The sequence below is a fragment of the Aotus nancymaae genome, unplaced genomic scaffold (assembly GCF_030222135.1).
Source record: "Aotus nancymaae isolate 86718 unplaced genomic scaffold, 86718_ANA_hifiasm-v0.15.2.pri h1tg000029l, whole genome shotgun sequence".
Taxonomy (NCBI): domain Eukaryota; kingdom Metazoa; phylum Chordata; class Mammalia; order Primates; family Aotidae; genus Aotus; species Aotus nancymaae.
In genome coordinates this window covers 8,677,322-8,958,907 of record NW_026988442.1, presented here as the reverse complement: position 1 = coordinate 8,958,907, position 281,586 = coordinate 8,677,322, and the positions used below count along the sequence as shown (strand labels likewise).

Sequence of the window (281,586 nt, the reverse complement as noted above, 5' to 3'; positions counted from 1 at the left end):
ACTGGTCTCAAACTCCCGGGCTCAAGTGATCCTCCTGCTTCAGCCCCCAGAGTAGCTGGGACCACAGGCATGTACCACCACACTTGACTAATTTGTGTGTGTGTTTTGTACACACAAGTTTCTCCATGTTGCCCAGGTTGGTTTCAAACTCCTGGGCTCAAATAATCAACCTGCCTCAGCCTCCCAAAGTGCTGGGATTACAGTTGTGAACCACACACCCAGCCATTAGATTTTTGATAACCAGAATTTCTTAATTGAATGTAGTCTAAGTCACCAATCTTTTCTTTCTGGTGTTTTTTATATGCTTCTTATTTATTATTTTGCTTCACACTTCCCCTCCCCTTTTGTATGCTTTTAAACAAATCTTTGGTCGGGTGCAGTGGTTAAGATTTTTTAATTTATTTTATTTTTTATTTTATTAATTTATTATTTTGAGATGGAGTCTCACTCTGTCTCCCAGGCTGGAGTGCAGTGGCATGCTCTCGGCTCATTGCAACCTCCATCTCCCAGGTTCAAGCAATTCTCCTGCCTCAGCCTCCCAAGTAATGGGGACTATAGGCACCTGCCACCACACCTGGCTAATTTTTGTATTTTTAGTAGAGAAGGGGTTTCACCATATTGGCCAGGCTGGTCTCAAACTCCTGACCTCATGAGCCGCCTGCCTCAGCCTCCCAAAGTGTTGGGATTACAGGCATGAGTCACTGTGCCTGGCCTAATTTCTATTTTTTAAGCCTGCTGGATTTTCATTGGGATTATATTAAATTTATAAACCAATTGATTGAGAATTGATGTCTTTAAAATACTGTGTGTTTCAATCTATGAATATTGCTTATCAAATTACTTTCTCCATTGTTTCATTAATGTGCTGAATTACATGTCTAATTTTAAGCCATTGCATTAGCTAATTGTATGTTTAATTATAAACAACCATATATTCTTTTTTTTTTAAATGATTCTTTTATTCTCACTTCCTTTTCATCTTCTTTTTTTTTTTTTTTTGATGGAGTTTTGCTCTTGTTACCCAGGCTGGTGTGCAATGGCGCGATCTCGGCTCACCGAAACCTCCGCCTCCTGGGTTCAGGCAATTCTCCTGCCTCAGCCTCCCGAGTAGCTGGGATTACAGGCATGCCCCACCATGCCCAGCTAATGTATTTTTAGTAGAGACGGGGTTTCACCATGTTGACCAGGATGGTCTCGATCTCTTGACCTCGTGATCCACCCACCTTGGCCTCCCAAAGTGCTGGGATTATAGGCGTGAGCCACTGCGCCCGGCCTGTTTTTTTTTTTTTTTTTTTTTTTTTTTTTGAGTGCAATGGCATGATCTCAGCTCACTGTAACCTCCCCCTCCCCAGTTCAAGCGATTCTCCTGCCTCGGCCTCCTGAGTAGCTGGGATCATAGGCGCCCACCAGCACGTCTGGCTAATTTTTGTATTTTTAGTACAGTTAGGGTTTCACCATGTTGGCCAGGCTGGTCTGGAACTCCTGACCTCAAGTGATCCGCTCGCCTTGGCCTCCGAAAGTGCTGGGATTACAGGCGTGAGTCACCATGCCTGGCCTTATTCTTTATACAGGATATACCAATTATTGACACAGAGCCCATTTTCTCTTTCTCTCTCCTCCTCTCTGTACTACTCTAAGAAGGCACTCACTGGCCCTTGCCCTTCTCTGCTCCTCCTGGAGAAGCAGGCTTCTGGAACACAAAACACAGATCTGCAGACCACCTCGGCGCCTCACACTGCCATGCTGCCTTGGCCTACCTTCTGGGAGCAGTGGAGGGAAAAACACAAGGACAAACACAAATTAATCTCTCACCAAGTCATGCTACCCTGATTCTAACCCATCTTTTACCATCCTATTCTAACCATTAAGATTCAAACCCAACTGGACTCCTTAGCTCTGGGTCCCCTCTGTTGGAGATCCAGAAGAGTCCTCATGAGTCCTCTGTTCAGGAGCACCTGCCACCACGCACTTCCAAAGGTGAAGGTGCTCAAAGCGTCCCTCCTGGCCTCACCTTGGCAGGGAAGCACAGAGTGGCAGCCTCAGGAGGGCGGGAGGTCCTGGATTTGAAGCTGTAGAGACTGCCAAGCCAAGTGGGTAGGAGGATCTCAGGGACCCCCACTGGAGACAGAATGGAAGAGAACTCATGACTCTAAAGATGCAGAAGAGGCTGCCTAGCAGGGCAGGAACAGAAACGAGACTGTTCTGTTTGTATACATTCCTTTTTGACTGTTTTATTCCTTGAGAGAGAAGGCGCCAAGTATTTACAGGGGGAAGGAAAGCTGGCCGTCCAGTAGCAGGTTTGCTGTTGCTGGGGCTCAGCATCATAGCACCTTCATTCTCCAAAGCCTCTCCTGCCCCTCTCTGCCACCTGGGAGTGAGAGCTGCCCTGATGCACCCTCAGCTGGCGGGATATGAGGAGGAGGCTCAGGCTAGTCTGCCAGGGCTCCTGGCAGACATCCCATGAGTCCAGTTCCTAAAGGGCTGAGCAGTGTAGGGCAGAAAAGCCCTCTGGCTTGGCTCCCTGCCCCTGCTGCCTCTCTGGGGGGTTCCACCCCTCTAGGAGCCTGCCCCCTCCACACACCCACGTACTCATCCAGAACTGAGTTCACCTTTAGGTGGGTGTGGGAGGCTCCAGCCACTCTCAGGCTGGCACTGCCTCAAGACCAGCCAGCGTTGGCTTCTGTGGTGAAAGCTGGTTTGTCTGGGCTGCTCCCCAGGGCCTTCCTGGAGCCAGGCCTGGAGGCTGACCTTGCCAAGACAAACTGTGGCTGCCGGCAGAATGTGGTCGAGTGGCTGAGCAGGCCCGAACCTGGCAGGTCTGTCTGTGGTGCCCGCTCAGGTTCCACAGCACACAGCCCTGCAGGGTGCCCGCAGTCAGGCGGGGCCAGGAGCAGGTACCAACAGACTTCCAGAAATCTCTCGGTCCCTTGTTGAGTAAGGCCAGGGCATCCTCTCTTTTGGTCTCACCTGAAAGTGAAAAAGGCTATATCATCAAGTGTCCAGGCTGACAGAATTCCTCCAAACACACTTCCTCTGGGAAGGGGCTCTGCAGGAGGACGCACTGTGAGGAGGGGTGCAGGGAGGAGTGTGTGCCTGTGTGGGTGTGGGTATAAAACAGGAGCTGCCAGGGGAGGAGAAAGAGCTCCGGCAAGACCTCTTCTTCCCCTCACACAGCCTGGTGGGATGGGGCTGCATTGCCATTAGAGCCACAGTTGCAGTTTTTTTTTTTTTTTTTTTGGAGACAGGGTCTTGTTCTGTCACCCAGGCTGGAGTACAGTGGCACTGTCTCAACTCACTGCAGCCTTGACCTCCTGAGCTCAAGCAATCCTACCTCAGTCCCCTGAGTAGCTGGGACTACAGGCATGTGCCATTACACCTGGCTAATTTTTCTATTTTTTGTAGAGACAGGGGTCTCACTGTGTTGCCCAGGATAGTCTTGAACTCCTGCCCTCAAGCAATCCTCCTACCTCCACCTCCTAAAGTGCTGAGATTACCGATGTGAGCCACCACGCCCAGCAAGATCCACAATTTGTTCAGCACATACTATCAGCCCATTATCTTTGGTGGGGTTCCCTGGATGCAGAGCCTGAAGTGGGGATTTAGGTGCACATGAAACTGCTCTCTGGACAAAAAGGAGAGAGGAAAGCAGAACAGGGCAGGGGAAAGGGCTGGGCAAGAATGCGGTCTCTGCAGGAAGCTAACACAATCCCACGTGGAGCCTAAGCACCAAGTGCACCTCAGTTGGGTATAAGGGAGATGCCGTGACAGGGAGACGCCTCTAATACCCTGAGCCTGTCAGCCACTGGCTGCAGGCTGCCAGAGGGGAGTGGAGAGTGAAACCTCCTGGGTAAAGCACCTCCCATTTGACCAAGGGCTGTACTTGGGAGAAGGGGGCAGCTGTGAGCTGTCAGCAGCCAACACTCACCCCAGCTGGGGATGAGCACACGGGCTGGTAAGGATCTGGTGGAACTCTAAGAGCCTCCACTGTATCCCTCTACCCAGTAAATCCAAGAACAGGAGCAACACCTTTCTTTACACCATCCCCACTTCTTGGGTGGCAAAGAGTCCTCTTCTGTTTCAAGTGGGGCTTATAGGGAACATCCTGGGCCATTGACAAAGGGCAGGAATCCATCCAGGGAGATCAGGTGACACTCAACAGAGCTGTGCAGCAGAGGTGGACACACAGAGGAAGCACACAGTTGACTCAATCGTAGTCACTCCTGGGGAGGGCCATGGGTGATGTCTACATCGGCTCTGCCTTATCATTGCCTTGGATGTCTCTAAAAGATGACTCACTCTTCTGCCTGTCCTCCCACTTACCCCCTACCCTGGTTAAACCCCATTTCCCTTCTCTTCTACCTCCCAGGTCAGCGACACTGAGCCAGACCCCAAGGCAGGGCGAGGCCTGGCAGTCTTGCTGTTGCTCTCATCTCTTTCCAAGATATCACCTTGGCTTCCACTCCTGCTTCCCTGTGCCCTTCCCTTTTGATACTCAAGGGTCTGTTTCCAGGCAAGGGCATGGTGGCTCACGCCTGCAATCCCAACACTTTGGGAGGCCGAGATGGGCGGATCATTTGAGGTCAGGAGTTCGAAACCAGCCTGGCCAACATGATGAAACTCCGTCTCTACTAAAAGTACAAAACAATTAGCTAGGCATGGTGGTGCATGCCTGTAATCCTAGCTACTTGGAAGGCTGAGGCAGAAGAACTGCTTGAACCCAGGAGGTGGAGATTGCAGTGAGTTGAGATCGCACCACTGCACTCCAGCCTGAGCAACAGAGCTAGACTCCGTCTCAAAAAAAAAAAAAAACAAAACCAAAAACAAACAAACAAAAAAAGAGTCTTTTCCCAAAACAAAACAAAAACTCTGAGTCTGCTCTGTTCCTCCCTCCGCACTGCAGGAGCAACACCCTAATTTCCCCTTAGGCAACAGGGACACTACTGACTGACTAGGGGAAGCTCACAGAAACGAGAACAACTTAAAAACCTTCCTAAAACAGGTAAAAGCAACGGAAAGCTGGGACATGCCTGTGAGCACGTCCAGCACAGGTATCTTGGTTGGAGTTCAAGGACGTGGCATGTACTATGTGCCTGTAAGCACGGCATGTCTAACAGCTACATAGAATAGGGCTTAACAAAGAGTTGTTAGCACGCTTATTCTTTAACAGAAAGAAAACTTTAAAAAGGAACTTTTCTACTTCCTACAAAGATGCAGCGATTAGTCTCGAACTTTGGAGGAGATATCCTGGCACGCCCTTGGCCAACAGATCCCATAAAACTTGACCAAATTGACCCATTAAATCTAATGCAATTCCAATCAAACTCCTAGCAAGAATCTTTGGAGGTAGACAAGCTGAATCTAAAATGTATATGGAAAGGTAAGGAGACAAAAATAGCCAAAACAAGTTTGAAAAGAAAAAGGCATAGGACTCATACTACCCATTTGTGTGTGTGTGTGTGTGTGTGTGTGTGTGTGTGTGTGTGTGTGTGTCCCAGGTTGTTTTTAGTTTTTGTTTTTGTTTTTTGAGACTGAGTCTTGCTCTGTCGTCGAAGCTGGAGTGCAGTGATGCGATCTCCACTCACTGCAACCTCTGCCTGCTGGGTTCAAGCGATTCTCCTGCCTCAGCCTCCAGAGTAGCTGGGATTACAGGTGCACACCACCATACCTGGCTAATTTTTGTATTTTTAGTAGAGATGAGGTTTCACCATGTTGGCCAGGTTGGTCTGAAACTCCTGACCTCAGGTGATCCACCCGCCCAGGCCTCACAGTGTATTAGAGGCGTGAGCCACCGCGCCTGGCCTCCCAGATTGTTTTATTGTGGTAAAGTATGCATAAGATAAAATTTACCATTTAACTTTAAAAAAAAAAAAAAAAGAGAGAGATGAAGTCTCACTGTGTTGCCCAGGCTAGATTCGAACTCCTGGGCTCAAGCGATCCTCCCACTTCAGCCTCCTGAGTAGCCAGGAACACAGGCTTGTGCCACCACACCCATCTCTCAGCCATTTTTAAGTGTATAATTCCATTTCAGTGGCATTAAATCCATTCACAATGTTGTGTAGCCAGCATTACTATCTATTTCCAGAACTTGTTCATCATGCCAAACATAAACCCTGTACCTACTGAACATTAACTCCTCACTCTCCCTCCCCACAATCCCTGGTAACCTCTATTCTACTTTCTGTGTCTATGAATTTGTCTATTCTGGGTACCTCATATAAGTGGAATCATATATTTGTCCTTTTGTATCTGGCTTATTTCACTTAGCATAATATTTGCAATGTTCATTCTTGCTGTAGCTTGTATCAGAATTTTATTCCTTTTTATGGCTGAGTAATATTCTATTTTATGTGTATACCACATTTTGTGTATTCATTCATCTGTTTGAACACTTGGGTTGTTTTCACCTTTTGGATATTGAAATCATGCTGCTATGAACATTTGGAGTACGAGTGTCTCTTTGAGCACTTTCAATTCTTTGGAGGAATATTGAGAAGTGAAATTGCTGGGTCATATTGTAATTCTGTGCTTAATTTTTTGAGGAATTACTGAACTGTTTTTCACCACAGATGCAATGTTTTACATTCTAGCAGTGCATGAAGATTTTGATTTCTCCACAGTTTCACCAACACCTTTTAGTTTGTTTTGAATGTAGTGGTGCCATCTCAGCTCACTGCAACCTCCACCCTGGGTTCAAGCAATTCTCATGCTTCAGCCTCCTGAGTGCTGAGAATACAGGCACATGCCACCACGCCTGGCTAATTTTTGTATTTATGGTAGAAACAGGGTTTCACCATGTCAGCCAGGCTGGTCTTGAACTCCTGGCCTCAAGTGATCCACCCGGCTGGGCATCACAAAGTGCTGAAATTAGAGACATGAACCGTGTCTGGTCCACCAACACTTTTTATTGTTAATTTTATTGATAATGGCCGTTCCAATTTAGGGTGTAAAGTGGTATCTTGTTTCAGTTTGCATTTCCTTAATGACTAATGATGCTGAGCATCTTTTCATGTGCTTACTGGCCATTCGTGTGTCTTCTTTGAAGAAATGTTTATTAAAGTTTCTTGTCCATTTTGGAGTTAGGTTTTTTTGGGTTTTTGATGTTGAGTTATAGAAGTTCTTTACATATTCTGGATATTTCTGCAAATATTTTCTACCATCCTGTGGGTTGCTGTTTCACTCTCTTGACTGTGTTTTTTTTTTGAGACGGAGTTTCGCTCTTGTTACCCAGGCTGGAGTGCAATGGCGCGATCTCGGCTCACCACAACCTCCGCCTCCTGGGTTCAGGCAATTCTCCTGCCTCAGCCTCCTGAGTAGCTGGGATTACAGGCATGCGCCACCATGCCCAGCTAATTTTTTGTATTTTTAGTAGAGACGGGGTTTCACCATGTTGACCAGGATGGTCTCGATCTCTTGACCTCGTGATCCACCCGCCTCGGCCTCCCAAAGTGCTGGGATTACAGGCTTGAGCCACCGCGCCCGGCCGACTGTGTTCACCTCACTTATTTTTGTTGTTGTTGTTGCCTGTACTTTGGTGATATATCCAAGAAATCCAAGATTTTTCCCTGTTTTCTTCTCCTAGGAATTTTATGAGTTAGCTCTTCGGGGCATAGTTTTGATCCATTTCGAGTTAATTTCTGGATATGGTGTAACAGAAGGATCCAGTTGCATTATTTTACATATGCACACTACCCAGTTTTAAGATGTACCATAAAACTACTGTAGTCAAGGCACTGTGGTATTGGCAAAAGGACAAATACATGCCAATGCAACAAACTAAAAATTCTAGAAATAGACCCACATAAATATGGTCAGTTAATTTTTGACAAAGATGTAAAGACAATTCAATGAAGAAAGAACTGCCTTTTCAACAAAAAGTGCTGGAACAATTGGACTTCCATATGCAAAAAAAAAAAAAAACCTAGACTTACATTTCATATATATATATAAATTAACTCAAAATATATCATAAACCTAAATAAATATGTAAAACTATAAAACAGACTTGGGAGAAAATATTCATGATCTTTGGTTAGTCAAAGAGCTTTCAGATAGGACACAAAAAAACCCATCTATAAGAGGATAAATTTAACTTTCTCAAAATTTAAAACTTCTGCTCTGCAAAGAACACTATTAAGAGAATTAAAAATTCTTTCCTTTTGTCACTGCAGCAGCAGCTGCATGTCCAAGCTTCAGAAGAGACTTGCCTCCAAAATCCTCCACTGTGGCAAAAAGATGGTCTGGCTGGACCCTAACAAGACCAATGAACTCACCAATGCCAACACCTGCCGGCAGATTTGAAAGCTGATCAAAGACAGGCTGATAATCCCAAGCCTCTGACCGTCCTTTCCTGGGCTTCATGCTGGAAAAACACCTTCACCTGCCAGGAGGGCAGGCATATGGGCATAAGTAAGTAAGTGAAAGGATACTGTCAATGCTTGGGTGCCAGAGAAGTTAACCTGAATGAAGAGGATGAGAATTCTGCATCCACTGCTGAGAAGATACTGGGAATCTAAGCAGACTGGCCGCCACATGTATCATAGCAGATACCTGAAGGTGAAAGAATACCCAGATTTTTTTTTTTTTTTTTTGAGATGAAATCTTGCTCTGTAGCCCAGACTGGAGTGCAGCAGCATGATCTCGGCTCACTGCAACCTCCGCCTCCCGGGTCCTGGTTCACGCAATTCTCTTGTCTCAGCCTCCTAAGTAGCTGGGATTACAGGTATGCGCCATCATTCCCAGCTAATTTTTGTATTTTTAGTAGAGACTGGGTTTCACCATGTTGGCCAGGCTGGCCTTGAACTCCTGACCTTGTAATGTGCCCGCCTCAGCCTCCCAAAGGTACACGGATTTTTATGGAACACATCCACAATTTGGGGTCTGAGACCAAGGAAGCATACAAATGTACTACCTCCAGCCCAAGAAGGATCATCAAGACTCTGTCCAAAGAGGAAGAGACAAAGAAAAAAAGTGCTGCCACCCTCCTTGTCTGTACTCAGTGGCCTCAGCAATTACATAGACCAATCACTCAAATAAAACAAGACTCTTTTTTTTGCTTTAAAAGAGAGAGAGAGAAAGAATGAAAAGACAAGCCAGAGATTGGGAGAAAATATTTACAAATCATATATCAGACAAAGGACTTGTATCCCTCAAAACTTAAAAATAAGAAAAGAAACAATGCAATTTTTTAATGGGCAGTTTAAAAATATCCTGCAGTTTAAAAAAAATAAAAACAATCCAATTATAAAATGGACAAATATATGAGCAGATATTTGTACCCAAAGAGGGGATTTAGGTACAAATAAGTACCTGAAAAGATGTTCAACATCCTTAGCCGCTGGGGAAATGCAAATTAAAGCCACGCTATCTCACTACACACCTATTAGGGCAGCTAAAATAGGTGCATAATGAACAGCTAAAATAACAAGTGATGGTAACACCAAGGGGTGACAAGTATGCAGAGAAGCCGGCTCTCTCGTGCATTGCCGATGGGGAGGCAAATGGCACAGACACTCACATACGCTTACTATACGATCCGGCAATCACATCCTTGGGCATTTATCCCAGAAAAATGAAAACTTAGGTTCACACAAAAATCTGTTCATGAATGTTCCTATTAGCTGTATCCTAATAGCGAAATGCTGGAAACAACTCAAATGGCCTTTACTGAGTAAATGGTTGAACAAACTCTGGAACATCCATATAAAGCAATATCACTCTGCAATAAAGAGATATGAACTACTGAGGCATGCAACAACCTTGATGAATGTCAAGGGCGTTATGCTTAGTGAAAAAAAAGTCAATCTCAAAAGGTTACATGCTCTATTATTCCATTCCTATAACATTCTCTAAATGACAAAACTATAGAAATGAGAGAACAAATTAGTAGTAACCAAGAGAAAGAAATGGAGATGGAGAAAAGGGGCACAAATACCAAAAAGTCACATGAGGGAGCTCTTTGGTGGTGAGGGAGCAGTTCTAGATCTTGATCGTGGTGGTGGGTGCACAAATTTATACATAGGATAAAACTGCACAAAACCAAACACAAATGAATACAGAGTTTGTGTGTGTGTGTGTGTTTTAATGCCAAAAATGGAACGAGGTCTGTAGTTGAGTTGACTGTAATGTACCAATGGCAGTTTTCGCATTTGGATGTATGCATTAGTTTGCTAGGGCTGCCACACCAAGTACCACAGGCTGTGTAGCTTCAACCAAAAAATTATTTTCTCTGCCAGGTGCAATGGCCCACACCTGTAATCCCAGCACTTTGAGAAGCCAAGGCGAGCGGATCACGAGGTCAGAAGTTGGAGACCAGCCTGGCCAATATGATGAAACCCCATCTCTACTAAAATTACAAAAGTTAGCCAGGTGTAGTGGCCGGTGCCTGTAATCCCAGCTACTTGGGAGGCTTTGGCAGGAGAATCGCTTGAACCTGGAAGGCAGAGGTTACAGTGAACCGAGATTTTGACACTGCACTCCAGCCTGGGCAACAGAACGAGACTCTGTCTGGGGGAGGGGGGCGGAAATTATTTCCTCACAGTATTGGAGTCTGGAAGTCCAAGGTCAAATTGTCAGCAGATTTTATTCCTCCTGAAGCCTGTCTCCTTGGTCTGTAGATGAATGCCATCTCTCTATGTCCCCACATGGTCTTCTCTCTGTGTGTATCTGTGTCCTAATCTCTTTTTTTTTTTTTTTTTGTAACAGTCTCACTTTGTCACCCAGGCTAGCGTGCAGTGGCTCAAGCAATTCTCCCACTTCAGCTTCCCAAAGTGATGAGATTACAGGCATAAGCTAATGCACCCGACCTCCTCTTCTTATGACACCAGTCATATTGGAGAGACCATCCATTTGACCCCATTTGGCCTTAATTACATCTTGAAAGATACTATCACCACATACATTCTGAGGAAGTTGGGGTTAGGGCTACAACTTACGAATTTGGGAGGAAGACAATTAGGGCCATACGATATTATACTACAGCTATATGTCAGCCCTGGGAGAATAGTCAAACACACATGTATCTCTTCATACTATGTGAACAACTTCCTGTTAACCTATAATTATTTCAAAATAAAAAGTTGGCCAGGCAGGGTGGCCCACCTGTGTAATCCTAGCACGTTGGTAGGCTGAGGCAGGCCGACCACTTGAGGTTGGTCAGGAGTTCAAGACCAGCCTGGCCAACATGGTGAAACTCCGTTTCTACCAAAAATTACGAAAATTAGCCTGACTTCATAGGTCAGGGACTAGAAAGTGGGAGGAAATGAGAAATGATCCTGCTTCTGGCTCCAGCCATGACAGGTGATTGCTTGTGGCTGCAGGTGCTCACGAGTGATTACAAGCTCCAGCACCATCAGCAAATACAGGTTATCAACACCAGACTAAGGGTGCTATCCTGATTCCTGCGTAAAATTCCCTTCCTTTTTTTCAATCCAGCTTTTTTGTTTATTTTGTTATTACCACGCAGGTTGGAGTACAGTGGCACCATCATGGCTCACTGCTGCCTCTGCAGCCTCCACCACCCGGGCTCCAGTGATCCTCCTACCTCAGCCTCCCTCAGACATGTGCCACCGCACCTAGCTAAGTTTCTTATTTTGTATTTTTGTAGAGGCGGTATCTTGCTATGTTATCCAGGCTGGTCTCAAACTCCTGGGCTCAAGCAATGCTCCCACCTCAGCCTCCCAAAGTGCTGGGATTATAGGTGTGAGCCACCACACCTGGCCTCATCCCGTTCTTCCAACACCTTCCTATCCCATTTCCAGCATTAAATTTCCCTCCACTTTATTATTTTTTATTTTATTTTATTTCATTTTATTTTTATTTATTTATTTTTTTATTTATGCTACCTACTTCCTTGCATATTTCTCCTTTCACTTCTTGTCCCCTCCACTTTAAATGCCTAGAATGTTTGTTTACCTGGCAAGACACAGACTGACACACAACTTCCCCTTCTGTCTGACAGAAACTCATCAATGCCTATCAGTTATCAATACTCTGAGAACGGCTGAAGCAAATTCAAATATTTGCAGCTGACCCACTTTTGGCTGACCCTCTTCCTGGAAGCCACCCCTGTCCATACTCCACACCCTGCCCACCTCCCAGCTGAACTTATAGAGTCACTAACTGTGTGGCATCCTTGACTGCCCGAGCCCTGTTAATTTGCAGTGCTGTATTTCACGTGTGCAGCCCCCTGCACTCCCACAGCACCTGGGCTCCATGCTGGCATGCCTCGCAATGAGCTGAACTGTCCTTTCCCTTGACTGGGAACCCCAGAAGTTTGAGCGCAGGCACGGCTGATCCCAATTCCTTGCATGCCTGGCAATGAGCAGGCACTTACTGAATGGCTGGCAGCCCTGTAATGGTACCTGTAGCAGAAGCTGGTCCGCAGAAATGAGTTTCTCTGCCAGGCCCTTGGTTCGAGAAGAGCCCAGGTGGGATCCTCTTTTCACACAATGTGTCCAGAAGCCAACTGATGAGAGTGTGCAAGTGTGCAGAATAAGAACTGAGGGGTGGGCTGAGGCCCGCCCCAGGAGGAGGACTTGGGGCACAAAGACAACAGGAAGACGAGCTAAGGTGCTGGGAGCTTTAATGGGCCTGAGCACCTCTTCTTCACTTTGCCCCTCCCTCCCTACTCTTCCCCTTCCGTTCCTGACAGGTCCAGCCTGCCCTATGGCTCTTAAACCACAGCTATCAATCCTTCTGTCCCCTCAGCCGCTCCAGGCGCCTGCGAAGATCCGGGGGCACCTTGGCCCCAGCTGCCAGCAGCTCGCGCAGTCTCTGTTTGGGAGTCTTGGTGAGCACAAAATTGCAGGGGAATGGGCCCTCTTCAAAGGTGACCCGGCAGCTCCTTGTCACTGAATGGTAGCCCTCGGCACTGGCAGTCACCATGTAGTCCCCTGGGGTCAGCAGACGCCAGTAATCCCCGCCCCACGCTAAAGAGAGTGAAGGGCAGGATCAGGAGCCAATCGATGATCCTCAGCTTCTTCCCAAGCCCCCAGCCCTCCAGCCCCTTCCCCTGCCCTCCCGGTCACACACACCCGTTGTCACATCATGGTTAATCCCATCCACGGCAATGACAGCATCAGCAATCCCAAGCTCCGTGTCCTTGTCCCGCACCACTCCTGCAATGCCCATGCGCACCTGTGTGGGAAGTTTATCAGAGCCCTTCCCTTTCTGCAGGAGAACGTGACCTTTAGTTAACTTGCTGGCTCTGTTCCCCTGCAAACCTGATCAAAGTGGTAGGTCTACTATGTTCCTAGGTAGCAATACTTCTAGTAAATAATAATTATATATGTATATAATTATATATATATTTTATATATCTCACATCTGGACTAAGAAAATGAGAAATACCTGGTAGGAAGGCTTATGTTTGAGCTTTCCCAGGTTATTGGGTTTATCTTTGGTAGAACCTTTGGAAGCTCTGCTTATGGAGCCATTACAAGGGATATGAGATCCATGGAACATGAAAATTCTATGCCAGGACAGTTCCTGCACCTGCCTCACGTGCGTCTCCCCTGAGGATAGCTCTGGGACCGCACCATGGACCACCACCTAGACTACAGTGGAGGCTCCTCCCAGCGGCTCTAACATGGATGGCACACTGCTAGCAAACTGCGCTTCCTGTCCTGTGTGCTTCCAAGACAATCTGATGCCAAGCATGGCCCATGGCATCTTGTGAGTCTGAATGCTCAGCTGGACCTTAGAAGAACCCCTGGTAGGAGCTGTAGCCTAAATGGAGAGCAGGAGGGATTGAGGCAGGCAGGGGGCCAGGGGACTTAGATCCAACCTGCTCCAGGTAAGTGAGGAGGGCATCTTTGTTGTTCTCCCACTCCTGGGGCAATTCACTCTCATGAGGGAACTTGTCACAGGACAGCTCCACAGTGACCTCAAAGCAGTTGGTGTGTAGGTAGCTGAAGTCATTCATGCCTAAGGGTTCCACAGACACTGGTGCCTAAGCAGGCAGGATGGAGTCCCATCCTCCCACTCCCCTCCCTTCTCTGAGACACTTCAGGGTGGGAACTGACACCAGGCTGTCTTATCAGGGCGGGGGTGGGGTGGGGGAGTGGGGTGGGTGGGTGGGGAATGGGGCTAACTCCACCGTCAGGCACATACTGCCAGGGACTGTGTGCCAGTCAGCCCCATTGATGATGTTGCCGTGCATGGAGAAGTCCTGGCTATGGCAGGGTCGGCGGCTGGTGTCCTGCATGGCCAGATTACTGCCAGCATAGACGGTGCTGAGCCAGCGAAACACAGCATCATCTGGTGTGGGCGTGAGCTCGCGGGCAGCCCAAGGGCTGCGAGTCATGTCGAATGGATAGGACACCACGAGCTCACCCCCGTGGAGGTTGGCACTTAGCACAAAGGGGATCCGCTTCATCCACTCGATTACTGCCCGAGTTTCAGGAGCCACCTGGATGGGGCAGGTCAGGAGGGGCAGGAGACAGAGACAAGGTCCGACCCCCACAGCCCTCCACTGCCGCCTTCAGAATACTCACAGTGGCATTGGGCAGGGTATAGTAAGTGGGCAATGGCACATGATGGTTGGGGACGATGTGGGGCACCTGCCCCTCGTCCTGTGCTTCCCACAGTGGTGTGTTGAGGTCAGCAAAATTGTGGTTAAGGTCGATGCTCTGGATGTTCCATCGGCCCTCTGCCCAGCCCACCAGCTCTGAGCCCTGCTAGGGAAGGGGCTTGTTCAAGCTGAGCAGGTCCAGGCACCAGGGCAGAAGGACAGAGTGGCCTTCGTGCCAGGTGGCCTACCTGGCGGTAGGCGATCTCATAGCCATCAGGGTTCATGGAGGGCAGCAGGTGAATGCGCATCTCAGTGAGCAGCCGGCTCACCCGTGGGTTCCCTCGCAGGAACTCATGGCACAGGAACTGCATCAGGAGCAGAAGCAACTCCCGCCCCAGGGCCTCGTTCCCATGCATGCCGGCCACGTAGCGTACCTCAGGCTCCCCTGGGGACACATGGGGACTTGCAGCTGGCTCATGCCCAGGGCCCTGCCCTGTGCCTACCTCTCCCCACTCCCCCTTCCAGTACCCAGCTCATGCTCCCCAGGCCGGTCCGACATTTCCATCACATACAGCTTCAGGCCCTGGTAGCTCTTCCCGATGCTGTAGATGCGGGTGATGTTGGGGCACTGCTCATTCACCTGCTTCATCAGCTGGTGGGTGGAGTGTAGCATGGCATGAGGCATGGGAGGGGTATGCCCAGGGGCACATCACATGTGCCATGGAAAGACTTAAAAAGTCAGCAGTGGCCCATACAGAGGGGGCATCCCAGCATGGTACAGGAGGGGAGCGGCAGCGGAGCCGGGAGGAAGGGGCAGGACAGGCGAGGCGCCATAGTAAGGGAAAGTCGGACGGAGCTCAGGAGAGAAGGCTGAGACATCAGGAGGCGGTGGGGGCACACAAGCGCAGTCACAGCAGGTTGTGCCCGGGGAGAGGGGGACCTGAGATGGGTGGGCCCTCCTTCCCAGGTCATAGGAGTTATATCTGACCTTCCTCATGGCCTTGTAATTGTGATGCCGAAAGTCCAGAGGATCAGAGGATCCCCACGCAGGGGCCTCAAGGAATAGGTCATTGGGATCTGGTGGAGGTTGAGTTTATGGTAAAGGGCGTGTCCACAGTGGAAGATGCACCCTGCATCCAGGCCCTGCCCAACCAGCCCTGGCCTGACTGCCCACCTGACACCGGACAGGCCAGGATCTCTGCCCGGAGGCAAGATGCGCCTCCCTGGAGCCAGGTCTGGGGCAGCAGGCGAATGAAGCGGGCCACCTGGGGCTCAGGCAGGAGGTTCAGCACTGGAGTTTCTGGATCTGAATTGGCAGGAAATACCTGGGGGCAGCAAGTTATCTGTTGTGGCTGCTCAAACCCCAGAAGCCTGGCCCAGGACCCAGGGAAGGAGCTCAGGACTCCAAGCTCACTGTCTCCCTACCCCTACTGGGCTCAGCTAGAGACTTGTACTCTGAGTCAAACACAGACCCCGGCCCACAGCCCCTGCCAATGGGCAGCCCTAGGAGCCCTGCTCTCTGGGCTGGACACTGTCCATTAGACCAGTTTGGCCACATGACTCAGGGGAAGCCAATCCTAGAGCTGGCCAGGACTCCACCCTGTAGCCTGATGTAAAAAGAGGTCCATGAGACGCGGAAGTCAGAGCCACGAGGAGGCAAGAAGTGATGTGGACCAGAGGCCCCAGGCCAGAAGGGGCGTGCCAGGACACAGCTGCACCATGAAGCAGCACCCACCCTGTGGTGGGGTTATCTGGGGAGGATGTGGGCATGTCCCAAAGCAGCTGGCTCCCAAGGGTGCCTGCTGTGTGCCACCCTCCTGACAACAACTCCCTCCTCCTGGGAAGCCTAAGCAGGCATCTATTCTTTGTCCTCAAAGGAGCCTCAGCCTAGCCCAGGCTAGGCACCCAACTCACAGCATGGAGGGCCCCAGCCACAGTGGGACCACTCACCGAATCCATCCCACTGCTGTGGTTCCTACTGCCCCACCAAGTCCGACTGTCATTGCTGAACTGGACCTTGTATGACGTGACCCAGTCGTACCTGGCAGGAGAGGTGGAGAGAGATCATCAGTGCCCCCAGGACTCCCACCCCAGTCCTTTGTGTCCGCCCATGACCTCCTGACATAGGGTTAGCCTGCCTCACCTCCAGACAGAGTTCCTGCCCTGTGTGATAACACCCGAGAAGCGGGCGGGGTGCCCAGCATCCACCTGAAACCATGGATTGGCGTCCTGCTCCTCAGCACACCAGGCTCCGTCATATAGATCACCATCCTCCAGGCCTGACTGCAGACGCGAGACATGGTGCTCAGGCCCAGGTGGACAGAGTGGGGTAGGCCAGAACAGACAGGGAGTGGGAGAGAAGCTCCCAGGGGCTGCCTTCCCTACCCTGAGACCAGGGCTCTGAGCCAGGATTACTGACCTGGATGTTGAGCCGTCCTCGGTGTGGTCCAAGACCAAAGGACTGACTGCTGGATGCCTCAAGTCGACTATCTGAAACTCGCAGGGACTCCAGACCCAAAGGAGGACAGCCTGGGTCGGGGATGGAGCAGTGAGACAGGACCAGAGGGAGGGTAGCCAGGGCAGGTGGGAAGCTGAGCCTAAGCTTGCTCTTGTGCTAGGCAAGCAGGGGGCACGCCCATGCCCATGAGGCCAAGAGCTGTGCTGGTAAAGTGCCCCAGGGGCTGCACGTCTGGGCAGGGCCCTTGAGAGGCAGTACCTGGTTCTTGTTTCTCATGGGAGTTGAGGGTCCCTGCTGGACTGGAGGTCACAAGGGGCTTGGCAGTCACCAGGGGGGTGGGGTGAGTTAGCTTCCTCCGCTTTTTCATAATGACCTTTTTCTTCTTGATAACTCGAATCCGTACATGTTGTTCTGAGGTCCCTTGAGGTCCAAGAGGCACAGCATGGGGGAAAGGAAGAATGGTGAAACCCTGGATGGAAAGATCTGCCAGCCCAAGAAGACATGTGAGCCCACAGCAGGCTCTAACAGCCTAGGCTGACATCAAAGTTCTGCAATCTGACCCCAATCTGCCCCTCCAGCCACTTCCTTAGCTCCTCCTTCTCCTCTCTGAGGTGACTACATGCTTGGCTAGCCTCTCGCCTGACCCTCTAACCCAATGGAAAGCTGCACCCGGCCTCTAGAAACTGTTTGGTTGCTCCAAAGAGCTGAGTCTGGCACTTTACCTCCAGGCCTTTGCACTAGCTACCCTCTTCCCTGTAATACTACCCCTTGACTCTGACTTTTTTCACCTAATTCCCATTCCTCCTTTGCATCTCAGCCCAGATGCCTTTCCAAGGAGGCTTTCTTAGCTCCAGACTAGGCATGATGCCCCCAAAGCCCCGTGCTGCTTCCATTGTCGCATCTGCCCTCTGGGCTCAGATGGCCTGTCCTGGAATCCACATCTGCCTGGGTGCGAAGGCATTCGGAGCTGGGCTTGTCCTCCTGCCCGCCTGCCCACCCTTCGACACAAGGCTCTGCACTGGCCCGGTGTGGGGGGTACCCATTCAAGCTCCACAGCTGCCTCCAGAACAGGCTGCCCATTTCCACATCTGGTACCCTGTGCTTTTGCCCTCCGCTTCCTTCTTGGCAGTCCCCTCCCCCTCTCCCCCACTTTCCAGACTCTCCTAACTCGGGGACATCACCCTTCAGGACCCACCTCCACTTGCCTCCCTCCTCTAGAAGCCCCTAAGTGCCATCCGCTTGCGCTCCTCCTCTCCCATCCCGCATCTGGGAAGCTGGGAGGTCAGGCTGCCTTCCTCTCCCGCTCTGCCCCATCCTCCCGGCAGCCTCAGCGAGGGGCTCTCCCTCCTTCCCTTTTGTTCCTTCTCTCCAGCCCTCGCCTTCAAACTCTCCTACACAGTCTTGCTCTGCACCTTGAGAGCTTTCGCCCCTCTGTCTCCCCTCCTGCTGGCTCTGGCCTGTTTCCTCCTTGGTGAAAAGGGAAGGTTTGGGGCTTGGAAGAGGCAGCATCTCACTGGCGCCTGTCCTGGGACTGCCGACTAGGTCTGGCCGGGAAGCGGGGCTGCCGAGTCAGCAGCCATTGCTCACAGCAGGGAGTGAGGGAGTGAGTGTGAGTGTGTGTATGTGTGTGTGAGTGCGCGCGCGCGCGCGTGTCTCTGAGAGACAGCGCGTGTGGGTGCGAGTGTGCGTGTGCGGGGTGTGAGTTGCATGTGTGTGTGTGTGTGAGTGTGCGTGTGCGCGCATGTGTTGGGGAAGGGTCGCCCCACGGGGCAGGGGATGGGGCAGCCGGCTTGCGGTGGAGCGAACTGGCGTTCGGGGAACTCACCGTTAGCCGTCCCCGCGGGCGGCTGTGCGGGTCTGCTAGGCGGGGCCGGAATCGAGCCCGGGACCTCGGTGGTCGCGGGGGGCGCGAGGCCCAGCACCGAGTTCCCGGGCGCCCCCAGAGCCGGGCCGACGGCCGGCGCGAAGGCGAATAGGGCGAGCAGGAGCGCCCACATGGCGGGGAGAGAGTTGCAGGGGCGCGCGGACCGCGGCGGGCGGTGGGTCGGTCTCTTCCTGCCGAGTGCGCCGAGCCCCCCGCCCCTTCCTGCCCCCCGCCCCTCGCAGCCTCCTGCCCGCCCACAGCCCGCGGTCCGCCTCGGACCTCGGAGGGGAGGAGAGGGCCGGAAGGCAAGAGCGGGGCTGACCTCCGAGGGGGCCGCTCGGGGTCTCGGGACCGCCGACCCTGCCCTTCCTCTCCGCCGTCTGGGGCTAACCCGCCTCACTGGCGCTCTGCGCCTTTATAGTCTGCAAAGCCACACTGAGGAGAGCAAAGATCACCTGGTGGCCATCTAGCCAACCGTCGGGAGGCAAAGACCCTTATCTGAGGAATTCAGAATGGCACTTCCCTATGATCTAAAGCCACATCTGGTACCAGGCTTCCTTCCCAAGAATTTATAAGTAACTAGAATTTCTGTACATCTCCGGAATGCGTGCACGTCCAGAACCATTGTGCAACATTTGCTGACATCAAGGCACCAAAATATAGACAAATGTAACCATTTACATAACCTAAGTGACCAATGTGGTCCAAATTACCCTCCAGTTCCCCTCAGGGAGCTCAGTCCTCTTGCTGAAGCGCCCGCTGCGCTCTGCTGCACCGTCCTTTCCATCTAATAAAACTTCCCTTTTCAGACCTATACTGTTGTTGGTAAATTCTTTTACCACCCGAGAGCCAACCACTTCCCGGTTCCGGGGCTCTGACACCTCGCCTGGCATCTTGATGGCCCCTAGCAAGACTTTACTGGGATTTCCCTCTTCCTTTTTCTCCCTGCTACTTTCCACGGTCTGGTTCTTTACTCTTGGGAACTGACAGTCCCTGGTGGAGGCAGCTCTTCCCGTGGGACTCTGAACCCTAGAGAAGGGACACCTGGCTGTCCTTGACTTTAGGGGTGAGGGACTGGCCAGGGCTCTTTTCTGTTTTCCGACTGCCAGTGAACCCGCTTGAGTTCTCGTTGGCAATTGATAGTTTTTGGCCAAGAGCCATCCCCCAGTGTTACCCCAAGGCTAAGACAAAAGAGCTATTGCTCGTCAGGGTGGCAAGGCCATTTCATTTTAACACTCTGTAAGCCTTGTCCTGGAAGCAGCTGATCTCAGTTCTACACAGGGACCCCTCAGATACCTTGCAGTTCTTGTCTAAACCCAACTCGTCCTTGGATTGCCTCCTTAAAAATGGTCCTACTGGTCCCATTTTGACCCACAAACTCTTAAAAATACTCATACAAGACTGGGCATAATGGCTCATGCCTGTAACCCCAGCACTTTGGAAGGCTAAGGCAGGTATATCACCTGAGGTCCGGAGTTCAAGACCAGCTTGGCCAACATGGTGAAACCCTGTCTCTACTAAAAATACAAAAATTGGCCAGGCATAGTGACTCATACCTGTAATCCTAGCACTTTGGGAGGTCAAGGAGGGTGGATCGCCTGAGGTCAGGAGTTTGAGATAAGCCTGGCCAACAACGTGAAACCCTGTCTCTACTAAAAATAGTTTTTAAAAATTAGCCAGATGTGGTGGTGGGCACTTATACTCCCAGCTACTCAGGAGGCTGAGGCAGGAGAATCGCTTGAACCTGAGGGCAGAGGTTACAGTGAGCCAAGACCAAACCATTTCACTCCAGTCTGGGAAAAAAGGTAAAACTCTGTCTAAAAAAAAAAAAAAAATTAGCTGAGCGTGGTGATGTGCACCTGTAATTCCAGCTAATTCACAGGCTGAAGTGGGAGAATCCCTTGAGCCCAGGAGGTGGAGGTTGCAGTGAGCCAAGATGGCACCACTGCACTCCAGCCTAGGCAAAAGAGCAAGACTCTGTCTCAAATATATATATACATATATATATATAGAGAGAGTAATATTTCTTGGGTTCAATACAAGCTCCCTAATCAATCAGTTTGGCCAATTAATGAAACTTTGGATTGCAAGTTATTTTACAACTTAAATGATTTTTTGCTGGAAACTTGGAAAGGATTTAGAGGTCCCATATGTTCAGGTCTTTCTGGCTTTATCCCCAACCCCAAAATCACATAAAAGTTGTCATGTGTGCTTCCAAGAAACTTCCTCCCTTCCTGATTCTGATGTCTCAGATGATCCTTCCTTTTGCCTATTACACCCTCCTCAACCTGCTCGATCTTCACCTACACCCTCTCTATCTGCTCCATTCCCCAGTCCATCCTCCCACCCACATACCCAAATACTTTCTTCCCTTCATATACTCTCATGGGGTTCACATACACTACTAGTACAGAGTCCTCAGAAAAATCCCCAAAATATTTTGCCTCTCCCTGAGGTGGCTAATGAAAATTTGGGAACAAGTCGAGTTTTTGTCCCTTTTCTGATCATGTCTGATCTTTTGCAAATGCAATCCAAGTTGGGTTTATTTAGTCAGGATCCCTCTAAGTTCATTCAAGAATTTTGGACTTTAACTGTTGCCTTTGGTTTAACCTGGCAAGATGTATTTGTGGTATTAACTACCTGCTGTTCCCATACACACACAAAAAAAATCATGCATGTGATCTTTAGCGTGGGCAGATGAAGCTCATGCTCACAATCCTAATAACAGAGCCGGGCAGAAGCTGTTCCCAACACAGAACCTATTGGCAATATTGGGCTGTCAATGCTGGCCCAAACAGAGGCGGGGGCACACAGGATTATATGGTAACTTGTCTGTTGGAAGGAATGAAAAACGCTATTATGTAATAAAATCTGTTAATTTTTCTAAATTATAAAAAATAATAATTTTGTATGTATGGAATTATCTGAAAGCCCTACCCTTTTCCAAGCTAGACTGGTGGAGGCCATGCATAATTACACACATTGAAACCCCAGGGGCCAGACACAGTGGCTCATGCCTGTAATCCCAGCACTTTGGGAGTCGGAGGTGGGTGGATTATCTGAGGTCAGGATTTGGAGACAAGTCTAGCCAACATGGTGAAACATTGTCTTTACCAAAAATACAAAAATTTGTGGGCATGAAGGCGCACACCTGTAATTCCTGCCTTTTTAACACTTATATGTTCAGTTTACAGTGATTCCATCTACAGATGACTATGCAATCCCAATACCAGCCTGCAACAGCAACTTCCATTTTTGTGGGGCCTCTTGATGGAATCCAGTCTTACCTCCATGAACAAGTCCTTCATGACCCTTCATTACCTTCATGACAGAAAGCAAGAAAAGAAAAAAATGCAACTTATCCTTTCAATGCGCCTTTTCAGCAGGAAGTAGCCAGCCGTTTTCCCTTTCTTGGGATCCTAACAGACGAGTAGACGTGAGCATGGAGAAATACAAAGGGTCAAAGATTTGCCCAAAGTATTTATTGGAGGAAAATGAGGAGAGCAAGGATCACCTGGTGGCCATCAAGCAAACCATCAAGAGGCAAAGCCCCTTATCTGAGGAACTCAGAAAGGCACTTTCCTATTATCTAAAGCCAAATCCGGTACCGGGCTTCTTTCCCTATTATTTATTTATTTATTTATTTTTGAGATGGAATTTCGCTCTTGTTGACCAGGCTGGAGTGCAATGGCGAGATCTCAGCTCACCAATCTCCACCTCCCAGGTTCAAGGCATTCTCCTGTCTCAGCCTCTCTAGTAGCTAGGATTACAGGCAAGTGCCACCACACCTGGCTAATTTCGTATTTTTTTAGTAGAGACAGGGTTTCTCCGTGTTGGTCAGCCTGGTCTTGAACTCCCAACCTCAGGTGATCTGCCCATCTCAGCCTCCCAAAGTGCTGGGATTATAGGCGTGAGCCACAGCACCCGGCCTTTGCCCTAGAATTTCTATATTTCTCCAGAATGCACGCATGTTGAAACCCACTGTGCAACCTTTGCTGTCATCAAGGTACCAACATGTCTACAAATGTAATCATTTACTATGATCTACATAACTAATGTGGTCAAAATTCCTCTTCAGTTCCCTGCAAGGGAGCTCAGGCCTCTCTTGCTGAAGCACCCCACTGCGCTCTGCTGCAGCATTCTTTCCATCTAATAAAACTTTTCCAACCTATACTACCATTGGTAAGTTCTTTTATCACCCGGCAGCCAACCACTCTCGGCTGCCGCTGCCAGGCTCCGACACCCCACCTGGCACACAGCATTTCACTTAGCCCCTCGAGGCCCCCAGCCCGCAGCGGACATCTACTTTGTACTATGCACTATGCCAAGAGTTTTACACGTGGCCTCTCAATCAAACTTCATTTACAAACTGGTAAACTGAGGCTCAGAGCGGCCTATTGACTTAGGCGAGGTAGCAAAGCTGAGAACTTTGGGAAGGAAACTACAACCGGAGAGGAAAAGCTATCCAGAGCCAGAGGCCCCTGGCAGGGCGGGTGGGACAAAAGGGGGAAAGAGTGAAAGGAAAATGAGGCGGGGGACCTGGGGCGAGGGACCCGGGGCGAGGGACCCGGGGCGAGGGGAGAGGGCTGGTCCAGGAATCCTCCTGAAAGACAACCCAGGGGGCCTAACCAGAGGCGGTGCAGCGGCGCTTCCCATCCCCACCATCACCAACCCGGGCCCCGCCCCTCCTCTCCCTCCCCTACTCCTTTGCTCACTCACCCGGCTGCCACGTCCCGTCCCAGGGTTACATAACCCGGGGAGAGAAGCCGGAGCGATAGCCCGCGGGCTGGGGGCTGCGGTGGAGGAGCCAAGGCTTGACGCGCGCCCTGACATCCTCTCCAGCCTCCCGCTCCCCACCCGTATCGTCCTCGGGGAGCCGGCAGCCCGGGGTCTTTATTCGAGGGGCTGCCCCAGATCCGGAGATGCCCTTCCCGCCCTCCCTCCAAGGCCCCCTTTGGATCCTTCATTCCTGGTCGCCTCCTCAGAAGTAAGGAAACGCGTCCAGGGGTGTGCCTTTGGCCAGCGCTTGGCCTTTGCAAAGGGCCCTCCAGGGAGATGCTACCATCCCCACGAGAAGCGAGAAGTGCTGCCCAGAAGCAGCCGGGAATCCTCTGGTGTGTGCGGGGCCCTGCGGATTTTTTTCTTTTTTTTTTTGCGGGGCCACTGTCTGTATAAATGATTTGAATCACCCAAAATCAGCGTGTCAGCACCATTCTGGCGGCCCACGCTCGTACGAACCCCAGAAAGAAATAGCGCGCCGCAGTCTTGGACTGCTGCCCACCACCTCCAGGGACTATCCCATAGGCACGAGTCCTGGAGCTCCTCGAGGCATCTGGTCTGCCCCACGCACGCCGGGTAAAGGGATAGAGAACCCCCGAAAGGGAGTGACCCCACAGGGCCCACGTGCAACTGGGTCCCGCCTCAGAGCACCCCGCCTCGATGGCGCTGCCAGTTCCCAGGCAACGGAGGGGAGGACAGCGAGATATTAAGGGAAGCGTTGCACAGCCGGGAATCACTGGGCGCCGGGTGGGGGCAGAAGGGCAGCGCCGAAGCTTCCCGGAGGTGGGAGGCCGCGGTCTGAACAGGTCCTGAGGGCTGCTAAGCCTCCTGCCAAAGCCCCATCTGGCCACCTCCAGGTCTCTGGTTCCCATGCCCATCCATGCCTCGCAGGGGTGTGGAAAGGAAGGAGGGGGCATAAGAAACAGGATATCTCAGCCTCCGGAAACCTCCACCCGCTCCAAGCCGTTTCCCACACAGTAGCCAAATTGTGTCAAGTTTCTCCAGGCTTAAGTCCCCAGTGGGTTCACCTGCAAGGTCTTCATGACCAAGTTCTTCCTGCCACGCCTTTCCCACTCCATCTGCCTCCCTATCCCCTGGCTCCCATCCCTCCAGTCACACTGGCGTTCTAGCTGCTCCTCCCATGCACCACTAGTCTGCTGGCCTTTTCGCTTGTGTATGGAGTTTGCCTTCTCAGTCAGATTTCCTTTCAATATCACCTGCTCCCAGACTTTCCCTGACTACCTTGACTAAAGCAAGCTCTTTCACTTTACACACTCTATCCTCCCACTGTTTAAATTATTGTCTTCAAGGCACTGAACACTGCAGTGATCTTGATTTACTTATGTGTTAGCTGTTCAGGTTCCCCTGCCCCCAGCAGAAGAACTTTGTACCCAAATGTCCACAGTTGCACCTCAGAGCCTAGAACAGTACCTGGTCCCTAGTCAGCTCTCATAAAGTGTGTGTATAATAGATTCAAGGCTAGAGGGAACAAAGCAAGGCTGAAAGGACCTCCCCAACCGTGCCAGAGTTTGCCGGAGAGGACAGGGCAGGCTATGAACTGGAAGATGAGCTCCCAAAGTGACTGGGGTGAAGCCCCTGGCAATCTTTTAGGGGCCAGATCTGCAGGATGCTCCGCCTCTTGTGTCTCCTGCACCAACCCCCGCCCCATATCCCTTCCCATCACCGCACTCCCTGCCTCTCTGCCCCATTGCAACACTTAGGACCCCTTGGTTCCTTGCTGTGCCTCCTGAGTCCTGCAGCACCTTCTCACACTCTTCTGCACTCCCAGCCCTGCTGCCACCACTGGCCCTTACCACTGGCTACCTGGGGCTGCAAAGGTGCGAGTAGCAGGATCTGGAGGTGATAGCTCCAGGGACAGAGGGGAAGGTTTGTACCCAGGAACCTGCACAGCCAGATCCTGTCCACCAGGAGTCAGGTAGAAGATCTTTCGTGGTCTCACTAGGCACAACTGAGAAGGACTGCGTAGTGGCACCTGCCTAAAAGGGATTTTAATGTAAGGGGTGAGCTAGGAATCTCCTGCCAGTTCCATGGTGTGGTTAGGTGGCTGGAGCGGGAGAGGATAGGTGACTCTGGTAGCACACAGGCTTCATTTCACATCCCACTTCTGCCATGTGTTTTGTTTGGCTATCCTTGGGCAGTAGTTTCACCTCCCTGAGACTTAGTTTCCTCATCTGTAAAATGGGAACCACAGCCCCCCCCCCAGGGTTGCCGTGATGATAAAGTGAGATAATACAGGGTCTTAGGGGGCTTCTAGATTAATCAGATGAATTACAGGTGGGGAAAACAGGGCAACACAGCCCTCTTACTCCTACATACTTAGATGGAATAAAACAGTATCAAGGAAAAGAAAGGACACTGTGTGTCTAGCTGCACAAATAATGAAGAAATAAAATCTACTGCCTGCCTGTGCCTCTAATCTCCTGTGTCTGGGTGCTAAAGCAGAACTCGTTTCCTGCTAGGTGCTCTCCCTGCGATGCAAGTGAGCATTGATGGAGCATCACATGGCAGCAGGATGCACAGGGTAGCATCTCTCCACAGTACCCATTCTCTCCTCATCACTGTCCACCCCAGTTTTCTCTCCTATGTACATCAAGGTATTTGAGAGCCGTGCTCCACAAAGTGTGGTTGAAGACCAGCAGCAGTGGCATCCCCTGGGAACTTGTTAGAAATGCAGAACCGGCTAGGTGCAGTGGCCCATGCCTGTAATCCCAGCACTATGGGAGGCCGAGGTGGGTGGATCACCTGAGGTCAGGAGTTCAAGACCAGCCTGGCCAACATGGTAAAACCCCATCTCTACTAAAACTACAAAAATTAGCCAGAAATGGTGGTGGGTGCCTGTAATCCCAGCTACTCGGGAGGCTGAGGCAGGAGAATTGCTTGAACCCAGGAGGCGGAGATTGCAGTGAGCTGGGATAGCGCCACTGCACTCTAGCTTGGGAGACAGAGCAAGACTCCATTTCAGATAAAACAAAGCAAAACAAATCTGCATTTAAACAAGACCCCCAGAGGATTCAACCTCAGGAAATACATATGCATATTAAAGGCTGAGAAGCACTAGGCGGAGGTTGGAGGTTGAGAGCATCTCCACAAAAAATGCAGGAGATTCACAACTTTCTGAGTTTTATCCCTGGTATTTGATGCTGTCACTGGTCATTTTATCTTAAACCACAAGAGTATATCCACGTAAGGTTAGGGAGTTGGTCTTTCATTCATCCTGGGAAGGTATATTCCTGATCTCCACAGCATGACTGTCTGTTAATTTGTTCTTTGTAACTAACTCATTTTTATCAAAATAGTACAAAATATTTTGGTTTGGCTTTCTGGGTTTTTTTTTTTTTTTTTTTTTTTGAGACACTGTCCTGCTCTGTTGCCTAGGCTAGAGTGCAGTGGTATAATCACAGCTCACTGCAGCCTCAAACTCCTGGGTTCAAGCAATCCTCCCACCTCAGCCTCCCAAGTACCTGGGGCATGTCACCACACTCAGCTAATTTTTACTTTTTTTTTTTTTTTGTAGAGATAAGTTTTCGCTATGTCATCCAGGCTACAACATAGTTTTAATTTTTATTTCAATAGCTTTAGAGGTACAAGGGGTTTTTGGTTACAAGGGAGAATTGTGTAGTGATGAAGTCTAAAACTTTAGAGCACCCATCACCCAAGTAGCATACAATGTATGTAATACATAGTTTTTTATCCATCACACCCCCATTTACCCTCCCTCTTCTGAGTCTCTGTTGTCCATTATACTATTCTGTATGCCTTCACATACCCACAGCTTAGCTTCCATTTATAAGTGAGAATATACAGTGTTTGGCTTTCCATTCCTTAGTTACTTCACTTAGAATAATGACCTCCAGTTCCATCCAAAAGACATTATTTCATTTTTTTATGGCTGAGTAGTATTCCACGGTGTGTGTGTGTGTACACACATACTACACTTTATTCACTCATCAGTTGATGGGCACTTAGATGGGTTCCATATCTTTGCAATTGTGGATTGTGCTGCAATAAACATACGCATGCAGGTGTCTTTTTGATATAATAACTTCTTTTGCTTTGGGTAAATATCCAGTAGTGAGATTGCTGAATTGAATGTAGATCTATGTTCAGTTCTTTGAGAAATCTCCATACAGTTTTCCATAGAGATCCAGGCTGCAATATAGTTTTAAAGGTAAATCACATTTAGGCTTGCAATGGAAGAGTCTGCTGTATGCCTTTCCCAAGCCAGGCACTTGTAATTCTTTTTTGTTATTTCTCCTATATTTATCTCTATGCTGAGATTTCTTGCTATTTCCTTTTTTTCTTTCTTTCTTTTTTCTTTTTCTTTTTCTTTTTCTTTTTTTTTTTTTTGGAGACAGAGTCTCACTCTGTCACCCAAGCTGGAGTGCAGTGGTGCAATCTTGGCTCATGGCAACCTCGGCTCATGGCAACCTCCACCTCCCAAGTTCAAGTGATTCTCCTGACTCAGCCTCCTGAGTAGTTGGGAATTACAGGTGCCTGCCACCACACCTGGCTAATTTTTGTATTTTTAGTAGAGAGAGGGCCTTCACCATGTTGGCCAGGCTGGTCTCAAACTCCTGATCTCAGATGATCCACCCGCCTCGGACTCCCAAAGTGCTGGGATTATGGCATGAGCCATTGTGCCTGGCCTTAAAAAAAAAAAAAAAAAAAAAATCTTTCTCTGTTGTCTAGTCTGGAGTGCAGTGGCGAGATCTCAGCTCACTACAATCTTTACCTCCCAGCTCAAGTGATTCTTGTACCTCAACTACCATAGTAGCTGGGATTACAGGTGCCCACCACCATACCCAGTTAATTTTTGTATTTTTAGTAGAGATGGGGTTTCGCCACGTTAGCCAGGTTGGTCTTGAACTCCTGGCCTCAAGTGATCTGCCTGCCTCAGCCTCCCAAAGTGCTGGGATTACAGGTGTGAGCCACAGTGCCTGGCTATTTCTTGATTTTTCTATATGTAGTTGTTATCTGTGGATTTTCTGGTATAGAATTAAAGAATTCCTTTTCTGCCACCCTCCCCTCAATACATACATCCAGATACACAAACGTGTATTCCCTCCCTCCATCTTCAGTAAAGATAAAGCAACATTTTGAATCAATATTCAGTGCTTTTGTTATGACCATGTAAATATTACATTTAACTTTTTGTGCTACCTGGAGTTAGTAATTACTTTGTTCTTCATATTTGCTTAGTTTTCTAGGCACCAATCACTAATTCAACCCCAAAGTTTCCAATATAACTGAATATTTACTCAATATATCTAAACATAGCTAATAATCAGTCGATTTCATTTTTCTCTGGAGACATCACTCCTGGAGCACATCTTCTGGTTCAGGCCAGGTTGGTTACTTTCTTTACTTAGGGGTACAGTTGACATCCCAGGCCTTTCTCATCATTAAACCTTTTCTGTGTTTAATCTCATTTATTGAATGCCATATTGCTCTCTTTCTTAGTTTAATCCTTTGTTTTGCTTAAGCACATCCTCCAGTAAGCTTTCTAAGAAAGCGTATATACAAAGTCAAAGTTTTGAGACCTTTTGTTGTTGAAATGTCATTATTCTACCCTCCCAATTAATAATGATTTTGACATTTACATTTCTATATTGGAAATCATTTTGAGGGCATTGATTGTCTTCTAGCTACCCAATATTGGTGTTTAAAAGTGTGATATCATTCTGGCTTCAAATCCAATGTATGTGATCTTTTTATTTGGTGGAAGCTCTTAGGAGTGTCTTTTTATCCCCGGTAATTTGAATTTCATCATATGCCTTGGTGTTACTAGCCCAGTTTCCTTTATTGTGCTGTGAATTGGTGGGAACTTATGGTCTAGAAAATCATGTCCTTCCATTCTGAAGAGTCTCTTGATTTAAAAAAAAAATTTTCACCTTCTGGCCAGGCATGATGGCTCACACCTATAATCCTAGCACTTTGGGAAGCTGAGGTAGGTGGATCACCTGAGGTGAGGAGTTCAAGACCAGCCTGGCTGACATGGTAAAACAAAAATTAGCCAGGTGTAGTGGTGGGCGCCTGTAATCCCAGCTACTTAGGAAGCTGAGGGAGGAGAATTGCTTGAAGCTGGAAGGTGGAGGTTGCAGTGAGCCAAGATTGTGTCATTGCACTCCAGCATGGACAACAAGAACAAAACTCTGCCTCAAAAAAAAAAAAAAAAGTTTTTCTCCTGAGAGCACTCCCTCAATAAACCATGTGTATAAGAATCCCCATCTCAGGATCTGCTTTTAGTAATTATGACCCATTGATACAGTTTGAATATTTGTCCGAATCTTATTCTGAAATATAATCCCCAATGTTGGAGGTAGGGCCTGATGGGAGGTGTTTGGGTCATGGGTTGGATCCCGACATGCTTCTCAGGTCTGTATGTCCAGGAATGCAAATGTGTGGATGCATCCAGGGTTGATCAGGCTCAAGGTATTGGCAATCTTAAACCTTAATGCTCCTTTACAAATACAATTGGAACTTAATACACAGACACACACAAAAAAAATTCTGGGATCTTCTGTTATACCCTTTCCCATTATGGGCAAATCTACCCCTAAAGCCCAGTTGCTGGATAAGCAAAAAGAGCCAGAGCAAGGACAATCAGTCGATGGTCCCTAGGGCTGGTGACATTTGTTCTGTGGGCTGCCAAGCCCACTTTCACCAAAGAGATCAGGGCCACAAGGCCTGAGTCTTTGGGCAAGGCCTGCTGGAGGCAGATATACAGTCTGGTTCTTGTTCTGTCTCCTCCTCTCCTAGGGGCTGTATGGCCACTGTCTCCCCTTTTGCCACCCCTACCAGTTTTCCTTCAATGTATGATATGTTGACAAAGAGTAAGTTATCTTAATTATGACACATTTCCACTCTTGCCTCTCAAGTCACTGAACTGAGATGTGCTGGAAGCCTTGTGGCCACCACTCATTTACAAATTATCAGTGTATTGTGATCTACTGATAATCCAGGTGACCAACCCCTTCACTAGATGCTTCTTTTCCTTACATCCATTCTCAGAGTGTAACCTTAATCTCTAATCTGGGGCTACTAGGTCACAGTCCACTTAGGTTCATGTCCTCTGCCTCATTTCTGGAACCCCAGTATGCATAATACCTCCTATAAACTAGTGCTTAGAACACCTGAACAGCCCCCTCCTCTCCCACTCCCATTTAGTAGGTTATGCGGGAGCCTGGTGGAACTGCAGGCCTGAAAAATCCCCAGAAGGGCCCATGGGGAAGAGAGCTGGGGACAGAGGTATTGAATGGCCTGTCCCTGAACATGCAGCTCTGAAAACTCACAGGAAGAAGAAAGCAGATCTCGCTCCCTTGGACAGATGCCCAAGTAGTAATGGGGTTAGAGTGCCTTCCTGACAACTCAGATCCCCAAGGGAGGGCCCTAGGGCAGAGAGTCAGCAATGGCAAGAGGATGAGTCTTAGTTCTCAGAAATCTCTGACTTCCCATCTAAGCCCCACCTAGGCCACCAGCTGCTTATGAGGCCAGAGCAGCAGCAGCAGCCCCCTCCCTACCCCAGGGCCCCACCTGGCAACAGGTCACAATGCCCCCGGTGCCCTCCTAGAATGCTGACCAATGTAGGAGCAGGTGAGGAGGGTTTGGGGGGTGAGTATGGTGGAGGGGGAGACTCCACAGGAGCCTAATTCCTCACTCTGAGCCCACCCTTGTGTCTGCCAGGGCTCTACCCCTTCCCCCATTCCCACCCCATGATCCCTTTTAGGACTAGCTCTTCCTGTCACCGCCACCTCTCTCCATGACCCAGCTCTGTTTACCCAGACCCAAAGACCTTGCAGATCTGATCCCAGTTCCTCCCAGGGGTCTGGATGCTGGGGAGGGGTTGGGTCATCCAGTGCATGCACGTATGTCCCCCTGGGGCTCTAGCTGGGTCCAGCTCCTGGACAATGTCTTAGGGCTGGGGCACTAGGGATGACAATTCAGGCAGTCTTTTCCACGACTGGCCCAGCCCTACTGCTGCTGCTGCTGCTGGTCAGCTTCCTTACCTTTGACCTGTTCCATAGGTAAGTGGACAGCAGCCTGGCAGGTGGGCATTGTAGGCGGCAGTCCAGTGGACAACTTCCCTAAGCCCAGCTGCCACCCTCTCTCTCTGCAGGCCCGCAGGTGGCACATGGCCACAGCACAAACTTCTCACCAGGGGCCAGAGTCAGGGGGCCGGTGAGGGTCCAGGATAGCAGGAGGCTCTACTCCTGCAAATGGGGGCAGTGTCAGGACAACTTCCCCTCTAGGATGCGCTGCTGCTGCTGCTCATGGGACTTGGCCTGCTCCTGAGAGCCTGTGGCATGCCCTTGACCCTGCTTGGCCTGGCTTTCTGCCTCCATCCTTGGGCCTGGGAGCCCCTCCCAAAAACTCAGTGTCCTTCAAATATACAATGGCCATCCTCCTTCCTCAGGCCCCCTTTTCTCCTTCCTGGCTGGGCAGGTGGGACGATACCCCTTTCTTCCCAGCCTGAACCTCACAGGACCTCCAGTCCCACAGCATAGGTATTGGATACCTGGGTCTGAGTCTTGGGGCAGCAAGACAAGGCAGGATACGAGCCAGGGAGCCTGGGGAAGGATGTGGCAGCTATCTCAGAGCCTGTGGGTTTAGGGCAGCCACTCTGGCCTCTTCTGTGGTTCTAGAGAATGAAGGTCCAGACAGAAGAGAACAGGGTGGAAGCGGGTGGATATCAGCCAGCAGGGAAAGCAAGGAAGGGTCAGGGATCCAGGGAGGGCTTTCCATGAGAAAGCATGAGTAACTACACCTGCAGGGCTCTGAGGCTCCCCTGCTAGCCTGGAGGGTCCATGCAGAGCGACTTGGGTGGGCCTCACACCCTGCAGTGGCTCCTCTCTTGGTGGGACCCCACCCCAGCCTGGGTCACAAAGGGGCTCCTCTGGGGAGGGTGGGGGTAGATGAGAGTGAGGGCTTGGTTCTGCCTGCCAGGCCGTCCTGGGCACTGCAAGAAGCAACATGACTTAGGTAACTCTGCCCAGAGGTAAGTCTCAGGCCCCAACTCTGTTGCCCCACCCACCCATGTTGGTGCCCTTCTGACCCCTGCACCCCCTTTCTGCCCTCCTGAGGTCCCAGCCATCTCCAAGGCCCTGGCCCTCTTCCCAGGTGCACCAGCCGTGATGCAGCAGCTGCGAGTGGAGACAGATACCATTGGGGCCGGCCAAGGGCCTCAGCAGGCAGCACCCTGGTCGGCCTGGTTCACACGACAAGGCTGGGTGCACTGGTTGGCGTCCCATGTGCCCCGGAGCTGGATCCAGTGGTGGCACACCTTGAGCCGGCGGCAACCACTGCAGCGCCTGCTGTGGGGTCTGGAGGGGATACTCTACCTGCTGCTGGCACTGATGCTGTGCCATGCGCTCTTCACCACTGGCTCCTACCTGCTGAGCTCCTTGTGGCCCGTCATGGTCGCTGTGTGGCGCCACCTGCTGCCGGCTCTCCTGCTGCTGGTGCTCAGTGCCCTGCCTGCCCTCCTCTTCATGGCATCCTTCCTGCTGCTCTTCTCCACGCTGCTGAGCCTCGTGGGCCTCCTCACCTCCATGACTCACCCAGCCTACGCTCAGGACTTGGATCAATAGAAGGGCAACCCCATCCCGCTGCCTGCATCTGTTGAGCCCTGGCCTAGGGCCTGAGACCCTGCCAGGAGAAGAAGGGCAACAGGACCAGGACCCCCTGGCTTGACAGGCCCCAGACCTCCAGTCCCTAACAGGTAGACTGGCCTGACCCCTGGGCACCTTCCTCAAGCCATTGCTGCAGCTTCCTGGTGTGAGGGGCTGGGGGCTTTGAGAAGAGGGGTCAGGATAGATGGCTTAGCCATTGGTAGAAATGGCTTAGCCAGGGGCAGAGCTTGGCCAAGCCACCAAGAGCACCCATGTGGATGTGGTGATACCCGTGAAGCCCCCTTGGCAATTGACAGCATCATTTTCTCACAGCCACTCAGCTGTCTCAGCTTCAGACTCACTGAGAACTTCTACCTGGGTACCCCCGGCCTTGCCATTCCTCCCACCAATCCCCTCTTTCCATTTCCAGGAGAACCACAGACTCTAGAGAGGGTCCCAGTGACAGAAAACCTATCAGGGAGAAGGCTGAGCAGAAGCCCCAGGAGACCTCAACTCACTCGCCTTCCAGATCTTGCAGCCCATGCATCGTCCTCCCTAGACTTCCTTCTTCCTGCCTCAGTCCACATTCCCAAGTCTGAGAAATGGACCAACTGGGGTCAGACAGTGTGTACTCACTCTCTAAGAATCAAGGTCTGTTATGGAAAAATGATCAAGAAGTCCCATTTTCACCCACTTACACAATGTATGGCCTTGGCCAATTAATTCGTTTGAGCCTCAGTGTTAGGTGGTTCACCCCTGTCATGGAGTTGTTGTGAGTCAAAGGCAATATCTGTTTGTGAAGCATTTTGTAAAAACCAAAACACTATAAGATGCTGTTTTGAGCTCTAAGAACTTTCTGTAGGCTCAAAAGATCCTTTGACCCCAAAGACTGATGAAGAAATAGGAAGCTTCTCTGGCTTTCAGATCAATTCTCTGTCCTAGATAGAATTTTGGCCCTAGAATGGTAAACAAGAGGTTGGATAAGTGTGGACAAGATGTAAAAGGTCATGTGCCATGAAATCTCAAAATGTGCAGATGTTGGAACTATTTTGATTGTGAAATGCTTGGGCCTGGGGCTGGGTGCCAGGAGATGCTTGCACAGCTCTCTGAGTGCGGAGAGCATAGCCTCAGGGTTTCCAAAACTGACCCAGAAAGCCACTCAGGCACCAGAAGGGCCTTGGAAAGGGAAATCCTTTGATGCCCTGAATGCTGTCCATTTGTTTGCCTGCTGGCCCCTCCAACAAAACATTGAGTGATCGGTTATCACCAAGTAAGGTACATGATAGACAACTTTATCCACACCTGACCCCCACCCAATCCCTGGCCATCCCCAACTCCTGCCCACTTCTGATCCCTGCCTTATATATAACCCTAAAATCCTTACTCTTGAAGCCCCAGACCCAAGGTCCCCCTCTCTTGCCCCATAAATACTCAGGCCCTTGGGGCCAGCCCCTAGAACCCTGGTTCATTTTTGCCTTAGTTTTTCAACCCTCCATGCCACTGGTTAGATGACTTCAGCATCAGTGCCCAAAACCCAAGGTCCAGTCCTTCCTTCCTATTTCTTTGTAGTTCTCTCTGAATTATGGCCTGGTAGTGAGGGTGAGGTGGGACATGGAGCTGATGTGCCTCATGGTTAGATGGTTTTGGTGTATGAGCTGAGGCTGGGCTTGAATCCCAGAACTCTCACTTACTACCTCCATGGCCTTAGCAGAAATTGCTAAACCTTGCTCAACCTTACTTTCCTTATGGGTAAAACTAAGGCAAGAACCCCTGTCTTAGGGCTTCTGGCATGCGAGTGAAGGACCTGGGACCGCTCCTAGCAGCACAAATTATAGCTATGCTGTGAACAACCCATTTTAGAGATGAGAAGTCAGGCCCAAGATAGTCATTCACCAGTGGCATGGCAAGGCCATCTGACTCCTACCAGGCTACTCAAGGGAAGGTGAACGGGGCAAAGGAAATACAAACAACTTAACTGAAGACCCCATGGCTTCTCAAGAGCTCCTGTCAGAGCTAAAGCCCAGGTCTAGGGAGGTCATGAGCCAAATCAATCTAGATGTCTGGTGGGCTGAGGATTCAGGGTCCCACGTAGTGAGGACAGAGACCAGGTTGCCTGGCCTGGATCCATTATTGACTTGGTCATGCATTGCTAGCCAGGGACATTGCTCTGGAGCCTCGGGTCCATTCTAATGAAGGGAGAGAGGAGTTTAGGGCCCTGATCATATGTACTGGTGGATGGGATGTGGGCAGGAGCAAGGAGAAGACCTTCTTCCTTTCCCCACAGAATATATACATTTTACCCCCCTGCCCAGCTGGTATGGGGTAAGGAGGTGCAGCCAGACTGGAGAGCAGATGGGCAATACTCAACAAGTTAGATCAACATATACCCAGAACCCCAGAATGAATTTTCACAGAGGTCTATAAAAGTCTTGCTCCTCAAAATGTGGTCCCAGAATCAGCAACACAGGCATCACCTGGAAGCTAGTTGGAAATGCAGTCTCAGGCCTTGCTCCAGACTGACTGAATCAGAGCCTGCGTTTTTTTTTCTTTTCTTCTTTTTTTTTTTTTGAGACAGAATCTCGCTCTGTTGTCCAGACAGGAGTGCGGTGGCGCAATCTTGGTTCACTGCACTCTGCCTCCCAGGTTCAAGGGATTCTCCTGCCTCAGCCTCCTGAATAGCTGGGATTACAGGCACCAGCCAACGTGTCTGGCTAATTTTTGTATTTTTAGTAGAGACAGGGTTTCACCATGTTGGCCAGGCTGGTCTTGAATTCCTGACCTCAGGTGATCCGCCCACCTCAGCCTCCCAAAGTGCTGGGATTACAGGCATTAGCCATGGTGCCGGGCCAAGAGCTTGCATTTTAACAAGATTTCCAGGTGATAAATTGCACCCTGTTTGAGAAGCGAAGCATAAGAGGGTATTATGAGAATGCCTATTGCACTGTTACTAGTGGGAGCAGGGTAGGTAAAGGGAAGGGTAAAACAAGGCAGATGGGCCCTCTGGAAAGGAGGCAGCAATTAGAAGGGGCAGAAGGTACGCAGACCAGTCTTAAAATCTTGGCATTAAAAAAGAAATGGAATGAGGATTCCTTTTACACAAATTTTAAAAAGGCATTTCAGCAAAACAAGACACTTTTTGGCGAGAACACATTAAAAATGAAAGATAAACAGAATGGAATGGACAACTCTAGGGGCAGGCAAATGGGGGTGGGGTATAGGGATAGCAGGCAATAAAGCTAGAGACTTTGCAGAGGCAAAACGTGATACCATCAACATCATTCCTGAAATTCCTTTAAAAGGAGAAAAACTCGTCCATTTAGAGTTAAAAGCCTTAAAAATACAAGTCTGGGGAGAATGTGCATGTTGAAATGATGGAGTTCTAAGCCATTCTGGTTTGAGCCAAGAAGGGCGAGCCTTCCTACTGGCCTGTGTGTGACCTGGGCTGCTGGGTGGACGTCTTTGCCTGCCCTCCCCCACCGCACCCCGCAGCCCGCTCTCCTGGGACTGGACTGTGGGCCGGGAATCCAGCAACCACTTCGGCCTGGCCGGAAAAATAAGGTCAAGGAGAGCATAAGGAACCGGAGCGGAGGCGGTGACAGCGAGAGGGGCCTTGCGTCTAAGGAGAGAGGGGATCCACAGCGGTGCACACTTGTGCTGGAGGATGGGTGGGGGTGCGCAGTAGGGTTTCCCTCCTCCCCAAGGAACAGGGAAGGCGACATCAGGGGGCGCAAGCTGTTGAGGGGCCCCTTCAAGAGATGGAGCGTCAATGGCCACTCACGGAAGGAGAGGGGTCCCCGAAAGAAGGAAGCCGTGCGACACCCAGGAACCTCCAAGGGCCAGCTGCGGGAAACCGCAAGGGCCGTACTCACCTTCAGACTCGCGGGTGCAGAGAAAGGGGGAAGCTAGGAGAGCCTGAGCGAAACTGGGTGTCGGGGGAGCCGCAGCCGGCCACGGGAAGGAAGGAGGGAGGAGACAGGGTCGTCAGGGAGGGGGAGGACGCCTGTGCAGCGCGCGCTAGACGCCCAAGGCCCGGGGGCAGGGACAGGGGCACTGAGGCCGCGGTCATGGACGCGCCGGGAGGAAAGGAGCCACTTCGGGCAGGGCGCATTGAGAAGACCAGTAGTTGGTCAGGTAGCAGCTACTCTGAGGCGGGGAAAGGGTGGTGGGTGATCCCCTGCGGTGGGGACCACGCAAGGACACTGGAGGCCGGCCGCGGGGTGCGGAGCACCGAGGGCACTGCTCTCCCCCAGGCCCAGGCGCCCGGAGACGGGCGAGGGCGACGGCTGGAGGGGGCCGAGGCCGGAGCGATGACCTTCGGGCAGAGGCGGACAGACGAGGGTCTGAGGCTGGGAGAGAAGTCCCAAGCCTGGCTCGGGTGAGAGGGCCGTGGGCATCCACACCGGGAATGTGCTGGCGGCCCTGAAGCGTCGATGTCCCCGGACTCGCCGCACGCGGACTGGGGACCGATGGCCCAGGGCGAGCACTCTGGCTCTGGCAACGAGGGGGAGGGTTTGGCGGGGGTGGGAGGTAGGAAGGGACGTGGGGGAGGGGTGTCCCACGCTAAGACAACAGCACTCGGGGCGGGTCGGGAGGGTAAGAAGAGAAATCTCAGGCCCACCGTCATCACAGTGGCAGCTTCGTTGACTCTCACTCCTTGCCCCAAATCTCCGGCCTGTCCCCACTCCTCCTCACCAGAGACCCAGAGGCAACGATGGCAGAGTTCCTGAGAACCCTGGAGAAGGAACAGCCCGACACAGCCGACCGAGCTGGGCCTCCGACTCCTGGCACAGCTCCAGCCTGATATTATCCAATGGCCCTGAAATAAAGAGCTGGCATTTGTGAGGATCCAACGGGGTCTGATTGCAGCCACCTTTGGACAAGTTTTTGGTTTGTTTGTTTTTGTTTTTTTCTGCTGAGCATTTTCATCTATATTCTAGAGCTCATATTTGCATTCTTTGTACTGATTTTGTTACCGACCCTCAACTCAAGGGGGTCTTTGATCCCAGTGGGGTTTTTTCCCCCTGCTTGATGCCGTTCATGCCAACAGAATGAGACTAGGTTCAGTTAAGCAGAGCAGAAACTTTATCGTTGATGAAGGAATGGAGAAAGGGAGCTTGTGCTCAAAGCGCCTTTTTGGGGAGTTGGGGGTAGGGTGAAAGGGGTTTGTAAGATGTCTTAGGGCAGGTAGGTAGAGACTGAGGGCGGGGATTCCTGGAAAGGTAGGGCTTTCCAAGGAGAACTGAATTGTGTTCAGTCTCTCCTTCACCCCAGCCCTATATGTGCCCTGGCAAGGTGCACCTCTACCCCCAACCCTGCATGGAGATTTCAATGTGGTAATGAGGCAAGGATTCAGGGTAGCACTGCCGAGCTCTCTTCTCATTTTGTGGCTCCTTTGTGGTTACTGGCTTCCAGCCTCCGTTTTTGGAAGCAAGCACAGCTGTGGACACAGGTTAATTTCACAGGTTTTGGGGCTTGCTGAAAGACTTGGCACTCTGAGGTGACAATTCCCTACCTTGAAAATATTTTCCATCTTAAAAGAACTTGATTTAATATCTGTTGGTTCTATCATATTTTCCAGGTTGTGTCTTCAAGTGTCTTACCCCCAAAATACCAGGTTTTAAAGTTAATATATGATATTGCATCCTGGTAAAATATTTGTGACATGTATGAAAGTTATGAACCTCTCTAAACTGAGAGACCACATCAATCTAAAAGACAGATGTTATCAGGCTAGGGCCTCTTCCTGTGTGTGCCTCATCTTATGGTGCAAGCTGGGATTCCCAGACAAAGGCAGATAGAACTGCTGTTGGCAGATATCTTTGACTTGATACTGATTTGAAAGGAACTGCTTTCTTCTGAGTTTCCACCATTAAGAATTATGTAGATTGCTGTAGATTTCTGGTAGCTAACTTTTATCCAGTTAAAGAAATTCCTTTCAAGACCTAGTTTACTAACAATTTTGGTCAAGAATGGACATTGAATTATAAAATCGCTTTTTCTATATTATTATGAGGACTAATCTGTATTCTGTTTATTCAGTGAATTACACTTTTGTTTCTTTTACTGAACTGCTTTTATGGCTGTTTTATTTGTTTGAGATGGAGTCTCTCTCTGTCACCCAGGCTGGAGTACAATGACGTGATCTCAGCTCACCGCAACCTCTGCCTCCTGATTTCAAGCGGTTCTCCTGCCTCAGCCTCCCAAGTAGCTGGGAATACAGGCACCCATCACAACGCCTGGCTAATTTTTTGGATTTTGTTGTTGTTGTTGTTGTTGTTGTTGTTGTTGTAGAGATGGGGTTTTGCCATGTTGCCCAGGCTGGTTTCAAACCCCAGAACTCAAGCAATCCACCTGCCTCGGCTTCCCAAAGTGCTGGGATTATAGGTGTGAGCCATGGTGGCTGGCCAGTTTGTTCTTTTCTTTATTAGTGTGTACTATCCCATTGTACAAAAGGACAATCATTTATCCATTCTCTTGTTGATGAACATTTGGGTTATTTCCAGGTTTTGGCTATCAATAAAACATCTATGAATAATTTTCAGTCTTTTGGTGGACAGAGTCACTCATTTCTTTTGCACTGGAATTATTGGGTCATAAAGTATGCAAATGTTCAACTTTAGTAAATGTTGTCCAATAGCCTCCAAAGTGTTTATATCAATTCATATCAATTTCCACTGCTGTTTTGCAAGCTGTCCACCTAATTTGTTTGGAGTTTCTGCTCTCTAAAATTTCATCAAACATGTTATTTGCATTTCTGTTTCTCGTTTTCACTTTTGCTTGGGTGATTCCTTAGAGGACGAGGAAATACTATGCAATCTCACAAAAAAACCAGGAATGCAAGTTTGGTTTAACATCCAAAAAACAATAGATGTAATTCACCAAATTATCAAATTAAAAAAAAAACCTATATGATCATTTCAATAAATAGAGAAAAAGCATTTGACAAAATACAACATCTATTCCCGATAAAAGCTCTCAGCAACTAGGAATAAATGGAAATATTCTCCACTTGATGGAAGGCATCCATGAAAAACTTGCAGCTAGTATCATGGTAGTAGTATCAGCTACTTCATGGTGGAAAAACTGAATACTTTCCACCTAGAATCAGAAACAAGAAGTCCATTCTCACTACTTCTATTCAGTGTTATAGTAAATGTCCTAGCCACTGCAATAACACCAGAAAGAAATATAAATAAAAGGCATACAGATTGGAAAGCAGTAAGTAAAACTGTCTTTACTGGCAGATAAAAGGATCGTCTATGTAGAAAATTCAAAGAACTCTATTAAAAAAGTTACTAGAATGAAGTGAATTTAACAAGGTAGTTAATACATGTACATGGTTATGATTGTGATATAAAGTCAATATACAAAAATCTATTGCACTTGCAATGAACAATCAGAATAGAAAAAAATTTTAAAATACTACTTCCAAGAACAGAAAAATATGAAGCACTTAGGGGTAAATCTGACAAAAGATGTGAAAGACCTGTACACTGATAACTATAAAATACTGCTGAGAAAATAATAAGACCTAAATAAGGTCGGGCACAGTGGCTCACGCCTGTAATCCCAACACTTTGGGAGGCCAAGGTTGGCGGATCACGAGGTCAGGAGTTTGAGACCAGCCTGGCCTATATGGTGAAACCCTGTCTCTACTAAAAATACAAAAATTAGCTGGGCATGACAGCGCGTGACTGTAGTGCCAGCTACTCGGGAGGCTGAGGCAGAAGAATTGTTTGAACCCAGGAGGCAATACTTTGTGCATGGGGTCAGTTATGAGTCAGACATATTATTAAGATGTCAATTTCCCCCAATTTATCCATATATTCAATACAATCACAATCAAAATCCCAGCATTTTTATAGGAATTAACAAACTTATTTTAAAACTCATATGGAAATGTAAAGGACTTAGAATAGCCAAAATAACTTTGATAAAGAACAAAGTTGAGGCCAGGCACAGTGGCTGATACCTGTAATCCCAGCACTTTGGGAGACCGAGGCAGGTAGATCACCTCGGAGGAGGTCAGGAGTTCAGGATCAGCCCGGCCAACACGGTGAAACCCCGTCTTTACTGAAAATACAAAAATTACCCAGGTATAGTGTCTCGTGCCTGTAATCTCAGCTACTCGAGAGGCTAAGGCAGGAGAATCGCTTAAACCCGGGAGACAGAGGTTATAGTGAGCTGAGGTCAAGCCATTGCACTCCAGCCTAAGCGACAAGAGGGAAACTCCATCTCAAAAAAAAAAAAAAAAAAAAAGTTGAAGGACTAACACTTTTCAAGATTTCATAAAGCTATAGTCAAGAGAGTGAAGAGAGTGTGATGTTGGTATACAGACAGACAAATAAGGCTGGGCTTGGTGGCTCACGCCTATAATCCCAGCACTTTGGGAGGCCAAGGCGGATAGATCACATGAGATCGGGAGTTCAAGACCCCCAGCCTGACTAACATTGTGAAACCCCATCTCTACTAAAAATACAAAATCAGCCAGTCATGATGGTGTATGCTTGAACCTGGGAGGCAGAGGTTGCAGTCAGCTGAGATCATGCCATTGCACTCTAGCCTGGGCAACAAGAGTGAAACTCCATCTCAAAATAAATAAATAAATAAATGAAAGACAGACAAATAGACAAGTGGAACAGAGTAGAGTCCAGATTTAGAGCCACATGTATATGAACAAGTGAGTCTCAATGCAGGTGCAAAGGTAATTTAGTGGAGAAAGAACAGTCTTCAACCAATGGTGCTGAACCAGTGTATATTCATATAAAATGAATTTCAAATTATACCTTACACCATAAACAAAAATTAACTCAAACTTGATCATAGACCTAAATGTGAAACCAAAAACTATAAACTTTCTAAGAGGAAACATAGAAAAAAAATAGTTGTAACCTTGGATTAGGCAAAGATTTCTTACATATGACACCAAAACCACAATCCATAAAATAAAAAATTGATTAACTCTACTGTATCAAAATTAAAAACTTCTGTTATTGAAAATACACTGTTAAGAAAAGAAGAAGACACGCCACAGACTGGAAGAAAGTATTTTCAGATCATATCTGATAAAAGACTTGTATCTAGAATAAAGAACTCTCAAAGTCCAATACATAAAAAGGGGGACAGAGGAAAGAGGGTATAAACTGTGAAAAAAACACTTAACAGAAGAAGATATATAGATGAAAAACAAGCACATGAAAAGATGTTCAACATCATTAGTCATTAGAAAAATGTGAATTAAAACCATAAGGGAGATAACCACTACCCATCTGTTGGAATGGGTAATATTAAAAAGACTGATCAGACCAAGTGCTGGCAAAGGTGTGGAGGAATTGCAACTCTTAGACCTTGTTGGTGGGAATGTAAAATTGTAGAGCCACTTCGAAAAATGGTTTGGCAGTTTCTTAAAATGTTAAAAATACACCTACCATATAATCTAGCCATTTCATTCTTAGGTATTTACCCTAAAATGAAAACATATCTCCATATAAAGACTTGTATATAAATGTTCATAGCAGCTTTACTTATAATAGTCAAAAGCTGAAAATAACTCAAATGTCCATCAATAGGTGAATAGATAAATGTTGATATATCCATACAACTGAATACTACTCAGTTATAAAAAGGAATAAATTGTTGATACAACATAGATGAATTTTCAGTTATTCCATTAATTCCATTCATTAAGATGAGTGAAAGATGCCAGATGAAAAAAAGAGTATCCATAAGTGGGAGCTGAACAATGAGAACACATGGACACAGGGAGGGGAACCACACACACCAGGGCCAGTCAGGGAATAGCAGGGTGAGGGGAGGGAGAGCATTAGGACAAACAGCTATTGCATTCGGGGCTTAAAACCTAGATGACGGCTTGACAGGTGCAGCAAACCACAATGGCACACATATACCTATGTAACAAACCTACATGTTCTACACTTGTATCCTGGAACTTAAACTAAAATTTTAAAAAAGGAAGAAAGAAAGGTACCTGTTGAATTTTATAAAGGTACCATCCATTATAAAATTCTAGAAAATACAAACTGATCTATACTAACAGAAAGCAAATAAATACCCATGATTGCTTGGGGACAGGAGCAGGGGGATGTGAGGAAGCTGTGGGAAGGAATGAGAGGGAGGAATTATAAAGAGGTAGAAGAATAAATTTCATTTTCTTGATTGTGATGATTTCATAGATGTATACATATCAACTTGTATGTGAAGTTTATTGCATGTCAATTCCACTTCAATAAAGCAGGTTTTTTATTTGTATTTTAGAGATAGGGTCTCATTTTGTCACCCAGGCTGGAGTGCAGTGGTGCAATCATGGCTCACTGTAGCCTCAAACTTCTGGGCTCAAGTGATCCTCCTGCCTCAGCCTCCCCTGTAACTGGGACTATAGGCATTCCCCACTACATCCAGCGAATTTATTTTTTACTTTTTGTAGAGTCGGGGGCGGGTAGAGGGTGTCACTTTATAGCCCAACTGGTCTCAAACTTTTGCCTTCAAGTGATCCTCCCACCTCAGCCTTCCAAAGCACTCAGTTTACAGGTGTCAGCCACCACACCTGGCCGAGCAGTGTTTTTGTTTTTGTTTTAAATAGGCTCATTTCCTTGCAATTAGATTTTCTCTTTCACTGATGTACTTGTTTAGAGGTACTTAAATACTATATTGAACACAGAACCTATGCAGGAAACTGGGTAATGCAACAGAAGGCAAGTTACCTACTTTTGCTGAGAAACTTCCAGGTTTTTAAATTTATTATTTATTTATTTTTTATTTTTTTGAGATGGAGTTTCACTCTTGTTGCCCATACTGGAGTGCAGGGGTATGATCTTGGTTCACTGCAACCTCTGCCTCCTGGGTTCAAGCGATTTCTCCTGCCTCAGCCTCCCAGGTAGCTGGGATTACAGGTACCCGCCACTACACCTGGCTAATTTTTGTATTTTTAGTAGAGATGGGGTTTCATCATGTTGGCCAGGATGGTCTTGAACTCCTGACCTCAAGGAATCCACCCGCCTCGGCCTCCAAAGTGCTAGGTGTAAGCAGTTGAACCTGGCCAAAACTTCCATTTAGATAAAATATTTTGGGAAAAAAAAAATTGAGTTTTACTTTTCTGAGACGGAATCTTGCTCTGTTGCCCAGGCTGGAGTGCAGGAGTGTGATCTTGGCTCACTGCAACCTCCACCTCCTGGGTTCAAGTGATTCTCCTGCCTCAGCTTCCTGAGTAGCTGGGATTACAGGCGTGCATCACCACGCTGGTCTCGAACTCCTGACCTTAAGTGATCCGCCCGCCATAGCCTCCAAAAGTGCTGGGATTACAGGTGTGAGCCACTGCACCTGGCCAAGTTTTACTCTTCTTTTTTTTTTTTTTTTTTCTTTTTTTTTTCCAGACGGAGTCTCGCTCTGTTCTCCAGGCTGAAGTGCAATGGTGCGATCTCGGCTCATTGCAACCTCTGCCTCTCAGGTTCAAGCAATTCTCCTGCCTCAGCCTCTGGAGTGGCTGGGATTACAGGCGTGCGCCACCATGCCTGGCTATTTTTTTTTACTTTTTACTTTTTAAATTTTATTTATTTATTTATTTTTGTTGAGACTGAGTTTCGATCTTGTTGCCCAGGCTGCAGTACAGTGGCATGATTTTGGCTCACTGCAACCTCCGCCTCTCGGGTTCAAGCAGTTCTTCTACCTCAGCCTCCCAAGTAGCTGAGATTACAGGTACGTACCACCTCGCCTGGCCAATTTTTATATTTTTAGTAGCGATGAGGTTTCACCATGTTGGTCGGGCTGGTCTTGAACACCTGACCTCAGATGATCCACCTGCCTTGGCCTCCCAAAATGCTGGGATTATAGGCATGAGCCACCACACCTGGCCAAAGTTTTACTTTTCTTAAAGATAATTTTTTTTCCTGGAAAATAAGTGCTGACATCACAACTGAAGTGCTCATGCATCTTTTACTCCTTTCAGGAGTATCTTGGTATGGCAAAGGAATGGATACAGAGTCCATATGTTAAAACTGATTTCATGAATGAGAGGAAGTCAATGTAAGACCCTTATTACATGATTTGTCAATGGTCAAATATGAATGGTTTTTGAGACAATGTTTGTGTTCTCTCTTGCTTAACTAGCAAAGAGTGGGCTTACATACCAGGGCGACTTAAGATTTCCATTATTTCCATATCTCAAAAAAGAAAGAAATAGGAAACAATTTAAATGTAAGTGATGACTCATATAAGGCTATTTGTAAGTTTCCTGCTTCCCAGTCATGAATGAATAAAATCTACAATAGAGGAGTCAAATTTTTAAGTGTCTTGTACCATATGCTCATATAACAACAAACTGAGAAAGTTACCTCCTTTATTCAATTCTTATGATAAATTTCAAGTTTAAAGCGATTAAGCTATTTCCACAGTTTCGTTTTGTTTTGTCTTGTTTTTTGAGACGGAATTTCACTCTTGTTGCCCAGGCTGGAGTGCAATGGCATGATCTCAGCTCACTGCAACCTCTGCCTCCTGGGTTCAAGCGATTTTTCTGCCTCAGCCTCCTGAGTAGCTGAGATTATAGGCATGCGCCACCACGACCGCTAATATTGTCATATTTCCACAAACTTTAAAGGAATATTACATTTTTCAGGACAAAGATGTTGGGACATTGTAGTAAAGGTTACGAAACCTCACTGTGGGCCATGCCAGCCGCATAGCAAAATGAGGTAGAAATTTAAAATATGGAGGTAGGGCCAGGCATGGTTGCTCACGCTTATAATCCTAGCACTTTGGGAGACTGAGGCGTGATCACTTGAGCCCAGGAGTTAGTGAACAGCCTGGGCAACACAGTGAAACCCCATCTGTACCAATTAATCAGTCAGTCAATAAGTTGGGCATGATGACATGCGCCAGTAGTCCCAGCTGCTTGGGAGGCTGAGGTGTGAGGATCACTTGAGCCCAGGAGGTGAAGGTTGCAGTGAGCTGTGATGGTACCAGCCTGGAAAACAGAGACACACACTCAGACTCTCTCTCTCTCTCTTTGTGCATATATATATACACACACACACAGAGGGAAACATACATATATATGTACAGATGTATGTATATTATACACATATATGTATGTATATTTATAAAATATATATATAGCAGTAGAATGAAGGGGATATTGAGCTCATTTGAAGAGTCTCCAGGTTTCTCATGGAGTGAAAGATCCAGAACTGAGATGGGGTTTGAAGCAAGTGAAAAGGCCTTGGCTACGCTCAATGGGGAAGGTGGCAGGATTCCTGGAGAACAGGATGGCAAACCACAGAGATCTCACTGAGGCTGCGTAACTCATTACTTTTTCCTGCAAATCAATCCAGGTGTAGTTTTCTCCAGCAACACCAGGAAGCCCCAGAATCACAGGTACAAAGGTGTCTGAAGAGAGAAAAGGGTTTTGAGAAGGAAAGGCAGAGTGACAAGGAATTGTACAAAACTGGATACAGCTGAAGAGGGCTGCTCCAAGGATGAGATTTTTGTTAAAGAAAAGAAAAAAATAAATTTGGGGCAGGGCACAGTGGCTCACATCTGTTGTCCCAGCACTTTGGGAAGCCAAAGAGGGAGGATTGTTTGAGGTTAGGAGTTCAAGACCAGTCTGGGCAACATATCAAGACCTTGTCTTTACATTAAAAAAAAAAAAAAGTGAAAAAATAAAATTTAAAAATCGAATGTTGCAAAAAGGATTAAAAATCTTATCTAGGCCAGGCACAGCAGCTCATGCCTGTAATCCCAGCACTTTGGGAGGCCAAGGTAGGTGAATCACCTGAGGTCAGGAGTCCAAGACCAGCCTGGCCAACATCGTGAAACCCTGTCTCTACTAAAAATACAAAAATTAGCCAGATGTGGTGGTGCGTGTCTGTAATTTCAGCTGCTCAGGAGGCAGATGGGAGAATCGCTTGAATCCAGGAGGCAGAGGTTGCAGTGAACCGAGATTGTGTCACTGCGCTCTAGCCTGGGCGACAGAGGGAGACTCCGTCTCAAAATAAATAAATAAAAAAAAACTTATCTATGTCCCTTCTCCATTTTTTTTTTTTTTTTTTTTTTTTAGACGGAATTTTGCTCTTGTTACCCAGGTTGGAGTGCAATGGCGCGATCTCGGCTCACTGCAACCTCCGCCTCCTGGGTTCAGGCAATTCTCCTGCCTCAGCCTCCTGAGTAGCTGGGATTACAGGCATGTGCCACCATGCCCAGCTAATTTTTTGTATTTTCAGTAGAGACGGGGTTTCACCATGTTGACCAGGATGGTCTCGATTTCTTGACCTCGTGATCCACCCGCCTCGGCCTCCCAAAGTGCTGGGATTACAGGCTTGAGCCACCGCGCCCGGTCCCCTTCTCCTTTTTTGTTTATACCGGAGAAAGGTGAACTTGAAGTTTCAGGGACTGTGCTGATGCTTTTGCACACTGTCTCATTTGGTTTCTCTAGAGTTTTATTAAGTCACCTTGTCTGTGACTTAATAAAGGTCTGGTCAGTTTCCAGCACCAGTGTGTGTTGATTTATTAGCTTCCCGTTAATTGCATTTAGTCTAGTAGATGGGTAGCAAGGATCAACACTTTTCTGGTCTGCTATTTCTATCTCCTTTTGTGTGAGATGTTATGTCCTTTAACAAGGTAAAATTTCATTAATAAGTAACAAAAGTTAACACCAAGAATTCTGCATCCTTCTCTTCCAACCATTCTACTTCAAAATTATTTAGGCGGTCTTCATGTTACCTTTTATTTCTGCCCTCACATCATTTATCAGTCCACTGCTATGCTCCATCCCTCACATTTTAGCTCACACTCCACTACTGATGTTCTTTGTAGGGTCATGAACCTCGGATCAAGACTGCCTGTTAAAACTGAAATCCTGTACCTCCCTGCTTTTAACTTCTGCATGGAGCTTAAAATAGCCTCTCTACCACCACCCCTATCCCAGTACCCACCTTGGATTTTGTCTCCCTCAGCTCATTTTCTGTCTCAACACCACTACTAAAGAGGTTGGTCTGTGTTCTCTTTCCCTCCACCCTCATCAATCACATTATAAGTTTTGAATAGGTCTCCCACTTGGGCTTGGGAGCATCTGGTTTAATTCCAACCACTTATTGTGTGTCCACTATGAGTCAATAATTACACAAGGTAACGTAATGAGTCTTCCTATCTCCAGGGGGAGATGAATACTGAATATACACATGAATGCATAAGACTGGGAGGTACGGGTAAGAAGCAGCCAGATCCAAAATTCTGTACAAAACATTGACAGTTTCCACTCAGTCCTTGATTCTTCCCCAGTCCCAAAGAGGTGCTGACAATAGGGGACCCCCTCCAGGATCTTTGTTAAACACACATGTTATGGTGAGGCTGGAAATAAGTATGAGACAGGAGTACACATTAGATTTCTAAATAGTGTGAGGTCAAAGGCCCAATATCGGACAGAGCCCAGAGGGAACCTCCCCAGTTCTTGAGATCATAGTTTGGGATACCCACTTCACACAGGAATCTGTCACTCTGTTCTTCCATGCCTTTATTGGTGACAGCAATGGACAAGAACAATACCAGGCATAACAGACACCCTAGCCCAGTACTTGAGGTGCCAGGCAGGCCCTGTTGGGCCATTGGCACATCCAGTCCCAGCCCAAGATCCAGTCTACCCAGGCCATGTCCCTGAATGGGCAGTAGGCCATCTGTCCAGTTTGTATGTGTGGATCAGTCTCTCTGAGTGTCTGAGCCGCTGCCTGCAGGGCCCCTCCATTCTCGGCACATGGTAGGGGCTTTTAGGAACACAGCGTGGCATCCCCCGGTGGACCACTGGGCCCCAGTGCTGACCATGGGGATTAGGGCCAGGGATTGGAGGTGGCAGGGGGCCAGGCACAAACTTCACTCCAGGGCCACATCCTACAAAAGAACCAGTCATTATCAGAACAGGCTTCTGGCTAGAATGAGTACAGCTCTGCCTTCAGGTAACTCTTGTCTTCCAGGTGAGCTCCTCTGTTTCCCCATCTGCAAAACAGGGATAGCCCTTCCCCTACCTTCAGACAGTGAAATAGTGACAACCTGTGAGCTGATTAATGAGACTACAGATGATATTTCAGACTCAGGGGCTGCTATGACCAAACCCAGTGTTAGGGGCACAAGGAGCTACCCAACTCCTCTCAGCTCATCTAGGCATAGGAGGCTGGGTAAGGAAAGGTACAGGGGGTAGTGGAGCTGCAGAGGCACCTACCTAAGTGGGGTGGCATCGAGAAGTCTTCCACTGGATTATGGTTGAAGAATTCATGGGGTGGGAAGGGCTGGCCTGGGAAAAAAGGGGTATCCTGGGGCAGGGGTGGGAAGAGGGGAGGTGGCGAGGGCTGAGGAAGTGGGTAGGGAAAAGGCATGGGAGGGGGTAAAGGAGAAGGTGGGGGTGGGAACAATGCCCGATGCTTCCCGAAGTCTGGGGTCTGCCTATGGCTTCCCTGGAATGGATGATTCATCTCTGCCCAGTCCTCAATCCACGGGTCTAGGAATGGGATGGTTGTTTTAGGTAGGCTTGGGAGCCAGGCTGCCCTGAACTCTGGCTGTCCACACTTCTAAAGCTCTATTTCTTCTTCTTGGAGAGCAGAGCCACCAGGCTGGAGCGCCCTTGCCCTCTACCCAGTTTTCCTAATTCCCACTCATTTCAGGCCAAGCCCAAGGTGTGTTCCTTATTTCTTACCTCTCAAATCTACTTTTGTTCTAACCTCACTTCCCTCCAGACCCTTCTTTGTTTGCCCAGGTCCTATATCTAGCTTTTTCCTCTCCCACCTCCTCCCCACAGACCAATAAATAAGCCAAACATAAAGATCCTGTTACTCCCTTCCCCAACTACTCCCCTTTACCATCCAAACTTCCAAAAGGAATGTTTTGCCCAATTTCCATTTCCTCCTCAATTGCTCACTGCCTCTTTTAATCCAAATCCATGCCCTCAACACTTTTCCTATTAAATATAACCACTTACTAACAAGTTCCCTCCTTCTCAACAGTCATGTGACATTGCCAAGCCTCAGTCCTTCCTAAAAGTGTCCCTACCCTCATCTCCTTTTGTTTCTACCACAGCCCCTCTTTCTTGCCAATCCAAAGCATGAACACTGTTCCTGTTGTGCCCTCAGTTTTCATCTCTCTGCTGGGTACTACTGACTGCAAATCTACTCTGTATTTCCACAGTACCTAAATAAGTCTGCCCTGACCAAACTCAATGACTCATCCTTCTACCCCAAATCAACTCTCCCTTTTCACGGCCCTAACTTCTAGAGCTCCAAATTGGATTTCGAAGGCCTAAGCCATCACAACTAGCCTTACAACCTTTAGAACATCCCTTCATTTGCTGGGGATCAATCCTCACATCGAAACAAGAAAATTGTGATGTTTAACCAAAATCCGAATTCACCTCCCTGATGCTCCAACTGCTGGCTATCAAGTGTTACAAATTTGTCTCTATGATATTCTCTATGATATTTGTCTCTGTGCCCCCACATCCTCTTGTACAAACGGCCTTCTAATGTGACTCGTGCCTCCCATTCAACAAATACTATTCTGTTGATACCATGTACAGGGCAATTGTGCTAGACACTGGGGCTGAAAGATGTGAGTCGTCAACTAGTGCAGCAGAAAGCTTGCTCTTTTAAGGACATGATGCAGAGAAGCAGCCATGGAGACAATCAGCCGTGGTGCCCCCTTTGTGTGCATGCAGGGACTGGGATGTTGACATGGAAGCAGAGGTTCTGCAGCAGAGTGTTACAGTTGAGATGTGATGGGGAGCAGTGTCTCAAAACAAGCAGGAGGAGTGGGGTCCTCAGAAGCTTCCACCAACGACCTTGAGATGGGGCCAGAGGAGAGCTATACCAAGCTGCACCAGTCATACTGGGACTGAGACTGAACTAAGAAGCCTATGGAATACTGTCCATTGAGCCCAATTCCATAAGGCTGGCCTTCTTGATGCAACATCCCTATTCCACACCCTGCCAGTTGGCTGCACCCCTGCCCCCCAGCTGATGGGCTTCCTTGCTTCTACCACACCGTCTTCCTGTCCTGTCTTCCTTGCTTCTGCCACACTGCCAATCATCCTGAGGAGGATGGCCCTTCCTCCCTGTCTTTTCACCCCTCACATCTGTGCCCCATTTCTTTCCTGTTCATCTGCTGGGTAGGACTCTTGGAACATGCTGTCTTATGTGGTCAATACTTGTATAAGCTCCTTTATGCACACAGAAGGGACTACACAGCCAGACTGTAGGAAACTGGAACTTGGATAAGAATATTACTCCGACAATCTAACCCTCCTAAGGGGTTGAGGAAGGAGAGCATACAGGAGCCACAGCAGTCCTTAAAGGAACCCCTACTTCCCTTGAGTGGCTCTGTCCCATTCTGTTTCTGAGCCCTATGCTCACTATCCCCCCACTTATGGTAGGGCTCACCAGGGGGATAGTCACGCTTGGGCAGCTCCACGCCCCAGGCATCAGCCACGTGGGTCAGAAGCAGGTGTGAGAGGTGGCGGTGTGCATGCTGGTCCCAGTGGACACCATCCCGATGACGGTGTTGTACTGCATGCCGGAAATGAAAGTGGAGGTCTAGGACATCGAAGCAGTGGTCCCCAGCCAGCGTAGCACTGTAGAAGTTCCCTTCAACCACATCCCGCCGCAGGGAGCCTGCCAGGGGCTGGAGCTGAGCGAGAAAGTGCAGCCTCTAAGAGCCACAGAATGAAGCAGGGTCGGAAATCAAGGTGTCCTATCTACCAGCCTGTTGTCCTATCTCTTGTCCTGATGGGCCTCAGTCACTTGCCTCTGGCAGGAGAAAACCCCCAGTGATACGCTCCCCCAGGGGCATCGCCATGTTCCACACCAGCAGGCAGGAGTCTGGCAACACTTGGTCCATGCGCACAAACACCCGCTGCAGGTTCTCCCGGTAACTCGCCATTGAGCAGCGACCGTATCTGTCGGGTGACACACAGGGTGGGCAAGAGCACAGGGGTGGACTGCCTCTGAGCCATACTTCCAGCCCCAACCGGTATTTCCCTTTCCCTCGCCCCAACCTGGAGAGATCCCAGAGGCAGGAGTTGATGATCACCAGGTCCGGGGCAGGTCCATATGTCAGCTCTTCCAGAACATCCTCAAGGTACTCGGAGTAAACACGAGTGAGGAAGTAGAAACGCACAAGGTGGTGGCCAGAGCCCGAGCAGAACTGGCGGACCTCACGGTACTGCGTCCCGTTGTGTAGCTCGCCCAGCTGGCCCCCAGCCACCAGCTGGTCCTGTTCAAAGCTCAGCTCTCCCTACCCGCCCCCCAACCCTACTGGTCAGACCCATGCCAGGGAGGAGAACCCTGCCAGGCCAGGGTCTGTGCCCACCCACCACTGACATGGCCACCAAGCTTCCCTCACCTTGGCTTTCAGCTGGGCAGCTGTGAGCAGTGAGTCTTTCTGGAGCAAGAGCACCAGGTCCTTGTACACAGCCCGCTGAACTGCGGGGAGACAGAGATCCCAAGGCTGAGGCAGACCTTATCCTGCCCCAGCTCCTTCCAAGTCCAGGACCCCATCTTCCCAGGGCTGAGCTGCCCAACACCAGCTCCAGGGAGTGTTTACTTAGAGGCAGGAGAAAAGATGAGGTTACAAAGTCCTGGCATTGCCTCTGTTCCGTGTGCCTTCTGGCCAGCAGTATACAATGACCCAAGATCACCTGGCAGAAATTAAGTTGCTCAAGTCACCCGGGAGACACACTACACAATGCAACGGTTTCATGATGGAAATTATGGTGGGGAGGGGATGTCCCGGCGAGAAACGCTGAGCAAGGATGGGCCAACAAGTGTGCAGGTTATTATACCTGTCAGGATACCTGTGGTAGATGTGTGGGACATAAAAAGAGAAAACCTGGCTGGGCGCGGTGGCTCACGCCTGTAATCCCAACACTGGGAGGCCAACGCGGGCGGATCACGAGGTCAGGAAATCAAAGCCATCCTGGCTAACACAGTGAAACCCCGTCTCCACTAAAAATACAAAAAATTAGCTGGGCATGGTAGAGGGCACCTGTGGTCCCAGCTACTCGGGAGGCTGAGGCAGGCAGGAGAATCGCTTGAACCTGGGAGGCGGAGGTTGCAGTGAGCTGAGATTCGGCCACTGCACTCCAGCCTGGGCGACAAAGCAAGACTCAGTCTCAAAAAAAAATAAAAAAGAGAATACCTACTGGTTGAGAACAGACTAGAGGACAGACAGGAGATGTGAGATGGAGACAAATGGTCCAGACACACTGAACAGGCTGCCAGGTGTGGGACTGGAAGCGTCATCCTAGGAAAGGCACTCACTGGAGTCCCCCAAGATGACCACGAATTTGTTGTGTAGCAGCTGCTGGACTTCCGAGGCCTGGAAGTGGACCATGTTGCTTCGCAGCGGGCGGCGCGACTCCTTGCTCGACAGACAGAAGACCATGGCGCCACTGACAACGACAGGCTGCAGGGAGAGGCCACTAAGCCGCGCGACAGCGGGGACTCAGGGCAGGTCGGCCTCGGGGCCAGCCCCGGGACAATTGACGCCTGCGCCAGCCCCTCAGGGACTGCTCAGCGCTAAAGGGAAGAGGTGACGGCGGCAGAGCCACGGTGGCACCAGCCTTGGTCACACTTGGCACCGGATGCAGGGCGCCAAGACAGCAGGACTCCAGGGCACCGGGGAGCTTCCCGCGCGACGCGCCCTGCGCCTCACCATGTGCCCGCTGCCGTCCCGCGCATGCGTGCGCCCGTTCCCGCCAATTACCAAGTCCCGGGGCTCCGCGCCGTTCACCCGCGACCCGGGCAGGCCTGCGCACCGCGCGCCAGGCCCGCAGCGGGCTCCTGGCCAAGCCTCATGGTCCCGCGGCCCGGTCGGTTCTGCAAAGGTCCAGCCCCGCAGAGACCGTGGGTCCCGGTTAGCTGTCGGTGCGCAGCACAGCACCCAGCGTTCTCCATGCGAGCGTCGCAGTGGCACCGACGGCGCCTCAGGCCTCGGCGCCTGGGGCTGCGACGCTCACAGCTTCCACTTCCGTTCACCCATGTCCCGCCCTGAGCGACCCCCAATGCCCGAAGGGACAGCAAGGCGATGGAGGTGGCCGCTACAGGGGCAGAAGCCAGGGCTGGGCCCACCTAGCAGGCGCGTAGCCCAAGTGCGGGCGGGGGTCCCGGCAGTCTCGGCCAAGTGCGGCTGCCCACAGTGGTGATGGCCGCGGCGGCGGCCTCGCCACGTGACCCGCACGGGCGGAAGCGGAAGTGCCGGCCTAGAGCCCGCTCTGGGTGGGTGTCCCCTCGGCGCTTCCCTGATGCTGTCTGCACCAGCATGGACTGTTACACGGCGAACTGGAACCCGCTCGGGGACTCTGCCTTTTACCGGTGAGCCGCCTCGCCCTCCCGCCCATGGCCCGGCTTACCCCGCTCGCCCGCCGGCTGGAGTCACCCGGCGGCTCTGGCGGCCCTAGCCCCCGTCACTACTGGCGCTGGGGTCCGCCCGGCGCTGGCTCTCCCAGAGCGTCTGCCACTTAGCGCACAGCGGCCTACGAGCGGGGAGCCGGGCCTTCTCTGCTCCAGAAAAGGAAACTGAGGCAAGCACAGTGGTCACGCCGAAGCCCAGGTCTGTTAGCCTCCGGAAGGATGCTCAAATCGCGTTGAGGGAGGCCGCTCGCTGGTGACAGCGAGTGCCCGGTCTCCTGCCGGAAAGTGCTGCTGAAGTCAGACCACAGGGGCGCTCCGAGGGGGGCGGGATCGCACGGCGGGCGGGGTAACAGTGCTGACCAAGGCTGGGAAAAGGCGGCGAGTCGTCCGTGAATCCCGGAACAGCGGGAGTGAGAACCCCTGGCTTAGGGCAGCCCTCCCATGGGAGTTGTAGAGTCCTAAAACACCGATGTTTCTAACGTGTAAACCCGTCACATCGTTACCCAGATTAGGATTTTCCCATAGCTTCCCTACTTAGGAAAAAGTACGACCTTCTCATGGAACAAACATCTATCTACAAGACAGCCCTGTTTGTCTCTCCAACCTTATCTGCCGCTCTCCTACCCAAATCGTGCATTCCAGCCACGCAGAATTACAGGGCCCCAACCAGTCTGCAGTTCCTTTTGTGGACACTGCCATTTCTCTATCTCATTGAAGAATTTTATGCATCCTTCAGGACTTAGTTCAAGGGTTCTTTTTGGAACTGTGCCTGATTCTCCTCCAATAGAGAATCCTGTGGGCCTCACTGGGCCCAGCGCTAGGGTCTATTAGGTATGGCCTATTTGTATATTTAGGCGATATTTGTATAGGTTTCTTCTGCTAAACAAAGCTCCTTGAGGGCTGAAAGCGTGTTTTTTTATTTTTATTTTCTTTCCTTTTTTTTTTTTTAAAGACAGAGTCTTGCTCTATTGCCCAGGCTGCAGTGCATTGGCACTTGGCTCACTGCAACCTCCACCTCCTGGGTTCAGGCAATTCTCCTGCCTCAGCCTGCCGAGTGGCTGAGACTACAGGCCCCCGCCACCACGCCTGGCTAATTTTTCACTCCACTCTGGGCAACAGAGCAAGAATCTGTCTGGGGCAGGGCGGGGCGGGGTAGGGGGCAGATATGCCTGTGCAATATGAAAAAATTGCAAAAAATTCATTAAAATCCATAAAATCACTGGGCGCGGTGACTCATGCCTGTAATCCCAGCACTTTGGGAGGTCAAGGCTGGCGTATCACAAGGTCAGAAGTTTGAGACCAGCCTGGCCAATATGGTGAAACCCCGTCTCTACTAATAATACAAAAATTAGCGGGGCGTGGTGGCGTGTACCTGTAGTCCCAGCTACTCAGGAGGCTCAGGCAGAAGAATTGCTTGAACCTGGGAGGTGGAAGTTGCAGTGGGCCAAGATGACGCCACTGCATTCCAGTCTGGACGACGGTGTGAGACTCCATCTCAAAAAAAATCCATGAAATCAGTAGGAAATAATTACTTCAACTTGTTTCTGTGGAGGGGTATATCAGCTGACAAAAGTAGCCACATCATCTAGTATTTACACACCAGCTAGTTGACACAACATTCACTTTTAAAATATTAACTTGTATTATTTTGAAGATACCTGTTGCCTACCCAGGCTTATTAAATCAAAGAGTACTGCAGACAGTGACCTCATTACCGCAGAGCTCTTATTTATCAGATGTAGTCTTTACTTTGTTGACATGTTAATAAAGTTTTAAAAGAATGTATGTGTTGGGTACATGCCACAGACACAACCTGAATGGCTAACCTACCCTTACCTGTGCTGTACTGCCAGAAAGGATTAGGGGTCTAAGCCTTGCTGGGGTGGATATTTATATTTTAAGTTGCTAACAGCTATTGAGCCTTTCTTATGTACTAAACATTATGCTAAGTACTTTATGTGTCTTAACTTGCTTAAGCCTTACAATCCCATGAGGTGGGTACCATCTTATTGATGAGGAAGCTGAGGCACAGAGAGGCCAGGTTATCCAACTACTGACCAGGTTACACAGCTATTGAGTAGTGGAATCAGACTTTTAACCCAGACAGGTTCTAGACCCCTGTTAAAACATAGGGTTTCAGGTAGGGGGGCGGTTAACTGGAAAATATAAGAGTATGTTTCACCTTTTCCACGAGAGTGGAAATGCTTTAAGAGCAAGTACTTATTTTTGTTCATATGTGTGCATAGCTTTGTGCATAGGCAGGCCTAAGTGAATGAATGATAAACAGGTGGCAGACATTGCATTTCAAGACCTATCTGCCTGACAGGATTCTTTTGCATTGGAAGTAGTATTCTGGAGAACTCACGCAATTTGGGAAGGCGAGGAAGAGAAATGGTGACCAGTTCTTATGGGACTCCAGAAGTCAGGCCATTTTTTTAATCTTAAAAATGCAACTTGGGCTAATCTAATTAATTAATTTGTCCCGTTCCTTTTGCAGTCTGAGCCTGTATAATAAAACAGATTTGGAAGGGTTCTACCTGCCCTCATAGAACTTACAGGCAGCAAGTGAGACAGTTGATAATCACTCAGTGTTTGTTTGATCATAATCAGTATAAGGAGAGGTATAGGAGCAAATAACCTAAGAGAACTACTGAGACCAGCTCGGCTGTAGAGACCACCCCCTACCTAGGTGGTGCTGAAAGCATTAAGAAGCAGACACCCAGATAGAACAGCAAAGTGGAACTGTCTGGGGGTCAACAGTCTTCTGAGCTGAGAGCCTCAGAGGCTGACAGCATTCTGGGCTGCGGACCCCCGAGCAGATTTGAACCCATGTAGTTATTCTCTCTGAACAGGTGATTATTATCAACAGGCAGGTGTTCTGTGTTTTCTCATAGACCCAAGATAAACTAGGTAGGCAGCTGGTGCCTGCTTACCATTGATACTAGAAAGTATTCTCCACGAGGGAACCACGGGGGCAGGGTCACATATCCCATGCTTAAAGAATTATTTTAACCGGTGTATGATATACATATACTGTTTTGATACATTAGAATGCCCCAAGCAGTTTTCCCCTTGGGGCTGGAGGCAGCTAGGTTTTTCTTGGCATCATTCTTCTTAGCAAACAATATAATTTATCATACACTCAGCATTTCTCAGCAGAGAACATGTCACAGACTGGGGGAGTCAAAGGCAGAGAAGACATTCTGAAAGAAGTAATAATACCCTATCTAGGGAATGAGTAGATTTAGGTGCAGGAAGTGGGATGGAGGTGGAGAAGAGCATATATACAAAAGTCTTGCTGCAGGAAGGACTGGGGCATGCACAGTGACCTAAAGAGAGCCAGTGTGGCTGGAGTGCTATAGGCACCAGAAACAGTAAATGCCCTTGAAAGGAAATGCTCTTCTTTTAGGGATCACACCCTGCAGGGATTTGTAGCCCAGAACAATGGGAAGCCTCAATTAAAGGGCCTTAACAGAAGATTGATGTGATTGGATTTGCAAGGGTGTGTGTGTGTGTATTTGTTTTAAGTTCCTTTTGTAGCCAATAGTGGGGAAAAGTTGGCAGGAACAAGCAAAAGTGGAAGCAAGGGAGATGGTTAGGAGTCTGACAGAACAGACCAGGAAGAAGTTGAAGATGGCCAGTACTGTGGGTGGTGATGGTGGAGGTGGAGAGAAGGGGCCAATCTGAGAGAAATTTAAAAGGTAAAATGGAAGCAATTTATAATGATTGCACTTGGTAGGGAGGAAGGAGAGCAAGGAATCAAGGATGACTTGGATTTGGGGCTTAAATAAAATCATGAGAAAGGAAGAGTGAGTTTGGCAGGGAAGAAGGTGAACTTAGTTTTAAATACATTGAATTTCACGTACTTAAGAAGCATATTATGGTGAAAGAAAGGAGAGTTAAGATGCGTTATAAACTGCTGAAATTATTTTTAGAAGGGTGGGCAACTATTTAAGTAGTTATATTTTTGTTTCATTTTGTTTTTTTAATATATAAACATGAACTTTTTTCAAAAAAATCAGCCATGTATAGTGGCGTACACATGTAATCCCAGCTACTTGGGAGGCTGAACAACAACAACAAAAATGAACATGTTAAAAAATGGTGGTTAAATATAAATGATAAAAAATTTACTATCTTAACCATTTTTTAGTGTACTCTTTAGTAGTGTTAAGTATATTCACGTTGTTGTGTAACCAGTATCCGTAACTTTTTCATCTTGCAAAACTGAAATTCTGTACCCGTAAACAGTAACTCCCCATTTCTTCCTCCCCTCAGCCCATGGTAATCACTATTCTATGTTCTGTCTCTGAATTTGACTACTCTAGACTCCTTATGTAAGTGGAGTCCTACACCACTTATCTTCCTGTGACTGGCTTATTTCACTTAGCATAATATCTTCAAGGTTTATTTATGTTGTAGCATATGTCAGAATTTTCTTCCTTTTTGAGGCTGAATAATATTCCATTGTATGCATATACCACATTTTGCTTATCCATTTCATCTATCCATGGACACTTGGGTTGCTGTCAGCCCTTGGCTGTTGTGAATAATCTACTATGAATGTGGGTCTACAAATATCTCTTCAATATTTTCTGTACTTGGCTTTTTTTTTCTTTTTTTTTTTTTTTTTTGAGACAGAGTGTCACTCTGTTGCCCAGGCTGGAATGCAGTGGCGAGATCTCAGCTCACAGCAACCTCCACCTCCCGGCTTCAAGCGATTCTCCTGCCTCAGCCTCCCAAGTAGCTGGGATTATAGGCACCCATCTCTTGCCCAACTAATTTTTGTATTTTTGGTAGAGATGGGGTTTCGCCATGTTGGCCAGGCTAGTTTCGAACTCCTCACCTCAGGTGATCTGCCCGCCTTAGTCTCCCAAAGTGCTGGGATTACAGGCGTGAGCCGCCCGCCCAGCCTCTGTACTCCACTTTTAATTATTTTGGGTATATACCCAGAAGTGGAATTTCTGGATCATATGGTAAATCTATGTTTACTTTTTTGAGGAACTGCTATATTGTTTTCCATAGTAGCTGATACACCATTTTACATTCCCAGCAACAATGCCCACGAGTACTTTAATAGTATATGTTTTTGAGACAGGCTGGAAACAAGGAATTACAGAAGTGACAGTGAATGCTCTTTAGGGCCTGGGATTTGGAAATTACTGAATGATACCCCAAGGCAACCAGATTATACCTAACAATGCGTCTTCCTCCCATATGGCCTGATATCTTAGCTTGGACAGGTAGAGATCATCTATTTTCACACAAGGGTCTTCTCACACCCCAGTAGACTGTGCTTCTCCAGCAGTTCAGCTGCCGTGCCACAGGAATTTCCTGTTTCTAGCAGGGGACTGGAATTGAAGCTACCAGTACCATTAGGTTTAACGATTTCCTCATATTAGATTCCAAGATCCATTTACTGCTGCTGAGATTTCCACTTCTGGAACCTAAGAGTGGAGAAGAAAGATGGAGCTGGCCTTCCTCACTAAGGGTGTGGCTTGTCCTCACAAATTCGTCACCCTTAGGCTTTTCTGAGGGTGAGGTTTTTCTGAGAAGCTGCCCTTCACTCTGCCCATCCATGCCCTGTGGTACCCTCCAAGCACAGCTTGAGTCACCTCACTGTACTCAAGAAGCCCACTTTAAAGCTTCAGGAGGTGGTCCATACATGAGTGCCCTTCACTCCCTGACCCTTTTGTGCCCACTTTGGGGGTCCCTTGTGCCTCCTTCTCACCTGGTCTGTGTTGCTGATGACATCCTGGACCAAGTGCATTGCTCCCTGATTGTTGTTTTGGCCCACAGCCTCCTAGGCATCCTAGCTCTTGCCAACTTCCAGGGTGACTTCAGTGGCCACCTGGCTTCATGGTTCTGTGACCTCTACTCAGGTGATTTTATCCATCACAGCCACCCCACCCTTGTGCTTATCCAGAACTCCTCTACCTCTGAAATGCTGAATTCAAACTGCCCTCTCTCTGACCACAAGCTCTTTTCTGCACCGATACTCTAATACCTCCTGATGATATACCCATCTTTCGACCTCCTCAGGATCGTCGTTCATGGAGCCCTTTGTTCCCTTGGTGTCTACCTGCAGAATCCCCTTCTGTAGATGTTTCTTTCTCTACCCACATTAGAGTACAGCCACAGTGAGTTGCTTCAGTTTTTTTCTTACCCTTTCCCTAACCTTGATTCTTTGTCCTTTGGTTACACCTGCCCTGTGCAGAGCCACCTCCCAGTGCACCAGTCTCTCACCACCTCTGTACATGTACCCAGGCTGATGAGCACTGCCATGAGGTTCACACAACAGGCAGATTGGGACACCAACAGGCACCAACCCCAACTGGGCTCTCAATCCTATTATATGGAGTCAGCCTGCATTCACTCACTACAAGGGCTCTACTTTTATTTATTTCTTATTTTTAACTTTAATTATTTTAGAGACGAGATCTTACTCTATCATTCAGGCTGGAGTGCGGTGGTGCAGTCTTGGCTAACTGCAGCCTCAACCTCTTGGGCTCAGGTGATTTGCCCACCTCAGGCTCTCAAAGTGCTGGGATTAGAAGTGTGAGCCACCATGCCTGACTGAAGCAACATTTTTGCAAGGTTGTTATCAGGTGTAATAGTGAGCGGAGCCACTCCCACTTCCACCTCTTGAATCTAGGTCCCAAATGGCGGAGATAACACCATATAATCATCTCTGATTAAAAGCATAGGCTGCATCCTGTAAAACAAGCCCTATCCTTTTAAGGACATGGTCTTGCAATTGGTGCTATAACCAAGTTGTCAGTAAATTTAGGTCAGCCACTTCTGAGTGATGGGGCTTAGGGTAAGGCCAATTGATCCCATAGCCCTGAGCCCACTGCTACCTTTCTTTGCTATGAAATGAGGTCCTTGATTAGATGCAGTGCTTTGCAGAATGCCACAATGCTGGATAAAGAATTCTGTAAATCCACAGATGGTGGGTGCTGGAAAACACATTGCAGGCAGGAAAGGCAAATCCACATTCAGACTATGTATCTGTACCAGTGGGGATAAATCGTTGCTCTCTCTGAAATAGAAGAGACCCAATGTGATCAACTTGTAGGCTAGTTCCTCCAGGAATGATGCGATACTGGAGTCATGTGTTGTCTTTGCTATTGGCAGTGTTACTTGGCTTGGGAGGCTTCTAAGACATCTACCCCAAGTTAGGTTATCAGGGTTTTCAAGCAAAAGCTAGTCTCCTTGGAGACAGGAAGGCTTTCCTCTGGCAAGGGAAGCTCAGAATGACCTAGGAATCCAAAATTGTCAGTTTCATGTAGATCTAACCAGATGTCCCTCTTCCAAGATTCAGGATCTCATTGTTTCCTATCAGTACCCTAATTTTCACACAAGAAATGGTATGTTGGCGAATTCAACTGTTGTAACTCAACAACTCACACAATTTTGTGTTTGATTTTCAGTAAAAGCAGCTATGTGGCTACAAGAAATAAGGTTTTTTTTTTTTTTTTTTTTGAGATGGGGTTTTGTTCTTGTTGCCCAGGCTGGAGTGCAATGGCACAATCTCAGCTCACTGCATCCTCTGCCTCCCTGGGGTTCAAGTGATTCTCCTGCCTCAGCCTCCTGAGTAGCTGGGATTATAGGCATGCACCACCACGCCCGGCTAATTTTTTGTAATTTTAGTAGAGACGGGATTTCAGCATGTTGGCCAGGCTGATCTCAAACTTCTGACCTCAGGTGATCCACCTGCCTCGGCCTCCCAAAGTGCTGGGATTACAGGTGTGAGTCACCGCACCTGGCCAAAACAAGATTCTTTTAGGGCTGTTATAGAAGCCTTCTGCTTCTCAGAACGTGACTCAAGTTGAATGTTAACGGACCTGAGATCACTTTCTCTTTGTAAATGTTCAAGTGTGCTCAAAATAATCCATTCCATACCACCATGTATAAAGTCATCATTACTCCCATAGTGGCAAATACAGAAGTCACTCCCATAGTACATGTTTCAGTTACCATTTCATCACAGTAAACTGCAGACTTGATAAATTGTGATGCAAGTACATACAATGGGTTATAGCATCTGTTTTCCATTGACAAAGAGCTCAACACCAAGCCAGTTCCCAAATCCCATCTTTAGCGGATCTGTCTTCTGGGACTAGTCCCTCTATTCCAAGTCCATATCAGTCTGGGTCCAGGTCCAGTCAGAAGACTTAACCTGGAAAGTTTAATATAAAGAATTGTTGGCCAGGTGCTCACGCCTGCAATTTTAGCACTTTGGGAGACTAAGTGGGTGGATTACCTGAGGTCAGGAGTTTGAGACCACCCTGGCCAACATGGCGAAACCTTGTCTCTACTAAAAATACAAAAAATTAGCTGGGCGTGGTGGTGGGCACCTGTAGTCTTAGCTACTCAGGAGGCTGAGGCAGGAGAATCACTTGAACCCAGGAGGTGGAGGTTGCAGTGAGCCAAGATTACACCATTGCACTCCAGCCTGGACAACAAGAGGGAAACTCCATCTCAAAAAAAAAAAAATATATATATATATATAGTAAGTCACAGCCAGCGGCTCGGTGTACAGGTGTGCAGAGGGAGTTTGTGGAAACCCTAGGACACAGGCAGCATGCAGCCAGTGGCCCGGCAAGTTGGTATGAAGAGGAAGTGGGGACCTGATATGGTCAGGAAGCCTGGAGTATAGCGTCTGTCGAGAGAACCTGAGAAAAGCGATACGGGCAGGGCTGCAGTGTTGCCGAGGGACCATGCTTTGTGGATGTGTGGCTGGGGCAGAGCAGTTCCAGATGTTCTCACACGCTGACTGCTGGCTGGTGGCCACCACTGGAAGCACAGGAGGGCCCTTTCCTAATGCAGTGTCCTTCCAGCGCCCTCTGCTGAGAAAGCTTAACATGCTCGCTATAAAGAAGAAATGCTTAAAGGAACGCTGACCATTACCATAGAACATGTGTTAAAGGGTGAATTTGGAGCTGAGAGGCAATACGGTGATAACTGGCATGCTAGATCTGTATGAATATCTATTTTCCTATCAGATGTTTTTTCACCCAATAATTTTAGTTATAGAATGTCAAAAGAAATCCATATGGGTTGTAAAGAATTCAAATAATGCCAAAGGATATACAGACATACTTTGGAGATATTACAGGTTCAATTCCAGACCACAACAATAAAGTGAATATTGCAAAACACATCACATGAATTTTTTGGTTTCCCAGTGCATGTAAAAGTTTTATGTTTACACTATACTGTAGTATATTAAGTATGCAATAGCATTATGTCTAAACAAATGTACATACCTTAATTTAAAAATACTTTATTGCTAAAATGTGCTAGTGATTATCAGAGCCTTAAGCAACTTGTAGTATTTTTTCTGGTGGAGGGTCTTACCTCAATGGTGATGGCTGCTAACTAATCCGAGTTGTGGTTGCTGAAGGTTAGGGTAGCTACCACAATTTCTTAAAACAACAATGAAGTTGCCATATCAGTGGGCTCTTCCTTTCATGAAAGGTTTCTCAGTAGCATGCATTGCTGTCTGATAGCATTTTATCCACAGTAGAACTTCCACAATTTAGTCAATCCTTTCAAACCACACCGCTGCTTTATTAACTAAGTATATGTAATACTCTAATTCTTTTGTTGTCATTTCAACAGTGTTCACGTAGTAGATGCTGTCACCAGTAGTAGATGCCATCTCAATAAACCACTTTCAGCTGGGAACGGTGGCTCACACTTGTAGTCCTAGCACTTTGGGAGGCTGAGGTGGGCGGAGCACTTGAGGCCAGGAGTTCAAAACCAGCCTGGCCTACATGGTGAAACCCCATCTCTACTGAAAATACAAAAATTAGCCAAGTGTGGTGGTGGGTGCCTATATTCCCAGTTACAGGAGGCCTAGGCAGGAGAAGTGCTTGAACTTGGGAGAGAGAGGTTGCAGTGAGCTGAGATCATGCCACTGCACCTCAGCCTGGGTGACAGAGTGAGACTCTGTCTCAAAACAAACAAACAAGCAAACAACAACAACAACAACAAAAAACCCAGTTGCTTTGCTCATCCGTAAGAAGCAAATCCTTATTCGTTCAAGTGCTGAGATTGAAGCAATTCAGTTACATCTTCAGGCTCTACTCCTAATTCTGATTATCTTGCTATTTCTACCACCTCTGCAGAGACTTCTACTAAAGTCTTAAACCCCTCAAAGTCATCCATGAGGATTGGAATCAACTTCCTCCAAACTCCTATTAATGTTGATATTTTGATCTCCTCTCATGAATCATAAGTGTTCTTAATGGCATCTAGAATCATGACTCCTTTCCAGGTTTTCAGTTTACTTTGTCCAGATCCATTAGAGGAACTGCTATTTATGGCAGCTATAGCCTTAAAATGTATTTCTAGGCTGAGCACAGTGGTGCATGCCTGTAATCCCAGCACTTTGGGAGGCCAAGGTGTAGGAATCACTTGAGGCTAGGAGTTCAAGACCAGCCTGGCAACAGAGTGAGTCCCCATCTCTACACACACACGCAAATTGTTTTAGCCAGGCACACTAGCATGCGCTAGTAGTCCCAGCTACTTGGAAGGCTGAGGCTGGAGAATCACTTGAGCTCAGGAGTTTGAGGCTCCAAGGCTACAGTGAGCCGTGATCACATCACTGCACTCTATCCTGGGCAACAGAGCAAGACACTGTCTTTCTTTAATTAAAAAAAAAAGAGAGAGAGAAAGAAAAAAGTCTTATATAAGGCTTGAAAATTGAGGCCAGGCGCGGTGGCTCACACCTCTAATCCCAACACTTTGGGAGGCTGAGGCTGATGAATCACTTGAGATCAGGAGTTCGAGACCAGCCTGGCCAATATGGTGAAACCCTGTCTCTACTTAAAAAAATACAAAAATTAGCCAGGCATGGTGGTGTGTGTATATAGTTTCAGCTACTCAGGAGGCTGAGGCAGGATAGTTGCTTGAACCTGGGAGGCAAAAGTTGTGGTGAGCTGAGATTGCACCACTGGACTCCAGCCTGGGCAACAGAGTGAGACTCCATCTCAAAAAAAAAAGAAGTTTGAAATCACTCCTTCCTTGATCCATGAACTGCATAGTGGATGTTGTGTTAGAAGGCATAAAGACAACATTAATCTCCATCAGAGTATTTCGGGGACCAGGTACGTTGTCAATGAGCAGCTATGTTTTTAAAGGAATCTTTTTTTCTGAGCGGTAGATCTCAATAGTGGGCTTTAAACATTTAGTAAACCATGCCATGCCATCTAGGCTTTGTTATCCCATTTCTAGAGCACAGCTAGAGTAGATTTATCATAATTCTTAAGGGTCCTAGGATTTTCATGATGGTAAATGAGCATTAGCTTCAACTTAAAAGTCACTAGCTGCATTAGGCCCCAACAAGAGAGTCAGCCCTGTCCTTATATGCTTTGAAGCCAGGTGTTTACTTCTTTCTAGCTATGAAAGGTCTAGATGGCATCTTCTTCCAACATAAGACTGTTTTATCTACATTGAAAATCTGTTGTTTGGCCAGCCACCTTTGTCAATGATCTTTTCTAGATCTTCTGGATGACTTGTTGCAGCTTCTATGTCAGCACTTGCTCCTTTACCTTGTGCTTTTATATTACAGAGATGGTTTCTTCCCTTAAACTTCATGAACCAACTTCTGCTAGCTTCAGACTTCTGCAGCTTCCTCACCTCTCTCAGCCTTTATAGAATTTAAGAGTTAGGGCCTTGCTCTGGATTAGGCTTTGGCTTAAGGGAATGTTGTGGCTGGTGTGATCTTATACAGAGTTCACTAAAAGTTTCTCCTTATCAGCAAGGAGGCTACTTTGCTTTCTTATCATTCCTATATTCACTGGAGTAGCACTTTTAACTTCCTTCAAGAACTTTTCCTTTGCATTCACAACTTGGCTAACTGGCACTCAAGACCTGGATTTTGACCTGTCTTGGCTTTCAACATGCCTTCCTCACTAAGCTTAATAGTTTCTAGCTTTTGATTTAAAGTGAGAGATTTACCACTCTTCTTTCACTTGAACAGATAGAGGGTTTTTAATTGGCCTAATTTCGACACTGTGTGTCTCAGGGAATAGGAGGCCCAAAGAGAGGGAGAGATGATCGGGAAACGGCTGGTTGGTGGAGAAATCAGAACACATACAATACGTATTAAGCTCACCATTATGTATGGGCTCAGTTTGTGGCACCCCAAAACAATTACAATAATAACATCATTGATCACAGATCACTAGATTAGATTTATAATAATGAAAAACTTTGGAATATTGTGAGAATTACCAAATTGTGACATAGAGACATGAAGTGAGCACATGCTGTTGGAAAAATGACACTGATAGATTTGCTTGACTCAGCATTGCCACAAACCTTCAATTTGTAAAAATGCAGTAACTGCCAAGTGCAGTAAAGCAAAGTATAACAAAATGATGTATGCTTGTAATATAAAAATGGACAGCTCCCCAGGTGTGTCCCCATCTACCACCCTCCCCAAAGGTAATCACTGTCTCTGGCTTAGTATGGAAGTCTCTTGAGCATTTTTCTATATGTTAACACAGAAAGTAAAATAATGAAATAGCATTTATTGTGCTTCTGTATGACCCATTGTCTCATTTCAAGTATCAATTTGCACTAATTTGAAATGCCATCTTTATTATATGCTCAATTCTGAGCTCTTTTCCTAGACTCCATTTTCCTCCATTGATCTATTTGCACATTCCTGTACCAAAATAATAGTTTTAAGTTAACTTTTTATAGTGTGTGATATCTGGTATACATCTGTTCTCGTATTTTCTTTTTTTTTTCTTTTTTTTTTTTTAGTATATTAAAAAGTGACAGTACAAATGCTGTGGTTATATTAAAAAGGATCCTTATTTTTCAACAAATGAACTTTTGTAAACAATTCTGTGGAGGAAAACAGTATCTTAATACATAAATGTTTTTGTTAAACAAGATTTAAAAATTTTAAAATTAGAAAATGTTAAGATTAGATTCTCTCAAATGTTCAAACAAAAAAGCTGCCTGTACAATCTCCATTAAATGTGTCTTTGTACGCATCCTGGGCACTTTGAAAATGTTAAAATGTTAAAGTTTGGCCAACAGAGGCAGTACTTAAAGGCTTCATGAATCTTTTTCCAAAGGAGTATGCTTTCAGTAAAACATTTTACCATTTTATCTAACTATGCACTGACATTTTTGTTCTTCCTGAAAAAGGGATTTATGCTAACTCTGTATTTTTAGTGTAAAAACATACATGTAGAGATATTTCAACTTCCTGAGTGACTTATTATACCTCGAATGTGATTTAATGAACAATTTCTAAAATTTTAGAATGAAACAGTATGTGTAGATCTATACTTGTATGTTCAACTAGGGTAAAGCTCAAGAGCATGTCACAGAATTTATACCTAAATTATCTAAGAAGTTAAGCAATGCCTTTATCCCCAGACTTAACCAATAGCCTTCTCAAATAGAATGTTAGTAAAATGAATCACTGAAAAGTTGTATTTTTGAATTTATTAACAAAATACTGGTAGCCATTTTAGACTGTCAACTTGGATGTTTTCTATTATGTACACCGAAATCTGATTCACTAGCAAGAAATTTCTTGCCATATAAAAAGACAACAGATAATTAAAATATCTGCTTTATCATACAACTTTGCCCCCTCCTAAAGTGTCTAAAATGATTAGGAATTGTAGCACTTTTTTTTTTTTTTTTTTTGCATAAAACCCTCTCTTCTTCATAAAACCCTGAGATGAAAGGTTATTACTGTAATAAAACCACAATTCATTTTGTATGAAATTGTAGCTTTAAAAAATGTATAAAGAAATGTGACAACTTGTAAAGCTGCTCTGTACAGTTTTTCAACAAACTATTTCCCTATCAACTTAGTTAAAGGGCCTAAAATGACCCTATAAAAACAATGTCCTTTTAACACATGTTAGTGTCGAGATAAGCGCCATTTTCCATTTCTACTATTGTCTCTTCTGTTATCATAGTCATGGCTCCAGCCATCATGTTTCCTATCTTCATAGAAGAAATCATCTCTGCTTCCCCTGTAATGATGATCAGACCCATGATCAGTGTAACGCTGTTCCTGGCTATAATGTCTATCTGTTAGGTAGGGATGAGAATTCATTCTGACTTTACGCTGTGAGGATGGGGTATCTTGGCGCCACTGGGAGCTTGAAGATTGGTTAAAACTATGACTGATGGTGAAAATCCTGATTGATCCAGAGGTGGAGAAGCAAATTTTCCACCCTATGACATTTGTCTCAAAGCACTGTTCATCACTGCTTGTCTCTGAAAATTTTCTGGAGAAGAGAAAGATCTATGAATTATCTGTGCTGATGAAGTCATGTTATCCATAGTTCTTTCGTACCTGCTGCTAGGAGATGTGGAGGTAGGGCTTGAATTTCCAACATGATGCTGGGGATATGACAAACTGACATCTTGCGATGTCAGTTTTTGGTTTTTTTTTTGCAATTATTGAGGAGTGATTTACTTCCAATTATATAGTCACTTTTGGAATAGGTGTGATATGGTACTGATAAGAATGTACGTTTTGTGTATTTGAAGTGGAGAGTTCTATAAATGTTTATTAAGTTTACTTATTCCGGGTCTGAGTTCAAGTCCTGTATATCCTTGTTAATTTTCTATTTCGTTGATCAGTCTAATGTTGACAATGTGATGTTACAGTCTCCCACTGTTATTGTGTGGGAGGCTAAGTCTCTTTATAAGTCATTAAGAACTTGTCTTATGTATCTGGGTGCTCCTGTATTGGGTACATGTATATATAGGATCGTTAGCTCTTCTTGTTGCATTGATCCTTTTACCATTTATGTAATGTCCTTCTTTGCCTCTTTTGATCTTTGTTGCTTTAAAGTCTATTTTATCAGAGGTGAGAATTGCAACTCCTGCTTTTTATTAGTTTATTTATGTTTGCTCTCCGTTTGGTTGGTATATCTTCCTCTGTCCATTTGTTTCGAGTCTTTATGTATTGTTGCATGTGAGATGGGTCTGGATACAGCGTACCGATGGGTTTTGGCTTTTTATCCAGTTAATAATATATATGAGTTTAATACTGCCATTTGATACTAGCTGGATATATTTTTGGAAAGGCTGATACTGGTTGCTCCTTTATATGTATAGTGCTTCTTTCAGAAGCTTCTGCAAAGCAGGCCTGGTGTTGGTGAAATCTCTAAGTACTTGCTTGTTTGCAAAAGATTTTATTTTTCCTTCACTTTTGAAGCTCAGTTTGGCTGGATATGAAATTCTGGGTTGAAAGTTCTTTTCTTTAAGGATGTTGAATATTGGCCCCCTCTCTTTTCTGACTTCCTGATCTAAATTAAATTTTGATAGGCCTTCCATAAAGTTTAATACCATTAAGTAGATTCATTGCATAAGGAACAGATACTTCATGTTTGAAATTCACAAATGCAAACTGCTTTGGTTTGCCATCCTTATCTTTTGAAATTTTCACCTTTATTACTGGCCCAGCCTGGTGGAAAAGCTCGAAAAGGAGCTCCTTGGTGACTTTCATTTCCAGGTTGTCCACAAAGAGTGCGATCCGCGTCCGCCGCCGCCGCCCCCATCTCAACGTCGCCGCCTCCCTAACCTGGCCAAAGGGTCCTGTTCTCTTATTTTCAAATGTTCTTAAATATTTTGTGGTATTTAAATATAAATATAAATTTATATTTAGATTTATTATTTTGTGGTATTTATATTTAAATATATAAATATAATTATAAAGTTATATTTATATATAATTTTATTAATATAAATTTTATAAATTTACATAATTATATAAATTTATTTAAATTTAAATAAATATAAATTTATATTTAAATATAAATACCACAAAATATTTAAGATTTTTAGATATTTGTATATTCTTTCAGATGATTTTTTTCCCCTCTCTCTCTCTCTTTTTTTTTTTTTTTGAGACCAAGTCTCCCACTGTAGCCCAGGCTGGAGTGTAGTGGCACAATCTCAGCTCACTGCAACCCCTGCCTCTTGAGTTTAAGCAATTCTCATGTCTCAGCCTCCTGCAAGCTGGGATTATAGGTGCCCACCTCCATGCCTAGGTAATTTTTATATTTTTAGTAGAGACAGGGTTTCACCATGTTGGCCAGGCTAGTCTCAAACTCCTGACCTTGGGTGATCTGCCCACCCTGGCCTCTGAAAGGCGTGAGCCGTACCGCACCTGGCCCCACTATATGAAATTTAGAATCAGTTTGTGCATTACTACTCCACTGGCCAGATAATTGGCAGAAGATATTTATTGGAATCCTGTGCATTTATACATTATTTTGGATATTTCTCCATGTCTTTTATAGCTTTGGAAAAGATCTGATTTTGTAAAATTTTTCGTTAAATTTGTTATTTGATATCTTACAGTGTTATTCCCATCATTATTAGGATCTCTTAAAAGTTGTATTTTTTTTTTAATTTTTATTTTTTAGATGGAGTCTCACTTTGTCGCCCAGGTAGCTAGAGTGCAGTGGCATGATCTCAGCTCACTGCAACCTCTGCCTCCTGGGTTCAGGTGATTCTCCTGCCCCAGCCTCCTGAGCAGCTGGGATTACAGGCACTTCCTACTGAGCCTGGATAATTTTTGTATTTTTACTTTAATTTTATTTATTTATTTTTTTGAGACAGAGTCTTACTCTGTCACCCAGGCTGAAGTGCAGTAGCATGATCTTGGCTCACTGCAACCTCTGCCTCCTGGGCTCAAGTGATTCTCATGCTTCACCCTCCCAAGTAGCTGGGATTACACCACGCCTGGCTAATTTTTGTATTTTTAGTAGAGACAGGGTTTCACTGTGTTGGCTAGGCTGGTCTCATACTCCTGATCTCAAGTGATCCACCTACCTCACCTTGAAAAGTTGTATTTCTAATTGATTCTTGCTATGGTATGAAAATTTCTTGGTATAGAAAATAAACTGATTTTTGTTGATCATCCTACACCCTGTGTGAGAGTCTGGTATTCATTGTTTCCTAGACTGCTTTGGGTTTTTTCTTGTCGTTGTTGTTGTTTGTTTATTTTTCTTTTGAGACAGAGTCTCACTTTGTCACCCAGGCTGGAGTGCAGTGATGCTGTCTTGGCTCACTGCAGCCTCGACCTCCCAGGTTCAAGTAATCCTTCTGCCTCAGCCCTCCAAGTAGCCTGGCATGCTACTAGTAACTACAGGCATGTGCCACCACACCCAGCTAGTTTTTGTATTTTTTGTAAAGACGGGGTCTCACCATGTTGCCCAGGCTGGTCTTAGTCTCCTGAGCTCAAGCGAGCTGCCTGCTTCAGCCCCATGAAGTGCTAGGGTCACAGCTTTGGATTTTCTAAGTAGGTAATCATATTATTTGCAAATAATGAACTCTGCTCCTTCATCAAAATATAAACATCTCTTTTTTTTTTTTTTTTCTCAAATTATGTTGGCTAGAACCAAGGATGTCAAATAGTAGGTAATGATGGGCATATCCCTGATCACGAATGAGAAGATCCCTGAAATGATACTGGCTGAAATGCCCTTCCTGAACACTGTCTTCTCTTGGTGTCCTGGAATAGTGCCCACTTCTTTGTCTCTTTTGCTACTCCTTTTTCCCTCATCTTAAGGTATGCTGACATACCTCAAGCTCCCTACTCTGACTTCCCAAGCAGCACACACTCGGTGGTCCATGAGCATTTCAGATTGTAATCGTCTCATACCTCATGTGATTTGTGATTTGGTTACCTCCCATAAGCCAAGCGTTCACAGATTGACATCCCCAATCCAGGACTTCTCCCAGCACCATCTCACTGAAAAGCTCCTCTTGGATTTCTTTCAGGCACTGCTAACTCAGTACCTCTAAAACTAAGTTCATTGTCAATAAGCATAGAGCTGAACCCCTGGATATAAAGCCCACACCCTGATTCACAAAGAACCAGAAATAGGCCAGGCACTGCAGCTCACACCTGTAATACCAGCACTTTGGAGGCCAGAGTGGGAGGATTACTTGAGCCCAGGAGTTTGAGACCAGCCTGGGCAACATGGGGAGACTCCGTCTCTACAAAAAATAAAACAAAATAGCCAGGTATAATAGTGCACCCTGTAGTCCCAGCTACCCAGGAGGCTGAAATGGGAGGATCACTTGAGCTCGGGAGGTCGAAGCTACAGAGAGCTGTGATTGTGACAGTGCACCCGAGCCTGGGCAACACAACAAGACCCTCTCTCAAAAAAGAACTAGAAATGGAAGAAAGGCTTTCTTCCCTGAGAGACCCTTTCTCAGAGTCTCATTTCCTGTTAAAGCTGGCCTGAGCCAGCCACTTCACCTTAGTTCTATCTCAGTTTGTGCCTTGGATGTTGGCCACACAGTCTGCCTGGCTCAAGAGCTCCTGCCATCCTTGGACACTTGCCCCAAGAACCACATCCTTCCCTGCCAACACCCTCTGCTGCCTCTCCTGCTGTCCCTAGGCATGCATGTGGTCAGTTTGCCTAACTTTCTGGTCATCACCCTCCTCCCTGCCTCTGGGGGTAGGGGTGGAGACTTCCTCTACAGCCTTGTGGAAGACAAATGGAGGCTTTAGGAATTCCTCTGGGACTTACTCCCTCCGGATGCAGGGTAATGAGGCTAATCTCTGCTCATCTCTGTGTGGGCAGGAAATATGAGCTGTACAGCATGGACTGGGACCTGAAGGAAGAACTCAGGGATTGCCTGGTGGCTGCTGCACCCTATGGGGGCCCCATTGGTATGTTGCCACTCCACCACCACCTGCTCTGGGACCCTGGGATGAACTTAAGGTCCTTGATTCCTGGGGCCTTGCTGTCAGGTTGTTCTTGTTTCCACCGCCCACTCACCCTGCTGAGATGCTTTTACTTCTGGTTTTTATAGGCCTGCTTCACATGGGGTGGGCCTGGGGAGCCAGGACATGAGGCCTGCTTTACATGTGGTGGGCTTGGGGAGTCAGGACCTGAGGCCTGCTTCACATGGGGTAGGCGTGGGGAGCTAGGACAGAAGGTCTCTTCTCAAACTGCAGCACTGCTGAGGAACCCCTGGCGGAAGGAGAAAGCTGCCAGTGTAAGGCCAGTGCTCGATATATACTCTGCTTCTGGCATGCCTCTGGCCAGCCTGCTGGTGAGCATTTCTGACGGTCCCTGTGGCTGGAGGCTGGACAGGGTTTCCTCACCTGAGGACAGCCTCAGGAACCTCTCTCTTCCCTGCAGTGGAAGAGTGGACCCGTGGTGTCCCTGGGCTGGTCTGCTGAGGAGGAGCTGCTCTGTGTGCAGGAAGATGGTGCTGTACTGGTTTATGGGCTTCATGGTGACTTCCGGAGACACTTCAGCATGGGCAATGTAGGGGTCACGGAGGGCTGGGGAAGCGGGGTAGAGTGTATGACCCTGTGGCTCCGTCAACCCATGACCCCTCTCCTTAGGAAGTACTCCAGAACCGGGTTCTGGATGCCCGGATCTTTCACACTGAATTTGGTTCTGGAGTGGCCATCCTCACAGGGGCCCACCGCTTCACCCTCAGTGCCAATGTGGGTGACCTTAAACTCCGCCGGATGCCAGAGGTGCCAGGTAAGCCCTGACACCACTGAGATGGCCATTTAGTACCCACAGATGTGCCTCCAGCCTGTGAGACCCATAGAAGCAGAAACTGTGGGCCCTGGTAATCCTAACACTGTCCTTTTCCCTTGCCATAGGTCTGCAAAGTGCACCTTCCTGCTGGACTGCGCTATGCCAGGACCGAGTGGCACACATTCTTCTGGCTGTGGGGCCTGATCTATACCTCCTGGACCATGCAGCCTGCTCCACAGTGGTGAGGGCCCTGAGTGGGAATGAAGTGGAGGGGCTGGGGAGAGCAGTGGGAAGGCTCTGAAAAGTCCGTATATATCTGCCCTACCCCTACCCTGGCTCTGCCTCAGACACCGCCTGGCCTGGCCCCAGGAGTAAGCAGCTTCCTACAGATGGCTGTCTCCTTCACCTACCGACACCTGGCACTCTTCACAGACACAGGCTACATCTGGATGGGGACGGCATCACTCAAGGTGTGATCCTGAGGCAACACAGGGGTACTGTGCCTTGTTTAGGGTATAAGATTTTTTGGGGATGTGGGGGAGCTTTTCAACTAGAATGGTGACTGCTGGGGCAGGGCCATAACGTTGCCCACACCATTTCAGGAGAAGCTGTGTGAGTTCAACTGCAACATCCGGGCAGCTCCAAAGCAGATGGTCTGGTGAGGATGGGGGCGTTATTGCTGTGGGTGCGGTGAGACATAGCTTGCTTCCTGGGACAATCAGTTCCTTGATTCATCATGTCTACTGGCCAAGCCTAGTGGAGCTTGGATCTTACCTTCTCTGCCAGTGCACACTTGAAGGAAGCCATTGTCCTCTGTGGGCCACAGCTGCCTCAAGCTGAGGGCTCAGGGATAAGAGGGAAGTGGAGAGGTCAGCATACAGTCAGGGATGCAAGTGTGTACAGGCTGTCCTGAGACAAAGGGATGTGAGCAGCGATGTGGGAGACATGGCTGTGGGCCGGTGTCTAGCTGGGTATGTATGGTGCTTTCACAGGTGCAGCCGTCCTCGTAGCAAGGAGAGGGCTGTAGTGGTGGCCTGGGAGAGGCGGCTGATGGTGGTGGGCGATGCACCCGAGAGCATCCAGTATCCTTGGAGGGCTGCCTGTGTGTGGAGGGGAGAGGAAGGGAGGGTTCACCTGCCCCACCCCATATGTGGGTGCTCTTAAGAGCCTTAACCAAGCTCAGGTTTGTGCTAGACGAGGACTCCTACCTGGTGCCTGAGCTCGATGGTGTCCGCATCTTCTCCCGCAGCACCCACGAGTTCCTGCATGAGGTTCCAGGTGAGGCCTTCATGAGGGCACCACGTAACCCAAGGCATGGGCTCCTCGGTACCGCAGCTGCCCTGGGCCAGTGCTGCAGAGCAGGAATGGGGTGTTGAGGCAGGGCTGAGAGTTTCCTTGCCTTTCTCCCTCACTCACCAACTCCCTCCCACAGCGGCCAGCGAGGAGATCTTCAAAATTGCCTCAATGGCCCCCGGGGCGCTGCTCTTGGAGGCTCAGAAGGAGTATGAGGTAAAGCCCTGGACTTCTCCCCGGGTCCCAGGATGTGTTCCTCCTGCCCCTGCCCCAGCATGTATGGGCATAGCCAGGTGCCACCTGTCAAGAGAGAGGTCCAGAGAGGACACTGGTCTGGGCTGGGGAGGGCTGGCTCAGGTAGACTGAAGGGACACTGTGTCCTCCATATGGTGTGGTAGGGATGGGCAGGGCATCTCCACTATCCCCACCCAGTCAGGCACAGGTCTGGGTTAGTTACTATTGGGAGTTCTCAAGGCACCCCAAAGGCAGTTGTGGGCTGATATGGGATGATGTCTGTGGGCACCTTAGGTGGATTGAGTGGGCTGTGGGAGTTGGGGCTCCAGCCTGTACAGCTTATTTGAACCACAGCCCAGAATGTTTAGGGGCCAGATACAGGAGTGTTCTCTGTCATGACGTTCTGGCTCTGGACTCCTCCCCACCAGAAAGAGAGCCAGAAGGCAGATGAGTACCTGAGGGAGATCCAGGAGCTGGGCCAGCTGACCCAGGCCGTGCAGCAGTGCATTGAGGCTGCAGGACATGAGCACCAGCCAGACATGCAGAAGAGTCTGCTCAGGGTTGGCCTGGATGGCGGGTTGGGGAGGGTGGGGCTGGGAGGAGGTGGAATGGGCAGCCGGAAGCTCTTTACTATTACCCTCTGGCTCTTCTCAGGCCGCCTCCTTCGGAAAGTGCTTCCTGGACAGATTTCCACCCGACAGCTTCGTGCGCATGTGTCAAGACCTGCGTGTGCTCAATGCCGTTCGGGACTATCACATTGGGATCCCACTCACCTATAGCCAGTATCCCTGTGCACTCCAGAAGGGTGCTTACAGCCAGGGGTGGCAGGGGAAGGGGCTGGAGATGCAGTCTGCAGGTACTTGGCAGGCAGGGCTTATTCCCCAGCTGAATCCTTAACCAAGGAAAATACAGATACAAGCAGCTCACCATCCAGGTGCTGCTGGACAGGTAGCGTAAGCCCAAGGGTGCAGTGAGAGGGCTGTCGGGGGTAGGAATTACAGCCTTTGGTGGGGTCTTATGGTCACTGCTTCTGACCCATCTCTCTAGGATGTGGGAGGCCTGATGTGCAGGCTGAGACCACTCTGCCCCCCTCTTTCTCCTCCACCTCACTCCTTGTATCCTTTACCCACTGGGTCTACCAGGCTTGTGTTGCGGAGACTTTACCCCCTGGCCATCCAGATATGCGAGTACTTGCGCCTTCCTGAAGTACAGGGCGTCAGCAGGATCCTGGCCCATTGGGCCTGCTACAAGGCAAGGATGTGGGATGGGGTCCAAGGGTACTTAGGGGATTCCAGGCCCTGGTGAGTTGGAGAAAATAGAAAGTGTAGAACTGGGCCAGGCACGGTGACTCAGCCTATAGTCCCAGCACTTTGGGAGGCCGAGATGGGCGGATCACCTGAGGTTGGGAGTTTGAGATGAGCCTGGCCAACATGGTGACACCTCGTCTCTACTAAAAATACAAAAAAAGTGTCAAACTGAAGGGGTGGGTCCTAAGGGCTTGCAGGAGTGGAGAGTGAGGAATGGCATCCAGATGTGTGTGACACCCTGCATCCCTTGCAGGTGCAACAGAAGGATGTCTCAGATGAGGATGTGGCTCGAGCCATTAACCAGAAGCTGGGGGACACACCTGGTGTCTCTTACTCCGACATTGCTGCACGAGCCTATGGCTGTGGCCGCACGGAGCTGGCCATCAAGGTGTGGGTGCCCAGCCTTCCACAGACACTCTGATGTGGGTGTTCAGGGTCCCCATACCAGCTCCTCTCTGTGTCTTCCTTCTCACCTCACAGCTGCTGGAGTATGAGCCACGCTCAGGGGAGCAGGTACCCCTTCTCCTAAAGATGAAGAGGAGCAAACTGGCACTAAGCAAGGCCATTGAGAGCGGGGACACTGACCTGGGTGAGGGCAAGGCTGGGGGGCCCCTAGGGTGAGTGGGAGCCTGGCTGGAGTTCCACTCCACCTTATTCTCCTACAGTGTTCACGGTGTTGCTGCATCTGAAGAATGAGCTGAACCGAGGAGATTTTTTCATGACTCTTCGGAATCAGCCCATGGCCCTGAGTTTGTACCGACAGGTGTGTGTAGTGGGCAGGGTTGGGGCGGAGCCTCCTGAGCACTTGAGTTGGCCTTGCTGACTGATCGCCTGCCTATGGCCCCAGTTCTGTAAGCATCAGGAGCTAGAGACGCTGAAGGACCTTTACAATCAGGATGACAATCACCAGGAATTGGGCAGCTTCCACATCCGAGCCAGCTATGCTGCAGAAGAGGTCTGAGGCCCATGGGACATGTGGGACCTGGGGGCTGGGGCTGTTGGTCTGGTTCCTTCAGGAATCTAGGCCTTCGTGCTGGGTGTACACCCCATCTAGTCCTCACTGTGAGGGAGAGTCTGACGTGAGGCCAGGATGGGAGTTGGTGTCAGAGGAGCTAGCTGTTTCTCTAGGACATCAAAGTGGTGTACCTAGCAGAGAAGGGTGACCCTGGGCACAGGGATTGAGGAGAAAACTGTAGCCTGGGTGGGGAGGGCCAGGGTCCTCATGCTATGAGTTCAGGCCTGCCTTCTTGTCTTTGTAGCGGATTGAGGGTCGAGTAGCAGCTCTTCAGACAGCCGCCGATGCCTTCTACAAGGCCAAGAATGAGTTTGCAGCCAAGGTTTGGTGCACCCTTTTCTAAGAGGCTCTTCCTCCTCTACTGGTCTCCCCTCCTGATCCCTCATCCCCATCTTGCCTCATTATCCGGGTCCCCAGGCTACAGAGGATCAAATGCGGCTCCTACGGCTGCAGCGACGTCTAGAAGACGAGCTGGGGGGCCAGTTCCTAGATCTGTCTCTACATGACACTGTTACCACCCTCATTCTTGGTGGTCACAACAAGCGTGCAGAGCAGCTGGCACGTGACTTCCGCATCCCTGACAAGAGGTAGGTGAGGTCGCAGGCTGTAGGTGGGTCTAGGACCACCTGCCTCTCCTGCAGCACCTCCAAGCCCAGCTTTCCTGCAGGCTCTGGTGGCTGAAGCTGACTGCCCTGGCAGATTTGGAAGACTGGGAAGAGCTAGAGAAGTTTTCCAAGAGCAAGAAATCACCCATTGGCTACCTGGTGAGGCAGGGTCCTCCCTCCAGCCCACTTCCACTGAGGATAGTCTTTGGGGGAGGGGGATAGGCAGGGGGACAGACAGAATGGCCCATTCATGCTCCTGTTCAGCTGCCAACCTATTTAGTGAGTCCTTCCTGTATACGCATTAGTGGGCAGGCACCATCCGTTGTGTTGGGTGCACTGGAGGATGGATCCAAGTTTGCCTGCAGATGTTAGGGGAGGGAGAATGAGCTGCTTTCCTCAGGGAGGGCCACAGGGGGCACCATGTGCCAGAGGGAAAGTCCTGTTTGAGGAGGGTGGAGGGGGACAGGGAGGGTGCATATGGGAGGCAGTGAAGATACTGAGGGCTGTTTTCCATGGTGGGTAGTTCAGAGGTGTGGAGGGCAGGTTTGAGAATGCCAATCATGAGAGAACACACAGGACCTGCAAGGGGAGGTGGCAGGAATGCCTGTTACAAGGAGTAGTGGCGGGTGGTAGAGCAGAAGCTTAGAAATAATTGGTCTCAAGGCTCTGACAGAGCTTTGGTTTAGATGGTTTCTGCCCTAAGAATGTTGAGATCATAACTATCTGTGCATGGGGGCTGGGAGATTATATGTATTAATGGGCGTATACATATAAAATATATATGGACGATGTATCCATTGGGGTTCTGCTCATAAGAGAGAGGACAGGAGGCTATGCCTTCTCCCTCCACCCACTCCCTCTCCTCCTAAGCCTTTTGTGGAGATCTGCATCAAACAACACAACAAATATGAAGCCAAGAAGTATGCTTCCCGTGTGGGTCCTGAGCAGAAGGTCAAGGCTTTGCTTCTTGTTGGGTGCGTTGACTGAGGGCCTGTGGGTGCTGGGCAGCTGAGCTGTGGGCTGGTAAGAGGCACGGTTTGTGCCCTTGAGCAGCCCTGACACCACCTCCTCTCTTGCTCAAACCATAGTGATGTGGCTCAGGCTGCAGACGTGGCCATCGAACACCGGAACGAGGCTGAGCTGAGCCTCGTATTGTCCCACTGCACAGGAGCCACAGATGGGGCCACGGCTGATAAGATTCAACGGGCCAGGGCACAAGCCCAGAAGAAGTGATGAGTCCACTCTGCACATCTCAAGCAAGGGGTTCCTCCTAGCACCTGGGCTTGGCAGAAGGGTCATAGTTCATCCAGCTCCTCCCCCAGAGCAATGCTGAGGAGGTGGAGGGGTGGTAGTAGGGCTGTCTGGTTGTAAATAAAGTTGGAACACTTTAGAGTACTTGTCTTACACAGTCCAGCCTAAGCAAAGGCAAGCTCAAATCAGGACCCTCCAGACACTACGGCAAAACTCCATGTGTTCCATTGTGTTGGGACCGGAGGTGGGGGCTTCTCCAGCCATACTTGGAAGAAACTTATCCTCTCCATGGTTACCAAGGAAAGCTTTCTCTAGCTCACAGCCCCTAGGAAGATTATGGGGAGAGATGGCATAAAACTTAAGCACCAGCTCACCAAGAACACAGTGTAAGGCATTATATGTGCGTGTAAACACACAACCATACTAAACACTTGAACATTTGTACTTCATTTATTCCTTATGACAGCCCTTTGAGGTAACATCACCCCACTTTACAGGAGATTGAGGACCAGGGAGGTTGATAATAGCAAATATATGGGCTGGGCACAGTGGCTCATGCCTGTAATCCCAGCACTTTGGGAAGCTGAGGCAGGCGGATCACCTGAGGTCAAGAGTTCAAGAGCAGCCTGGCCAAGGTGGTGAAACCTCATCTCTACTAAAAATGTAAAAATTATCTGGGCATGGCGGCAGCACCTGTAATCTCAGCTATTCGGGAGACTGAGGTAGGAGAATTGCTTGAACCTGGGAGGTGAAGGTTGCAGTGAGCTGAGATCAGGCTGCTGCACTCTAGCCTGGGTGACAGAGTGAGACTCCATCTCAAAAAAAAAAAAAAAGCAAATATGTGGCAAAACAGGGATTTGAAACCCTGGGCCAACTGCAAGCTGGAACTGGAATCAGGCCCTCTGGGAGAAGGGAGCCTGAGGGAGGGCCCCAGTTTGCACTGCAGTGGGGATTGGAGGACTAATGAGAGGTATGTGGCCTGTGAGACAAAGGGGTGGGGGTGGGGGGCGGCCGGGGGGGCCTTTGAAACTCTTGCCCACAGAACTGTGGTGAGCAATTCTAAGTTGTCTCTGGGTCAAATAGAAAAGGAGGATGGAAGAATTCAATTCTGCCAAAAAAGAGCTATAAACACCAGACCCACAATCGTAGGAGCACCCACTGGGCCCTCTGCTCTCCCAATCTAGCCTTCCATCTGCACTCCAGTGCACCTTGGCTTCATGCCCTGGGCCCCCACCTAACACTGAAGGCATTGCCTTTTCCTTTGTTTCCCCATTTTGTCTACAAAGAGGAAACACAGCCAAAGGGAGCGCAGGCCTCACTGGAGCTTCAGGCCTCTTCCTCTTTAACACTCCCATGGCTGAACCTGCTTTTAGAAAGAGTGAGAGACTCAGGGCCTGAGAAGGCATTTCTTTTTTTCCTTTTCCTACCTGACTTTTTTTTTTTTTTAGGTTTTTGGTGCCATGACTCGTATGTGAACCTCCTACCTGGCTTGTAAATGAAAGTTTGTGAAAGTCCTTCAAGGAGATATAAGTCAAATGTCAAAATAACTATTTCCTATGCTCACCATTTATCATGTGGGTCAAGAATTTGGTCAGGTTATAACAGGGATGGTTTGTGTCTGCTTCATAGTGTCTGAGGCATCAGCTGGAAGATTCAAAGGTTGACAGCTAGGGGCTGAAATCATCTGAAAGCTTGCTAACTCACACGCCTGGCGATGACGCTGGTTCTTAACTGGGACCTTAGGTGGGATAGTCTACTAGAACACCTGCAACATGGTGGCTGGGTCCCAAGGGCAAGCATCTCAACAGGGAGCCAGGTAGAATCTGGACTGCCTTCCTAATCTAGGTTTGGAAGTTACATGGTGTCACATCTGCTACAGTGTCTGTCACAGCAATAATATAGGCCCACCCCACCAATTTCAAAGGGGAAATAGATTCCACCTCTTTTGTTGTTGTTGTTGTTGTTGTTGTTTTGGTAGAAATGGGGTCTCAGGGGTCTCCTTATGTTGCCCAGGCTGGTTTTAAACTCCTGAGCTCAAAGAGTCCTCCTCTCAAAGTGCTGGGATTACAGCGTGAGCCACTGAACCTGTCCTGGACTCCACCTCCTGATAGGCAGTAGCAAGCTTCTGGAAATACTGTGGCTAGTTTTTGTAATCACAATCTGGCACAGCCCATCAGCTTTCCCTTTTGGAATCAGACAAGAGGAAAGGAAATAATCCCTAATACTGGGTTCATCATTCTGGGCTTTTTTGTTCCCACTCTTGGCCCCACAATTTCTCACAGCCCTGGTAGCTCTTTGATGCCTTTAAAAAATGTTTTCCCAGCTTTTGGCATTCTCAAAAAAGATTGCTACCAAACAACCCAGTTTTCCTCTCTGTAAAGGGAGGCTTGGCTAGTGCTTTTAGAATGTACACAGTACAGGCTGGGCGAGGTGGCTCACGCCTGTAATCCTAGCACTCTGGGAGGCTGAGGTGGGTGGATCAAGAGGCCAGGAGTTCAAGACCAGCCTGGCCAAGATGCTGAAACCCTGTCTCTATTAAAAATACAAAAATTAGCCAGGCATGGTGGCAGGCACCTGTAATCCTAGCTACTCGGGAGGCTGAGGCAGGAACTGCTTGAACCCAGGAGGCGGAGGTTGCAGTGAGCCAAGATTGTGCCACTGCACTCCAGCCTGGGTGACACAGCGAGACTCCATCTAAAAAAAAACAAACAAAAAAAACCCCACATCTCCAAAGTAACATACAGTATATTTACTCATAGGCTATGCAAACATTAAACACTATACACATGGAGTCTTAGAAATATGTGAGAAATAACTTTTGACAATGATGAAAAATTTATATAAACAGTGATTGCAACTTTATAAAAGGTGTGTGTGCATGTAGAGAAGCATTGGAATTGTTCATGGAGAGAGTTGTTTGGAAATTAAAGGCAGTTTTTTGTACTTTTATGTAAAGTTAATCACTGATTTGCCTCCCCCATTTTATTATAAAAACTTTCAAACACAGCCAAGTAGAAATATTTTACAGTGAACATGTATATAACTACCACCTGGATTGTACCATTAGCATCTTACTATCACACATCTGTTCATCTATCCATTTTTCTATGTCAATCCATATTTTTCATATATTTCAAAGTAAGTTGCAGACGTCATCAGTACACCTCCCCCTAAGTACTTCAGAATGCATTTCAATAACTAGAGTTCATATTTGATTTGTAATTATTTTTTTCTTTTCAGGCAAAATCCACATACAGTGCAATCCACAGATCTTAAATGTAATTTTCTGGATTTTGACAGATGTATAAACCTATAAATTGTGACATTTAAAAACCAGAACTGGGACTTTCTTTTTTCAGATCCTTGTTTCCTCAATTAAAATTAGTTTGAGATGGTTTCTGCCCTGAGCAGTTTGTACAGCAGGCCTATGCCTACAGTGGTGGGCGGGGCCATGTTTTGTCCAATGTATGGGGCTAGGAATGGGGCTAGGACTAGGACTGTGTAGCTGGGGCAAAGAATCTGGAAACATTCTTCTGGGATCAGTGGTACCCAGTGCAGTGAGAATCAGGGCAAAGGCTGGGTGCAGTGGCTCACACCTGTAATTCTAGCACTTTGGGAGGCTGAGGTGGGTGTGATGATCACCTGGGGTCAGGAGTTTGAGACCAGGCTGGCCAACATGGTGAAACCCTGTCTCTAGTTAAAATACAAAAAAAGTAGCCAGGCACGTTGGTGGGCACCTGTAATCCCTGCTACTTGGGAGGCTGAGGTAGGAGAATCGCTTGAACCCGGGAGGCAGAGGTTGCAGTGAGCCAAGATGGTGTCGTTGCACTCCAGCCCGGGCAACTCACCTTCTTAGGGTAAAGGGGCTGTAAGTCCAGTCTCTTTTAGATACAAAGTTCCAGTAAAAGACTCTTGGGGTTGAACAGTGGCCTGCAATGGCACTCGGCTCTCATTTACTTCACCTTTCTATCTTATTGCTTTGCTTTTTCATTTCAGCATTTAGGAAATTTTCTTGTTCATTTGTTTATTGTCTGTGTTCCTATCCAGAATGTAAGCTCCTGAGAGCAGAGGCCTCTTCTGTTCTCTTGTCTTATTCCCTGCTGTGTCCAGCACATTGTCTGCACTCAGTAAGTATTTGTTGCAAGAATGACTCATTGTTCCATTTACTCGAAGGGGAAAGGAGGCTCCAAGAGGTAAGTGACTTGCCTAAAGAAACAGGAGTCCTAGGCCGGGCGTGATGGTTCATACCTGTAGTCCCAGCACTCTGGGAGGCTGAGGCGGGCCGATCACCTGAGGTGGGCCGATCACCTGAAGTGGGCCGATCACCTGAGGTCAGGAGTTCTAGACCAGCCTGGACAACATGGTGAAACCCCATCTCTACTAAACATACAAGAAAAAAAAAAAAAAAATTAGCTGGGCGTGGTGGCAGCTGCCTGTAATCCCAGCTACTCGTGGGACTGTGGCAGGAAAATCGCTTGAACCTGAGAGGCAGAGACTGCAGTGAGTGGTCACCCATTGCACTCTAGCTTGGGCAAGAAGAGCAAAACTCCATCTCAGGAAAAAAATAATTAAAAAAAACAGAAACAGGAGTCCTTTACCCCCATCCTCCAGCTCTTCCAGCTCTCCTGATCCGCTCCTTTGCTCATAAACGCTGTAACTGTTGGGGCACTTGTTGGGTGGCTGGGAAATGGCCACCTGTAGGTATGTATGTACTCCTGTGGGCTGGGACTAATGCAGAACTAGGAGTAGGAGGGCTCTGGCACAGGAAACTGCCTCCCTTCCCTTCCTCTCTCTCCTAAGATAACCCTTTACTCTGTGAAGATGATGATGGGTGAGGGTGCTCAGGACACTCTGGGAGCCCAGTAGGATGGGGGCTGGGCAGGTATCTACAGGCAAGCAGCTGAGGAGGAGTCGCTGCCTTCTTCCAATGGAAACAGCATCTGTGGTTGCTGAGTGGAACCCTCCTTCCTAAGGTCTCCAAGGTCTAGTTCTCCTTGGTCTGTAGTTCTGTCACCCCTGTGCACACACCACAGATGCTCTGGCCATCGTGCAGCTGTCTCATGGGGAGAGAGAACTTTTGTTTCCTGAGAATAGGTTACTTGCTAAGCTGAATATGCCTAATTCTCAATACAGCCCTGGGAGGTTCCAGGAAGAGTTGCAGAGGGAGGATCAGGTCACCCAGCACATGGTGGAGCTGGAAACCCGGGCTCTGTGACTACCATACCCAGCAACAATTTTCCCGTGTGGTTATATCCAAAAGGGGTCCTTCAGATAGTCTCAAAGATGAACAATTACTGTAATTGCTATTTATTGTAATTATATTAAAAATCAAAGCATGTCACCCCCTTTTAGGGTAATACAAATAAACTAAAAATAAAAACTAATCAACAAAAAGAAACATATTAAGAAATAATAGTGTAAGTTAGATACAAGGAAAAAGTAAGCTGGCGGGTTTGGTTCTAGAGCACAGGGCTGCCATCCTAGCTACTCGGGTACCTCCTGCACTTGCAGTCATTACTTGTTAGGGATTTTCACACTTTGACTTCCAGCTTTTCACTTTTCCATTTGGTTGGGGGATAGATTGAGCTTGGACTTCCCGGGAAATGTGAATGTTCGGCGTGGGGAAGGATCCACCCTCACTGGGGTCTGACCGTTAGGAGACTAGGCGTGTGGACTCCGGGCCTTTGGGCTGGAGTGTCTATTGGTCAGAGGTGCCTTGGGTTTGGCCATTTCACCCACACCTCTGGGCCGGCCCTGCTGAAAAGGAGAGACAGCCATAACTCCCACTCAAGGAGAGACTTCCCTGCCGGGGAGGGGACGGCCTGAGGCCCACCCCACCTATATATCCCAGGCCATGGCTCGGGTTAGTGTAGACTAACTTACTCCACGATACGGAGGAGTCCTAAATTGGCAGAGTCCTAAACTGGCGCCCCAACAGCAGGCAGTGGTGGGGATCGGGGATGGTGAGAGGACTGGAGATGGTAGGGGTTGCTGATGTGAGCCCCTTTTGCGACGAAATGTTCCCTTCCACGAAGAGTTGCCGCCGGTTACAAACCCTTTCCCTGGGGCGTCCCGAACGTGGGACTCTTCCTGGCCTAGGATGGGTGAGGAGGACTCAGGGGCTGCCCGGTCTGGAGGAGAGACACCGCCATCTACACCGGGTCTGAGATAAAGCGTTCTCTGGGATTCTGGGTCTGGGATAAAGCGTCCCCTACTCGCAAGCTCGGTTTATGTGCTGCTGTGCAATCTGTCTCTTGCCTGCAGATGCTCAGCCGCTCGCCCTGCGCAGGTCCCGGAGTGTCCAGGGGACCCTATTGGGGATCACAACCTGGCGAAATGTCGCTTTCGCCACCTATCACGACTGCGTAATCAGCTTTCAGCCGCAGACGCTCACGTCCTGCAGAACCCGTGGGGATCCACATAGGAACCTGCTGCCACCGGATGCACTGAACGATTGCTTCGGGGGTGCCACGCGCCAGACGCGGTGCCCGGGAGCGCCGGGAAGGGGGTCCGCGCCCCAATCCCGACCGGGAGAGGGCGCACTCTGGCTGCTATCTGCGTTTTGAGCCTCCCCCGCCAGGCCGATTGCAAAAGGAACCCCCACCGCAGAGCACCACGTGTTGTGCTTCTACTCAGTTCGGTGGCGAGGCTGGCCCCAGCCTGCGCATCTGGAAAGTGGGGGAGATTACCCAGGAGCTCGGGTGGGGACGGCATGGGCCGACTTGATGTAAGACGGCACCCATGGAGCCAGACCCGTTTTAGGGACTTGGCAAGTTCCTCTCCCTCCCCAGTGAGATCCGTTGTCCTTTAAATACCTGCAGCAATTAGGGGAGGAAAAAAATACCCACAGTATCACGTTTGGAGAGGGTTAGGAAGATGGCTGTCTAGTTCCAGGCCGCCCTGGTGGCTAGTCATTGGTGTAGTTTGTGCTTGGCCTTAGTTTCCTCATCTGCAAACTGGGAAGAAGGCCCAAATCTTGGGGCCTGTGACTGTAGAGTGGCGGAAGACACTGGTGCACCCGCGGCCGATCCTTCCGGGGTCTGGCTTCCTGAAGGACTGGGCGGCCCCGGGCCGAACCCCTCCCGAGCTAACCGGAGACCGTGCGACCAGGTTCGGCGCCCCAGACCGGCTAGTGAGCTCCAGGCGGCGCGCAAGGGCGGGGTCCCCGCGGGCCGGCCTGTTCGCTGTCGGCCAACCAGCGCCTGTCTCTGAACAGCCAATGATCACACGCCTTACACCCAAGGCCGGTCGGGAGCGAGGCTTCGGCGAGTGCGGCGCTGACAGAGACGCGCGCGCGCGCGCGATCGCCCTCGGACCCGGGCCGCTGCCGCCATCACTGCCGTCCGCCCAGTCGCCCCTCAGCCGCTTCCCCTCGCCATGGAGGCGAGGCCGCCGCCGCCGCCGCGGGGCTCGGAGCCGCGGGCCGGGCGGCGGCCCTGAGGGCGAGTGGCGGGCCGAAACGCCACCGCGGAGCCGAGGCGGAGCCGCTGTCCTCGTCCCCAGCAGTCCCGCCCAACGCCAGACTCTGTAAGTGTTCGCGGCCGCCGCGCCCGGGTGGGCTCCGGAAGGGGAGGTGGCTCCTGGCTGCTGTGGGAGGGGTCCCGGGCCGGAGCCCGAAGCCCGGAGCCCTCTTTTCCGGGTAGAAGCCTGAGGGCTCCTGCGGCTGGGTTGTGCATCCTTGCGGGGTCCGTCGCGGGGAGGGGTCCCCGGAAACGAGCTGGCCTGGGCGCCGACCCCTCGCGACTGCCCGGGAACTTTGCGTGCGTCCTCCTGGGGCCAGGCCAGGGCGCTGCCAGAGTTCATTCTCAGAGAAAAAACTTAGAACGGCGAGAACAGAATTTGTTCAGGTCCATTAAATGGGAGGAAAGAGGAAAACTCCCGGCATGGGAAAATTTGCTCTTGCAGTGGCCAACTTTTCTTTCCCTTCAAGTCCACCTCTCCCCACCCCCCGGCGCATCTCCCAGCCCCTCTCCTTGGCGCCCTCTCCCAACTGTTGAGGCAGCTTAAGAAGGGAAATAGGGGCTGAGAGCTGCCCAGAATTCAGAATAGGCCAATTGAGAAGGCAGGTCCCCTCCCTTTTTACTTTCGGTAAATTAAGAATTTTTTTTTTTTAAAGAATTCGTTCCTAATCATATCTCTTGAAGATTAAAAAATAAATAATTAATTTTAAAAAAGCAGAGCTGAGTCCTGTCTTGAGGGTTTTGTTTTTATTTTGAGATCACTGATGATATTTGTAAGACAGGAAAATAGGAATATGCAAATCCACCCTCTGCAGGGTGAACGCCATCAGAAGCCTTTGCCCAGGAGAGGGATTCCGACTCTTGAACCAGTCACATCACCCCGGAGATGGCTTCGTTTGTCACCTGCTAGCTGTGCTGGCAGCCGGAGGAACAGAAGATGGTGGGCGAGAGGAGGACTGACTAGGAAAGGGCGAACATCTTCCTGTCTGGCCACTCCTTTCAAAAACACAGAGCTGATGCTGTCACTTGTTTACTTAAAAACTCCCTCGTTTTTCTTTTTCCCATGGGATGAATGAAGCTCAAAATGCCTTATCAGGTCATACAAAGCCCTTGACAATCTTGCCTCAGTTTACTCCTTTACTTTCAGCCTAATCTGATCCTTCAGTTCTCCTTCCCTTCATCCCCCTTGCTGGCTGTTATTCAGAGCTGCTTGACTGCCCCTTCATATGTTGGGATGTTTTTGTTTTATGTGATCCTCTTCCCCACCCTTACCTGCCAAGCTCCACTTCTTTTAAAGCTCTTCTCATTTGAGAAGCTTCTTGCGGGCAGGGGCTGTGTCTTGCCCATCTTTCTATCTCCCATGCTGGGAGAATTCTTCCTTCCAGGTGTCTTGTAGATTCCCATCTCTTCTCCCTTATGCCTCGGCTCTCTTTCTTTCCAGGTATCCACTTCTCAAGAGATTTTTTTCGTGTTTTGAAGGCCTGCTTGGAGTACATGCCCAGGACTTTGAGTATTTCTGATTTCCCACTTCCCCATGTCCATCCCACCCACCCCCATAAGCAATTACCAGGTGGGAACTGGTAGGTCTCATATTCCACTGGCCTCGAAAAAACTGTCCCTGAAAGACTTTTAAAAGCCCTTCAGTCTCTTCACCTCTGCTTGCTGTAAGTGGCCTGGCTTATAACGTGCATTGTCAGGCATGGTGGGTTTTGTAAACGTGGGGGCTGTTCTCTGGGTACTGTTTAGCCAGTTAACATCTGGGGGAAATATAGAACCAGAAAAATCAACCCTCTGACTTAAATACATTCATGTGCCTTCCCTTTACCAGGTGAATTGTTTGGGATACAAAATAAAAGTGAAGAAGTCAGTCCTTACCTTTAAGGAGCTCAGAGTCTAATGTAGGACAGGTGGATATAAATACATCACAGGTGCTGTAAGATTGTAATAATAATAGCAATTTTGTATTTGCCTTATGACAAGCTATGTTATAAATGTTTTCCATGAATTCCCCAGTCTTTTCAACAGTCATAAAAGGGCTTATTCCTACTCTACAAGGTTGGAAACTGAAGCCAAACAGTGGGCAAATGAGGGAATACTCAAGATTTGAATCTTGGCAGTGTATTTCCAGAGCCTCTGCCAGGCTGTGCAGGGAGCATCCCCTGCCTGGGTGATTTGGAAAAGCTTTCCTGGGAGGGAGACCTTTGGATCATGAAGGATGCATAGGAGTTTGTGCGTGGTGGACTGCACACATAGGCAAGAGGAGCAGCACAGGCAGACTTGGTAGTGGATGGAATCCACCGTCCTTGGGGAGGAGGAAACAGGTTAATTATAGCTGGATCAGATAAAGGGAGGAGGGGTGGGAGAGGAGATCATCAGGATCAGCTCAAAGGGCTGTATATGATGTACTGGTGTTGGACAATGGTGAGCTACTAGAGGATTTAAAGGCCATCAGGGACTTGGGCTGAATGAGTCTTGGAAAGGTCATTTGGGGGCAGTATGGGGCCAGATGCAGATGCCAGTGCAATTTAGGAGGCACTCATCAGGTCTGACAAAGGTAGAATCACAGCCTCTTAGACCCAGAGGAAGGTATAGAGAGAGTCCTGCTCAAATTTTGGAAAAAATAATTAATGCAGATGAGAGAAAAATTCAAAAATTCCAGCAATACAAAAAGGTATGTAGAGAAAAATGTCTCCCTCCTACCCTGGCCCCAAGTCTCCTGTCTCCCTAACCTCCTCCCCAGAGGTAGCTGAAGTTTCCAGTTTATGTGGCCTTCCATAGACACTGTTCCTTTATAGATATGTGCCTGCTTATTCATACTCCTTCCACCATGGGACGTACCACTCATACCTTACTATTTTTTTTTTTAACTTTACATATTTAGGAAATCATTCTATTAATATAAAGAGAGTTATTTGTTCTTTCTGTTGACATTCTTTTAATTATTATATGGCTGTACTATAATATCTTTGGGTTAAATATTTGTTTCCAGGTTCTTCTATTACAGCAATACAATGAATGTCCTTGTACATACTGTGTTATGTGCTCATTTATAAAGTTATCTAACAGTATATACTTTTAGAAGTGGAATTACTAGGTCAAGGGATATGTCTGGATTTTTGATTTGCAGACATGTAGCTAAACTGCCACCCCTTTTTGGGGTGGCAGTTTATCCTGCCCCCGCCCCCACAAAAAAAAAATGTATGCCTGGATTGATCAGAGGATTCAGGAGGATCAACGAGGATGCTTTTTCAGCTATTATATGCCTACTTTTCCTCCACGAATCCTCCCCCTTATCCCATATGATTCTAGCCCGTTTCTTTCAATTTACAGAGGGAGATGTTGAGGCTCAGAAGGATAAAAGTAACTTGTGCAAGCTGATTGGTGCAGGTGGTGATGGGTTTTTTTGTTTTGTGTTTTTTCACCTTTGTTGTTTGTATTTGCCGACACCTTTCATTGGAGGTGCTCAGTGTCAGTTTGTAAACATTATTGCATTATTTTTCTCCATTTTCACATGGCAAAAATGAGATGCAGGTGAAATTTGAGTTATGAGAGGGAAGCTGGTCAGATATAAAATCTTGTCATTCTACTTCCAGTGCAATAACTAATAAATGTTTCCAAATGCCAAAGCTGAAGAAGTATGTGTGTGTGTGTGTGTGTGTGTGTGTCTGTGTGTGTGTGTGTGTGTTTTGAGATGGAGTTTCACTCTTATTGCCCAGGCTGGAGTGGAACGGTGCAGTCTTGGCTCACCGCAACCTCCGCCTCCTGGGTTCAAGCAATTCTCCTGCCTCAGTGACCCGAGTAGCTGGGATTACAGGCATGTACCACCACGCCCGGCTAATTTTGTATTTTTAGTAGAGACAGGGTTTCTCCATATTGTTCAAGCTGGTGTCGAACTCCCGACCTCAGGTGGTCTGCCCTCCTCAGCACCCCAAAGTGCTGGGATTACAGGCGTGAGCCACCACATCCGGTGAAGAAATGGTTTTTTAGTGGGAGTCTGAGTACAACAAAAATAGCAATAATATAACAGTAACTTAATAAAACTGAACAGCAAGCTCAAAAATAGCCCAGCATTAAAATTTATTTTAATGTATTCTCTATGGAAAAGAGAATGTATTAAATGTAAGACTATATTTATTTTACTCTAAACTTACATCCATTTGTGTCAGTGTACAGGCATAATTTTTATAGTAATAGTACATACAGAATATGATTTTTGAATTCTTGAATAGCATAAAAATTTTACATTTACTCATTTAAGTATTTGTTCTTTTAAAATCACAGTATAGTGTTCCATGCATCAACAGCTATAGTTTTTTTATTTGTTTGTTTTTGGGTTGTTTTGTTTTGTTTTGTTTTTGAGACAGGGTCTTGCTCTGCCACCTAGTTTGGAGTTCAGTGGCGTGATCACAGCTCACTACAGCCTTGACCTCTTGGGCTCAAGTGATCCTCCCACCTCAGCCACCCGAATAGCTGAGACTGCACAGGTGTGTGCCACCACAACCAGCTAATTTTTGTATTTTTTTAGAGACATTCTTCTCATGTTGCCTAGGCTGGTCTTGAACTCCTGGACTCAAGTGATCTGCCCACCTTGGCCTTCCAAAGTGCTGGGATTACAGGTATGAGCCACTACACTCGGCTAACAGCTGTAGTTGGTGCAATCCTTTTTATTCTTTTATCTTTTTCTACCTTTTTACTATTTGTTATAAGTGGTACTTTTATAAACCTGAGCACCTCTTATTCACTTACTTCTTTCTTTTGGATTATTTCCTTGGACTCTTACTCCCACTGTGGACTCACTGAGTCAAAGGATAGTTTCAGTGCCTAATTGCAATCTGGAAAGGTTGAACTAGTTTCCAACACTATTAGCAATTTGCGGGGCCATTTCCTGACAACTCATCTAGTGCTATTACAAAGAAATGTAATGATACCTTGAATTAGGTTCAATTTACATTGCTTTGGAAAAAGAGACTAGTAGCTAATTTAGATTTTTTGAAATAAGTACAGGGCTGTGACATAGATTATCTCCAAGATTTACGTAACTAAAGCCAACTTGTGGTTGAAGAAAGATTTGGTTGTTGGTACTGAAATATTGTGGAAGTTTAGAATAGGATCCTATCAGTATGAAAGACTAAATGCTGTTCAGTTGAAAATACCCGGCATTGTGCCAGAAGCTGGGACACCCCAAAGTAACATGGATGTGACGTCTGTCCTCATAACACTTTTGGATTGGTGCAGTAGACAGACATTAATCACCTTGTGGTAATTACAGATGTGATGAAAGGGGAAGAATAGGTTGTCTTGGGAGTGCCAGAGTTCAGCAGCTAAACAACATTTGCAGTTAAACAACATTTATAAAGGCCCTGAGCTGAGAAGGGATTTGGTAGCTCAGGGCAGCCCTTCTCTAACTTGAATGTGCTCATGAACCATCTGGGAATGTTGCTAAAATGCCAAGTCCTGAATCAGTAGGTCTGGGGTGGGACTTGGGATTCTGTGTTACTAACCAGCTCCTGGGTGAGGCAGATGCTGCTGGTGGGTGGATCGCACTTGGCATAGCAAGGCCTAATTGAGAACTTGGTGAGCACCTAAAACTGGCTGACCATGGTGAGCAGGAAGGGGCAGGTGGCTTGCAGTGACAGTAATATTTTTCTGCATAGGCTGCACTTTAGATTCACCTGGGGAACTTAAAAAATCAGGGTTGCAAATGCCTCACCTGCAGGCATTTTAATTTAATTGGTCTCACGTGGGGGCTGAGAATGTGTATACAGTTATGCATAGTATAATGATATTTCTATCACAGAGGGACTGCATATACAACAGTGGTCCCGTAAGATTATAATCCATATTTTTACTATACCTTTTCTATTTTTAGACATATTTAAATACATAAATACTTATTGTGTTACAGTTACCTCCAGTATTCAGTACAGTAACATACTGTATAAGTTTGTAGCCTGGGAGCAGCAGGCTATACAATATAGGCTAGATATATAGCAAGCTGTGCCATCTCATTTTGTGTAAGTACATTTTATGATGTTTGCACAATTGCAAAATCACATCACAACTCATCCTCAGAATGTATCCCCATTGATAACTGTATATATATTTCAACTTCCCAGGTGATTCTAATGTGTAGCCAGGGTTGAGAACCACTAGACTAGAGAAAGGCAGGGGCCAGTTTTGAGGGTCCTATATACTATGCAAGGATTTTGGATTTTATCCTGAAGGCAGAGCTAAATCTTTGAAGGATTTTTAAGCAGGAGAGTGAACTGATCTTATTTGCGGTTGTTAAAAGTTCACTGTGGCTTCAGTCTAAAGCAGTAGTTTTCAAAGTGAGGTAGATAAAACGATCCAGGGGTACTGGAAGAAAATTTAGAATTTTTATTATTTATTTATTTATTTTTGGATATGGAGTCTCACTCTATTGCCCAGGCTGGAGTGCAGTGGTGCGATCTTGGTTCACTACAACCTCTGCTACTAGGGTTCAAGCAATTTTCCTGCCTCAGCTTCCTGAGTAGCTGGGATTACGGGTGTCTGCCACTGTGCCTGGCTAATTTTTGTATTTTTAGTAGAGATGGGGTTTCACCATCTTAGTCAGGCTGGTCTTGAACTTCTGACCTTGTGATCCACCCGCCTCAGCCTCCCAAAGTGCTGGGATTACAGATGTGAGCCACCATGCCCGGCTAAGAACTTTTATTGTTTTTATCTAAAAGATAAGATAAAACATTTAATTTAGGAATTGTCACCGGCATCCTCTTGGGTCTATAGGTCAAACAGTTAATGTGTTAACTCTAGAACTTCGGGGGTCCTGAAGGAAGAGACTGAGTTCTGCAGTGAGCAGAGTCATATTTGTACATTTGTTCTCAGTGTATTGCAACATGCTAACAGTTTATATTGTCTGGCGTGGTGGCTTACACCTGTAATCTCTGTACTTTGGGAGACCAAGGCGGGCAGATCACCTGAGATCAGGAGTTGGAGATCAGCCTGTCCCACGTAGTGAAACCCCATCTCCACTAAAAATAAAGTTAGCTGAGTGTGGTGGCAGGCGCCTGTAATCCCAGCTACTCGGAAGGCTGAGGCAGGAGAATCGCTTGAACCTAGGAGGCGGAGGTTGCAGTGAGCCAAGATCGCACCATTGCACTCTAGTCTGGGGGGACAAGAGTGAGACTTTGTCTCCAAAAAAAAAAAAAATTTGTATTGGCCAGTTTTCATTAAACTAGCCTTTACAAAATGGACATGCAAAGAAACCAGTGATTGAAGAAAATACTATTAATACAAGCACAAGCAACAAACAAGATGTCAGAGCTGACACTAGTCCAACTCCTGGGATGAATTCTTGGTGAGCTATTCAAATAAGTCAGCTCTTACTAAATTGGAGAGTATCAGGAAATTTATAAAAAACATGGACTTTCATCCTCTGTCATTAATAGGAATCTTGGTTTAAGATTCCTCTTAATGGTATGTAGAACCCAGCTGCACAGTGGCTCACACCCATAATCCCACTGTTTTGGGACCCTGAGGCACGGGAGGCCAGGAACTCAAGACAAACCTGGACAATATAGCGAGACTCCATGTCTACAAAAAAAAAAAAAAAAAAAAAATTAGCCAGGTATGATGTCACGTGCCTGTGAATCTAGTTACTTGGGAGGCTGAGGTGTAGGATTGCTTGAGCCCAGGAGTTGAAGGCTGTAGTGAGTCGTGATTGCACCACTGCACAACAGAGAGAGACCCTGTTTCAAAAAAAATATGGAGGGTGGAGTTGGGCACAGTGGCTCATACCTGTAATCCCAGCACTTCGGGAGACTGAAGTCAGGAGTTGAAGACCAGCCTGGCCAACATGGTGCATGCCTGTAATCCCAGCTACTCAGGAGGCTGAGGCAGGAGAATCATTTGAGCCCAGGAGGCAGAGTTTACAGTGAGCCAAGATCTCACCACTGCACTCAAGCCTGGGCAACAGAGCAAGATTCCATCTCAAAAAAAAAAAAGTATGTAAAACCTTTAGATATTAAATAATAAAATATGAGGCTGTCAGCAGTATGAAGACATTTGAAAACCAAAAATTTGAAATGTAAAGAGAACCTCTACATTATTTTCCAGCGATGTTTAAAGGTAAAGGATATTCCATCAGATCTTTACAGAATTTTGCTAACTTCAATGATTAAAGTTTATATTTTGAGGGTTGTTTGTTTTTAAGAGACAAGGTCTTACTCTCTTGCCCAGGCTAGAGTATATTGCCACAATGATAGCTCACTGCAGCCTTGAACTCCTGGGCTCAAGCGATCTTCCCACCTTGGCCTTCCAAAGCTCTGGGACTAAACGTGTGAACCACCATGCCTGGCCAGTTTTGAAGTTTATTGTTCTTATACAAGACAAAATGGAGCCAGGCACAATGGCTCATGCCTGTAATCCCTGCACTTTGGGAGGCTGAGGTAGGTGGATCACCTGTGGTCAGGAGTTTCAAACCAGCCTGGCCAACATGGCGAAATCCTGTCTGTACTAAAAATGCAAAAATTAGCTGAGCATGGTGGCATGCGCGTGTAGTCCCAGCTACTCGGGAGGCAGAGGTGGGAGAATTGTTTGAACCCGGAGGCGCAGGTTGCAGTGAGCCGAGATCGCACTGTTGCACTCCAGCCTGGGCAACAAGAGTGAAACTCCATCTCAAAAAAAAAAAAAAAAGACAAAAGAAATATACCCTTGGCAGGTTCTTCCTGCCCCACCCCCAAAAGGCCCACTTAAGCAAAAAACAGACTGATAAACTACATGGAGAATAATTTTGTCAGGAAAACAAAATACCATTGGAAGATGTATAGAAACTATTTCTGAATTTGCGAACAAACAATATTAGGACAAATTTTGCAGTGTGGGAGGTTTGCTATACTTATAAAAGTATGGAAGCTTCTAGTATGTCTCAGTATTGCTAGATTCTCTCTTTTTTCTTTTCTTTCTTTTTTTTTGAGACAATTTTGTCCTGTCACCCAGGCTGGAGTGCAGTGGCACCGTCATGGTTCACTGCAGCCTTAACCTTCCAGTCTCAAGCGACCGTCCTGCCTCAGCCTTCCAAGAAGCCAGGACCACAGGCATGCACCACCATGACTATTTTTTATTTTTAGGAGACATGAGGTCTCACTGTATTGCTAGGCTGGCCTGGAACTCCTGGCTCAACAGTCCACCTGCCTTGATCTTCTAAAGTGCTGGGATTGCAGGCATGAGCCACCATGCCAACTGTGCCAGGCCTAGATTATCTTTTAATAGTTACATCCAAGAATAAGGACCACTTTTTTTGTGAGCTACTGGAGGAAAATCATACTGGAGAAGACATATTCTTAATAGTAAATGATTGCCTTCATAAAGAACATTACTATATGAAATAATATACTGAATGTCAACTAATGGAACAGCTGCTTTGACTGGACAAAAGAATGAAATTCATTCATTACCTCTCTATGGGCAGGCCATTGAGTCCACCTATTGTCTTGTGGTAGAGTTGTTGATGAGTTATGGATTTTTCTTTTTAAAAAAATCCCAACTTTTTGTTATGATAAGTGGCTACAGGTTGAGTATTCCTAATATGAAATCCAAAAGGCTCCCAAATCCAACACTTTTTTTTTTTTTGAGACAGGTCCTCAGTCTGTAGCCCAGACTGGAGTGCAGTGGCACAATCGTGGCTCACTGCAGCCTTGACCTCTTGGGTTTGGGTGATCCTCTCACCTCAGCCTCCTGAGTAGCTGCAACTATAGGCATGCACCACCATGCCCAGCTAATTTTTGCATTTTTTTGTAGAAACGGGATTTCACCATGTTTTTGGTCTCAAACTCCTGGGCTCAAGCAGTCCTCCCACCTCAGCCTCCTAAAGTGCTGGGATTATAGGTGTGAGCTACCATGCCCGGCTCCAAATCCAAAGCTTTTTGAGTTGTGACATGACACAAAGGAAATGTTCATTGGAGCATTTCAGATTTTGAATTTTTGGATCAGGGATGCTCAACCAGTAGGAATAATGCAAATATTACAAAATCTGAAAAATACCTGAAATATGAAATACTTCTGGTCCCAAGCATTTCAGGTAAGGAATACTCAACCTGAAACTAGCAAATATCATTTGAAAAACTAATATCCTTAATCTGTGTCTTGAAGTAAAAGTATTATTTAAATAGTGAATGGGAAAGGAACTGCTTCTTAGAAAGAAATGTGCAATGGGAGAGCATTTTCCTCATTGTAATTTTTTTTTTTTTTACAAATAATAAACTTCATTGAGATATAACTTGTATATTATAAAATTCTCCCTTTTAAAGTGTATAGTTCAGTGGTTTTTAGTATATGCACAGAGTGTAGCTTTTGCCACTGTCTAGTTTAAGATCATCACCCCAAAAAGAGACCCTATACCCATTAGCCTCACTTCCCATTTCATCCTCCCTCCAGTCCCTGGCAACTACTAATGTTTCTCTTTCTTTGGATTTGTCTACTCTGGTCACTTCATATAAATGAAATCATACAATAATGTGACCTTTTGTAATTGGCTTCTTTTACTTAGCTTAATGTTTTTTGGGTTCATTCATGTCGTACCATGTATCAGTACTTCATTCCTTCTTATGACTGAATAATATTCCATTATATTGATATACCACATTTGGCTACCCAGTTCATCAATTGATGGACATTTATTTGTTTCTACTTTTTGGCTTTGTGAATAATAATGCTATGAATATTCATATATTTTTGTATGATCATAGGTTTCAATTTCTCTTGGGTATATACCTAAGAGTAGGATTGCTGGGTTAAATGGTGACTAATTTTGAGGGACTGCCAAACTTTTCTAAAGTGACTACCCATTCCCAGCAGCAACTCTCAAGGGTTCCAGCAGCAATACACAAGGTGTCCAATTTCTCCCGGCAATGCACAGGGGTTCCACTTCTACATTCCCAGCAGCAATGAACAAGGGTTCCAATTTCTCCCATCCTTGCCAGCATTTGTTATTCTCTTTTTGAGTATAGCCATCTTAGTGGGTGTAAAGTTGTATCTCATTGTAGTTTTTATTTGCATTTCCATGATGATTAATGATGTGTATCTTTTCATGTGCTTTTGGCTGTTCTTTGGGGAAATGTCTATTCAGATCCTTTATTCATTTTAAAATTTAGTTATTTGTCTTATTATTTAGTTACTTATATATTCTAGATGTAAGTCCCATATCAGATATGTGATTTGTAAATATTTTTTCCCATTTGCGGGTTGTGTGTTCAGGTTGTTGTGTGGACATATCCTTTTGGGTATAACCAGAAATGGAATTGCTGAGTCAGATGGTCACTATATGTTTAACTTGTTGAGGAACCACTAACAAGAATGCCTGTACCTTTTTACAATCCCAGCAGCAGTGTATGAGTGTATCAGTTTCTCCATATCCTTGTCAGCACTTAATTGTTTTTTTAACTATAGCCATCCTAGTATATGTATCAGTTTTTACATATCCTTGTCAACACTTGTTATTGTTTGTTTTTTTTAACTGTAGCCATACTAGTATATGTAAAATGGTATTGCATTATGGTTTTAATTTGCGTTTCCTTAATGACTCATGATCTCACTGTGATTTTGTTATATCTATAAAAATTATTATAATTTTACATATGAAAAACTTGGAAACAATTTTATAACCTAATAAAAATCTCCAAATTTGTTTCTAAAAACATTTCCAGATGATGTAATGAAATAAAGGACCTAGACATTGATCACTAATAGCTGTTAAAACCATTAGGGAACTTTATAATAAAGGGGTCAGTCTGACAATCTTCTGGTCAATCATAACATCTCTAAAATTGGGAGAACCAAACTTTATATTCTTTCTATGTGATAAAATAGGAAGAGCATATCATTCATGAAATCGTCTTGCTTGCCCCAACAAACTGAGTCAAACCTGACTCTGATTAGTCTACATTTGATTACCAGTTTATAGGATATACTTAGCAAGTTCAGAATGTGAAAAATATTATGGGACAAATGAACTCATTTACTTCAAATAAATGGCAAGAAAAAAAAAAGAGGAACTGCAGATTTAAAAAGACTTGAGGCTGGGATTACACCTGTAATCCCAGCACTTTGGGAGGCCGAGGTGTGCAGATCATGAGGTTAGGAGTTCAAGACCAGCTTGACCAACATGGAAAAACCCCATTTCTACTAAAATAAAAAAATTAGCTGGGTGTGGTGCGCACCTATAACCCCAGCTACTCAGGAGGTTGAGGAAGGAAAATTGCTTGAACCCAGGAGGCGGAGGGTTGCAGTGAGCCAAGATTGCGCCACTGCACTCCAGCTCTGGCAACAGAGCAAGACTCCATCTTGGAAAAAGTAAAAATAGATAAAAAAGACTTGAAACATGGTAATTGAATATAAGTGTAGATGTTGTTTAGACCCTGTTTCATGCAAATCAACTGTAAAAAGTTATTTATGAGCCCATTAGGAGTAATTTGAAAACCACTTATATTTTAGATGATTTTTAAACAATTTTAATTTTATAAAGGTATTATTATAGTAGTATGGGTATATTAAAAAGAAAGACTCCTAGCTGGGCGTGGTGGCACGTGCATGTAGTTCCAGCTACTCGAGAGGCTAAGGCAGGATTGCTTGAACCCAGAAGGCAGAGGTTGCAGTGAGCCGAAATCGTGTCACTATACTCCAGCCTGGTGACAAAGTGAGACTCCATCTCAAAAAAAAAGAAAGACTCCTTTCTTTTGCAGATAAGTACTGAAGTATTTTGGATGAAATGACATTGATATCTGGAATTTGCTTTAAAATAATTCAGCATGTTTGGAGGATTACAGATAAGACAAGAATTGCCATATGTTGATAATTATTGAAGCTAGGTAGTAGGTATATAAGGATTTAATATAGTATTTTCTCTACTGTTGTATATGTTTGAGAAATCCTGTAGTAAAAATCAAAAGAGAAAGCACTGTAAGGGAAGAGTTTTAGTGGATTTCAAATTTGTTAGAAATAGAAAAATGAAATATCTTCTGATTAATTTTCAAGAGTAATTATATCACAGAAGATTGATATTTGCTACCTATATTTAAAAGGAAATGTTTGTGTAATGGGGGTGGAAAAATGATTATCATAATTTAGTAAACATAGCCATTGTGCTTCTTCCTTTTGAATTCATATTTCTTTTTGGTTATGCTAGCCATTAAAACTAAAGATTGACGTGGAATTAGACTTAAATTATTCTATCATAAAATATTAAAATGATATTTTTCAAACACAATGAGAAATATTTAACCATAGGAATCACAGTAAAATATTTTAAAAATGAATTTTATACTACTATTTTAATTGATAGGGATACCATTATTGTGATCATTCTTTTATTTCATTTGAAATGTTTTTTAGTATTAATAGGTATTAGTACCTGTGTTCTGTTTATAAGTGGATGTATGTTGGGGATGTATACTGTTATTTATTGGTGGACGTGCAGTCAAAAAGTTTGTTTGTCACTACTGTGGAGAATGGACTGGGCAGGGTACAGAGACTTTTTTGGTGTTTATCAGAGTAAATGTAGTCAGTGATGAGGGTGGGAGGAGTGGTGATAGGGATGAAGATACATGGACAAGTGTGATTTAAATACAGTAGAGGTATTAGGGTTCTAGATTTCTGACTTTTTAGAAGAGATGATTGCTAGTTAATGAACTGAGCTTTTATGTGTGGGAAGTTGAAACCTGGCTGCTGTGAATTGTGCAAGTAGTTCTCAAATATTGACTGACAAATAGCTTAACCAGCAATTAGTTTTCAAACATTGGTTGACAAGTTGCTTAGTACAATATTGTAAATGCATTGATACATTGATACTACCATTAATAAAGAGAATGTGTTCCATTTATATATTAGCAGCACTCTTACCAGAGCAGTGTGGAATAGTTCCAGGACTTTCACTGTCCTTCTTCTTAAAGGAACTGGGGCCCAAGCTTTTTTTTTTTTAATTTTTTTAATGGCCCAAGCTTTTATGGGGATATTTCTGCTCTTCTGGTCCCCATGTCCTCAGTGATGTGAATGTCCCTGACTCAGTGCCTCTGCCCATGATGTCTGTGAAACCACTGCCCTCCAGTGCCCCTTACCTCTTGGGCCTGCCCACCTTGTTAACAGGGACAAATTTCACAGTGATTTCCAGCCAGCGTTTCTCTGTTTCCAGTTTGGGATGGTAGCTAGAATGGTCCTTCAAAGCCCTCAAGCACAAATGAGAAATGGAAGAAGCCCAGGGAGACTATACCTGGCCTAAGTTCTTGCTACCAGCTGGTAGAAGACAAAACCCCTTTTCTTCCTCTATTTCATGCCCAGTGAACAATAGTGCCATTAGCAGCAGTTCCATCAGCAGCAGTTATGAACCTCTAAGGCAGTGATTCTCAATATGACTGACATGGTAGGGAAGACGTCAGTTTGAAAAAGCATTTTCAGGCTAGTCATAGTGGCTCACGCCTGTAATCCTAGCACTTTAGGAAGCCAACACAGGAGGATCACTTGAGCCCAGGAGTTCGAGACTAGCCTGGGCAACATAGTGAGACTCTATCTCTACAAAAAAATAAAAGTTAGCCAGGTGTAATGGCATGCACCTGTAGTCCTACCTACTTGGGAGGCTGAGATGGAAGGATTGCTTAAGCCCAGCAGGTCAAGGCTGCAGTGAATACACCGCTGCACTCCAGTCTGGGCAACAGAGTGAGACCGTATCAAAAAAAAAGCATTTTCAGAAAATGGCTCTGATTTGTTTGTTAGTGTTTGCCTCTTAAAATTTTGCTTAATTTAAAATTATGTATGTGTTTGAATAATATGTATACATGTTAATAGTTCTAAAAGTACATATAGTAAAAGGTAGTTCTCTCTTCCCCTGCCTTCCAGCTGCTTCTTTCCACAGGCATCCACAAGTACTATGACCAATACTTGTGAAACCATCCTGAAATACTACATGTCCATAAAATATAAGTTACTTAAGTTTGGTATTTCAAGTAGCAATAAGGGAAGATAGGAGAGTTTTATGTTTATCAAAAGAGGTGAATGTTATAGCAGATTGAGATGGTATGTTCTTACCTTTGAATGGGGTCTTAAGTGGAGCTCAATTTAGTTTCTCCAATGTTAGTTGGAGAAATTACTTAAACCATCCATACTTACCCAGTTTTACTTGGTAAGTTTTCAAAGGTTCTACTTTTAAGAAGGCTTTTGTAGCGCAAGTCGTGGTTGTGAATAGAGGAGCTCAGTTATATGTGTAAGTTTTTTGATGTGGGGAAAGGGCTTTTGTGTAAAGGACTATTTTTAAATTACTTGGACTTTAATATTTATTAAAGTGGTAAATTTAAAACCTAGTTTTCTTTTAGTTTGCTACTGTACTTGTAAGTATAGGAATTTTATATAGAAATAAGAGCAGTAATTTTCACCTGCTCATCAGTTAAGTTAATAAAGTTTAACAGATTTAATTCTTCCAAACCCCTTACTTAGTGAATTAAATTTCCTTAGATGTTTAAAATACATTTATACAGTCAGTCTGTCAAGCACAGTCAATCCTTGACAGGTCAGAGTTACTACCTTAAACGGAATCTTCTTAAGCTCTTGGACAATCTGTGATGCTAAGAAATTAAACTTGTAAATGTAGTAAAGCAGGTTTCTGTTAAGACTTCCAGTGCTTTTCATTAGCTGAATCTGAATAACCAACATTTAAAAAACACATATCCTAAACTTTACGCAGGTAGTACTATGAGTTTGATATACCATACCTCATTTTATTGCTCATGTCTTTTCTTTCTGGGGTTGTGATGCCACTTACCCAATTAAGGGAACAGTTTTATCATCTCAGAAAGCCAAGCTTATCAGATTAAAAATACAGAATCATGATAAAGTTATTGGTCAGAGGTTCGAGACTGGGAAAGGGAACTATGGGCTGTGTATTTCCAGGATAATTCCACTCTAGAGATGCTGTGCCCTTCCTTATGCTAAGAGTCTGGAATGTGGCATCAAAGGGGGAATCCACTTTCAGAGTTTGCTTTGCAACCCCCCTGTACTTTTTTTTGAGACAGGGTCTTGGTCAGTTGCCCATGCTGGAGTGCAGGGGTGTGATCACTGTTGACTGCAACCTTGACCTCCTGGGCTCAAGCAGTCCTCTCACCTCAGCCTCCTGAGTAAGTAGCTGGGGCTACAGATGCATGCCATCATGCCCAGCTAATTTTTTGATTTTTTGTAGAGATGAGGTCTCACTATGAGCCCAGGATGATCTCAAATTTCTGGCCTCAAACAGTTCTCCCACCTCAGCCTCCCAAAGTGCTGGGATTATAGGCATGAACCACCATGCCTGGCCTTTTCTTCAAAAATAACCCTTCAATCAATTTTTTTTCCTGGTCAAATTGGGTTTTGTGTTTCTTTTATATATTCCTTGTCAGGCCCCATGTTATTTTAATTTTGGGAGTTGGATAGACTAGGGTTCATATTCCATGCCTGCCATGCTTTTTGTGAACTTGGGCAAAACACTTAACTCTTCTGAGACTCAGTTTTGTCACCTAGTAAATGGGTTCAACAATAGTAATCTTTGTATTTGTTTTAAGCATTAGATAGTGCGTGGTAAATGCTTAGCACAGTTCTTAGCACATAGTAAATCTTTAATAAATGTTAGAAAATATAATGATCTTGATTCTTTGTCTTCCCTCCCTAGTAGTTGATTTGGGACACAGTGTAGCATTATCTGAATTATCACAGAGTAACCTTTTACCTTTCTGATTTTAACAAGGAAGAGTTTGAAAAGGATGGGAGAGGGAAGAGAGAAAGAAAAACTGAGTAAATGTGATCAACTGTACAGCCTTTACTCCCTGAACTATCTTTCCCTGAGTTATGTGACACATTCTCCTGGTTTTCCTCTTTCTGTCTTTGTGGCCACTCCTCAGTTCCCTAGGCCCCTTTTCTTTGACCACTTCATGTTTAAGTTACCAACGATTCCATCTCTGGCCCTCTTGTGTTGATTCTACACATTCTTCCTGGAAGCACATGTCCATGGTTTCAGCTTCTATGCTAATTAGGAGAAAATTTGTCCTCAGAACCTATCTGGATGAAAGCCAGCAGCCCACTGGTCTCCATTAGGCTATCTCCCAGATACCTACAACAGAATCAGAACTGACTCATCTTCCCTTTCAGTGTGTTATTTTTATAATCTCTATCTTGATGAATGGCACAACACAGTGACCCAGTCTGGAAACTTGGATGTTGTTCATCTGGTTGGTGATCTGTTCCTATCTGTTTTACATCTGTAACATTTCTCAAATTTGCCTACTTTCCACCATTTCTCCTTTCCCTTAGTTTAGGCTTCTTCTCACCTAGATGACTGCTGCAGGTTCCGTTGTTGTCTACTCATTATTACTTTCTTGTTCCAAGTCATTGAATACATGGCTGCTGAGAGTGATCTCTTTAACTTCCTGATCTAATCATAGCACTCCCCAACTTAAGATTCTATGAATAAAATCCGAACTCCTTAATAGAGCAAGCGTTCATGATCCAACTCCTCTTAACGTTGGTAGCCTTATCTTTTCACTGAGCCGGCTGTCCCTTGATCCTTGGTGGTGCTATGCTCTTTCTTGCTCTCTGTCTTTGGTTGGACTGCCCACTTCCTTCTTTCTTACTTGACATTAGAATTTACCAGATAGAGATCAGCTCCTCCAGTCAGCATTTCCTTACTGACCACTCCAAGTCTGATCCAGTATAGATTCTGTGCTTCTATCAAGTCACTTACTGTATGATAATTCATACACTTACAAGATAATTCCCACATTGGCATGTGTAGATTAAACATTTATAGTCTCAGAAGGGTCCTGATAGTCTAAAAGGTATAGCAATATAGTTGTCTCTTAGTATCTTCAGGTGATTGATTCCAGGACCCCCATGGAGATCAAAATCCAGGGATGCTCAGGTGCCTTATATAAAATGGCGTATTTGCATATAACTTATGTACATCCTCCTGTATATTTTATAGGTTCTAAATCATCTCTAGATTACTTATAACAGCTAAAACAATGCAAATACTACATAAATAGCTGTTATACTGCGTTTACAATTTTTTATTTATTGTATGGTTTTATTTATTTATTTTTTTGATCTGTGGATGTACAACCCACAGATAGAGAGGGTCTGCATAATTCCATGTTTAAAAGATAAAAAACAAAATTAAAAAAAGAGAGTCAACTGGGCCAGGCAAGGTGGCTCACACCTGTAATCCCAGCACTTTGGGAGGCTGAGGCGGGCAGATTGCCTGTGGTCAGGAGTTTGAGACCAGCCTGGCCAATATGGTAAAACCTTGTCTCTACTAAAAATATAAAAATTAGGCCGGACGCGGTAGCTCATGCCTGTAATTCCAGCACTTTGGGAGGCCAAGGTTGGTGAATCACGAGGTCAGGAGTTCGAGACCAGCCTGGCCAACATGGTGAAACCCCATCTATACTAAAAATACAAAAAATTAGCTGGGTGTAGTGGTGGGTGCCTGTAATCCCAGCTACTTGGGAGGCTGAGGCCGGAAAATCGCTTGAACCCGGGAGGCGAAGGTTGCAGTGAGCCGAGATCGTGCCACTCTACTCCAGCCTGGGTGACAGAGTGAGACTCTGTCTCCAAAAAAAAAAAAAATTAGCGAGGCATGGTGGCAGGTTCCTGTAATCCCATCTACTCGAGAGGCTAAGGCAGGACAATTGCGTGAACCCAGTGAAGGTTGCGGTGAGCCAAGATCTTGCCACTGCACTCCAGCCTGGGCAACAGAATGAGACTCCATCTCAAAAAAAAAAAAGAGAGAGAGAGGGCCAATTCTATGTAATTTACTGAAGCATGGATTCACATTATAGATGGTCCCTGCTTTATGATGGTTCAGCTTATGATTTTTCTATTATGTTAGGAAAGCTGGTGCGATATGTATATTCAGTAGAAATTGTACTTCCAATTTTGAAATTTGTTTTTTCCCAGGCTAGTGATATGCAGTGTGACAATTTCTCATGGTGCTGGGCAGAAGCAGTGAATCGCACCTCCCAATCAGCCAGGTGATCAGGAGGGTAAATGACTATACTCTACAGTATACTGTGTTGTCAGGTGATTCTGCCCAACTATATGCTAATGTAAGTGTTCTGAACATATTGAAGGTAGGGTAGGCTAACTATGGCATTTGGTAGGTGAAGTGTATTGAATGCATTTCCTACTTATATGTTATTTTCAGTTTGTGATGGGTGTATTGGAATATAGCCCCATTGTAGGCCAAGGAACATCTGTATTTACCCAGTTGGATTCAGCAACATTAGGACTAAGTTCGGTTTAGCTGTTCAGTGAGCTAAGCCTCATGCGGCCTCTAATTCTGTCTTTATTTTCTGCTTTAGGTAGGCCACAGCTCTCCTGAAGAGATTAAGACTTTCTGTGTGAAAAATGGTATTCAGAAGGAAGCTAGAATTAATTCTGTTTTTATACATTCTTCAAGATTTGAAGGAAACTCATTGTCAATTCAGTCTTAATTATATTCTATATAATAAATCGTAATTGTATCCAATGGTACTTGAAAAGTTTGGTTTTCATGAACATTTCTTTGAATATCAAAGTTTTATTAGTTTGTTTCCCGACTAAACTGGGTGCTCTTTGAGGGGAGGGATTTATGGAACTTGTTTGTTTTGCAGTTATATTATCTCCAGCTGCTAATACAGTGCCTGGTTTGTTCTATTACTCCAATAGAACCATACTAAAGATCTCACACCTCTGGATTCCAAATTGGTAGCTTTGTAGAATGAAACTGGTATTCTCTTTAAATAAGACAACATGACCTGAGTATAAAGCAGAATCAACTGCATGACTCCAGCAAGAACAACATGTATCCCTCAGGGCAGCCAGATAGCATGGCTGACAGAGGGAGTTATGTACATTAACTGGACATTTTAGAGAGCTGGAGAGTTCTTACATTTTGATGATAGTTTAGATTAGAAATATTTAATCTTAGCTGTATTTAATGTATTATGTATCTATATGATATATCAAGTGTATTTATATGGCATATCATCTATATCATATGTTTAATTATATTTAATCCTTAGCTATATTTCCATCCCCCAAATGGTATATGGATCTATTTTTATTGAGGGATGGCTGTGTATTGTTGCTTATCCATGACTCATGAAAATCTTCATGTTACTTGGGAAATCTTTCATTCTGCCTTTTGAAGGACAGCCCAGAACTGTTTCCTTCTTGGCACATGACCTTCTAACCCAATGACCAAAGAGTATGCAAAAGCATGGTACACTGTTTTTGAAGATTATTTGTGTCTATTCTAGATGTGTCTTATTTCTTGCAGATATATTGCCTACAACATTGTTTTGATATATATATATAGACTATAGTATGTAGTTAATATCTATAACATATATATTAAATATATAAGTATTCTACTAGAACTAAAATTAACAAGGATTTGAAATAGTGTCGTGTAATTAAAATAATGATAGTATCTTTTCCAAGAATTTTTTTTTAATATGGTGGAGATAATGGCATGGTGAAAAGTAGTTAATTATTTTTGGTATTCCCATATTTCACCAGTAGGTTGCCATAGGTTATAATAGTTATATAATCAAACAGCAGAATACTTTTATATGAGGTTTATTGATACAGAAATGTTTGGTTCAGTGTTTGTCTTCCAGTTTTGTAGATTTTCTTTCCTGATTTTAAAACTGGAAAATATATTAAAACCAGAAACTTTCAGCCTGTATAATGCCCTCAAAACTCAGCAGGTTTTTAAAATGCCTCTTCTTTCTCTTCTCTCCATAATCCTCCTTATTTTTGGCCTTAAGTGAGTCAGGGGTTCCAAATTCAAATATGTTTTTCGAGGCTATGTAGGCAGTGTGAATGAGAGAAGTAAATCTGTTGGGTCCTGTGCTACATTGGAGGTTCCAAGGCCTGTGTAAATGAGTTCAACTTCAAGATTTTTGTATTTTTTTAGGGATGGAGTCTTGCTATGTTGCTTAAGCTGGTCTTGAACTCCCGGGCTCAAGTCATCTTCCAAGCTTTGGCCTCCCAAGGTGCTAGGATTATAGGTATGAGCCACTGTGCCGGCCGATTTTTTTTTTTTTAACACACTGTGCCATCAGTTTGTGGTCTTCACTTTAACTGTGAAAGGACTGCTAAAGATTGTACGTATGAGATTTAGTTTGTCTTTCTCTTTGAAAGTGAATTCATTAAACAAAAGCCAGAATAAATATACTGTTACTTTTTTTTTTTTTTTTGAGACAGAGTGTCAGTCTGTCACCTAGGCTGGAGTGCAGTAGCACAATCTCAGCTCACTGTAACCTCCGCCTCCCAGGTTCAAGTGATTCTCGTGCCTCAGCCTTCTGAGTAGCTGGGACTACAGGCAAGTGCCATGATGCCCAACTAATTTTTGTATTTTTGGTAGAGATGGGTTTCACCATGTTGGCCAGGCTGATCTCGGACTCCTGACCTCAAGTAATCCTCCCACTTCAGCCTCCCAAAGTGCGTAAGTGCTGGGATTACAGGTGTGAGCCACCACACCTGGCCTACTACATATTCTTTTAGACCCAGCTGAAATATAACCTAATTGCTGAAGGCTCCTGATCTCTTCCAGACCAGGGATTGTTTTTCCTCATTTTAAGATTGTCATGATAATGGTAGTATTGATGACTGTGTATTTTATTTATTTATTTTGAGACAGAGTCTTGGTCTGTAACCCAGATTGGAGTGCAGTGGCACGATCTTGGCTCACTGCAACCTTTGCCTCCCAGGTTCAAGAGATTCTCGTGCCTCAGTCTCCCAAGTTGCTGGGATTACAGGTATACACCACCAAACACCTGTAACTAGCCTGGCTAATTTTTTGTAGAGACGGGGGTTTTACCACGTTGGCCCTTCTGGTCAAGTGATCCATCTGCCTCAGCCTCCCAAAGTGCTGGGATTACAGGTGTGAGCCACCACACCCAACTTATTAACCAATTTTTAATGTTCAGTACCACTTGATCATGATGTACAATGTCTTTTTTATGTTACATGTTGATGCAAATCACTGATATTTTGGTTTGGTTTTTTCAATAACAGATCAGACTATTTTCCGATTTTCATTCTGGTTTTTTTTTCTTTGATCCATGTATATTTACAAGTGTCTCTTTTGTTTTCAAATAGGTTTTTTTTCTAGTTATCTTTTTGTAATGAGTCTATAGATTAATTGCATTGTAGTTAAAGAATATGGCCTATAGGCTGGGCATGGTGGCTCACGCCAGTAATCCCACTACTTTGGGAGACCAAGGCAGGGGGATCACTTGAGGTCAGGAGTTTAAGATCAGCCTGGCCAACATGGTGAAACCCTATCTCTACTAAAAATACGAAAAAAAAAATTAGCCGGGCTTGGTGGTGGGTGCCTGTAATCACAGCTACTCAGGAGGCTGAGGCAGGAGAATCTCTTGAACCTGGGAGGCCAAGGTTGCCGTGAGCTGAGATCACACCACTGCAATCCAGCCTGGGTGACAAATGGAGACACCATCTCAAAAACAACCACCAAAACAAGACAAAACAAACAGAACACACACAAAAAATGTGGCATGTGTACACTTTCAGTCCTTTGGAAACTGTTGGTATTTATTTGCTGTTTGGCCTAGTATATCCTTTACCCAGATTCCATGGTTGTTAATGTTACAGTTGCCTCCTCTTTCTCACTTTACCTATCTATCTATATAATTTTTCTGAATCATTTGAGAAATAAGTTGCAAACATAATGCTGTATTACCTGTAAATCAGGATGTGTTTCCTGAAAACAAAGATACTCTCCTAACTGTAGCACATATATTAAAATCAGGTAATAATATTGATACAGTACTGCCACCTAATTCACAGACCTTACTCAAATTTCTTTTTTTCTTTTTTAAATTTTTATTTGTTTTATTATTTTTATTTATTTATTTATTTTGAGATGGAGTCTCGCTCTGTTGCCCAGGCTGGAGTGCAGTGGCGGGATCTCAGCTCGCTGCAACCTCTGCCTCCCAGGTTCATGAAATTCTCCTGTCTCAGCCTCCTAAGTAGCTCGGATTACAGTTGCTTGCCACCACACCTGGCTAATTTTCTGTGTTTTTATTAGAGACAGGGTTTCACCATGTTGGCCAAGCTGGTCTCGAACTCCTGACCTCATGATCTGCCCACCTTGGCCTCCCAAAGTGCTGGGACTACAAATGTCAGCCACTGCGCCCAGGCCCTACTCAAATTTCACTGATCTTCCAATTACGTCCTTTGTAGCAAAAACAAAACAACAGAAACCAACAAAACGCCCTCAAGAAAACAACTGAAAAACTTCCTTTTCTGCTTCATGCCTTGCATTTAGTTGTCATGTCTCTTCAGTCTCTTTTAATCTGGAATAGTTCCTTAGTCTTTCCTTATTTTCAGTGATCTTGACGTTTTTTAAGAGCAGACCAATTATTTTGTAGCATGTTCCACAATTTGGGTTAGTCTGATGTTTCCTTATGAACAGATTTAGGTTATGCATTTTTGGCAGGAATACCACAGACATGATTGTTGTGTTCTTCTCACTGCATCATATCAGGAGGGTCATGTCAATTTATCCCATTTCTGGTTATGCTCAATTTTTGGTTAAGATGTTGTCTGACAAGTTTCTGTAAAATTAGTTCAGAAGTATTTCATACTGGTTAGTAAAAATGCGTTTTGTGGCCCGGGCATGGTGGCTTACACCTGTAATCCAAGCACTTTGGAGGCCAAGGCAGGAGGATCACCTGAGGTCAGGAGTTCAAGACCAGCCTGACCAACATGACGAGTCCCCATCTTTAAAAAAAAAAAAAAGGAAGAATGCATTTTATGAGGTGATACTTTAAGACTATATAAATAGCTTACTTTTCATCAAATTTTTTGCTTTCTAGTTTTAGCATCCATTGGTGATTTGTGCCTGAATCAATTATTATAGTGGTTGCCAGATGGTAAATTTAAAATATTTCATCCTTTCTTCTGAATTTATCATTTGGCATTTCTTTTTTTTCTTTTTCTTTTTTTTTTTTTGAGACAGAGTCCTGCTTTGTCACCCAGGCTGGAGTGCAATGGTGTGGTCTCGGCTCACTGCAACCTCTGCCTCCCAGGTTCAGGTGATTCTCCCACCTCAGTAGCTAGTCTCCCAAGAAGCTGGGATTACAGGCACCTGCCATCATGCCCTGCTAATTTTTGTATTTTTTAGTTCAGACAGGGTTTCACCATGTTGGCCAGGTTGGTGTCGAACTCCTGACATCGGGTGATCCACCCACCTCGGCCTCCCAAAGTGCTGGGATTACAGGTGTGAGCCACTGCATCCAGCCAATCACTTGGCATTTCACTGTAAGGAAAAGCTTTCTCTCTCTCTCTTTTTTTAATCTTTTAAACATATGAGCACAGCCTCAATGATTCCGATTTTGTTTATTTTTCATTTGTTTTGATGTTCAAATTGTCTCACATTTGGCTAGTGAGAACACTTTCAGGCTAGTTCCTGTGTCCTTTTTTCCATGCCCCCGTCATTCTTTTTTTTTTTTTTTTTTTTGAGATGGAGTTTTGCTCTTATTACCTAGGCTGGACTGCAGTGGTGCAGTTTCAGCTCACTGCAACCTCCACCTCCTGGGTTCAAGCGATTCTCCTGCCTCAGTCTCCTAAGTAGCTGGGATTACAGGCATTTGCCACCACGCCCAGCTAATTTTTGTATTTTTAGTAGAGGTGGGGTTTCACCATGTTGGCCAGGCTGGCCTCAAACTTCTGACCTCAGGTGATTCGCCTGCCTTGGCCTCTCAAAGTGCTGAGATTACAGGCATGAACCAACACACCTGGCCATGTCCCCATCATTCTTTGATCACTTTTTTCTTACTTTTTTAAACAATAAGATTTTCTGTGGGCTGGGCGCAGTGGCTCATTCCTGTAATTTTAGCACTCTGGGAGGCCTAGTCTGGTGGATCATCTGAGGTCAGGCGTTAGAGACCAGCCTGGCCAACATAGTGAAACCTCATCTCTACTAAAAATACAAAAATTAGCCGGGCATGGTGGTATATACCTGTAGTCCCAGCTACTAGGGAGGCTGAGGCAGGAGAATCACTTGAACCCAGGAGGTGGAGGTTGCAGTGAACTGAGATTGCACCACTGCACTCCAACCTGGATGACAGTGAGACTCGGTCTCAAAAAAAAAAAAAAATTTTTTTTTTCTATGCTCATCTGTACTTTGGTTGTCTTGGTCCTGGAATCAAGAATTCTATCAGGGAACCCTGGTTCCTTTTATTAATGAATGTACTTAGAGAATAAAATTTGTGCACTACTAGGTATGTTCTTTCTACTGGGATGCTGTTGCTTTTAGGCTGTGTGTGAGGACAGAACTAGGATATTGTTTTAAAATGTACTGGGTAACCCCAGCACTTTGGGATGCCGGGGCAGGTGAGGCTGGCAGATCACTTGAGATCAGGAGTTCAAGACCAGCCTGGCCAACATGGTGAAACCTCATCTCTACCAAAAAACACAAAAAGTAGTTGGGTGTGGTGGCACGCACCTGTAATCCTAGTTAGAGTGAGACAGAGTGAGACCCTGACTCAAAAAATAAATAAAATGTACCAGAATTTAATTCATAGATATGAATGACATAGAGAGGCCAATGCCATTGAAAATGTATTACTCCCAACATGGCGAAACCCCGTCTCTACTAATACAAAGAATTAGCTGGGCATGGTGGCGCGTGCCTGTAATCCCAGCTACTCAGGAGGCTGAGGCAGGAGAATTGCCTGAACCCAGGAGGCGGAGGTTGCGGTGAGCCGAGATCGCGCCATTGCACTCCAGCCTGGGTAACGAGCGAAACTCCGTCTCAAAAAAAAGAAAATGTATTACTCACAGTTCTGAAATTGGAGGCACACCATACTATGCAGGACCACATGGGGAAGCACCAGGGTGGGTCAGGAGGCAGAAGGAACCAGAGGAAAACATGGGTGAGATTTTGTTTGTTTAAAGTGCTAGGAAGTTGTTAGGTGGGACATCCCCTATTGAGCAGAAAGAGAAACACAAATGTTGACATTTGTGGTTGGAGGGTTTGTAGTATGATTTTTGTGCAGCCTCAGAAACATAGGGATGGTATGAACGTAAATAACTTTGGTTGTTAATTTGGCCCATAGTTTCAAGATGCCAAATCTTCAGTTACAGAATGTCAAGAATGATTATACAGATATGCATGAATGTCTAGACATACATAAATACATCTGTATCTGCCTATAAATATTTAAAGCCATGATTTCATTCTAATACTCTTAATTCTAATCCAATGCAATAGGATTTTTTCCAGCATTTACCTTTTCTGACATTGAAAAATCTGAGGCTGGGTGTGGTGGCTCATGCCTATAATCCCAGCACTTTGGGAGGCTAACACAGGTGGATCACTTAAGGTCAGGAGCTCAAGACCAGCCTGGCCAACATGATGAAACCCCATCTCTATTAAAAGTACAAAAATTAGCCAGGCATTGTAGTGGTGGGTGCCCGTAATCCCAGCTACTCAGGAAGCTGAGGCAGGAGAATCGCTTGAACCCAGGAGGTGGGGGCTTCAGTGAGCTAAGATAGCACTGCTGCACTCCAGCCTGGACAACAGAGTGAGACTCTGTCCCAAAAAAAAAAAAAAAAAAAAAAAAAACGAAAAATCTGGCTCTCTTTTTTTTTTACTTCATTACTTCATTCATTCATTCTTTCTTTCTTTAGATGGTATCTTGCTCTGTCACTAAGGCTATAGCACAGTAGCAGGATTGTAGCTCACTGTTGCGTCAAACTCCTGGCCTCAAGCCATTCTCTAGCCTCAGACTCCCGAGCATCTGGGACCACAGGCTTGTGCCACTGTGCTTGTCTCTCTCGTTGTCCTTTTTACTCATCTTTCTGTTGGTAACAATCTCCTGACCATGCAGGCCATTTTCTTGGCTTCAGCCCCACTGAATGAGCTGGCTAATTACCCCTTCAAGTTCCACAAGCCATTGTTACACATAAGTAGTACTCAGTTTGCATGGTTTTGATATTCATAAATTTCCATTACTATGTTTTAATTAAATAATACCAGTCCTCAAGTAACATTTAATGAAATACAAAATATAACTTGTGATCAAGAAAAGCTTCTCAGCTGGGCGAGGTGGGTAGATCACCTGAGGTCAAGAGTTCGAGATCAGCCTGACCAACATGGTGAAACCCCGTCTCTGCTAAAAATACAAAAAATTAGCTGGGCATGGTGGTGGGTGCCTGTGATCTCAGCTACTCAGGAACTGAAGCAGGAGAATTGCTTGAACCCAGGAGGTGAAGGTTGCAGTGACCCCAGATTGTGCCATTGCACTCCAGCCTGAGCAACAAGAGTGAAACTCCATCTCAAAAAAAAAAAAAAAAAAGCTTTTCCTACTTGGGAGACTGAAGCAGTAAGATCATTTGAGCCCAGGAGTCTGAGACCAGCCTGAGTGATATAGAGACCCCTGTCTCTCAAAAAAAAAAAAAAAAAAAGTAATAGCAGCTTCTCCAAAATTTGAAAAATTTATTCTGACCCTGAAATAGTTGATTGTTACCTCCCTAGACATCATTCAGTCGAAGCTAGCCTAATTTTGTTGTTGTTATTGTTGTTTTGGGTTTTTTGAGATGGAGTCTTGCTCTGTTGCCCAGGCTAGAGTGCCGTGGCACGATCTTGGCTCACTGCAACCTCTTCCTCCCGGGTCAAGCGATTCTCCTGCCTCAGCCTCACAAGTAGCTGGGATTATAGGTGCCCACCACCGCACCTGGCTAATTTTTGTATTTTTAGTAGAGACGGGGTTTCACCATGTTGGCTAGGCTGGTCTTGAACTCCTGACCTTGTGAGCCACCTGCCTTGGCTTCCCAAAGTGTTGGGATTACAGGCGTGAACCACCACCCCCGGCCTTGGTTTTTTTTTTTTGTTTTGTTTCTTTTTTTCTTGAGGAAAATTACAGTCTGTACTGCTCTCAGCTGAACTTTACACAGCTTTTACATTTCCCTCTGCCAGTTCCTCTTGTAATGGTGGGTGGGTAGATGAAGGGAGGATATGTACAATAATGTATTTTTAGTTCTTTTGAACAGAGAGGTTGCTCCAGCCCTTGCTATTGATGGCAGGAAGTGTATTTATAGCTCCAGGGAAGGAGGGGTAGTATGACTCCTGGTTTAATAAAACCTGGGAGATTGTATTTAATATATGTTGTTAAAACTCATTTGCACTTTGTTGTAAGTTCTTGCCTTAGAAATGTAGTTGAGATGAATGAACCTGTTACTTATGTTATAAAGTGCAGGTATTATTGTAAGTATTTTGACTCTGCTCCCTAATTTGGAAAAATCTTCTGCTTTGAAATTTTACAATATATAATACCTAAAACAAAGAGTACTTCTAAAGTATACAGGATGTATGTGGAGAATTCAGGTGTTAGCATGCAGTTAAACAGTGAAATACTGAGTAGCAGTAAATATTGTTCCCAATCTTATTGGTACAACTTCTATTGCGATTTTTTTTTTGATACAGAGTCTCGCTCTCTGTTGCCCAGGCTAGAGTATAGTAGCCTGCCTCACTGCAACCTCTGCCTCCTGAGTAGCTGGGACTACAGGTGCGCACCACCATGCCTGGCTAATTTTTGTATTTTCAGTAGAGACCGGTTTTCACATGTTTGCCAGGCTGGTCTCAAACTCCTGACCTCAGGTGATCCACCTGCCTCGGCCTCCCAAAGTGCAGGGATTACAGGCCTGAGACACCATGCTGAGCTTACTGTGATTTTTTTTTTTTTTAAAGATTGAAACCAAATATTGTATACAGAGCATATGATATTCTTGGTAAACACTAAGCACCTCATAACTTTCCCACAATTTTGATTAAAACGACCTTCACCCATGATTATCATGTGCAACGGTCACATTCAACACAAATTATTCTGAAGCTTTCTTTCTCTGTTTTTTTCCTACTCCATTTCTTAATTGAGAGGAGTAAAGAGTTGGTTTCTAAGGATATGTCTTTTCTCTTATGCTGGTCCCAGATTGATGCAGTCATGGAAACCAGGCAGTAAACTCATTCTTGGCAGCTGCCAGCACTGGTCTGATTCTTTCTTTTAAAAGCATGAGAGTCTTTAATAATACATTTTGGGCAGATTGATGCCAAATGATTCCAGGCCATCTTAGAGGAGGCTTGGGAACATTGTTGAATTGATTTAAATGATTCCGTTAAGTATTAACAGGTTACCAAACAAAACTACAGTGATTTAACTCAAGTGATTTAAATTAGACAAGGTTTATGTCTAATTTAAACAGAAGGGCTTATAAAATTTAGAACAATTGGTTTGTTTCTTTTTTAGAATATTGACGATTTGATTTTAATTTGAGAATTTTACTAATTCTAAGTTAAGGGTTTAATTTTTTGTTTTTAGGAGTTCAAAATGTTGAGTTGTAAATGTGCTGAGCTTTATGATGAGCACAATGAAGCTTTTCACCTGGCCCATTAAAACCAAATCACTAATGAAATGAAAATATGAAATAATGTGAATTCTTAATATTTTGTGGATTTTAAAGCTGGACTGCCTGGGTTGAAATCTCATCTCTGCTGCTTCTTGGGTATGTGACCTTGTGCCAGTTACGTAACCTCTCTGTGCCTCAGTTTTCTTATCTGCAAAATGGGAGATGGTACAGTTTGAGTGTTGCTAATCTGAAATCTGAAATGCTTCAAAATCCAAAACTTTTTGAATGCCTACATTACTGCTCAAACGAAATGCTCATTCCATGGAGCATTTTGGATTTTGGATTTTTGGGTTAAAGATACTCAATTGGTAAGTAAGTGTAATGCAAATATTCCTAAATCTTAAAAAACCTGAAATCTAAAACACTTCTGGTTCCAAGCATTTTGGATAAGGGCTATGCAACCTGTAAATAATGTCCACTTCATGGGGTGTGATGTGGAGTAAATGGGCAAAGTTGTGTAAAGTGCCTAGCTTATAGGGAACACTCAGCAAATTTTGGCTATTCCATTTATATATAAGAAATAAAATTATTGGCTGGGCGTAGTGGCTGATGCCTGTAATCCTAGTGCTTTGAGAGGCTAAGGTGGGGGGATTGCTTGAGACCAGGAGTTCAAGACCAGTCTGGGCAACATAGCAAGACTCTGACTCTGCAAAAACACAGATGAGTTGGGCATGGTGGTTACATCCCTGTAGCCCTTGCTACTCAGGAAGCCGAAGCAGGAGGATCGATTGAGCCCAGGAATTTGAGGCTGCAGTGAGCCATGATAATGCCACTATACTCCAGCTTGGGCAATAGAGTGAGACCCCAACTTAAAAAAAAGAAAAAAAATTTATTGATGGGATTGTAAAGGCTGAAAAATAAATTCGGAGGAGGTCCAGCTTGGGCAATAGAGTGAGACCCCAACTTAAAAAAAAGAAAAAAAATTTATTGATGGGATTGTAAAGGCTGAAAAATAAATTCGGAGGAGGTTTGTACAGACTTATTTGTGAAAGACATTTAAAGGAAGGAAGGCATGTTTGTTTTAGGTTTATAAGAGATGGCAGATTTAGGAAGCTCTTCCCTACCCCAAAGGAATAAGACATTTGTTTTTCTATCCCTTTTAGGGATTTGCCTGGTGGGTTTCCATAACTTAGCAAGATATTTGTCAATTTGGTAAACATTGATTGATTACTACATGCTTGGTGTTAAGATTACAAAGGTGAATAAAACACATCTTCTTCTTCCCTCAACAGCTTCCTGTTTTGGATGGATATGGGTGGAGGAGGGTGATGAGGTGAGGGTGACCTGTTCTGTTTTTCATTTTTTTTTGAGACTGTATCTTGCTCTTTTACCCACCCAAGCTCCGGGTAGTGGCGCAATCATGGCTCACTGGAGCTTCAACCTCCTGGTCTCCAGCCATCCTCCCACCTCAGCCTCCCTTGAGTAGCTAGGACCACAGATATGTGCCACCATGCCCAGCTTATTTTTTATTTTATAGAGATAGGGTCTTGCTATGATTCCCTGGCTGGTCTTGAGCTCCTGGGCTCAAGTGATCCTCCTGCTTTGGCCTTATAAAGTGCTGCGATTATAGACATGAGCCATAGCGCCCAGTCTGTGTATGCTTAGAAAATTAAATTCATGTTAAGTGCCACACCAGCAGAATTTTAAAAAATTTTAAATGATAGAAAAACAGAGAAGAGAGAATGCAAATTAATAAGAAGTAGGCAAGACTAATTTGAAGAAAACTATAAAGCTTTACTGAAGGATTTTTTTTCACAGATATAAAATATTACCAAGATATTGGACAGATATCATTGCTTCCCAAATTATTTTACAGATTTAATACAAACTGATTTGTAAGTCCGGTGGGGTGAACCTTTTTGAGAACTTGACAAATTGCATATAGAGTTCATTTAGAAGAGTACATTCAATTTCTAAAAGTTTAGAAAATTTTAAAATATAATAATTGGTGGTCAGTAGAGGGGGGAAGGGTGTGTGATGCTTGACCCTGCAGACAGTAAATTATATCACAAAGTTAAAGATATTTAAGACAGTTTGGCATCTGTGTTAGAACAGACAAGTAATTAGAGAAAAATAGAAAGTCCAGAAACAGATCTGAATATGTACGGGAATTTCAAATATGAAAGTGTCAGTATGTAGGAAGGAGTGAAATGAAAGGCCAGGTGCAGTGGTTCATGCCTGTAATCCCAGCATTTTGGGAGGCCGAGGTGAGTGGATCACCTGAGGTCAAGAGTTAAAGACCAGCCTGGTCAACATGGTAAAACCCTGTCTCAACTAAAAATATAAAAAGAAAAAGAAATGAGCTGTGCATCCTGGCTGGCAGGTGGCTGTAATCCCAGCTACTTTGGGAGGCTGAGGCAGGAGAATTGCTTCAACCTGGGAGGCAGAGGTTGCAGTGAGTGGATATGGTGCTACTGCACTCCAGCCTGGGTGACAAGAGTGAAAGTCTGTCTAAAAAATAAAAAAGAAAGGAGTAAAAAAAAGACAAAAGGAATAAGTTGAAAGTGGCATTTAAAAGAAATTTTTTTTTTGAGACAAAGTCTCACTCTGTCGCCCAAGCTGGAGTGCAGTGGCAAAATCTCAGCTCACTGCAACCTCTGCCTCCCGTGTTCAAGCAATTCTCCTGCCTCAGCTTCCTGAGTATCTGGGATTACAGAGGTGCACCACCACACCTGTTTTTTTTTTTTCCGGTAGAGACGGGGTTTCACCATATTAGTCAGGCTGGTATGAAACCCCTTACCTCTCGATTCACCTGCCTCAGTCTCCCAAAGTGCTGAGATTACAGGTGTGAGCCACTGCGCCCAACCGAAAGTGGCATTTAAAAATCAGAAAATGATCAATTCCTGTAACAGTGGGCTGTTTGGTAAAAAAATACATAAAGATTTCTAGTTTAGACTATACTCAAATAATCACCAAACTATGTAGAGCAGGGGTCCCCAACCCCCAGGCCACAGATCGGCCTGTTAGGAACTGGGCCACACAGCAGTTGGGCATTAGACCAGGGAGCATAACGCCTGAGCTCCACCTCCTGTCAGATCAGCATCAGCATTAGATTTTCATAAGGGTGCAAACTCTGTTGCAAACTGTGCACTCCAGGGATCTAGGTTGTGCTCTCCTTCTGAGAATCCAACTAATACCTGATGATCTGAGGTGTTGCAGCCTCATCCCAAAACCTGAGAGCATATCCTCCACCCCACCATTTTATGGAAAATTGTCTTCCACGAAACTGGTCCCTGGGTGCCTAAAAGGCTGGGGATTGCTGATTTAGAGTATATATCATCAAATTACAGAAATAACCACACTCTTTATTATTCCTTTAGAATATACTGAATGTTTCCTAAGAAAAGCTGAACACTCATAGCTGGTTGGCTGTTCTCTAGTACATCTTGCTTTCTGTTTTCACTAGTTGAATTTTAAATTTCCAGGGGTCAGTATGTTTGTTCCAAAGCTGTTTATGCCAGTTACATTTATTACTGTGATTTTATAATTAATTAAACATTATATAAACTAATGAAATATGACTGCAAAAAGTAGTTTTTAGGAAAATTAAGTCATAGATCTTGAACGAATTGAACAAGTTGGATAAATACAGATCCCCTTTTCCACCAAATTCCTGTCTTTTTTTTTTCTTTGTGAGACGGAGTCTCACTCTTTTGCCCAGGCTAGAGTGTGGTGGCACAATCTCGGCTCACTGCAACCTCTGCCTTCCAGGTTCAAGCGATTCTTCTGCCTCAGCCTCCCAAATAGCTGGGACTACAGGTGTGTGCCACCACGCCCAGCTAATTTTTGTATTTTTTTAGTAGAAACAGGGTTGCACCATATTGGACAGGCTGATCTCGAACTCCTGCCCGCCTCTGCCTCCCAAAGTGCTGGAATTGCAAGTGTGAGCCACCGTGTCCAGCCTTTACTGTCTTATTAATTGTGAGCATGAATATTTTGAAAGATTAGGGGTGGAAATTATAAAATTCTTTTTAAATGTTCTGTACTCATTTGTCTCACAGTTGTCTAGATTCTTGTTCCATTTAAAGAAACTGAAATTTGATATAACTAGTGTGTATTTAGATATGATATATCCATAATGGATATGCAGGAGAGAACATCTGAAACGTTAATTAGCAGAAGTCTACTTAAAGAAGAGGTGCTGGTTTTCTACCATAATATTGGCAGATGATATGTATTTGTTTTAAGTAAAAATCAGATATTTCAGTTACATTTAAAAAATTACCTGATTTATGGCCGGGCATGGTGGCTCACACCTGTAATCCAAGCACTTTGGAGGCCAAGGCAGGCGGATCACCTGAGGTCAGGAGTTCAAGACCAGTCTGACCAACATGGTGAAACCTCGTCTTAGAAAAAAAAAAAAAGAAAAACAAAAGTTACCTGATTTACTATACTTTTTCATGTAACCAATCAGCCCTGAGTCCTATTTGTGTTGTGAGTCCAATCCCAGAAAGAGATAGAGGATAAGCTTTTATATGCTTAGCCTGAGGAAAATCTTTCTCCAAAAAAGTAATTATCTGACCCTTCTATAAAGGGCCAGATAGTAAATATTTTAGATTTTGTAAGCTGAAGTAGAATCAAGGGTAATATGTAGGTTCTCATATAACAAGAGAGAAAACAAATTTTGAAAAATTTCTTAATTGATTAAATTCAAAATAGTAAACAATTTTTTGAAATATAGGTATACTAATGAGAAGAGTGGAGATCTTTCTGGAGTGGTAACGTTTTGCTTAATTGATGTTCAGAGTGCTGAACTATTGAATAGTGCTTCCTATTCAATAAATAATGATCAAAATTGATTGCAAGTATTCATCTATTAATGCAGATCTGTAATAAGATTTTGCATATTTCATCTTTGACATCTCTTCACACAGACATGTCAAATAATCGATACCAGCCTATAACCATATTATTTTAATTGAGCATATTAATCACTCAGGAAGCATTTATAGAATTAGATTTTTCTTATAACATTTGCCTTTTAGTATATCATTACATTGCTGCTTAATTACTTCCAATGGAAGGTTAGACAGAAGCTCCACAATTGCACTGTTAAATAGATTTTTAAATATAGAAATTTCCTTGCTGCATTAAGGTCCTAGAAATTATTCTGGAACTGTAGTTTGAACTAAGAAACTATATCTACTGCAAATTTGTTTGGAAATGGAGATCTCACTTCTTGTTTTAACTTCTGATAGCATGCAAAGTATATAAAGCAGCTCAACGTTGTTTATGATTCAAAAATTAGTTGTGTAAATACAGTTTGTTTCATATATAAGTGCTATTCTGTCTAATAGTTTTAAGTTGAATTTATAAATCTTATAAATTCATTATAAGAATATTATAAAATCTGCAGCAAAAGCTAATTCTCAAAGCCATTTATTATTTGGTAATAGTGTCTGAAAGCAGTCTTATTGTTATGAAAAATTTCAATCTCAGCTCCAAGCTGAAAAGAAAAAAAAAAAGAGCATGATAAAACTTTACTACAGCTCAGCCATCAAACTGCTGTGTGCCTGGGCAAGTCAGGTTATTCAGCTTCTATTTCTCACAGTGATTAAGCCCATGACAGTGAATGAAGTTCACCATTAACATGGTTGGTTTAATAATTCATGATAAATTCAGATATTTTTCATAGAATACCTGTTGATGAAAAAACATTAATAACCACCTTACATCTTCACAAGTTTTGTAAATTATCTAACTAAGCTTTTTTCTACTTCACACATATTTTTTACCATTATCAGTGATAACATATCTGAGATTACACTTTAGGTATTAGTATTTTTTCAGCTTCTTGCCTGTAGTTGTTCAACACAGACTATTCATAGAAGCTAATTCTTCAATCATTTTAAACTTGTCACTGACTCCTTGAATAAACAACATCTGAACAGTATTGTAACATCTATCAACTCATCAAAAGAGATGGAAATCTACTTAACCTCAGTTGCCTTGTTTTTTTTTTTAAACATTATTGATCTTATTAATATTTTTAACTTTTAGAACAAATGGTTTTGTCGAAAGGCTAATACTCTTTTATTTCTTCTTAAATTATATTAATTTACAAAACTGTTTTTTGTTACCTGTCTGGAGAAAGCCTAGAGAAAGGCCACTACTCTTCGTTTATTTTCTCTGGTTACATTTCTTCAGCTGCTGCAAACTTGATTTAATTAACTTATCACTAGAACATTACTTTTCTTGCTTTGCTAGCAAATGAGCTACTTAGAAACTTCCTTCCCTTAGAAACTTTCTTTCTATTCCTTACCTTTCCTCTTTGCTGTAATGAAATATTCCACTTTAAATTTTCAGTTGTTCTAACCATTGCTTTCCTGTGAATCGGAAATACCGTGATTGGTCCTTAATTTGGTAACATTGATGTATTTTGAATTCTTTTAGCACAGATACACAGTTGACTCCTTGAAAAACAGGGTTTCACACTACACAGGTCCACTTATATGAAGTTTTTTCAATAAATACAGTCAGCAGTTTGTACATCTGCAACCAAACGTGGATCAAAAATACGTTATTTGAGGAAACCCCTACATACAGAGCAGCAAAATTTTTGTATCCTCTGGGCCACAGTGGGACTTGAATCTGCATAGAGTTTGGTATCCACAGTTGGTCCACAGATATCAAGGAATGACTGTAGAATCATTACATAAGAAACAAAATGCTTTTCTGTCTTGTCTTGGTAAAATAATCCATACCCTCCACTGTGCCTTAAAAGCATGACATTGAGGTCAGGTGTGGTGGCTCATGCATGTAATCCCAGCACTTTGGGAAGCCAGGGTGGGAGGATTGCTTGAACCCAGGAGTTCAAGACCAGCCTTGGCAATATAGTGAGACCCCTATGTCTAGTTTTTAAAAAATATAAAACTTAAAGAAATGTCACACACAGTATGGCAATACGCATGCGTGGCGCCAAACATGCTGTTTACTTATAACTTTGTTACTGTGATTTGTGGTATACTGAGCTGCAATAGGAAGCTATATACAAGTAGCCAGTCCACTCTGCCAGCCAGTACAGTGGCTGGTTACCAATTATAGATAACCAGAACACAACAAAAAGCAGTTCAACAAGGATCAGAATAATAATATGTAAGTACCATTTATTAAGTAGTTATTATGTGGCAGGCACTGTATCAGACTGCATAATCTACATTATTTAATGTAACCTTCCAAAAGTTGAGAGGGAAGATCCCTTGAGTCTAGGAGGTCGAGGTTGCAGTTAGCTGTGATTGCACCACTGCACTCTAGCCTGAGTGACAGAGTGAAACCCTGTCTCAAAAAAACAAAACAAAATAGACCTGGTGCAGTGACTTACGCCTGTAAATGCTAGCACTTTTGGAGACTTGAGGTGGGTGGATCACCTCAGGTCAGAAGTTTGAGACCAGTCTGGCCAACATGGCAAAACCCCATCTCTACCAAAAATTCAAAAATTAGCTGGGCATGGTGGCACATGCCTGTAATCCCAGCTACTTTGGAGGCTGAGGCAGGAGAATTGCTTGAATCTGGGAGGCGGAGGTTGCAGTGGACTGAGATCATGCCACTGTACTCCAGCCTAGATGAGATTGAGACTACATCTTAATAAAACAAAACCAGCCAAACAAACAGAAACCACAAAAGGTTGTCTGAAGCCATCCACAGACAAAAGTAAATGAGTGAATGTAGCTACATTATTATTTATGGATGCAGAAGTTTGAATACCATATAATTTTTACATTTTACATGTCACCCAGGCTGGAGTGCAGTGGCATGATCTTGGCTCACTACAACCTCCGCCTCCTGGGTTCAAGCAATTTTCTTATCTCAGCCTTCTGAGTAGCTGAGATTACAGGTGCCTGCCACTGTGCCTGGCTAATTTTTTTGTATTTTTAGTAGAGACGGGGTTTCACCATCTTGGCCAGGCTGGTCTCAAACTCCTGACCTTGTGATCCACCTGCCTCAGCCTCCCAAAGTGCTGGGATTACAGGTGTGAGCCAGGCCTTTTTTTTTTAAGACTGGATCTTACTCTGTCTCCCAGGCTGGAATGCGGTGGCTGGGACTACAGGCATGTGCCATCATGCCCAGCTAATTTTTATTTTTTATTTTAACATTTTATTTTTTTGTATAGATGTGGTCTCACTATGTTGCCCAGGCTGGTTTCAAACTCCTGGGATCAAACAATTTTCCTGCCTCGGCTTCCCAAAATGTTGGTATTACAGCCATGAGCCACTTTGCCTGGTTATCTTATAAATAATTTTGATGTTAGAAATGTTTAGTTGCTTTTATTTTTATTTGTATTTTTGTTGTTTTAAATATTTGTTAATAGAAGAAAGGGGTAGAAAAGGGATGGAGAAAACTTCTTTTTTTTTTTTTTTTTTTTTTTTTTTTTTTTGAACTGGAGTCTCCCTCTGTTGCCAGGCTGGAGGGCAGTGGCGTGATCTTGGCTCACTGCAGCCTCCTCCTCCTGGGTTCAAGCAATTCTCTTGGCTCAGCCTCCCGAGTAGCTAGGATTACAGGCACACGCCACCACACCCAGCTAATTTTTGTGGTTTTAGTAGAGATGAGGTGTCACCATGTTGGCCACAATGGTCTCGATCTTCTAACCTTGTTATCCACCTGCCTCAGCCTCTCAAATTGCTAGAATTACACACACGAGCCACAGCACCCGGCCGGGGTGGAGAAATCTTTTAAATCAGACTCTTCCTTAAAAAAGTTTTGCTTTTGTTAGGATTCCAGATTTTCCTAGTTTTGTTAAGTGTTTCTAATGATGTTTGGCATAGGTGTTAACTTTAGGGGCCTGTTGTATACAAACCAATTTTTTTCTTGTTCCGAATGAACAGTAACAGAACCTGGTAGGCGAGTCACACTGCTACTACGTTCACTTAAGTTACTAAGGTGAATGACAAGGGATGAGAATTCTTTGCCTTTGTATTCAAACCAAGAATTGTAGAATTTGAAATGCCTGTTTTGATGATTGCATGCTGTCATTCTTCTCTGCTAGTCTATGTAGATGATGTCATTAAACTAACCTTTGACTTTTAGTTTTTGACTTAAAATATTAGAATGATTATCTATATAATAATTAGGTTTATTTCATGTGGAAAAGGAATAATGTGCTTGCCCTGAAATAATCTGTTCTGATCAGGAGGATATTATGCTGAGCATGGCTGGAAATAAACTTGTAGCACCAATTATATACACTGTAGCAGCTTTGGGAGAGAATAAAAGTAAAATATAAATAATAAATATGAAAGAAAGGGACTATGGGATCTAACTGTGTTAGAGCAGGGTGGGAGTACATGCCCCCTAGATTTTAAGAAGGAAGCAGGGTAGATATTTACATGCCCCCTAGATTTTAGGAAGACATATTTAAAGAAGTAGAGAAGACATGGGTATTAATCAGTGGAAATCATATACTAAAATAGAAGTCAGTGGGGAAAAAAAACTGCTTTCAAACTAAAGATAGATGGATGCTTCTAATAGGTAAGTATTCAGATTTGATTAAGAAATTAGAAGTCTGGGCCCAGCAGGGTGGCTCACGCCTGTAATCCCAGCACTTGGGAGGCTGAGGTGGGCAGATCACGAGGTCAGGAGATCAAGACCATCCTGGCCAACATGGTGAAACCCCATGTCTACTAAAAACAATACAAAAATTAGCCGGGTGTGGTGGCATGTGCCTGTAGTCCCAGCTACTCGGGAGGCTGAGGCAGTAGAATTGCTTGAACCCAGAAGGCGGAGGTTGCAGTGAGCCGAGATTGCGCCACTGCACTCCAGCCTGTTGACAGAGTGAGACTCTGTCTCAAAAAAAAAAAAAAAGAAAGAGAGAGAGAAGTCCAGGCATGGGTACTCAGGCCTATAATCCAAGCACTTGGGGAGATCGTGGTGGGCAGATCACTTGAGTCCAGAAGTTTGAGACCAGCCTGGGCAACCTGGTGAAACCCCATTTCCACAAAAAAATACAAAAAATAATTAGCTGGGTGTAGAGGCACACACCTGTAGTCCTAGCTACTCAGGAGGCTAAGGTGACAGAATCACTTGAGCTTGGGAGGTTGAGGATACAATGAGCTGAGGTCACACCATTACACTCCAGCCTGGGTAACAGAGTAAGACCCTATCTCAAAAAAATGGACAGAACCATTGTCCATTGGCAAGTTTAGAATAGTGGAAGTAACTTAATTTGTGTTAAAATCTAGTTAGTATTAAGATTAATGTTTGGCCGGCATAGTGGCTCACCCCATCTCTACAAAAAATACAAAAATCAGCTGGGTGTTGTGGCTCACACCTGTAGTCCCAGCTACTTTTCAGGCTGAGGTGGGAGGATCACTTGAGCCCAGGAGATGGAGGTTGAAGTGAGCCGAGATTGCGCCACTGTACTCCATCCAGCCTGAGTGACAGAGAGACCCTGTCTCAAAACAGCAACAAAACTAAAGTTTTATGAAAAAGCTCTTTAATTTTTTATGGTCAAACTGCTGTTCTCTAGACCGAAACTGTCCAGAATGATAGCTGTTAGCCGTGTGTGCTACTGTGTTGGACAGCACATATTTAGAGCATTTCCAACATCACAAAAGTTCTATTGCAGAATGCTTTGAAAATGAGGGCTAGGCATGGTGGCTCACACCTATAACCCCAGTACTTTGGTAGGCTGAGGTGGGCGGATCACCTGAGGTCAGGAGTTTGAGACCAGCCTGACCAACATGGAGAAACCCTGTCTCTACTAAAAATACAGAATTAATTGGGCATGGTGGTGCATGCTTATAATCCCAGCTACTCAGGAGGCTGAGGCAGGAGAATTGCTTGAATCTGGGAGGCGGAGGTTGCGGTGAGCTGAGATCACGCCATTGTACTCCAGCCTGGGCAACAAAGAGTGAAACTGTCTTTAAAAAAAAAAGAAAAAAGGAAAAAATGAGATACATTATTAGAAAAGCTAATAAAAGTAAGGAGGGGCAATGGGATACTTTGACTACCCAGAAATTTTGCTAAGGAAGAATTAGATTTTTATAATACTGGGACATTGGTGTGCACTTTTTTGTTGTATTTGCAGTTTGTTCTTTATTTTAAAATACTTAAATGTACAGAAAAAATTGCAAGAATAGTTACAGAGTATTTTTGCTCCCTGAACCATTAGAGAGCAAGCCCCAACAGCCCCAAATACTTTAATGAGCCTTATAATCTGGAGTTTGGCCAGGCCAGGTGGCTCACACCTGTAATCCTTTAGGAGGCTGAAGCAGGCGGATCATTTCAGGTCAGGAGTTTGAGACTCGCCTGGCCAACGTGATGAAATTCTGTCTCCACTAAAAATACAAAAAAATGAGCCCAATGTGGTGGTGCGTTCCTGTAGTCCCAGCTACTTGGTTGGCTGAGGCATGAAAATTGCTTGAACCCAGGAGGCAGAGGTTGCAGTAAGCCAAGATCGTGCCACTGCACTCCAGCCTGGGTGGCAGAGTGAGACCCTGTCTCCAAAAATAAAATAAAATAAATCTGGACTTTAACAGCAGTATAGTACTACCAGCTTATCTTCAGGTCCCATCTGAGTTATTCTAGTTGTCCCCAAAACATCCTATATAGCAGAAGAATCCAGTTTCACCAAGGAACTCTGGTTCTTGTTATTGGAAAATGTATTTAGAGGTCAGGTCTGGACACTAGATGTGATTGTTCCACTGAGGTGTCACTGATTCTAGACTTTCTCAGCAGGCAAAGCTAGAGTATATATGCATGTATATACATACACAAACATACATCCACACACATACACTTATTTCTTTATTTCTTGATTTGTGTATGTGTGTAATACTATGAGTTCACACTCATACCTAGCCTCAGAATTCATTTTTTTTTCTCCCTTTTTGTGATTATATCTCTCTTCTCTGACAAAGAAACTGAACTCCAGTTATTCTTAATATATTAATATTTACTTAGTTGATCAATCCCCTTAAATGCACCCAATCTTTCCTTTCCTTACCAGATCACGTGCATGCTAACCTTGCTCAGGCCCACCTGATGGTTTTTAGACTGAATTATTCAGAGATAATAAGAAGTACAGCTGATGTTCATTATGCACAGATTTTTCATTTGCAAATTTACCTACTTGCTAAAATTTATTTGTAACCCCAAAATCTTTACTCATAGCACTTTTATAGTCATTCATGAACATATGCAGAAGAGTGAAACATTTGAGTCGCTATTGGGTAACATGCATATTCCTAAGTGAGGCCAAGCAAGGCAGTCTACTGCCTTCTTCGAGCCCTCATGCTGTAAATAGCTGTCCCTTTTGCAGTTTACTTAGTGCCACATATTTTGCATTTTGGCTTCTTTTACTTAGCATATGTTTTCAGGTTTCATCCATGTTTATAGCATGTTTCAGTACTTCATTCTTTTTAAAGAGTTGGGTCTCACTGTGTTGCAGGCTGGAATGCAGTGGCTATTCACATATGCCATCATAGCATACTATGGCCTCAAACTTTCACTGGGCTCAAGTGATCCTCCCACCTCAGCCTCCCAAGTAGCTGAGATTAGAGGTGTAGGCCACTGTACCAGGCTCCTTCCTTCTTAAGGCTGAATAATAGTCCATTGGTTGTATAATGCCACATTTTGTTTATTCATCCAATATTGGGCACTTAGGTTATTTCCACCTTTGGCTGTCTTGTGAAAATCTTTTCATGTGCATGTTGGCCATTAGTATATATTCTTTGGAGGAATGTCTCTTCAGATTCCTTGCCCATTTTTAAATTGGGGGGAGGTGTCTTTTTTGTTGTTGGATTGTGAGAGTCCTTTATCTATTCTGATAATAGACCCTTATCAGATATGTGATATCTGATTAACACATATTTTCTTGCATCCCATAGGTTGTCTTTCAAAATTTTGATGAAGCCCAATTTATCAATTTTTTTGTTGTTTATGCTTTTTAGTGTCATGTCTAAGAATCCATTTTCAAATTCAGTGCCATGAAGATTTACCTATGTTTTCTTCTAAGAATTTTATAGTTTTAGACTGGGTACGGTGGCTCATACCTGTAAATCCCAGCTGAGGCAGGCAGATTGCCTGAGCTCAGGATTTCAAGACCAGCCTGAGCAAGATGGTGCCCATCTCTACTAAAATACAAAAAATTAGCTGATGGCACATGCCTGTTCAGCTACTGGGGAGGTTGAGGCAGGAGTTACTTACACCAGGTAGGCGGAGATTGCAATGAGCCAACATTGGATCACTACACTCCAGCCTGGGCCACAGAGTAAGACTCTGTTTCAAAAAATAAAAAGAAGAATTTTATAGTATTAGCTTTTTAAGTTTTTAATAACTTTGATAGTGTTTTTGTTTTTTGTTTTTTGAGGCAGGATCTTGCTCTGTGGCGCAGGCTGGAGTGCAGTGGCACAGTCTTGGCTCACTGCAGCCTCAACCTCCTGGGCTCAAGCTGTCTTCCTATCTCAGCCTCCCAAGTAGCTGGGATCACAGGCTTGTGCCACTATGCCTGGCTAATTTTTGTATTTTTTCTAGAGATGGGGTTTTACTATTATTGCCTAGGCTGGTCTTGAACTCCTGGGCTCTAGTAATCCAAGCCCACTTTGGCCTCCCAGTGTGCTAGGATTACAGGTGTGAGCCACCACTTTCAGTCCCAAGTTAATTTTTATATATGGTATGAGGTAAGGATTCCTTTTGCATGTGGATATCCAGTTGTCCTAGTGCCATTTGTTTAAGGGCCTGTTCTTTTCCCATTGAATGTTGTCTTAGCACTCTTCCCAAAAATTAGTTGACAGTAAGGTGTGTGTGGTGGCTCATGCTTGTAATCCCAAAGCTTTGGAAGACCCAGACGGAAAGATTGCTTGAGGCTAGTATTTCATCACCAGCCAGTCATGGTGTGTGCCTCTGGGAGGTTGAGGCAGGCAGATAGCTTGAGCTCCTAAGTTGAAGGCTGCAGTGAGCTCTGATTGTGCCACTGCACTCTAGCCTGGGCAACAGAGTGAGACACTGTCTCTAAAAAATAGAATAATAAAAATCAGTTGACTATAGATGCTTGGATTTATTTCTGGACTCATTTAATACTATTCCATTGATCTGTATATTACTCCTTATACCATTACCACACTGCTTTGGTTACTGGTGCTTTGCAATAAGTTTTGAAATCAGGAAGTATGAATTCTCCAACTTTGTTTTTCCTTTTCAAGATTGTTTTGGCCATTCTGAGTCCCTTGCAATTCTATATAAATTTTGGGGTCAGCTTTTTAATTTATTTTTATTTTATTATTTTTTGTTATTTTTATTTTTTTTTGAGACAGAGCCTCACTCTTTGCCCAGGCTGGAGTACAGTGGTGCGATCTTGGCTTACTGCAACCTCCATCTCCTGGGTTCAAGCAATTCTTCTGCCTCAGCCTCCCAAGTAGCTGGGATTACAGGCGTGCGTCATCATGCCCAGCTAAATTTTGTATTTTTAGTAGAGACACGGTTTCACCATGTTGGCCAGGCTGGTCTCAAACTCCTGACCTCAAGTTATCCACCAGCCTCAGCCTCCCAAGGTGCTGGGATTTACAGGTATGAAAGCTTTTTTATTTCTGGAAAAAGAAAAAAAAAAGATACAGGATGTCTTTCCATTTATTTAGGGCCTTCTTGTTCTTGCAGGTAGATTTTCTCTGATCTATTTTCATTGAGACCTTGGGCCTTATAGAGCCACAACTTCATGAGAGATAATTTCTCCGGAGCCCTTCCTACCCCATCTCCTATATCCTGTCTCCTTTCCTTCCTTGGTTATTCAAATGCGTTAACAAATGCTCCTGGGTCCAGTACAGAGGTCAGCTCATACTTCCAGCTTTAGCTTTGGTTCACTTTTTGTTTTCTTGCCACTGGTCGTTTTCCCTGCCTTCTTGAGAACTTAGCTAAGCTTTTCAAGGATGTTTGCATTTGTCCAATATTTCTAGATTTTGGTAGCTGGAGGGTTTTAATAATTTTCTAGATTCCTATATTACTAGATTAGAAAAAAGATAAAGTTGGGTGTGGTGGCACACACCTGTAATCCCAGCTACTCAGGAGGCTGAAGTGGGAGGACTGCTTGAGCCTAGGAGTTAGACACCAACCTGGGCAACATAGCAAGACCTATCTCAAAAAAAAAAAGTAAGATGGCCAGGCACGGTGACCCACACCTGTAATCCCAGCAGTTTGGGAGGCTGAGGCGAGTGGATCACAAGGTCAGGAATTCAAGACCAGCCAAGCCAAGATGGTGAAACCCTGTCTCTACTGAAAATACAAAAATTAGCTGGGTGCAGTGGCAGACGTCTGTAATCCCAGCTACTCGGGATGCTGAGGCAGGAGAATTGCTTGAACCTGGGTGGCAGAGGTTGCAGTGAACCGAGATTGTGCCACTGCACTCCAGCCTCCGGCTTGGGCAATAGAGTGAGACTCGGTCTCAAAAAAAAAAAAAAGACAATGTTTTTTATGGAATTTAGATGAAGTTTAGTATACAGAAATATTGGGTGTCAGGCAAAGTATTAATTACTTTGTACATATTCTCTTTTCTTCTTTTTTAAAGAGACAGGGTGGCCAGGCGTGATGTGATGTCTCACGCCTGTAATCCCAGCACTTTGGGAGGCCAAGGCAGGCTGATCACAAGGTCAAGAGATCAAGACCACCCCGGTCAACATGGTGAAACCCCGTCTCTACTAAAAATTAGCTGAATGTGGTGGTGCGCACCTGTAGTCCCAGCTACTCAGGAGGCTGAGGCAGGAGAATCGCTTGAACCTGGGAGTTGAAGGTTGCAGTGAGTCAAGATTGTGCCACTGCACTCCAGCCTGGCCACAGAGTGAGACTTCGTTTCAAAAAAAAAGAGACAGGGTGCTCAGGCTAAACTCTGACTCTTGGGCTCAAGTGATCCTGCGTTAGCCTCTGGAGTAGCTGGGGACTACAGACACATGCCACTGTGCCTGGCTACATATTCACTTATAACACTCTTATTTTTAAATGAAAGCTCTTCTTTATAAAATAGATCAGGAGAGTGATTTTCCTGTCTTGCTTCCTGAGGAAGCAAAAAGACAGAAACATAGTGAGTAACAAGACCAGTGGTTGCCGTAGTAAGCATGGGACTTACTATGAATGGCTCTGTTAACAGTAGGGGATGGTACTACTGTTTTATTTGTGGACTCTCTGATTTGTGGACGGGGTTTTATTTCCCATCTTTGGGATAGGAGGGTCTGCCATATCCACAAATTGACTCTTCCCATTTGTTTTATTCATTTAATTAGACCATGATTGGAAAGCCTCACTGCCTGTGTACATTGCACCATACATAGGAGTATATGACAGTTATGATACATTTCAAACAGGACTTTAAAACTTTTCATTCAGCTTCTTTTGGATAAAGCTCTTTTCCTCTTGTGGTCGTTGACATACATGAAATATAGACTTTATTTAGCCAGTAGGTGAGAGCAGATTTTGGAGTCATATACACCTGGGTTTGAGTCTCAGTTTTGCTGTGTACCAGTTGTTTGTGGACAAGTTATTTATTAATAACTACTCTGTGCCATAGTTTCTTCATTGGTAGTATCTTCAAAGTGAAGTATCTATTTCTTGTACTGTATTGAAGGTAACCTTAAATAATGTACATTGTACAGTTTGATTCAGTGTCTGACACATAGTAAGTACTTTAATATATAATACCTATTTTTATTCTGATCCTTGTTGAGCTGCTGCTTTTTGATGTGTTCTGATTATCTGTAATTGGTAATCAGCCATTTATTGACATCGTCCAAGATTTGACCAAGTTGATTGTCTCAAATTTCTTTTTTTTTTTTTTAAAGATGGGGTTTCACCAGCTAAATTTTGTATTTTTAGTAGAGACATGGTTTCACCATGTTGGTCAGGCTGGTCTTGAACTCCCGACCTCAGGTGATCCGCCCGCCTTGGCCTCCAAAGTGCTTGGATTATAGGTGTGAGCCACCGCGCCTGGCCAACTGTCTCAAATTTCTAAGCAGAAAAAGTACCCAGAAAACAGAAATTAAACAGTTACTAAAGAATTGAATAGCAGTGATCATTATTATTTGTGCTTAATAAGAAATATGGACCATGTCTGCCTGAGCCTTTATTTAGTGCATTTTAAAATTTAATGTTTTTTTCTCCCTTTAAACCTTACTATGAAGTTCAATAATAAGTTAAACTAGAAAAATAAAGATTCAAATTAGTAGGATATATAATGGCCTTTCATGGTGGTGGACTTTCTGTGTGTTTTGAACTAGGGGAAAGACTTAAAGGAAAATTGCTTACAGTGTTCTAGGCACTCTGCTAGACTCTGTGGATAATATTAAAACACAATCCTTACCCTCAAGGATCTTTTTATTTTTTAGAGACGAAGATCTCACTCTGCCACCCAGGCTGGAGTGCAGCAGCAAAATCATAGCTCACTGCAACCTCCACTCACCCTCAAGGATCTTAATGTCAACTTAGAGGAGGCCATAAACTGTTAAAGTATTTTGTAACAGAGTTAACGGTTGACTCTGGTGGCTAAGGGAAAGAAAATAATTGGGACAACTAGGATTTCTAGCTCGGCAAGGGGGTAGACCTGGGTTGGCAAACTACAACCCACTGCTAGTTTTTGCATAGCCCACAAACTAAGAATGTTTCTTACATCTTTGAATGGTTGGAAAAAATCAAAAGAAGAATACTATTTTGTGACATGGAAATTATATAAAATTAACATTTCAATGTTCATAAGTAAAGTTTTATTAGAATATAGCTATGCTGAAACTACGTATCTGTGACTGTTGTGCCACAACAGCAGAGATGAGTAATAGTAACAAAGGCTGTTTGGCCTGCAGAGCCAAACATTTACTGTGTGGCTCTTTCTTTACAGAGAAAGTTTGCTCACTCAATGAGTAGGTGATAATTTTTATCCATTGAAACAAGCAATTAAAGAACAGATATAGGAGAAGATAACATTTCTTTGAATGTTGATTATTTGAATCAGAGGTGTTTGTGAATATGCAGGTCTAGAAGGCAAGGGAATATATAGGTTTGGAGTTTGGAAAGAGCTTGAGGCTGGAAATGGATGTGGTAAGAAAGGAGGAGATCAAGAAGACTGGATGGAGGAATGCTTTTTAGCCCTGCCTGCACATTGGAATCACCTGGAGTGCTTAAAACCAAACAAAACCAGACAGACATTTCCAGGACCCCAATCCCCACTCCTTCTTTCCCAAGATTATGATGCACCTGAGCTGGACTTGGGCACCAGGAGTTTTTGAAAGCTCCCCCAGCAATTCTAATGTGTAGCCACTGGTACAGAGTGAGAAGATTAGATGATGGGGCACTGGGAACATCAACATTAAAGGGATAGTTCTAGGTACTTTTACTGAGGAGAAGAAATGCTGATGGAGTGATGATGGGAATTTTGGGGGTGGTCAGATCCTGCAATTTGAGATCATTCTTGACTGATAAATCAAGAGCAGTTTCTATAGAGGCCAGGTGAGGGTATATGTCAAAGGTTTGAAGGGCTAGATTTTGAATAGTTCTTGGAATAATCTTAATATTATAGCCTTTTTGGAACTGTTTGCTTAATATGCTTTCTGCATGTAGGTGCATTTACATTGTACTTGGAAAGAGAAATGGACCCAGGCATTGAGAATCAAGGCCAACAACTGTGCTTTGCTTGCCCAGTTATTGTCATTCTGTCTGGGACATTGGTCTCATCTCTGAAAGCAGGAGGGCAAACTGAATGGGCTCTGTAGTCTGTCTCTTCTAAAAGTTTTTAAACTATTAATAATACAACTTTTTCTTTTTCTTTTTCTTTTTCTTTTTGAGACAGAGTTTTACTCTTGTTGCCCAGGCTGGAGTGCAATGGTGTGATCATGGCTAACCACAACCTCCACCTCCCAGATTCAAGCCGTTCTCCTGCCTCAGCCTCCCCAGTAGCTGGGATTACAGGTGCCCACCACCACGCCCGGCTAATTTTTATATTTTTAGTAGGGACGGGGTTTCACCATGTTGGTCAGGCTGGTCTTGAACTCCTGACCTCCTGATCTGCCTGCCTCAGCCTCCCAAAGTGCTGGGATTACAGGCGTGAGCCACTGCACCTGGCCTAGTACAACTTTTATTTAACAAATGAGGAAGCTGAGTTTATGAGATGTCTGTGAAGTCCATTGTTTGATCTTTTAGTTCCTTAGTACCTGGGAATGAGCTTTTTTATTATACATAAATAATAGATGGTTGTTATGGAATACTTGGATAGTACAGAAGTCAAAGATTTTTACCATTTTGGTTTGTTTATTGGAAGTCTCTTCCCCCAGTGGTTCTTGTTTCTCCATCAGTGTGAATGCACACTCCAGTGTGGATGTGAATGTTAATTTATGTACTAGCTGGATTCTACAGGAAGCAGACACAGATGGGGTTGGAGGGCAAAGGGCTTATTAGGGGAGTAATGCCTGTGACGAAACAGGGAAGGAAACATGTTTGAGTATGGGGAGCCATCAGACTGCAGCGCACACCTGACAAAGTCTCTGCCCACTCGGATTGCCTAATAGAGGAATGCCACAAGGGGTAGAAATGGCTAGGCTTTTGTACTAACTTTGCACAGTCATTGGCTAAAGGTAGGTCTTTGACCAGTGTAGAGGTTTTTAGCTTTGGCATTGTTGACATTTGGGACTAGATACTTCTTTGTTATAGGGGGCTGTCCTGTGATTTGTAAGATGCTTAGCAGCATCCTAGGCTTCTATCCCCTAGATGCTGCTAGCACAGCCTCCCTGCTATTAGTTGTGACAGTCAAAACTATCTTTAGACATTGCCTTATGTTCCCTAGGGAAGGGTCTAATGGTATATATAAATGACCCTGTAGTGGTATAGTCCAAGTTGTGGGACAGAGAGGAGTGTTTCATACTACCCTTACTGGAAAGACCTATGAGCTAGCTATTTGGCCATCTGAACTATTTAAGATGGAGCTTTGTTCTGCGGCTCCTAGAATTTTAAGCACACCTCTGTGAAACATCTTGTTAGGATATACTCCATTCTCCAAAACAATCCATAGTGTTTAAATAGAGTTATTTTTTCAGGCTGGGCACAGTGGCTCACACCTGTAATTCTAGCACTTTGGCAGGCAGGCTGAGGCGAGCAGATCACCTGAGGTTGGGAGTTTGAGATCAGCCTGACCAACATGGAGAAACCTCGTCTTCACCAAAAATACGAAATTAGCTGGGTGTGGTGACGCATGCTTGTAATCCCAGCTACTCGGGAGACTGAGGCAGGAGAATCACTTGAACCCGGGAGGTGGAGGTTACTGTGAGCTGAGATCGTGCAATTGCACTCCAGCCTGGGCAACGAGTGAAACCCTGTCTCAAAAAATAAAATAAATAAAATAGCGCTCTTTTTATTTTTTATCCATTTATTTCTTTTTCTTTTCTTTCTTTTTTTTTTCAGACAGTCTCACTCTGTCACCCAGCCTGGAGTGCAGTGGCACTATCTGGTCTCACTGCAACCTCTGCCTCCTGGGTTCAAGCGATTCTCCTGCCTCAGCCTCCCAAGTAGCTGGGATTACAAGCGTGCGCCACCATGCCCAGCTAATTTTTGTATTTTTAATAGAGATGGGGTTTTGGCATGTTGGCCAGGCTGGTCTCAAACTCCTGACCTCAAGTGATCCAGTTGACTTCCCGAAGTGCTGGGATAACAGGTGTGAGCCACTGTGCCTGGCTGTTTTCTTTTGAGACTGGGTCTCACTCTTTCCCAGGCTAGAGTGTAGTGGCACAATCTCAGCTCATTGCAACCTCCACCCTGTGGGCTCGAGCAATTTTCCTACCTCAGCCTCCTGAGTAGCTGGGACTACATGCACATGCCACCCATGCCTGGCTACTTTTTGTGGAGATGAGATTTTGCATATTGCCTAGGCTGGTCTTGAATTCCAAAGCTAAAACAGTCTACCCAGGAATGTTGTATGTTTCTAAAGGTATTTTTCCTTTGGTTGCAGGTGACACAACTAAAACAAACAAACAAACAAAAAAAAACCCACAGTATTTATGGAATTCCAATGAGTGGTAATGGATGATGCAGTTCAAATAACTAAGGTAAGAGAAATAAAACCAGAACTGTGAGGAGGCTTTTGCCAGTCAAGTAGTGTCCTTAAATAAAGCTAACATCAGATTCTTTCCTGCTTCATTTTGTTTCTAAGCTGTAAGAGTAGCTTATTTTTTACGATTACAAGCATTGTAATTATCATTCTTTAAGAAACTTCTTAACCTCATTGTGAATCAGAAACACTTAATGAGCTTTTTAAAAAGAAAGGAAGACCAAAGTCAGGCTGGGTGTGGTGGCTCGTGCCTGTAATACCAGCACTTTAGGAGGCTGAGGCGGGTGGATCACTTGAGGTCAGGAGTTCAGGACCAGGCTGGCCAACATAATGAAACCCTATCTCTACCAAAAATGCAAAAATTAGCCAGGTGTGGTGGCATGTGCCTGTAATCCCAGCCACTCAGGAGGCTGAGGCAGGTGGATCCCTTGAACCCGGGAGACAGAGGTTGCAGTGAGCCAAAATCACACCCCACTGCATTCTGGCCTGGGCACCAAAGAATGAAACTCCTTCTCAATAAAAAGACCAATGTCATTGCCCTGCCAGCCTGCCCTTGTTGAATTAAACTTCTGTGGGTAGAGCACAGATGATCTCCAAGTTTTAAGTGGGAATGTAAACCAACTCCACAGTTTTAGAAAACTCTTTGGCAATATCTGAGAAACATACATGTATCTGATAACCCAGGTATTTCAATTCTGGGTATTCACTTTTGAAAAATGAAAAATACACGTCTACACAAAAGTACACATAGAAATGTTCACTGCAGCTTTATGTATTATAGCCAGAAAAAATGAATTCAAAAACAGGTGAATAGTTAAATAAATTATGATATACAGCCGGCCATGGTGGCTCGCATTTCTAATCCCAACACTTTGGGAGGCTAAGACAGGCATGTCACTTGAGGTCAGCCTCACCAACTTGGTAAAACCCTATCTCTACTAAAATTATAAAAATTAACTGGGTGTGGTGGTGGTGCATGCCTGCAATTCTAGCTACTCAGAAGACTGAGACAGGAGAATGGCTTGAATCCAGGAGACAGAGGTTGCAGTGAGCCGAGATCACACTGCTACACTCCATCCAGCCTGAGCAACAGGGCAAGACTATGTCTCAAAAAAAAATTGATATACACTATTGATAAAATGGAATTTTATTCAGTAATAAAAAGGAACAAACTACCAGTACACACAACAACATGGATGAATCTTGTAGATAAAAGGTTGAGTGAAATAAACCAGATGGATAAGAAAAAGTAGATGTAGCACAGTTACCAAGTAAAACTAAACCATGATGATAGAGGTCAGACCCATGCTTCCTCTGGCGGGAGGTGGGAGGTTGTGACTGGAAAGAGATATGAGAGAACCTCTGCAGCACTGAAAAGGTTTTACATGTTAATGTGTTTATATACATACTTTTCTTGTGGTAAAATATATATGACATTAAATTTATCATTTTAACTACTTTTAAAGTATGCAATTCATTGACATTATGTACTTTCCTGTTGTGCAGCCATCACCACCATCCATCTCCAGAACTTTTTCATCTTCTCCAACTGAAACTCCATATCCATTATACACTATCCCCATTTCCTTCTCCCCCAGCTGCTGACAACCACTATTCTACTTTCTGTCACTATGAATTTGACTATAATAGTTACCTCATGTAAGTGGAATCATATAATATTTGTCATTTGGTGACTGGTTTATTTCATATAAGTTTATTTCACAAAGATATCTTGTTTATTTCACATAGGATGACCTTGTTTTCAAGTTATCCATGTTGTAGCATGTCTCAGAATTTCTATTTTATGGCTGAATCATATTCTGTTTTATGTTTATATTACATTCATTCATATCCATTCATTCATTGATGGACACTCGGGCTGCTTCCATTTTTTGGCTGTTGTGACTAATGGTGTTATGAACATGGGTGTAAGCCAGGCATGGTGCCTCACGCCTGTAATCCCAGTACTTTGGGAGACTGAGGCAGGCGGATCACCTGAGGTCAGGAGTTCAAGGCCAGCTTGGACAACATGGTGAAAACCCATCTGTACTAAAAATACAAAAATTAGCCAGGTGTGGTGGCGCGTGTCCGTAATTTCCAGCTACACTGGAGGCAGAGGCAGGAGAATTTCTTGAACCTGGCGGGTGGAGGTTGCAGTGAGCCAAGATCGCGCCATTGCACTCCAGCCTGGGTAACAAGAGTGAAACTCTGTCTCAAAAAAAAAAAAAAAAAAAAAAGACATGGGTATACAAACATCTTTTCAAGTCCCTGTTTTCTTTTTAGTATATTCTTAGAAGTAAAATTACTGGATCATATGGTAATTCCATGTTTAATTTTTTGAGGCATCACCATGCTGTTTTTTTCATAGTACTACATGATTTTATATTCCTAACAGCAATGCACAAGGGCTTCACTTTCTTTACATTCTCCTTTTTGGTGACCTCCATAATTCTGAATTATATGTGTGTGCTCTTTCTTCTTAATTTTTTTATTAATAAAAAGGACAACGTATTTTTTTGCCTCTCCAATGTGAAAAATAGGAACTTATGTCACACTATCCCCCCATTTAATATTTGTATTATTTCCTGTTCTTCTTCTGTTTATTAGTTTCCTCAGACTTTTGTAACAAAACTTCATAAACTGGGTGGTTTAAACAACAGAAATTTATTGTCTCAGACTTTTGGAGGCTAGAAGTCCTGAGGGCTGTGAGGGAGAATCTATTCTATGATTTTCTTCTAGCTTCTGGTAGCCTTAGGCATCCCTTACCTTGTAGATGGCATTTTCTCTGTATCTTCAGATTGTCTTCCCTTTATGCCTATCTATCTCTTGTGTTCAAATTTCCTTTTTCAAAATAAGTACGACAGTCATTGGATTAGGGACCACCCTATTGAGCTCATCTCAGTTTGATCATCTGCAAAGACCCTCTTTCTAAATAAAGTCATATTCACAAGAACTGAGTAGGAGTTATGATTTTAACATCTTTTGGGGGACACAATTCAGCCTGGGCAACAGAGCAAGACTCTGTCTCAACAAAACAAAACAAAAACAAAAAACCCAATTGAACCCATAAAGTGTTGGTTACATTTCTGACTTTCAGAAGCACTCTTGAACCTGTTTTTTAGGTTAATTTTCAGCACTCTTTCCTTCTTTCTCATTTTCCTTTCATTTTTCATTTTTATTTTTTTGAGACAGAGTCTTGCTCTGTCACTCAGGCCAGAGTGCAGTGGTGCAATCTCGGCTCACTGCAGCCTCCACCTCCCAGGCTTAAGTGAGTCTCCTGCCTGAGCCTCCCAAGTAGCTGGGATTACAGGTGTTTGCCACCATGCCTGGCTAATTTTTGTATTTTTAGTAGAAACGGGAGTTTTGCTATGTTGGCCAGGCTGGTCTTGAACTTCTGGTCTTAAGTGATCCACCCACCTCAGCCTCCCAAAGTGCTGGGATTACAGGCATACACTACCACACCCAGCCTTCTTTCTTTTCCTTTATTTCCTTCTCTTTTTTTTTGTTTTTTAACCTGTTCATTTTTTTTTTTTCTTTTTCTCCTCCAGCACTATTTCTTGACTCACATTGTCAGGTGAGGATATTAGCACCCCTACCTTTCTGTTAGGTATGTTTTTCCTTTTAACCTGTGCATTCTGTCTTCTGAACACAACCAAGCCTTTCATGGTCTGTCCATAATTTATCTTTAAAAATTGAAAGCTAGTAAACAGTATTTACATTATTATAGCTAAGTAAATATTGTTCACTGTCAGGCCAAGCAGCATTTTCTGGATTTTTATTTCTTTCTCTGTAGGTTCAATGTCATGGACCCTGGACTATTCAAACGAGAAAATGAAGAAAAAGTGAATCTCTTTTTGAAACTATCAGTTGCTTCCAATCGTGTCTTTATATTTTATATTAGAACTGTAACTTTCTTATAAAATTTTCCCCCTGGAGTTTCTAATTTTCTTATTTATTTGCTTGTTATTATAGTTTCACTTTTCCCCAAGATCTCAGTCATACACTCTAGCCTGTCAAGGCTGGTTCAAACCATACACTGTGTCCCAAATTTAGTCTAGTCACACACTGCAGTCCAAGACCAGTTTGAACTAATTATTTTTTAGGCTATCTGCACAATCATATTCTTGGTATTTTCCTTACTGGTTTTTCTTTGAGGCAGGGCAAGGGAGGTTGGGTCCACTGATCTTGGATATCAGTCTTTCTTTTTATTTGTTTTTTAAATCTTACTAGAGGCCGGGTGCAGTGGCTCATGCCTGTAACCCCAGTACTTTGGGAGGCTGAGGCAGGTGGATCAGGCAGGTGGATTGAGGCCAGGAGTTCAAGACCAGCCTGGCCAACATGGCAAAACCCTCTCTCTACTAAAAATACAGAAATTAGCCAGGTATGATGGTGGGTGCCTGTTGTCTCAGCTACTTGGGAGGCTAAGGGAGGAGAATTGCTTGAACCTGGGCGGTGGAGGTTGCAGTGAGCCGAGATCATGCCACTGCACTTCAGCCTGGGTGACAGAGCAAGACTCTGTCTCAAGTCAATCAATCAATCTTACTAGAGTTCATTCTCAAGTCACTTACTGAGAGAAAATGTACATGGCCGATAAATTTTGACTCTGGTGTCTGTTTTTAAGACCTTCATGTTTGAGTGATGGTTTGGTTGAGTATAGAATTCTAGGTTGCATATTATTTTTCCTCAAAACTTTGAAGTCATTTCTCCATTTCTTCTTTTGTTGTTCATGAGAAATAGAAAGTTAGTTTCATATAGGAAATTTTTCTTCTTTTCTGGAAGCTTTTCTTTTATGTTCTCTGTAGTCTGGAATTCCATAGTGGTGTGCTTGGTGGGCCCCTTATTAGATCTGTGGACTCATAGCTCTCCATATTTTAATTATTTCTGTCAGCAACTTTCTGATATTGAGCTTCCTGAGTTGTTCATATAATGTTCTTATCTATTCTGTCCTCTTTAAAAAACTCTTTGCTTTTGGTTGTTTTCTTTGAGATTGTCATAACTTTATCTCCTAATTTTTTTTTCTTTTCTTTTTTTTTTTTTTTGAGGCAGGGTCTCACCCTGTGGCCCAAACTGGAGTGTAGTGGCTCCATCAGAGCTCACTGCAGCCTTGAGCTCCCAGGCTCAAGCAGTCCTCCCACCTCAGCTTCCCAAGTAGCTGGAACTACAGGCATGCGCTACTACACCCAGCTAATTTTTTTTTAATTTTTACCAGTGACGAGGTCTCACTATGTTGCCCTGGCTGGTCTCAAACTCCTGAGCTTAAGTGATCCTTCTGCCTCTGGGGACTACAAGAGTATGCCACCATGCCTGGCTAATTTTTATAACTTTTAGTAGTGACAGGGTTTCTCCATGTTGCCCAGGCTGGTCTTGAACTCCTGGGCTCAGGCAGTCCACGTGCCTCAGCCTCCCAAAGTGCTGGGATTACAGGTATGAACCACCACACCTAGCCTGCTGTTTTTTTTTTTATTGTTTTCATAAGCTAGTCTTCTCCCCACTTTCTTTTCCTGTATGAATGTTAATAGTTGACCACAGCGTTGGCCCTGTATAATCTTTTATTATTCTTATTTCTTCAGTTTTATTTAGCTTCTGCTGTGTGTTCACACATTCTTTTCTATTTACTTGATGTGTATCCCATCTTTTCTTGTGAACACTCTATAGTCATTAATGAGAGTGTGGTAGGATTTTGTGTATGGATATTTAAGAAGATGACCATAAAGTGTTTTTAGAGATGATCTTTAAAGACCGGGCATGGTAGCTCATATCTGTAATCCTAGCACTTTAGGAGGCCAAGACAGGAAGACTGCTTGAGCTCAGGAGTTTGAGACCAGCCTGGGAAACATGGGGAGATCCCATCTTTACAAAAAATTTAAAAATTAGGCAGGCATGGTAGTACATGCTTGTGGTCCCAGCTATTCCAGAGCCTGAAGTGGGAGGATTGCTTGAGCCCAGGAGCTCAAGGCTACAGTAAGCCATGTTTGCACCACTGCACTCCAGCCTGAGTAACAGAACAAAACACTGTCTCAAAGAAAGGAAAAGAAAAAAACAACTTAAAGCAGTTGATTAAGTTAAAATGATGTCTCTAGGGTGGGCCCTAATTTGATGTGACTGGTGTTTTTATAATAAAAGGAAATTTGTACATACAGACATCAGAAACAAATACACAGAGGAACAACCACGTGAGGACACTGTAAGATGGAGGCCATCTGCAAGCCAAGGAGAGAGCTCTCATAGGAAGCCAAACTTGCCAACACTTTCATCTTGGAATTCTAGCCTGTAGAACTGTGAGAAAATAAATTTCTGTTGTTGAACCCACCCAGTCTGTGATTTTTTTTTTTTTTTTTTGAGACAGAGTCTTGTTCTGTTGCCCAGGCTTGAGTGCAGTGGGATGATCACGGCTCACTGCATCCTCTGCCTCACAGGTTCAAGCGATCCTCCTGCCTCAGCCCTGCTAGTAGCTAGGATTACAGGTACATGCCACTGCGCCCAACTAATTTTTGGATTTTTAGTAGAGACAGGGTTTTGCCATGTTGCCCAGGCTGGTCTTGAACTCCTGACCTCAGGTGATCCACTCACCTTGGCCTCCCAAAGTGCTGGGATTGCAGGTGTGAGCCACCTCGCCCAGCCAGTCTGTGACACTTTTATGGTAGCCCTACCAAATGAATACAGACATTTAAGAAGGCTTGGTACATTGTAGCATTTGGTAATTATTGTGCATGTAGTTGTATTGTGCATGTAGTGCCATTATTGAGAAGAGCAGGATGGATGGGAAGCATCGAGACAAAGTACAATACGAGCTGGCTACTAACGTATGTATGATTTTGTGGTAGGTGAAGAAAGGATTTCAGAAGTAGAGTGCTTATGAAAGAAAAGTTCAACAGTGTAAGAATTTTATACCAGTTTGACTTTAACAGAGAGTGAGTTCAACAGTGAAAGATGAGGTTGCAAGTATAGTTTGGGAACCCATATTAATTTCCTAGTGCTGCCCTAACAAAGTACCATAAACTGGTGGCTAAAGGCAGCAGAAATGTATTGTCTCACAGTTCTGGAGGCCCATGGTCAAGGTGTTGGCAGTGTTGGTTCCTTCTGTGGGAGAATCTGTTCCATGGATCTCTTCTAGCTTCCAAGAGCCCCATGTGTTATTTGATTGTAAGTGATCACTCAAATCCTGTGTCTTCAAATAGCATTTCCCCTGGGTCTGTTTTCACATGATCGTCATCTTATAAGGACACCAGTCATATTGGATTAGGGGTCCAAAATACTCCGGAATGACCTCATATTTATTTAACTAATTATATCCTCAACAACCCTATTTCCAAATAAGGTCACATCCTGTGGTACTGGGGATTAGGACCTCAACATATCTTTTTTGGGGAGACATAATTCAACCCATAACAGGGGCCAAACTGTGAAGCATTTCTTATGTATCAACTCAGATATTTTCAAATCTATGGTTTATTCAGTGGGAAACCATTGAAAACTTTGAGCAGGATGAATGTAACACTTTAGGAAGACTCTTGTTGGGGGCGGTGTTTGAGGGATGTTAGCTTCACTGGGAGTCAGTAGAAGGCCTGGACCAGATCAGTGTTATGGAAAACCAGGATTCTGGGGCTCCTACTCAAGATAGCCCAAACCCAAATCTTCAGACTGGAGACCCAGGACTGATTTTTAAAAGCTCCCTCTTCACCCTGTGATTCAGATGATTTAGCCTAGTTTGGATATAACAGTGGGTGTGAGGTGATAGAGGCATGAAATGGGCCGGTGGTTATGCAAGTAGAAAGACCAGAGAGAACCTGGGAAAAGAGACATTTCGAAAAAAATAGTATGTAAATTGGCACTGTAGAGTCTGAGACAGTGGTGGAATCCTTAAGAGAAATAAGGATATCTAGAGAATAAATTGGGTTTAAAAGGGGAGGTGATTAATTTGGTTTACAGTGTAAAGTGATAGACATCTCAGCCAACACTTGGAGAATGGTGGTGTATGTTCAGAAGTGAGATAATGGAGGTGATAATCAAAACCCATCCTGAGTATGGATGAGCCTTTGTGTGGGAGAAAGGATCAGGAAGCCAGTACTGTAGATACTTCTTCCCTAGCCCCTGAAACAAATGGATTTGACTGCTTTGTCATGGCACCTGGAACAAAGGTAGCATGGCTTACCTATTGCCTTTGCTATTAACTCAGTGAAGGCAGGGACTAGTCTTGGTTTTTTATTTTTTATTTTTAAGAGACAGGGTCTCCCTCTGGTACCTAGGCAGGATCATGTATACTAAGACCATGGCATAATCATAGCTCACGGCAGCCTCAAACTCCTGGGCTCAAATGAACCTCCTGCCTCAGGCCTCCTGAGTTGCTGGGACTACAGGCATGCACCACCATGTGCAGCTAATGGTCATTGCTTTTTAAAGGCCATCATGTAGTCATCTGACTGACTGACTGACTGACCTGGAAAATCGACATGTCAACTTGAGAATAAGAACTTTTGTCTTTTTCTCCTTGCATCCCCTAACATTTAATTCAATGCAGATCCTTAATAGGACCCAAATAAAATTTTGATGTGTGAATGGTAGAAGAAGAAAAGCTTTTTTGGAGCTAAAATTGAGTAGTCATTGTATCAAGAGAACCAGGAAACAGAGAAGCTTTTGAGAAATAAGTTAACTATAACATGTCAAATGCAAGTCAAGGAGAATGAAAACTGAGGGCAAAAATTAGATTTAATCAGGAGGTTATTTGTAGATTTGAGAATGAAGGAATTAAGAACATAATGAGGTTGTTAAGGGAGAATGAAGGAATTAAGAACATAATGAGGTCATTAAGGAGAGGTAGAAAGTGAGGAAGTGAAAGCCAAGTACATCTTACACAGGTTTAGTGGTAATGAGGAAAGGGAAAAGAGAAGCTTGTAGGGCTAAATAGGAAGGCGATTTTTGTTTATATTTTAAGAAATCTGTTTAGAACATTGGTGTCTATTTGTAAACAAAGGGATATGAGGGCTAGAGAGGGAAAATTGAAAGTACCAGAAGGAAATGCATAATTTTAGGGGGAAGATCTCAAATGGCATCAAGAACATGGGCAGTAGCCTTAAAAATGATGAGGGAATCTCTTCCTCTAGTCTAAAAAGGGAGAATAGAGAATTTATAGAGGAGAGAACGGTCATGTCCTTTTGTCACTAAAGCCATCTGCCCAAAGGGAGCTTCGGCTACCGTGCTAGAAACTGATACAGGATACTGACAAAGGAAGGATGTTTTCTGCACAGCACTGAGGAGTGTGACACTCCTAAGCAGTAGTTGGCAGCCTGAGATAGGAATGGTGGAACCAGATGGTAAGAATAATCCAGGAATCAGGATGGCACTTTCTGTAGATTAGGGAGTTGTAGGTTGGGGGTATACTTCTATTCACTCTTCTCTGGTTCAGAGGTTTTATAATTTTCACTAACATCATTAACAACAATATTGGATGTCTACTACATGTTGGTTTTTATTTTAATGTTGGAAAAACAAAAAAGTAAGAAAACTGCTACCCTGAGGTTTCTGGTTTTATTGGGGAGATAGATCATGTATGTAAAAAGCAAATTTAGCTTACAGCACATGGCATCATAGACTAAGTCCCAAATGAGCAGATTAGATAAATGTCAGAGAAATTACAATTGTAACAGTACACTTTGAGGTTTCTTTCCCCATAGCTTATGAACATTTAAATTTTATCACTTATAAACATACGCCTATTTGAGAGGTAAGAAAAGTACCAAGTTGCTTTAATTTGCTTTTCTTGACTGTTAGTAAAGATGAATATTTTCATTTGTTTATCATTATTTTACTTTTTATGAATTGCCTATTCATAGCTTTTATCCATCCTTCTATGGCTGTGTTTGTACTCACTAATTTGTAAATACCTCATTTAATAAGGTTATTTAACCTTTTGTCTGTAACATTTTGCAAGTGTTTTGTTTGTAAATTGTGTAGTTTGTTCTTTTTTATGACTCAGTAATATTTTATTGTGTAAATGTACCAGTTTATCCATCCAATTGGGAAGGATATTTGTGTTGTTTCTAGTTTGGAGCTATTACAAAAAGACTACTGTGAACATGTACACATTTATTGTATGGACATACATTTTTATTTCTCTAAGATAAATGCCCAGAAGTGCCATTTGTTTTTGTCATTGATTAAATGTAATTTAATTTTTAAAAGAAAATGCCAAAACTGTTTTCCAAAGTGGCTGTAGTATTTGCCATTACCACTAACATTGTATGAGAGATGCAGTTTCTCTGGATCCTCGTAACAATTTGGCATTGTCACCATTTTACAATTTTAGTCATTCTAATATTTGTATAATAGTCTCATCATGGCTTTAATTCACATTTCCTGATGTCTAAAGATGTTAAATCTTTTTTTCTTTTCTTTTTTTTTTTTTCTTTGAGACAGTCTCACTGTGTCGCCCAGGCTGGAGTGCAGTGGTGCAGTCTCAGCTCACTGCAGGCATGTGCCACCACATCCAATTAATTTTTTTTTTTTTGTATTTTTGGTAGAGACAGGGTTTGGTCATGTTGGCCAGGCTGGAGTTAAAACACTTTTTCATGTGCTTATTTGCCATATATATAAGCTCTTCAGTGAAATGTTTCTTTGTGTCTTTTGTTTATGTTTGTTTGTTTGAGATGGATTCTTGCTCTGTTGCCCAGGCTAGGGTGCAGTGGCACGATCTCGGCTCACTGTAACCTCTGCTTCCCGGGGTTCAAGCGATTCTCCTGCTTCAGCCTCCCAAGTAGCTGGGATTACAAGCACACACCACAATGCCTGGCTAATTTTTGTATTTTTAGTTGAAATAGGGTTTCACCATGTTAGTCAGGCTGGTCTCAAACTCCTGACCTCGTGATCCACCCGCCTTGGCCTCCCAAAGTGCTGGGATTACAGGCATGAGCCATGGCACCCGGCCATCTTTTGTTCATTTTTTTTTTAAATTTATTTTTATTTTTATTCTTTAAATTTTTTTGAACACCCACCTACCTCTCCTGTTTTGTTCATTTTTAAAGGGATTTCATTGCTTTATTACTATTGCATTTACAGAGTTAAATATACTTTCTTTTAAAATTATTTTAAAATTTATTTTAATTGACAAGTAAAAGTTATATATGTATATAATATATAATGTGATGTTTTATATATATGTATATTGTGGAATGGCTAAATCAAACTAATTAACATATGCATTACTTTACATACTATATTTTCGTGGTGAGAACACATAATCTGCTCTCAGCAATTTTCAAATAAACTATATTCTTTATTTCTTACATGTGAGAGCTGAAAGTTAAAACACTGAACTCATGGAGATAGAAAGTAAAATGATGGTCACCAGAGTTTAACTGTGCTATCAAATTATATAGTCAGCAATAACTTATTGTATATCTTAAAAGAAGTAAAAGAGTGGAATTGGAATGCCCCTAACAAATGATAAATGCTCGAAGTGATGAATACCCTATCACTGATGTTGTTATTATACATTGTAAGCTTGTATCAAAACATCACATATAGCTTATAAATGTATATACCCATTATGTACCCAAAATAATAAAAAAATCAAAAATATGCTGAGATGTGCCTGAAATATTTGTGTATATATAGACATATACATATTAAAATGGTTTTTAGGTGGGTGCGATGGCTCATACCTGTAATCCTAGCACTTTGGTAGGCCAAGGTGGGCAGATCATCTGAGGTTAGGAGTTCAGGACCAGCCTGGCCAACAGGGTGAAACTCCATCTCTACTCAAAATACAAAAAATTAGCTGGGCATAATGGCAGTCACCTATAGTTCCAGATACTTGGGAGGCTGAGAAGGCAAATTGCTTGAACCTCGGAGTTGGAGGTTACATTGAGCCAAGATGGTGCCATTACACTCCAGCCTGGACTACAAGAATGAAACTCCTATGGAGAAAAACTCAATGGCAACTTAATGTTAGTGAAAACAGGTGAAGTTGTTACTTATTTATTGTTAGGCTGTGAAGCGAGTCTATCCTCAATAAGGAAAGGATAAAAGCTTACCTATGAAAAATTTCATATTCAGTCAAAATGAATACCTATCCCGCACCTTCTTTCTTGGGTAGTTGTGAATGTCAGCTCTCTCTGGGGTTCTTTCTTTGACCCACTTCTCTTCTTATTTTAGGTTAACTCCTCTACTCCCATAGTTTTAACCAATAAGTCACAAATCTAATATCTGTAATGCAGATATTCATCTGATAGGTGAATGTAGAACACCAACTGTGTGTGAACAAGATGCTTTGGGATAAAATGTGAATAAAATATTCTTATTTTCAGACCTGATATTTGAAACAGTCTTTTAGTGCAGATATAATCAAATATTCAGGAAATAGATATGAAAGTATTGTGATAACTGCAGTGAAGGAAAACCAGAGTAAAATGAGCCTGGCAGAGATAAACACAAGGGTGGTGTATCCAGGGTGGAGAGAAAGGAGAGGAGAGTTCTACAAGACAGGCATGGCCAGTCACAGAGGCTTCTAGACCAAGTAAAATAATTTGCTCTTCATCATGAGAGCAATGGAACTCTATTACAATGTGTTAAGGTAGAGAACAAAATAAACATGATATACATTTTGAAATAAACAATGAAATAAATAAGATTTACATTGTCAAGATTTACATTTTGAAAAGCTTACTTTGACTGTGGTGTAAAGAATGGATTGAAGGCCAATACTGGATATAGGTGAGGTCAGTTAGAAAGCTTTAGCAGGTCGGGCCGGGCGCGGTGGTTCACGCCTGTAATCCCAGCACTTTGGGAGGCCGAGGCGGGTGGATCACAACGTCAAGAGATCGAGACCATCCTGGTCAACATGGTGAAACCCTGTCTCTACTAAAAATACAAAAAATTAGCTGGGCACGGTGGTGCGTTCCTGTAATCCCAGCTACTCAGGAGGCTGAGGCAGGAGAATCGCCTGAACCCAGGAGGCAGAGGTTTCGGTGAGCCGAGATTGCGCCATTGCACTCCAGCCTGGGTAACAAGAGCGAAACTCGGTCTCGAAAAAAAAAAAAAAAAAGAAAGCTTTAGCAGTAGTCCAGTAAGAGAGGAAGGTAATTTGTTCTAGCATGTTGGTGGTGGAGACAAAGAATGAATGACATGGGAGTTAGGTAAGAAGTAAATGGCAGGACTTGATGATGGGTTAAATGGGCTGGTGAAGATGAGGGGGTATCAGGATTGGTTTGTAGATTTCTGGAATGCGCAGCCTGATGGTCTTACGCCATTTACTGAGCTATGAATGACTGGAGGAAGGCCAGGTTTGGAGAGTAAGATCTTAAGTTTGGGGACATCCTGAATTTTATGTCCCATGTGAGCTTCATGTTGTATAGGCAGTTGGATGTATTGGTACAGGAACTAAAGAAAAGGTCTGGGCTACCTGTTTATATTGGAACTCATTGACTGCTGGCTGGTGTTTGAAGCCATGAGCTTGCCTTAACCAAGAGTATAGAGTGAAAATAAAGGGAGGGGATATGTTTAATTTCTGAGGAGCTACCTATTTAAAAGATTATACAGAGAAGGATGCATTAGCCAGGGACACTGGGAAGTGGACAGACAAAACCAGTGCTGTGTGGTGCTGTCAGTGCCCAGAGTTGAAGGAAGGTAGACAGTCTCTTCATAGTTTAAGTTGAGTAGAATGGAGATTATCAGGGACAGGGCCTGGTGGTGAGGAAAATGGGTAGATGTTGGTCAAAGGGTACAAAGTTTTCACATATAAAGGAACAACCAGTATCAGCCTTTCCAAAAAATATATCAAAAAGTAAAGAGCATTAACATAATGAAGAATTCACATCAACTAATGGGCAAAACAGCCAGCTAGCATCAAATGGCAGTATTAAACTCACATATATTATTATTAATCAAACTGGATAAAAAGCCAAAACCCATCGGTATGCTGCATCCAGACCCATCTCACATGTAACGATACACAGAGACTCAAAGGGACGGAGGAAGATTTACCAACTAAACGGAGAGCAAAAATAAATAAATAAATAAAAAGCAGGAGTTGCAATTCTTGCCTCTGATAAAATAGACTTTAAAGCAACAAAGATCAAAAGAGGCAAAGAAGGACATTACATAATGGTAAAAGGATCAATGCAACAAGAAGAGCTAATGATCCTAAATATATACGCACCTAATACAGGAGCACCCAGATACATAAGACAAGTTCTTAATGACTTATAAAGAGACTTAGACTCCCACACGATAATAGTGGGAGACTGTAACATCACATTGTCAATATTAGACAGATCGTCGAGACAGAAAATTAACAAGGATATCCAGGACTTGAACTCAGACCCAGAACAAGTAAACTTAATAAACATTTATAGAACTCTCCACTTCAAAAAAACACAAAACATACATTCTTATCAGTACCATATCACACCTATTAAAAAAGTGATTACATAATTGGAAGTAAATCACTCCTCAGTAATTGCATAGCATTTCATAGGTTTAAATGAAATATTGGTTGGCTGCTTGTTATTTTCTTCCCTTATTCCTTCCTGTCTCCATTGTTAAGCACAATTAATTGGCACAAAAGAGGTTTTCAATTCCCATTTTTAGACTGCATTCTAGCCTGGGTAATAAAGCAATACTCCCGTTCTCTCTCCCTCTTTCTCTTCCTTTTTCTTCCTCTCCTTCATTCTTTTTTTTTTCTCTAAAAAAAAAAAAAAAAAAAGAGTGAAACTCCTTCTCAAAAAAAGAAAAGAAAAAAAATTAGCCAGGTGTGGTGCATGTCTGTAGTCCCAGTTACTGGAGAGGCTGAGGTGGGAGGATCATTGGGAGGATCGTTTGAGTCCAGGAGGCGGAGGTTGCAGTGAGCCAAGATTGCTCCTCTGCACTCCAGCATGGATGACAGAATGAGACCCTCTCTCAAAAAAAAAAAAAAAAAAACAGTCTGGGCACCCTGGCTCATGCCTGTAATCCTAGCACTTTGGGAGGCTGAGGCAGGAGGATCACCTGAGGTCAGGAGTTGAAGACCAGCTTGGCCAGCATAGTGAAACCCTGACTCTACTAAAATACGAAAATTAGCCAGGCATGATGGTGGGTGCCTGTAATCCCAGCTACTCAGGAGATTGAGACGGGTGAATCACTTGAACCTGGTAGACAGCGGTTGCAGTGAGCCGAGGTCGTGCCACTGCACTCCAGCCTGGGCAGCTGAGGGAGACTCCGTCTCCAAAATAAATAAGTACGCTTCATTTCATTTTAGTCACAAGACATATATTTTAAATATGCATATCTCAAATCTATTAAATCTTTACAGACTGATTCTTTCCAAATCAGAGCATATGTATTCAGGATAATGCCAAATATCAGAGAAAATTGGAACACAGCAGCCTATTTTCAGTGATCAGATGTCACCCCTTAAGGCTGCAATGAAAGAGCTATATGTCTTTGAAATCACCTTTTTTGTAATGCTACTTTGTTCAATAAAAATGGCATATTAATATCCTTTTTAAAAATACAATATATTGTTATTAACTATAGTCACCATGATGTACAATTGATCTCTTGAACTTATTCCTCATAACTGAATTTTATATTCTTTGTCCAGTATTTCCCCAATTCCCCTACTCACCAACCTCTGGTAACCACCATTTTACTCTCTATTTCTATGAGTTCAAGTTTTTATACTCCACATGTTAAGCAGGATCATGCAATATTTGTCTTCCTATATCTGGGTTTTTTTTAAGACTGAGTTTTGCTCTTGTTGCCCAGGCTGGAGTGCAAGGCTCAATCTCAGCTCACCACAACCTCTGCCTCCTGGGTTCAAGTGATTCTTCTGCTTCAGCCTCCCAAGTAGCTGGGATTACAGGTGTGTGCCACCCCACCCAGCTAATTTTTGTATTTTTAGTAGAGATAGGTTTTCACCATGCTAGTCAGGCTGATCTCGAACTCCCTCAGCTTCCCTATTACAGGCACATGCCTCTACATTCAGCTAATTTTAAAAAATTGTTTGTAGAGGCCAGGTGTGGTGGCTCACACCTGTAATCCCAGCACTTTGGAAGGCTGAGGTGGGTGGATCACCCAAAGTCAGGAGTTCAAGACCAGCTTGAATGACATGGTGAAACACTGTTTCTACTAAAAATAAAAAAAAAATTAGCCAGGTGTGGTGGCGCATGCCTGTAATCCCAGCTACTTGAGAGGCTGAGGCAGGAGAATCACTTGAACCCGGGAGGCAGAGGTTGCAGTGAGCCAAGATCACAGCATTACACTACAGCCTGGGCAACAAGAATAAAAATCCGTCTCAAAAAAAAAATAAAAATTGTTCGTAAATACAGGATCTCACAATATTGACCAGGCTGGTCTCAAACTCCTGGCTTCAAGCAGTCTTCCTGTCTTGGCCTCCCAAAATGCTGGGATTACAGGCATGATCCACTGCACTCAGCCTTATTTTTAATTTTTTGAGGACCCTCCATACATGTTTTTCATAATGGCTGTACCTTCTCACCTTATTGTATAATGGTGCATTTCTTAGAATGTATCCTTACTAGGTGACACATAACTGTATTTGAAGTAAGTTTATTATAGATAGCATATAGTTGAGTCTTTTTTTATTATTATTATTAAATAGAGACAGGGTCTTGCTATGTTGCCCAGGCTCATCTTGAACTTCTGGGCTCAACCAATATGCCTGCCTCAGCCTCCCAAAATGTTGTTAGTATAGGCATGAGCCACCATGCCTGGCCTAGGTCTTTTTTTTTTTTTTGAGACGGGGGTCTCACTTTTGTCACCCAACCTCCTAGGTTCAATCAGTTCTCCACCTTAGCCTCCTGAGTAGCTGGGATTACAGATGCATGTCATCACTGCTGGCTAATTTTTGTTTTGTTTTGGGGTTTTTTGGTAGAGACAGGATTTTACCATGTTGCCCAGGCTGGTCTCGAACTCCTGGGGTCAAGTGATCCACCTGCCTTGGCCTCCCAAAGTGCTGGGATTACGGCCATAAGCCATCACACCTGGCCTAGTTAGGTTCTTTTTTGAAAGAATCAATTATATTCATTTCTTTTAGTTGGCATGTATAAACCATTACATTGAATGTAATTATTGATACTTTTGGATTTAAATTTGCCATTTTTGTTTCATTGGTTATTTTCTTCTTCTGTTTTCCCTTTCCTGTTTTACTGTGGGTTCCTTGAACACTTTTTAGTACTTCATTTTGAGTATATCTCTTTATAAAGTTTTTTGTGTGATTGCTCTATTACAGTCTGTTAATATCAACTTTACCACCTTAAGTAGAATGTAGAAACTTTACCACCTTTTAGTTCCTTCTACCTTCCTTCTTTATGGTACAATTGTCTTAAATATTACCTCTACATACAATGAGAACCACATCAGGCACTGCTGTAATTTTTACTTTGAATCATCAAACATAATTTTTTTTTTTTTTTTTTGAGATGGAGTTTCAATCTTGTTGCCCAGGCTGGAGTGCAATGGTGCAATCCCGGCTCACCGCAACCTCCACCTCCCAGGTTCAAGCTATTCTCCTGCCTCAGCCTCCCGAGTAGCTGGGATTACAGGCATAAGCCACCATGCCCAGCTAATTTTCTGTTTTTAGTAGAGACAAGATTTCTCCACGTTGGTCAGGCTGGTCTCGAACTCCCAATCTCAGGTAATCTGCCCGCCTCAGCCTCCCAAAATGCTGGGATTACAGGAGTGAGCCACTGTGCCCGGCCGTAATTTTTAAAACTCAAGAAGAGAAGAATTGCTTAATTAGTGTATGTATGTGTATATGTATATGAATAAAAATACATATATGAATAACATATATAGATGTGTACATATATAGACATACACACACATACCCTTTGCATTGCTTTTTCTTTACTTCTATTTGAGGTTTTCTTGTTATCATTTCCTTTCTTTCTGACAAAGTTTCTTTAGTCATTCTTTTCAAAGCTGATCTGTTGATGACACATTTTTAGTTTCATTCATCTGCCAGTATTTTTATTTCATTTTTATTTCTGAAGGATATATTCACTGTCTATAGAATTTTGACTTGATAGTTATTTTCTTTCAGCATTTGAAAAATATTTTGTCCATCCTTGTGGTTTCCATGATTCCTGATGAAAATCTGTTGTCTTTCAAATTGTTATTCTCCTGTAACTAATGTTGTTTCTCTCTAGCTGCTTTCGGTACTTTTCTTTAGTTTTTAGAAGTTTGAATCTATAAGTTTATATCTAAATTTGAGGCCAAGTGTGGTGGCTCCTGCCCATAATCCCAGCACTTTGAGAGGCCAAGGCAGGAGGATTGCATGAGCCCAGGAGTTTGAGACCAGCCTGGAAAACATAATGAGACCCGCCTCTAAAACAGATAGACAGACAGACAGACAGACAGACAGATAGATAGAATTGTTTTGTTTTGTTTTGTTTGAGACAAGGGCCTTGCCATATTACCCAGGCTGGAGTGCAGTGGCGCAATCTTGGTTCATTACAACCTTTGCCCCCTAGGTTCAAGCAATTCTCCTGCCTCAGCCTCCCTAGTAGCTGGGATTACAGCCAGCACCACCATGCCTGGCTCATTTTTTGTATTTTTAGTAGAGATGGGGTTTCATCATGTTGACCAGGCTGGTCTTGAACCCCTGACCTCAGGTGATCCACCTGTCTTGGCCTCCCAAAGTGTGGGGATTACAGGCGTGAGCCACGGCGCCCAGCTGATAGATAGTTTTTAGCTATTATTTCTTTAATTTTTTAAAAAAAATTCTCCATTCTACTCTTACTCCTGGGACATTGATAACATGGATGTTAGATTTTTGTTATTATCCCACAGGACCTTGAAACTGTTAATTTCTTTTCAATCTACTTTCTCTCTTGTACAGACTGGATGATTTCCATTCATTTGTTTTTAAGTTGACTGATTGTTTTCTTTGTCATTTCTGTTCTGCTATTGAGCCCATCCAGTGGGTCTTTTTCATTTCGGAAATTTTATTTTTTATTTTTAAAAATTTCATTTGGTACTCCTTATATCTGATATATGCTGAGTGTTTATAATGTCTTGTTTGAGCAGTTTCATGATACACATCTGTATCATCTTGGTATTGTCATCTGTTGATTGCCTTTTTTCATTCAAGTTGAGATTTTCATGTTCCTCATATAATGAGTAATTTTGAATTGCATCCTGGCACTTGGGATATTATGCTATGAGATTCTGATTCCTGTCTAAATTTTTATATTTAACAGGTGGTCAACCTGTTTAGGTTTAAAACACATACCCTAGCCCACTTTTGTTGGCTGTGGTTCAGTTTTCAGTCTTGCTGTGCTGTTCTGGTCTGTGCTACCGAGAACTGAAATTAGGCCAGTCTGAAATTAGGTGTTATTCCAGAGCAGTGTTTAGGTCTTATACCTTTTGCTGTGTTGTTTCTGGTCATTTTTACACATGGGTTACTCAGAAGCACGTTTAGGATATCACACACAGATTTAGAGAATTCATTTCTCTAGCTTTCTCCTCACCATAATCCTTTCCAATTCTGTAGTTTTGCTGGGGTTAGGACTCCATCTGGTTATTCTGGGATAGAGAAAGATGACTTCACTCACATTCTCTGCAGCTGTAACATGGAGAAGAGGGAACAGGTGTGCCACCTGATTATGGCAGAGTTGTATTGGAAGTCAGAATGCTAGTCACAATTTCTGGGCCACAGTGTCTGGTAAGGAAAATAAGGGGAACCCCCCCTTTTTTTAGTTTGACTGGACTAGGATAGGCATGGACAAAATGTTTTTGTTCTGCTGAGCTACCCCTTTCCCAGTTCTTGACCTAGAGAGGGTAGGCTTTTCTTGGCAATTTCTTGTCTGTGTCATTGGTCCTTTTAGGCTGTGACTCCAGAGCCTCGGCTAGGACATATTAGAAGTTAAACCAAACAAAAAAATAGGGAGCTTCCTTTTGGGTCAGTCCTCATGTCCATTGGTCCCTAGTCAGTCTACCTTCTTTTTTCTACTTTTCAGAATATTTCTGTCACTTGAGTCATGAATTTTATCTAGAATGTTTGGTTATAATCAGTTGGAGGGGTCAGGTGCAGTGGTTTATGCCTGTAATCTCAGCACTTTGGGAGACCGAGGTGGGCAGATCACCTGAGGTCAGGAGTTTGAGACCAGGCTGGCCAATATGGTGAAACTCCATCTCTACTAAAAATACAAAAATTAGCCGGGCATGTTGGCATGCACCTGTAGTCCCAGCTACTCGGGAGGCTGAGGCAGGAGAATCGCTTGAACCTGGGAGGCTGAGGTTGCAGTGAGCCAAGATTATGCCACTGCACTCCAACCTGGGGGACAGAGCAAGACCATCTCAAAAAAAAAAAAAAAAATTAGCTGGGCGTGGTGGTGGGCACCTGTAATCCCAGCTACTCCGGAGGCTGAGACAGGAAAATCATTTGAACCCAGGGAGGAATAGGATGGAATATGCCTACTCCATCTTTTCCTGAACTCTAAATCGCTGCTGCGGTTTTTTTTTTTTTTTTTTTTTTGAGACGGAGTCTCACTCCATCACCCAGGCTGGAGTGCAGTGGCCTGATCTCAGTTCATTGCAATGTCTGCCTCCTGAGTTTAAGCAGTTCCCTACCTCAGCCTCCCAAGTAGCTGGGATTACAGGTGTGTGCCACCATGCCTGGCTAATTTTTTGAATTTTTAGTAGAGACAGAGTTTTACCATCTTGGTCAGGCTGGTCTCGAACTCCTGACTTTGTGATCCACCCGCCTCAGCCTCCCAAAGTGTTGGGATTACAGGCGTGAGCCACCGCGCCCGGCCTCCTGCTGCAGTTTTAAATTATGAACTTTATATTTAGTTCCAGTAGTTTTTTTTTTAACCTATATACACAGTCTTTCAAATACTAATAACAGTTTGGGGGTTTTTCCTCCAATAATTATATCTTGTTTTCTCTTTTTTAGAAAAAGAGATGAGGTCTCACTGTATTGCCTAGGCTGGACTTGAACTCCTGTGCTTTGGCATATACTAATATGTTTTCATACCTCCTGAATATCTCCTTACTTGTAACACTTTTGCATCTCCACCAGTAACTTCTAACTGGACTGCCCTCAGCCTTCCAAGTAACTGGGACTACAGGCACATACCCCCATACCTGACTGTTTTCTTATCCCATTATCTACTTTTTCAACAGGGTTGGCAAACTATTATCTGTCTCCCATATCCAGCTCACTGCCTGTTTTGGTATGGCAGACAAGCTCAGAATGAGTTTTCCTTTTTTTTTTTTTTTTTGGAGACAGTTCTCACTTTGTCACCCAGGCCAGAGTACATTGGTGTAAACACAGCTCACTTCAGCCCGATCTCTTGGGCTTAAGGGATCCTCCTGCCTCAGAGAGAGAGAGAGAGAGAAGAAAGAAATTATATGGAATTCAAATTTCAGCATTTTATTAGAATATGCCATGTTCATTTGTTTCTATATTGTCTGTGGCTGCCTTCATGATATGACAGCAGAGTTGAGTAGTTGGAACAGAGACTAATTGCCAGCCCTTGTTCCAAATGATTAGTAAATCTTAAAGGTGATTGCCAGCATCCCTTTCTTGACCTGCTTTAATGATACTGATTTTAATGTTTGGCTTTTCTGTATGTTGTTGTCCATTATTTCAAGATACATAATTTTCTCTGGTGAAAAATTCTTTTGTTTCTGGTTTGTTTGTTTGTTTTTTATTTTTGTTTTGAGACAGAGTCTTGGTCTGTCACCCAGGCTGGAGTACAGTGGCGTGATCTCAGCTCACTGCAACCTCTGTCTCCTGGGTTCAAGCATTTCTCCTGCCTCAGCCTCCAAAGTAGCTGGGATTATAGGTACCTGCCACCGCGCCTGGCTAATTTTTGGTAGAGACGGGGTTTCACCATGTTGGCTAGGCTGGTCTCAAACTCCTGACCTCAGGTGATCCGCCTCGGCCTCCCAAAGTGTGGGATTACAGGCATGAGTCACTGTGCTCGGCCTCTTTTCCTCTGTTATGTGACTCACTGGATGGCATCTGTTAGGTAAATCAGAAACCAAAGAGTAGTAGCATTCAATACTCCCTGTCACCCCAAGAACAAATCTATTATTAAGCCCTGTGCAGTTTACCTCCTGAATATCTCCTTACTTGTAATACTCTTGCATCTCCACCAGTACCTTCTAACTGAACTGCTCATATCCAGTGCTATGTTCTCTACACCCAGCTGAATAAAATGTTCATTCCAAAATGTAGGGCAGGTAGTTCACTGTCATGCTTTTGTTCTTCAAAGGCTTCTTAATGCTTATGGGACAAAGAAAAGTCACCCTGTGTGGCCCTACCCTATATACATCTCCAGCTTCCTGGCACCTGCTCCCCCTTGCTCTTTATGCTTCAGCCACAATGGCTTTTTTTAGACCCTGTTCCCACCCTTTCTGAGGTTACTGACTAGCATGGAGTTCCCTGCCTTCCTTAATGCCTTCCTGATTCCTTTTCATCTTTCACTTGTCAGCTCAGGAGTCAGTGCCTCAGGGAGGCCTTGGCTGCCTGGCTAGGTCAAATTTTCTTCTTCTATAGGCTTTTAGAGTCCTATAATTCTCTTTTCTATCACTTCTCATATTTATCTGTGTGTTGATGTATTTAATGTCAGTTTTCTGCTACTAGACTGTAAACTTCATGAAGATAGGGATTCAGTTAGAATTCGTTCACTATTTCTAGTAGAAGGAACAGGGCCTACCACATAGTAAATACTGAGTTAATGGGTTATTTTCCCAGTGATTGCCTTTTTAAAGAAAACCAGTTTTATAAATCTGATTTCTAGAAAATCAGTTCTGTAAACCAGCATTAATCAGGCTTATTATATGGCTTTTTATGTTTTGAATTATTTTTTGTGAGGATTTTTATTAATGTTTCTTAATGATGTACCATGTTTAAATTTTTGAAGTAAGCCTTCATCATGTTGTGGTATAATATAACATATTCTGCTTTCTCTTTGCTAGGACTTTAAGATTTTGCAGTTAAAGTTATTTTCTTTTGTGTGTGTGCTTTGTCAGATTTTGACATCAGTGTTACACTAGTATTTTCATGGCTTATTTTAGTCCATTCTTTTATTTTCAACTTTTCTGTATCCTTAAGCTTAAAAATGTCTCTTTTAAATAGCATATAATAGAGGTTTTTTATTATGTTTTAAAATTTTTGTATTTTAATTGGAGCATTTAGTTTGTTTGATATAGTTAGTATACCTTTGCCTTCTATTTTCCTCAAAGATTTGAATAAAACGAAAGGCCGACCTCTCCCAAGCAAGAAGGAATTCTCTGGCAGTCTGCCTTTGAACTTGAATTGCAACCCCTTCCTGAATCTCCAGCTGCCAGTCTCTTCTATTATGAGTCAGTTCCTTAAAATAAATCTATATGACATGTATTTGATATAATTAATATATAATATGGCTACTACCTAGTAGAATTAATGTATATTTAATATGACATATAATTGCAATAGTACCTCCATATCTGCGGGAGGGACTATGTTTCAGGACCCCCAGTTGATGCGCGAAACCACAGATATATATTTCCCTATACATACATAGCTGTGATAAAGTTTATAAATTTGGCACAGTAAAAAATCAACAATAATAACTAATACTAAAGTACAATAATTGTAATAATATACCAGCATGTTCCTTTTTCTCTTTATAGACATTTTTACTATTCTAGCTTTTTCCTCTCTTGTCAAGTTGTAGACCCTGTTCTTTTAGTAGTTAACCTACAGATTACAACACATAGCTTACATATATCACATTAATTGACATATTAGTACGTTTATTCTTCTTAGACAATACAAAGATCTTGGAACACTTTTAACTTCTTTTATCAGTTCCGCTTATATATAATACATGTATTCTAATCATGTGTTTTAAAATCCATAAAACATTATTGTTTTATATGGTTACTATTCATTTAGATCTATCTACATATTACCACTTCCATTTTTCATCACTGCTTTTTTAACCTTTTTGAGATTTACTTTCTGTTTGAAGAACATACTTTAATAAGTTCTTAGTATAGTTTTTGCTGTTAATGAATTCTCTTGAGTTTTCTTGGTCTGAAGGTTTTTAAATCTTGCCTTTAGGGGCTGGGTGTGGTGGCTTGTGCCTGTAATCCCAGCACTTTGGGAGGCAGAGGCTGGTGGGTCACTTGAGGTCATGTGTTCAAGATCAGCCTGGCCAGAATAGTGAAACCCTGTCTCTACTAAGTATACGCAAGTTAGCTAGGCATGGTTGTGAGCGTCTGTATTCCCAGCTACCTGGGAGGCTGAGGCAAGAAGGAATTCTCTGGCAGTCTGCCTTTGAACTTGAATTGCAACCCCTTCCTGAATCTCCAACTGCCAGTCTCTTCTATTATGAGTCAGTCCAATTGCTTGAACCCAGGAGATGGAGGTTGCAGTGAAACGAGATCTCGCCACTGCACTCCAGCCTGGGCAACAGAGTGAGATTCATCTAAAAAAAATTTTTTTTTTTTTTTTTACCCTTTAGGGTCTTAAAAGATAATTTTACTGGATATAGTAATATTTTTTGGTGGCAAATTTTTTTTTGCCCTTTGAAAATACTCATTTCTTTGTCTTCTGGTTTCTGTCTATATTAGTTAGGGTTCTCCAGAGAAACAGAATCAATAGGTTTTAGGTGTGTTTTACTTTATTTTACCTTTTTTTTTTCTGTCACTCTTAGGATATGCTTAAGTTACTTATTTTACTTTAAAAAATTTTTTGTTTTATGTTTTAGAGACAGGGTCTTGCCTTGTCATTCACACTGGAATATAGTGGTGTGATCATAGCCCACTGCAGCCTCGAACACTTGGGCTTAAGCAATACTCCTGTCTCGGCCTTCCAAGTCGCTGAGACTACAGGCATGCACCACTGCACCTGGCTTATTTTATATATACATACTTTTATATTTATATAATATTTTATATATTTTATATTGTATATTTTTAAAATTTATTTTTATTTATTTGCTTTTTTGGGATGGAGTTTCACTCTGTGGCCCAGGCTGGAGTGCAGTGGCGCGATCTTGGCTCACTGCAACCTCCGCCTCCCAGGTTCAACCTATTCCCCTGCCTCAACCTCCAGAGAAGTTGGGACTACAGGTGTATGCCATCACACCTGGATATTTTTTTTGTATTTTTAGTAGAGACGGGGTTTCATCATGTTGACCACGCTGGTCTTGATCTCCTGACCTCATGATCTGCCTGCCTCGGCTTCCCAGAGTGCTGGGATTACAGGCGTGAGCCACCAAGCCTGGCCTATATTGTATTTTATATATATTTTATATTATTTTTAAAATATATTTTATATTATATATTTAGATATTCTTATCTATAGTTTCATTCTTTCCTTATCTGCAGTTTCAACTACCCATAGCTAACTACAGTCTGAAAATATTAAATGGAAAATTTAGCAATAAACAATCCATAAGTTTCTCGTACCATTCTAAGTAGCATGATGAAACCTTGCACCTGTCCTGCTCTGTCCAGCCCAGGACATGACTTATTCCTCTTTGTGATGTATCCATGCTCTAGACACTATCCATCCGTTGGTCACTTAGCCATCTAGGTTATCAGATCAACTGTAGCAATACTGCAATGCTTGTGTTCAAGTAACCCTTATTTTACTTAATAATGGCCGAAAGTGCAAGAGTAGTGGTGGCATATTGTTACAATTGTTCTATTTTATTGTTAGTTGTTGTTGTTAATCTCTTACTGTGCCTAATTTCTAAATTAAATTTTACCATAGGTATGTATGTATAGGAAAGAAATATAGTTTATATGGGGTTCAGTACCATCTGTAGTTTCAGGCATCTACTGAGGGTCTTGGAACATATCCCCCCAGATAAGGGGATACTACTGAAATTATATTAAATATATACTAACTACATTAAATATTAATCATATATTATATAGATTTATTTTAAGGAATTGACTCACAGTGGGGTAGGCTAGCAGCCTGGAGACTCAGGAAGGAACTGCAGTTCAAGTTCAAGGGTAGTCTGCTGGAGAATTCCCTCTTGCGTGGGGGAGGTCGGCCTTTTGTGCTATTCAGATCTTCAATTGTATGGATGAAGCCCACCTACATTATGGAGGGCAGTCTGCTGTACTCAAAGTCCATTGATTTAAATGTAAATCTCATCCAAAACACCCCTCACAGATATATCCAGAATAACCTTTAACCAAATAATCTGGACACTGTGGCCCAACGAAATTAACAATCACAAGTCTACCCTTTGTCAACTTGGCACCCATACACATCTCCTTAAACCATTATTAATCTCCAAATAAAGACAGTAACAAAGTCATACTTATGCTTAACATGAACTGACTATCTTGCATGTAGCCAAACACACACTAGTCCTTTCTCTAGAAGAGGATGCAAATTACTTGGTTGATGTTTACTCTTCTTGATAGCCTAGAACTTAAATTCTAAAGTTTAAGAAAAAGTTAATAATACTTAAGTATTATGATCAGCTGTTGATCTAATTGTTTCCTTTGTTGAAAATATTTTTGTATCCTTTTTCTATTGCTGCATAGCAAAACATTCCCAAATTTAATATTTTAAGGTAACAACCATGTAAAATTGACTCACAATTCTGTGAATATCAATCAGTACTAGGTAGCTGTTTGGTTCCTTTGCTGGTCTTTTTTTTAGACAGGCTCTCATGCTGTCATCCAAGCTGGAGTGTAGTGGTCCAATCTCGGCTCACTGCAACCTTTGCCTCCCAGGCTCAAGCAATTCTCCTGTCTCAGCCTCCTGAGTAGCTGGGATTGCAGGTGCACACCACCACCACCCAGCTAATTTTTTTATTTTTAGTAGAGACAGTGTTTCACCACGTTGGCCAGGCTGGTCTCCAACTCCTGACCTCAAATGATCCACCTGCCTCAGCCTCCCAAAGTGCTGGGATTACAGGCATGAGCCACCATGCCTGGCCCCTCTGCTGGTCTTGATTGGAGTTATTCATGCATCTGTAATCATCTAATGGTTCACCTGGGACTGAGATTGTCTCAAGCACATGTTTGGCAGTTGGTGTCACTTGTTGATTGAGCCTCTCTCTTAATGTAAGGAAGTGAGCCAAAGCTTTTCATATTATGACAGCGGTGTTCCAAGAGAGCCAAATGACAGCTGCAAGTTCTCTTGAGTTGTCAACTTGGAAGACACACTGTTAGTTCTGCATTTTATTGGTTTAAACAAGTCACAGGTCCAGCTCAAATTAAAGAAATGGAGAAATAAACTTCACCTGTTGATAGGAGTGTCGGTGTCTCACTGTAAAAGGCGTGTGTACAAGGTAGCCATCTTTGCAGTCTACTACAGTGTCTATTTTTCCTTCTGAGTGCTTCAAAAATTGTTTTTAAGGCCAGTCGTGGTGGCTCATGCTTGTAATCCCAGCACTTTGGGAGGCCGAAGCAGGTGGATCACAAGGTCAGAAGTTCGAGACCAGCCTGGCCAACACAGTGAAATCCTGTTTCTACTAAAAATATAAAAATTAGCTGGGCATGGTGGTGGGCGCCTGTAATCCCAGCTACTCGGGAGGCTGAGGGAGGCAAATTGCTTGAACCTGGGAGGCAGAGGTTGCAGTGAGCCAAGATCGTGCTACTGCACTCCAGTCTGGGCAGCAGAGCTAGACTCTGTCTCTAAAAAAAATTGTTTTTAAATAATTATTTGGTTTTCAGAAGTTTCACTGTCAAATATTTCTTCTGTTCCATTTCTCCCTTTCCACTTATCTGAAACTGAAATTACATGTAGGTTAGATCATTTCATTGTACCATTTATACCTCTTATCTTCTCTTTGGCATTTTTTGATAAATCTTTTTTCTTCTCTCTGTTTCATTCTAGATACTTCCTTTTGACCTATCTTCCAGTTCACTAATTCTCTCTTCAGCCATATTTTATCTGTTCTTAAATTTATCCATTAAGATCTTTTTCAGATTTGCTATTAAATTTTTGTACCATTAATTCTTGACTAAAATTCTTAATGCTGCAGGACTATTCTTACTGTCTGTTTTTTTACTGATTCTCATGTTGCCTTTTCATGGACTAGACACTGTAGTTTTTAAATTATTTGTAGAAATAATCTGAGACCTATGATACATTTTTCTTTTCTTTCTTTTTTTATTTGTTTTTTGAGATGGGAGTTTTGCTTTTGTTGCCCAGGCTGAAGTGCAATGGTGCAATCTCAGCTCACTGCAACCTCTGCCTCCTGGGTTCAAGCAATTCTCTTCCCTTAGCCTCCTGAGTAGCTGGGATTAGAGGCGCCTGCCATCACACCCAGCTAATTTTTGTACTTTTAGTAGAGATGGGATTTCACCATGTTGGCCAGGCTGGTCTTCAACTCCTGACCTCAGGTGATCCACCCACCTAGGCCTCTCAAAGTGCTGGGATTACAGGTATGAGCCACCATGCCCAGCCAATATATTTTTCAAGAGATGATTTACATTTGTTTCTAACTTTGCCTAGGAGTCTTCAGTCATTTTAATTCAGTTTCAGGGATTGATTTGTTTTTAAGCAGAGCTGTAGTCCCTATAGGTGTGGTCAACTTCAGTTCACTACTTAATATGCCTATTATGTGTGGAGTACTTTGCTAGATGCTGGGTAGGTCTTGTAAGGAGAGCAGAACTCTCTTTGGTCTGTGTGGAGCACGGAGCTTGATTATAATTGACAGGTAAGTATACACAAACACACATGCACACACGGACACGTGCACACACACACACACTCTACAGGCCAGGCGCAGTGGCTCACACCTGTAATCCCAGCACTTTGTAATCTTTTTGTAATTCCAACCCTCTTTTTACTTTTTACATTTTGTAATCCCAACCCTCATTTTTCTCTCATTTCCCATCAGAAAAATTAGTGATTTCGGTACCAGTGAATCTAGGCTCCAGGTTTAGGTCGTAGTTTTGGACTAGTTACCTAATTCTTCATTCAAAACAAAACAGAAGGAGGGAAGGAAAAGAGGGCAAACATGGAATTGGGATGGGAAGTAAGGAAAAGAGCACATGAGGAGAGAGACTGTCAAGTTTCTTCGTATTCCTTTTTAAATATAGAAGAAAAGATGGGATAAGAATATTCCCTTATTTCTCTGTTTAAAAGAAAGAGTAAATGAATCAAAATGAAGAAAAGCCATTTTATCTGCCTCCTGGATGAAGAGTTTTACTGATGAATCTGAAATGTTTTGGTTAACATGAGAAAGGGAGATGAGAAGATGCCTGAGATGTGAGCTCCATGAGGACAGGAGCTGCTTTCTCTCTTGTGTCTTAGCCTGGCACAAGACAAGAAACTTAGTTGAATGAATGAGCCAATAAGTGGTTCTCTGCTTTGAGGAACTTGGACTGTCATTACCTTACAAATCAGGTTTATCATTTATTTGCTTTATTTAAGTTCCAGAAACAGATTAAGAAACTATTTCCTCTCAGAATATTTCTAGCCTAAACTTCTGGTCTGATCTATAGATTGTAGAGCTTAAATTTCCCCAAATCCCAACAGTCAAAGATTGTTACACCAAGATGAATAGGAGCATATTTCTCAGAGCCTTGTATTTTCTGTCTTTGGCCACAGACTCTAGGACTTAGGCTGATATTTGAGAAGGAAAGATTGGAACTTAGTAGAATTATACTTCCTGTATCTTAATTTTCAACTCTTATATAAGGTTTGCTTTTTCTAGAGAGAAACTAATCTGGAATGAGAATGAATTCTCATCAGTAAAGGCAGAGCTTTAAGTGGGTCATCTGACTTTGCTTTTGTGCTCTGCATTCACCCTGGTTATGAAAGGGCCTTTCATGAGTTTTCTAGGCTTTCATCACTGCCAGCCTGTCCACAGGCATTGTGAAAGTATTAAACTTCCTACCCTCCCCCCTGCTTGTCTCATGGACTCTTTCGTAGAGTGCACACTGGACTGTGTTTAGCTCAGCAGGAACTCTTTGCAAACACTGAATACATGAACAATCCTCCTGGAAAGATAAGAGATTTCAGTACTGATTAGTGTCATAGCCACAGAAGTTAGTGTTTGCCAGTGTCTGATAACTATGGTGACTTGCAGCCTAATTTTTGTGAAATTATTAGGCCAAAGTTTAAGAAGTGTTCATGTTAATGTTATTTATATATAAAATTTGTCTATAGATAATTTTTGTCAATAGGAGGTTGATGAATGCTTCACATAACCTAGATACAATTGACTGGTTTTTGTTTCTTTTTTTCTAGGACACATGTTCAAAGAGCATAATTAACTTTTTAAAAGAAGCTAGTAAGTACTGAAATCGTTATTTTAAGTTTTTTCTTTAGGACTAGGGGAGGAAAGGAAACATGGAATTTTGAAGGGCTATTTAGCAAGCTGCTTATGGCATAATCTGGTGTGGGGGGGCATAATAAAGGATTTGCATTTTACTGAGATTCATACATCTCAAGGGAACTATATAAAGTTAGTCATATTTATTGATTTTTTTCAAGGACTATAGACCATCAACTACAATAGGCTTCAAAAAATTGTGGTGAAATTAGCTTCTTGGGGCCTTCCAGTTTACCTATTATGTTGTTCCCACTATAAAATATAAAACTTCTGGGGTTTTAGCCACTTAAATTTTTTTACCCTCTCTAATCATCTCTAGAATCTATGCCTTCCTTTCCTGTCAGTGCTAGATTCTATGGTTCAGCAGTTCATCCATTCTCTTCCCAGTACTCAACCTCAATGCTTATAGTTTCGTTACATTCCTCTAGCAAAAGCTTAATTCTCTATGTTATCCATACCATTAGTGCTTAGGCATTATTTCAGAGAAGAATCCTGGAAAAATGGGTCTTAACTCACCTGGGCCCTCAGGATTGCTGGGCTACCTGTGTCAGCACCTCCTGCCATTTTCTATAGAAGCAGTATTAGTCTTTTTTTTTTTTTTTTTTTTAGTTTATTTATTTATTTATTTATTTAGAGAGAAACAGGAGGAGAGAGAAAGAAACAGCTAACTCTCATGCTGACTGAGAGAATCCAGAAAGATGGAATCCAGGAGAGGAAAGCAGCTTCTACACTGAGTGGAAAGGAATAGAGAGAGATAGAGTTTAGGAGGGGAAGACAGGCTTCCACAAGAGAGTGTGGAAGGGGACCCCAGAGGGGAAATCCAGGAAAGAGAAAGATGGCTTCCATGAGAGTGTTTGTGGAAGGGGACTCAAACATGGGAGTCCCAGTATTAGTCTTAATACTTGAAAAAACTATATCCCACTATCTCCCCCTCTCTCTTAGCCTTTGATCTTGCTGCATACTTCATGGGGAAATCTTTAAGATTTCAGATTTCAGTTCCCTCACTTTTCTACTATTTCTCCCACTTCTGCCTTTCTCATATACCTTTTCTTCCTTTCCATCTGATTCCTTATCAGCATTCACACATGACAACTTCTTGCTTAATCTAACAGACTCTTTCTTGAGTGCGAATCAGTGGCTAGTTTTGCTAGGGTATAAAAATTCTGTATCTAGTGATCTTGACAAAGTCACCCTGTTATTTCTAATAACTTACCTGTAGATTCTTGTAGATTTTCTTTTTTTTGAGACAGAGTCTTGCTTTGTTGCCATGTCCAGCCTAGATTCTTGTAGGTTTTCTATGTAAGCAGTCAGATTTTCTGCAAGTATTTGTATACTTTCTAATTTTTATAATTCTAACTTCTTTTTCTTTTTAAAAATTTTTTGTAGAGACAAGGTTTTGCTATGTTACCCAGGCTGGTCTCGAACTCCTGGGCTCAAGCAGTCCTCCCATCTCAGCCTCCCAAAGTGCTAGGAATACAGGCATGAGTCACTGTGCCTGGCCAAATTTATTTTCTTGTTGCAAAGGTAAAGACTTTTCATACAATATTGAGTAGAAGTGATAGAAGATTACTTTATTCCTGATTTTTCAAGGAATGCATTCCATTTCTGTCTGTTGAAAATAATTACATAGTGTTGTTGTTTTTTAAAAATAATAACTGTTTTATCAGGTTAAGGAAGGTTTTTTCTATTTCTATTTAAGATGATTTTTTAAAATCTTGAATTATGTGTTTTTATCTAGTGTATTTTCTACATCAGTTGAAATGGTTGTATGACCTTTCTTCTTCAATATGAGTGAATTATACTTACAGATTTTGTGTTAAAATATCCTTGTATATCTTGGATAAGCTCAACTGGATCATGATTTATCTTTTTTATATGCTAGATTCAATTTGTTCATACTTTGTTAGGGTTTTTAAAAATATATATCATTGTGTAAAAGTGAGCCTGTGATTTTCTTTCTTGTAATGTTTTTGTCTAGTTTTGGTGCCTGGTTTTGCTTTGTCTTTATACGGAGCTGGGAACTATTCACTCTTGTTTTCTCACCTGTAATACCATATGGGTCCAGTGGTTTTTATGTGGGACAAATTTGAACTTTGGTCAACCTCTTCAATTGTAAGAATATTCAAGTCTTTTGTTCTTCCTGGGCTAGTTTTTTATTTTTTTTCTAGAGATTTGTTCATTTTTCTGAGTTTCTTTTGCCTATAGTTGTAGATAATCTCAGCTTTTATCTGCTATGTCTGTAATTATTTATACTTTTAATTTATATTATTAACTTGTGTCTTCTCTTTTTACCTGTTTGTTAATTTATCAAAAAACTATTCTTTGTCTTTGTTTCATTTTTATTATACAATAAAAATGAAATCATTTTCATTGTGTTTCTTTTCATTGATTATTCCTATAATTCTTTTTTTTTTTTTTTTTGAGACGGAGTTTCGCTTTTGTTACCCAGGCTGGAGTGCAATGGCGCGATCTCGGCTCACCGCAACCTCCGCCTCCTGGATTCAGGCAATTCTCCTGCCTCAGCCTCCTGAGTAGCTGGGATTACAGGCACGCGCCACCATGCCCAGCTAATTTTTTGTTTTTTTAGTAGAGACGGGGTTTCACGATTATTCCTATAATTCTTAAACAACTTTATAATTGACATAACAATAACCTGTACATATTTAAAGTGTAAAATTTATTAAGTTTTGACCCATGTATACAGCAGGGAACTATCACCACAAGAAGAGTGTGAACATATCATCTTTCCTGAAAATTTTTTTGTGCCTTTTATAATCTCTGCCTCTTACCCCTGCCCATTCCTTCGTCCTCAAGCAACCATTGATCTATTTTCTATCACTATATAGAGTTTTATACAATGGAAATAATGTAGTATTTTATTAACCATGTGTTTCTGATCCTTTGAACGGGCTAGCCAATTCCTAGACACAGTGAATAACTCACTCATACTCAAGCTGCCTCCTTTATGTGGCTCTCACAGGACTTTTACACCTCTCTGCTGCTATCCACCACCCTATTCAATTCAAGATCAGGTACCAGGAAACTAGGGACATCCCTATGCTGCAAAACTCACTGAAATTATTCAAACTAGCCAGTTCTAAACATGCTTACCCTGCCTTGCCCGTTCCTTCCAATGAAACCACATAAAGACTCTTGCCCATGTTTTCACCCCATTCCATTGAACTCCTGACTGACCCTAGTGCTTCTTCGTGGCATGGTGTGTACCTTCCTCTTTGGAATTGTGAATAACTGTTTTGCAGTGGTAATCATCTCCTGATCTGTTGGCCTCATCATACTTGAATAATAATAAAATCTATGTTTTAAAACAAGTATAGGCTGGGCAGTGTCTCATGCTTGTAATCCCAGCACTTTAGGAGGCCAAGGCAGGAAGATCACCTAGGGTCAGGAGTTCAAGACCAGCCTGGCCAACGTGGTGAAACCCCATCTCTACTAAAAATACCAAAAAGTAGCCAGGTGTAGTGGTGGGTGCCTGTAATCCCAGCTACTCAGGAGGCTGAGACAGGAGAATTGCTTGCACCTAGGAGACAGAGATTGCAGTGAGCCAAGATTGTGCCATTGCACTCCAGCCTGGGCAACAAGAGCAAAACTTCATCTCAAAAAAAAAAAAAATAGTTTGCAGCATCTTTCATGTGCTTATTTCCCTTCTGTATATCTTCTTTGATAAAAATATCTGTTCAAATTTTTTGCCCATTATTTTTCGGAGTTACTTGTTTTCTTACTGTTGAGTGTTTAGAGGTCTTTGTATATCTGGATACCAATCCTTTGTCAGATATATATATATTTTTTTGCAAAATTTTCTCCCATTCTATGATTTGCCTTTTTATTCTCCTATCTTTTTTTAAAAATGTAGTAAAGTATACATATAATACAAAATTTACCATTTTAACTATTTTTAAGTATAGTTTTGTAGTATTAAGCATATTCACATTGTTGTGCAACCATCACTGCCATCCATCTCCAAAACTTTTTCATTCTCCCTAACTGAAATTATGTCCCCATTTAAATGCTAAACTCAATCCTCCTTACCACAACCCCTGGCAACCATCATTCTGCTTTCCTTCTCTGAGAGTTTGACTGCTCTAAGTACTTCGTGTAAGTGGAATCATACAGTATTTTCATTTTGTGACTTCAAGGTTCATCCACGTGTCAGAATTTCCTTCCTTTTTAAGGCTAACATTTCATTGTATGTATATGCCACATTTTATTTATCCATTCATCTGTTGATGGACACTTGAATTGCTTCCACCTTTTAGCTATTGTGAATTATGCTGCTATGAATGTTAGTGCATAAATATCTGTTTGAGTTCCAGCTTTCAGTTCTTCTGGGTATATTCCCAAAAGTAGAATTGCTAGATCATATATTAATACTATATTTAGTTTTTTGAGGAAAGGCCATACTGATTTCTATAGTAGTGGTATCATTTACATTCCCACCGGCAGTGTTCAGGTTTCCAATTTCTTCACATTCTCACCAACCCTTGTTATTTACTGGGTTTTGTTTTTTGTTTGTCTGTTTTATTATTTTTTAAAATAATAGCCATCTTAATGGGTATGAAATGGGGTTTGTTATTTTTTCTTTTTTCTTTTTTTTTTTAGAGACAGGGTCTTGTTCTTTCACCCAAGCTGTAGTGCAGTGACACCAATCATAGCTCACTGTAACCACAAACTCCTGGACCCAAGCAGTTCTCCTTCCTCAGCCTCCCATGTAGCTAGGTCTACAGGCACATGCCACCACCTTTTTTTTTTTTTTGAGACAGAATTTTGCTTTTGTTGCCCAGGCTGGAATGCAATGGCATGATCTCTGCTCACTGCAACCTCCTCTTCCTGTGTTCATGTGATTCTCCTGCCTTAGCTTTCCAAGTAGCTGGGATTATAAGCACCCCGCCACCATATCCAGCTTATTTTTTGTATTTTTAGTAGAGATGGGATTCCACCATGTTGGCCTCGAACTCCTGACCTCAGATGATCCATCTGTGTTGGCCTCCTAAAGTGCTGGGATTGCAGGCATGAGCCACCTTGCCTGGCCCCTGGCTAACTTTTAAATGTATTTTGTAGAGATGAGGTCTCACTGTGTTGGTCAGGCTTGTCTTGAACTCCTGAGCTCGTCATCCTCCCTCCTCAGCCTCCCAAAGTGCTGGGATTACAGGCATGACCCAGCACACCTAGCCCCTTTGCCCATTTTTAAAATTAGGTTGTTTTTGTTGTTGTTGAGTTGTAGGAGCTCTTTCTATATTCTGGATTTCGGTTCCTTATCAGATATGTGATTGGCACACATTTTTTTCCATCCACAGATTGCCTTTTCATTCTGTTATAGTATCCTTGATTCATAGGAGTTTTTAATTTTGATGAGGTCCAACTTAATCTGCATTTTGTTTTGTTGCTTGTGCTTTTGGTGTTTTATCCAAGAAATTGTTGCCAAATCCAATATCATGAAGCTTTGCCCTCTGTTTCCTTCTGAGTTTTATAGTTTTAGGACTTAAATTGGGGTTTTTGACCCATTTTTAGTTAATTTTTGCATGTGTATAAGGGAAGGTCCAACATATTGTTTTCATATATAGTTTTCCAAATACTGTTTGATGAAAAGGCTGTCCATTGAATTGCTTTTGCAACTTATTTGGGCATATTTATGTGATTCTGTTACTGGTTCTTTATTTTACTCCATTGATCTATGTGTCTATTCCTCTGCTAATACTATCGTAAGTATGGTAGCAGTATAATAAGCCTTAACACTGAATAGCTAGATTTCTCCCATATTTCCAGACTCATCTCTCTCAAGGTCCCCAACTGAATCTTGTTTTAGGTGCAACTTAGAAGCAATAGAACTTAAGAATCTATTTCACAGCCCTAGTAGTCTAGTTTCATTCTCTATATAATGTCATCTGTGGGAGTGAGCTGCTCTCCAGTGCCTTAGCTTTCACTAATGTTGGGGAAGGTCTCTTCTCTTTGTTTTGGACTTCACTATCACATTGCCTTTCTTAAGAGAAGACCTATAATGAAAGTTGATTTCTGGTGTTCTAGGACTCCTTCAGAAGCTTTCCAGTTTTTTTAAGCTGATTTCTCTCACTGGCAGCTCTTCAGAGTGCTTTTCCTACTCCACCCTCCCCTGGTGATATGTATCAGTTTTCTACTCATCAGCACCCACGTACTCCTGCCTACTGTGTTTGTCAGATGTCTGCTGCCTGGCTAGCTCATTGCTGCTTTTGTCACTCTTAGAACTGTCTTCTTCCCTTCTTTGGCTTTCTGCCTGACTTCCAGGGCAGCTGCTCTGTCATTGCCTGTCTGCCATTCTATCCTTTCTTCCCCCCACTCCCAAGTACAATGTGTACTCCAATACCACACATTCTCCATGTTCAAACTAACGTCATCACTTTCCCCACCACATTCCCCAAAACTGATCATCCTCTTGCCTATAGCATTGCAGTTCACTGAAGTTAGACATCTGGGCCTTCCTTACCTCCAATATCTCATTAAGCCTTCAATTCTACCCCTATAAATTCTCTTCTCATTCTCCTTTAGATATTCCTGCCCTGCTCTGAGATCCATCTGGTTTACTGGCTAGATTACTTCTGAAGGCTTCAGTCAGTGGCCCTCCTTACTTCAAACCCCACCAGTTGATCTTTCACTCTGCCAGTCAGTCATTGTTTCTAAAATCTTAAATTGTTCCATTTAACCTCACTGTGATAAAACCTTTGGTAGTTCCCCAGTGTGTTCAGTGGTAAGTTAAAACTTTCATTGTGACCTGCAGACCCCTTCGTGATCTGATCACTGCCTCCTCTAACCTCATTGTGTGCATTTCCCCACCCTACACTATCCTTACCCAACCTAGTCTTTTATGTCTGCCATTTTTAACATTCATTTAACAGATATTTATTAAAGCACCACATGATGCACTTACCTAGGTCTTTGTTGTTCCTAGGACCAGACAGGCTTTTTCAAGCTTCCAAGTCATCTCTGTTTGAAAGACTATGTCTGACCCTTGTCTTGGCCAATTACTCTTTATCCTTTCAAGTTCAGTAATTGCCCTACTGCACTGTAACTGGAGTGACAGAGCGAGACTCTGTCTCAGTAAAGATATAAATACACACACACACACACAGAAAAAGAGAGAGAGAGCACCATAATTTATACATATATATATATATAAATATATATAAAATATAGATATATAGAGAGAGCAAGCCATAATTTATTTAGTCATATCTCTCTCCCCCATTGATACATATTAAGGGCATTTCCAGTTTTCTTCTCTTGAAAACAGTGCTACATTGATAACCTTGTACATGGGTCACTTTGAAAGTATAGGTGTATATCTGTGGAATAAGTTTCCAGAGTGGAATTGTGTCAGGAGGGTTGTGCATTTGTAGTTCTGATGAATATTTATAGACTCTTTACTCAAACTCTTGCCAATGCAGCATTGTCAGAGTTTTTTATGTTTGCCAGTGTGATAGGTAAAAAATGGTATCTCAGCATTGCTTTGGTTTGGCTTTCTCTGATCATCAGTGAGGTTGAGCATCTTTTCATACATTTAAGAAAACTGTATGCTTTTTTATTAGTTATGTTTCATATCCTTTACCCATTTTTCCTTTAGGCCATTGGCCCTTTTTTTCCTAATCTGTAAGAATTATGTATTAGGGAAATTGGTCTTTGTGAATGAGTTGCAAATCTGTTTAAAAAGGTCATTCTTTAATAAGGAAGCAGCTGTTTTAGCGGAATGGTGGAAAAAGAAGCCAGATTGCCATGGAGACAACTCTTTCTAGAGATTTGGCTATGAAGCAGAGTAGAGAGAATGATAGCTAAAGGATTGATGTAGATGCAAAGAAGTTTTTCATCTTTTCTTTGAAAACTTAATTGTGTTAAAAACTGGTGGGCTAAAGCTAGAGATGGTGGTAGAAAAAAATGCAGGATTCCTAAAGGACTGAGATTCTTGGGTGGAATTTCAGAGAAGGGGAAATTTTCTGGATATAGTGACTGGGGAGTTAAGGATGTCCAGTCCAATGGCTTTTATTTTCTTGAAAGTGTAGGCAAGGCCAACAGCCCAATGGGTGGGAGGAGATGGTTAAAGGGGAGAGGAGGTTTGAAATTACCACTATGGAGAATTGGAGGAAGCTAAGGAAAGACAGAAAGACTACAGAAAGTGCTTAGGGTTCTATTGAAGCAGAAATAGTGATTTGTAGTGATACAACCCTTATGAATTGTTTGATTTTTTTTTTTTTTTTAAGCAGCATTTGGCAATCCAAGTATAGAACTGACAATTCAGAATTTTTCTTTCCATGTTGGTGTAACAGAAGAACAGTGTAGCAAAGGCAGTTAGGACAAAAGAATGAACCGACACCAACTTTTCTTGATTTGGTAGAGAAGGAAATAAAGATAGAGCAAAGATATTGGAAAGAATTAGAGAGGGGTTCAAGAGACTAAAGACCTGGATGAGGTCAGAGAGCAGGTGTAGTAAACATAACAGAGAGAACTACAAGAATAGATAGTGTGGTTGGAAAGTGGGAAGGCAAGATTTATTCAGTATGGGAGCTTTTCTGGGTGATGACAGAATCTGGAGTACAGCCATTGTCATGAGTAGCCCAAGTGTAGTAGAGACATGGGGTCGTTGGAGTTAAGGAAGTCAACTGAGAGGCTGGCCCAAAATGTGGATTTTGGTTGTCATCCATGAGAATATTGAAGTCATCCAGGAGAGTAGCAGGCTTGGAGACAGGAAGAAAACTGAGCCACATTACAATGTCTTCAGTGACAGGAAAGCACAAGGCAAAAAACTTTCAAGAACAGGGACTGTTAGGCCGGGTGCATTGGCTCACGCCTGTAATCTTAGCACTTTGGGAGGCCAAGGTGGGTGGATCACTTGAGATCAGGAGTTCAAGACTAGCCTGGACAACATGGTAAAACCCCTCTACTAAAAAACAAAATACAAAAATTAGCCAGGCATGGTGGCACACGCCTGTAATCCCAGCTACTTGGGAGGCTAAGGCAAGAGAATTTCTTGAACCCAGGAGGCAGAGATTGCAGTGAGCCGAGATCACACCACTGCACTCCAGCCTGGGCAACAGACTGAGACTTTGTCTCAAAAAAAAAAAAAAAAAAAAAAAATTAGCAGGGATTGTAGTGCAGGCTCCAGGAGAAATGCTTTGCATATGGCATTCTTGAGGAGTGAGGAGGACCTCAACCCTACTTCCTGAAATGGAGCTCTGAGATGCTTGGAGTAGAAATTTGGAAACCAGAGAGGAAAGTAAGGATAGTGTTGTTGCAGGTGCATTGTATATGGGGGATCAGAAAGTCACAGGAGTTTGCCTCAAAGTCTTTCTCGGGGAAGGATAATGCTTTCACTGTGATTTTCCTGGTTGTGGTCTATCAATATAGTACCCATTAGTAACATGGATTTTCTTAAATTCTGATGTGTCTTTTCCTTCTGAGTTTAGGCATACCATTTCTCTCTAACTTCCGTCACCATGCATTTGTTCTTTTCCCTTGTTCTTGTTTAATCTTTCTAGTAAGGAGTTTGTTATTGTAGGCTAATTGTCATTCCCACCAGTGTTTGAGTCCTTTTTTCCTTCCTCCCTTCCCTCCCCTCCCCTTCCCTTTGCTTTCTTCCTTTCTTTTCTTTTCTTTCTTCACTTTCCCTTTCCCTTTCCCTTTTCCCTTTTTCCTTTTCCCTTTCCCTTCAACAGAGTCTCACTCTGTTGTTGCCCAGGCTGGAGTGCAGTTGCGTGATCCCGGCTGACTGCAACCTCTGTGTTCTGGGTTCAGGCGATTCTCCTGCCTCAGCATCCCAAGTAGCTGAGACTACAGGCGTGTGCCACCATGCCCAGCTAATTTTTTTGTATTTTTAATTGAGACAGGGTTTTACCATATTGGCCAGGCTGGTCTCAAACTCCTGACCTTGTGATCCACCTGCCTTGGCCTCCCAAAGTGCTGGGATTACAGGAGTGAGCCACCACACTCAGTCTTGAGTCCTTTTCATATGATTCTTGCCAGCATTGAATATTTCATATGATTGATCTCTTCTGATTTGGAAAATAAAAATGTAACCTCATTATATTTATGTGATTAGTAGGGACAGTCAACACTTTTTTGTGTATTTTCTTAGCTGTTTGTTTTCCTCATCTGTAAATTATGTTTAAGTGCTTCAGATTTTTCAAAATTGGGCTCTGGAATTTTCAATATTGTTATGAGTTCTTGTTTCAGTTATTTATATTACTTATGAGAGTTTGTTTTCTTTTTTAAAATAGATTTATTTTTTTCTTGTAAAAATAAGGAAAAATAAAATAGACTTTAGAGAGTTTCAGGTTCACAGCAAAATTGATCAGAAAGTATAGAGAGTTCAGAACAGGCACAGTGGCTTACACCTGTAATTCCAGCACTTTGGGAGATCAGGCAGTCGGATCACTTGAGGTCAGGGGTTTGAGACCAGCCTGGCCGATATGGTGAAACTCCATCTCTACTAAAAATACAAAAATTAGCTGGGCATGGTGGCACACACCTGTAATTGCAGCTACTCAGGAGGCTGAGGCAGAAGAATCACTGGAACCCAGGAGGCGGAGGTTGCAGTGAGCTGCGATCACACCCCTGCACTCCAGCCTAGGTGACAGAGTGAGACTCCATCGAAAGAAAGAAAGAGAGAGAGAGAGAGAATGAGAATGAATAGAGAGTTCCTAAATACTCCCTGCCCCCCACACCTGCACAGCTTCCTCATCCACATCCTACACCACTGTGATACCTTTATTGCAATTGATGAACCAACATTGACTCCTCATTATCACCCAAGCTTTGGTGCTGTGTATTCTGTGGATTTGGATAAATGTATAATGATGTGTCTACCATTGTAGTATCATACAGAAGAGCTTGACTGCCCTGATAATCCTCTGCTCCACCTGCTTATTCCTCTCTACCTTTTCCTAACCCCACAACTGCTAATTTTTTTTTTTTTTTGAAACAAAGTCTTGCTCTGTCACCCAGGCTGGAGTACAGTGGTGCAATTACTGCTCACTGCAGCCTTGGCCTCCCAGGCTCAAGTGATCCTCCCACCTCAGCTTCCTAAGTTGCTGGGACTACACGCACATACCACCAAGTCTGGCTAATTTCTGTATTTTTTTGTAGAAATACGGTCTTGGTATGTTGCCCAGGCTAGTCTTGAAATCCTGAGCTCAAGCAGTCTACCTGCCTTGGCCTCTGAATGTGTTGGGATTACAGGCATGAGTCACCTCACCTGGCCTTTTTCTTCCTTTTTTTTAAACCAGTGATCTTTTCCTGTCTCCATGGTTTTTCACATTGGCTTCTTTCACTCAGTAGTATGAGTTTAAGTTTCTTCTATGTATTTTCATGTTTTTAGCTTATTTCTTTGTAGCAGTGAGTAATATTTCCTTGTCTGGATGTACCATCACTTATTTATCCATTCACCTACTGAAGGACATCTTGATTGCTCCCAGTTGTGGCAATTATAAAGTTGCTATAAACATCCATGTGCATAAGTGGCATAAGTTTTTTTAGTGGCATAAATTTTCATCTCATTTGGGTAAGTACCAAGGAGAGCACAATTGCTGGATCATGTGGTAAAAGTTTATTTTTTTATTATTGTTTTATTTTTGAGATGCGGTTTCACTCTTGTTGCCCAGGCTGGAGTGCAATGGCGCATTCTCGGCTCACCACAACTTCTGCCTCCTGGGTTAAAGCAATTCTCCTGCCTCTGCCTCCCAAGTAGCTGGGATTACAGACATGTGCCACCATGCCCAGATAATTTTGTATTTTTAGTAGAGATGGGATTTTTCCATGTGGGTCAAGCTGGTCTCAAACTCCTGACCTCAGGTGATCTGCCCACCTCAGCCTCCCAAAGTGCTGGGATTGTAGTTGTGAGCCACTGTGCCCGGCCTGAGTACATATATATTTTTAAGAAACTACCAAGCTGTCTTCCAAAGTGGATGTACCATTTTGCATTCCCACCAGCAATGAATGAGAGTTTCTGTTGCTCCATATTCTTACAAACATATAGTGTTGTCAAATGTTTTGGATTTTAAAACCAAAATCCATTTTAGTAGGTGTGTAGTGCTATCCTGTTTTAATTTGCAGTTCCCTAATAACTTGATGTTCTACATCTTTTCAGATGCTTATTTGCCTTGCTGTATACTTCTTTGGTGCGGGGTCTGTTCAGGTCTTTTGCCCATTTTTAATCTAGTTGTTAGTTTTCTTGTTGAGTTTAAGAATTATTTGTCCTTTGTCAGATGTATCTTTTGCAAATATTTTCTCCTAGTCTGTGGCTTGTCCTCTCATTCTCCTGGCATTGTCTTTCATGGAGTAGACATTTTATATTTTAATAAAGTTTAGACTGTCAATTATGTTTTCATGGATTATGTCTTTGATGTTGTATCTAAAAAGTTCTTGCCATACCCAAAGTCATCGAGATTTTTTCATCTACGATCTAGATCATAGTCTTTAGGTCTATGATCCATTTTTAGTTAATTTTTGTAAAAGGTATAAGGTCTGATATGGAATAATTTTTCTGTATGTAGCTGTCCAGTTCCAGTATCATCTGTTGAAAAAACTATCTTGCTCCATTTTATTGCCTTTCCTCCTTTGTCAGTTGACTACATTTACGTGGGTCTGTTTCTGATCTCTATTCTGTTCCATTGATCTATTCGTCTTTTCTTTTGCTGATACCACACTGTCTTAATTACCATAGCTTTAAAGTAAGTCTTGAAGTCCAAAAGCATTAATCTCTGACTCTTCTTTAATATTGAGTTGGCCCTTTGGAGTCTTAATGCCTCTCCTTGTAAATTTTAGAATCAGCCTTTTTATATTCATGAAATAACTTGCTGAGATTATAACCGAGATTGCATTGAATCTATAGGCTTCTTTGGGGAAAACAGACATCTTGACAATATTGAGACTTCCTATCCATAAACATTGTTTATGATGGGTTTCTTTACGTTTAAGAGCTTTTGTTTTTTCTGCTGTCAGATATTCCACTTGTACCTTTATGATTTCTTACATTGCCTTTTATGCTTAGAAAGTCTTTCCTCATCCTGAGCTCACGTATTCATTTATTTTCTTTTAAAATTTGTTTTTCAAGCATTTAATTTTTAAACCTATGTGGAATTTTAGTGTATAGAATGAGGTGGTGCTAACTCCTTACCCTGAAATATGTAGTTATTTTTCCCAAAACCATTTTCTATTGATTTATCAAGAATAGAAATGTATACATATGTAATAGTCAGCCTTCCACTTGTTTTCTGACCTTTGTGAAAATTGTATGAGTTTCCAATTTTGGATTATGCTCAGGTAGTAACTGAGCTGGGTTCTACCATAGATCAGTATTAATTCACTATCCAGATCTTCCACAGAGTTATAAAAATGTAAATTTTATGAAAATCTAACAGTATATCACTGATTTAATGATCACAGCTTAGGAAGAATGGGGAAATGGTCACAATCTTACGTGGATGCACCTGAAGAAGGCCCCTGCTGAACCCATTTCCTTGCTAGGCATGGCTGCTGGTACCAGGGGCAAACTCCTGGGGTATATATGAACCACCTACATCTCCCGCTTCCCCACTACCTCTGAGATTTTTCATGTGTCTCTCGAGGATGTTTGTCCTACTTCCCTTGGAGAGTCACTATCATATTGAACACTTTAGACTGTGAGTCCTGTGAAGATGGGGCTTATAAGTGTATTGCTCCCCAGTTGTTTCTCTAGCACCTAGCTCAGTATAGGGCATACAAATTTGAATGGATGAACAAACCACTAATACTGGTGGGAATGCACTACTATCTTACACGGTTTGAGGTGGAATAAAGTTTGAGAACAGCTATATAATGTGTTCCTTGAAGGGCAGCTGTACATCAGTGCAGTCAGCCTACCTTCTCCGTACTTCTCACTCTGAAAACTGTAAAGCAATCAACTTGGGAGCTTTAAAAGGGACTGCTACCTAGCTCTTACCCACAAAGCTGCAGTCTAGCACAGGGGATGTTTTTAAAAAGTTTTTTGGACTGAGCATGGTGGCTCATGCCTGTAATCCCTGCACTTTGGGAAGCCGAGGTGGGTGGATCACCTGAGTTCAGGAGTTTGAGACCAGCTTGACCAACATGGAGAAACCCCATCTCTACTAGAAATACAAAATTAGCTGGTCGTGTTGACACATGCCTGTTAATCCTAGCTACTTGGGAGGCGGAGGTTGTGGTGAGCTGAGATCACGCCATTGCACACTAGCCTGGGCAACAAGAGTGAAACTCCATCTCAAAAAAAAAAAAAAAAAAAGTTTTTTGGATAATTTCAAAGTACAGCTAAGGTTGAGAATCACTGCTTTAAAAAGCATTTTTGGCATGGCATGGCGGCTCATGCCTATAATGCCAACACTTTGGGAGGCCAAGACAGGAGCCCAGGAGTTTGAGGCTTCAGTGAGCTGTGATCATGCCACTGTACTCCAGCCTGGGTGACAGAGCAAACCCCTGCCTCTAAAACAAAAAAGAACTTTTAATGCTTTAAAAAATAAGTTCTGGCCAGGCGCAGTGGCTCACACCTGTAATCCCAGCACTTTGGGAGCCCGAGGCGGGTGGATTACCTGAGGTCAGGATTTTGAGACCAGCCTGATAAACATGCAGAAACCCCGTATCTACCTAAAAAAAAATACAAAATTAGCTGGGCATGGTGGAGCATGCCTATAATCCCAGCTACTCGGGAGGCCGAGGCAGGAGAATCACTTGAACCCAGGAGGCAGAATTTGCAGTGAGCCGAGATTGCACCATTGCACTACTCCAGCCTGGGCAACAAGAGTGAAACTCTGTCTCAAAACAAAAAACAAGGCTGGGAGCAGTGGCTCATGCCTGTAATCCCAGTACTTTGGGAGGCTGAGGTGGGCAGATCACCTGAAGTCGGGAGTTCGAGACCAGCTGGGCCAACAGGGAGAAACCTCATCTCTAAAAAAAAAAAAAAAACAAAATAATTTAAAAAACACAGATTTATTTTTATTTTTACAGGTTGGGTATCCCTAATCCCAAAATCTGAAATGCTCTAAAATTCGAAACCTTTTGAGCACAGACATGATGCTCAAAAGAAATGCTCGTTGGGACACTTTGGATTTCAAAATTTGGATTAGGCACTGGGTGTGGTGGCTTGCACCTGTAATCATAGCACTTTGGGAGGTTGAGGCAGGAAGAGTAATTGAACCTAAGAGTTTGAGAGCAGCCTGGGCAACACAGTGAGACTCTCTTGTCACTGCAAAAAAATTTTTAATTAGCCAAGTGTGTTGGCACATGGCTGTAGTCCCAGTTACTCAAGAGGCTGAGGCAGAAGAATCACTTTGAGTCCAGGAGGTGGAGGCTGCACTGAACTATGATCATACCACTGTACTCCATCCTGGGCAACAGAGCAAGACCCTGTCTCTTTAAAAAAAAAAAAAAAAGGAAATTTGAATTAGGGATGCTCAACACAGTGAATGTAACCCCAAACCAAAATTTGGTTAAAAATCTGAAACACTTCTGGTCCTCAACCATTTCAGATAAGGGATAGTCAGTCTTTCTAAAGACTCAATTAGTTATTGAATGTCTGGGGAAACATGCATATCAGGCTCCCAAAAGATCGTTGGTTTAGACACACGTTTTAATAGCTTGGAAATCCAGAATACTCTTCTGGTGATCGGCTCAGACATAGTCATGATAATACAAGACTTCATCTAACATGGTTCCCTATTTTCAGATAAGCATGGATTCCTGGTTCATTCTTGTTCTGCTTGGCAGTGGTCTGATACGTGTCAGTGCCAACAATGCTACCACAGGTAAATTGTCATTTGATAAAGTTGCTATTTGAAGTGAAATTTTGGTTTCACATTTAATGAGCCAAATTTGAAAACCTAGATGGTATTTGAAGAGAGGAATATAAAAATTTTCTTCAAAGTGATAGTAAAATAGGTGTTTTTGGAAATCTTGGAATTGTATAGAATGCTCAGCATTGTTTTTCATACATGTAACTGCTTTAAATAGATGAAAGAGATTATGTGTTCTTTTCTGAAAAGTATAAAATAAACTGTATTTACAACTCTATGGTTTCTGAGGAACTAAGTGAAAAATCTAGTGTCTTTCTCCCTTAAACTGTAGTCCTTTGGAAAAGATAGGAAGGGTTCAGCATTAGATAAAAACATAGAGGGTGGCTGGGTGTTGGGGGGATTGGTCTTTGCTTTGTCTCCATATGTTTGAGAGTTTATTAAGGCTTGCTGCTTGTGTCTCAACTTTTTAGCCTCACATTCTTCATGTGATATTTCCTTGTTTTTTGGTGTTTGTAGTTGCACCTTCTGTAGGAATTACAAGATTAATTAACACATCAACGGCAGAACCAGTTAAAGAAGAGGCCAAAACTTCAAATCCAACTTCTTCGCTACCTTCTCTTTCTGTGGTACCGACGTTCAGCCCAAATATAACTCTGGGACCCACCTATTTAACCACTGCCAATTCTTCAGACTCTGACAATGGGACCACAAGAACAGCAAGCACTAATTCTTTAGGCACTACAATTTCACCAAATGGAACATGGCTTCCAGATAACCAGTTCACAGATGCCAGAACAGAACCTTGGGAGGGGAATTCCAGCACTGCAGCAACCACTCCAGAAACCTTCCCTCCTTCAGGTACTAGAGATGATTCTGTTTGTTCTTTTGCTTTTTGAGTTTATGCATCCTTTTATTACCTTGTTTGTGTTTTCTAGCCTTAAAAATTCTTCGAATAAGTAAATTTGCTCAAGTGAAGTAATAAAACCTAGATGTGGAATTTTTAGGAATATCTGGTTAGCATGAGTGAAAAGGAAAGAAGAAAGATTCTGGAGAATATCATTCTGCTAGGTGGGATCCTGGTTAGATTGAGAGGACTTAATGTATTTAAAGGTAGAGAAGAAGGCTAAAAAAAGACAGAGAGAGGGGAGCTCATTGACGATGCAAGAGACTGAAGATGAAAAGATAAGATACAGAGACTGAGTAATAAGATTAGGCTTGAAAAGGGAGGGATCCATGGAGACCATGGAAAAGAGAGTGGATATGGATGTCCATGACAATTAGATACGGAGTGGGAGGCCAGTGGCCAGGGGTGGCATTAGAGAGAGGGGCTCTGGGAAATGGTTACATTGCAGTGCCAGTTGTTCAGGGTCTCAAGGTGAAGCAATAGTCCCAAGGATAAAATCAGAGACATGGATCTGAGACCAGGGCAGGTAGGACAAGTTTCTGACCTCTTTGAACCTTAGGTACCTTGTCTGTAAAAAAGAATTAGAGAGTCCCTCAAAGGGCTTCTATGAGGAGTAAAGGAAATAATCATTACCTGATTGTTATGTAACTGTCATCCCTTTTCTAGCAAAAGGGATTTTGCCACATTTCTTTCCTCTTCTGTGTTCCCAAGCCCTTGGCTCAAGATTTCTTCCCAGTTAGATGGTGAGTGCCCCTAAGTAGAATCACACCTTGCTCATGGGGAACATTCAGTAACTGTTTGCCCAGTTGATTCTCATTTGTTACTACAGATGACATCTTTTACTATGCCTTATAACTCGGACCCTTCATCTGCCTGCCCCCATATTTTCTGCCATAAAGACAAAACAGCATTTGCAGTTAAGAGTACAGTCTGCATTGCCACGCTACTGAGTTTGAATCCCAGCTCTGCCATAAGCCAGCTATGTTTATGGCAAAACAAGCTTATTTAATCTCTCTACCTCAGTTTGTTTGTCTGTGAAACAAGAATGAGTAATAGTAATAGTTGTTACCTCATAGAGGAGATAGAAGGATTAAATGAGTTAATATGGGTAAAGTACTTATAAAGATGCCTGCACATAGTAAGCACTATTTTTTAAGTGTTAGCTGTTATCATTGTTGCGATTATTGCTCTGATAGTTTGCCAGTAAAATATATGAAGATATCTTTAATGTGGTTGGCATCCCACTATTCTTAATGAAATAGGGGACTGCAGACAAATAACGTCTGATACTTGCTTTGTGCTTTAAAGTTAATATAGTTTTTTTTTGTCATAGTTATTACTATGTGTTAGGCATTGTATTAAGAGTTTTCTAGAATAATCCTATGAGGTAAGTTCTATTTTATGTTTTGTTGTTGTTGTTGTCTGTTTTGAGGCAGAATCTCACTCTGCCGCCCAGGCTGGAGTGCAATGGCGTGATCTCAGCTCACTGAAACCTCTGCCTCCTGGGTTTAAGTAATTCTCCTGCCTCAGCCTCCTGAGTAGCTGGGATTACAAGCGCGCACCACAATGACTGGCTAATTTTTTGTATTTTTAGTAGAGACGGGATTTCACCATGTTGATCAGGCTGGTCTCGAACTCCTGACCTCCAGTGATCTGCCCACCTTGGCCTCCCAAAGTGCTGGGATTACAGGCGTGAACCACTGCACCTGGCTATTTTATGTTTTGCAGGTGAAAGTATTTTACAATGATAAAACTGTAATTTATGGAATGTTTTTCAAAATACAGGTCATGACACAATTTATGAAATCACTTTAGTGGGCCACAACTAGTTGTTTGTTTTAATGGATTATCTAGTTCCATTTTTGTTCTTTTAATGTTACATATACAATTTTTTGAAATTTTAGTAACAACATAAAATGTTGGGTTGTGGCCATTGCTTAGGGAGAAAGGCAGAATACCTTGTACACACTGACTGAGTGAATGGAAAAAGTGGAGACTGTAACACAGGCCTGACCGGGACAGCCCATGTTCTATTCTGTACTGTCTTTCATTTAACACTTCTGTGACATGACCATGGATAATCATCTCCTTTTAACAGATACTTAATTTCAGACAGTATTTAGAGGTTAAATGATTTGCTTTAGATCTCAAGGCTGATAAGTTAGGCCTATTTCTCACTTTTGCTGTCTTTCCACTCTGCTTGTAGGGAACTTAGTTTTCCACAAACTGACTTAGGCCCAGATTATTCCACAGCTAAGAATCTAGTTATTGTACATTTAACACATTTCATGTCATAGAAGACTGAGACTACATTTCTCTAGTGGCATTTATTCAAGATGAGTAAAACACAAGAAACCGTTATGGCACATTGGAATTTCATAGTCTTAAACCACACATCGCACTCATCAACACCATTTTACCAGTCCTCTTGTAACAGTTACAATTTTTTTTATTAAATCAGTATTTTGATGTTGTGTATTATTGTAATTATGAAATATTCATTGCTGAGCTATAAGTTTAAATGGATTGTTTTTCTTTCTTGTACGGTTTTTTTTCTGGATTTAATAATTGCCTTATTTTTTGTTTATTTAGTTTTCTATTTAGTCAGGCCAGGCACAGTGGCTCACACCTGTAATCCCAGCACTTTGGGAGGCCAAGGTAGACAGATCACTTGAGCTCAAGAGTTTGAGACCAGCCTGGGGAACATGGTGAAACCACATCTCTACAAAAAATATAAAAGTTAGCTGGGCATGGGTGCATGTGCCTGTACTCCCAGCTACTCAGGAGGCTGAGGTGGGAGGATTGCTTAAGCCCAGGAGGTCGAGGCTACAGTGAACTGTGTTCATACCACTGCACTCCAGCCTGAGTGACAAAGAAAGACCATGTCTCAAAAAAGTTACTGCTAGTCCATTCTTACCACACTTTCCAGAGCCTCTTAATACAGCATTCTACAAAGTGAGATTATTTGATAATCTATTTCTTTTTTACCTCAAAAAATTCCTCCTGAGCCCTCCACTGTCTTATTCCAGTCTAGGCTTGTTGATCTTTAGGGCTACTATACAGATATATCAGCCTGGGATTTCCCTTCTCTGTCATTCTGGGAATTCCCCTTGCTGCTGCTTCCTGACTTCCATATTGTCTTCTTTCTTGTCTTCTCTCATCTGGTAGATTCCTAAGAAAAGGGATCCATGGGAGGTAAATTGCATAAGACCTTACGTGTCCAAGAATATCTTGAGAACTATGTATAGAATTTGAGAAATATTTTTCCCCCAGAATTTTTAAAGTATTGCCTTAACTGACACCTGCTTACCAGGCTTGGAGGATTTTACTGCCATCTTAATTCCTAATTATTTGTGTGCTTTTAGGACCTTCTCTTTATCATTGGTATTCTGAAACTTAATGGAGATGTATCTTGGTGTGGGTCTTTTTCATTCATTATTATGGATACTTTATAGGCCCTTTGGATCCTTGATCTAGCATTTCTGAAAATTTTCTCCTATTTCTTTGAAACCTTCTCTCCCTCTTCCATTTTCTTTGTTCTCTTCTCAAACTCTTGTTATTTAGATATTGGATGTATCCTGAACTACTTAATCTTTAAAATTTTTCTTTCCTATTGATCTTTGCTTTGACTCTCTTATTCCTTTTAAAAATAAAGGGTCTTGGCTCATGTGTATAATCCCAGCACTTTGGGAGGCTGAGGTGGGCAGATCACGAGATCAGGAGTTGGAGACTAGCATGACCAACATGGTGAAACCCTGTCTCCACTAAAATTACAAAAATTAGCTGGGCGTGGTGGCGTGCGCCTATAATCTCAGCCACTCAGGAGGCTGAGGCAGGAGAATTGCTTGAACCCAGAAGGCAGAGGTTGCAGTGAGCTGAGATCACACCACTATACTCCAGCCTGGTGACAAAGAGAGACTCCGTCTCAAAAAAAATAAATAAAAATAAATAGCTGGGTGTGGTGGCTCTCGCCTGTAATCCTAGCACTTTGGGAGGCTGAGGCAGGTTGATCAGGAGGTCAGGAATTCAAGACCATCCTGGCCAAGAAGATGAAACTCTGTCTCTACTACGAATACAAAAATTAGCCGGGCATGGTGGTGGGTGCCTGTGATCCCAGCTACTTGGGAGGCTGAAGGAGAGAATTGCTCCAACCTGTGAGGTGGAGGTTGCAGTGAGCCGAAATCGTGCCACCACATTCCAGCCTGGGAGACAGAGTGAGACTCTGTCAAAACAAACAAACACAAACAGACAAAGGGCGGCCAGGCACATTGGCTTACACCTGTAATTCCAGCAAATTTGGGAGGCTGAGGCGGAAGGATCGCTTGAGCCCAGGAGTTTGAGACCAGCCTAAGCAACATAGTGAGACCTCATCTCTACAAATAATTTGGAAATTAGCAGGGCCTAGTGACTCATGCTTATGGTCCGAGCTACTCAGGGCTGAGGCAGGAGGATCACTTGAGGCCTGGCAGTTGAGGCTGCAGTGAGCCGTGATCGCACCACCGCATTCTAGTCAGGGCAACAGAACAAGACCTCATCTCAAAAACAAGTAAGTAGCCTGGGTGCGGTGGCTCACTCCCGTAATCCTAGCACTTTGGGAGGCCAAGGCAGATGGATCACTTGAACCCAGGAGCTCTAGACCAGCCTAGCCAACGTGGCAAAACCCTGTGTCTAGCTACTAAAAATGCAAAAATTAGTCAAACATGTTGGCACATACTTGTATTTATTTTTTACTTTTATATTTTTGAGACAGAGTCTCTCTCTGTCACCATGCTGGAGTGCAGTGGTGTGATCTTGGCTTACTACGACCTCTGACTCCTGGGTTCAAGCAATTCTCGTCCTCAGCCTCCCAAGTAGCTGGGATTACAGGCACGTGCCACTGCACCCAGCTAATTTTTGTATTTTTAGTCAACAAGATTTCACCATGTTGGCCAGGATGGTCTCCATATCTTGGCCTCATGATCCACCCTCCTAAGCCTCCCAAAGTGCTGGGATTATGGTGTGAGCCATCGCACCTGGCATTTATTTTATTTATTTATTTATTTTTGAGTGGCACATACTTGTAAATCCTAGCTACTTGGGAGGCTGAGACATGAGAATTGCTTGAACCTGGGAGGTGGAGGTTGCAGTGAGTCAAGTCCCTGGCATCCAGCCTGAGGAACAGAGCAATACTCTGTCTCAAAAAAAAAAAAAAAAAAGTGACAAGTCAAAAGTAGAATGCCTTTTAAAAATAAATAAATAAGGCCAGGCACGGTGGCTGATGCCTGTAATCTCAGCATTTTGGGAGGCTGAGGCGGGTGGGTCATGAGGTCAGGAGTTCGAGAGCAGCCTGACCAACATGGTAAAACCCCGTCTCTACTAAAAATACAAAATTTAGCTGGGCATGGTGCTGCACACCTGTAATTCCAGCTACTCATGAGGCTGAGGCGAGAGTTCCTTAAACCCGAGAAGCGGAGGTTGTAGTGAGCCAAGATGGAGCCACTGCACTCCAGCCTGGGTGACAGACCGAGACTCTGCTTCAAAAATAAATAAATAAATAAACAACTTAAAAAATAAAACTATATATATTCATTTTTCCATTTATAATGTGAATAATAAATTTGCCATGTTCATTTCTGCATATTGCCTTTTCAGTTAGCCTATGGCACTTGTTCTATGTTTTAGTAAAGAGCTGCTGTATTAAAGGATATACCTTAGTGTGTTTATCCAGTTTCCCCTATCAGTGGACATTAAGATTGTTTTCAGAGTAGTCTTACAAACAGTACAGTTTATCATTTCAGACACATATGAGAATATTAGTAGGATAAATTATTTTAAGTATGCATTTATAAATTTATGGATATTGCCACATTTCCATCTGATGGGAAGTATATTCCTGTTAACAATATGTCAAAGTGCCTGTATTTCTAAACTCTCTTTAGTGCAGTGAATTATTAAACTTCTGGATCTCTGCCAGTCTGAGAGGTGAAAAATAACATCTCTGTGTAACTTTAATTTGCATTTCTCTGAGATTGAGCAACTTTGTGTAATTTAAAAGATAATTTAGGAGGTGGATTCTGCACCTGGTGAGCCCCACCCGGCCTTCCCTCTGGCCCATCTCCAATCGCCATGTGTCTCTCCTCCTCCCCACTTTGTGGAGGGCAGCATCCCTCCAGCTTTGGCTCCGTGGATGGCTGTCCCAGAGCAACTGCTCAGGATTGACCCACACCCCCAGGACTGCTGACGTCTCCGGGGAGCCTCTCTGGCCCCCACCAGACATCTTGCACCCGGGAGCCCCCTCAGGCCATCAGCATCAAGGAGGCTAGGTCCTCAAATCTGCCTGCCCCAGAGAGGATCATGGCTGGGCTGAGTAAGGAGCCAAACTCCTGGCAGGCCCCCATGTCTGCACAGCCTTCACCATGCTGCAGGTCTGTGCCTTGGAGAACATCTTCCGGCACCACAAGTACCTGGGCCCTCTGGAGCGGAAGAGGTTGGCCAGGGAGGTACAGCTCTCGGAGGTCCAGATAAAAACTTGGTTTCAAAATCACCAGATGAAACACAAATGGCAAATGCAGGACTCCCAGCTGAACAGCCCCTTCTTGGGGTATCTCCATGCACCCCTTCCACTCACTGTCTTCTGGCTTTACCAATGGCCCACAGCTGCTGTGCCCTTGGGCACCCCTGCCCGGGCCCTAGGCTCTGATGCTGTCCCATCTCCTTTTGGGGTCTCTGCCAAGTGGAAGAAGAGGCCCTGGCCTCTGTGGGGGCTTCCTGCTGTGGGCAGTCTCTGGCCTACCACCCTCCCAAGCCCAGGAAGTGGTGTGCATATTCTGGGACCCGCCCTCTCTAAGGTGCCCTGGGGCCTGTGTGCTCTGCCGGAGACTGGGGATATCCTGCATTTTGAGGAAGCACCTCTGACTCCCTGCTTCCCACACACGCAGTCTGTGCAGATTGCACCTAGTGTCTACCTGGAAGACTCAGCTTTCTGTTTACATCGTGGTGGCACCTCTCACCCTGATCCATGCCAAGGTTCTAGAGACTTCTGGAAAATACATTTATAAAAGCCACCTCTTCACTGAAAGTTACCAAAAGGGTCAGTTTAGATAGTAAATGAAGGGTCAGTGAACAGAGTCAAATGCAGAAGTGGACTTGTTATGGATAGGGCTTTCAGCATATGATAAAAAGATAATTTGTTTTTTAAAAAGTATTGGAAAAACTGGTTTTCCAGTTAGAAAAGGTAAAGGTTGTAAGCTTTGTGTGTAAAAAAGAAAACCATGAAGGATTGGAAGGGAATTCAGATGTCATGTTTATAAGCTTGTGGTTTCAGTTCCTCTTAACAAGGACTCCAAAGCTGAAAAGCATGAGAGAACAAAGGTGAAAATTAAGGCGGGTTGCTGGGGCCCTGCAGTGCGTTCTAGGCCATGCATGAGCCAGGACTGTGCCTGCAGCATGCTTGAGGCTGCTCTTCTCGGGCCAGAGAAAGCGGGTAGCTGGGACCTGCAGCTGTGCCTGGACTGAAGCTATCCCACATGTCCCCACCCTCCAGCATGTGCTTACCTGTCCTCCTCCTCACAGTAGCCTCAGAACAAAACAGAATGACTCAAGGAGAGCACTTCCTACAGAAAGTCTAGAAGTGCCCAAAATGGGAGGCATGGAAGCCCCTCCTCTCCCTCATTGATGGACCATTCTTGGTGCAGACTCCTGACTGCAGGCACCAAACCTTAGAAAAGCGTGCAACCATCCATGTCGCCCCAGAGTACCCAGGAGGCAGGCAGTGCAGGGCGCCCAGACAGACAGGTTCAGCCTGCAGGACTGGGAGGCCACCTGTGAAACCAACCCAGGCATCCCAACAGGAACAAAAGTGTGGTCCTGTGGCTGTATCCACAGCAAGTTCCACTTTCCCCTTGCCTATTTCTGCATTGTTGGAAGTGTTTACAACTAGCATGTGCTTTTATAATACAACTTCAGGTAAGAGTGGGGAAAAAAAATCATTTACATTTATTTTTCTGAGCATTCTCTGTTGATTTTCTTTACCCATTTTTATTAGGGTGTCAAGGTTTTTCTGACTTTTGTAGAAGCTCTGTGTATATTTTGGAAATGAGCACTTTGCCTATGGTAGAACTGAAAATATTGTTCCCTAGGTGGTCATTTACATTTTCTACATTGCAGAAGATACCATTAGCTATTTTTAATTTTTTTTAATTTAAATATTTCTCAGTTTATTATAACTTTTCTAGGAATTGGGTCATATTTAGGAAGGCTTTCCTTACTCCAAGATTATAAAAATAGTTTTCTTCTGGACTTCTGTGGTTTCGTGTGTGTGTGTGTGTGTGTGTGTACGTGCACGCGCACTTAGGTCTATCTAGAATTTATTCTGATGTAGAGTGTGAGCTATGGATCTGTTTTTCCCCAAGTAACTATCTTGTCCAAATACCCCTTAATGAATACTTTATTATTCCTCATTGATTTGAAATACTACCTATCCTATATATTGAATTCAGATATTTATTTAACTCTTCATATGTATTTGAGTATTTGGGAACATTCATTTTATTTTATATTAATTTTTTTTCTTTGTCCATATGGAAAACCCCACTGTCTTTTTTTTTTTTGAGACAGAGTTTCGCTCCTGTTGTCCAGGCTAGAGTGCAGTGGTGCGATCTTGGCTCACCGCAACCTCTGCCTCCCAGGTTCAAGCAATTCTGCCTCAGCCTCCCGAGTAGCTGGGATTACAAGCATGCACCACCACGCTCAGCTATTTTTTTTTTTTTTTTTTTTTAAAAGACAGGGGTTTCACCATGTTGGTCAGACTGATCTTGAACGCCCTACCTCAGGTAATCTGCCCGCCTTGGCCTCCAAAGTGCTTGGATTATAGGCATGAGCCACCACACCCGGCCTCATGCCCAGCTACTTTTGTGTTTTTGGTAGAGACAGGGTTTGTAAAGTATTTAATGTCTGGTAAAATGAGTCATTCCTTTTTAATTTTATTTTTCAGAATTTAATGCTAACAATTTTTATCATTATGAACATTAGAATCAACTTGTCTAGCAGGAAAAAGTTTGTATTGATCATATTAAATATGTAGATTAACAAAAAATAGCATCTTAAAGATGTTGATTCTAACTATCCAATAATGCAATATATTCTATTTTCTGAAGTCTTTTTTTTAAAATCTTCTGTTTTTGTTATTATAAGTGGAGTATTTTATTCCGTCATATCTTCTAACTGGTTGCTGTTGAGGATATGAAGGCTACTATTTTTGTAGAGACATTTTGTACTGGCCACCTTAAACTTTCTTAGTGTTTGAAGTAATTTTCTCCATCAATTATTGTGGCTTCAAATCATCTCATCTGCCGTTATCTTCCAAATTTTTAGAACTTTCTTTTTCTTCTGTTTAATTGCATTGATGAATACCTGTAGAACAAAGTTAAACAGCTGATAAATGCAGACAGCATTGTCTTTTATCTGATGCTAAGGAAGACACTTTCAGTGTTTTTTCATTATACGTGGTGCTGACTCTTGAGTTGAGATAAACATATTTTACTGTGTTCAGGATATAACAATTTATTTTTGTTTTAATGAGCATTTACATCAGGAATGGGTGTTAAATTTTGCCAGTTGCCTGTTCAAGATCAATGACCAAGATCTGTATGATTTTTTTCTCTTGGTCTGTTTCTATGGTGGATTCTATTAATAGTTTTTATTTATTTCTTTCTTTTTTAGAGACAGCATCTTGCTCTGAATTAATTATTTAATCTTCTTAATTTTTCTTTCCTGTTGACCTTTGCTTTGCTTTAAGTCTTTTCCTCTGAGTCATCTAGGCTGGAGTGCAGTGACATGATCATGGCTCACTATAACCTCAAACTCCTGAATTTAAGCAAACCCCACCTCAAACTTCCGAGTAGCTAAGGACTATAGGCACATGTCATCATGCCCAGCTAATTTTTAAATTTGTTCAGAGACAGGGACTCACTGTGTTACCCAAACTGGTCATGAACTCCTGACCTCAAGCAATTCTCAGCCTCAGCCTCCAAAAGCACTGGGATTACAGGCATGAGCCAAGGCCACCCAACCATATTGTATCATTCTTGTAATCTGTTGCCGTCTGTTTGATATTATTTCTTTTTTTTTTTTCATTTAGAATTTTCTCTATTCACAAAATATCTCTAAATGAGATTGGTCTGTGTTTTTCCTTTGTGTGTGTATTGTGTATTCTTTTAGATAAGTTTTAGTTTTTAGTGTTTTGTTTTGCTACATGAAAGGATTTGAAAGTTTACACTGAAAACTGTGCATTTATTTATTTATTTATTTTTATGTATTTTCTTGAACATTTATTCAGGCTTAGAAAGGTTTCCATTCCTTTGACAAAATTACTGGATACTATAAATCTATATACACTTTTTATTTGGACTCAATGTCCCTGCTCACTGTTACCCATCAACCAGTTCTTTGCTCATTTGTTCATTCTTATGTATTTATTAAATTTATATAACTTAACAGGTATATGTCATGGATTTTACTGTAAAAATGCACTTCATCGTTTATTTGTTTTTTAAGACAGGGTCTCACTGTTGCCCAGGCTGGAGTGCAGTGGCGCAATCTCGGGTCATTGTGACCTCTACCCCCCGGGCTCAGGTGAGCCTCTCACCTCAACTTCCCAAGAAGTTGGGATTATAGACATGCCCAACTAATTTTTTTTTTTTTTTTTTTGTAGAAACAGGGTTTTGCCATGTTGCCCAGGCTGGTCTTGAACTCCTGGGCTCAAGCAATCCTCCTGTCTTGGCCTCTCAGAGTGCTAGGATTACAGGTGTGAGCCACCGCATCTGGCCATTTCATTCATGTTTTCAAATGTATTGAATGAGGAAAAGTTCTCTCTTGTGATTATTTATTGTAATATCCTACAGAGCTGTTAATTTTTAAATTTTATTTTATGTCTCTTGTATTTTTGTTTAGGTTGACTAATCATTTATTTCATGGGTTTGTTGCCTTTTTTCTTCCAAAGAACTTGCTATTGTGTATTTATTAGTTCTTTCATTTTTAAGTTTTCTATTTCATTGATTTTTATTTTCTACCTTCCTTTGATTTATTTTATGCTTTTACTATCTTCTTGAATTGAGTGCTTTATTTATTTTTGTTCTTTCTAGTTAATTAATACATTTAGTGTGGTAAATTTTGCACAAGCACAGCGTTAGCCACATCCCATAGGTGTTTCTATAAGTAGTTGTATTAGTATGCACTATGGGCTGCTCTGACGAAGATACCAAAATTCAGTGACTTAAATAAGACAAAAGTGTCTTTCCCCAGTCACATTCCAGAGTTAGGCAGGGCCTTTGTTTCAGTAGGGCCCAAATTCCTTTCTTCCTGTGGCCCTGCCATCCTAATATTGTCCTTATCTGTTTGGTTATAGATAGTTCCCACCATTGGGTTCTAGTTCCAACCACTGCGAATGAAGAACAAAGGGAATAGGGGCCTTTTTTTTTCCAAAAGATATGACCTGGAAGTTACTCACATTGCTTTAGCTCACATCCCATTGGCTAGAATTCATCACATGACTATACCTAGCACAAAAGAGTCTCAAATGTAGTCTCTGGCAGGAGAGCTTGGTGCTCAGCTGAAAAACAAAAGTTCTATATCAAGGCAAGAAGAGGAAGAGACTGATTTGAGAGGAGATCTCCGTTGGCAGGTTCTGCCACAAAACTTCTTATCATTGTTATTTTTAAGGTATTTTTCCATTTTGGGTTTTTTGTTTGTTTGCCTGTTTGTTTTCTGAGATAGAGTCTCACTCTGTCACTCAGGCCAGAGTACAGTGGTGGGATCTCAGATTACTGCAACCTCTCCCTCCCAGGTTCAAGTGATTCTCATGCCGCAGTGCTGGGATTTGGATTATCTCCCAAAGTGCCAGGATTATAAAAGACGTGAGCCACTGTGTCCTCCGGCCCATTTTGGTTTTGGTTTTGGTTTTTTTTTTTTTTGAAATAGCGTCTCGCAGCCAGATGCAGTAGGTCACGTCTATAATCCCAGCACTTTGGGAGGCCGAGATGGGTGGATAACCTGAGGTCAGGAGTTCGAGACCAGCCTGACCAACATGGAGAAACCCCGTCTCTACTAAAAATGCAAAATTAGTCGGGCATGGTGGCACATGCCTGTAATCCCAGCTACTTGGGAGGCTGAGGCAGGAGACTTGCTTAAACCTGGGAGGCAGAGGTGCTATGAGCTGAGATCATGCCATTGCATTCCAGCCTAGGTAACAAGAGTGAAACTCCCGTCTGAAAAAAAGAAGAAGAAATAGTGTCTCACTCGGTTGCCGAGGCTGGAGTGCAATGGCATGATCTCTGCTCACTGCAACCTTCCCCTCCTGGGTTTAAGTGATTCTCATGCCTCAGCCTCCCAAGTAGCTGGGATTATAGGCACCTGTCACCACGCCCAGCTAATTTTTTTGTATTTTTAGTAGAGACGGGGTTTAACCACCTTGGCCACACTAGTCTAGAACTCCTGACCTCAGGTGATCTGCCACACAAGGCCTCATTTTGGTTTTGATTTTAATTTTCAAGTGTTTTCTTACTTTGTTAATTTCTAATTTTATTGCATTCTAACCAGAATATTGTACTGGTTCTGCTGTTGAGATTTATAAGGGATGTGGATATTTCACTAGCCTTTGAAAAGAAGGTTTTCTGTGTTAGTGTGTAGAGTTTGGTATCTACTGATTAGATTTTATTACTTCTTATCATTTTGGTCTTTTATATCCTTACTTAATTTTATCCTCTTGAATTTTAATGGAGCAAAAGACATAAAGTCCTCTAATAACATGTGTTCTCTTTGCATTTTTTTTACTTTTTATGAATATTGATGCTACACTATTTGTGTACCGAGGGAGAAGGCCAGGCCACTGTCCAAAGTTTAGTGAATCTGGGCAGTCTCGTTTCCCAGTTGGAGGATGCTTCATGGAGGAAAACATTCCTAATCCTTGTTTTGTTGTACTCTAAATTGAACTGTACTGTATTTCTTTAACCTGAATGTTTCTATTTTTTTTTAACTTATTACACAGGTAATTCTGACTCGAAGGACAGAAGAGGTGAGCTGCTCACCTTATATCTGTTGTTCCTTTTACACAGTGTACAGTATTCATCTATTTCCTCTGCTCACAGTCCTTGGCAACCGTGTGCATCTGTGGCTGTGTTTGTTTACTTTTCCTTAAGTTGTTTCCATGTTAACCTTATAGAGAACAGCAATAGAAACAGTATGTTTTTTAACATATTTTTTAACGTAGACTATGGATTCTAACAGCTATGATGTATTTTAACAAGACAGAGCTTACATTGTCATGTCACCTTATTAACCTTACTTTTTGGTAATATTAGGTCATAATTTCTATACCATGGGTTACTTCTGATTTCTAGGCTATAGTTCCCTTTAAATATTTTTTTGTGTTATTTTTCCCCTAGTCTATAAAATGTCAACCCTTTGTGGCTTTATATGGATTTAATGGATTTTTAGCCCTTTAATGTAAAGTCCCTGTGGCCTGAGATGTTGTGTCTGTGGTTTAAGTTGGACTGATGAGTCACTGGTTACTCGAGAGCAGGAGGACATGGGTACTCATCTGTAGAATTCTGGTGCATTTTGCCTAGAACAACAATAAGGCTGCTACCAAAGAGCATGAGAGAAAGAAATCATTATTACATCTGAGTTTTTAAAATGTTACTCTTCGAAACAATGTTTTTATCATAATTTTTTAGTTTATCAAATCAGACTTCAGTTTTTTTCTGATTTCATTATTTAACCATACACAATTTTTCCTGCGTAATTAAGCAATGAACACTTACAGGCATATGAAGTCTCACAAAGCAGGGAGCATTTGAGTCAGAAAAATGGCTACTTTGATCCTTTATGTGATATCTCTCTGCCATTGTATTTGGTAAGGAATAATGAGGTGTTACCATACTGTGTATAGATTTCCCTCACTTTTCCAGCTCTCACTTTCCTAAACTTGGGAACTAAATGTTGGATTAATGCGATGTCTTTGCTATTCAGATTCACTTGCCAGATTCTCACTATCAAATGTAGACTTAAATAGGTTTTATTGTGATAGATATTTATTTTCTCCCTAAAACTGCTCTTTTAACCAGTCTTATAAAGTCAGAAGTTAAAGTGGTAGGCTTCAAGATGAAACATTAGATCTTTTGACTCTTTCCTCTATTTAGTATATATTTTAATAATATTCAGCCTTTTCTTGCCCCAGATATCATACCTATTTTACCCACCTAATATTTAACTGGTTTCCATGTTGTGATTAAAAAAATAAAATTACCTTAATTACCTAGATTAATACTAATTGTGGCATATGTAAAGTCTATTAATGTAATCTCCTTTTTTAAGTCAAAAAAATGATTTTGTATAATTCGGAACAGGAAACCAAAGAGACATAGGTATTCTCAGCAGTCTCTAAAGTCCCAAAATCTAATGACATTTTTACCAGAGCAGATCTTTAGAAATATTGCTGTAAATTTGGATATCACATTCTTTTTTTTTTTTTTTTTTGAGACAGAGTTTTGCTCCTTTTGCCAAGGCTGGAGTACAATGGCGTGATCTTGGCTCACCACAACCTCCACCACCATGGCCGGTTAATTTTGTATTTTTAGTAGAGACAGGGTTTCTTCATGCTGGTCAGGCTGGTCTGGAACCCCTGACCTCAGGTGATCCACCCACCTCAGCCTCCTAAAGTGATGGGATTAAAGGTATGAGCCACCGCATCTGGCCTATCACATTCTAATTTTAAAACCAAATGCTGTTTGAGAAATAAGCCATCTGTTTGGAAATATTTGTATTATAATGGGTTTGATAAGCAGTTGTATTTTATGCAGATGAATTAAGGTCTACAGGTTTTTATGCACTGGTCTTTGGATGCCTTTGAATGTCTGATGTTTTAATTGTCAAAGCAGAAAGGAATAAAATGAGAGGGAGGGCCACATTTCTTTCTCTTCTGAAGTTCAAGAAACTGGTTATTTTCTCATGCGTATTATTTTTAAAATATATTCTGGCCAGGTGCGGTGGCTCATGCCTGTAATCCTAGCACTTTGGGAGACCAAGGCAGGTGAATCACAAGGTCAGGAGATTGAGACCATCTTGGCCAACATGGTAAAACCTCGTCTCTACTAAAAATACAAAAAATAGGCCGGGCGCGGTGGCTCACTCCTGTAATCCCAGGACTTTGGGAAGCCAAGGTGGGTGGATCACTTGAGGTCAGGAGTTCAAGACCAGCCTGGCCAACATGGTGAAACCCCATCTCTACTAAAAATACAAAAAATTAGCTGGGCATGGTGGCACGTGCCTGTAATCCCAGCTACTCAGGAGGCTGAGGCAGGAGAATTGCCTGAACCCAGGAGGCGGAGGTTGCGGTGAGCCGAGATTGTGCCATTGCACTCCAGCCTGGGTAACAAGAGCGAAACTCCGTCTCAAAAAAAAAAAAAAAAAAATTAGCTAGGCATGATGGCGCATGCCTGTAGTCTCAGCTACTAAGGAGGCTAAGACAGGAGAATCGCTTGAACCTAGGAAGCAGGTTCAATCTCGTTTGGACTAGCTTTTAAAAATTATGTTAAAATATGCATAGCATAAAATTTACCATTTTAATCATTTTTAAGTGTATAGTGGCATTAAGTACATTTACATGATTGTACAGCTATCTCGAGAAGGTTATCGTCCCAAACTGAAACTTGTTACCCACTAAACAGTAATTTCCCATACTCCTTCCATGCTTCCTTTGCTTCCCCTAGCCCCTGATAACCGCTATTCTACTTTCTGTCTCTCTGAATTTGTCTATTCTAAATATCCCATTTAAGTGGAATCATACCATATTTGTCCTTTTGTAGCTAACTTCTTTTTTTTTTTTAAGACATTTTTACTGGTTTCTATTTGGATTATTTGTGTAATATTTAGTAATGCATTAACTTTAATCTGCCAAAAATACCTCTTCACCATTCAGTCAGTGGTCACGATCACTATTCTCCAGTTACTTAGTGTTCACTAGTTTTACATCTCAGTTTATTAGTTTGGTTCTAGGGGAAACAGACTCTGAGACAGAGATTTTCATGCAGCAAGTTTATTGGAGAAGCATTTGCTCCCTACAGCACCTATGAGGCAGTGAAGGCAGTCGTATTGGGTAGCTGCCCATGGCCTGGCCCAGGGGAAAGCCTCAACCCCCACCTTGATTCCAACTCCAAAGCTTCCTGTGGCATTCCTAAGAAGACTTGAGTTGCCACATGGTCAGAGCAAAGGCAGCAAAGGCCAATTCCACAGGAAGCTTTGAAGTTGGAATCAAGGTGAGGGTTGAGGCTTTCCCCTGGGCCAGGCCACAGGCAGCTCCAGGGGAAAGACTTGGCTGAGAGTCATTACCCCCTGGTTCTCCCAGCAGCCAGGGGGAATGGGTTATTTTGGTCTTGAAGAGGGATCTATAATATCCACTATAGTTCCCAGCATGGTACCATTTACAGAGACTTTTTCCATCTAAGAAAATGCTATTGAATGATTTTGATATGTGTATTAAGGCTGAGGAATGAGTGGTGCAGTGGAATATTTGAAGAGAGGCAGTGTAGCACAGTAAAGTGTGGGCTCCAAAGCTAGATAACCTCACTTTACATCCTAACCCAATTACTTACCAGCAGGGTGGGCAGATATTTAACTTTCCTGTGCCTCATTTCGCGATTTGCGAAATGGCATAGGAACAGAATCTCCTCCTTGGGTTGCTGTGAGGAATGCAGGAATGGAATAATGCACATGAAGTGCTTGGCTCAGGATGCAGCAATTGCTCAGCACTGTTGGCTCTCACCATTACTGTTCTACTGCCACAATCTCTCTCTTACTTTTACTATTACATATGAGACTAGGGAGGCCTGGAATTTAAGCCATTCTGTCAGAACTCTAGGAAACAAAGGCATTCACACACCTCCACAACTGCAGACAGTAGGTAGGTCTTTGCCTTTTACCTTTTAAACAAAATTCTGCATAAACCCATCTCATTCTACTTTTTATTTTAATAATATAGTTGGTTCTTTTGTGTGTGTATATGTGTGTGTGTGTAATGGGATTTTCATATGAAGACCTTATAACTGGTATAAATAGCAAGAATACAGGTTAAAGCTAGTTGTAACCATACTTTATTTTAGATACAATCATTTATATAACTGCTTTTTAAAAAACTCAGCAGCCAGGCACAGTGGGTCATGCTTGTAATCCCAGCTCTTTGGGAGGCAAAGGCGGGCAGATCATGAGGTCAGGAGTTCAAGACCAGCCTGAGCCTGATCAATATGTTAAAACCCCATCCCTACTAAAAGTACAAAAATTAGCCAGGTATGGTGGCATCCACCTGTAGTCACAGCTACTTGGGAGGCTGAGGCAAGAGAATTGCTTGAACCCGGGAGGTGAAGGTTGCAGTGAGCCAAGATTGTGCCACTGCACTCCAGCCTGGGAGACAGAGCAAGGCTCCATCTCAAAAAAAAAAAAAAAATTAATATTTGTAAAGACGTAGTTCTTTAGCTACTACTTAAGTCTAAAAAGAGTTGGCATTCTTGTTTTAAGAGTATTAGGAGGCCGGGCGCAGTGGCTCAAGCCTGTAATCCCAGCACTTTGGGAGGCCGAGGCGGGTGGATCACAAGGTCAAGAGATCAAGACCATCCTGGTCAACATGGTGAAACCCCATCTCTACTAAAAATACAAAAATTAGCTGGGCATGGTGGCGCGTGCCTGTAATCCCAGCTACTCTGGAGGCTGAGGCAGGAGAATTGCCTGAACCCAGGAGGCGGAGGTTGAGGTGAGCCAAGATCGTGCCATTGCACTCCAGCCTGGGTAACAAGAGCGAAACTCCGTCTCAAAAAAAAAAAAAAAGAGTATTAGGGCACTGTGGGAGGCTGAGGCAGGTGGATCACTTGAGCCCAGGAATTTGAGACCAGCCTGAGCAATATGGGGAAACCTTGTCTCTACTAAAAATACAAAAATTAACCAGGTGTGGTGGTGCACACCTGTAGTCCCAGCCTACAGAGGGAGGGAGCCTACAGGGAGGCTGAGGTGGGAGGATCACCTGAGCCCAGGAGATGAAGGTTTCATTGAGCCAAGATTGCATGACTGTACTCTAGCCTGGGGAACAGAGTGAGACCCTGTTTATTAAAAAAAAAAAAAAATTGGAGATTATCATAGTGCCATTATTATTATAAGTTTATGATGGCTTTCTCTAAGCAGCTTTTACATTCAGCATTTATTCAGTGCCTATTAGGCATCAAGGATTCCAGAAAAAAAAATACATGTACATATATACATACATATATGTACTTCCTGTCTCAGGGAGGAAATACGTGAACATCAGAAAGCAAAATCTACTCAGTTACATGCTATTGGATATATCACACAAAGTGCTGAGAGAACTCAGAAGACTTACTATGTCTGGGGAGTGGGAAGGAGGCACAGAGATGAGCTTTGGGAAGTTTAAATTAAAATAGCAGATGGGGAAAATGAGAACACACCAGAGAGAGCACAAGCAAAGAGACATGAAAGAGTAAGTCGTATGTTTGAGGATCTGTGTGTAGTTGACATGTATGAGGTGTAGGGAGTGGTCATAGGTGGCCTTAACAGAATGCGTGTGGTAGTCCATTGAGTTCAGGAGTCAGAGCATCTCCTGAAGTCGATGATGAGTAAGGAAGTAACATAGTCAGATTTTTTTTTTTTTTTTTTAATGAGACTGAGTCTCGCTCTGTTGCCCGGCTGGAGTTCAGTTGAGCGATCTCGGCTCACTGCAACCTCCGCCTCTCGGTTTCAAGCGATTCTCCTGCCTCAGCCTCCCGAGTAGCTGGGACTACAGATGCACGCCACCACGCCCAGCTAAAATTTGTATTGTGGTACAGATGGGGTTTCACCGTGTTGGCCAGAATGGTCTTGATCTCTTGACCTTGTGATCCGCCCGCCTCAGCCTCCCAAAGCATTGGGATTAACAGGCATGAGCCACTGCACCCGGCCAGATTTTGGTTTTAGAAAGATATTCCAGAGGATTGTTACCGATTACCACAAGGATATGTTTTTTTAAAAAGAGAGAGAAAAAAGAGATATTCCAGAGAATTTAGGGAAGATAGATGGACAATAGAAATGTAGGTTTCTGAATGACAATTTGACTGAAAACAGCAGTGTTTGGGCAAAGCCCAGTGGTTAGATTCTAGAGGCGATCTGATGAATTTTGCTGTTTTTAGAGCTAATAGCATTTGAAACAACATTACAACCTTGCCTTTGAGAGCTGATAAATACTTGTACCAAAAAGTGTGGAGATAGTTAAATGGGCCATAGGAACTGGGGCTATGGCTATTCCTTCCCTGATTAGTTTGTAGTTGACCAGCGTGTAATCTGAAGTCCTTAAGTCACTCACCTGTTACATGTGAGCCCTTCAATTAATGTGGCCCTTTGTTTTCTTGGAAAGAAATTATAGCAAGTAGATATCTATTGTCCTGGAACACCATTTTAGTGTTTTTCATTTTCATGCTTGTCCCCTTCCCTGAGTCTAGAAAGTAAAACTTTGCTAGAATGAAAGTTGGGGCTGAATCAATTTCAATTTGTAACCATACTGTCTCTGTCTCATCTACTCAACTCTGACTTTGTAATGTAAAAGCAGCCATAGATAGTATGTAAATGAATGAACATGGCCATGTTCCAATAGCATTTTATTTATAAAAACAGGTAGTGGGCTAGATTTGGGCTATAGTTTGCCAACCCCTGTTCTAGACAACTGCCTGAGCCTAGGAGGCTGGTCTGAGGGTCTGTGCTAGTGTGTGAACTCATGTGTGGCCAAAGCCAATCTCTTCCCTTCGTGTCTGACACTTTGCAAATGTTAACTCTTTTAAATCTCTCATTAACTCTAAAAGGTGGAAAGTGCTATTATACTTTCATTTCATACACCATTCTAAGAGATTATCACACTACTAGTAAATTAGGGTAGTAGGAATTTGAACTTCAGGTCTGTCAGACCCTAAAACCCCATGCTGTGGAAATTGTTTTGACCTCTTGCTGATATGAAAATTTGGCTAAGTAACTCTAGATTCAAAATCCTAAGACCTTTGTAGACAGTGCACCATCAGTTTCTAGCAGCGATATTTTAGATGAGCAATCATAAATAAATCTGATTCCTATTTCTCTGTAGGGCATCTTCTCTGTAGGGAGACTTTTTTCTTCCACTGAACATTTTTAAGGCTGGCCTTTGGTTTATTGGTTGATTTCAACCCAAAATGTAAGAATTTTTTCAGAATACATCTAGGTGTAAAGATTTTTTTCAATATTACTCCACAAACTAGATTATTTCTTTTGGCCTGATAACTCAGGAACTTTCTTGTATTATTTCTCTCCCTTCTTACTAGTTTCTTCTTTGGGCCTTCTTGTTGAACAGGTATTAGATCTCATGGGCCTATCCAGCTCCTTTCTCTTCTGTGCTGTCATATTTTTTATCTCTTATTGCTCTGTGTTCTGGGAGCGTCCATAAGTTGCTCGTTCACACAACTAATTTGATTTTCAGTTATGTCAGTTCTCCTATTTAGCGTTTCTTTTTTTGGAATCTGGGGTGGGGCAGATGCTCTGTTTCCCAGGCTGGAGTACAGTGGCCTGATGACAGCTCACTACAGCCTTGACCTCTGGGACTTGAGCGATCCTCCAGCCTCAGCCTCCCAAGTAGCTGGAACTATAGGGTTACACCACCATGCCCAACTAATCGGATGTTTTGTTTGTTTGGTAGAGACAGACTCTACCAGAGTCTCACTAAGTTGCCAAAGCTGGTCTCAAACTCCTGGCCTCAAGCAGTCCTCCCACCCTGTCCTCCCAAAGTGTTGGGCTTATAGGCATGAGCCACCATCCCCAGCCCTGTTCAGCCTTTCTATCTAGATTTTTCTCCTTGTAATCATGTTTTTGATTTTTCGTTTGTTTTTTGGTTTTTTGAGATGGGGTTTTGCTCTTATTGCCCAGGCTGAAGTGCAGTGGTGTGATCTCAGCTCACCACAACCTCCGCCTCCCGTGTTCAAGCATTTCTCCCGCCTCAGCCTCCAGAGTAGCTGGGATTACAGGCATGTGCAACCACACCTGGCTAATTTTGTATTTTTAGTAGAGGTGGGATTTCTCCATGTTGGTCAGGCTGATCTCGAATTCCTGACCTCAGGTGATCTGCCCACCTTGGCCTCCCCAAGTGCTGGGATTAAAGGCATGGGCCCCTGCGCCTGGCCAGTTTTTTTTCTTTCTTAATACTCAGATTACTCCTTTTTAAATGGTGGCTTTTTAAAAATATCGGCCAGGCACAGTGGCTCATGCCTGTAATCCCAGCACTTTGGGAGGCTGAGGCAGATGAATCACAAGGTCAGGAAATCAAGACCATCCTGGCTAACACAATGAAACCCCATCTCTAATAAAAATACAAAAAATTCGCCAGGTGTGGTGGCACACACCTGTAATCCCAGCTATTCAGGAGCCTGAGGCAGGAGAATCACTTAAATCCGGCAGACAGAGGTTGCAGTGAGCCGAGATTGCACCACTGTACTCCAGCTTGGGCAACAGAGAGAGACTCTATCTCAAAAAAAAAAAAAAAAATGCTGGGAGTGTTGGCCTACGCCTGTAATCCCAGCACTTTGGGAGGCCGAGGTGAGTATATCATGAGGTCAAGAGATTGAGACCATCCTGGCTAATATGGTGAAACCCCATCTCTACTAAAAATACAAAATTAGCTGGGCATGGTGGCAGGTGCCTGTAGTCCCAGCTACTCAAGAGGCTGAGGCAGGAGAATTGCTTAAACCCTGGAGGCAGAGGTTGCAGTGAGCTGAGATTTCACCACTACACTCCAGCCTGGCAACAGAGTGAGACTGCATCTCAAAAAAAAAAAAAAAAATCAATGTAGTGTGGGCACAGTGGCTCACACCTGTAATCCCACACTTTGGGAGGCTGATCACCTAAGATCAGGAGTTCAAGACCAGGCTGGCCAACATAGGGAAACTCTGTCTCTACTAAAAGTACAAAACTTAGCCAAGCATGGTGACATGTGCCTGTAGTTCCAGCTACTTGGGAGGCTAAAGTGGAAGGATCGCTTGAGCTGGGAGTCTGAGGTTGCAGTGAACTGGAATCATGCCACTGCACTTCAGCCTGGGTAACAGAGTGAGACTCCGTCTCAAAAAAAAAAAAAAAAATGGTCAATGCAGCAGTGGCTCATGCCTATAATCATAGCATTTTAGGAGGCCAAGGCAAAAGGATCACTTGAGACGAAGAGTTCAAGACCAGCCTAGGCAACATAATGAGATTCCCCCAATCTCTACAAAAAATTTAAGAAAAAAAAATTTTAAATCAATATAGTATCTTATTGCACAGATTGCAGTATATTTTAAAAGATTTATTCTGTTTCTTGTGTCACCTCCATTTCCCAGGGCTTCCAGCTCTGGTTGAGCTATGCCCTAGACCATTGAGTGGCCTAGATTGTGCTCACGGTAGGTGTCCCTTCATCCCTTCAGAGGACAACACAGGGACATACGTCCTAAACCAGGGAGGGATTCAGTGATGACTCATGAAAATCGGGACAGGGTGCAGTTATACACTAGGTAAGCTGCTGTTTTCTTTTTCCTTTCCTCTCTTGTGTTGCCTACAGTTAACTCAGGCACTTTTTTTTCTGTCTTCAGGAAACCTGTGGACCTAGTATACTTAACAATCACATCCAGTGTAGATCTGCTCTGGTGCCAATTCTAACCAAACCAAAAAAAACATTTATGAGACAATTGGGGAAATTCAAGCAGTAACTGAATATTATTAGATGATAACTAAAGAATTAGTGTCACTCTTTAAATTGGGTAATAGTATTATATTTATGTTAAGAATCTTTATCTCTTAGTGATACATACTTAAGTAATTGCATTTGAAATGATATGTCTCAGATTTGCTTTAAAATAATTCATTTGCAATGGGTGGGTATAGACCAGTGGTTCTTCACTGGGGGTGATTTCCCCCCCAAAGGTCATTTAGCAATGTTTGGAGATGCTTTTGGTCATCAAAATTGGGAGTTTGCTACTGACATCTAACAATTAGAGGCCAGGGATATTGTTAAATGTCCTACAGTGCACACAACAGACCCACATAACAGAGAATTTTCTGTTTCTTTGTTAGTATGTCATCAGTGTGAGGTTGAGAAAATATATATGCAGCATATATTTTGTTAAAAAGAAGCCCTCACCAGTCTCTGTGACAAACTCTCCACTCTGTGTAGAGCACTGTTTTTCCAGCTGAGTCTGGATAGGAAGCCCTGCTTGTCATTTAGCCTATGGGTGTACTGGTGCTGGGTTGGCAGGCCTTTGCTTAAGTACTACCCTGGTACCTCAAGGTTCACTTTCAACCCCAGTCCCAGTTGCCTCTGAACTTGAGGTGTTTCTTTTTTTTCCTTTTCTTTTTTTTTTTTTTTTTTGAGACAGTTACCCAGGTTGGAGTGCAATGGCGCGATCTCGGCTCACTGCAACCTCCGCCTCCTGGGTTCCAGCAATTCTCCTGCCGCAGCCTCCCGAGTAGCTGGGACTACAGGCATGCGCCACCATGCCCAGCTAATTTTTGTATTTTTAGTAGAGACAGGGTTTCACCATGTTGACCAGGATGGTCTCGGTCTCTTGACCTCGTGATCCACCCGCCTCGGCCTCCCAAAGTACTGGGATTATAGGCATGAGCCACCGTGCCCAGCCTTTTTTTTTTTTTTTTGAGACAGAGTCTTGCTCTGTCACCCAGGCTGGAGTGCAATGGCACAATCTCAGCTCACTGCAACTTTTGCCTCCTGAGTTCAAGCAGTTCTTCTGCCTCAGCCTCCTGAGTAGCTGGGATTACAGGCACATGCCCCCACGTCCAGCTAATGTTTTGTATTTTTAGTAGAGATGGAGTTTCACCATGTTGGTCAGGGTGGTCTTGAACTCCTGACCTCATGATTCGCCCGCCTCGGCCTCCCAAAGTGCTAGGATTACAGGCGTGAGCCACCACCAGCTTGAGATGTTTCTAGGCCCAAACTGGTAAAACTAGTACTTAGTTTTCAGCCAGAGGCACTTTGGCTCTGTTTGATCTCTTGGGCAGTCGAGTCACATTTGTTTTGTCTTCCAGAAATTTCTCAGAGTTTCTCATCTGCATATGCCACCCTTTCCTGCCTTTCAGATATGCTGTTGATTCCTTAGTATTTTTATATTTCTTCTGCCATGTCAATGTGCTTTGGGGGAAGACGAAGAAGTAAATTTATGAATTTAGTCCAGTGTCTTAAGCCAGATGTGTCTAACTTTCTTATGATACTTGATATACTGTCCCCTGTATTTGGAATTTAATAAAGACATATTTAGTGATAAATTACTATTTTCTTGTTGTCGTTATTGTTCATTGGCTCAACATAATCCATTGTTTGTTTTGTACCTGTTATGTGTGAGACCCTATGCTAGGTTTTAGGTGTACAGTGGGAGCGAAGCAGACAGACATGTAATCCTTGCCGTTGTGGAATTTATGGTATAAAGAAGGGACACTCATTAGTCAAATATATAATTATAAAATGTGAGAGGTATTATCAAAGAAAGTAATAGGGTCATTCATTGCCTTATAAAAACAGTACAGGAAATAGCTTTTTTTTTTTTTTTTTTTTTTTTTGAGACAGAGTCTCACTCTGTTGCCCAGGCTGTAGTACAGTGGCATAATCTCCACTCACTGCAAGCTCCGCCTCCCAGATTCAAGTTATTCTCCTGCCTCAGCCTCCTAAGTAGCTGGGATTACAGGCGCATGCCACACGCCTGGCTAATTTTTTTTGTATTTTTAATAGAGATGGGGCTTCACCATGTTGGCCAAGCTGGTCTCGAACTCCTGACCTTATGATCTGCCCACCTCAGCCTTCCAAAGTGCTGGGATTACAGGCATGAGCCGCCATATCCGGCCATAACAGCTAAAATTGAGTACATAATGTGTGCTAGTTACTGTGCCAACAACTTTACATGGGTGTTCTCATTTAATATGCAGAATAACTTATTTCAGAAATAAGGAAACTGAGGCTTATGATTTTAATTGAAAATTAGGAAGTCAGAGAAGACCTGTGTGGGAAAACTGACCCTTAAAATGAGAACCAGATGAGTATTAGGAGATAGCCAAGCAAAGAACACAGGGAGGTTGTGTAAAACAGAAGGAATAACGTGTCCAAAGACCTGAGGATGAATGAACTCAGCATGGAAGGATGCCAGTGGCTGAAGTTGAGTGAGCAAGGAAAGAGTGCAAAAGATAGGGCAGGTAGAGGCTAAATTTAGGAGGTTGTTAGAGTTCAGAATAAGGAGATTAGATTTCATTCTAAGGCATGAGAAACTGTTGGAGGGTTTTACGTAAGAGCAGGACACAACCTGATTTGCTTTCTTAGAGATCACTCTGCTTTGTAGAGAATGGATTGGCAGGGAACAAAGGCTTACTGTGATCCGGGTGAGAGAGGATGGAGGTTGGGACTATGCTGGTGGCAATAAAAAAATGCAAAAAATAATAATAAGGCAGACAGATTTGAGATTTTAGATATATCTCTATATTACTTGCAGCTGGGCTAGATATAGAAGATAAGTATGAGGAAGAAATCAAGGGGGTTTCCACATTTCTTACTTGAGCAACAGGGTAGATGGGAGTACTAGCTACTGAATGGTGAGGGAAAGGTTTTAGACACAGAAAGCTTGTGTTGCCTATGAAATTTAAAGTGGAAGTGGCAAATAGGCCGTTGAGAGTCTGGAACTCAGAAAAGAGGTCTGACCAAGAAGAGCAACTATGGGAATTACTAGCATGGCATTTGTATTTACAGTCATCTCTGATCAGATCAACTAGATACAGAGAAGAGTGCCAAGGACAGAGCCCTGAGGAAGTCCCATATTTAGAGATCTGGTGTTGGAAGAGGAGCAGATAGTGAGGGAAACAGAGATGGAGCAGGCAAGAGACAGAAAGAAAATCAGAGCAGTGCTTTGTTGCGGAAAGCTAAGGGAGGAAAGTACTTCAGAGAGGAAGGAGTGATCAGCCAGTCTGAATGCTCTTTTTTTGTTTTGTTTTGTTTTGTTTTTTCTTTACGTTCTGCAGTACATGTGCAGATCTTGCAGGATTGTTACATAGGTATACACATGCCATGGTGGTTTGCTGCCTCCATCCCCCGCATCACCTATGTTAGATATTTCTCCAAATGTTATCCCTCCCGTAGCCCCCACCCCCCAACAGACCCCAGTGTGTGATGTTCCCCTCTCTGTGTCCATGTGGTCTCATTGTTCAGCACCTACTTAGGAGTGAGAATATGTGGTGTTTGGTTTTCTGTTCTTGCGTCAATTTGCTGAGAATGATGGTTTCCAGGTTCATCCATGTCCCTGCAAAGGACAGGAACTCATCCTTTTTTATGGCTACATAGTATTCCATGGTGTATATGTGCCACATTTTCTTTATCCAGTCTATCATTGATGGACATTTGGGTTGGTTCCAAGTCTTTGCTATTGTAAACAGTGCTGCACTGAACATACATGTGTGTGTGTCTTTATAATAGAATGATTTTTAATCCTTTGGGTATATACCCAGTAATGAGATTGCTGGGTCAAATGATATTTGTATTTCTAGATCCTTGAGGAATTGCCACACTGTCTTCCACAATGGTTGAACTAATTTACACTCCCACCAGCCATGTAAAAGTGTTCCTATTTCTCCACATCCTCTCCAGCATCTGTTGTCTCCAGATTTTTTAATGATTGCCATTCTAACTGGCGTGAGATTAAGATGAGAGCCACATACCACAGTATATTTGAAACTTACCATTAACAAAGAAGCATGGTGTAATGTCTTCCATCTCTTTAAAAACAACAACAACAACAAAAAACAGCTATCTACCTCACATCTCCCTCCATCTGTCACTCCTTTCTTCTGCATCCCTTAATGTTAAAAGCCCCAACGAAAGGACCCCGTGTCTCACTTTGTCCTTCTTTTCCTTTTTTCTTTCTTTCTTTCTTTCTTTTTTTTTTTTTTTTTTTTTTTTGAGACAAAGTTTCACTCTTATTGCCCAGGCTGGAGTGCAATGGCACAATCTTGGCTCACTGCAACTTCTGCCTCCCAGATTCAAGCGATTCTCCTACCTCAGCCTCCCAAGCAGCTGGGATTACAGGCATGAGCCACCACGCCCAGCTAATTTTGTATTTTTAGTAGAGATGGGGTTTCTCCATGTTGGTCAGGCTGGTCTCAAACTCCTGACCTCAGGTGATCCACCCACCTTGGCCTCCCAAAGTGCTGGGATTACAGGTGCAAACCACTGTGCCTGGCCCACTTTATCCTTTTTCTATCTTTATTTCACTCCATTTAGGCTTTCTTACCCAGTATTCATCCGAAACCACTCTTGGAAAGGTCCAGTAGCCACCGTCTTACCAAATCTGGTTTCACTTTCTGTCTCATCCTACTTAAATCTGTAGGCAGCAGTTGATTGAATTGATTACTCCCTCCGTGAAAAAATCTGCTCTTGGCTTCCATGACAGTACATTCTTAAATTAACCTTTCCTCTCATGGCTGCTGCCTATGGATCAGTTTAGCTGATCTTTTAAGAGAATGTAAATCCAGTTATATCTCTTCTCTGTTCAAAGCCCTCTAATGACATAGTGTTTCACATCACACTCAGAATTAAATCCAAGTCATTACAATGGACTCTCAAGTCCTAAATCTGTTGGCTCTTGCTCACTTCTCTCGCATCTTACATTGAATTGGCCTTTGTGCTGTGTCTTGAACCCGCCAAGCTCCTAAGAGCTACCATGCTGGCTGTTCCCTGTGCCTAGAAAGCTCTTCACCCAGATCTTTGCATGGTTCACTTCATATTATTTAGGGCTCTGCTCATAGAGCCCTCTGGTCTTCCTCAGAGACCTTCCCAAACCACTCTATCAATGTTCCCCAACTTGTCACTTTCTCCCTACCCTGCTTTTTATTCCTCATAGCACTTGTCCCTGCCTGAAATTAAGTACTGACTTGTTCATGAACAGTGTCCTCCTTCCTCCACATAGAATGTAAGCTTTCTGTCACTTGTCTGCTTGAATACATCTGTGCTCCCAGTGTCTCAAACAATGGCATGCAATTGCTGGTCCACAAATATTTTAATGAATGCTGTTAAAAGGTTGAATCAGATGAGGATGGGAATGTTCCTGTTGAATTTGGCAATATGCCATTTGTTGGTGTTCTGGCTGAGCAGTTTAAACAGAGCACTGTGGGTGGGAGTCAGAGCAAATAGATTAAAGAGAACCTGGAGGTAAGGAATTAGATGACAAATTAGACAACTGTGTGGAAGGGAAGACAAATTAGACAAGTGTGTGGAAGAGAAGGGAGATGTGAGGCTGGTGGTGGCTGGGGGAAGGTAAATGAGGTCAAGGAGACAAGTCTTTGAGGTGTCAGCAGTGGATGTAATCCAGAGCACACGTGACAGGATTGACCTTGACATGGGAGGGACTTCTCTTCCTTTTAGCAGATAGGAAAATGGTGAAGATAGTTTCCAAGCCACTCTGATGGTATAGTTCATGGAGTGGAGTCAGGGGTAAGCGTAGAGGAGGATGAGTCAGAGCCTGGCCAGCTGCATGAGAAACAAGGTTAGGTATTGGGTGAAAGGGAGCCAGGCCCTGTGGAATGAGGTGGGGCTGCCATGTCTCCAAGCCAGATGTTGCCATGGTTGGGGTCCTGGCAAAACGGTGACTAAGGGAGCAGGGTGTGTAAAGAGGAAGAAAGAAGCACCCAGAAGTTTTTGTTACATGGTGGCTGAGGATCTAATAATGTCTCCTTGTTTTATTTTATTTTTGTTTGTCTGATCTCGAATTCCTGGCTTCAAGCAGTCCTTCCATCTCAGCCTCCCAAAGTGCTAGGATAGGCATGAGCCACCACACCTGTGACACACCTTGTTTGTTTGTTTGTTTTGAGACAGGGTCGTGCTCTGTTGCCCAGGCTGGAGTGCAGTGTCACAGTCCCAGCTCACTGCAATCTCCGGCTCTTGGGCTCAAGCTCTCCTCCTACCTCAGTCTTCTGAGTAGCTGGGACTACAGGCATATACCACCACACCCACCCTTAGTAGAGATAGGGTTTTACCATGTTGATCAGGCTTGACTGGAATACCTTAACTCAAGCAGTCCACCTGCTTTGTCCTCCTAAAATGCTAGGATTACAGGCGTGAACCATTGCGCCCTACCTGTCCCTTTGTTTTAATCAGGAACAATGTTCTCTGTTCCAGGAAACCATTTAGGCTTATGATAGGAAAACTCTCTTTTTACCTTCCTCTCCCATCTTCCTCTAGTTGGAGCCCATTGAGAGCTGAGAGAGAGTACAATGTTGGCCCTGCATACCTAGCTTGCCATTAGGATTGTATGTGTTCATCCCTCCAAATATTGGAGTACTTTTTATGTGCTAAGTACTGATTTAGGCTCAAAGGATATATCAGTGAGTAAAACAAAGTATCTGCCTTTAAAGAGCTTTTATTCTAATGCAGGGAGACAAAGTAAATAAATGTACGACAGTCAGAAATGGGGTGGGCATGTCATCCTGGGCCCCATGCTCTCTTCCCACCTCACCTCAATAGCCCTGGCATGGCAGTGGGAGATGCACACTCAGACTTTCTTCTCTGTTTCCGTGCTCTGCCATCCATAGAAGGACTGAATGAGCTCTTCCTCTTCAAGGTGTTCCCCTGAATGACTGACTTAAGCCCTCCATTGCACAACACAGTAATGACTTGTTCTGTTCTCTTGGTTTCAGATGAGACGCCAATTATTGCAGTGATGGTGGCCCTGTCCTCTCTGCTAGTGATCGTGTTTATAATCATAGTTTTGTACATGTTAAGGTGAGCCTACTAACACTTCACATTCTTTTAGATTCTGTTTTAATACCCCAGTGTCTCAGTGAACCCACACAGTCCAGAAGACAGTAGTAAATAGACAATGAATAGGATAGAGGGGGAATGACCTATGATGGTGGTAAAATTGAAGTTCTACTTAGAAATAGTTTAAAAGCTCTACATAGTCTTTTTTAAGTACTAAGCCCTCCCTTTTTCTTTCTCTGTCCAAGCCAGTCCCCCAACTCCAGTGCACCCTAAAGCACAGGATGGTAGTTTGGAGGTTGCGGTAAGAAGCCTCAGTCTGTTATTAGTGACGAGTGTTTCAGGATCTTTAGGTCTAGTTCTGTTGAAGCAACCCCTAAAAGGGCCCCTGTAAGGTTACATGTTCAACAAAAGCCTACTTTGTTTCTAATTGGGGCTTTGTCCCCAAACTTTTCTGGGACCCCTGGCCCTGGCATGCTGAACTGAGCCATGTAAGTTGTGAGTTACAGGATCCCTCTTTCTGACCTTCTTTCAGGGTCCTCTAGACATTACCACTCAAGCAGAAGCAAGGAAGAGGAACCTAAGGTTTAGCCCTGCCTTATCTTTGGCCTAACCTGTTCTGTGCTCCCTCTGTTCTTCTGCAGGGATAAAGAGAGGGGAATCGTGTGCCCTCTATAATTTGTCATGTGTCTCCATCATTCTGCTGGAGACTTGTGGCCAGAAATGTGTCCACCTAATCCAAAGCTCTGGGCTTCTCACTGGGACTCCCAGGCTACACTGAGGAAATACCAGGATTTTTGTTTGATATATATTGTCTGTCTTCCCCAACTGTATTCCACTCACTTACCTTCTCTCCACCTGGTGCTCTCTAGTGAGCCACATGAGCCTGAATATACTGTTGGGGTTCCCTGATTGGGTCCCAGTGTCCTGAGGGTAAGCAGGAGTATCCTGAGGTACTCGGTCACCCCAGCATGCTGCTGTCTCTAAAAAAAACCCAATTATTTGTAAAGGAGATTTAGAAAGGCTGAATTGAGAAGCAGGAATACAGAGCCAGTGATTTGCCTCTCCCACCTCTGTGCTTAGTTCTTCACTGTGATCATTTTCTCATTAGGTTTAAGAAATACAAGCAAGCTGGGAGCCATTCCAATTCTTTCCGCTTATCCAACGGCCGCACTGAGGATGTGGGTAAGGCATTCCTTAATGTCATGAGAACCTTCACAAGGAAGGAAATCAAGAAATTAGTAGTTTCTCCATCCTTTTAAAAGAATAAGACAATAAAAAGAGAAAAAAAATTTTTTTGAAGAGAACAGTCCTAGTTCCTACAGGCTTAGTCCATGAGGTAGAATCCCCAGTTTGGCCTCCAGAAAAGGGGCTAGGTCCTTAGGGAACCTGACTGACCTTCTCCTTTGTGTATTTCAGAGCCGCAGAGTGTGCCACTTCTGGCCAGATCCCCAAGCACCAACAGGAAGTACCCACCCCTGCCTGTGGACAAGCTGGAAGAGGAAATTAATCGAAGAATGGCAGACGACAATAAGCTCTTCAGGGAGGAATTCAACGTGAGTATTTTGTTGAGGCTGATGTATCATCAGGGAAGAAGGCAGACCTAAGGTCTGATCTTTCAGACCTTTGAGTCGTGAAGTAAAAAGTGGGCTTTTAATGTTTAAGAGGTGAGAAGTGAAGTTTATCTGACTTTCTGTATAATTATGGATGGGATAGGAAGTGAGATTTGCCTCACCTCCCTAATCTACCCACTCATTCATTCATTCATCATCACATCTCTTCTTTTGTTTAGTAAATGCTTGGCAAGCATCTAATATGTGTCAGGTAGTAGTATAGTTACCAGGGATATAATGAAATATAGTATACCAGGGATATAATCCAATCCCTATTCTCAAGGAACTCACTGTCCAGAAGGGAAACCTCACAAACAGGAACAAAAATAGCTATGTAAGTTCAAACAGCAAAACAGCACATAAAGGACTGGTGCATATTTGTAGGCACCCATATTAAGAGGTTGCCTTTTTGAGTCTAGAGCACAGCTGTTAGAGTGTTTAAAGTAGACAGTAGGATAGATTAGTGTGAGAAATGAAGGCCATGGGAGACTACAGAGCACAGGTCTTATCTTGAGTATTTAGATTCATGTTTTTTTTAATTCCCACAAAGAAGCAGAATATGTTTGTAAACCACCAGTCAGTGATCCTAGCCTACCAGTCCTGATCCCAGATCAGAAGAGCTTCCTTGAATAATGATTTTTTTTTTTGAGACAGAGTCTCACTCTGTCACCAAGCTGGAGTGCAGTGGCGTGATTTCAGCTCACTGCAACCTCTGCCTCCCGGGTTTAAGTGATTCTCCTGCCTCAGCCTCCCGAGTAGCTGGGACTACAGGCATGTGCCACCATGCCCAGCTGATTTTTATATTTTTACTAGAGACAGGGTTTCACCATGTTGGCCAGGATGGTCTCAATCTCTTGACCTCATGATTCAGCCTCCCAAAGTGCTGGGATTACAGGCATGAGCCACTGTACCTGGCTGAATAAATGATGTTTTAATTGATACCTAATTTAGGCACTGGAAAATAGCAGGAGCAAATTGTCAGGAGTAAGTGTGTTGAGGGAGTGCACATCCAAAACATTTAAGGACTGTGTGCAGCTAAAGGGCAGAGCTTCAAAGGAGGATCAGAGGTGAAACTGAAAGAAGGCTGGCCAGACCATAGACCTTGTAGATTGTCATGAGAGAATTGGCAAGCCATAGGCCAGCCAGATTTACATCTTGAAAAAATGACTCTGGCTTATATTATGTAGAATAGCCCATGGGCAGACCAGAATAGTTGTGGGGAATACAGTTAGGGGTTGCAGATGTTAATATCAGAAGTGCTGGTAGATTGACCTAAAGTGATCATGATTAGGGAGTGGGGAATGGATTTAAGGACATAGAGGAGCAGTTCCAGAGTTGGTAGATACATCAGCTGGGGCCTTGCTAAACTGTCCGTTTCCTTCACACCTTTCCACTAAGCCATGTGTCAGCTTTGCATTATAGGCTGGCTCTTTTTTTCCCCGCTGATAAAAAAAAGAGCCAGCCTACAATGCAAAGCTGACACATGGCTTAGTGGAAACTTCTCTTGTCACATGCTCCTTCTTAAACCAGTCACGAGCAAGGGAGAAATAAGGTTACTATGGCTGACTTGAGACCAGTCCAGATTATTCCTGGGTCGAGGCTAGGCACGCTGGCTCACACCTATAATCCCAACACTGAGAGGCTGAGGCAGGCAGATCGCTTGAGCATATGAGTTTGAAACCAGCCTGAGCAACATGGTGAAACCCCATCTCTACCAAAAAAAAAAAAATACGAATACAAAAATTAACTGATCATAATGGTGCATGCCTATAGCCTCACCACTTGGGAGCTGAGGTGGGAGTACTGCTTGAACCCAGCGGGTGGAGGTTGCAGTGAGTCAGGATCACACCACTGCACCCCAGCCTGGACAATAGAGCCAGACCCTGCCTGAAAAAAAAATTTTTTTTTAAATATTCCTGGGTTATGTGGGATATGGACAGACAACCTCATAGAATAGGAGCTCTGGTAAAGGTGGAATGGTTATTAGGTTGGTGGGTCACCATTCATATCTGTTCCACGATGGAAGGGCTTGGGGGAGTGGTGAGTGATGTCAGGTTTGCATTTTGAGAAAATCACTAACTACAATATAGAGAATAGATAGAAGGGAGAGGCAGGAGTTTTAGTGGGAGACCATTTACCAGGCAAGAGTTAACAGAATAGCTTGGACCCCTTTTTGGGGCAATTGGAAAAATAGCACCATTTAATGTTCATTATTGATTGATAATATTTACCAAATCCCGCCAGGCATAGTGTCTTATGCCTATAATCCCAGCACTTTGGAAGGCCGAGGTGGGTGGATCACCTGAAGTCAGAAGTTCAAAACCAGCCTGCCTAACATGGCGAAACCCCTGTCTCTTCTAAAAATACAAAAATTAGCCAAGTGTGTTGCCAGGTGCCTGTAATCCTAGCTACTCGGGAGGCTGAGGCTGAGGTGGGAGAATTGCTTGAACCTGGGCGGCAGAGGTTGCAGTGAGCTGAGATCACGCCATTGCATTCCAGCCTGGTGACAAGAGCAAAACTCCATCTCAAAAAAAAAAAAAAATCAAAAAATTTACCACATTCCACAAGACAGCACCCCAGCCTCAGTACCATAGCTGGATCTGTGCTAGGCATTACACTGTTTTGTAATCTATAATACCAACTGCTTCTGGGTGATAGGGTATGTGATCCCATTCCTATGCTTTTTCTGTCAAATGAGTTCTTTTTTTTTCCCTAACATTAAATTTACGTAAGATGAAACAAGTTCTTTGTTTGAGGTAATATTCCCTGAGACCCCATGATAAAGCATTTCAGTAAATCCCTGGATGGTGATGGTATTTCTGGAGGCATGATAGGTAAATTCAGATAGATATTGTGATGAGAGCCATTTGCTGTGCTACCATGGTAACCGTATTCACAAGCTCATTGGCCCAGCACTAGGGTAGCAAGGGAAAGGGCTGACCATTATCACCTGGGTTTCTAGCAATGAGTGCCATCTGGTGAGCATTCACATGGAATATAAATATTTCTTGTCTTGTTCTAGTTATTCACTACCCTGTGATTGGTTTAGATCCTGATCTCCAGTAAGATAAATAGTGTTTGCTTGAAGTCCTCTTCAGTAGGAGAATTTCTCTTTTATACTCATTCAAAGCCATCACTTAAGTAGGGACCCCATAGCATTCTACTTCCAGCATGGGCCAGCATGTTTCACCAAGTAGTTTATATACCAGGCCAGACTTTTTTCTTCTTCAGTTAACTGTTGATGTCAATAGGAAGTCAGAGTATCTATTGAGGCAGTGAGTTGTGTGGTAGGCATTTTATAGTGATCACTTCCAGCTGATAGTGGGATTCTGCAGGGCATGTCCAAATCTATGGCTGATTGGATCACATAATACCTAGTATACAAGGCTGGGTACAATAGCTCACACCTGTAATCCCAGCATTTTGGGAGGCCAAGGCAGGCAGATCACTTGAGGTCAGGAGTTCGAGACCAGCCTGGCCAAGATGTGAAACCCCCATCTCTACTAAAAATATAAAAATTAGTTGAGCATGGTAGCAGATGCCTGTAATCCCAGCTACTCAGGAGGCTAAGGCAGCAGAATCACTTGAACCCAGAAGGCAGAGGTTACAGCGCACCAAGACCATGCCATTGCACTCCAACCTGGGCAACAAGAACAAAACAGTCACACACACACACAAAAAAAACCACCTAGTTTATGATGGGGAGTTGAAGTCATTTAGATACCTGTGTCTGTGATCAGGCTTACAGTCGCCACCTTAGAGCCCAGTACTAGGCTCGGAGCATGGTTTTATCCCCATATTTTAGGATTTTTCATTACGATTCTTCTGTTTACCTTACTACAAACACTTTAGAGCTCCATACAGTCTACCAGAGCTTATTTTTCTGTGGCCTGTGTCTACAGGAGCACCTTCACTCAATAAATTGGTCAGAGGCTAGGCACACAGTGGCCCATGCCTGTAATCCTAGCACTTTGGGAGATGAGGCAGGCAGATCGCTTTGAGTCCAGGAGCTCGAGACCAGCCTGGGCAACATGGCAAAACTCTGTCTCTACAAAAAATTAGTTGGGCTTGTGGTGTGTACCCATAGTTCCAGCTACTCCAGAGGGTGAGGTGGTAGTATCACTTGAGCCTAGGAGTTTGAGGCTGCAGTGAGCTGTGATTGCACCACTGCACTGCAACTTGTATGACAGAGCGAGACCTTGTCTCCAGATAGATAGATAGGTAGGTAGATTGATTGATTAGATAGATTACATCAAGAGATCATAGTTGGATGCAAACATAAGGTATTTGCTGTCTCCAAAACTTAAAATGGCCCAGCAAGCATTGCTCCTCTTTGTTAGCAGGAGAGGGGTGGTGGGGCAAGGAGCAGCAAGTTGTCCTTTATATTGGAGGAAATATCCTGATGTGCTGCAGGCCTTTGACTTTCAGAAAATTTAGCTGAAGTGGCAGGCCACTATACTTTTATGTCTGACATAGACATCTAAGATATATAACTTCCTGCTCTTCCATGTCTCACATTGATGTCATTAGCATAGTTGTCAGAGTGATATCCCGTGAAATAGACAAAATCTTGATGAATCAGATCACAACACAGAAAGATCAAGATAATTTATCACTGAGGCTGTTCCTGCCATGAGCAAGAAAAATGCTTCAAGTAGTCCACACAACTTAAAAAGAATATACACTTGCCCCTAGCAATAGTCTGGGTACCATGGGTTATGTGTTAATCTGCAGGAAGTAGAGTACGTCTGGAAACGCAACTGCAACTGTAGCACTTAAGATCTTGCGGTTTACATGGAGACTTAGCCTTTTGGTAAAGAGATCACTGCTCTGGGAGCTTACATTTGCTCTTTCTGTAATGGTTCTTATCCAGTGGGCTAGGGAATCAGTGTGTCTTTGGGCATCACCTAGCAGCCAATGTTATTGAAAATCGAGGTGGCACAGAGGAGGGCTGGCCAACTTCACAGAGCCTGGGGCAACTTGTTTCTCTCTCTCCCTTTTGGAGAGACAGACAGATAGATAGGCCCAGACAGACAGATAGAGAGGCCTAGACAGACAGACAGATAAGGTAAGATAAATAGATTAGATAGATAGATTAGATAGATTAATAGGTAGCTCCTAATGTGAAGCCACCTCAGGCCAAAACTTCCATCACCTGGCCTGCAAAGCCTCTGTTCTAACTAGCATATCTTAGTGACATTTTGAGTTCCCAGGAATTAGTCACCTCAAGGCCAGACCCCAGCAGACCCCAAAAGATGCATTTTCCTTTACCTAGTACAGTTATCAAGGTAAATGTTTGCAGATTGTTAGGAAAAGATGAGAAGGGAAGTTTATAGCATATGTGTGTTAATGCACTATGGCAGGGTTCCTCCTTACAGATGCCTGACCTCCCCCTTACTGAAGGGTTCTGGATCTGTGAAATGAGTTGGATGAGGGGGCCTTCTCTCTAGTATGGTTGTCTAGTAGGCTGCCTAAACTGACCTGGAAAGCTACCTTCCATTTTCATTACTGGGAGCTTCACAATGAATTATTCACAGCCATAAACATCTGATCTTGGTCTCCAGCAGTCTTTCTAGCTCACTTAAATCAAGAACTCCATTTTGAAGCAGTCCCTTCCACTAGCATCTCACTCTTCTGAGGACAGCCAAAAAAGTACTTCTGAAAGATTCCAGTGCTTTCTTCACCAATGTACAGCCTCAGCAAGGCATGTGTTATGGATCTCACTTAGATCAAGAATCCCATTTTGAAGCAGTCCCTTCCATCTAGCATCTCATTCTGATGAGGACAGCCAGGAAAACACTTCTGAAAGATTCCAGTGCTTTCATCATCAATGTACAGCCTCAGCAAAGCATGTGTTGTGGATCCCATCAAGGGCATACCGAAGGTGTCAGTGGAAGGCTGAGCCTTTGGAGTCCATGTACCACTCTGGTCTCCTCTACTTTATGCCAAGGATTTTCTGGCTTTTCATTATCACCTCACTAAATCCAGCATTCAGTTCAGGTTTCCACTGGCCAACCTAGCTCAACATTAAAACCATGGCCAGTTACCTGAGCTGTTAACACTACCTGCAGAAGTTCTTTTGACCATACCATAATTAGAAATCTGGCTTTATCCAGACTAGGCACTATGGCTCACACTTGTAATCCCAGCACTTTGGTAGGCTAAGGCAGATGGATCACTTGAGATCAGGAGTTTGAGACCAGTCTGACCAATATGCATGCTGAAACCCTGTCTCTACTAAAAATACAAAAATTAGCCAGGTGTGGTGGCGAGTGCCTGTAATCCCAGCTACTCAGGAGGCTAAGGCAGGAGAATCACTTGAACCTGGGAGGCAGAGGTTGCAGTGAGCCAAGATTGTGCCATTGCACTCCAGCCTGGGGTACAGAACAAGACTCTGTCTCAAAAAGAAAAAAAGAAATGTGGCTCCATCCAAAAGTCATACTCTCCCTTCTTTGTTATAACATTTCCGAAATCTATATCAACAATTGTTCCTATAATTTTTAATGATCCAGCTCAGTGAATTCCTGCCATTTCTTCTGGCTTTTTATTAGCTCTTTACTTTCCCCCGCCCGCCCTGTACAGATGGGGGTATTGCTGTGTTGTCCAGGCTGATCTTGAACTCCTGATCTCAAGCAATCCTCCCACCTCGGTCTCCCAGAGTGCTGGGATTACAGGCACAAGCTACTGTGCCTGGCCAACATTTTACTTTTCTACATTGTTTATGTATTTTACCCTCAGATCATGTTATGGTTGTATTCTGTGAGTAATGCAGGCTGGGTTGTGGGGCAGTTTTCATCATGAAAGCAAGATGCAGTAGAGAGCATAATAGAGATTTTTGGAAATTAGCTTTCTTCAAGTCCTCTCTTCTTTTATCATCATTTCTGTTGTCTCACTTAAAGCCTTATCTTTCTCATGAGCAAGCCAGAAAAGATGTGAATTCTATTGGCATTAAAATTCAGCGACTAGCAAAATTCGGAAATTTTAACATTTGGTTTATCAAAATATATACATAGTAATGTAAAGGCCTTTAGTCTTGGGTTTTCATTTGGAGGTCAGCATTTTATATGGGAGCTGAGATTTTTCCTGTTTTGTTCTCTAATGTTGTCAGAAGTAATCCTACACCTAGGTTTCAACATTTCTTCTCTCCTTTTAATTGGGACACACCCACTCCTTTACCACCAGCTTGAACACATCACAGGTAATTGCAAGCAATAACTAAAATAGTAGTTGTGCAGCTATGAACTGTGAGCAGCTTGCTCTTTCCCATCATGGAAATTGGTTGACAGTTTCTGTCCTTCCATCTGAACCCAGTAACATCACCTGCATTTCCCCCAACAGTCTCCACTACAACCCACTCTGATACTAATTGCTAAATCAGTTAAGGTCCTTTAGTTAAAAACAAGAGAAGTCAACTCAACTAAATTAAGCAAAAAACAAACAGAACTATTGATTTGGGAAGACACTGGAGGAGCTGACAGAATCGAAAGATAAGAGGCTTGGAGTACCAAGCCTCGGGTAAAGCAGACCTTACCTTGGTGGCTTTGGGGACCTTCTAGGAAAGCCCTTGATTCTCCCTAGTTTTCAGAATCCTGGGAGAGAATCTGATCGGCCCAATATGAGTCAGGTATGACTGTGCTTGGATCAGTCAGCCCTGGGAGGAAAGAGCAGAAATAGCACATAGGGTAAACAAACCAATATGAGTCTACAATATTTTTAATAACCATCAGATGAGGAAGGCCTTTCTAAGCTACTTTTAAGATTTAGATGCCAGAATGGAAAAGTTTGAAAGATAATAATTATATTAAAATGTGAAACATCTCTGTGACAAATGATGCCATTAAAAAAAGTGGCAGAGCCGGGTGCGGTGGCTCAAGCCTGTAATCCCAGCACTTTGGGCCGAGGCGGGTGGATCACGAGGTCAGGAGATCGAGACCATCCTGGTCAACACGGTGAAACCCCGTCTCTACTAATACAAAAAAAATTAGCTGGGCATGGTGGCGCGTGCCTGTAATCCCAGCTACTTAGGAGGCTGAGGCAGGAGAATTGCCTGAACCCAGGAGGCGGAGGTTGCGGTGAGCCAAGATCGCGCCATTGCACTCCAGCCTGGGTAACAAGAGCGAAACTCTGTCTCAAAAAAAAAAAAAGTGGCCAACTGGGACAATCTGTTTGCCATAAATAATTTTCTGTAATATACAAACCTGTGAGAAAAAGATAAACCCAGTCAGGAAATTGGCAATTTACAGAAGAAATGCAAATGGTCTATAAAGATATGAAAAGAAGATCAACTATATCTAGCAATCAGGGAAGTACAGATTGCTAACCATTATTTTGGACCTATCAGATTTGAAAATTTAAAAAGATGTGTATCACATGTGGGCAAAAATATGGTGCTGCAGAGACTTACACAGAGGTGGGGGAGTTTAAATTTGTATTGCACTGGAGGGATGATTTTGGCAGTACCAATCAATATTTAAATGTTTGAGTTCTCTGACCAAGCTTCTGGGACTTTTAACAGAAAAACCCTCATTGTACAAATATGTATTTTTACAAGGGTATTTATGACAGCATTATTTGTGATAGCAAAGAAGATAAAAAAGCAAATATCTGACATATAGAATGGCTAGATGATTTCTTATATCCATTGTGATATTCTATACTGTCATTAAAATAAATGTGTTCACATAGATCTCTAAGCCATTTTGTTATGTGAGAAAACATGTGGCATAATTTCATTTTTGTTTTCAAAAGTATGTATATCTGTGTGTGTTTGGGTATGTTAATGCTTTTTTTTTTTTTAAGTCTGAAAGACTACAAATTGTCAACGGTGGCAGCCTACAAGGGGGCTGGAAGAGAGGAGAGACATAATAGGGAACTTTGTTTTCTACTAAATTATTTGACTTAAAATGAGCCTTTTTTTTTTTTTTTTTGAGAGAGTTTTATTCTTTCATCTAGGCTGGAGTGCAGTGGCACGATCTTGGCTCACTGCAACCTCCACCTCCCAGGTTCAAGAGATTCTCCTGCCTCAGCCTCCTGAGTAGTTGGCATTACAGGCACGTGCCACCACATTCAGCTAATTTATTATCGTATTTTTAATAAGTAGAGACAGGGTAGGTCAGACTGGTCTCGAACTCCTGACCTTGTGATCCACCCGCCTTAGCCTCCCAAAATGCTGGGATTGCAGGTGTGAGCCACTGCACCCGACCCAACAAGCATATTCTTTTTATAATATATTTAAAGCAGATTTTTTTTAAATATGGGAGATAAAGCTAATGGACTTAGTTTGCTTCGATGGATATATAACATCTAGAATAAAGAAGTTGCTATGCGTAGTTTGAACTGTGTCAGGAGTCTTGTGGTCAGGTTGCTGTGAAAAGTGCTATCACCAAATGGAATGTTGTGCTGGAGAAAGACTGGACCATGGGGACGAATAACTAAAGGAACAACACGCATAGGACATAACAACTGTTTTCTCATATTTGACAGGCTATGAAGAGACTGTAGCATTTCTGTGAATGCCCACCTGACTGGAAGTTCTAGGCTATGGCTTTCATCCTAATTACAAGCTAGAGCTTTTTTGTTTGCCAGCATTTGTCTTTAGAGGAATCATTGAGTTTATTTAAAAGAAACACTTTGAAAAACCACTAAGAAGCCCCCATTTTCTGGGAAAATTGAGGTCCGTAAGGCATTATCAAGGTTTAAAAAGAAACAAAAGGATAACATTGAGTTAGTTTCTGGCCAAGTGCAATTGTTCACACCTTTAATCTCCCAGCACTTTGGGAAGCTGATGCAGGAAGATCGATTGAGGCCAGGGGTTTAAGACCAGCCTAGGCAATGTAAACCTTATCTCTACAAAAAAAATTTTTTTAATTAGGCGTGATGGCACATGCCTGTAGTTCTAGCTACTCAAGAGAGTGAGTTGGGAGAACCACTGGGAGCCCAGCACTTAGAGGCTACAGTGAGCTATAGTGCTCACTATATAGAGCTACAGGAGCTACAGGAACTACAGTGAGCTATAGTGATCACATCACTGCACTCCAGCCTCCTGGCTAGAGTGAGACTCTGTCTCAAAAAAAAAAGGGTTAGCTCCTGAGAGGAATGGGATAGGGGAGAAAGAAAAGAAGAAAAGAGGTGAAGCCAGTGAGATAGTTAGAATCTGTGCAATGCGAGATGTGACCTTCCTCAGGACCCCAGATCTTTAGTAACAGTTAATTCTTAGATTGCCAGGTGAAGAAGACATGTGTATGTCATCTGGTAATGGGACTGAGTGTGGTGTCTGAGTTGAGATGGGTGAAATTGCCTCTGCATTCATGAGTTGTCCCAAAATAAGTGAATCACAGCCAAAGTCCTGTGGGAATTAGTAGGAACTGTGACAAGGGCTTTGGAATTCCACTGTCCAGAGAGTTGGGAGTTTGGGCTTTGCAAGGGACAGAGAAAGTGCTAGCTGACATCTGGGTTTTACATTACTTAGTACAAGGGAAATGCAAAAGAAATTGTGTATCTGGGTGTTGGGTCCTTTTAAACAGAACTGTTCCAATACCTACCTTGGAAGGTAGTAAGTTTCCCGTCACTGCAGTATTCAGTCACTGGTGACTATTGGATGAGAGTATTGAAAGGAGTTTCAGACCTGTACTGGAGATCTAGGCAAGAAAAGAAAGGTATAAGGATTGCAAAAGAAGAGACAAAATATAAATTTTTCACAGACCAAATATCTTCAGACAACCCCACAGATTCATCAGACATACAGAATTAATAAGTTATTTTAGCAAGGTTGCTAGATACAAAAGTAGCATAAAAATTTAGTGCAGTTCTATACATAGGCCACAAACAGAAAACCTAATAATACCTTTTAAAAGATGCTGATTACAATAGCATCCAAATTAAGAAATTAAAGGAAAATAGCTTAAATTAGTGAAGAGATAGGATCAATGGATTAGGAGGCTCAATACTGTAAAGATGTCAGTTCTCCCCCAACTGATATATAGATTCAATGCAATTCCAATAAAAATCCCAACAGGTTTTTTGTGGAACTTGACAAGCTGATTCTAAAATTTATATGGAGGAGAAAAGATTCAAGAATAGCCAAGACATTCCTGAAGAAGAAGAACAAGGTGAGGAGACCTGCCTTACCAGATATAAAGAGATTATAAAATTTTAGTAATTAAAACAGTTCTATATTGGCACTGGGTTAGATAGACTGACCAATGGAATGAAATAAAAAGTCCAGAAGTAGATCCATGTGTAAGTGGAAACCTATTTATGACAGAAATGCTGTTGCAGTTGAGTGGGGAAAAGATGGTCTTCACAATAAATAGTGCCTGGGACCATTGGTAACCCTGTGGGAGTAAATGAATGCTTGTCACATACAAACCACTAAAACCAATTCCAGTTACTGTAAACACTGAAATTTAAAGGACAAAAATGATAAAATGTAGAGATCATAATGTAGTAAAACATGCTTCTGATCTCACAATAGGAAAGGGCTTAAGACTTTCTTAAGACTTAAAATGTTTATAAAAGGGAAGATTGATGAATTTACATGAAAATGCCAAACCTCTGTTCATATAAAGATACCATTAAAAAAAATGACAGGGAAGGCCACAACCTTGGTAAAAGATAACACAGGTAACTGATAAAGGAAGAGTATCCAGAATATATATTTTTAAAACTCCTACAAATTGTTAAGAAAGTAAATAGGCTGGTTGCAGTGGCTCATGCCTGTAATCCCAGCACTTTGGGAGTCCGAAGCGGGTGGATCACGAGGTCAAGAGTTCCAAGACCAGCCTGGCCAACATGGTGAAACCCCGTCTCTACTAAAAATACAAAAAGAAATTAGCCAGCTGTGGTGGCAGATGCCTGTAATTCCAGCTACTCGTGAGGCTGAGGCAGGAGAATCGTTTGAACCCAGGAGGTGGAGGTTGCAGTAAGCCAGGATCATGCCACTGTACTCCAACCTGGGTGACAAAGCAAGACTCCATCTCAAAAGAAAGGAAAAGAAAAGAAGTAATACAGTAAAACAACACGGGAAGAGGAAGCTCTTTTGACCAGTATGCTGTGGAAAGATTATGAATCTCATTAATAATCAGAGATATGTAAATTAAAACTACAGTTAATACAAAGTCTAACAGTAGCAAATGTTGATGAGGATACAGAACTGGAACACTGTACATTGCTGGTGGGAGTAAAATTAGTACAACTACTTAGAAAAACAATTTGGCTTTATCTGGTAATGTTAAAGATAGCTATACCTGAAATTCTTATACATATGCACAAGAAAGAGATAAAAATTTGCCTCAGAGCAGGACTATTAACTGTAAACAACCCAAATACTCATCAGTCGTAGAATGGACAAGTAAATTTTGATACAGTCTCAAATGGACACTGCAAAGTAGCTGAAGTAAGCAAACATCCAGGATGAATCTTAGGAAGGTAATGTTGAGCCCCAAAAAAACAACTCACCACTTCGTCACAATTCCGTTTTCCTCAAGAACTAGACTAGCAATAATAATACATTGTTTTGGACGCAAAAAAATATGAGATACAAATAAAGCAATGTAATGATAAATATAAAAAAAAGTTCAAGTTTACCTGAGAGGGGAAGGAAGAGGATATAAGAAGAGGAGCCCAAAGAGAACTTCTCAGTTTAATTATGTGATGGATACTTTTTAAACAATAAATGTAAACAAATTTGAAAAACAAAAGTTTTCATTTAACTGACGCGTTTTTTAAAAATGAGTGAGTACTTAGTCTTGGTTTCCAATTAAGGCATGAGCAAGAGATGAAACGGTCTTTGATGCCACCTAGTGTCTCTAGAGAGTTTAACATTTTATAGGCTTCTGCTGTAGCTGCTCCTTCCTAGCTCTGTGAGCTGGGTTTTCCAGAGTAGAAACCAAAAGCAGTAGGATTTACCTTGTTTTCATCCCTGACATAGGGTCTTCAGTCTGAACCTTTGCATCTAGCACTGTGTTCTCCAGGGCAATCCCTTTTTTCTCTCTTGTTAAATGGCTTCTGTTTCTTCCTGACTCTTTTTAGGAGTGTTAGTCCACCTGGAGACCTAGTTTTTGTTTATCATGGCTTGGGGAGCTAGGAATGCTGGTAGGGCCGTGAGATGTAGTCTGTCATTCCTGACATTTCTGTATTGAAGTCTGTTTTCAAGAGTCTTGCTGTCACTACCTCTGTTCTACATTTTAGAGAAGGGATGTGCAGGAAAAGTAGTGCCTCTGGATTAGTCATCAGGGCTTAAAAAACTGACATCTCATCCTGCCCTGTACGTGGGTGGAAACCTGTGTAAATGTATGTGAAGGAAGAGAATGCAAACTGTGGGTGAATTGGGAAATTCTGATCTGAAATATTGGTCTCTACTGCCTGTGTAAGATTGTCCAGCCCAGGAAACTCTCTTCTCCCTTTTATGTATTCACAGCATAGGGTCAGGGGGAATTGCTTCTGTTAGTAAAATGAAATGCAGAACCTCCAGGGTTTTAATTCTGAAAGGAACTCTCTTGAATAGGTAAGGGCAGATGGATTATGAGGCCCTAATTCCCCTATCTTTGGGTCTTTCACTTTAATTTATCCTACCACTGTCATGCTGGTTTCCAATAAATATATTTGCTCCTTTCTTAAAGCTCTTGCTTCCCAGCCTAGGCAACCATAGCAAGATCTACCTATAGAAAAATAAAAATTAGCCAGGCATGGTGGTGCTGTGCCTGTAGTCCCAGTTACTCAGGAGGCCGAGGCAGTAGGATACCTCCAGCCCAGGAGTTGAAGGCTGCAGTGAACTATGATGGTGCCACAGCACTCCAGCCTGGACTACAGAGTGAGACCCTGTCTCCAAAAAAAACAAAAAACAAAGAAAATTCTTGCTTCTATCTGACAAAAATTGGTTCCCTTTGGACTGGCATTTCCTTTATTCAATCTTTTTTTTTTTTAATCAAAGATAGAAACCTGAGAGCCATTCTTCATTTCTGTCTCTTTCTTGTCCCAATCCATTTTGCCTTCATTCTATCTCCAAATGTAGTAACTCTAATTCCAGAATATGTCTCAAATGCATCCGTTTCCTTGTACCATCATTTTCCTATGCTTCTGTTCTTGCCTGTCTCCAGTCCATTTTCCATATAATAACAAGTAATTCTTTTTTTTTTTTTTTTTTTTTTTGAGATGGAGTCTCGCTCCGTCACCCAGGCTGGAGTGCAATGGCACGGTCTCGGCTCATTGTAACAACCTCCGCCTCCCAGGTTCAAGTGATTCTCCTGCCTCGGCCTCCTGAGTTGCTGGTACTACCAACACGTACTACCACACCTGGCTAATTTTTGTATTTTTAGTAGAGATGGGGTTTCACTGTGTTGGCCATGCTGGTCTTCAACTCCTGACCTCGTTAACTGCCCACCTCAGCCTCCCAAAGTGCTGGGATTACAGGCGTGGGCCACAACACCCAGCCACAAGTAATTCTTTAACATGAAAAACGTATCACACTTTAAAAATCTTCTATGATTTCCTCATGCACTTAAAATAAAATCCAAACTTATTATTCAAGGACCTACCTGGAAATGAATGATGTGACTTTGCCAGACTCATCTCTTCCTCCTTCCTCCTGCCATTCCTATCAGCCTTGCCTTCTGTGTGACACCTGCACTGATTTTCAGTTCCTCACACAGCCAAGCCTTCTCCCACCTCTGGGTTATCACAGATACTGTTCTCTGTGCCTGGAATACTATTTTCTACACTCATCCTTCCTCAGAGAGACCCACCCTTAATCCAAATTTGGCGCTTTCTGATACTTCATCTCTAGTAGCATTCTGTTCTGTGATTGCATTCATTGTGTATGCAATTATATATGTATTCGATTTATTTGTTTAGTGTCTGCCTCTCACCCACAAGTTTGTATTGTCGTTGAGGGTGAGAACGGTGCCTATATTTGATTCCTCGCTCTTTGCTCTGTACCTAGCCCAGTGCCTGGTAGGTACAAAAGGTATATTTGTTGAAAGAATGAATGAAAAGTAATGCATAAACCATAATTTACTTGTTTCTCTACTGCTGACTACTACAGTTGTTCTCAGTTTTGGGTCATTCTAAATAATGATGAAGTAAATAATTTGAACATAAAGATTTCTATTTCCTTAGGCTACATTCTCAGAAGTGAAATTACAAGGCCATATTTTCAGAAAGTATTCGTAAGGTTTATAAAACGTATTTCCAAATCACTTACTTGGAATAAATGTTGGAATTTTAAACTATATCCCTTTTTGTTTTCTTATTTGTTTTTATAGTGTCAGAGTCTCACTCTGTCACTCAGGCTGGAGTGCAGTGGTGTGATCAGGGCCTTGAACTCCTAGGCTGAACTGTTCCTCCCACCTCAGCCTCCTGAGTAGCTGGGACTACAGGCATGCACCACTACACCTGGCTAATTTTTTTTTTTTTTTTTTTTTAATGTAGAGATGAGGTCTTGCCCAGGCTGGTCTTAAACTTCTGGCCTCAAGCAGTCCTCCCACCTCTGCCTCCCAAAGTTCTGGAATTACAGGCATGAGCCACCATGCCCAGCTCCTTTTTTCATCCTTAATTTTGAATATATGAAACATACAAGAGAAGAACAGATCAAGTAATAAAATTTAGCTTCCCACTCTCATAAAATTCATTTATTTGAATACTTATTCTGTGCCACACATAAGATTTTCTCACTCCTTATGTGGCAGATGTCGTTGTTCCAATTTTATTTATTTGTTTATTATTATTATTATTTTTATTTTTTGAGACAGAGTCTCACTCTGTCACCCAGGCTGGAGTGCAATGGTGTGATCTCAGCTCACTGCGACCTCCACTGCCCGGGTTCAAGCGATTCTCCTGCCTCAGCCTCCCAAGTAGCTGGGACTACAGGCATGCACCACCATGCCTGCCTGGCTAATTTTTGTGTTTTTAGTAGAGACTGGGTTTCACCATGTTGGCCGGGCTGGTCTCATACTCCTGACCTCAGATGATCCACCTGCTGCAGCCTCCCAACATGCTGGCATTACAGGTGTGAAGCCACCATGCCTGGCCCCAATTTTAAAGATGAGGAAACTGGGCCTAGAAAGTTTAACAGATGTGCTCAAGTTCATACAAACCCAGATGATCTCATGTCAAACCATTGTGTGATAACCTCCCTGCACTAGCTAATTTACATTTACTCCCAAACTGCTGCACATTTAAGGTCACCTCCCCAAATCTTCTGGTTCCTAACTGCTGCATCCATGTAAATGACCTCCCACCCACCCACCAGTCCTTGCTTCCTTGCCACATGATGCTACAGGCTGGGGTGCCATGCCCCCTTAGATCCCTAGAAAGAGCCTAAATCAGCTGGCCATCCAGAACCCTCCTTTGTGGTTCACTCTGAGATGCATGTCATCTTTGCGTGGTAATTAGCATGAAGATAAATCCCCATTCCTTCAGTTTTGTCCCCATTCCAGTTTACAACGGTGGGCCATTTTGGCCCAGGATTGTAACAACAGGCCCCTAACCATGTAGTAATCAAGTAAAGAGCATGCTGTGCTTAGAGTACCAGAAAGGGCATTCTGCCCCGTGAGGATTCTTGTGTTGTTGAACTCTAAGGAGTTTGTGGCTGTTTAGAGGGGTAGGTTCATCCTCTTTGTTAGGCTGCAGGTATTCACCTGGGCCTATGTTTTTCCCCCCCAGGAAAAGGTTAGAACATGCTACCAGGTCAGGGTTTGGTACAGCAGTTTGCATGTTTGATGCTTATCCCTGCTAATAATTCCTCTAATTTCTCTTAACCTTTCAGGCTCTCCCTGCTTGTCCTATCCAGGCCACCTGTGAGGCTGCTTCCAAGGAGGAAAACAAGGAAAAAAATCGATATGTAAACATCTTGCCTTGTGAGTGTCTTTAGTGCTTCTTGGGATGTAACCTGAAATTACATCTCTAGAGGGATTTTCTGAGGATGGAAAGAATCTTGCAATTGGGCACAGCAGGGTGGATAACAAGAGTGGGTTCATGGCAGGACTCAGTCGCTTATACATGTAATCCCAGAACTTTGGAAGGCCAAGGTGAGAGAATCGCTTGAGCCCAGGGGTTCAAAACTAGCCTGGGCAATATGGTGAGACCTCGTCTCTATAAAAACCTTAAAAAATTAGCCAGGCATGGTGGTGTGTGTCTGTTGTCCCAGCTACTCAGAAGGCTGAGGTGGGAGGATCACTTGAGCCCAGGGGGACAGAGGTTGCAGTGAGCCAAGATTGTGTCACTACATTCTAGCCTGGGTGGTAGAACAAGATCCTGTCTCAAAAAAATAAATAAAAAAGAGTAGGTTGAAGACTTTGGGCTGAAAGAGCCTTTATGATCCTATGGTGACCCCACATGCTCAGAGTCAATTAGGGTGATTCAGGAGGATTTTTGTTTCAGACACTCAAGTTTCTAGGAGGTCCTGGAAAGCAGCTTTACTAGGATCAGACAGGAAGCATGGGGTGGTGGGGGTGGTGGAGATAGTTTTTGTGCTATTTGTTGAAAGAAATTCTAATACAGAATTATCTGTATAAACCCTTCCCAGAATTAGCTATTGCTAATCAGTTGATCCATAAGCTAACAGACATTTTTCTAGGCCAGTGGTATTTAGAATGTGATACACATGGTTTAATGAGATATGTGGACTCTGTTACCCAGGCTGGAGTGCAGTGGCATGATCTTGGCTTGCCTTCTGGGTTCAAGCAGTTCTCTTGCCTCAGCCTCCCAAGTAGCTGGGATTACAGGCATGCGCCACCACATCTGTCTAATTTTTGTATTTTTAGTAGAGATGGGTTTTTACCGTGTTGGTTAGGGTGGTCTCGAACTCTCAACCTCAAGCATCCATCCACCTTGGCCTCTCACAGTGCTGGGATTACAGGTGTGAGCCACTGCACCCATCCACCTCACTTGATTTTTATATTTGCTTTTCAAAAGAAAAAAATTTCCTAATCCTTAGAACCTGTGAAATTTTTATGTTTTGTAGAGATGGTCTTGCTGTGTTGCCTAGGCTGGTCTCAAACTCCTGGCCTCAAACAGTCCTCCTGCTTCAGTGTCCTAAAGTGCTGAGATTACAAACATGAGCCAGTGAGCCCAGCCCGTATATTTGCTTTTTAAAAATTCTTCCTTTCAAATGTTTTATTTATTGTTTTAGAGACAGGGCTAGCCAAGCTGGGATGCAACAATGTGATCATAGATCACTGTATCCTCAAATTCCTGGGCTCAAATAATCCTCCTGCCACAGCCTGCTGAGTAGCTAGGATACAGGTCCATGCCACCATGCCTGGCTCATTTTTTTTTTAGACACAGGGTCTTGCTGTGTTGCCCAGGCTGGTCTCAAACTCTTGGCCTCAAGCAGTCCTCCCACCTTGACCTCTCAAAGCATTGAGATTACATGCATGAGCCACCACACCCAGGCCCTAAAAATTTTATATTACAGGGTATATAATACATTAGCATATGTGCATAATTTATCAATAAATGAACATATATTAGAGATGCCTGCTCACATTTTTTTTTTTTTTGAGACAAAGTCTTGCTCTGTTGCTTAGGCTAGAGTGCAGTGGTGCAATCTCGGCCACCTCCTGGGTTCAAGTGATTCTCCTGCCTCAGCCTCCCAAGTAGCTGGGATTACAGGCATGCGCCACCATGCCCAGCTAATTTTTGTATTTTTAGTAGAGAGGGTTTCACTATGTTGCTCAGACTGGTCTCGAACTCCTGACCTCGTTATCAGCCCGCCTTGCCCTCCCAAAATGCTAGGATTACAGACGTGAGCCATCTCGCCCAGTGCCTGCTCACATTTTTTTTATTTTTATTTTTATTTTTTTTTATTTTTATTGAGACAGAGTTTTGCTCTGTCGCCAGGTGCCAGGCTGGAGTGCAGTGGCACAATCTCAGCTTACTGCAACCTCCGCCTTCCCAGTTCAAGCAATTCTGCCTCAGCCTCCCAAGTAGCTGGGACTGCAGGCATGCGCCCCCATGCCCAACTAATTTTTTTATTTTAGTAGAGATGGGTTTCACCATGTTGGCCAGGACGATCTCGATCTCTTGACCTTGTGATCCGCCCACCTCGGCCTCCCAAAGTGCTAGGATTACAGGCTTGAGCCATCGTACCCTGCTCACATTTTTATAAGTAAAGTATGGAACCAAAAAATCAGGAGCACAATGCATTTACAGATACTTTTGTCTTTTTCTATTTTTATTTTTTCTTTCTCTCTCTGTCACCCCAGCTGGAGGGCAGTAGCACAATCTTGGCTTACTGCAGGCTTCACCTCCTGGGTTCAAGCCATTTTCCTGCCTCAGCCTCCCAAATAGCTGGGACTACGTACAGGCACATGCCACCACACTGGCTAGTTTTGAATTTTTAGTAGAGACGGAGTTTCACCATGTTGGCCAGGCTGGTCTGGAACTCCTGACCTCAAGTGATCCACCTGCCTCCACCTCCCAAAGTGCTAGGATTACAAGTGTGAGCCATCGTGCTCGGCCTTGTCTTCTTTATGTGCATATGGTGGGGGAGGGTATGTGAGTGTGTGTGTATATATAATACATAACATTTTTGAATATAATTGGTATACTGTATACATTTCTCTTTTTTCTTTTAACAGTATATATTATCAGTTCATCTGTCGAGAAACTTTTTTTCTCAACTACTTAGTATTCCACATTGGGAATGTCTCTTAATTTATTTAACTAGTCTCCTAATGATTGTTAAGGTATTCCCAATTTTTTGCTGTTATGAATGGTGTCAGAGTGGCATCTTTATTCAAGTGTGTATTTGTGCCCATAGGCACAGATGTCTCAGCTGTCCTGGTTGCATCAGGTTCTGTGAGAAATAAAGTTTGATTTTACTGAAATATTCATTGTTGGTTTGTTTCCTAGATGACCACTCTAGAGTCCACCTGACACCAGTGGAAGGGGTTCCAGATTCTGATTACATCAATGCTTCATTCATCAACGTAAGAAGCGGGTGCTTCCCCCCTTACCCCCCTGCCTGACCATTGCCACCACCTCTTGGCTCCTCCCCAACTGTGTGTTAGGAGAAATATTTGTCATTTCATGTTTTCCCTGACAAGTCAGGTTTTTTTAAGTGACTGATTTTTTTTTTAAGGTTAAATAGTTTTAATCATTTCCTTATATTTACCCTGTCATCATTCCCTATGGTTTCCCATGTAGACATTTGAGTCTGAATATGTATTTTATCCTAAGAGTCAGTGAATCCTTTATTGAGCTGATTCTGATTACAAACAAAAGCAGGCCTTGCCCTCAACAGTAAAAATAAGAGAGAACAGGACAAGAATACCTGACACGACACCAGTTATATAACCAGATGTATGACTATCTGGGTAGTCATATATGAACAAAGACCTGAGGGAAGAGTTGATATTAAGAGGAGGCTTTTAAAGATGATTTAGAGAATGTTTATAGAACATTCTCTATGAGAGATTTGAGGTTTTTGGTTGGTTGGTTTTATCTTTGCCAGTAGCCTGAAAAAACACATAAAGAGTTAAGAGTATGTTTTACAGATTGTGAGGAAGAGTGAATTTGAACAGAAAAAAAAGAGAGGGAAAGCTGGCAAAACCTAGTCTGACTCCTGGTGCAAGATGCATGAGAAGACTGTGGATGAAATTTGCACATGCATGTTTGTAGCATCATTAGTCATAAAAGTCGGAAGGTGGAAGCACTTCAAATGTCCATTGATGGTTGAATGAATACATTAAATGTGGTACATGCGTACAGTGGAATGTTATTCAGCCTTTAAAAGGAAAGAAATTCTAATACATGCTGCAACATGAATGAACCTGGAAGACATCATGCTAAGTGAAATAAACCAGTCACAAAAGGACAAATATTGTATGATTCTACATATAGAATATAGAGTATATATACATATGTAGAGTAGTCAAATTCATAGGGACAGAAAGTAGAATGGGGTTGCTGGGGGGAGGGAGGAATGAGGAGTGGGTACAGAGTTTCAGCTGGAGAAGATGAAAAAGTTCTGGAGACAGATGGTGGTGATGGTTGCACAACAGTATGAATATATTTAATACTACAGAACTGTATGCTTAAAATGGCTAAAATCATAAATAAATTTTATGTTGTATTTTACCCCAAGGAAAAAAACATTGGTGGAGAGATTAGTGTGAACATAAGAAGGGCTGTTTCTTCCTCTGAGAGTGAGGGTAAAGGAGAGGACAGAATGGATAGAGACGACTGGTAGGTGTGGGTAAAGCAAGTTGAGGCAACTCATCTGTGTTCTCATGGTTGTCTGCTAAACAAATGGAATGGGACTGTGACATGAGAACAGAGAAAGTTTAGAACAGCTTCTGAGGTCCATGAGAAAAGGATACTGAAGAGAGAAAGCTAAGGGCATGTCTAGCTGCACTGAGGGCCTGCCTACCTACAGTGGGATGTCACTGATGCGGGTGGGAGGTGCTGCATTGTATGATTTTTTTTTCTTCTTTTTTTCTTCATCTGCACCCTGGGATTGGTGGTAAATGCAGAGAGCATGTGGTACTCAGACAAAAGGGAATGTCAGTTGCTGTTTCAAGTAGTCAGCCAAGGATTCAGTAGAAAAGAAAAGCATTAGGAAGTTGTTAGGAATAAACTAATATTCTAGGAAAAGGTGGTAGGATCAAGGAACTGGAAGTCTTGAGAGAGTGAAAGAACAGCATAAGAAAAGGAGAAAGATAAAAAAGCAGGAGGTTGTGTCTAAAAAAGAGGCTATTAGATGGACTTCAAAAATGGGACAGTCTGGGCATTCTCACTGGAGTGAATTTGTTGAAGTTCCTGTATGTATGTTTAACATTAATGGTTACATGTTTGTAGTTTTAAGAAAAGGGACCCTGACTAGACAAATAATTGCTGCAGTCGATAAAGAAAAGGGAGAAAGGCTAGTAATCAGCAGGAATTCATAGAACTTAACATCAAAGATCATGGCGAAGAGATTAGATGGATTAGGTTGATTTTAGTGTTATGCAGAAGAGTAGAGCAAGATCAGTTAGTGTGTCCAGCTGCAGGTAAGCTAATACTCAACTAAAAGTTGTCTAGATGGGAACTTTTTTTTTTGAGACAGTCTTGCCCTGACACCTAGGCTGGATTGCAGTGGTACAATCTCAGCTTACTACGACATCTGCCTCCCAGGCTCAAGCAATTCTTATGCCTCAGCCTCTCAAATAGCTTGTATTAGACACATGCCACCACGCCCAGCCACTTTTTTATATTTTTAGTAGAGATAGGATTTTGCTATGTTGGCCAGGCTGTTCTCAGACTCCTGACCTCAAGTGATCCACCTTCCACTGCCTCGAAAGTGCTGGGATTACAGGCTTGAGCCACTGTGCCTAGCCGGGAACATTTATTTGTCTCATATAATATGAAAACAAATGTATACCAGTTCTTGAGTTGGCTAATTCCATGGGTCAGTGACATCCTTAAGAACCCAGGTGCTTCCATCTTTCTACTCGGTTATCCTTAGCCTTGTCAACAGTCTCATGGTCACAAGATGGCTGCAGCCATCCAAGCATTCCTTGTAAACACAGCGTCTAACACAGAAGAGGAACATATGTGCCTATGCTTTTCTCTCTGTTAGAGAACAAGGCTTTTCACAGAATCCTCCCCACCACTCTGTCCTCAGGACCAGCAGGCCAGGATTGGATCGCATGCTCACATCCCTCTCTAGTCACTGGCTAGGCATTGAGAATGATCATGATTTACCCCTCTGAGCCTGGAGAATGGACACTTTCCAAGCCAGTGAAAGGTTAATGTCCAAACAAAATTTTGGTTCTAATGGGAAAGAAGAAAGGGAGGAATGACTTTGAGTTAGTAACCAGCAGCATGTCCTACCGTAACCAGTTTGGTCCCTTCCCACATTGAAGGTGAAAATTGACAAGAATTAATTGCGTGTTAAGGCTGTTGAGCAGCTGAGATGGGGATCTCTTCATGGTAATAGCACAGTAGAAAGAAACAGCCTTCTCCCTTGACCATGTTTAGTTAGAGCTTATGCTAGGGCATCCCATAATGCCTTGATGGTTATTAGACAGTTATTAGAAGGTAAAATGAGAGTTTAGATGAAGGAGAGTTAAATTGGGGACCTTATGGACTCAGTGAAGGAACAAAAGCAGGGAAGAACCTGTGGTTAACCATAAATAAGAAGCAGGGATTAAAGATTTGGATTTCAAAGTTTATTAAATTCAGTCAACTTTTTTTGAGCACCTGCTGTGTGCAAAGTACTGTGGGAAGGCTTAAAGGTTACAGGGGTAACATGTGATCCCTCGTATACCACACAGGTAGTTAGATCGTTTCCTGTAATGTGCTATGTGTGCTAAGGAGATATTGCCAGGTTCTGTGGAGTTCAGAGAAAATACTTTCAGCCCAACCTGGTAATCCAGTAGAGCTTATTATTGAAGGGTGAGTCAGAGTTCAGGAGAAGAAAGTTGGGCAGAAACTTCAAAGTGAAGGAGAAACATGAGCAAAGTCACGGAGACTAGAAACAGCAGTCTTAGGTTATAAGATATAAGATGGGAACTGGTGGGAGTTGAGACTTGATCTTGAAAGGTAGTGGATGTCAAGTGTGTCCATTGAGGTTCTTACTTGCAGACTACAGAGTGTACTTTTCATTCACTCTTTTAAGCTGAAAAAGGTTTATTATAAGATACCGAGTACCTTAGAAAACCTGTGGAAGGGCCAGTGAACCAACCTCAGATGCTGCTTAGCAAAGAGCAGAGCAGCTGTAGATGGATGTAACATGTGACTGTCATAGTGAAACATCTGCACAGTGCTGCAGAAGAACTGGATGCTTCTACTACCATACTTGGCCTAAGACCAGATTTTTAGCACAGTCATTATTTCATATTGCTTACTTCTACCCCAAGTCTTGTGTGGGAGCACCTGCTAGGAAGAAGCTAGGTCTTGTGGAGAACTGAGCTGCTAGGGAGTCTGGGAAATTTAGCTGTAAAATAGTCAAGCTAGAAGGGAGCAGGAGTGAGTGCTAAGTGAACCACCTCATAGTGTCTGCCAATTTTCAGTACAGCCAAGGGGTTTTGATGAATTATCTAGGCCATGAGGTGTCATTGAAAAGTGTTCAAAGCAAGGAGTAGTGTGGCCACATTTACATATTTATCACTGGGGCTATCATGTACAACATGGATTTAGGAGGGGCCAATTGGGGGCTATTACAGTAGCAGGTAGGTCACAAATGATGAGGGTTGAAAAGGAAGCAGCAACAAAGTGAAGACTACCTGGAGGTAGAGTTTAGCAGGAATTGGTGGTTGATTTACATATGAGAGAGTGGAGGGTGATACTCATGTGAATGTATCCAGCATACAGTTGGTCATATTTAAATGGAGCTCATAGGAACTATTCTAGAGTGGATTTGGAATCATTAAGAGAGGAGTGGGCCAAGAACAGGCCCCTGAGACCCACAGCCCCTGCCAGGCATATTGAACAGGTACCCATGGGTGAGATGGAAGGAGACGGAGAGGAGAGCATCTGAGAAGGCCAAGAGTAAAGAATGGCTCAAGAAGGGTTTGGCAGTCAACAGGGTTATGTGCAGATTAGAGATCCAGTGGGAAAGAGGAACAGGTTTTCTTTGGACTTAGTGTGCAGGGCAGCATCCTTTGCTGTAGCAAATTCAGGGGCCGTTTGTTGCATGCTTCTGGTGGGCTGCTAGTTAACACTTACCAAACCCTTTTTTTCCCCTGACTTTATTGAGGTATAGTATACATAACATAAAATTCACCCATTTTGAGTGAGAATTTAGTGATTTTGGATAAGTTTACCAAGTTATGCAGCCATCACCATAAATGTTTTAGAACATTTTCTGACAACTTTATATATAAAGATGTAATTCACATACCATACATTTCACCCAGAGTTCACAATTCAGTGTTTTTTAGTATATTCACAGATAAATGCAGCCGATCACCAGTCAATTTTAGAACATAATCATCCCCTCAAAAGGGAACCTTGCACTCTAGCTGTTGCTCCTTTAGTTTTAGAACACATTGCTCACCCCAATAAGAACCTCAGTGTCTGAATACAATTAATCTCCATTCTCACCCCCCAGCAACCACTTAACTTTTTGCAGAGAGAACTAAGACCAATACATGGATCTTAAAGGGAACCAGGCACCATGGAGTAGTGGTGAAAGGCAGAGGAAAGTGGGGTCTGTAGTTTGGGAAATGCATAGGTCAGCTAACTAACACTGGTCACAGGAGGAGATGAAACAGAGGCAGTGGCACAGTTGGCAGGTGGGCTTCGAGCCTAGAGCCTTAGGAGAAACCAGTTTCCTTGCTCATTTTTAGATATCTAAGAATATATAGGATCTTTAGATGTGTTTCTTTTTACTGGTAGGAATGTAGCTACCACCTAGAGCCAGCTGAGATTCAGCTTTCAGAATCTAGAGACATCTTGGGAGCCAGGGAGCCGCATTTCATCTTTCCCTTGAACATAATTCAAGATCAGTGGCTTTGCCTCATTCTCATTACTCTGTATTAGTTAAGCAGTGCTGCCACATCACTGTACAGGCATGTTTTCAGGAGGGCATATGGCCCACACCTGGTAAAAGATGGGGCAGGAAGCATTTTGGGGCTGGGCCTTTCAACCATGCTTTCAAGCTGTTGAAGGCCCACATACTGCAATGAGAATTTAGCAGTGACTCCTTGTGGAGCAGGAATATGACATGCTTAACATACCCTTCTCAGTTTTAATTATAAGTTTAATTTAGTACTATAAGCAGAATTTACCATCCAGAATTAAGGCTATTTCCATTTCCGTTCTCTAATAAATAAAAACATTTGTTGAAACTTAAATTGCTCTTCTCAGTGAAAAGTTTAGCAAGTCTGTTGCTGACTCTAAACATACCCATCTCTGGTGCCTAAAGCTTTCTCCTTCTGTGTTGGGCAGCAATCCTGCCCTGCCCTTGTTTGAACTGAAATTGGAAGTGACTGCTTCAGACCAGACACAGTGGCTTACACCTGTAATCCCAGCACTTTGGGAGGCCAAGGCAGGCAGATCATTTGCGGTCAGGAGTTCAAGACCAGCCTGGCCAACATGGTTGAAACCCCATCTCTACTAAAATACAAAAATTAGCCGGCTGTGGTGGCACACACTTGTGATCCCAGCTACTTGGGAAGCTGACGCAGGAGAATCACTTGAACCCAGGAGGGGGAGGTTGCAGTGAACCAAGATCACACTACTGCACTCCAGCCTAAATGGCAGAGCAAGACTCCATCTCAAAAAAAGAAAGTGGCTCCTGGGGAGGGATAGCATTAGGAGAAATACCTAATGTAGATGACGGGGGGATGGATGCAGCAAACCACCATGGTGTATGTATACCTATGTAACAGTCCTGCACGATCTGCACATGTACCCCAGAACTTAAAATAAAAAATTTTTTTTTAAAGTAGCTCCTCAGATTTGGCCCCTTCTTATATTTGGCCACTGTCTTGCAGCCTTGTACTTCGTATTGCCACTCTGGTGTTGATATGACTTGGTGCCCCATCCCTGAAGCTGCCTCCCTCCTTACTCATTTTATTGCTGTCTGAGAGAGGAAGTGGGTGATTCACAATCCTTAAATCAAGTGGTTTTCACCTACCTAGGACTTCTCAAGTGAACATACATTTAAACAATTGGGTTGAAAAGATGTATAACTAGAACAATAAAGACTGAAAAAGAAAGCTGCGGCCAGTTGTTAGTTTTTCAGAGGCACCTTATCTGTTGAGTGGTACCCCCAGGCTCCCTTGCTTCTTGTCTCCCACTGCCTGTGATGGAGAAGCCTCTCATCAGGCTATTGCCAGAAAGATTCCGCACCTGGGTAAAACATCCTCAAGGAAATAACCCATTGTCCTTCCCAGAGTAAACCAGCTTCATCCCTAGAACCACCACATATGCTTTTACCCTGGTAAGTTCTTACCTGTTAACACTGAAACCTACATTGTCGGCTGCTGATAATGCATGAGAAACATGATCTAACCTATGATTCGGTATTTGGAGTTCTTATTCTAGTATTTATTAATAATTCAATTTGAGAAGACTACCTAGACCATTTGAGTTTTGTAATCTTTAATTCCTAGCTCCAAAGCTAATCCACTTGGTAATATCTAGACTGGAAATCCTTGTTAAGTACCTGGGTCTTTTCACAAGGGAGGTTTTGTTATCTGGTTGGAGTCAGACTGGAGAATTTCATTTCTATTCATTTTTGGTTTTCTCTTTCTTTCTCTTTCCTTTCCCCGCACCCCAGGGCTACCAAGAAAAGAACAAATTCATTGCCGCACAAGGTAAAGTAATGACAACTTTTTACTCTTAGATTTAGCCACGATTCCATAATGGGTTTGGATTTTTTCTTCCAAATGCTGAATGGATTAACCAGAATGCTGTAGCTTTTCTGTAATTTTTACCACTTGAAAGAATTGTAATCCATTATACAGGTTTGCAACTAACAGCCTTCATCTTGATGACTTAGTATCCAGGGATCCATTAAGTCTTTTTGTATATGTATATTAAAAAGACTGGAAAAGGCTCTATACACAAAACACAGTCTAATGAGGCCCTCTGTCCTTGGGGCTAATTAACCTTAGGTTCCAGCCATGTTGCTCAGAGTTCAAATTAGGAATCAGTTTCCAGAGAGGATCAGCCACCTCACAGGGTCCAAGCTGGTTCTTCTCCTCCCCCAGCTTGTGGGCCTGAGCCTCACCATTATTCACAGATAGGTGGCCTAGGAACCCTCAGAGCAGGGACCCAGCACTGTGTCCCTTATGTGTTCTATACACATCTCCAGGCCTGCTGTTCTCACAAGTGTCTTCACTCTTGGAACCCTAGCGAAAACATCTGGATATTTGCAGCATTAAAAAGTAATTGAGGCTGGGCACCGTGTCTCACGCCTGTAATCCTAACACTTTGGGTTGAGAGGGCAAGACAGGAGGATTGTCTGAGCCCAGGAGTTAAAGATCAGCCTGGCCAACATAGCGAAACCCCATCTCTACTAAAAATACAAAAACTTAGCCAGGCCTGGTGGCATGCACCTGTGATCCCAGCTACTTGGGAGGCTGAGGCACAAGAATCGCTTGAACCCAGGAGCCTGAGGTTGCAGTGAGCCAAGATCACACCACTGTACTCCAGCCTCAGTGACAGAGTGAGGCTGTCACCTCAAAAAAAAAAATCAAGGCCGGGCCGGGCACAGTGATTCACGCCTGTAATCCCAGCATTTTGGGAGGCCGAGGTGGGCGGATCACAAGATTAAGAGATCGAGACCTCCTGGCCAACATAGTGAAACTCCATCTCTACTAAAAATACAAAAAAAAATTAGCTGGGCATGGTGGTGCATGCCTGTAGTCCCAGCTACTCAGGAGGCTGTGGCAGGAGAATAGCTTGAACTGGGGAGAAGGAGGTTGCAGTGAGCCGACATCGCGCCACTGCTCTCCAGCCTGGGTGACAGAACGAGACTCCGTTTCAAAAAAAGAAAAACAGGCCGGGCGCAGTGGCTCATGCCTGTAATCCTAGCACTTTGGGAGGCCAAGGTGGGTGTATCACCTGAGGTCAGGAGTTCAAGACTAGCCTGGCCATCATGGTGAAACCCCATCTTTTTTTAAAAAAAAAAAAAGAAAAACAGAGTCATTAGGGACTACGAGATTTATAAAAACAAAATTCCCCCTTTTCTTTTCACATCTGTAGTCTAATGCCCCTGGGGCAACCATTTTTTATCTATTGGCTTCTTACGGTAGACGACATCATCTGATCCCCTTACAGAGCACCTCCCCCTCAGACAGACATGCACCCACATGTTCTTTTCCCCATTTTCCCAGAAGAGTCAAATCACAATTTGGGGTTAGGGTAATATTTATTATTATTATGAGTTTACAAATATTCACAGCCGAAACACACAGTATTATGGTTTTTTTTTTTGTATATTATTTCTGCCCCCCTTTTTTTTCAGTCATTGTGTTTTTTATATACCTACCACTGATTTTCCTCTCAAAACTCTTTACCAGAAGTGTATCTCTTCTCTCAGTATCTTTAGATACATGAGGTTTAATTTTTTTATCTTGAGATCCTTCTAGAACCTTCTTTCTTCAGTTGCACTGTGGATTGGTTGCTCTGTATCCTCTGGCAGAGTTAGTCTAAGACTTACCTTTACCAGTACCCTGGGAATTCTATTAGCCTCTCTGCTGTGTTGGATCTCATTTATTTTCCTCTGTTTGCTCTCTCATTTTTGTTTAGAATTTGCTTTTTTTTTTGGCCGAGGACTTTGATTCTATTGTTTAGAATTTTCTAGTGACTTTCTGAAAAGGGCTATATGGAAGGTAAATTTTGAATTCTAGCCTGAACAAGTCATCCAACCTTTCTGGGGTTGATGACACCCACCTCAGAGCATAATAGGAAGGAATAAATGCCATATGAAGCACTTAACTCACTGTCAGGCCCATAATGTAGGTGTTCTGTGAGCAGTCATGATTTCCAATTCTCGACTGTAATGTCCTTGGGAAACATCATTTGTGTTCTGTTTATATTTTGACGACCTTCCCCCCAGCCTCATTCTAGTGAAGTGCCTGGCACATACCTGGTGAAACATTGGGAAATGCTCAGTTAGTAGCTGGGATGGATACATTGGTTTGATATTTAGCTGGGGACATTTGGGCACAAGCTTCCAAAAGTCAGGAATGGATGTTCCCAGCCTCACATGATCTTTCTTCTTGGTGTGTGTTCTCTTCATTTTTGCTGTTGGCTACTTTAGGACCAAAAGAAGAAACGGTGAATGATTTCTGGAGGATGATCTGGGAACAAAACACAGCCACCATCGTCATGGTTACCAACCTGAAGGAGAGAAAGGAGGTAAGTGGAGAAATTTGTTGTGAACAGCAGAGGGATCATTCTGCATACAAGCTCTGAGTTTAAGCCTGGCTGTCTACCCATTATGGGTGCTATGCCAGAAGTTCATCCAGAACGACACAGGCTGAAGTCTACCAGACTTTGCTATGGCCTGGAAGCCTCAGATGAACCTGAGGTGTATGCCCAGAGCACATTCCCTGTATTTGGTAGTCAAACAACTCACCCTGGTTCCAAAACAACCTGAAAGAAACTGACTTGGGTCATCAGCTAAACAAAAGCCACAGAGGGGCTTTTTTTCCCTGGCTTCTCTAGTCCCTCATTTCCCTGGTTTCCTGCCTTGCCTGCTGAGACGTTTGGTATATCCTGGAGTCAGCAGAGGGAGCTTTGTGAACTGAGACCCTATAAGCCAAAGGAAATTTGAGGCCTTGGCCTGATCCTGGCACAGCCTCCTGACTGGTCCTTTTTCTTTTGTGGCTACCAAGTGCATGCTTGGCCTAACCAGCCCCATCACTGGGCCACAGCCAGAGCCAATCCTGGGTCCTGGGATCAAGCTCCAGGGGATTACCTATTTGTTACAGTCTTCTTAAGGATGGCCCTTGAGTCACCTTGATCCGATGGTATTGGGTGTCGTGATCAACAGCTCCATAATGGTGCGGGAAGACAGTTACTAGGGCTAGGCTTTAGTTTAGTTTCCTCCAACCAAACCTCTGACTCTCGGAAGCTCTCCGAAGCCCAGACAACAGAGAAAGCCCTAGGCCTCTCATGGCAGGTTTACAGTCTACATCAGTCTACCCTGGTGGCCCCTCATAGGAGGCTGCTGGTTCGAGGGGTTCAAGCAGACTTTCTCCTAGAGCATGACCTGAGATGTTTGGAAGTGCAGATTTTGTAAAATCTGAAGGTAAAATGGCTTCATATTTGCCTGAACCAAGGGAGTGTCAGTGGGAACGATTGTATGAGTATGTTCATGATTATGTAGTATGAGCTTAGGGCTATGTGTAAATTAAGAGATTGTGCTCAACAGGATGGAAAAGACGGGTGCGGTGGCTTACTCCTGTAATCCCAGTACTTTGGGAGGCCGAGGTGGGTGGATCATAAGGTCAGGAGTTCAAGACCAGCCTGGCTAAGATGGTGAAACCCCTTCTCTACTAAAAATACAAAAAAAATAAATGACTTAGCCGGGTTTGGTGACAGGCACCTGTAATCCTAGCTACTCGGGAGGCTGCGTTAGAATTGCCTGAACCCCAGGGAAGGAGGTTGCAGTGAGCTGAGATCGTGCCTTTGCACTCCAGCCTGGGCAACGGAGTGAGACTCCGTCTCAAAAAAAAAAAAAAAAAAAGTAAATGTGTAGCTGACTGAGGCCCTTTGGCCTTCTGGAGGACTTTAATCTTGCCTTTATGGGTTCTCCCTTCCAGGCCCCTTGCATCTGCCAGGGGCAGGAAGTCTAAGGTCAGAGAATGCATGGCTTTTTCTTTCCAGTGCAAGTGCGCCCAATACTGGCCAGACCAAGGCTGCTGGACCTATGGGAATATTCGGGTATCTGTAGAGGATGTGACAGTCCTGGTGGACTACACAGTACGGAAGTTCTGCATCCAGCAGGTACTGTCTTCTCTGTCCTTTCTCAGTTCTCATGTAGGATCTGCTGACTACTAAGAGAGGGAACAGGCTGGGTCATCCCCACTTACTCAGGGTGGTCAGGAATTGCTGAGTATGCATTGTGTTTGAATTCTGAAACCAGAGATCTGGGCTCCGGGGAACTTCTCTATCAAAAGTAAAGGAGCAGCATTTTCCCAACTGGCGAAAAATTACTGCTGAGATGGAGTCTGATCATTTAGAAATGACCAAGCACTATGGAAAGGGAGCATGAGGAGGCAGTACAGACTCCTAGGTGCTTGGCTCACCTTTCTCCTTTCCTACTCCGAAAACTCCTAACATCAAGGATGTGATGGGCCTGCCCCTGGCCCTCCAGGCGACCCTGGAGACCTGAGCAAAGGTCACCTTCAGCCAAGGGGCAGGGCAGTACTGCGAAGAGAGGACTTAGTTGGGAGCACTGAATTTTAGTTCTGACCCTGCCATTGACTAGTTCTGGGACCTTGTCTCTGTGGTTAACTAACTCCCCTGGGTACACTCACTTTTCCATTGTCACTGGCAACCACAGCTGTCACCTTCCCTCCCCTAGTACTGCCCACCCTTGGGTATCAAGGCCAACACACAGGATCGTCTCATTTCACAGGTGGGCGACGTGACCAACAGAAAGCCACAGCGCCTCATCACTCAGTTCCACTTTACCAGCTGGCCAGACTTTGGGGTGCCTTTTACCCCGATCGGCATGCTCAAGTTCCTCAAGAAGGTGAAGGCCTGTAACCCTCAGTATGCAGGGGCCATCGTGGTCCACTGCAGGTCAGTGTGACCTGACCCTTGCCACCCCACCCCCTTTTGCCCCCATGGCCAGAGCAGGGGAACAGCACAAGGGCCCTGGCTGAGGAGGCTGGCATAGAGTAGATGACCTACTGGGGCACCAGAGCAGCAGCCAGAGACTCCCAGTTTCTAGTGCAGGGTGGAGAATATGACTCGAAGGAGGGTAGGGCAGTCTTCCAAGATTGGGATTGGGGAAACTGTGCTGTGAAGCCAAAAGGCTGGGTCAAGTGCTTGCCATGTACATTTGCAGCCTTTGGACCCTTCTAAGTATCAGAGTGCTTGATCCTCATAGCTGGAGGTCAGGATTCAGGACATACTGGAGTTGTTGGCTCCAGGAGAGTCCCAGCTCTACCCCATTCAGAATTAGGATTTACAGCCTGAAGGAAGAGCCCTAGCCTGTGCTGCCTCTCCCTGTCTGCTCCCACAAGGCAGGCCGGCCATCCCTATAACCCCCCGCTCTCTGGCTACAGTGCAGGTGTAGGGCGTACAGGTACCTTTGTCGTCATTGATGCCATGCTGGACATGATGCATACAGAGCGGAAGGTGGACGTGTATGGCTTTGTGAGCCGGATCCGGGCACAGCGCTGCCAGATGGTGCAAACAGATGTGAGTGATCTGTGGGTCAGTTGAGGGTGGGGGATTCCAGGACTAAAACATCAGCCCACATTGAGGATTCACTCAGTCTCCCAGGTTATCGTAAATGATTATCATACATTGTGATGAAGGGCTCCTATAAATAATGTTTTCAAAGAAATTGAGCACAGAGGAGGTTGTGGCTTTGTGCCTGAGAGAGTCAGGAAGTTCACTGGGCTCAAGGATTAGGGAACAGGCAGCTGAAGGAGCCAGTGCCCAGAGACATGATGCAGCTCGCCCACATCTGGGAGCAGCAGTGAGATTGGCTCTGCAGTTGGGGCATAGCACCAAGAGGGAGGCAGGGACCAGACTATCACAGGCTTTGTGTGTCTCCAGTTTCTGACAGCCCTTTCAGACTATCAAATCTGCACTCTCAGAATGAGCAGGAATTGAGTTTGTCCTTCTCTCCAGTCTTCCACCACCCCTAACGTAGACCTGGACCCTTCTTCCCAAGTTATGTACCCCCACAGGGACTCCTGCGTTTCAAGTCCTGCTTCACTGTATTGGGATAATAAGAGGGAATCCTTTTATTCCTCTAGGATCAAAGGAGAAAAGGACTAGAGTGAAGTGGGGCTGGAGCGGGTGAAGTGGGGCTGGAGCGGGTGATCTGGCATGAGGTCTATGTTGTATGTAACTGAGAACTTGGGTGTCAATCGTGTTTCAGATGCAGTACGTCTTCATATACCAAGCCCTTCTGGAGCATTATCTCTATGGAGATACAGAACTGGAAGTGACCTCTCTAGAAACCCACCTGCAGAAAATTTACAACAAAATCCCAGGGACCAGCAACAATGGATTAGAGGAGGAGTTTAAGGTGAACTGGGAGCTAGATAATCTCCTTCAGATTGAAGGATCTTTGTAATCTGGGGAACATGGGACACTTGACTGTGCATTTACCAACAGTGAATCCCCTTGTGAGGCATGCCAGTGGTTAAAGAGGTGGCACTTTCCTCATACTTTAGTAATTCTTAACCCATCCTGCACGTTGGAATCACTTAGGTTGTGTTTAAGTGGGGAGAAGCAAGCAACACTATTTTTTTTAAGGCCCCCAGACCTCCCAGGTGATTATGATATATAGTAAGAGCAGTTTTTTCTGTAAAGGCCAGATAATAAATATTTTAGGCTTTGCAGGCCACATGGTTTCTGTCCAGCTACTTAGTGCTGCCTTTGTAACACAAAGGCAGCCATAACCAATAGGTAAACAAATGAGTGTGGCTGTTTTATAAAACTTTATTTGTAGGCAGCAGGCCAGATTTGGCCTTTGGACCTTAGATTGCTGATAGTTCCTATATGCCACTAAACAGTGGTTCTCAACACACCTAAGGCATATGTCACGCTGTCATTGGTAAAAGTGCTCTCCCAGAAGCAAGAGATCCTGGTTGGGGTGGGGAGGTCCACTTTCCTTAGAGAACTTCTTCTCAAATATAGCATGTACACAGATTTCCTTGGGATTCTGTCAAGATGTGGGTTCTGCCAGGCACGGTGGCTCACACATGTAATCCCGGCACTTTGGGAGGTCGAGGTGGGCAGATCACCTGAGGTCAGGAGTTCAAAACCAGCCTGGCCAACCTGGTGAAACCCCATCTCTACTAAAAATAGAAAAGGTGGTACATGCCTGTAGTCCCAGCTACTTGTGAGGGTGTAGCAAGAGAATCACTTGAACCCAAGAGGCAGGGTTGCAGTGAGCTGAGATCGTGCCACTGCACTCCAGCCTGGGTGACAGAGCAGGACTCCATCTCAAAAAAAAAAGATGTGGGTTCTGATTCAGCAAGTACAAGTTAGAGCTTGAGATTCTGCATTTCTTTTTTTCTTTTTTTTTTGAGATGGAGTTTCACTCTTGTTGCTCAGGCTGGAGTACAGTGGCACAATCTTGGCTCACTGAAACATCTGCCTCCCGTGTTCAAATGATTCTTCTGTCTCAGCCTCCTGAGTAGCTGGGACTACAGGCACGTGCCCCCATGCCTGGCTACTTTTTAGTAGAGACAGAGTTTCGGCATGTTGGCCAGGCAGGTCTCAAACTACTGACCTCAATTGATCCGCCCACCTCGGCCTCCCAAAGTGCTGGGATTACAGGCATGAGCCACCATGCCTGGCCTGAGATTCTGCATTTCTAATAAGATGAGGCCAACACTGCCGGTGTATGGGCTACACTTTGAGTAGCAAGTGTCAAGAAGGAGCCTCAGAATCAGGGTAAGAAGGATGCAATTCTGAATAAGTTTTTTTGAAGAGTCTAAGGCAGCTTCTGGGAGTGGAACTGCAGAGTGTACACATTCCCTCCTATGATGTTGGGAGAGCCCTTGCTCTAGGATCACAAAATTTCAGGCCAGGAGAATCTCAGGAGAGTCTACAGGAGCCTGGAAGAGTGTTTCCCAAACAGTCTCTTGGCTTCAGTGTTCCAACAAGAACATATGGGAATGGAGACCAGGGCCCTGGTGAGAAGAGCGGTATGCAGCCAGAGTGGCCTGGAGGTGCAGGCTGAGTGACAGGCATAATCTTGTCAAGTTCAGTTACTGGGATCAGTAATGTTTCCCCTCCCCTTCCCAATTCAGAAGTTAACATCGATCAAAATCCAGAATGACAAGATGCGGACTGGAAACCTTCCAGCCAACATGAAGAAAAACCGAGTTTTACAGATCATTCCATGTAAGAGCCCTCCCTCCACCCCAAAACCTTATTGCCACATCCCCCTATTCCCTCCACCCCTTCTACTTCTCAGGTACTAGTTAATGATTGGCTTGTAGACAAGAATCAGGGCATTGCCTCTTGTTGCACCCAGTTAACAACATGGCATTGCCTCTTGTTGTTAGTGGCTTCTGGAAATAAACGAACGTACAGGCCAAAGGCTTTTCCCTAATGGGCTAGGAACAGACATGTCCTTGCCCAGCTGAGATTCTAATCTGCTCAGGGCCTGAGGTGGGAGCAATGCAAGGAGAGGGAGAAAACAAATGATACTGGCTAGCCATGAGTCGCTGTCCTTCTTACAGATGAATTTAACAGAGTGATCATTCCAGTTAAGCGGGGCGAAGAGAATACAGACTATGTGAATGCATCCTTCATTGATGTAAGTGGTGGGTGTGACCCTGAGCCCCCAACACCCCATGGAGATTCAGCTGGGACTTGCAATGCCTCCCTCCCATACCTGCTGGGGAGGATCATGTTTGAATCAATTAACAAATAGTGAATTAATACCCACCCAGCCACTCACCCTCTACACTGTCCAGCTCCTTAGAGCAGAAGGTTAGGGGAAACAGATGGCATGCACCAGTATAATACCTGGAGGAAAAAGTTCACAGTGCAGACCATAGCCAAGAGGAACCTGGCTCCCTTCTGTTCTTTCCCATTCCTGCTCTCTTCATCCACTTCCCTATCTCTTATAGAAAGTGACCAGCGTATCAGACAGGGTTTAGTCCTTGACCAAAGGGCAGCTCTGTATGGGCTGGGTTTGCCTCTAAGCAGTCCCCATTCCTTCCTAGTGGCCTGTCTTCTCCACTAGTCCCTCTCTGATTAAACCATCTCACCCTTGCAATTAACCTGGCCTGTGCAGGGCTACCGGCAGAAGGACTCCTATATCGCCAGCCAGGGCCCTCTTCTCCACACAATTGAGGACTTCTGGCGAATGATCTGGGAGTGGAAATCCTGCTCTATCGTGATGCTAACAGAACTGGAGGAGAGAGGCCAGGTGAGCTCAAAAGGTCCTGGGCAGTGAGAGGCAGAGACAGCATGAAAAGGTGTGTGTGTAAATTGGGAGGTTGGGGAGGCAAAGACCTTGTCTTTGACTTACATGATCCAAAGAGTACATTTGCACAGTATAACTACGTACTTAAATGTGTGTAAGTACATACGCGTTTCCAGGCTTGCCCAGCCAGTTGGTGTCTAAGCAGTCATTAGCTTCTCTCAGGACTAGAAAAGCTGTATGATCTGAGCCTCCATGTTATACCTAGATAGCTCACACCCCTTCACTTTCTCCTGAATATAGTCCCTCCTAGCCTAGCCTTTGTGCAGCGCCCCAGGCAGGGCAGCTAGGTCAAGGTTCTGAGGTGGACCCAGTACGAGTGGCCCTAAGAAGGGATTGCCTCTTTGCTGACTACACAAAATAAAGCAGTAGAATTTGAGAAAAAAAAACAAGAAACTTAAGTTTAATATTCAGTAATAAGGAAATCTTTTAAAGAAAAAAGCCCTCAGGTCAATTAAAAAGCAGAGTTGACTGGAAACTCATACTAAAAAGGGACCCTAGCAGCCCCCTAGGTCAGCTTCCCCTCAGTATAGAAAACCTCCTAACATTGTTCCTGAGTCAGAATCACACAGCCTCTACTAAGCACATTCAATCTCAGGGATATCTCCCTTACCCCCCACATTATGGGGGACCTAGTCTGTGTTCTGACAGTGCTTATTCTTTTCAAAATTATTTCTGTTGAAGGTTGCACATTACAGCAAATGTTCATTATGCCTGGAGTGTCACTTAGCAGGGATCAGAATCTAGAGAATAGGCCCGGAGAGAAGCTAGCAAAGCCTGGTGAGAAAGTTCCTTCTAAGCCACAGTGAAGAGTTTTGACTTCATAAAGCAATTGAAGAGCCCTTGACAACATCTGATTTGTGGTGTTTTTTTTAATCCCTCTGGCAGCAGTGAGGAGGACGCATGAGAAATGGGGAAACTGTGGCAGTAATGCTGGTGGCCTGGACTTGGGTGGTGAGAGGGGGCGGTCCCAGAGAGCGTGAGGTGGGGTGGAATTAAGGGTGACACCCACTCATGACTCATTGAATTTATAGTCAAACATTTAAACACAAAGTATGTTTTACATTAGTTGTCCTAAGTCACTAGTTGTTCCCTACTCTGTACTTGTGTTGATACAAAGTTTTATATATATTTATTCACCCTGATGTTTCATTATATCAGGATTTTTTTTTTTTTTTTTGAGACAGGGTCTCACTTTGTCACCCAGGCTGGAGCACGGTAGCGCAATTGTGGCTCACTGCAGCCTCAACCTCCCAGGTTCTAGCGATCCTCCCACATAGCCCTCCAAAAGTAGCTAGGACTAAAGGCACGTGCCACCACACCTGGCTAGTTTTTGTATTTTTTTGTAGAGTCAGGGCTTCACCATGTTGCCCAGGCTGGTCTTGATCTCCTGGGCTCAAGTGATCCATCCACCTGGTTGACCCAAAGTGCTAGGATTACAAGTTTTTAAATTAACTTTTCTTCCCAGACTTGTATCATGTACTTAATCAAAAGACATACTCTGAAGGTTATCTTTTTTTTTTGAGATGGTGTCTCACTCTGTCGCCCAGGCTGGAGTACAATGGCTCAATATGGGCTCACTGCAACCTCCACCTCCCAGGTTCCAACAATTCTCCCGCCACAGCCTCCCTAGTAGCTGGGATTACAGGTACCCACCATCATGCCTGGCTAATTTTTATATTTTTGTAGAGACAGGGTTTCACCATGTTGGCCAGGCTAGTCTCAAACTCCTGACCTCAGGTTATCTGCCCACCTTGACCTCCCAAAGTGCTGGGATTATAGGCATGAACCACTGCGCCTGGCCTCTTCATCATCATTAATAACAATACTGAAAAAAAATTTTTTTTAAATAACAATACTGGGCCGGGCGCGGTGGCTCAAGCCTGTAATCCCAGCACTTTGGGAGGCCGAGGCGGGTGGATCACGAGGTCAAGAGATCGAGACCATCCTGGTCAACAAGGTGAAACCCCGTCTCTACTAATACAAAAAATTAGCTGGGCACGGTGGCGCGTGCCTGTAATCCCAGCTACTCAGGAGGCTGAGGCAGGAGAATTGCCTGAACCCAGGAGGCGGAGGTTGCGGTGAGCCGAGATCGCGCCATTGCACTCCAGCCTGGGTATCAAGAGCGAAACTCCGCCTCAAAAAAAAAAAAAAAAAAAAAACAATACTGATGAGGTAGGTGGTTTGGTTAAGGTGCTTGGCTTTGCACTCAAGGAAGCACACACCTGAGTAACAAAGGCCAGTTGGGAAATAAACCACCCTGTTCTAAGGAGCTAGGTGCCTGCTGCCAGCCCTCTCTGATCAGTCATGGTGGAACATGTAGATCAGACCAGGGCCCTACATGTGGTTCCTCCTGCACCCCCACCCTCCAGATCTGTGATGGGCAAGACCAAAGAGCAGGCCAAAGAGCTGGAACAGCAAGCGCAAGGACTGTCTCGGCCCACTGCCCTTTGATAAAATGGGGCCCAGTGAACACTTCTGCCTCTGTCCAGTCAGATGCAGGCCCTTCCATCCTTGAAAAGGACCTAGTAAGAGTAAAGGGCCGGGGGACAGGAAGCATTTCATGTATGTAGCAGTGGGGAGGAGAGTCATGTGCACACAAATTCTCCTGCCTATTGAGTGAGGTCTATTCTCCTCTTCCTTCCACTGTACCTTATGCTCTGTCTTCCTAGGGCCAGTGAAGCAGACAGTAGTGCTTGCCCTCAGAAGCTTCTGAGTGGATCAGAACAGGATATTAGTGATGTTCTTTATAAGGCCTCACTGGCACCCAAGTTCAATTTCTGTTTCATTCATGTTGTCAAGTATAGCTCCTAGAGATAGTAACACAATAAGCCTAAGTGATACAGTGAAAGGTGGTTACATTTATACAGTGACACTACCATCTTCACCTACAGTATTAAGTTCCCAGAGAAAAAAATCTGATCTCAAAATATAAAGTACCTATATAAATTAAAATCACAAATGAATTAAAATTTAAAATTATCTCCTTCTGCTCGATTTTTTGTTTTTTTTTTTGTTTGTTTGTTTTTTAGATTTGAGATGGTGTCTTGCTCTGTTGCCCAGATTGGAGTGCAGTGGCACAATCTCAGCTCACTGCAACCTCTGACTCCAGGGTTTAAGCGATTCTCCCACCTCAACCTCCCAAGTAGCTGGGATTACAGGCATGTGCTACCATGCCCAGCTAATTTTCATATTTTTAGTAGAGACGGCGTTTCATTATGTTGGCCAGGCTGGTCTCGAACTCCTGGCCTCAAGTTATCTGCATGCCTTGGCCTCCCAAAGTTCTAGGATTACAAGCATTAGCCATTGCACCTGACCTCCTTCTGCTCTATTGTAACCAAAAGGGTCCACCCAGATGCTTGGTAAGGCCTGGATTCCCTCAGCAGCTGCAGCTTAGACCATCATCAGCCTGGGCAGGCAGAGCAATGCCAGGAACTCCTATGCTGGGTCAGCCCAACCCTAGGCCTCATCCTGCTTCTCTAGTGAAACGTGATAGCATTAGTCTCCACAAAGCTATGTGTCCCCATCACCATTGTCAGCCTTAGACCACATGAGAGACTTCATGCTGTCTGGTGGAAAGAGAGTAAACAGTAAGAGAAAAGACAGAAAAGCTCCCTGTTTCACTTCTTTAGGATGCTGTTATCTAGAGGTCATAACCTGAACGCACAAATCTGAGATTAAAACTCCAGTCCCCAGCTTTATTCTACTGGTCTCGAACACCCATTCCCCATCTTCTGTCCCTCACCCACTGATGATTTTAACACCTGGCTTACTGTTCCTTTTGAGCCCCTGTTCCTGACTCTGGTTTTGGAGGCATCAGTCACCAAGTGGATGATCCATCTACCATTAGTCTTTCTATTTCTCAGCTTCCTCAGCCACCTGATCCTGTGGTCAAGTCACGATCTGCCCTGTACCAGCACCGTCTTTGGAATCTCAACAAGGCATCCGCCCTATTTACTGCCTCCTTCCTCCCACCTCAGTATTCTTTTACTCCAGTCATTTTTGTCTTCATCAAGTCCTTAGAGCCACTGATGCTTCTGCTTTCTCAACATGTTACCCCGAACATGTCCTCACCTTCCTCCTTAGTCTGTTTTTGTGTTTTGAGTTTTGTTTTTGAGCATTTGAGTTTCCTAATTTGAGTTTTTGTGGTATGTAATCATTATCTTTCCTTATTCCCTTATGCTTTCTTAATTTCATGGCAAGCTCTCTAGTAAAATCCAGTTATATGCCTCCATCTGATATAGCAAACATCACTGGGCAAAAACACAAAATAGTGTCAAAAGCTCTCACATTGAACTCATGACCACAAATCTCATAGGGGTAATTGGTGCCACCTAGCAACGCTCTTCCTTCTCTTCCTGAAACATCCAGCATCCCCTCTTGCCTGTCCCATCACACTCACACCTTAGCTTGTGACCTGGCCTTATTCTTCTCCAAGAAATCAGACAAGCCCACTGTCATTCTCCCACCCCCAAACAACCAGCCTCTTCAGATGTGTACCAAATCTTTCACCTTCTCTCTTGTTACAGTGGAAAAGGGTTTCTGCAACTCTCAGTCCAGCCATCCACTGTGCTTTTGGCCCCATTCCCTCCTGCCTGCTCAGAGATGTTGCTGGTATAACCATCTCTCCCACCTCCATCAGCATTTCCCCTCTAACCACTACTCTCATCAGCCTATACATGTTACATTTCCTATCTTTTAAAAACAAAAAATCTGTTTATCCCACTTTCCCTTCCACCTACTATACTATTTCTCTGCACCCCTTCCCAGCAAAACTCCTTCAAAAAGTTGGCTTTTGGCCAGGCAAGGTGGTTCACGCCTGTAATCCCAGCATTTTTGGAGGCTGAGGTGGGCAGATCATGAGGTCAGAAGATCAAGACATCCTGGCCAACATGGTGAAACCTCATCTCAACTAAAAATACAAAAATTAGCTGGGCGTGGTGGCACATGCCTGTAATCCCAGCTACTTGGGAGGCCGAGGCAGGAGAATCACTTGAACCCAGGAGGCAGAGGTTGCAGTGAGCCAAGATCGTGCCACTGCACTCCAGCCTAGGCGACAGAGTGAGACTCTGTCTCAAAAAAAAAAAGAGTTGGATTTCTCCCCACAAGTTCTCTCTTTACCCTGTTCCTTCCAGTGTTAGCCCCACTAGGACTGCTTTAGTCAAGATCACCAGTGACTATCCTCTTGCCAAATCCAAAGGTCATTTCTCTTTTCTGATTTTTTTGTCCTTACAAGCAGCATTTGAAACAGTCAGTGCCTCCTTCCTCCTCAGAACACTTACTTCCACAGCATCACTCCACCCACTAACCTGGCAGCTCCTTTGTTATTTCTTTTGTGACCTCCTCCTCTAAAACATTGGAGTATCCTAATCTCAGGAACTAGTCCACTCCATTTTCTTTTGATACACCAACCCTTAAGGATCTCGGCCAGTCCTGTGGCTTTAAATATAATCCATATGCCAGGGATCTTCAGTCTACGTCTCCAGCCCAGTTACCTGACCCAATGTGGGCTTCTGATTTCCTCCTTCCCCCTACACTAGACCACCCTACTCTTACCCATCTCAGTAAATAATACCACCATGTCTAAAATCCAGGAGTTACCTTCCTTACTCCCCACTCCTCACCCTCCACATCCAGTCTGCCACTGAGTCCTGATAGAGGCTGAACCCCCACTCCCACCCCACTTCTCTCTAGCATAACTGCAGTCATTCGAACAAGCTCTCATCTCTCGATGCTTGCCCAGTGGACTGTGGGGCTGACTCATATGTGCAGCCTCGACTGCCTGGCAACTGGTCCTCCTGCTCTCATCCTCACCCACTTTTAGTTCTTCACATGGCAGCCCCTGGTCCTTTGAGAATATAAATCATTATCACTCCTTGTCTTAAAAATCCTCTCTGAGGCCAGGCACGGTGGCTCAGGCCTGTAATCCGAGCACTGGGAGGCCAAGGCAGGCAGATCACCTGAGGTCAGGAGTTCGAGACCAGCCTAACCAACGTGGAAAAACCCCATCTCTACTAAAAATGCAAAATTAGCCAGGTGTGGCTACTTGGGAGGATAAGGCAGGAGAATCATTTAAACCCAGGAGGCAGAGGTTGCTGTGAGCCGAGATCATGCCATTGCACTCCAGCCTGGGTAACAAGAGTGAAACTCCATCTCAAAAAGAAAAAAAAAAAATCCTCTTTGGGCCCGAGATCTTGAGAGAAAAATCTACCCATGTATATAAAATTTAGAGACGTTTGGTCAGGCACGGTGGCTCACACCTGTCATCTTACCACTTTGGGAGGCCAAGGCAGGTGGATCACCTGAGGTCAAGAATTTTAGACCAGCCTGGCCAACATGGCAAAATGCTGTCTCTACTAAAAGTACAAAATTAGCTGGGCATGGTGGCGCACACATGTAGTCCCAGCTACTTGGGAGGCTGAGGTGGGAGAATCACTTGAAACCTGGAGACTGAGGTTACAGTGAGCCGAGATCATGCCAGTGCACTCCAGCCTGGGTGACAAAGTGAGACTCACTCTCAAAAAAAAAATTTAGAGACTTTTGGTGTTGATATGTATTCCTCAGACTTGATATGTATTTCTCTCTTAGAGACAGAGATTGTGCTGTGTTCCTCCAGCACACAGACACTGTGGCTCTCACACCCATGTGGGACCTCATGGTTCTGATGGTTTTAAAGGCCTAGTCTTCATCCCAGCTGAGACTCTGTGTAAAACAGTGTTGAGAAAGAACTGTGGTAGCAAAAACCATTCCACCCACCAGTGCCATAAAAACCAATATAATGCCTGATTAAGGTGAGCCTTAATGAGAACTTTTTTTTTTTTTTTTTTTGGCTGAGCTGGTTGAAGAGAGGCCCAGAGCACTGATCCCTGAGGCATCCCCAGGGCCCCTGGAGAGCATGGGTGGAAAAGCACTAGTCCAGGGCATATCCTTGATTCACCACTTTAATAATCATGATTTTATTTGGACTGTGAGACTATTCACAATTTGTTTTTTTTTTTCCTTTAGTTGACAGTGGATTTTGCATCAAGATGTGCACAATTTCTTTTTCTACTTATTTTTTTCCCAAATATTTCAGTGACATTATAGTATACATATGGTTGAGAATTTTTCAATTGCCAGTAGTGAAGAATCTCAGATCTTACCCCAAAATGCTCTAAAGAACTGGGCAGCATTAACTGTGTGTTGTTATATTTACATACTTATGCCTTGGCTTGTTCTGCAGACATTGAACAAATTCATTTACCAGATACTGAGAGCCTACCATGTGCCAGGCAGTGTGCAAGGTGTAGGGAATACAGAGATGAAAAGAGACGCAACCACTTCCACAAGGAGCTATAGAGGGAAGTGAGCCAGGTGCAAGCAAAGACAGACATTAGACCATCTCCTGCTCACTAGCAAGGACAGAAAGGCGAGTGCTAGCAACTTGAAGTTACCATTGCAGATCAAAAAGATAAAGGTAAAAGGAAGAAAGGATCCAGTGGTCTGGGCGGTGGTGAAGCCCATGGCTGGCTGGGAATGTGATGGGTTCCGATTTTCTGAATTAGCAGTCTGGTGGATGTAAGCAGCATTAACTGAAAACACCCCATGGGAGAAAAAGAAAGGAATTGGAACATTTTCACTCCTCTTCTCTATCCAGCCACCAAGCGTTGGATACCCTGTGAGCCTGTAGTCAGAGTTCTTTACAGACCTTGTCAGTGTTTCAGATGGCCTCTGGTGAGGATTGGAAATTAATTGGATGATGTGATATAATGATCCTGCAAGTTTTTAATACCTTGGGCACAAAGTGTGTCGGCGTGGATCACGCTGCTTGTGGGCAGTGGTGCTTCTACACATGTGGTACTCTGAGCCCCTCACCTCTCCCACTTGTCCTTCCAGGAGAAGTGTGCCCAGTATTGGCCATCTGATGGACTGGTGTCCTATGGTGATATTACAGTGGAACTGAAGAAGGAGGAGGAATGTGAGAGCTACACTGTCCGAGACCTCCTGGTCACCAATACCAGGGTAAGATGGGTGGTGGGTACACTCTGCCCACAGGAAAAGCAGGGTTACCCCTGCCCCCCTGATCCGCTTTCTTCCAAAGGAGAATAAGAGCCGGCAGATCCGGCAGTTCCACTTCCACGGCTGGCCTGAAGTGGGCATCCCCAGTGATGGAAAGGGCATGATCAGTATCATCGCCGCCGTGCAGAAGCAGCAGCAGCAGTCAGGGAACCACCCCATCACCGTGCACTGCAGGTATGGCTCACCCTTGCCCTCACGGAGAGAGAGAAAGCCAGGAGGAGAAGACGGGTCAGACTGAGGAAAGCCAGACAAGAGCAGGTTATTGGTGAGCACATGGTAGTCAACACTGATGCCAAGACAGGATTGGATGCTGAGAGAGGACCGTGGAGCTTGAACTTGGCACAATAAGTGCTGGGGGACTAATGTTCAGATAGTGGGCAGGACAGCAGCAAGGGAGACTGGCAGTGGAGACCCCAGTTGTGCTATGTGAGATGAGGGCCCAGCCTCCTTAAGAAGCACAGGAAAAGAGAACAGGGCAATTATTTTAAAAACAGTGCACTATAGGTATGGCTTGTCCTGTCTGTTCATTGAGGAAAAATGAACAAGACTAAGAACAGAGGTTGGAAGAAAGGAGGAGGCAAGGGTGTCTCCCAGGTTTGAACCTGGGTTGGTGTGACCAGCAAAAGAAAGATAGTAAAGAGGCTTGTTTGGGGGGAAAAGTTGAATTTTGGTTGGGGCATGTTGCTAGAGATCGCATTTCAGAAAAAAAAATGCACTCCTTTACTTAGAATCCTAACAGCTTACAAGGCCCAACATGTTCTGAGGACTCTTTGGCCAGGGCCGGCAGAAGATAATATGCACCATGGGCTGGCTCTGGCCCCACCCCCACCACTCTCCTTTCTTCCTTCATGAGCTACATGGCCTTCAGCACCCTGGGCACACTTCTACCATGGGCCTGAAATGCCAGTTGCCCAGGCAGCCACAGGGCTTCGCCCAAGCCTTCCCTGAGTACCCTGCCTAGAACTCCCACTCCTCTTCCCTTCCCTTACCACACATCTTCTTGTCTGGAGACATTGCTAAGCCCTACAGTCCCTGCCTCAGAGTAGGCACTCAGTAAGTGTCTGGTGAGTGAATCAGCTGATGACATTGAACAAGGGGATGGTGTCAAGGGCAGAATCTGGATTTCTTGGAATTAGGAAGAAAGTCAGAGATATGAAAAAGAATCAGCAGATACACACCAGTGCAAGGAGTAGGGTTTGTCAGGGAAAGCCAGGACTGGAGCTAGTTCTAACCTGAGCAAACAGCAGGTTAGGACAACCCAGGCCAGTGTGTGCAGGTAGACAGCAATGGCTCTGTGCTGGTGGGGTATGAGTAAAGGTCATCTCCACGGTCCAACAGGCAAGTCCTTCTGTGGCACATGGGGCCAGGTTGGGGTTGAGGGAGGGGTCCACAGGGCAAAGGCGAGCACCGGCCGCCTGCCCCTACCTGTTTGTCTGCCACTCACCCCCTCACACAGAGGGCCATCGCAGGTGTGGTAAGTGTGTCTGGTCTGTTGCAGCGCTGGGGCAGGAAGGACGGGGACCTTCTGTGCGCTGAGCACCGTCCTGGAGCGTGTAAAAGCAGAGGGGATTTTGGATGTCTTCCAGACTGTCAAGAGCCTGAGGCTACAGAGGCCACACATGGTCCAGACACTGGTATGTTCCTCACATATTTGTCCCTGCCACCACACCATCTGCAGCCCTTCTCTGTCAGGGCCAGCTCAGGGAGGAGGCTCTTCAGAGCAGCCTACCCAGTAGTCAGAAGACTGTCTAAACACAGACCTGCCCTTCCCCTCCCGAGGTGCCCCAAATACACAGGAAGCACATTGGGAGGCAGGATGGCAGCAGTGGGTGCATAGCCCCTGTTGCCAGAGGATGGGACAGGTTAGAAGAGGGTGTCTGGGTGCCCCACAGGGCTCATCTGCACTTCTCTGTGGGTCTTCGGTAAGCAAGACCCAGGAGGAGTACCTGCCTTTGGGCTTGGGCTCCCTGTTAAGAGGTCTGACTTAACAAGCTGCACATCCACAGAGGTATTCCTGAATCCCATGGAGCTAGAAATGTTTGAGGGGGAAAGAAAAGTGAGTGTTAGGAGGTTTGGGAGACAAGGTTCTGAGAGCCAGGGTGCATGCTAGCCTGGCAACCATGGTAAGTGTGGCCATGCTCAGCTACACCGTCTCCCAGCCCAGCACACACATGTCTGACCTCTGTAGGGCCTGGGTCAGCTCTGGTCAGCTCTGCTTGTAGAAGGTCTGCTGCATTCAGCCCAGAAGGGAAATGCTGTCAGAACTCTGGCAGGCAGATCAGAGCTCAGGTGGAAGTTCAGAAACATTCAGTTCCTCTCAATTTTCCATCTGAAAAAAAAAAAAAAAAAAAAAAAAAAGAGTCTGTTAGGAATTTCAGGTACTGTGTGTTCTTCAGTAACCCTGGCTTTTTCCCGGCCTTTCACTCTCCAGGAACAGTATGAGTTCTGCTACAAGGTGGTGCAGGAATATATTGATGCATTCTCAGATTATGCCAACTTCAAGTAAGCGGCAACAAGGGCCCGTGGACCAGAAGGATTGCCTTTAATATTTTGTAATATTCTGTTTTGTTAATATACCCCAAATTGTGTATATATCTTATAACTGTTTTAGAAATTGGTACATAGGCTTCTATTACCTATTAGGTGGAGATTTTATATGTAAATGTGTTAGCACTGATAGTCCTTTTTCCAATGTTTTATTGGGGAATTAAATAGTGTGATGTTTGGATTGATATCGTGAAATCCTCAGCCGGGAAATTGGGCTGGATTGTTCTTTAGTTAATACATCTTTCCCTAAAGAAGATAAACAAAATCCATTCCAGTAGCTCAGCACCAACTAAGAAAAAAAAGCACAAAGTTCTCAGAGCTCTCAAGAAAAGTGGTTGTCCCCATGCCACCATGCACTGTAAATATCCCTCCCCTCTCTCCCTGGCCCCCTCCCCTGCCCCCACCACCTACATTGTGGGGAGTAATGGGACCAGAGCGGTATCTCTGGCACCACACTAGGGACTATCAGGTAATAAAAGCTTTGACTCCCTGAGGAAATGTCTCTCCCTTTCTCTGGGGTGGGGCAGCCATATTGGCTGGGGCTCTCCTTGGCTGTTCTGGCCCTGTTGTTGCTGTTTTCTCTGAGCTGTCTAAGAGAGGCCACAGTCCCCCAACTCCTCCTATCCACCAAGCACAGCCCCTCCAGCTCTTAGGTGATCTCCAGGACCCTCCTTTCATTCCCAGCACATCTTTGATATAGTGGTCCTGGCCAGCCTCCCTCCCTATGGAAGGTGGCCAGGTCCTCACTGAGTCTCCTTAAAGACAGGAGCACAGGGGAGAGTGGAACTGGCTCAGCTTTGGGCTGAGGCCAGTCTGACCTCTCCAGTCTGTGGTGCTTTGCTACAGAGCTGTCTGGATTGTGTTACCCTATCCAGGATAAGTCTTTATATCCACATGTATTGTGTTTAATTGATTCCATTTTCTTTCATATGTGTCATTTCCTGACAGTGTGAATGTATCTCAGATCTAGAAGTCAGGATGGTGGGAATCCTAGATCTCAACTTGGTTTTGAGTGACCTGTTAGACAAAAATGTTGAACTTTTGTTTCTTAAGCTGAATGTTCATTTATGTCTCACATAACAGTCTGTCCTGTCCAGAGACCCAGTATCCCTAACAATATTGTCCTCATTGTCATGGTTGAAGCTGGGTCACTGCCATGTCTATACTCCACCTTGAAGAAGGAGCATGGAGAGCCAACAGCTTCATTTCTAAGGACAGGAAGCCAAATCTGCACTTTTCATTTCCACTCATACCCCATATTTCACTCATCAGCTCCACAAGTAGGTTTTTACCTGGTCAGAGCTATGCCTAACTACAGGGAGTACTGGGGAAGTGTGGTCTTTTGTTGGGGGCACACTGGGAGAGTGGGTGTGTCTACTGCCTCCCAGCCTCATGAGCAGCTCTCCAAGAGCAGGAGAGTGAACTGCTGGCTGTGGCTGTCAGGCAGGGCCTTTCTTAAAGAGCCAGTGCAGGCCTGGGCTCATCAGAGGCTTCCGGAGTGAGAGGTGGCACCCTAGCCTGATCCATGGAGGGATTTTCAGGGGTCAGCACTGCTGTGCCTCTTGGAGGAGGTGGTACTTGAACTGGACCCAGGAGGAGGTGGTACTTGAACTGGATCCACAGGATGCTGGGAATTTCGATGAGCAAAAAGGAAGAAAGGCCAGTGGAGCCACATTACAGAGGGCCTCAGAGTCCAGATAAAGCATTTAACACGGAGTGGCTCCAAGAGGAAAGCCTGTCTGTGCACCACATATCCAGGATGTTTGTGGGAAGGAAGGCGATGTGCAGAAAGGACCCAGGAGGCCTGCAGGAGGCAAGGGCTGCAACAGACCCCCTCTGGAAGTTTACAGGAGATGAGTGTGAGTCAGTAGAGACATTCAGTTCTGTAGGAAGTAAGGAACTCCCAAGAGGCAGTAAACTGAAAACTCACTAGTCTCAAGAGAAGCACGGATAAATTAGGCGAACACAGAATCTGAGGAATTTCTGATGAGGGGTGTCAAGTCTGGGGAGCAGCTCCTGGCTCCTTGCAAGCTACCCTTCAGTGCTCTGTGTGATCAAGTTCAAGTCAACACAGGAGGACAGGCACTGGGTCAGCAAGCCACTCAGTGAATGTGCAGGTGAGGCTATTCACAGGCGTGCCTCCCAGCAGGCTGCCTCCTATTGCCAGGGCTGGCCTTGAGCAGGATGTGCCAGCATGGCCTGGGTGGTTTTCTGCTGGAGTCCATGCTGATTTGGCCAATGGATAGGCCGTTGTTTTAAACATCACCTGGGCGCAAAACCAGTGTCTCCAAGTAGGAATGACAGCTGTTTGCTCCCCCATCTCCCTCAGGCTATGGATGTGTCTCTCATCCCTTTATGCCTCCTTCTTCACACCTCTCTTTCTACTCAGGGCTTGCATGTTTACAAGAGAGGTGAACCCGGGCCGGGCGCGGTGGCTCACGCCTATAATCTCAGCACTTTGGGAGGCCAAGGCAGGTGGATCACGAGGTCAAGAGATCGAGACCACCCTGGTCAACAAGGTGAAACCCCGTCTCCACTAAAAATATAAAAATATTAGCTGGGCATGGTGGCGCTCTCCTGTAGTCCCAGCTACTCGGGAGGCTGAGGCAGGAGAATTGCTTGAACCCAGGAGGCGGAGGTTGTGGTGAGCCGAGATCGCGCCATTGCACTCCAGCCTGGGCAACAAGAGCGAAAATCCATCTCAAAAAAAAAAAAAAAGAGAGATGAACCCAACAGAAACTAGTATAAGCCAAAAGGAAAATATGCTGAGGCTCACACAGCACAGTTGTGTAGGAAGGGCAGGAGTGACCACTTCAGTGCCCTCCCAACAGCTAATCAGTTGTGACCCAAGGGGCTTAGGGTAGGGGTGAGTGTTTCTCACAGGAGAAGAATGAGAAACACCCACCACACACCCAAAGCCCTACATCCTGCCACACTCAGACTTCACTTCATCTGGGCAGGTCCTTAAAGGGTGAGGGTTCTTCTGGGTTGCAGTTTCCTTCATAAGCTCCCCTGTCCCAAATACCCAAGTTTCTTTCTTTAAAAATACAGGCCAGGCGTGGTGGCTCACACCTGTAATCCCAGCACTTTGAGAGGCTGAGGCGGGTGGATCATGAGGTCAGGAGATCAAGACCATCCTGGCTAACACAGTGTCTACTAAACCTGTCTCTACTAAAAATGCAAAAAGTTAGCCAGGCGTGGTGGCGTGCACCTGTAGTCCCAGCTACTCGGGAGGCTGAGGCAGGAGAATCGCTTGAACCAGGGAGGCAGAGGTTTCAGTGAGCCGAGATTGTGCCACTGCACTTCAGCCTGGGTGACAGAATGAGACTCCATCTCAAAAAAAAAAAAAAATTAAGAGCAGGCCAGGTGCAGTGGCTCACACCTGTAATCTCACACTTTGGGAGGCCAAGAGGGGTGGATCACTTGAGCCTAGGAGTTCAAGACCAACCTGGGCAACGTGGCAAGACCCTGTCTCTACAAAAAATACAAAAATCAGCCATCCATGGTGGCACACACCTGTAGTCCCAGCTGCTTGGGAGGCTGAGGTGGAAGGATCACCTGAGCCCATGAGGCAGAGGCTACAGTGAGCCGTGATCATTCGTCTGCATGTAAAAGAGTGAGACCCTGTCTCAGAAAACTAAATAAGCCGAGCGTGGTGGCTCATGTCTGTAATCCTAGCACTTTGGGAGGCCAGGGCCAATCAACTGAGGTCAAGAGTTCAAGACCAGTCTGGCCAACTTGGTGAAACTGTCTTTACTAAAAATAGAAAAATTAGCCAGATGTGGTGGTGAGTGCCTGTAGTCCCAGCTACCAGTGAGGCTGAGGCAGGAGAATCACTGGAAACTGGGAAGCGGAGGCTGCAGTGAGCCGAGATCGCGCCACTGCACTCCAGCCTGGGTGACAGAGCGAGACTCTGTCTCAAAAAAATAAAAAATAAATAAATAAAGAGCATGTCTCCCACCCCAGCCCTAAGTTCTTCCCTCTTTATGAGAGACTGCTTGAAAAAGCCTGTGCTCTCACTCTTCCCTCTGCCTCACTTCATTCCCACACATTTCTTTTTCATCCCTGCTCACCAAGGTCATCCTGGTACTAAACCCCAGGGATCCAAGGTCTCTTCCCCTTTGTGTCACAGGCTGTCCTCTGCCTCTTATTCTCACCCTTTAGCTGCTCTTCCACTAACTCCTCTCTCAGAGGTTGAGATTCTGGATCTGTCTCTGTGGACCCTCAGCTCTCCTCCAATCCCAAGTCCCTTGCATCCTGGTTGCATGTCAGGATTGTCCAGAGACGCCTGCCTCCCATTGCCCACACCTAGGGGCCCACCCTCCTTTCCTCTGACCCTCCAGCATTCTCCAGGCCCATGGATCTACGGCGGTTCCTGCTGGCCCTTCATTTTGTTCCTTATGCCGCACCCCTCGTCCTTCACCCAGGCCACCTGTTCAGGGTTTATGCCCCTCTGTGTTCCTGCAGCACCTGAGTGTTTCTTCACCACTGAACCTCTGCTTTCCCACCTGAGTACGCGCAGTCCATGGCTCCAGCTCCTGAGGACTGGAGCTCCATGGTGAACAGATGGCTTTCTAAGTTCTAATGAGAGCGATACAAGAGTTCCAGAGTTGATAGTCTGGAAAGGACATCAAACATTTCTACAAAGCTAAGTATGTTGCCAGAAAAATGAGGGAGCAGAGCTTTCTTTCCCCAGGAAACTTAGCTCTGGTTTAGGTTTTTCAGAAAAAACTGGAATCAAATTACAGAATAAAGGCACCCATTCCCCTTTTAAATGAACACCAGCTTTGGTGTGGCTTTGAATAAAGCATTCTGTAAACCCAAACCAGAACTAAACTAGTACGTTGAACTTAGATTCATTTTCACTAAACCACAAAGCAAATGTTTTCCTAAAAATCGCCCGGTTAACCAAGTCTGTGTATTTAAGCCAAAACAATTTAACTGAACATACGGTCCACACATTTGTTTCAGGTCCCTGCTAAGTCAATCTGGAAATTCACAGGTGTGCCCATCCTGCCTCGGCAGCAGAAGTTCAGGTGTCCAGAGCTGACCGATGCCCAGTATACCTCCTCTCTCCCATCTTCGTCACAGGATTTGACGCACCTGCTCTCCTAATGACTGGCCGCCAGGATGCCAAGCCTGACCCTGGCCCTTCCATTTGCTGTTCAGCCCAAGTGCGGAGATTGGCTATTAACCCTGTAAATAGGCCTCTGACCCCCAGAGGCTGAGGGCTGGCGAGGGAAAGCTGAGCTGCTGACGCAGATTGGGAGGCGGGGAGCCCACTTTCAGTGGCCCAGGCTAGCTGTGTCCAAATCCACAAGTGGGGAGGGGTTAAAGCCTTGAGGGACAAAATTCTACCCACAGCTGATGGCCCTAGGGAGGCTGCACTGTCCCAACAGCTGGGCCCCATCTCTTGAGCCTGCTTCTTGGCAGGGAGAGAAGCCACTCCTGTTCAAACCCAGCCATCTGGAATGACCCAGCCAGTGCTGGTTCCCAGGTGTGTGGATGTGAATTGTCCCACCCAACATGTTCTACAATGAGCAAACAGAAGCTCTCGAGAGTGATCAAAGCCTCCCCTGTACCTCTGAACAGTCTGCAGGCTCGCTACTCTTATGCCTCCACTGTCCACCAGGGAAAGCCCTGAGCTGGGAGTCTGGGAACCCCCAGGCATTTCCCCCACCCAGGACACAGCTCTCTTTTGGGGTCAGGGAGGGCTGTGAGGGCTTTCTAGGACTCAAGATCAGAAGCTTAAAGATGCAGCCTAGGAAGTGGGAAGATGAGACCAGGGCATGGGCCAGCCTGGAGCAGAAGTCCCGGGCCTGGAGGCTCCTGGGAAGGTGGTGGGGAGGAGCCATCTGTCGGTGGCCTCGGGCCAGCAGCTGCCTGGTGAATGTTTGTGGAGTGGTCTGGAAAGGGGGTTGGGTGGTGAGCTGCTCCCCCTCCCCTCTCAAGACGTCACTGGAGTCTGAGGGTGGAGCTGCCTGGCCTATAAATCTTGGGGCCATCGGGCTAGGATCCTTCAGCCGCCTGAAGGAGCCATCTCATCCACAGCTCTTCCTCGCCTGGATCGAGCTCTGTCCTGGGTGCAGGGTATGCTGCTCCTCTTGCCCCCTCCCAAACCCCTCCACCCATGAACCATGCCCAGAAAACTCCCCTTTCCCTCTCCTCTCCCCAACAACTCTACCATCTATTCTTGTGCTTGCTGCCCCTGGCATGGGAGGGATAAGAGGTAGAAGCACTCGCCCCCATCAATACCACACATCCATTCCACATCCTCAACTACTATGGAAGAGATACAGCAGGCCACAGAGAAAAAGGCAGAAGGCCTGCCACTCTGGTTCCCTAGCACCAGTGCTCCAAACACCCCCACATTGAGAACTCCCTTGACCATCCATCCACCCTCCCATCCATTGGCCTGAAGTCTGTTCCCCTCCAACTTTCTTCCACTCCTTGAAGGAAGAGGGATGGTCTTGGATGAGTGGGAGCGTCCTCAGAGCTGGCAAGGTGGGTAGCCTCTGTACCCCGGGTTCAGGGAGAAGGCTTGTCCCCTGGAGCATCCTCCCCTGCTGGGCCAGGATTCCCCAGGGTCTGGACCCCTGTATGCTTGGCATGAGGAACAGTGGCAGAGAGAGAAGGGCATAAGGAGATACCAAAGCTACCCCTGAGATGCTAGTTTTCCGAGGTGGACCTGGAAGGAGGGAATGTGGGGGTGGTGTAAGTTTCCTTGAATGCTGTACCCTGTCCGTTAGAGCAGCCTGCCATGGCCAGCTCCAGGCAAGGCCTTCTCCTGCTCCTGGTGCTGCTGACTGCGCATCCTGGACCCTCAGAGGCTCAGCACTGGTCCCATGGCTGGTACCCTGGAGGAAAGCGAGCCCTCAGCTCAGCCCAGGATCCCCAGAATGCCCTTAGGCCCCCAGGTGGGTGATGGGTCTCCCAGCCTGATTGGGAGGAAGAATGATGGCTAGGGGCTCCCCCACCCACCTGGAGCCTGAGGTTGGGGTAGGGAGGACAGCCTCAGTTCCCTTCAAAGGAAGGGCCCTGAGCATTGCAGCCGGCAGCCCAGCCCACTCTGCCCATGGCCTCTCAAGTGATACCCTGGCTCCCCTGGAAGACAGCATGCCCTGGGAGGGCAGGATCACAGCCTGGTGGTCCCTTCACCAGAAGCAACACCTGGCACAGACACTACTGGTGAGTGGGGTGAAAGGTCCCCAGCATCAAGACCAGTGGCCGTTGTGGCTTAGGGTTGGGGGCTGGGAGAGTGGGGGAGAATGAAACAGCACTGAGATGCCCCCTGCCACAGCACCCCCAATCACTTCTCAGTGCCCCTACTGCACACAGCAGGGTGCTATCTGCTATCCTTCCTATTTCCCAGGAGGGTTCTAGACAATTTATAAAAACCCTTAGGTTAAAGACCAAAGTCACTAGTAGAGTAGAAGCAGATAATTGCTCTAAAAACCTCCATAAATATAAATAAGACAGTGGTGGCCATGCGGTCCCACAGGCATCTTGACAATCAAGCCAATGACTGTTTTAAGGCAGACAGTCCCCGGGCCATTGGAAAGAGATGAGAGATGCAACCTCACACAAATAGCCAACAGGGCCAAGAGGACAAGGTGGTCACTGACATGTGCACTAGGAACGTCTCAGGGACTGCAGAGCTCCCCAAGACCATAGCAGAAGACAGGTGTGGGGAAATGGTTTGTTACTATTTTGCAAATCAAACATATTTAAAGTGCATCAGGAGAGCACGATAACTAAAGAAAAAAGTGTTAAGTTCCTATGAGGCAGTCTTACTGCCTGATTTGTGTGTATGGGCTCGGGTTTCCATGCGTCAGGCTTGTTTAGGGTGGACAAGGCCACATGCCCAAGGGAGCTGGAGAGACCAACCCTGGATCCTCAGGCGTCTAGGGGAGGCAAGGGGCGCGTCTGCTCTGGGAAGCCAGATAGGGATTAGGGGAATGGAGAGGGAAGGGGACCAGGAAGGTGGTAGCTCGGTGGTCACGAGACCAGTGTCCCGAGGCATGACCGCCACCTCCTCTGCAGACAGCAGCCCGAGAGCCCCGACCCGCCCCGCCGTCCTCCAATAAAGTGTGAAGTCTCCGAAGCTGTTCCCTCGAGTTCTGTCCTTCATCCCCTCCCTCTCCTCCCCGCTAAGACCGTTCCCCGCGTGAGGGTTGGAGAGACGCAGGCCCGGCCCCGCGGGTGGAAGGAACAACCGGATGGCCCAGGGCCCTGCTGGGAGGGCCGGGCCACAGCCCGGGGGCGGGATGCGGACGTCCGCAGGGTCGCCGCGCGGGCTCCAGAGGCCACACGGCCGGGCGGGGCATGAGGGGCAGCCGGAGGACTACAGGTCCCAAGGTGCCCCGCGCCACTTCCGGGGCACGGCGGCGTCCTGGCAGCGCTGCCGCGGTGAGGGGACTCGGTCATGCTAAGCGCGCTGAGCCGCCTGGGCGCGTGGGCCCCGTGCGGGCCCAGGGCCCCGCTAATGCTGCCCGTGCGCGGCCGCAAGACCCGCCACGACCCGCCGGCCAAATCCAAGATCGGGCGCGTGAACATGCCGCCCGCGGTGGATCCTGCGGAGTTCTTCGTGCTGATGGAGCGTTACCAGCACTACCGCCAGACCGTGCACGCCCTCAGGTGTGCGGCCGGGGGGAGGTGGCCGTCCGCGCGCGCTGGGGACGGTGGGGGCGGGCGGAGAGGGTGTCGACTCCCGGCGCGTCTGCACCCAGGATGGAGTTCGGGTCCGAGGTGCGGAGGAAGGCGCACGAGGCCAGAGCCGGGGTCCTGGCGGAGCGCAAGGCCATGGAGGAAGCCGCCGAGCACCGCGAGCTGATGGCCTGGAACCAGGCGGAGAACCGGCGGCTGCACGAGCTAAGGTGCGTGGGGCGGGAAGTGGGGCGGGGCAGCCTGACCGGCCTGGGAGAGGTCCAGGCCCCGCTTAGCCTCGACCCCTTGCCCCTCGCAGGATAGCGAGGCTGCGGCAGGAGGCGCGGGAGCAGGAGCAGCGGCAGGCGGAGGAGCAGGCCCGCAAGGCCGAAGAGGCGCGGACCTGGGCGCAGCTCAAGGAGCGGGAAGTGCTGCAGCTGCAGGTGGGCAACGCCTCCGGGGAGTGGGGCTCTGGCTGGGGACGCGGCTTGCAGGGCACTGGGAATTCTGGGCACCGCGACACGGGCGCTGGCCATGTGCAGAGACTTAGAGTTGGCATGTCAGGATTTGGGAGAGGAGAATATCAGTCAGCCGCAAAGACCCGGAGGTGAGCAGAGAAATTGGACAGTGTTCAGGTGCCTAGCAGGTCTGTGGGAGGGACCCTGCGTTCCACAAAGTGGTTGTATTTTGCCTAACAGGTGATGAAGCCATGAAGGGTTAAATATTTCAGTCCAGGATTAGCAGGTGTGTGACTTAAAAGCAGGGAGACCACCTACCAGTGATGCAGTGAGAATGGATGAGGCTTGATTTAAAGTAATAGAGGAGTAGCTGGGCGCGGTGGCTCACGCCTGTAATCCTAGTATCATGTACTATGGGAGGCCTAGGCAGGCGAATCACTTGAGGTCAGGAGTTCGAGACCAGCCTGACCAACATGGTGAAACCCCGTCTCTACTAAAAATACGAAAAGTAGCCAGGCATGGTGGTGCATGCCCGTAATCCCAGCTACTCGGGAGACTGAGGCACCAGAATCGCTTGAACCCAGGAGGCGGAGGTTGCAGTGAGCCAAGATTGTGCCACTGCACTCCAGCCTGGGCGACAGTGAGACTCCGGTTCAAGATAAAAAATAAATAAATAAAGTAATAGAGGGGGAAGGACAAGTTAGAGTGATTTAGAGGGGACCACTGAGGGACGTGAGATTTCATAGCTGGTGCTCCGGGTTCTGGCTGAAGTGTCTGCAAAAAGAGAAACTTGGCAAAACCACCTGATGTCACTCCACTGGAGGCCAGTGGGGCTCTCAAAGAGGACCTGGGCTCCAGGCATGCTTCCCCAGGGAGAGCAGGAACCGCTTTCTCAGTGGTTCCCTGAGAGGCAAGCAGGCTGGGTGGGCTGGCTGGCACGTGCCTGGGGCTCCTGTTCAGTTGGGCTTTTCTCGCCTGATAGGAGGAGGCAAAAAACTTCATCACCCGAGAGAACCTGGAGGCACGCGTGGAAGCAGCATTGGACTCCCCGAAGAGCTACAACTGGGCCATCACCAGAGAGGGGCTGGTGGTCAGGCCACAACACAGGGGCTCCTAGGGACCCAGTAAGGATAGTGCCCGCCCAGGGACCATGTGTGTGGGGGAGCGGTGGGAGAGTTGGGCCTGACCTGGAATAAAGCAGTCGGTGCTGCTTATGAGGAAGGCTCAGCCCTTTCCAGCACAGCCTTCACATTCTGCCCTCTGCTGTCACCACTTGGTCAGAAACTTCCAAACACAGTTCCCTCCCTGTTCAGGGTCAGCACAGCAGGAGACTGGAGTGGTTTCCATCTCACAGAAGATCAGACAGGGCCACAACCCCCTCAAGCAGCCAAGCCATCTGAGTATCATTAAGGGTAGTGATGGACAAATTACATCTGAGGGCCAAACGTGCCTGCTTCCTGTTTTTGTAAATAAAATTTTGTTGGAACACAGCCACACCCATTCATTGACTTCTCTTCACTACAGTGGCAAAGATGACTAGTTGCACAGAGACCATATGGATTGCAAAGCCTAAAATATTTAACTTTTTACAGGAAAAGTGTAGTGATCTCTCATCTGGAGCTTTAGGGCTCTAGCCTGGAGCAGAGGTCACCCAGGACCTGGGCCACAAGCTAACCACTGGCCAGGGGCCTGCCTCTCTTCTATCCTGGGGTTTGCAGGCCAGAGTCTGGTATATCCAAGACCCAGAAGGCAAAGAGGAGACCCTGTTTCTTCTGAGTTCCACAAAGAGGTTGTATTTTGCCTTACAGGTGATGAAGTCATGAAGGGTTAAATATTCAAAGCTAGGATTGGCACGTTGTGCAACTTAAAAGCAGGGAGATCACTTAAGAGTGGCTATCTCCACCCATGGCCTCAGTGACCTACATGTGCCCTGGCATCACCAGCATCCTTTGGCCACCCAGCAGATTGCTGCTGGCAGGGGAGACCTTGTGGACCAAGACTTTATGAGGTTAGTGTAGCTTGGCAAGCACTTGGACCAAACTCTGTGGGTACCAGGAATACCTGTGATGACGAAGTGAGTATATAGATCTGTAGTCCTTGTTCAGATACAGGTCCTCAAGCAGTGTCTGGGATGAGCTGGAGGAATTGTTTCTTAAGAGAGCAGCTTCCCTTTGCTGCCATGCATGTGAACTCCAGCTTCTCTCCATGACTCCCACCTTGCAGGGAAAGCCTGAGGACACCTAAGAAATGAAAACCTTTTAGGGTGTATGGGCAACTCTTGTTGCAGGTGAGGAAGCAGGTATTAAGGTGCAAGGAGAGGTGGTGCCTGGCACCCAGCCCTCCTCGGAGCACTGCACTCAGAGCTTTGGCCTCCCTCCTCAGGCTGGGAATAGCTCATCTCCCTGGCCCTGACTCTGGCCAGAGCACAGTAGCATCCCTGCTTTCAGGTGCATCTGGAGTGAGACCTGATGGGCACGTGTGGGCAGTGGTTTGACGAGTGGGCCATCTGGCCCCCTGCAATGGAAGCCTTTGATGATGTGGCACAGAGGCCTGTTAGGAAGTTTGGTTTTATGTAGCATACTCCTTGGACCTCTTTGTCTCCATCTTCCAGTTTTATTCTTTCCAAGGCCTCTATACCAGGATCCAGATAGAAGCCATCTGTCTGTTCAGACGGAGAACACGTTAACACCTTGAAGCTCTGTCTTTGGGCTGATTCCACTGCTGTCCTGCATGGGGCTGGAACTCAGCATTCGCTGTCTGCTGATGCCGTTATGTCACGCAGAGCCACCTGGAAAGCAAGTGTCAGCGTTTTTATTCTCTACCCACAGCCTTCTTGTTGGTGTAGGCACCAGTAGGCAGCTTACTGGTACCTTCAGGGTTAACTGAAACCCAGTGCCATCTGTACCTGCTTCTAGGGGAACACAGAGTGCAGTCAGGTGCACAGGTAGCCTCTCAGATCCCATCCAGTCCAGGTTGCAGAGTCATGTGATGTCCTGCGGTAGAATGCCTGATCTCTGCAGAACCCTGGATAGTTAACTTGATGGATATGGCCTTGCTCAAAACATCAGGGTCTCTAGATTCTTGGCTCAAGTTCCAAGTCGGACTTGGATCTGCTGCAGTGAGCTCTGCAGGGTTGCAAGGGGCAGAGTTGCCAGAATCATGCTGCAGCATGGACCACCCAGAGAATGTCTTGCTCAAGGCTCCACTTATGGGTGGTAGATTTGGGGTCTACCTGCTAAATGCATTTGGAGCGGAACACCCAAATATAAGTGTTTTCACCAAGATTGGAGGAGGCCCACCATGCTTGGTGGGATAGACGGGATGGACCAGCAATTTGTGAGTGGCAAGTTTTTCCCGAAGGACCCAATCAAGTTTAGATGTTTTACCACAAAACTTGGGATTCTTTTTTTTTTTTTGAGATGGAGTTTTGCTCTGACGCCAGGCTGGAGTGCAGTGGTGCAATCTTGGCTCACTGCAAACCTCCGCCTCGCAGGTTCAAGTGATTCTCCTGCCTCCGCCTCCCAGAGGTAGCTGGGACTACAAGCACGCACCACCATGCCCAGCTATTTTTCTACTTTTAGTGGAGACAGAGTTTCACCATGTTGGCCAGGATGGTCTTGATTTCTTGACCTCGTGATCCACCCGCCACGGCCTCCCAAAGTGCTGGGATTGCAGGCGTGAGCGCCCGGCCCAAAACTTGGGATTCTTGCCCCTTCCAGTTGTCTAGAATAAGTGTGACGTCAATGAGGGGCCCGCCATGCTGTCCTAGGGATGGATGGTGTAGGTCTTGGGGATTTGGTTTTGCCAAACTGTAGTGTTGTTCATCTCTTAGGCTGAATCACAAGGTTTGCCACTACCAGGTGAAGACAAGCTGCTTGTAGTGGTCCAGGTGGGTAGGACAAGAGAAGAATGCATTTGCCTGATGAATCTGTTTCATCAAGGAGACCTCCTTAAACCGAAAGTCATTCCTCATATTTGTCCAGTATACTCCAAATTTTCCGCATGAAACAGTCACAGTTATGCAGTATTCCCTAAAATCTTCAGGAAATGTTACCTCCTGAACTTACCTGTGGTTATTTCCCCGACTCTGACAAATACAGAATTGAAATGGACACCTAGGAAGGAAGTTGGCTGCTGAAATAAACTTTGGCAAAAAGGGTCAAGCTTGGAATTCTTTTTCCTTCCCAAATAGGAAGTTGACAGTAATACTCCAATCCCAAAAACCTGAGACAGGCCAAGGCATGATGCTGTCATTTCCCCTGTTGGGTGCTTTAGTGAATATTTCCTTAGTTACAGGTAAGTGCATAAACAATATATGCAACACATAATGAGTTTTTATAAAGGGAACACTGCCAGAGTCAGGCTCGTGGTTCAGTTTACAGGACCTCAAAGTCAAGAACTTGAAGAATTCCACCATAGTGCCATAAAAGGGCCCAGGAAAGCAACACTAAAAGGTCAGAGCTGCATAAGCCCCACTCTTTTTTTTTTTTTTTGAGACGGAATTTTGCTCTTGTTACCCAGGCTGGAGTGCAATGGTGCAATCTCGGCTCACCGCAACCTCCGCCTCCTGGGTTCAGGCAATTCTCCTGCCTCAGCCTCCTGAGTAGCTGGGATTACAGGCATGCGCCACCGTGCCCAGCTAATTTTTTGTATTAGTAGAGACGGGGTTTCACCATGTTGACCAGGATGGTCTCAATCTCTTGACCTCGTGATCCACCCGCCTCGGCCTCCCAAAGTGCTGGGATTACAGGCTTGAGCCACCACGCCCGGCCTAAGCCCCACTCAAGCAGGACTCCACAGTGGCTCTATGGATCACAAGTATCCAATAATCCTCCCCAAAGGTGTTTCCCCTCACTAAATTAAAACAGGTGCAGCCAGGCACAGTGGCTCACACCTATAATCCCAGCACTTTGGGAGGCTGAGTGGGGTGGATCACGAGGTCAGGAGATCGAGATCATCCTGGCCAATATGTTGAAACTCTGTCTCTACTAAAATACCAAAAACTAGCCAGTGTGGTGGTATGCACGTGTAATCCCAGCTACTCGGGAGGCTGAAGCAGGAGAATCTCTTGAACCCGGGAGAGGGAGGTTTGCAGTGAGCCGAGATCGCACCACTGTACTCCAGCCTGGAGACAGAGCAAGACTCCATCTCAAAAAACAAAACAAAACAAAACAAAACAAAACAAAACAGGTGTGTGGTTGAAGTTCTCTGGGAAGTTGTATCACAGTTCACACTTTTTTTTTTTTTAATGCTGTTTACTGAGGGAGAGGGAGAGAAATGGTCTGGGAGTGAGGTTGTGTGTCTGGGAAATCTGAAACAGATACAAACGTCAACCATGGCTACTACATAGCCTTCTGGCACTGCCAGGTGCTGCTGCTGGCACCCTCACTGCTACTGCTGCTGTTGGAACTGCAGGAACCCAGGTGCCCACTGCAGCTGCCAGAAGTGCCTCAGAAGCAGGAAGAATAAATTTGCCCTTCCTCTGGCCTTAAAAATCTTTCCCAGGCTGGGCGAGGTGGCTCACACCTGTAATCCCAGCACTTTGGGAGGCTGAGGCGGGCGGATCACGAAGCTAAGAGATCAAGATCTTCATGCCTAACACAGTGAAACCCTATCTCTACTAAAAATACAAAAAATAAGCTGGGCGTGGTGGCACGCACCTGTAATCCCAGCTACTCTGAGGCAGAAGAATCGCTTGAACCCAAGAGGCAGAGGTTGCAGTGAGCCAAGATCGTGCCACTGCACTCCAGCCTCAGTAACAGAGCAAGACTCTGTCTCAAAAAAAAAATAAAATAATAAAAATCTTTCCCTAGGTTGGGTACAGTGACTCACACCTGTAATTCCAGCACTTTGGGAGGCCAAGGCAGGTGGATCACCTGAGGTCAGGAGTTTGAGACCAACCTGACCAACATGGTGAAAGCCCATCTTTACAAAAATTAGCCAGGTATGTTGGTGGGTGCCTGTAGTCCCAGCTACTTGGGAGGCTGTGGAGGGAGAATTGCTGGAACCCAGGAGAAAGAGGTTGCAGTGAGATGAAATCAAGCCATTGCACTCCAGCTTGGGCGACAGCAAGACTCTGTCTCAAAAAAAAAAAAAATTATTTCCCCAGGCCAGGCATGGTGGCTTATGCCTGTAATCCTAGCACTTTGGGAGGCTGAGGCAGGTGGATCTCTTGAATTAAGGAGTTTGAGACCAGCCTGGCCAACATGATAAAAACCCATCTCTACTAAAAATACAAAAATTAGCCAGGCAAAAAAAAAAAAAAAAATTTAGCCAGGCATGGTGGTGCATGCCTGTAATCCCAGCCATTTGGGAGGCTGAGGCAGGAGAATTGCTTGAACCTGGGAGGCGGAGGTTGCAGTGAGTCAAGATCATGCCGTTGCACTCCAGCCTAAGGGACAAAAGTGAGCCTCAGTCTCAAAAAGTGTGTGTATATATATATTTCCCCAGTGCCGGCCAGACACTGTGGCTCATGCCTGTAATTCCAGCACTTTGGGACACCAAGGTGGACAAATCATTTGAGGTCAGGAGTTTGAGACCACCCTGGCCAACATAGTGAAATGCAAAAAAATTAGCTGGGCATGGTGGCTTGCACCTGTAATCCAGTTACTCAGGAGGCTGAGGCAGGATAATCGCTTGAACTCGGGAGGCAGAGGTTGCAGTGAGCCAAGATCATGCCACTGCACTCCAGCCTGGGTGGCAGAGCAAGACTCCATCTCAAACAAACAAAATTTTTCCCCAGTGCCTCTTAGGTTATAATGTAAGGGAAGCCAGTTGGAAAGGGAAGCTGGGAAATGTGGTTTGGGGCTTCCAGCCTCCTGTACAGCTGACAACTATGGACAAGTAACTGGTATAACACTAATTTTTTTTAGATGCCCCATTTCTCACAAATCATAGAGTATTTACAGTAGGATAGGCAGAATTGTGTCCTAAGGACTTTTTTTTTTGAGACGAAGTCTTGCTCTTGTTGCCCAGGCTGGAGTACAATTATGCAATCTCAGCTCACTGCGAACTTCACCTCCTGGGTTCAAGCGATTCTCCTGCCTCAGCCTCCCGAGTAGCTGGGATTACAGGCACCTGCCACCACACCGGCTAATTTTGTATTTTTAGTAGAGATGGGATTTCACCTTGTTAGCCAGGTGGGTCTCGAACTCCTGACCTCAGGTGATCCACTCGCCTCAGCCTCCCAAAGTGTTGGGATTACAGGCGTGAACCACTGCACCCAGCCATCCTAAGGACTTTTTAAAACAAGAAGATGAAATGAAATTTGAGGCAGTAATATATTTTGACAATTAGGGGTTTATACTGTTTGTTTTGAGACGGAGTCTTGCTCTGTCACCTAGGCTGGAGTGCAGTGACGTAATCTTGGCTCACTGCAACCTCCGCCTCCCAGATTCAAGCAATTCTTCTGCCTCAGCCTCCTGAGTAGCTGGAATTACAGGCTCCTGCCACCATACTTGGCTAATTTTTTGTATTTTTAATAAAGATGGGGTTTCACGGCTGGGCACTATAGCTCATGCCTGTAAGCCCAGCACTTTGGGAGGCCAAGGCAGGTGGATCCCAAGGTTAGGAGTTCAAGGCCAGCCTGGCCAACACAGTGAAACCCCATCTCTACCAAAAATAGAAAAATTAGCTGGGCATGATGGCAGGCGCCTGTAATCCCAGCTACTACTCAGGAGGCTGAGGCAGGAGAATCACTTGAACCCAGGAGGCAGAGGTTTCAGTGAGCCGAGATCACGCCACTGCACTCCAGACTGGGCTACAGAGCTAGACTCCATCTCAAAAAAAAAAAAAAATTGAGAGAGAAAGAAAGATGGGCTGGTCACAAATTCCTGACCTCAAGTGATCTGCCCGCCTTGGCCTCCCAAAGTGCAGGAATTACAGGCATGAGCCACCGCACTCAGCCTCAATTTTTTTTTAAATCCCAGCACTTTGGGAGGCTGAGGCAGGCAGATCAGGAGTCAGAAGATTAAGACCATCCTGGCCAACATGATGAAACCCCGTCTATACTAAAAAATAATAATAGCTGGGTGAGGTGGCTCACACCTGTAATCCCAGCACTTTGGGAGGCCACGGTGGGCAGATCATAAGGTCAAGAGATCAAGACCATCCTGGCCAACATGATGAAACCCTGTCTCTACTAAAAATACAAAGATTAGCTGGATGTGGTGGCATGCGCCTGTAGTCCCAGCTACTCGGGAGGCTAAGGCAGGAGAATTGCTTGAAGCTGGGAGGCAGAGGTTGCAGTGAGCCGAGATCTCACCACTGCACTCCAGACTGGCGCCTGGCGACAGAGCAAGACTCTGTCTCAAAAAATAAAATAAAATAATAATAATAATGATAAATTAGCTGGGTGTGGTGGCATGCATCTGTAATCCCAGCCAATCAGGAGGCTGAGATAGGTGAATCACTTGATTCACCTGGGAGACAGAGGTTGCAGTGAGCCAAGATTGCACCATTGTACTCCAGCCTAGAGACAGAGTGAGACTCCGTCTGGAAAAAAAAAAAATTGCTGGGAGGCCAAGGCAGGTAGATCATGAGGTCAGGAGTTTGAGACCAGCCTGGCCAACATAGTGAAACCTTGTCTCTACTAAAAATACAAAAAATTATCCGAGTGTGGTGGTGGGCACCTGTAATTCCAGCTACTCGGGAGGCTGAGGCAGGAGAATCACTTGAACTCAGGATGTGGAGGTTGCAGTGAGCTGAGATCACACCATTGCACTCCAGCCTGGGCCACAATGCAAGACTTAGTCTCAAAAAAATAATAAAATAAAATAAAAATACAAAAATTAGCTGGCTGGGGGCACACACCTGTAATCCCAGCTACTCGGGAGGCTGAGGCAGAATTGCTTGAACCCGGGAGACGGAGGTTACAGTGAGCCGAGATTGCGCTACTGCACTCCAGCCTGGGTGACAGAGCGAGACTCTGTCTCAAAAATAATAATAGTAAATAAAAAATTAAGTGGGGAGAGATAGCATTAGGAGAAATATCTAACATAGATGACGAGGTGATGGATGCAGACAACCAACCATGGCACATGTATATCTATGTAACAAACCTGCATGTTCTCACATTCACTCCAGAACTTAAAGTACAATAAAAAATTTTTTAAAAAAATTAAGAAAGCAAGAGCATCAGGAACCCAGTTAACTGTTATTCTCTCAGTCTGTCTCCTCTGAAG

The 281,586-nt window shown here is 44.3% G+C and overlaps 8 protein-coding genes, 1 long non-coding RNA gene and 2 pseudogenes across 18 annotated transcripts; 8 read left to right on the top strand and 3 right to left on the bottom strand.

Moving 5' to 3' along the window:
- Nucleotides 1–12,259: 12,259 nt before the first annotated feature.
- Nucleotides 12,260–19,019, bottom strand: CPXM1 (carboxypeptidase X, M14 family member 1). Its single transcript, XM_012455323.2, has 14 exons — nucleotides 18,793–19,019; nucleotides 17,226–17,387; nucleotides 16,929–17,038; nucleotides 16,653–16,792; nucleotides 16,460–16,550; nucleotides 15,684–15,834; nucleotides 15,498–15,586; nucleotides 15,038–15,161; nucleotides 14,758–14,954; nucleotides 14,493–14,672; nucleotides 14,110–14,407; nucleotides 13,784–13,923; nucleotides 13,032–13,134; nucleotides 12,260–12,926 (listed from the first exon to the last, which is right to left on the bottom strand). The coding sequence occupies exons 1-14, from the start codon at nucleotides 18,962–18,964 to the stop codon at nucleotides 12,685–12,687; spliced, it is 2,199 nt and encodes a 732-aa protein (XP_012310746.1). The 5' UTR covers nucleotides 18,965–19,019; the 3' UTR covers nucleotides 12,260–12,684.
- A 12,371-nt stretch (nucleotides 19,020–31,390) lies between these two features.
- Nucleotides 31,391–32,375, top strand: CUNH20orf141 (chromosome unknown C20orf141 homolog). The gene is given in 4 exon segments (XM_012454957.2): nucleotides 31,391–31,547; nucleotides 31,550–31,655; nucleotides 31,748–31,979; nucleotides 32,274–32,375. Coding segments are annotated over 4 exon segments (597 nt in total).
- A 135-nt stretch (nucleotides 32,376–32,510) lies between these two features.
- On the top strand, nucleotides 32,511–36,502 carry TMEM239 (transmembrane protein 239). Of its 3 annotated transcripts, none has more exons than XM_012455327.3 (2): nucleotides 32,511–32,626; nucleotides 32,712–36,502. In XM_012455327.3, exon 2 carries the CDS (start codon nucleotides 32,763–32,765, stop codon nucleotides 33,216–33,218), a length of 456 nt encoding a protein of 151 aa, XP_012310750.3. In that variant the 5' UTR covers nucleotides 32,511–32,626; nucleotides 32,712–32,762; the 3' UTR covers nucleotides 33,219–36,502. The 3 variants fall into 3 exon arrangements, with proteins under 3 accessions (XP_012310750.3, XP_012310749.3, XP_021521509.2); XM_012455326.3 differs by having other exon boundaries at nucleotides 32,544–32,616; nucleotides 32,704–33,218; XM_021665834.2 differs by having other exon boundaries at nucleotides 32,573–32,626; nucleotides 32,749–34,267.
- A 315-nt stretch (nucleotides 36,503–36,817) lies between these two features.
- On the top strand, nucleotides 36,818–39,510 carry LOC105719311 (uncharacterized). Its single transcript, XR_001107949.2, has 3 exons — nucleotides 36,818–36,904; nucleotides 37,935–38,126; nucleotides 39,362–39,510. It is a non-coding gene; the product is annotated as an uncharacterized LOC105719311 (long non-coding RNA).
- Nucleotides 39,511–48,741: 9,231 nt separating this feature from the next.
- On the bottom strand, nucleotides 48,742–54,424 carry PCED1A (PC-esterase domain containing 1A). 2 transcript variants are annotated; one of them, XM_012455333.3, is made up of 8 exons: nucleotides 53,988–54,424; nucleotides 53,543–53,687; nucleotides 52,626–52,705; nucleotides 52,279–52,517; nucleotides 52,029–52,179; nucleotides 51,665–51,911; nucleotides 49,459–49,734; nucleotides 48,742–49,130 (listed from the first exon to the last, which is right to left on the bottom strand). In XM_012455333.3, the coding sequence occupies exons 2-8, from the start codon at nucleotides 53,664–53,666 to the stop codon at nucleotides 48,883–48,885; spliced, it is 1,365 nt and encodes a 454-aa protein (XP_012310756.1). In that variant the 5' UTR covers nucleotides 53,667–53,687; nucleotides 53,988–54,424; the 3' UTR covers nucleotides 48,742–48,882. The 2 variants fall into 2 exon arrangements, with proteins under 2 accessions (XP_012310756.1, XP_012310754.1); XM_012455331.2 differs by having other exon boundaries at nucleotides 51,665–51,932; nucleotides 53,988–54,024.
- Nucleotides 54,425–54,487: 63 nt separating this feature from the next.
- VPS16 (VPS16 core subunit of CORVET and HOPS complexes) lies at nucleotides 54,488–80,000 on the top strand. Of its 3 annotated transcripts, XM_012455328.3 has the most exons (24): nucleotides 54,488–54,595; nucleotides 73,237–73,325; nucleotides 73,614–73,711; nucleotides 73,801–73,929; nucleotides 74,010–74,154; nucleotides 74,280–74,395; nucleotides 74,502–74,624; nucleotides 74,757–74,812; nucleotides 75,147–75,236; nucleotides 75,338–75,432; nucleotides 75,587–75,663; nucleotides 76,110–76,241; nucleotides 76,336–76,463; nucleotides 76,594–76,629; nucleotides 76,824–76,932; nucleotides 77,242–77,376; nucleotides 77,469–77,577; nucleotides 77,654–77,751; nucleotides 77,836–77,943; nucleotides 78,248–78,325; nucleotides 78,421–78,590; nucleotides 78,671–78,767; nucleotides 79,479–79,582; nucleotides 79,697–80,000. In XM_012455328.3, exons 1-24 carry the CDS (start codon nucleotides 54,543–54,545, stop codon nucleotides 79,839–79,841), a joined length of 2,520 nt encoding a protein of 839 aa, XP_012310751.1. In that variant the 5' UTR covers nucleotides 54,488–54,542; the 3' UTR covers nucleotides 79,842–80,000. The 3 variants fall into 3 exon arrangements, with proteins under 3 accessions (XP_012310751.1, XP_064238350.1, XP_012310753.1); XM_012455330.3 differs by lacking the exon at nucleotides 73,614–73,711 and having other exon boundaries at nucleotides 54,508–54,595; XM_064382280.1 differs by lacking the exons at nucleotides 73,237–73,325; nucleotides 73,614–73,711; nucleotides 73,801–73,929; nucleotides 74,010–74,154.
- On the bottom strand, nucleotides 68,541–69,054 carry LOC135276927 (RNA-binding protein 7-like; annotated as a pseudogene).
- Nucleotides 80,001–87,105: 7,105 nt separating the features above from the next.
- On the top strand, nucleotides 87,106–263,485 carry PTPRA (protein tyrosine phosphatase receptor type A). Of its 5 annotated transcripts, XM_064382277.1 has the most exons (24): nucleotides 87,106–87,386; nucleotides 137,688–137,784; nucleotides 167,956–167,998; nucleotides 183,750–183,828; nucleotides 184,333–184,674; nucleotides 197,742–197,768; nucleotides 214,448–214,532; nucleotides 215,620–215,693; nucleotides 215,928–216,064; nucleotides 232,884–232,974; nucleotides 235,973–236,049; nucleotides 243,330–243,366; nucleotides 245,820–245,917; nucleotides 247,391–247,510; nucleotides 248,145–248,311; nucleotides 248,800–248,935; nucleotides 249,627–249,776; nucleotides 251,512–251,605; nucleotides 251,947–252,023; nucleotides 252,507–252,641; nucleotides 260,571–260,696; nucleotides 260,776–260,927; nucleotides 262,252–262,387; nucleotides 263,185–263,485. In XM_064382277.1, the coding sequence occupies exons 4-24, from the start codon at nucleotides 183,756–183,758 to the stop codon at nucleotides 263,257–263,259; spliced, it is 2,409 nt and encodes an 802-aa protein (XP_064238347.1). In that variant the 5' UTR covers nucleotides 87,106–87,386; nucleotides 137,688–137,784; nucleotides 167,956–167,998; nucleotides 183,750–183,755; the 3' UTR covers nucleotides 263,260–263,485. The 5 variants fall into 5 exon arrangements, with proteins under 5 accessions (XP_064238347.1, XP_012310757.1, XP_064238348.1 ...); XM_012455334.3 differs by lacking the exon at nucleotides 167,956–167,998; XM_064382278.1 differs by lacking the exon at nucleotides 197,742–197,768.
- On the top strand, nucleotides 189,785–192,532 carry LOC105719316 (homeobox protein VENTX-like; annotated as a pseudogene).
- Nucleotides 263,486–269,054: 5,569 nt separating the features above from the next.
- On the top strand, nucleotides 269,055–271,404 carry LOC105711412 (uncharacterized). Its single transcript, XM_064382166.1, has 5 exons — nucleotides 269,055–269,390; nucleotides 269,757–269,804; nucleotides 270,055–270,217; nucleotides 270,331–270,488; nucleotides 271,344–271,404. The coding sequence occupies exons 1-5, from the start codon at nucleotides 269,055–269,057 to the stop codon at nucleotides 271,392–271,394; spliced, it is 756 nt and encodes a 251-aa protein (XP_064238236.1). The 3' UTR covers nucleotides 271,395–271,404.
- Nucleotides 271,405–271,709: 305 nt separating this feature from the next.
- On the top strand, nucleotides 271,710–273,894 carry MRPS26 (mitochondrial ribosomal protein S26). Its single transcript, XM_021665760.2, has 4 exons — nucleotides 271,710–271,937; nucleotides 272,030–272,176; nucleotides 272,266–272,389; nucleotides 273,387–273,894. The coding sequence occupies exons 1-4, from the start codon at nucleotides 271,726–271,728 to the stop codon at nucleotides 273,519–273,521; spliced, it is 618 nt and encodes a 205-aa protein (XP_021521435.2). The 5' UTR covers nucleotides 271,710–271,725; the 3' UTR covers nucleotides 273,522–273,894.
- The last annotated feature ends 7,692 nt before the right edge of the window (nucleotides 273,895–281,586 follow it).

Coding starts and splice junctions, on each gene's coding strand:
- CPXM1 (XM_012455323.2), bottom strand. CDS start 18,964: ATGTGGGCGCTCCTGCTCGCCCTATTCGCCTTCGCGCCGGCCGTCGGC. Junction 15,162..15,497: donor ATTACAAGGCCATGAGGAAG/GTCAGATATAAC, acceptor TCCACCCACCAG/CTGATGAAGCAGGTGAATGA. Junction 14,408..14,492: donor ATACCCTGCCCAATGCCACT/GTGAGTATTCTG, acceptor TGCCCCATCCAG/GTGGCTCCTGAAACTCGGGC.
- TMEM239 (XM_012455326.3), top strand. CDS start 32,544: ATGAGAGTGAGGGCTTGGTTCTGCCTGCCAGGCCGTCCTGGGCACTGC. Junction 32,617..32,703: donor GCAACATGACTTAGGTAACT/CTGCCCAGAGGT, acceptor CCCCTTTCTGCC/CTCCTGAGGTCCCAGCCATC.
- PCED1A (XM_012455331.2), bottom strand. CDS start 53,666: ATGGTCTTCTGTCTGTCGAGCAAGGAGTCGCGCCGCCCGCTGCGAAGC. Junction 52,518..52,625: donor CTGCCCAGCTGAAAGCCAAG/GTGAGGGAAGCT, acceptor GGGGGCGGGTAG/GGAGAGCTGAGCTTTGAACA. Junction 49,131..49,458: donor CTCGATGCCACCCCACTTAG/GTAGGTGCCTCT, acceptor GTTCTTTTGTAG/GATGTGGCCCTGGAGTGAAG.
- VPS16 (XM_012455328.3), top strand. CDS start 54,543: ATGGACTGTTACACGGCGAACTGGAACCCGCTCGGGGACTCTGCCTTT. Junction 54,596..73,236: donor GGGGACTCTGCCTTTTACCG/GTGAGCCGCCTC, acceptor CTGTGTGGGCAG/GAAATATGAGCTGTACAGCA. Junction 73,930..74,009: donor GACACTTCAGCATGGGCAAT/GTAGGGGTCACG, acceptor CCCTCTCCTTAG/GAAGTACTCCAGAACCGGGT.
- PTPRA (XM_012455334.3), top strand. CDS start 137,758: ATGGATGATGCAGTTCAAATAACTAAG. Junction 183,829..184,332: donor TGCCAACAATGCTACCACAG/GTAAATTGTCAT, acceptor TGGTGTTTGTAG/TTGCACCTTCTGTAGGAATT. Junction 245,918..247,390: donor ACCTGAAGGAGAGAAAGGAG/GTAAGTGGAGAA, acceptor TTTTCTTTCCAG/TGCAAGTGCGCCCAATACTG.
- LOC105711412 (XM_064382166.1), top strand. CDS start 269,055: ATGCAGCCTAGGAAGTGGGAAGATGAGACCAGGGCATGGGCCAGCCTG. Junction 270,218..270,330: donor GAATGCCCTTAGGCCCCCAG/GTGGGTGATGGG, acceptor TTCCCTTCAAAG/GAAGGGCCCTGAGCATTGCA. Junction 270,489..271,343: donor ACCTGGCACAGACACTACTG/GTGAGTGGGGTG, acceptor CCTCCTCTGCAG/ACAGCAGCCCGAGAGCCCCG.
- MRPS26 (XM_021665760.2), top strand. CDS start 271,726: ATGCTAAGCGCGCTGAGCCGCCTGGGCGCGTGGGCCCCGTGCGGGCCC. Junction 272,177..272,265: donor CGGCGGCTGCACGAGCTAAG/GTGCGTGGGGCG, acceptor TGCCCCTCGCAG/GATAGCGAGGCTGCGGCAGG. Junction 272,390..273,386: donor GGGAAGTGCTGCAGCTGCAG/GTGGGCAACGCC, acceptor CTCGCCTGATAG/GAGGAGGCAAAAAACTTCAT.